The sequence below is a fragment of the Nymphalis io genome, chromosome 29, assembly GCF_905147045.1.
Source record: "Nymphalis io chromosome 29, ilAglIoxx1.1, whole genome shotgun sequence".
NCBI classification, from domain to species: domain Eukaryota; kingdom Metazoa; phylum Arthropoda; class Insecta; order Lepidoptera; family Nymphalidae; genus Nymphalis; species Nymphalis io.
The window spans coordinates 6,470,295-6,758,652 of NC_065916.1; the positions used below are offsets into that span (position 1 = coordinate 6,470,295).

General features: G+C 36.3%; 15 protein-coding genes and 2 long non-coding RNA genes across 29 annotated transcripts in view; 10 read left to right on the forward strand and 7 right to left on the reverse strand.

The window, feature by feature from the left end:
• Positions 1-24,629: 24,629 nt before the first annotated feature.
• Positions 24,630-71,402, forward strand: LOC126779725 (uncharacterized). Its single transcript, XR_007670393.1, has 2 exons — positions 24,630-24,704; positions 71,257-71,402. It is a non-coding gene; the product is annotated as an uncharacterized LOC126779725 (long non-coding RNA).
• On the forward strand, positions 33,160-67,882 carry LOC126779484 (modular serine protease-like). Of its 2 annotated transcripts, none has more exons than XM_050503495.1 (14): positions 33,160-33,437; positions 54,537-54,585; positions 57,402-57,461; positions 58,037-58,165; positions 59,247-59,381; positions 59,825-60,005; positions 60,395-60,534; positions 60,791-60,996; positions 61,426-61,638; positions 63,272-63,403; positions 64,184-64,311; positions 64,829-65,005; positions 65,258-65,420; positions 65,674-67,882. In XM_050503495.1, exons 1-14 carry the CDS (start codon positions 33,407-33,409, stop codon positions 65,883-65,885), a joined length of 1,956 nt encoding a protein of 651 aa, XP_050359452.1. In that variant the 5' UTR covers positions 33,160-33,406; the 3' UTR covers positions 65,886-67,882. The 2 variants fall into 2 exon arrangements, with proteins under 2 accessions (XP_050359452.1, XP_050359450.1); XM_050503493.1 differs by lacking the exon at positions 33,160-33,437 and adding an exon at positions 42,974-43,203.
• LOC126779476 (uncharacterized) lies at positions 68,603-147,887 on the reverse strand. 4 transcript variants are annotated; one of them, XR_007670360.1, is made up of 14 exons: positions 147,162-147,887; positions 146,591-146,709; positions 145,844-145,959; positions 144,948-145,064; positions 144,034-144,153; positions 143,511-143,953; positions 142,983-143,120; positions 142,168-142,280; positions 141,597-141,717; positions 141,340-141,436; positions 140,460-140,545; positions 136,927-136,995; positions 135,444-136,479; positions 68,603-68,641 (listed from the first exon to the last, which is right to left on the reverse strand). XR_007670360.1 is itself a non-coding variant. In XM_050503483.1 (13 exons), exons 1-13 carry the CDS (start codon positions 147,591-147,593, stop codon positions 136,366-136,368), a joined length of 2,082 nt encoding a protein of 693 aa, XP_050359440.1. In that variant the 5' UTR covers positions 147,594-147,887; the 3' UTR covers positions 133,616-136,365. The 4 variants fall into 4 exon arrangements, 2 of the variants coding, with proteins under 2 accessions (XP_050359440.1, XP_050359439.1); XR_007670359.1 differs by lacking the exon at positions 68,603-68,641 and adding an exon at positions 69,224-69,262; XM_050503483.1 differs by lacking the exon at positions 68,603-68,641 and having other exon boundaries at positions 133,616-136,479; positions 141,597-141,714.
• On the forward strand, positions 96,357-114,380 carry LOC126779466 (transferrin-like). The gene is made up of 15 exons (XM_050503459.1): positions 96,357-96,547; positions 101,948-102,038; positions 102,965-103,101; positions 103,448-103,596; positions 104,574-104,718; positions 105,783-105,976; positions 106,833-106,975; positions 108,048-108,217; positions 108,506-108,746; positions 109,067-109,230; positions 110,735-110,877; positions 111,316-111,379; positions 112,206-112,316; positions 113,104-113,245; positions 113,956-114,380. The coding sequence occupies exons 1-15, from the start codon at positions 96,487-96,489 to the stop codon at positions 114,290-114,292; spliced, it is 2,292 nt and encodes a 763-aa protein (XP_050359416.1). The 5' UTR covers positions 96,357-96,486; the 3' UTR covers positions 114,293-114,380.
• A 165-nt stretch (positions 147,888-148,052) lies between the features above and the next one.
• Positions 148,053-150,363, forward strand: LOC126779614 (uncharacterized). Its single transcript, XM_050503761.1, has one exon. The coding sequence runs from the start codon at positions 148,306-148,308 to the stop codon at positions 149,227-149,229; it is 924 nt and encodes a 307-aa protein (XP_050359718.1). The 5' UTR covers positions 148,053-148,305; the 3' UTR covers positions 149,230-150,363.
• Positions 150,364-158,128: 7,765 nt separating this feature from the next.
• On the reverse strand, positions 158,129-160,622 carry LOC126779719 (uncharacterized). Its single transcript, XR_007670387.1, has 3 exons — positions 160,506-160,622; positions 159,208-159,328; positions 158,129-158,171 (listed from the first exon to the last, which is right to left on the reverse strand). It is a non-coding gene; the product is annotated as an uncharacterized LOC126779719 (long non-coding RNA).
• Positions 160,623-163,663: 3,041 nt separating this feature from the next.
• Positions 163,664-167,094, reverse strand: LOC126779624 (tetratricopeptide repeat protein 1). Its single transcript, XM_050503773.1, has 4 exons — positions 166,737-167,094; positions 165,450-165,683; positions 164,449-164,605; positions 163,664-164,022 (listed from the first exon to the last, which is right to left on the reverse strand). The coding sequence occupies exons 1-4, from the start codon at positions 166,906-166,908 to the stop codon at positions 163,743-163,745; spliced, it is 843 nt and encodes a 280-aa protein (XP_050359730.1). The 5' UTR covers positions 166,909-167,094; the 3' UTR covers positions 163,664-163,742.
• Positions 167,095-167,534: 440 nt separating this feature from the next.
• LOC126779665 (adrenodoxin) lies at positions 167,535-172,697 on the forward strand. Its single transcript, XM_050503823.1, has 3 exons — positions 167,535-167,852; positions 171,361-171,540; positions 172,246-172,697. Exons 1-3 carry the CDS (start codon positions 167,710-167,712, stop codon positions 172,400-172,402), a joined length of 480 nt encoding a protein of 159 aa, XP_050359780.1. The 5' UTR covers positions 167,535-167,709; the 3' UTR covers positions 172,403-172,697.
• A 935-nt stretch (positions 172,698-173,632) lies between these two features.
• LOC126779514 (BRCA1-associated RING domain protein 1-like) lies at positions 173,633-175,399 on the reverse strand. The gene has a single exon (XM_050503563.1). The coding sequence runs from the start codon at positions 175,325-175,327 to the stop codon at positions 173,711-173,713; it is 1,617 nt and encodes a 538-aa protein (XP_050359520.1). The 5' UTR covers positions 175,328-175,399; the 3' UTR covers positions 173,633-173,710.
• A 5,246-nt stretch (positions 175,400-180,645) lies between these two features.
• LOC126779470 (transferrin-like) lies at positions 180,646-230,331 on the reverse strand. 2 transcript variants are annotated; one of them, XM_050503464.1, is made up of 12 exons: positions 230,187-230,331; positions 228,654-228,774; positions 196,814-196,922; positions 195,222-195,349; positions 194,492-194,643; positions 193,653-193,797; positions 192,981-193,135; positions 192,496-192,632; positions 190,925-191,131; positions 190,117-190,314; positions 182,296-182,708; positions 180,646-181,174 (listed from the first exon to the last, which is right to left on the reverse strand). In XM_050503464.1, the coding sequence occupies exons 2-12, from the start codon at positions 228,736-228,738 to the stop codon at positions 180,708-180,710; spliced, it is 2,196 nt and encodes a 731-aa protein (XP_050359421.1). In that variant the 5' UTR covers positions 228,739-228,774; positions 230,187-230,331; the 3' UTR covers positions 180,646-180,707. The 2 variants fall into 2 exon arrangements, with proteins under 2 accessions (XP_050359421.1, XP_050359419.1); XM_050503462.1 differs by lacking the exon at positions 228,654-228,774 and having other exon boundaries at positions 230,065-230,323.
• Positions 230,332-236,772: 6,441 nt separating this feature from the next.
• LOC126779643 (uncharacterized) lies at positions 236,773-240,599 on the reverse strand. 2 transcript variants are annotated; one of them, XM_050503795.1, is made up of 4 exons: positions 240,470-240,599; positions 239,085-239,134; positions 238,120-238,275; positions 236,773-237,425 (listed from the first exon to the last, which is right to left on the reverse strand). In XM_050503795.1, exons 2-4 carry the CDS (start codon positions 239,127-239,129, stop codon positions 236,937-236,939), a joined length of 690 nt encoding a protein of 229 aa, XP_050359752.1. In that variant the 5' UTR covers positions 239,130-239,134; positions 240,470-240,599; the 3' UTR covers positions 236,773-236,936. The 2 variants fall into 2 exon arrangements, with proteins under 2 accessions (XP_050359752.1, XP_050359750.1); XM_050503793.1 differs by having other exon boundaries at positions 236,774-237,425; positions 238,120-238,278.
• A 115-nt stretch (positions 240,600-240,714) lies between these two features.
• LOC126779685 (probable small nuclear ribonucleoprotein Sm D1) lies at positions 240,715-241,693 on the reverse strand. The gene has a single exon (XM_050503846.1). The coding sequence runs from the start codon at positions 241,572-241,574 to the stop codon at positions 241,197-241,199; it is 378 nt and encodes a 125-aa protein (XP_050359803.1). The 5' UTR covers positions 241,575-241,693; the 3' UTR covers positions 240,715-241,196.
• A 75-nt stretch (positions 241,694-241,768) lies between these two features.
• Positions 241,769-244,871, forward strand: LOC126779655 (uncharacterized). Of its 2 annotated transcripts, none has more exons than XM_050503810.1 (5): positions 241,769-241,968; positions 242,562-242,655; positions 243,234-243,407; positions 244,288-244,400; positions 244,745-244,871. In XM_050503810.1, exons 1-5 carry the CDS (start codon positions 241,864-241,866, stop codon positions 244,802-244,804), a joined length of 546 nt encoding a protein of 181 aa, XP_050359767.1. In that variant the 5' UTR covers positions 241,769-241,863; the 3' UTR covers positions 244,805-244,871. The 2 variants fall into 2 exon arrangements, with proteins under 2 accessions (XP_050359767.1, XP_050359766.1); XM_050503809.1 differs by lacking the exon at positions 241,769-241,968 and adding an exon at positions 242,240-242,401.
• Positions 244,872-245,992: 1,121 nt separating this feature from the next.
• LOC126779674 (uncharacterized) lies at positions 245,993-247,591 on the forward strand. Its single transcript, XM_050503834.1, has 2 exons — positions 245,993-246,128; positions 247,181-247,591. Exons 1-2 carry the CDS (start codon positions 246,119-246,121, stop codon positions 247,579-247,581), a joined length of 411 nt encoding a protein of 136 aa, XP_050359791.1. The 5' UTR covers positions 245,993-246,118; the 3' UTR covers positions 247,582-247,591.
• An 853-nt stretch (positions 247,592-248,444) lies between these two features.
• On the forward strand, positions 248,445-249,058 carry LOC126779656 (protein D3-like). The gene has a single exon (XM_050503811.1). The coding sequence runs from the start codon at positions 248,498-248,500 to the stop codon at positions 249,056-249,058; it is 561 nt and encodes a 186-aa protein (XP_050359768.1). The 5' UTR covers positions 248,445-248,497.
• A 139-nt stretch (positions 249,059-249,197) lies between these two features.
• Positions 249,198-250,064, forward strand: LOC126779698 (eukaryotic translation initiation factor eIF1). The gene has a single exon (XM_050503859.1). It carries the CDS (start codon positions 249,373-249,375, stop codon positions 249,703-249,705), a length of 333 nt encoding a protein of 110 aa, XP_050359816.1. The 5' UTR covers positions 249,198-249,372; the 3' UTR covers positions 249,706-250,064.
• A 2,831-nt stretch (positions 250,065-252,895) lies between these two features.
• LOC126779443 (dynactin subunit 1) overlaps positions 252,896-288,358 on the forward strand; it is a 42,166-nt gene continuing 6,703 nt past the window's right edge. The window contains exons 1-29 of one of the 6 annotated variants that reach the window (XM_050503395.1): positions 252,896-253,073; positions 253,146-253,340; positions 255,058-255,188; positions 257,262-257,294; positions 260,414-260,470; positions 263,493-263,619; positions 264,043-264,159; positions 265,035-265,232; positions 266,593-266,803; positions 269,577-269,719; positions 270,087-270,194; positions 271,331-271,402; positions 271,590-271,724; positions 272,233-272,365; positions 273,153-273,347; positions 273,925-274,009; positions 274,554-274,659; positions 274,889-275,051; positions 275,115-275,284; positions 275,435-275,575; positions 275,722-276,039; positions 276,936-277,058; positions 277,581-277,720; positions 278,313-278,434; positions 278,867-278,902; positions 281,888-281,923; positions 283,763-283,847; positions 287,421-287,583; positions 288,013-288,132. In XM_050503395.1, the coding sequence (XP_050359352.1) occupies positions 253,164-253,340; positions 255,058-255,188; positions 257,262-257,294; positions 260,414-260,470; positions 263,493-263,619; positions 264,043-264,159; positions 265,035-265,232; positions 266,593-266,803; positions 269,577-269,719; positions 270,087-270,194; positions 271,331-271,402; positions 271,590-271,724; positions 272,233-272,365; positions 273,153-273,347; positions 273,925-274,009; positions 274,554-274,659; positions 274,889-275,051; positions 275,115-275,284; positions 275,435-275,575; positions 275,722-276,039; positions 276,936-277,058; positions 277,581-277,720; positions 278,313-278,434; positions 278,867-278,902; positions 281,888-281,923; positions 283,763-283,847; positions 287,421-287,583; positions 288,013-288,132 (3,645 nt within the window). In that variant the 5' untranslated portion in view covers positions 252,896-253,073; positions 253,146-253,163. The remainder of the gene's footprint in view (positions 253,074-253,145; positions 253,341-255,057; positions 255,189-257,261; positions 257,295-260,413; positions 260,471-263,492; positions 263,620-264,042; positions 264,160-265,034; positions 265,233-266,592; positions 266,804-269,576; positions 269,720-270,086; positions 270,195-271,330; positions 271,403-271,589; positions 271,725-272,232; positions 272,366-273,152; positions 273,348-273,924; positions 274,010-274,553; positions 274,660-274,888; positions 275,052-275,114; positions 275,285-275,434; positions 275,576-275,721; positions 276,040-276,935; positions 277,059-277,580; positions 277,721-278,312; positions 278,435-278,866; positions 278,903-281,887; positions 281,924-283,762; positions 283,848-287,420; positions 287,584-288,012; positions 288,133-288,358) is intronic. The other 5 variants (XM_050503396.1, XM_050503398.1, XM_050503397.1 and 2 more) reach the window with 5 other exon arrangements.

Sequence of the window (288,358 nt, forward strand, 5' to 3'; positions counted from 1 at the left end):
AATAATAAGAAAGGTTAAATTTTTCCATAAAATAATTATTAATATTCTCGATAAACTTAAAGTGAAGTTATTTATTTGATCATTTCCAAGTAAATAACGACAATTCTTAGAACACGAAGTCGAAAGACATCTGCAGGCGTTTTGAATAAATTGGATTTTAGATTCTCTAGATAGTGCCCGCGACTTCGTCCACGTGAAAGTCGGTTTTGTTACGCACCCTACTGTGCTATTCAATAAGTACTCACTCCATACCTCATGGAGGTGTAATGTCGACAATCGACTTATGGTGATATACTATTTTGATGCGTGTATTTAGTACAGTACAGTACAGTAACAGCCTGTGAATGTCCCACTGCTGGGCAAAGGCCTCCTCTCCCTTTTGAGGAAAGGGTTTGGAGCTTACTCCAAAACGCTGCTCCAATGCGGGTTGATGTTTCAGAATTTCAGTGAAATTAGACACATGCAAGTTTCCTCGCGATGTTTCCCTTCACCGTCAAACACATTATAATCACAAATTAAGCACATGAAAATTCAGTGGTGCTTGCCCGGGTTTAAACCCACGATCATCGGTTAAGATTCACGCGTTCTTACCACTAGGCCATCTCGGTTTCATCCTGTATTTATGAAATGTTAAAATCATTATATTGGATATCAGCGGCGAGTTTCGATTTTACTCAAAGGTAAGTCCTACTGTTTGAAAAAAAAACGGTTACTACTGCGATAATAAGTTGCTAATTTACTTGACGCTTATCGCTTAAAAAAAGCGTAAATTTCAGTGAAAACTTTTCGAAATTACCAAGTAAGTATATCAATAGTGATTATAATATCACGTAGTGTTTGCGTACACACTTGAGCACTAGAGTATATTCTGCTCATTACACACCTAATTAAAAAAAAATAAAGCCAGTGTCATTCGGTATTATGTTAGGATTTAACGATACTGTATGCATCCAAATCTTTTTAAGAATTTAAAAGTTATGGCAGAATAGAGAAACCTTGGATTTACATCTCGTCCGCCTACCTACCATAAATAAAAAAATACTATTTAAGTAAAAAATCTCAGGCATGTTGTCCGTGTCTTTTATATCTTTACATTATTTTCTCTTTTTAGTTAAAATAGTTTGAATTGAAATAAAAGTAGCAAACTGCTTAAAAGATTAATTAAATTAAAACCTTAATTACGTACCTAATTAGTAATTATCAATTGTTAAAGTCCGCTTATAAAACTGTTGTACCTATTGACTGAATTCAAAACATCGAATTAATGACAAAGAAACTGTTTTTGAAATTATGATGTAACTTAGAAGTTAACTTAGAATAATATGATAATCCGATGAAATTAAAAATGATATCACGATCTCACGATGCCGACGTCTGAGACATGGCGCAGGGAATTTTACCGAATATAAGTTAAGCTTGCCTCCGACACTGCCACTAACATTAATTAACTAGCTATACCCGCGGTTTCACTTGTGTATAGATTAGGCAGCAAATATTAGCCATGAGAAAAACTAGTATTCTCTTAAATCAGTTCCGACATACTTGAATGTCTTATGTCTATGTCCTTGTATATATACAAGGTAGGTGCGGGTATTAAGGCCTAAGGAAGATTTGAAATAAATCAGAAACTGTTAATCGAAATCAACTTATTTTTATGTTTAATAAAGTTGTAGATCAACTTCTACAAATAAAAAAATAAAAAAGGCAAATTCTGCCGTAAACAAAAACAAAATTAAACATTTTTAAAAACCTTGTTAGTACGCCTTATTATACTATGGTAGGGTAATAAGGCCTACAATTTTAACATACTTAAATAATCAAAATATACTTAGTACATTTGGTAAATGAGATCAATAATAATAGGATACACTAATTACGGTAAAGCCTTGAGAATAATGAAAAAAAATCTTTGGTTAACAGCCATCAGGGCACTTAAAAGCATCTGTATTAGCCGGTGACAAGCCGAAGCACTCCTCATGATACCACTCATGATGCCAAATCATTTTCAGACCACGATGCTCATTCGGGAGGCATCGCGGTTGTAGTTACTAAAAGAAATAATAAACCAATTAGCACGCAGTTATAATATAATATAAAAGGGACATTCTTCACACACGGCCATCTGATCTCAAACTAAGCAGAGCTCGTTCTATGGAAATCAGACAACTCATATACTACGTACTCTACTTTTCTTTTGAAAATACGTACTTATACAGATAATTACAACTAGACTCAGGGCAAACAGACATGTTCATGCACACAAATGTTTGCCCGGGGTGGGAGTCGAACCCACAACCTGCGGCGCGAAGGGCAAGTATCTATCAACCACGCCAACCGGCTCGTCAAATTTATAATTACTTGCTTACATTTCTATCATTCTGAAAAACAAATGAAATAAACTGTTAAAACAGGCAAATGTTCGTACAAAAAAGGAGGGTGGGTAATAAGGCCTACGCATAAATTCGGTAGGCCTTAATACCCGCTGATACAGTGTATAAATTATAAATAAAAATTAAATAAATCATTATTAGACTCATTTACATACATTTTTTAAAGATCAAGTTCATAGAAACCAAGAATAAAAGAAAATTAAAGGGTAAATATTTATAATATAAGTATAATATTTAAAAACATACTTACGATTGATTCGGCCGAATTCTTATTATTTGAGTCGCCAACTGCTCCTCAAGATGAATAACGTAACATTGGTGGCAGAGAGCAAGCGAATACATAGCGACAAGTTTGAAGCGACATCTATGAGAGTTAACTACCCACAAGGGTGACTTCGAGCGAATACGATCACTGTAAATACCATTTATGTTATTACCCGCCAGGCCTTATTACCCGCACCTACCATACATAACTTCACAGAAAATTGTATCGTTTAAAACTGAAAGGTAATTCTGTGTATTTAAAAAATAAGTACTTATCATCAGCTAACCCACTAAACCTACCTAATCTATGAACTTTAACTTACAAAGTTATTTACAAACCGAAAACAAATACTTTGAGTATTTTCAAACAACCTACCTACTCAATTACTTCTTGAAATATGTCAAAACTATAATAAGTACTCAAATTGTCTTATCTCGATATCTTTCATAACAATTAATGCCATGTTTATAAAAACAACTTCGCAAATAATGCCGCAGCACACCGTTTGCTTTTCCCTTGTTCAAGAAGAGTTTTTACTATTGCAATGTGTAGCTCAGGTTTTTTCGTTATATAATTATGAGGCATTATAAAAGAACTCTGTAACAATTAAATATGTAATAGATGTAAACAAATTTGTCGCAGCAATCATTGGGGCGATGTGCCATAATCGCCACGCTTGGTAGGCGAGTTGACGATCGCAGTAAGTTGCTCATTGTACTCACAGAGACGCTGCTGCCCATTCTCTGGTGTATAATCCCTCGGATCGACTTCTACGCCCCCACGGGATGAAATGACGTGTTGATATTCGTCACCGTCACCACACGGCCACACCATTGAAATAGTCGCGGGAAGCCGTTGGGCAGCAAAAGACCGGCCGACGTGGAAATCCTTGGGGGAGGCCTTTGTCCAGCAGTGGACGTCTTTCGGCTGAGATGATGATGATGATGAGGATGTAAATAAATTTATTCAGTAAATTACATATTTAGGTACCTACACATATATTCAGTACTTTATCACTTCGAAGGCAAGTGCGTTCACTTATCCGCGCACACTTTCCCCGAGAACCTAAAATTCAGAACAATAGCCACCGAGTCCGAAGCGCTAAACATAACTTCAAATTACGCTTACAAATTTCAAAAGAAATATGCCATCGCTTAAAAAAAATGACTTAACTTTCTTGTAAGAATGTTTTCCAAAACACAAAAAAGTTACGATTCGATCGAGAATTTTTTTATCTGTGATGTGTACAGTTTGTTTTTTACGGCTTCTTCTTCTTTTGTGGAGGCTTAGAGTTTTTTCCACCAAGCTGCTCCAAGGGATTTTGGTGGCACATTCCATTTACATCCGACGAAGCACGAAATTTATTATTATTATAAACAAAAAAAAAAATAAGCACATGATTGATTAATATATTATAATTCATTGATTTGTGTGTTTGCCTGGGTTTGAATCAGCACTCATCAGTAAAGATTCATGCGTTTAAACCACTGGGGCATTTCGGTATTTGATAAAAAAATAGTAAATCATTAATCGCGGAAAGTTTGAACGACTGAAAAAAAATAGCACCTTCTAACGCCATCTATGTACACAAGCGGGTAATTTTACGAAATAATTTACAGCGTTTTTATTTATAGTAGTGCATACAAAATAAACACAGATGGCGTTGTTTATAATAATAAATATTATGGTATTCAATTTGATGTTAGTAGTCAAAATTCAACAAAGAAATATTTCAATAAATCTTAATTTTCGAAAACACAAAATAAGCACATTAAAATTCAGAGATTTACTAAATTCACGCGTTCGAGCCACCGGTGCATTTCTGTATGCAATAAAAGAGAAGAATATTCGAATGATCATAAATATTAGCACCTTTTAGTGTTATCTATCTACAGAAACGAGTACTTTTTGGAAATCATGATCATAAAGAGTTTTATCTACACTGGCCTCCAAAAAAATCGACCCACCTACATTTTTTGTAAAAAAGCTATCGCGTATGGTTTTAAACTACCACATATTTATATTTTAAGATTGATAATGAAAAAATGCAATTGTAGGATTGTACAAAAACAGAAATAGTGCGCAAAAAATAGGTTTTTAGGTAAATATGTGACAAAACACGAAAACACAAAATTTTACGCAATTTTATTTTTTTGTGTACAAAACGATTATGCCGTTTGTTTTTAAATTTGGGTGCCTAAATCTTACTTTAATAGGGAGTGTTTCCTCCTCTTGACCTAATCACTGCCTGCATACGCCTATTAAGTGACCTGATTATCTTTTTAATGTCTTCCTGTGGGGTCCGTTGCCATTCTTCAGTTAGGGCAGCTTCCAGTTGATTCAGGGTTTCTGGAATTGGATTTCGTGCTCGAACCGTACGTTTTAGCTGGTCCCAGAGGTGCTCTATCGGGTTCAAGTCCGGACTATTGGCTGGCCACTGCATAACTGGAATTTCGACTTCCCTGAGATAGTCTTTAACAATTCTAGCGACGTGAGGTCGTGCGTTGTCGTGCATAAGTTGGAAATTATCCATAATATATCCAGCGTAAGGCATCACATGAGGCTCCAGAATGTCCGTTATGTAAGTTTCAGCATTAACAGCACGATTACGGAAAAAAACCAGCTCTGTGCGTCCCGTCAAAGAAATACCTCCCCAAAACATTGTAGAGCCTCCACCAAATCGGACTGTTTCTCGAATGCAACACTGAGAGTAGCGTTCTCCTGGCCTTCGCATGACGTTACGTCGTCCATCAGAGCCTACTAGAAACATTCAGCTTTCATCACTGAACAATACTGTCTCCCATTGGTCCAGTGTCCAATCGACGTGCTGCCTAGCAAATTGTAGTCTTGCTTGTCGATGGGATGCTGTGAGTTTTGGTCCTGTTGCTGGCTTGTGAGGGGTTAAGTTTTGCTCTCGAAGTCTTCTTCTTACAGTATTTTCACTCACAGACACTCCATGACTTTCTCGGAGTCTACCTTGAACGTCAACAGCCGAAAGATGTCGGTTTCTTAAAGACGTCAAACCAATAAAACGGTCATCGGTCGGGTTCGTGACACGCCCCCTGCCAGATCCTGGTCTCCGGCGATACTCCCCAGTCTCCAAGTAGCGTTTGTACACTCTTCGCACCGCTGAACGACTTAATTTTAGTGTTCTAGCCACATTTCGCTGACTTAACCCCTCATGAATAAGAGCTACGACTTGAGCAGCTTCTGCTTCAGTAGTATCCATTTTTTATGTTTCATACACTTAATCAATAATAAACATCGAACCAAGATGACTCCGCGTTAAGAACTGGAAATAACTAACCATGCACTTTGTGCACAAAGTAACGTTTTCTTATCAATACTTTAAAAATATTCCAAATATCCTCAATAACACTTACAACTCCTCCAAATCAATATCAAGTGGGTAATAAAATGTTAAATGTATGTCCCATAAGTAAACCAATCCACCTAGGTCGTCGCATAGTTAAGATAACAACTTTGTAAGTAAAAAAATACGGGTGGGTCGATTTTTTTGGCGGCCAGTGTATATCAATAGTCTTTCTTCGAAACTGAATCATTAAATCGTTATGTTAGCTTAATAGGCAAACGGTTGGATGGTAAAAATTAAGTTTCGTTTCGCTTGTTAATCAAATTGTCCCCCAGTACAAGCGAACGGATCGATTGGCGAATGTCTCATTGTTTGTAAACAACTCGGGATAAACGATTTTACCCGAGCGAAGTCGGGATTGAATGTTTATTTAATTTATGTGTAAGTCTTGTTATATATAACCCACTCATCAGATATTTTACCGTCAAACGACAATAATGGCTTATTGAACCAGTGTAATTTTAGGCACAAGGGACGTAACATCTTAGGGTCCGTTCACACAGACCGGCTCGGAGAGCATCGGCCTGCTTTTTTCTTTTCACACAGACCGGGTCGTATACGCTTGGAATTGGCCGGAGCGGAGCCGCCAACTATTTCACATCGACCGGCTGGAAGAGATCTGAAAGCGGGTGCGAGCGAGAAAGAGCACGCAAGCGGAGCCGGTCGGCTCCTTTTATTACTTCACACGAAGCGCGTTCAGGCATTTTTAATGACAAAAAAGGTGCAAATGCAAAAATAAACTTTACTACAATCACTCAAAACACTGTTTCCAACGTGATAAAAATCTGCTCTCCTCTCCGAGCCGGTCTGTGTGAACGGACCCTTACGAGTAGCTCCCATTTTCGCGGCGCATTGACAATGTAAGGCGTAGTTAATATACAGCACCAATGTCCTTTTACTATCAAGTAAATGTCAGGTAGCTTGTATCAGACACAAGAGCATACAAGGTTTCGCAGCGCAATAAACAACGAAATACAATTCTTTCAGAATAAGTAGACTTGTATAGGAATTATGACTGAATATTTCGATTTTCAGAGTTTTTTTTGAGAAGAGTTCGAGGTGTTGGACTATTTCGAGACGAGAATTCGATATCTATTGTTTTATTTATTTGTCTGTCGACGGTCATTACAATGTAAACAGAATTCATGAAAAATTTCGACTAAGAATGTCCGATGACAATCTGTGGCGGAAACGGAGCAACGTTCCGCCACAGATTAACAATTTTCTTTTTTTTCGTTCAAATACTATAAATTACAGATTGAAAATTATCATTATCTTTATAATTAAACCGTAATAATTGATTTCCATTATCAATGCCATGTAAGAATAATAAAGATTAAATAGCGATTGTGTTTATAGTATTTAGTCCTTATGGAAACACGTGAGACACGCGGTGTCGTGCGCTCTGATTAGCAAATCTAGACACGCGGTACACGAATCATTTGGTTCGTGTAATATTACACACGCTGCTGCTCGCCAGTTACATTAGCTACCGCTGGGAGCCACTTTTGACCCCCTCATAACTCAAAAATTATTTCACATAAAAATCTCATCAAATTTGGCTCACATATTGAGAACAAGCCAAAGCCAAGTCAGACCTTTGGTTTCAATATATTATCCTAAGTTATAAGAAGAAATGACATTTTAAGTTGTTATAAAATATTTTATGTTGTTATAATAAATTTCAACACTGACCATTGAACTTGGAACCCATTTAGATCTAACTTATCATTTTGTCATTTAAGTCAACAACCAAAGCATATAGGTATGTTTTTGATGGGATATTATCATACGACATTTTACGAGGGCGTTCCGTTTCATTCTTAAAACAGCCTCTGATAATATTATCACCTTGTATATATTGTTATCGTATGAACTCATAATGTAATATTTTATATCAATATAGAAACACTTATCAGGATGAACACACGAATGCATTATTTATCAATAATATGCAATATTGTCATTTTTTTTTGTTTCTTTTTCATATTTATTTATTTAGTAATCCTTTATTGCGCACAATTTACAAACATTTAGAAGAACAAGTAGTACATGCATATAGTATGCAAAGGCGGCCTTATCACTTACAAAGATCTCTTCCAGACAACCTCTGTGAAGGGAAATATTTTTGTATTTTTTTAGCCAGGACTAATATACTTCAATACTTGTAGTTCTTTTGTTTAAATGTCAACAAATGTCATTTTCTAATCAGGTTAGTGTTATTCATTTAGTGTACTCTCTTTGTAATGCTCCAAATTAATTATAATGAATTACAAAATAAGATGGCGGCAAACTACACAACTGACTTAAAGATTATCAAATAAAAAACTGTTAGTTTCGTAAGAGTAAATAGCGTGACCTGAAATAAACGCGCGAAATTTCATCAATCGGTTTCTCTTGCGAAATTTTGTAATTTATTTATTTATTATGGATCTCCAATAAATAGTACATACTTACGAGTACATCACATCGTGGAATAATTATTTCAAATTATGCGTTCCTTAAATTATAAGAGACCAGTACGTAAAATAATGACCAAGCAGAATTAAAAAAATAAAATAAAATGTTACATAGTGGTACTCAATAAATTAACATTGTTTGTTCTAGGTGGTAAGGCTTTGTGCCAGCCCTTCTGGGTAAGTACCACCCTCTCATCAGACATTACGATTATCGGTTAAGATTCACGCTTCCTAACCACTGGGCCATCTCGGCTCTGACAATGGCGAGAGAAATAATAAATCATTAAGTATATAAACGTACAAGTTTTTTTACCTTGTTATAACGAACCGTATATTACTATACGGTTCATAATATTCATTCCAACAAACGCGATAATGTCGTCTTGCCCGAGGTTGGCGAGAAAACTGCCCGGCATCTTAAATTAATCTTAAATTTTTATGTGTAGACATCTTAGCGCTCGGTACACGGTATGGCTGACTGAGACTTCGAGCGTCAGACGAGTGAGCGTAAGATTTCGAGCGTCAGATGACGTCAGCGTAAGATTGGTTATTGTAAGTGCGCTCATTAGTGTGTGAGATCAGTGAATGCATGTCCTTGTCAATTAGTATTTGATATTTTAAATTGTCTCTGTAGTATACAACCAAAAAACAAACTGTAAAAAATGAATTTTAGCTAAATTTCCTTAGTAATAAAGCCATTTATTTTTAAATATATTGACGTAATGTATATAATATAACACGGTAATGTCTCTCCTCCAGAACTGCCTCCTAATCTCGGATTTGTTGCACCGGTAACACCTGACGAGTTACTCAAATGTCTTCGTACAATGAAGAGCCGAAAAGCCGTAGGCCCTGACGACGTACCGATTGAAGCGTGGAAAGCGATGGGTTCTCATGGTGTGAATCTACTTACTGACCTTTTTAACCAAGGCCCACAAGGAAAAGTAGAAGCCGCTGTACATAGCGTTTCTAGACCTGCAGAAGGCATTTGACTGCGTCCCACGCCAAATTATATGGTGGGCTTTGAAGATGAAGAACGTGCCAAAAATCTATATTGACATTATCCGAGACATGTACCATAATTCGGAATCAATAGTAAGGACCGCCGTTGGCGACATAACCCTTTCCCGATAACAGTTGGTGTCCATCAAGGCTCGGCCCTGAGTCCTTTTCTGTTCGTTGTAGTGCTTGACGTTGTCACAGTGAAAGCCCATGAGCCGTCGTCCTGGCTCATGATGTATGCTGTTGAAATTGCACTGGTTGATGAGGACAAGCAGGTATGGGAGCAAAAGGTGAACCAGTGGAAGGGTGTGCTAGAGAGGGGAGGTCTGATGCTAAATGTTGCGAAGACCGAGTATATGGCCTGTGGCAGTACGGACCCCGAACCCATAAAGATAGGCGGAGAATCCGTTATCAAGACGGAAAAGTTTAAATACCTCGGGTCCGTACTGCAAGAGTCTGGTACAATCGACCACGACGTCAGAGCTCGAATAAACGCAGCCTGGGCCAAATGGCGGGAAGTCACCGGAGTAATCTGTGATCGCAGGATACCGGTGAAATTAAAGGGCCTTGTGTACAAGTGCATCATCCGACCCGTCTTATTGTACGGCAGCGAGACGTGGCAAGCTCTCGCGAGACACTTCACGTCGCGGAAATGAAGATGCTGCGGTGGATGTGTGGCGTTACGCGACTGCGACTACGACTACGACTACGAGTTTGCGATGTAGCGGATAAGTTGCAGGAAAGCAACTGTGTATTCTATCATCCCACATTGGTGCAGCGTGATGGAATAAGCTCCAAACCTTCTCCTCAAAAGGGAGAGGAGGCCTTAGCCCAGCACTGGGCCATTAACAGGCAGTTACTGTACTGTTAGTTTTATGTTGCTTGTTTAACGATCCCTAATATTATAAATGCGAAAGTGACTTTGTTTCCCCTTTACGCCTTGAAAATTCAGTGATAAAAAAAATTATATGAGAACACCCGAGCCCCGCCCCCTCGTGTAAGCGAAGCCGCGGACGAGAACTAGAACACGACGGCGTGTGACCAAACTTAATATGTATTTATTATTTATAAAATTTACTATGTACTGTTAAAAAAATGGCACAGCAACGGCATAAAAGTGTTATATATGTTTGAACAATATCAAAAGCCCTACAATGACCTTCGATTATAAAATCTGGTGTCATAGAAACACTAGCATTAGCTCACAATTAAACCTTATCACAATGCAATTGAGTACATATTCGGTTGTTTGATTCAACTAGCCGTCACTTACGCTTATAATCTTATAAACATGTGTTTGAAGAGGAATTGACATTAAAAAGTAAATGAATCACTTATAATATTCCTGTGTCAGAAAGTTCGTTATAAATTATAAGCGATGGCTTAATTTAATGTAAAGTATAAAGAAATGTGATTTTGATATTTATGTTGTGACAGTTCGAAATATTTCCTTTGTTTTTAAACTCCTTTGAGTAAAGCAAAGATCTGTCATTTTTATTCGAAAAACAAAATGGCCGTCAGATGTTATAAACAAAATATGAAGTAAAGTAAATTAGAACATTGTTACCTACTACAATAAAATAAATATATTTTATTGATTGTATCAATAATATATTGCAACGATGTATATAGTATACGTTTGACGGCACACCAATAGCAAAATGCATTTCTGAAACGCTTTTTGTAAAGTTATCACATTTCAAGTTTTTTTGAACATTAGCCGACCTCATTTATTTACGCAAATGTGAACTTCCAAGTTACCTTATATGGATTTATTACTTATCGTTATAATACTAACAGCTTCGTTATCTGTCAATTGACGTATGTCATTCGGAAGCGTATGAGATGTACTCAGCCTGTTAATCTAAAAAAAAAATCAACAGCAGCTCAACCTCTACGTAGTAGCGCTTTGTGCACAGCCATTTATGTTGGCATAATACCAAAGAGTCATTACTTATTCTAAGGCGAAACAGCACTTTATAGTATTGATATATTCTGGTATGAAGTGTAAAAAACCTCCTTTTTCTGCTGTTTAAGTTACTTTAGTTATATTAATACTCATTACAATATCACATATCAATCAACACTAACCGATTAAATGTTTTAATTTATTACATAAATTCGAAAGACGAAAACCACCATTTCTATTTTTTTACGTGTAAATTAGGCGCTATTTCTATTGCAGTCCTTGTAACTAAACGTAATGCCCGCTAAAAATATCCATCCTATTTCCACAGATAACAAAATGTTGTTATTTGTCATAAGGCTATTAACAAAGTGAACTCTCGATTAAAATATAGGTATGTTTTATGTTACATTAAATAATACTTCACAATAACGATAGTAACTATGATTATGTTGTTTTAGCTGATAACAATAATTGCCTTATAAGGTTAAAGACGTATACAATTAGTTTGCTAAGTAACTGGTATAAAGCGTAAAAGTCAAGTAGTCTGCCTGGATTTCTGATTAATGTATCCGTGATGATGTAACTGTCAATAGGAAGGTCGAAACTTCTCGAAGCAATGCTATAACAAATTATATGTTGAATATGGCTATGAAGTTAAAAGCGTCAATACATCGGTGTATTAGATGAGCTAAACTTATAAAAACATTAGTCAAGAACTATTTAACAGAGATATTAGCAAAATACATGTATTTTATATACCTATATAAATACAAGATTCGCTTACCTTCTGCTATTGAAATTGATCGTGACCGCGTGGAATGGAGGCGAGAATACCTACGTTATGCATTTCCCCATTGCTAGCAGCATTTGAAGCGACCCTCGCGTTTCCACCCTGTACGGCAATAACCTAAATTGAACGTTTTATAATTAAATACACGTTAAACAATTGAAAATAGTAAAAACAAAAAAGCTGTATTAGTAATATCTGCAACAGATTATATTCTTTAAGCATAGATAACTAAGCTAACAATATTTTGTTAATTGTCATATTAATCAATGTATTTATCGTCGCGTGGCTTTACGGATTTTGAAGAGCATATTATAGGCAGGCCACCTGATGGTAAGTGATCACCACCCTTCCAGAACGCACAATATTAACTTATGCTGTCTTGCGGTAGAATATCTGATGAGTGGGTGGTACCTACCAAGAAGACCAGTACATATAGTGAGATATTGTAAATATAGTGAGATACACACTGTATCGATGAGTTCTGCTTCTGATAATGGCGGGGGTCCAATGGTAACTAGCATCTCTGCACAGTTCAGACGAATACTGGCGGACGCAGAAGCGGATATTAGTAAGGCATTATCTTATCCCGTAGACAATTATTAAAAATCACAATTAACACAGTTGGAAGCAAAATTGATGGAACAACGAATAACGTATTCGCTCGTCACGCATCGTACGACCGAAGATCTATTTTTATCCTTAACCGACACTGAATGTTGAAATATACTATATATCACAAACAATATATACGATTGTATTAAACTGTGTCGTAGCTACTAACGCCTTCTAATTCGACAACACATACGTTTATCATTTGTTTATTAGTACCTGTATTACGACAGTAGTTACCTCCTTTCTAAAATTATGATTCGTGCTCCTAAAAAGACCACTAGACCATCTGTGTATACTCCCTTCGTTGAAAAACTTACTCACTGCCGTCAGGGGCGCTACTCTCCAATTAATAGGCTAATCATTGATTATAATAATATCTACAAAATGCTCAATATCATATTATTACAATAAAAAAGTGTCAAACGAAGCTCTTAAAATTGATATTTTTAATGACAATTTGAATTACTTTCGTAAAAAAATATCTTTTTTTTTCCTCAATGATAATGTATAAAATATTGTATAAATTTTTGTTTTTAACATCTTTTTCTTTATGTATTTATAATGTACCTCATAATTTTGGTTGCTTTTAATCAAATAATTAATATTCAAAAAAATTAAATGTTCTCCGATATCTATATTTTACTCATTTTATACCAATCAAGTGATAATTTTATAATATTTAATTGTTACTGTCTAGTTGTTATAAATATTTTGATTTTTAAAATTATTTTTTTTTGTTAACTCGAAATGTTAATTTATTTTGCAAACCTATAATTTAGGAGACACTTGATTTGTATAACGTCATGTTTAAAGACTCAATTGTATTTATTAGTGTACTTCTTGTTGATGTTGATATAATAAATAAATAAATAAATCATAAACATAAACAAATACAATAAAATTTACGATGTGAAATATCTAGGCACGCGGTAGAGTGTCAAGCTCTAGTCAATTTCAAGCTAACAGAACTGGCGAGCATAAATATAGATAAAACATGTCTGTGGTAAGTTTCCAGATTGTTCTAACAATATATATAAGTACTTATTATACTCTGCATCAGATTATCTTTCCCGTTAAGGCAAACGTCATAAAATTTATTTAGCTATTGTGTTTTCTATTGTGCCTTAATGTTTTAATATGTTGATTATTTCGATAACAAATACATACTTTATATTAATTATATAATCAAATAAACTAAATAAGATATGTATATAACAGTAACAGCCAGTGAATAACCCACTTTTGGGCTGAGGACTGGTTTCCCTTTTATTTTGAGAAGAAGGTTTAGAGTTTATTCCACCACGCTGATCCAATGCGGATTGCTAAAATACACATGTGGCATGATTTCAGTGAAATTAGACACATACAGATTTCCTCACGATGTTTTCCTTCACCGTAAGCAAGGCACGAGATGAATTATAAACACAAATTAAGCACATGAAAATTCAGTGATGCTTGCCCGGGTTTGAACCCACGATCATCGGTTAAGATTCACGCGTTCTAACCACTGGGCCATCTCGGCTTTAAGATATGTATATTAACATTAAACCCTTAAACATATACAAATAAAAACTAAAAATAGACACCGTACAAATTGTAACCGCGTGGAATGGTGACAAGAACGCTAGCTGCATTTCTCATTCGAATCGCAATTCCGATTCTCTGGGCGTAAAATAAACCAGCCCTCCTATCAGCAGTAGATGCAATACGATAATAAATAATCAAACTTAACTTTTAAACATTTTATAAACAAAATTCTATGCTACTTTTATTTAAGCTGTATCCATGTTTTGTATTTTTTTTCTCTTTGTAGTGTGTACAATAAAGTATAAAAAATAAGGTAAAAAGTGTTTTATGTGAATCCTGCTTCCCCCTTCCTTCTTAATTCCACGCGAGCTGGTTCTCGATGTCACCGCCTAACTGTGACATCAATTCCATCGCGAACAAAGAAATTTGGCAACTCCTTTCTTTGTCGCACTTCCAAAAAGTTTTCCTTTAAAAGTGAGGTTGAAGCCGGATGAAGTCGACACGAAGGGCGGGCGGCTAGTTTTCGATATAATTTACCTTTAAAACCTATAACGCTCTTTTTTTCATAATGCAATATTTTAAAATAATCATAAATATCAATATTCGTAAATCAAGTTCGTCGAGAAATACACATTTTTAATAAAACAAAATTGCGCAATAGTAATGGTGTCGACTTTTAACGTAAAATTGTTACAAACCATCGAATTATTCACTTGCTTTGCTTACACGCTCACTATGTGTACGTGTGTGCGTCACATGTATATGAAACACACACGCGCATTAGTTGCGTTCCGATTCCGACATCGAGTCCGCTCGCATATCATATAATATATTTGCATATACGATTCGACGTACTCAATTTATTAAAGTTAACATTCAATGAAGTATTAGGTCCTTATATATAAAATTGGCGTTTTGTACGAGAGGAATATAAAGTCAATTATTTTTTTGTAAAATATATTTAATTAATCAAAGTATGCTCCGTTGTTATCTATGCATTTCTGCCATCTCATAGGTGGTTCATTGATCCCTTTACAAAAAAAACCACGGGGGCGAGAATAAATAAACTCTTTGAAGGCGGTTTGGACTGCCGCATCGGAATTGAATTTTTTTCCTTGTAAAATGGTAATCTGTTGGAGCAAGGTCCGGAGAGTACGGTGGATGTCGCAGACATTCCAATTGTAGCTTATCTAACTTAGTGGTTGTTTGTTGTGCAGTGTGTGGTCTTGCGTTGCCGTGAAGCAGCAGTGGCCTAGAGCGATTGACCAATCTCGGTTGTTTAGCAGCTAGTTCTTCCTTCGTGACTTGCAGTTGCTGACAGTAGATATCTGCCGTAATCGTTTGGCCAGATTTTAGAAAGCTGTAGTGAACGACACCGGCGCTAGTCCACCAAACGCTCACAAGTAACTTTTTCTGAGTCAATTTTCGTTTAGGGCAGGATTTGGCTGGGTCTCCAGGGTCCAGCCATTGCGACGAGCGCTTCCGGTTATCGTACAGTATCCACTTTTCATCATAAGTAATGATTCGATTTAAAAGTTTGTCGGTTGAGCAAAGTAACACAACAGTCGACGCGTGTTTGCAAGTTCGATTCACTCAATTCATGAGGTACCCATCGTTCAAGTTTTTTTACTTTTCCAATTTGCTTCAAGTGGATTAATACAGTTCTATCACTTACCCTAAAGCCTGCAGCTATCTCTGAAGTGCTTTGTAATGGATCCGCTTCCACAATAGCCTTTAATTCTTCATTTTCCACTTTGGTCTCCGGCCGACCAGGGGTTGGTTCTGAAGGTCGAAATTGTCAGAACGAAAACGTTGAAACCAAAATCGTACCGTGCTTTCTTTTGCGACACCAGCGCCGGACACATCATTAATCCTTTGAGCTGTTTCTGCAGCACTAGTGCCACGGTAGAACTCGTACTCGTAAATATACCAATATTTCATGTTTTCCATTGTGCGGTAATAAGCGACGCCAAAGGAAAAAATAATGAGCAAAAAACAAATGAATGACTGTTTTCAAAACTCAAATGTACCAGCTAAATGAATTTATAAATTTGAATTTGGAATTCTTAACCAAAGAGGAGATATTTCAGATCAAAGTGGTCAGTACGACAAATTTCACAGACTAATTTCACATGTAAGGACCTAATATATTTGCATATACGCTTCGACGTACTCAATTCATTTAAGTTAACATTCACTGAAGTATATATCCTTCGATCACTAAAAAACTAAATACACAATTAGTTCCAAAAAACGTCCTCACCAAATGAGCACCCATTTGAACATTTTGGTGCTCTTTTAATGTAGTACCATTCGGACGCGCCGACAGTAAACATGTCTCCGTTAACATAGCTCGTTCAAAAATGCAGAAATCACACGTCTAGGACGCTGAAAAAGGATGGAATTTCATATTTTCAATAAGAATTAATATTACCATTATATAATTGTTATCACTGTATTGTGAATACTGGTAATTCATCAAGAAATCTTCGAAAAATATTTTTAAAATCTAAATCGTAATAAACACCACGAGATATAAAGCATGACACTTGTAAAGTGTCTTGATAAACGTGTTATTCATACTATCGCGTACCCACTTGAATTGTTCGGGATACATGGGTTGTTTCAACAACAATGGAACACATTCGGTCGAGACGCTGTTGATAATTTATTTTCTTTTTTTGTATGAAAAATATGATTATGCATTTCTATTATTTAATTAACTTATTTACTGTGTCTATAAATATAATAGTCAAATATTATTGATGTAAATTTTTACTTATTAAGTAGAAGAAGGTTCTCAATTTGAATCGATTTTTATTTTATGTTTGTATACCGATTATTCCGTGATTGGACAGTTTTGAATGATTCAAATTTATTTTTACAAGATTATAGTAGGCTGTGAAATTAGACGTATATGAACAAAACCGACTAAAGCCAAGTTCTTCTTTTTACTAGACCATCTATCTTCCACATATCGTCCATAAATCTTGTACGTAAAGAATATTAACCATCACTCTTAACGCCAATGCGCCACCAGTCTTGGGAACTAAGATGTCATGTCTCTTGCGTCTGTAGTTCCACTTCATACTAAAACACGACAATAGTAAGTATTGCTTTTTGGCGATAGAATATGTGATGATTGGATCTATCTAGACGGCCTTGCTTAAAACCCTATTATAAGTATATATTTGTATTATATCAAAAGTGTATGAGTTTTCAAGCTTTTTATTTACCCGTGTGAAGTCGGGGCGGGTTTCTAGTCTATTCTTAATTTATTCACTTTATAGTGATTGTCGTAACAAAGTCGTTACACCGAATACATATTGATTATGTTGACACTTGATAAATATAACGGAAATTTGTCAAAAGCGAGCGATTACGTTATATTTAAATTAAAAGAAGGTCTCTAATTATTATACATGAAATTTAAAAACTTCTTATAGTTGCGTATATACATACAATTTAGCTATTTACGTTCGAAAGGCTAAAGGCTTGGCATCGACTCCAAAGCGAGAATTAAAGAGTTATTGCAACATTTTAACTTAGTCAGTTTTGTATAATATGGAATGTTGTGTACATTCCATATTATTTTTACTTTTATCAAGACTGCCTCGTTGGTCTAGTGGCTTGATGTAAAGCCGCAGACCCGAAGGTCCTGGGTTAAATTTCCAGGTCGGGCCAATAAAAAGTTATTGGATTTTTCTGTCAGAAAATTCTCAGTAGCAGCCCGGAGTCTGAGAGTTGGAAGTGTGTACACTTCCGTGCCTCGGAAAGCACGTAAAGCCGTATATCTTGCGCCTGAACTCTTTCCGGTCGTGTCGGATAACCGTCGCATAGGATTATGAGAGTTAGGATTATGACACTTGTGCACTATAATATCTCCTGCGTAGTTGGTTAATCTCTCTTGAGATTGGCCGCCGTGGCCGAAATCGGTCTGGAGGACATTATTATTTTTATGTATAGATGAATGAAAACTTTACTAATGTAAAGCAAATACCTTTTATTATTAGTTTGATGATAAACGCTTATCAGTGACAAGGAATGAGTACTGCTATAATTGCGCTCTAGAAATACAACATTATATATTGCTTATACTTGTGTCTATCTCTATATTAATATGGCTAAACCTCTGAATCGAATGTACTTAAGTTTTGTATAAAGCGAGCTTGAACCTCCACAACATAAGCTTTATATGCCTACCACATGCACGCTACTTTTGTCACGCGGATAAAAACTAGTTTATCTTCTTTGTCAAGAAGCCAGACGGTTACGGCGCCAGTACATATTTGTTTTAAATGGGTGTGACGTCATCAAGCAAATACCCACCGGCTACGTCTATACACACACCATGTCAATGTAACGCGATATACGCATTCGGCTCGCGTTTATGTTGCTATTTGATTAAGAAAGTTGCATTAAATTTTGTTTAAACATGGGCTTATTTATTTAAGGCGTGGATGTTAAGTGGGCTTTTTTTGGGTTGTAAAAAAACCAAAAATTTATTAATTTTATATCCTAGTTCCCGAGGTGCCTTACATGTGCCTTACATTAGCGATATAAGGGATGGTTAATATTTCTTAAAGTGCAAATGTCTATGGGCGGTGGCCACTCACCGTCAAATGGTCAACTTGCCAGTCTACCTACGTATTTAAAAAAAAAAGAAAAAATTAGAGGCGTTTTTTTTCGTTTTTCACAAATCGGCGAATATTAATATTAAATTGAATATAATGTTGTGTTTTATTTAAAACATACATAATATAGCAAAATCTTTCACCTTAATTTATAAAACCATCGTTCATCCATTGCTTACTCTAAATTAAACCATATATGAACGCTTTAGAGTTCATATTCGATAATCATATGTTATGTATGTTTTAGAAATAAGAATGGAAATAGATTTAAAAAAAAGATAAATCAAAACTATTATACAACAATAAAGTAAACGTATATCGACACGTACAATTTAGACACAAAATAGAACAAAGGAATTAAAATAGAGCAACACAGTTATTATTTATGAGATATCCTCCACAACCGAGAGTCCAAGGAGAAGTGCCTAACGCCAGCCTGGCCGGCCGATGTGCTCGGCAGGGCCAGTCCTCACCACGATGTTCATCGCGTGATTAAGTCGAGCCGCTAGGCCACGCCCCGTCGGAAGACTATACATATGCATAAATGTGGCCGTTTATTGATGGAAATAATGACTTAATTCCGTGTAAACAGGAGTTATATTTCCGTGACAGGAAGTAAGTTATATATGACACACTATTAGGTGCAATCACAATTTTAGTAAGACACACTGGGACACACGCATTTGATCCCAAATTAAGCAGAGCTCGTACTATGGAAACCAGACAACTGATATGCAAATTATACTACTTTTCTTTTGTAAATACATACCCTTTATAGATAATTACACCCAGACTCAGGACAAACAGATATGTTCATGCACACAAATGTCTGTCCTGGGTGGGAATCGAACCCACAACCTTCGGCGTGAAAGGCAAGTATCTACCAACCACGCCAACCGGCTCGTCGATAGTAAAAACATTCTTAATAATTGATTTATTAAGAAAATATTATATCGTATCAAAACTACGGCGGAATATTTGACAATATGTATTTATTTATTTACTTTATCGCACGAATACATGATAATAGTAAATGAAGCTCATTACTGGATAAAGACCATATACATGAAAAAGCGTCTCGTTTCTTTCATTCAGGTGTTTCAATAAGACGTAACTTGAGATGGAATCAATCGCCTCTGTCTGTATCTCCACTTATTTCTTCTAAGCTACTCGTCGGATTTTGATACGGTTTTTGTGAGTCTTAAATGGTCAACTTACCAAGTCCACGATAGTATGTTTCTTTCTTATTCTAAGATACCTGTTACTATTATAAATTATTTTGATATGTTATTTGCGAAGCCACAAATATGCGTTACTTTGGGGATTTTTTATAGATTAAAATTATTCGATACACTTTATCATTCCACGAGTAACGAAAAAGTCGTCGGCTGTGACGTGAAAGTTTTACTGGTGGTAGGGCTTTGTGCAAGCTCGTCTGGGTAGGTGCCACCCACTCATCAGATATTCTACCGCAAAACAGCAATACTTGATATTGTTGTGTTCCAGTTTGAAGGGTGAGTAAGCCAGTGTAATTACAGGCACAAGGGACATAAAATCTTAGTTCCCAAGGTTGGTGGCGCATTGGATATGTAAGCGATGGTTGACATTTCTTACAATGCCAATGTTTAAGAGCGTTGGTGACCACTTACCATCAGGTGGCCCAAATGCTCGTCCGCCTTCCTATTCTATAAAAAAAAAACCCTTGCGGTATCTGTGGCCTATTCTGTAGGAATAAACGCATATGGAACAAACGTACAAATAAACATTCATATATATTTATTAATCTATCAAAATAGGTAACATATTACGCTTTGCACTTGTTTTTTTAACGTTAATATTGCAATTTGCGAGTTACAAAAAACAAAACAATCATATTTTTATTATTAAAATTAATTTTATTAAAATGGTAGATTTTGAAATATTCGTCACAAACCGAATTTCATGATAGCGAATTTGCTGGTTTTACTAGTAAATAAATAAAGGTGCCACTAAAATTCGACGATAATTCAATCCTACACCCTGGATCCCATGGCTGGATGGCTATCCCATGCTCACATCCTGGATACATATATGCTATACCCGTGCTATCTACATCAGTTCACTTAGCCTGCACTGGGTGCTCTCGGCTCACTAATCATACCTGTTTGTATGTTTGTTTGTTTTTTGATATATTTCCCCCCTATTCCAGTGAGTCACACACAGACACGTGTTAAACTCAAGCAAGCCCGAAAGCAAATAAGTTTATTTTAATAAACATAAATAGTAGACCTTTATTCATGACATAGACATGTTTTTGAATGAATTCTCCGTTGGCTTAGTGGAGCGGTACTCAAGCTGCGGCCCGCCGGGCTTTTGTGGTTGAGTTTAAATTTCAAAGGTTTTTATTAAAATCTAAATAATTTGCATTAAGCAACTGCTCGTGGACCCGGACACTGAATAAATCATTTAATAGTTGTTTAATTTAATTTGTAGCAGTTCCCGAAACCTAAGAAATCATTACCTAAATATTTTTTGTCTGCGGCCGGCGACACCATGACTAAACTCTGTTAATTTGGTATGTTTATCACCAATACGCATAAAATGTATACAATTTATACAGCGCCGTCTCTAGCCCTTCATCAGGGTGGAGCGAGATCGTCTTTCAGCGCTTCGAAATGCATTTCAGTAAATGTTGTATAAATATATTCAATATGTAATAATAAATAAAATATATTTAATATATTAAAGCACCACCTACCTCATTTCCTATGAGCTATTACTCACACCGTTGGTTGCCTGGAAGAGATCGTAAAGTAAATAACAATTAGGCGAGTTGTTAGAACTTGTGAATATTAAACGATGATCGCGGGTTCAAACCAAGCTGCAATGAATTTTCATGTGCTTAATTTGTGTTTATAATTCGTACTTGTCTGTGAAGGAAAACATCGCGAGGAACATGACTAATTTCACTGAAATTTTGCCACATGTGTATTCCACCAAACCGGATTGGAGCAGCGTGGAAAGCTCCAAACCTTCTCTTCCAATGGTGCCTTGGCCCAGCAATGGGACATTAACAGGCTGTTACATTACATTAATAATTACCACATTTATAAAAATTGAACCAATGGTAATTGTTTGGCTGGAATAACGCATTTACGCGTTTCGCCTAAATAAAGTGGTACCCGCTCCGACTCTTCGGTGGACCTCACGGGACCGCTTGTTTCGTCCTGATGCCTATCCCAGTATCTGCGCCGCTATACATGTAACCTTATATTGCAATTGGTGAATATACCACCAAATGTATCTGAGTAATAAATTGGATTTCCGTTTGATAAAATAAGACAATACCTATTTTTCAATGGATGCGGTTTTCCTTTGTTGGCTGTGGTTTATTATTAATTAGCACAGTTCTCTTTCTCAATTAAGTTGACGCCATGACGCTTCGTATTTCATTTACAATAGCCTAATACCTAGTATTTTTAATTTATATTTGTACCTATATACTTAAGTGTTTAATGTAAACAATTCTTATATAAGTTTTTTGTGTAATAATATCAGATAAGTCTAGGTTACATTAGTGAAATCTTTAAAAGTCACAATACATTATTATGAAATATATAGATATCAGAATACTAAATTATGGTAAGTGGTCACCACGGTCTATAGACATTGGTGACGTAAGAATTATTAGTCATTCCTTACATTGGAGCTTCGCCAACCTTGGTAACTAAGTTGTTATGTCCCTTGTGCCTGTAGAAAATCTGGGTCACTCTCCCTTCAAACCGGAACACAACAATACTGAATTTTTTTGTTTGGCGGTTGAATATCGGTGTAGATGTCCCGATATTTTTTTAATAAATTCTGCAAAGGCCCCGATTTCAACAACTTATTAAAATAATTCTGTCATTGTTTTTTTCCCTCTTATCCTTATTTTTTATCTGTTTCCTATATAATAGATACGAATAGTATATCTTTATTTACGTATATAATTATCTATATTGATTTCATAACGCACTTAGAAACATTAAAACTAAATTTATAATAATCACATTATAACAACAAACCGTATTATAACCAGCTCAGAGTTTTACAGATAAGATGTATTTCAAAACACAACAAGTGTGTCACGCCATCTTTACTAATGAATCAGGAGCCGCTTTTTTGTAACGCCATACTGAAGAAACTGAACCAATATACATTTTACCAGAGTATTGGGGATGATTTAAGTAAATACATACTCCCATAAAAACATTGATGCGGCTTCGCTTACATTTTGAGGGCTGGCCAGACTTTAGGTATAAAAATTATTAGGTCTTCTTGGGGTGCAAGCTTGCTTCACAACAAATTAATCAAAATCGGTTTAGTGGTTTAGTCGTGAAAGCATAACAGACAGACAGAGACTTTCGAAATTATAATATACACATATAGTAACAGCCTGTTAATGTCCCACTGCTGGGCTAAGGAGCTCCCTTTTGAGGAGAATGTTTGGAGCTTATTCCACCACGCTGCTCCAATGCGGGTTGGTAGAATACACATGTGACATAATATCAATGAAATGAAACACATACAGGTTTCCTCACGATGTTTTCCTTCACCGTAACGCACGAGATGAATTATAATCACAAATTAAGCACAAGAAAATTCAGTGGTGCTTGCTCCGGTTATGCTAGTTACCATATATAATATGTTTAATAATAAAATTATTTCATAATTTTTTTACTCTCATCTCTCATCAGTCGTTCGCTCTTGACAGAGTGGTCGTGGTTGACGATGACGCATCGTTTTTGGCTAATGTAGCTCCCGCTATGTGTCTCCATTTGATGCGGTCTTCAGCATCTCTAGAACATTGGACTATGGAGGTGTGTGTTGCAGTTTTTATAATGTCTGTCCAACGCTTGGGTACTCGACCGCGCGACTGCTTGCCTTCCACTTGCCCTTGGACAACGAGTCGTTCCATGGAGTGTTCATTTCGAACAATGTGTCCGAAGATTTGAGAATTCATGTTTGCACAGTCGACGATAGTCTTTTTTTGATATTTAGTTCCTCCAAGATCGAGATGTTAGTCCGAAATGCTGTCCAAGGGATCCGCAGCAGTCGCCGCCAACACCACATTTCGAGTGCGTCAATTTTGCGTCGGTCTTTCTGTCGAACCGTCCATGTTTCTGCGCCGTAAAGAAATATAGGGAAGACCAGGCTTCTCATCAGGCGGACTTTAGTGGCTTTTGTTATATTGCGGTTGCACCAGACTCTTTTTAGTCTATCAACAGCAGACCTTGTGATAGCACATCTCCTTTGAATCTCATCCTCACATCCACCAGTGTTCGTAATCGTGGAGCCGAGGTACACGTAGCTTTGAACTACTTCACAGTTGCCAATCATAGATATATCTGGGTGTTTCAGTTCAGCATGGTCCACAATCATCATCTTGGTTTTGACTCTATTGATCGCAAGTCCGAAGGAGAGGCTTATTGTCTCTAGGCGTGTCAGCAAGTGTTCCATGTCTTCTTTTGTTTGAGCGAGAAGAGTAGTGTCATCGGCGTATCTTAAATTTGATATCTTACGACCTCCTACTGAAACCCCCTTGTCCCCTTGCTCCAAAAATATTCTCATAATACACTCCGTATAAAATGTTGAACAGGAGTGGGGAGAGTATGCACCCTTGCCGAACACCAGCATGTGTCTGAAATCCTTTTGAGTCAATGTCGTCTATTCGAACAGTCGCAGTCCCGTCCTCGTATAGTTGGCAAATGAGAGGAACTAGGTGGTTAGGCACTCCCATTTGTATGAGTACGTCCCATAACTTGTGCCATTTCACGGTTTCGAAGGCCTTGCGAAAGTCGACGAAGCAGATATAGAGCGGGCTGTTAAACTCTCTAGACTTTTCGATTATCTGTCGAAGAATTAAAATCTGCTCCCTTGTCCCTCGACCCTTGATGAATCCTGCTTGCTCCATAACTATTTCAGGTTTCAGAAAAGCTTGCATTCTGGTGTTGATGATATGAAGGAGTACTTTGCTGGCATGTGTATCAAGGCTATTAGTCTGTAGTTGTTGCATTTCTTTTTTGATCCCTTCTTATGCAGTGGTATAAACACGGAGTGTGTCCAGTCTTTTGGCCACTTCTCTGTTTCGCAGACACGATTACAGATAGTGTGTAGCATATCAACTCCGTATTCACCCAATCAATCAATCAATCAACAGCCAATCGTTGTCCACTGCTGAACATAGGCCTCTCCCAAGGTGCGCCAAAGCTCCCTGTCCTCCGCCTTCCGCATCCAGTTGGTGCCCGCCACCTTCTTAAGGTCGTCGGTCTACCTGGCTGGAGGGCGCCCTACGCTGCGCTTGCCGATTCGCGGTCTCCACGCTAGGACTCGTCTGCTCCAACGGCCATCGGTCCTACGACATACGTGACCAGCCCACTGCCACTTCAGCCTGCTAATTTTGCAAGCTATGTCGGTGACTCCGGTTCTTTTCCGGATAATCTCATTTCTGATCTTATCCTTCAAAGATACTCCGAGCATAGCTCGTTCCATAGCACGCTGACCGACTTTGAATTTGTGGACTAGTCCCGCAGTTAGTGTCCACGTTTCGGCACCGTATGTCATGGCAGGTAAGACGCATTGGTTGAAGACTTTCGTCTTCAAACATTGCGGTATAGACGACTTGAGGACTTGACGAAGGTTGCCAAATGCTGCCCATCCCAAGCGAATTCTTCGATCGGCTTCCTTCTCGAAGTTGTTCCTACCGACTTGTATTATCTGTCCTAGGTAGGTATATTCACTAACAACTTCGAGAGGTTTCCCCTCGACGTATATCGGTCCCGGCACGACATGCCTATTGAACATGACCTTGGTCTTGTCCAAGTTCATACCGAGACCGACACGCCGGGAAGACTCGCCTAGGCTACGCAGCATTTCGGTGAGTTGTTCCAGCGACTCTGCTATGATGACGATATCGTCGGCAAATCGAAGGTGTGAGATGTACTCGCCGTTTACATTGACTTCATACCTAGTCCAATCCAGCGTTTTGAAAAAACGTCTTCCAACGCGTTGGTGAACAGTTTCGGGGATATTACATCCCCCTGTCTCACCCCTCTGCGCAATTGGATCGCCTTCGTCTTACAGTCCTGGATGTGGACAGTCATTGTAGCGGCGTTGTACAGACATCTCAGTACCTCGATATATCTCCAATCGATATGACATCTCTGCAATGAGTCGAGCACTGCCCAGGTTTCGATGGAGTCGAAGGCTTTCTCGTAGTCCACATATGCCATACACAGCGGCTAATTGTACTCTTCGGTCTTCTGCACAATCTGCCGAACAGTATGGATGTGGTCCACGGTGCTGTAGCCTGATCGAAAGCCGGCTTGCTCTGGGGGCTGGAACTCGTCAAGTCGTCTGGCGAGACGGTTCGTGACGACTCTTGAGAACAGCTTATACACGTGACTCAGGAGGGAGATTGGTCTGTAGTTTTTCAAGAGGGTTTTATCACCTTTCTTGAAAAACAGTACCACCTCACTCCCGCTCCACGTTTCCGGGGTCTTGCCATGTTGGATGACGGAATTAAAGAGGCTTGCTAGCTCTTTCAGGACCGGAGTCCCGCCTGCCTTAAGCAACTCTGTTGTGATTCCGTCATCTCCCGGAGCTTTGTTGTTTTTAAGCTGTTCTAGAGCCGCCCTAATCTCTCCTTGGTCAACGACCGGGAGCTCCTCGGAGTAATGGCGCATAAGAGGGGCGCGCTGGTCATCAATACTGATTCCCACGGGTTTATCCGATCTTGAAGAGAACAACTGCCCATAAAACCTCTCTACTTCTCCGACAATCTCAGGCCTAGAGGTAACGACCCCACCATTTTCAGTTTTAAGTTTTGTCAGACGCGGCCTCCCAAACTTGCGAGCGAACACTTTCGATCCCCGATTTTGCTCATTCGCAGCCTTGATGGCACGGGTATTGGAGCGTCGGAGATCGCGTCGCGTCAGCGTTTTTATTGTTCGGTTTAAGGCCTTATCTGACAAAAACGATGGTAGTTCCCGTCGTTTTCTCATGAGCTCGAGTGTCTCAGCAGAGAGTTTTGGTGCGTTGTCTCTTCTCTGTGGCGGAAAACACTTGCGGGATGTGTTTTGCAGTATTTTGACCAGCGTGTCGGTTCTCTCATCAATGTTGCTTATGGTTTCCAACGCGGTGAATTGATTTTGAAGTTCCATTTGGAACTTTTCGGAGCCTTGAGCAGCTTGGAGCATGGTAGGTCGGAGAGTAGACCTCATCATTCTCGATCTTTCGGCTTTTAAGTTGATATTTAGAGTGCCTCGAACCAAGCGGTGATCACTTCCGGTATTAAACCTGTTGATCACTGAAACATCTCTAAATATGTGCCTTTTATTCGAAATGATAAAGTCTATCTCGTTCCTTGTCACGTTGTCGGGGCTTCGCCAGGTCCACCTCCTCTGAGGCTTCTTTTGAAAGAAAGAATTCATCAAAAAAAGCCCCTGCGCTTCGAGAAAGTTTACCAGCATTTGCCCCCTATGATTTCTGCAGCCCAAGCCGTAAGGTCCGACTTTCGATTCACTGCTATCTTGTACTCCCACTTTAGCATTAAAGTCTCCCATAACAACATTGTAGTGGGCCTTCGAAGTGTCGTTGAGGGCCTTTGCGATGTCCTCGTACATCGCTTCGACCACATCATCAGAGTATGTCGAAGTTGGCGCATATACCTGTACGACCTTCAGGGAGTACCTGTCGGAAAGTTTTAGGACAAGGTACGCTACCCGGTTCGACACACTACTGATTTCCACAATGCTGCTAATGAGATCCTTTTTGACTAGAAAACCGACACCACCCTGGGAGAGGTTATCACCTTCGCGGAAGTAGAGTAAGTTACCGGACTCTAGAGTTATCGTGTCCTCCCCCTGTCTTCGGACTTCAGATAACCCCAGTATATGCCAGTTTATATGACTTAACTCTACTTCTAATTCGGCGAGGTGATGGTCCAGCCTCATCGAGCGTCCATTATACGTTGCCATGTTCAGTCGTTTTATACGGTAGCCTGCCGTGAACCGGTGATTCTTAGCACCCCCTGCCCTGCCGATACCGCGACCGCTACCTTGGTCGGGCCTAGCGGGCTTGCCGGTAACTGGGGGCCTTTTTTTGGGCGCATCTGCCATTAATGGAGGGGTTTGCCCATACTCGCCGCGCTGGGCAGGCGTGTTGGCGAGCGCAGTAGGGGGGGTAAGATGTTTATGGGAGGGGGGACGCTGCTGCCCATCCCCCCTTTTCCCCGTCCCTCAGTCGCCTCTTACGACACCCACGGGATGAGATGGGTATTCACCCATTGCTTTAAAAATTTTTTTACTATATTATTGATAATTAGGTTAAGATTCAATTAGTTATTAAATAACGTCATGTTAACTGTTTCGTTACATACCAAATAAAGTATATAAAATATGACGTAGTAACGCTGACTTGTGACTCAGAGCAGCTCGTAGACTCGATCACCACGTAGGCCTTATTTACAAATTTTACCACTTAAAAAATTGTTATTCATTTGAATATTTTTTTGCATATATTTGTTTATTTTTCCATTTTTAATGTAAATATAACCTAATAAGCACCTATACTCATTCAATAGGCATGATGACTGTTTTTGAATTTTTTTTTTTTTATAGAATAGGAAGGTGGACGAGCATATGGGCCACCTGATGGTAAGTGGTCACCAAACGCCCTTAGACATTGGCATTGTAAGAAATGTCAACCATCGCTTATAGCCAATGCGCCACCAACCTTGGGAACTAAGATTTTATGTCCCTTGTGCCTGTAATTACACTGGCTCAATCACCCTTCAAACCGGAACACAACAATATCAAGTACTGCTGTTTTGCGGTAGAATATCTGATGAGTGGGTGGTACCTACCCAGACGAGCTTAATAACCTTCTATAATGTAGGTACACGTCTACTATTACTGAAAATCATTTTATTTCAGTAATAAACTAACTGTTTACGCAAATAATTGCAGTTTCATTTACCTATTTTGAATTTCGTTCGAAAACACCCGCAGGTGTAATGGCGCCTAGTAATGGCGTGACGTCACGCCTCAACGAAAAAAATCAGAAAGTATTGCGTATTTCCTAAGGTTAAAAATGAATTCCAAATTTAAAAACAAGTGGTATGCGGTCCCTCTGCGTAAAAATAAATCAATATCAACATCTAATAAATTGTCTGTGTATGTTCCAAACAAGAAAATTGTGAAAAATAAGTGGCTTAACGCAAATATATAGAGGCAGAGATTCATAAAGATTTATTATATATTTATGATACATTTAGATTTATAGAAGTATTCGTAAATAGGTAAATTCACAAATTCAGTACTAGTGGAGCTAAATGAAATATTGTCTTAAAAATTCTTACTGGTAACAATATAAGGGCTCTTCATCTGCGAGTAATACTATATAGCTAACAGAAAGAAACCTATGATAACACAAGATAAATAAAAATATACTCACAAGGAAGTTTTCACATTTCGAAATTCATATGAACAAAAGTCTTTATTTGATGAAAGAAACTCTCAACAAACATCAACAAATCAATCCTGGGCAAATTAGAGGAATTTGCCTTAACAAAACCTTGTTCCATCATTGACTGGTCTTGGATGTTTTATTTTCTTCACAAAACCCCGAATAACCAACGACTCAACTAATTAAATGATGCAAAATTAATTTTGAAACGCGTAAACACAACAACTGTTCAAGAGAAAGGGTTATAGATACTGATGCGTGACGTCATTCGCTCTGATTGGTGTTTCAAATAAAATGATTACAGAATTTTATACTTTTGTTTTATTAAAAATCTTATTCATCTCAATATGTATATTAAAATGAGATAATTTTTTAGAATCCTTTTAAAATAGTTTCTTCTCTAAAATCATTTATTTTTTAATTCTTTAATACTGTCATCATGCATATTGTCGCTAACTTAGTATCATGGACAGGCCTGTCAAATATGCAGCCCGCATGAACGCATAAAGAAATAGAAAAAATATTTAAGTAAGGTAAGTAATAATAATTAATAAGTAACGATTATCACAGAATTCCAAGTGAAAGCCTTATTGCATTCCTAAGAAACACCACTGGTTCGACATGCTGCTGAGCTGATGATAAATTAAGGTCTTTTTTACGAAGGAGGGGCGGGGTAACATAATGGAAAGTGATTATTGCCCATGGATACATACAACACCGAAGGGCTTACATGCGTTGCCGACCTTTAAGGAATGAGTAAGCTCTTTTTCTGAGCTCAACTTAAGCTTAAACTCCTCAATCACTAATGATTTAATTTAATTTGAGAGCGTTCAACAAACAAACTGTATGAACATACCTGTGTAATTAGAGGATATCCCTGGATTTCCATGGGATCTCCTCATCAGATTCTGACTTGGTGACATTGGGACCAAATCGATAATAAACCCTCGAGAATATGCGGCTCTGACAATTTGGCATAATTTGCATTTAGATAAGGTTTTGTTTTCTAGTTTATCTTTACATCCCAGCTGAAAAAAAGCAATTATTCTTAAAAAACCGTAACTTATCATATTAGAGCCCAGGTCGTTTAAAGTGGCATAAAGAACTAATACACGGTTGTTGAATAGGGGGCGGTGAACAGACAGAAGACTGACCTGATGGAAATGTATCTACCATCAAATAGACATCTGCAACACCGAAAGCGCAGGAAGGAATTCAAAATAACGCTACGGATATTGCAATGTCTAATAACATAATGTACAACTCTTGATATATTATTTAGTACAGTGACTGTATATACTGTTGGTCTTTATAAATAAACAAACAAAACGATAAGCAAAATTCATTACATAATATTTACATAAAAATAAAATGATAACTATTTTTTTATCGGCTTCAAATCATTTAATAGCATCATCATTAGTATGTCGCAGCGTGCGTACTATGGCGCCCTCTATCGGAAACGTCAAGCAGTTCATAGCTGCTTGGATGCGGTCGTTGCCATGATGTTAGATAGTTGGAGTGACAGTTAAAAACAGAAAAAAGACCGTTGCAGAGTTCGAAGTGGAGGAATTCCTGACCCCTGTCAATATCCTGACCAGAATTCGAATTCTGGTCAGGATATTGACAGGGGTCTGGATAGTGAAGGCTGAACGAGCGGTCGTGTGCAAAAACACCACGTGGCATCGAACTCGACGCGTTTCCGATCCGATTAATTCCGTAAAGTTAATTTGCAATCTGTGTACGTTGTCGATTAAACGGACATATATTATATCAAGTGGCAAGAGTGTTACTTTGTATCTTCACCATGTCTGAATAATCGGATAACGAGTCTTCAAGCATAAAGATAAGCAAACATTAGATTTTTATATTCCAAGCTAATTGCGAATCACTTTTCTTACGTTTTTTTTTTTCGAAAAACGCATTTACTCTTTTTCCCCACATAAATGAGCCTGTGAGACTGAATGACGCCGGTCTGCGCCAGAACCGTAAGCTACTAATAAAACAGCGGTGCCCACTCAGTCGCTTAGAGAACGTCACGGGATCGCTGCTATAGACAGTTACAGTATAGTAACAACCTGTGAATTTCAGTTAATTTAGACACATGGAGGTTTTCTCACGATGTTTTCCTTCACCGTGAAGCGCGAGATGAATTTTAAATACAAATTAAGCATCATCGGCTGAGATTCACGCGTTCTAACCACTGGGCCATCTCGACTAACCTGATTAATATATCATTATTTATAATACAACAGAATTCCACTTTACTACTTAAATTCACTTTAATTTTACTTCCAAAATTCCAATACCAACTTCGCTGACAATCATTACATCTCACACACACAAAACTTAAAACACACACATCCACACATTCGCTAACTCATATACTTATATCATTGGTTAACTTGTTAAAGTTTGTTGTAAACGTTATTTCTATTGGTTATATCTAGAAATAATACAAAGTTAATAGTGCTTTTAAACTAATTATTCGCACTTGGGGTAGGCTGGCTACCGCGTCACGGCATGCACAAGCAATCGCTCCTCGCGTGGCGCTCCTCGTTAAGACGGAAAGAGTACCGCTGGTATTTTAGTGGGTATTTCGAGCCCCACATACCCCACCGTTCCCGTGGAGGAAACGAGTCATGCATTTTCCCAGCGTTAAAAAAGAAAAGGATGGCTGACTATACTTATTTATTATTATTTTATCGCATAATCTATCTAGGATGACTAGACTGTACTATAAAATGTCTTTGTTAACTTTAATTATTACATTAGCTAGTTTTTGTCTATACTGAGTATAAAATTATAAGCCGTTATGTGAAATTAACTGCCACCAATGGGAACATGGGAACTAAGATGTTATGTCCCTTGAGTGTATAGTTAAATACTATATATATTTTAAGTTACGTAATAGACATTTGAGGAATTCGATTATGTGACACAGTTCGTTGTTACATGTGTGTAAGTTGTGAGGTATTTCTAACCAATATTGTCACAGCTGTAATAATTATAACATAGTAACAGCCTGTAAATGTCCCACTGCTGGGCTAAGGCCTGTTCTCCCTTTTTGAGGAGAGCTTATTCCACCGTGCGTGTGTTGGTGGAATACACATGTGGCTGAATTTCAGTTTCAGAAATTAGACACATGCAGGTTTACTCACGATGTTTTCCTTCACCGTAATTATTACATAGGCTCAAATAATATAACTATAATTTTGATGCTATATATTAATAAAAAGTTCTCAAGCATTTCAATCATTTCAAATTGTAATAAAACAAATGACTTCAAGTAGCTTTGTAAATTGAAGCTTTAGCGTGATCATTGAATTATACACTATGTATTCGTGATTAAAATATTAAATTAAATTATAAAACCCGTCAACTAATTATTAAAAAAAATCGAGACATTTTTTTATTGATATTGGTACTTCATCGTCGATATAATATACACATACCTTTTTAATTTTGGTTCTTTAGAAACAACGAAACGATGACCTTGACAACTTAGTACTTTTTTTACTCGCAGAAAGCCGAACTCACCTCCTTTATATAAAGCTCTCGAAGACAACGAGTTACGGTATAAGGATATAAATTCCCTAGAAGACATGTACATGTACCTACATAGTACATACACAGAAACCTGCGCCCACGAGGTGGTGTGATCCGATCATCGCTACATACTCATACGATCACAGTGATCGTACGAACATGAAGCGTCATTGTTCAGCGTCAATCTCGTTTTTCTTTATTCGCGTCGTTTTACGCTCCGTAGTTTGTACAATTCTACAATTCTACAGTCTACACAAAACCGTCTCTGAAACATCAGTTCAAAAATAGTCATTTTTTATTAAAGTGGCATTTCAGAATATAATTGTGTGTTTGTTACAAAAAGTAAAACAATTTTTTATAAAAGATTTGTATACCTTGTGATTTTTGGATGTGAATGACACTGTAATCAAAATGTTGGCTAAACTCGTGTTTATGTTATTCGGTAAGTAATTTTCTTTATTCGTAATATTTATTCATATTTATGACAAAAAAAAACAGTCACAAAATTTTAAATGAGAAAGTATGGCAAAATAATCGTGGCTGTAGAAAATATTTATAATTATTTTGTCATGTTAAAATAGATAAAAATAAAATTGTAATACGTAAATAATTTTCATTGTTATTACAACACTATTATTAAAAAATGTGTCCAGTACAGTTTTCTTCGGTGAAAATTGATAGCGTACCATCGATCAGCAGCAAATTGTGTTTTGATACAATTCTCATCAATTAATTAATAAGATTTTAGTTACAAAAAAAGTCGAACACGACGAATTTCGCTTACGGCTTAGTTCCGCGAGCGCTGTTCTGCGAGCTAGTAACCGGGTGCTAAGATGGCTGACAAAACGCGGTTTTAAAAAATTAGTACCTAATTTACCGAAAATTACTAATTGAAATAGCCATAATTACAAAACAGTGTTAACCAGTGTAATATGTGTGTTTCCTATTATATAGTCGTAAAAATTCTTTTATAAATAAATATTTAATTATATCTCAGTGATGGAGTGACATACACGAAGTTGCATTAAAATCATAGTTACTTAGATTGTACCTTATATTAGTTTAGCTGATATATTTAATTAAATAGAATGTTACGTTAATGTTGTGTTAAGTTTTTGTGCTTAGTGATTTAAAAAGTTAAAAATAAGAAGTGCACGAACCTATTGTAGGTTTTTTTTAAGTGCTAAAATTTAAAATAACCTTAAAATTGTTGACTGCGTAATATCAATCGTCGTATGCATCGATCGGTAAGTTGTAGTGACATCTTTTTACTTTCCTTACCGCAACATTTACATATATATACGTAGTTTTCTAATGTTCGATAAAACACGATATCGTAATAAAAGAGTAACAATCAAAAGAGTCAATAATCATAATATGCATAGAACATAGTAATTATTTATTGTATATCACCATTATAAATATGCCTATTCGTTATAATTAGACATTGAATGAAGAATGTAAACGATCGAAGATATTGTTCCTTGTGGAATTTTGCGTCAACGTAGGCACCGCGCGGTACAGCTTTTTCTTATCACAAAGTCATAGGTACGCTCCGCGTCAGTCGATTTACAAGTGTAGGTATCAAGCGAACATTCTAGTAATATCATAAACGAATATGAATTTTACCATTCAGTTAACTTACAAATGATTAATATTATATTCCTGTACTTTACTTTTCCCACTAATAATTTATTACTTAAGTTAAATTTTTAACACAGTGTCGATTTAGGTTGAGGGTTAAAGAAGAAATTTTTCTGTAAACTTAACAGTACAATCTCTTTTGTGTCTTTATTCTATGTAATGTTAGTGAAAAAGTCAATGCCGAGCTAGCAGAAACCAAACGAAGCATTTGAAAAATGAGCTTAATAACTTTTTATTATGCCAACTGGGCATAGAAATTTTTTCTGTAAGATTATTTTTATGAAGTTATATTTGCATGGAATATGGTAGTATTTAAGGAACTATTGATATTGTTATTTAACCCTAAATTAAGTAAATAAAACTACTTACTAAACAGATGAACAGGATATCTTGTGTATCTTGCATCCTTGTCACACTTGTACATAATAACTCTGATACCCTTCTGTTGTATAATGTACATAAGTTTCTGTTGTAATAATTGCATAATGATTTGTTTAACATGTTTTATACATTTGTGAATGGAAAATGGTGGTAATGTTCAAAGTTTAACTTATCTCAAAATTTCTTTTAAATGTCAATACTAATTTATTGATTGGTTAATTAACTTGACTTCGAAGAGGAACTGACAGAGGAAGACTGCGAAGAGGGGCGGGTATCAGGTTAAAAAAGGACCCTAAGCCTAGGTCCGTTCTTAGGGTTCGAGCTTGCTTCATATCAAATTTTATCTAAATTGGTCAAGTGGTTTATTTCAAAAGCGTCTTTCACATTCATAATATTTATAGATATAGAGTCATTTGTATTATAAAGTAACTTTATTTAATATTAGCTGCCTGCGGCTTCACTTGTGAATCTGTGTCTCTGTGTGTGAACCTCTGTGCATGACTCCATCTTTTTAGCTGCCAAGTGCATGGTTTAGGTGGCTGTTGATGAGTCAGCCATGTCAGGAATCCTGTTTATATATAAAGATTTTCACATTGGTACTGCTATGCCAAAAAAATTTTACACTTAACATTGGTCAAGGTGACTCATTGCTGCATGTTTATAAAAATGCAGTAAATATTTTCTGTCTTGGTTGCTACTGTCTTTTATTAGATAATCATATAAGTTAAATAGTTTGTGATAGAATTATTTTCCACATAGATTTTAGGCAACTTCACTGTCTTCTATTAAAATTAAAAGAAAATCACAATTTTAATTGTAAAGAAAAACCACCACTGGTTCGTAATATATATTTTATCAATGAGAACCTGCATGAAATCAGTAGTGTGTCTTTTCTACACTTAAAATTACATTGCCACTATAATCTTGTATGTAAATTAAACATGGCTGTATATAATTAATATATTGCATGAATGCCCAAAGTTAAAAGGCGCGTTAAGTACAGAATAACTATGTTTCATCATAAGCATAACAGTAGAATTTTCTTCAACCTTTGACCCAAGACGTTGTGTCTCTTGTGCCGCTAGCTATACTGTCTTTTATAATAATAATAGTACATTACTTCATCGCACACTCAAACAAGAGATAAAATATAATATAGAAGAGAAATAGCTTAAGACTAAGAATATTAAATAAAAGCATGCAATTGATTGGTGTTCTTGTCGCTTAGTCCAGACAACGCTGCATTAAGATGCTTGTATATTTATATCAATACATTTTACATAACAAATAATTAGAATACATATAAATATGTACCGAATTTATCTTAAGGAATTATTATTAATATCACATTTACAATAAAATTAAATGACAATGCTAGCTAATTATATATAATTAGAAAATTGAAATAGGCTTTTTGAAAAACGTTCCATACAAACCTAAGAGAATGGTATCACGGAAAATGACAAAGAAATAATTCAATTAAAAACATCGACGATTAATTAAAATCAGCCCTTACTTAAACAACGCTTGCACCTTTCTAAATGAAAAGAGTTTCAAATCGGAACACAAATGCCTTTCAATTCATACTTACGTAGAAAAAATGACTATTAATTCTTCGTAAGCCGGCCGGAGCGTAGATGTGTGCTCGAACGTTATCTCATAGTTCATTTTATTTTGTTTTACACTACACTAGAGAAACATACCTAGCTCTTTTTTATCCATAGTAATCGATATATATTTGCCTCCCTCTCTCTTTTTTATTTGATTATCATTTCGACCAATCAGCGACGACGAAATTCACGTCGCAAATTCGCGCGCCAACATCATATTTTCGAATGCTCGCGGTCATATTTGTGAAAATATCGAATATGTAATTAACATTAACAACAGTAAAGTGATTTTATTGGTGTTAACAAAGGTTCTCGGGTAAGCGTAGAATATATTTGTGGTATACAAATATACTCTATCCATAAAATAGCTTTTTGCATTTCTTCCACAAAGATTTTAGGTAAATAAAACTTATATTATTTTTATTTTTAAACTTATCATTCAGGTATAATATATATTTTAATTATTTAAATAAAGCTATCATATTAAATTAATTTCATACGTAGGTATTGATCAATCTTTTTAAAAACATTTTTGTATCAATAAGATTCAGGTGTAAGTTTCAGGTTGTGTTCGGCTCTTACTATTTGTGAACTGTTTTTTAACTTCATTGTTTCCTATACAAGATAATGAATAAAATACATAACATTTTTGATAAACACACATTACGAGATCTAAAATTAATTTTCATTTTTTAACAGGTTTTGTCGTTTTAACGTAATAGTCATATTTTTTACTTATTAAAAAAATGTATTAATTTCACAACTAATACAAGAGATATACTTATTGGTAAAATTGTATTGTTAATTACGAAACAAGGATATTATTATTGTTAAGATGGAATTGAAACGGATCAATCTAGGATAATATTTTAGACATTGCCTTATCCGGATCACCTAGAGAAATGTTGCATATCATACAAAACATTGATCATGTCCTCGTGCAAAGATCTGAAACCGACAGCCGACAGGCTTAAGTCTTTTTTGGAGCTAACAACAAAATCAGACATATTCAAGTACTAATAAATATATATATATATATATATATATATATATATATATATATATATTTATTAGTACTTGAATTTGTAGATATAATAATCTTATTCATATTAGTTATGCAAATAACACCTTTTTAGAGTAAACTTTTTATAAATTAAAATATACCTCTTACATATACATATTCAATTGAATTAATGTTTTAGTTAATAAATTCTAAAAATAGAAAAAAAAATGTTTTATTTTTTATTTATGTTAAGTTACTCTATAATTGATATATATTTTGTTACACTATTTTTATATGAGCAATAAGAAAATGTTTTTTTATATAATGTTTCGTAATTAATAAAATTACGTAACATACATGTCAAATAATCTAATTATTTTACAACCGGTTCGTAATATTCTCTCGTAACAGATATATTCGAACCATACCTTCATAGCATTCTATAGGGAAAAAGGGTAACAGAAATGATGAAAAGGCGTAAAGACGATCCGTGGACCACATCGGACTGAGAAAACCTTGTATGAACAGATACATTTTTAACATTTTATGGTAAAAAGAAAACTTATTCACCCAATTTTATACAAATACTAAGAGTAGAGACGTTTGAAATATTTTTTGCAACGTTTTTTTATCATACCAATGAATGATGAAATGCCAACCAAGGCAAGTAAGGGATTCCTCTCGAATTTCATCTTTAGGATTGCTATGAGGTTACGGTAGCGAAACAGTATAAATTTTAATTTGGAGAGCGCAGTCGCAATGATGAATATTGGAATATGAAAAGACAATGTGAAGCGCCAAAACCTTTCTTTATAATATATGTAACAAAAATACTCTAATGTCAACCCTAGATTATGAGTAAATTCAATTAATCTTCCAGCTTCGGTCTCAATAAACTAAAGCATTTAATAAATATCATAGGTCACTTCGTGTTTTTTTTATCGATAAAAAATAAGCTCCAAACCTTCTCCTCAAAAAGAGGAGAGGAGGCCTTTAGCCCAGCAGTGGGACATTCACAGGCTGTTACGGTACGGTATTTATAATTATTGATAGACCCTTTAAGCAATAATGTTGTTATACATACAATATTTTATTTTTTACCATGAACTGGATTCAGCTTCTACAAAATCAAGTTAAAGATTAGCAACTTTGCTCTTAATTAAGATCATTTATCATAGGTTTGAGGACAATTTTTGACAAGGCTGCTTTATATACAATACCTTATCCCATGATGTTACCTTACTCTTGCCAATGTTTTGCGTTTACATATTAATTAAAAAATACTATTTCAGGAAGTTCATTAACATTTCATGCCAAAGTGGGCATAGATGGATATAGTACATGTTCAATGCAGCCAATGCAAGATTTAAATACAAGGATTTAACGGAGAATTGTTTTATATATATAGAAGATGTTTTACCAATTATACGTTCATAGCCGAAAATAATCCTGAAAAATCTTTTAGTCTGCGATTACATAATCCCATACAATAATTTTTTTTACGTCATTAACTCTATTCGTAAAATCTAGATTGTTCCATGGTTCTATGGTATTTTCACTTTGTGTTAAATCTAATACAATCAACGTAATTAAAATTGAGTTTTAAAAAAGTAAAAACAATCATAATAAATGAGTAAAACACTGAGACTTTTATTCAAAAAAATATTTAAAATAATCTGGATATGAGAGCTAGTGATAAAAAAGAGTATATAAAAACTTTCGATAATATTGTCAAAATAAAGTTTACGCCCGCCCGGCTGTACCAAACCATAGCGTGCGACCTATGAAAGAGACAGAAAAAAACTATCTCTTTCTTAGGTATATGTTCTTTCTCTTTCACCCGATAAATCGGCGGCAGATACAGCATTTCTCATGGTGTGCGATGCGGCATACAAAGGGTAAAGCTTTCACGTAGCTCGTAACGTAGAAAAATCTGTTAATTAATGTCTCGTAGCGTAGAGCTACGTGCACTACGAAAAACGAATGCGCGAAATGAACAATTTTACGAGTTCTCAGCTCAGTCGGTATGTCCTATTGTATATATCACTCCACCATTGAATAAAAAATATAATTCGGCTTCCAAGTTGTTTAGACGTAATATATTATTATATAAAATACCTAAACTTTCATATTTACTAAATAATATTTTATTCGTTATTATTTTTAAATAAAATATTTTATAACGCGCGTAGACGTTTGACGTCGTCTAAAGTGTGAATCATGTTCGTGCTGAAACGCGTTCCATCGCTTATATAAACAGTATTATAAAGCTGTATTGCGCGACGCGTCTGCTCGTCTTAAACGTTTTATAAATATTAAGTTCTTACATATAATATTGGCGTTTTGTACGGGAGGATTATAAAGTCAATTTTTTTTTTATAAAATATATTTAATTAATCAAAGTATTCACCGTTGTTATCTATGCACTTTCGTCATCTCATAGGTAGTTCATTGATCCCTTTACTAAAAAAACCATGGGGGCGAGAATAAATAAACTCTTTGAAGGCGGTTTGGACTGCCGCATCGGAGTTGAATTTTTTTCCTTGAAGGAAATTGTTCAAATTCCAGAAAAAATGGTAATCTGATGGAGCAAGGTCCGGGGAGTACGGTTGATGTCGCAGACATTCCAATTGTAGCTCATCTAACTTAGTGGTTGTTTGTTGTGCAGTGTGTGGTCTTGCGTTGCCGTGAAGCAGCAGCGGCCTAGAGCGATTGACCAATCTCGGTTGTTTAGCAGATAGTTCTTCCTTCATGACTTGCAGTTGCTGACAGTAGATATCTGCCGTAATCGTTTGGCCAGGGTTTAGAAAGCTGTAGTGAACGACACCGGCGTTAGTCCACCAAACGCTCACAAGTAGCTTTTTCTGAGTCAATTTTCGTTTAGGGCAGGATTTGGCTGGGTCGCCAGGGTTTAGCCATTTATCATTATCATTTATATTATAGTTATCGTACAGTATCCACTTTTCATCACAAGTAATGATTCGATTTAAAAGTTTGTCGGTTGAGCAAAGTAACACAGCAGTCGACGCGTGTTTGCAAGTTCGATTTACTCAATTCATGAGGTAGAACTCGTACTCGTAAATATACCAAAATTTCATGTTTTCCATTGTGCGGTAATAAGCGACGCCAAAGGAAAAAATAATGAGCAAAAAACAAATGAATGACTGTTTTCAAAACTCAAATGTACCAGCTAAATGAATTTATAAATTTGAATTTGGAATTCTTAAGCAAAGAGGAGATATTTCAGATCAAAGTGGTCAGTACGACAAAACGCTAATTTCATATGTAAGGACCTAATATAAACACAAATTAAGCACATGAAAATTCAAAAAAAAAATTCACTTTATATTCCTCCCGTACAAAACGCCAATTTCATATGTAAGGACCTAATAATTCATTTCGTGCTTAACGGTGAAGGAAAAAATCGTGAGGAAACCTGCATGTGTCAAATTTCACTGAAATTCAGCCACATGTGTAATCCACTAACCTGCATTGGAGCAGCGTGGTGGAATAAGCTCCAAAACCTTCTCCTCAAAAAGGGAGAGGAGGCTTTAGCCCAGTAGCGGGGCATTCACAGGCTGTTACCGTTTCATTGAACATCATTAAATTAATTAATACAGTAAAATCGTTTTGGGTACTGAATATGCCGATAAATATTTGGTAATTGTAGATCATTATTATAGGAAACATACCTTTTTCTAAGAATAAAAACGAAGTAGAAATGAAACTAAACGTATTACGTTATAAATGTATAATTTTTTGATAAATAAACGTAAATATTATATTTATTTTTTACGTATAATTACATATATAATGCGTTAAAAAAGTTAATATTTAAAATTAATAAATAAATTACCTTATAACCTAATGAAAATTTTAAACTTATTAAATCAATAAAATTACAACATAGCAATATGCTAGCAACTGTAGTGAATGATATTATTGACAGTTTAGTTTCGACTGAACTCAAATTTGATAACTACGAGCTTTTTACTGTCCACCGCTTTATAAAATACGACTTTACCAGTTACAGTACAAGATTAATTAAATTTCTTTAATTTTATTTGGCATATAATAGAATGCCAGTAATTAGATTGGTTATCCAATACGGTGTATGAGATAAATAAAGCATAGTTAAAGATAATTTATTAATGAAAGCACTATACTTAGGAGATCTCGTGATTAGTGGCGTTTCGCTTATATGTATACTATAAACACGTGTTTGCCAGCCTCGTCTGTCTAGTGGCTAGATAAATGGCCGCGGACACCTTACGTTAGACAATTGCAATTTTCGTAGATCTCAATTTTTTCAGATTTTTATGTTATCTATGATTTTTAATACAGCCTAGGTAATTCGCTGATAATATAGCTATCCAGTAGTTTTTGTATTTTATCCATTAAACACAAAATTACCAAAAAAAAACATCTCTTTATAATAAATAATAAGGCGGTCGTACGACCCTCACGACGGCGCTTGCCCGGATAATTAACCACGGGGCGGGGGTTGCGGGTGGCGAGCAGCGCAGTACAATACCACGCCGCACGCGCCGCCGGCATGGCTGAAAATGTGTCCACATTTCAGACATTGACAGTGGTAATTCATCAGTCACCTGTATACTACTCAGTATTATCTTGCTGAGCTTTCGTCGGCATTTCCTTTATCAGTGAGTTGCGCACAAGCGAGTGCCTGTGATTTCAAAATATCTACCTCCTTTTAGGCTAATATCGATATTTGCGCTTACCGAAACATTTTTTTTTAAAATTTAAGACACCGTTTCTAATAATTTAAATAAATTAAATGTTAAATTCATTCATTCATTCATTTCAGGTATTACGGACGTTAAAATGTTAGTTATAAGGATTTTCGTCACAAACTGAATTCGTTACTGGCGATGCAGCGGGTTTTGTTAGTAGTTACTGTAACTGTTTGCAGGCTGGGTGTGATATTTTGTGAGGTTCACTCCACCGACGCGTTTGCGTTAGGACGGTGTAGATTATTAACAGCGTTTGGGAAAATGAAAATGAAATAAAAAAAAATGAATGATAATGTTCACCACCAGTGAATGATCTTTTCAAAAACGATTTAATAGTACTCGCAAACGTTCAAATGTCTGTTCTGGGGGTTGGGGGAATCGAATCCACAACCTTCGGCGTCTACCAACCACGCCAACCGGCTCGACTTTAATTACGAATAATATTAGAACAGGATATTAAAAAAGAATAGTAAACGGTGTAAATTGTGACGCGTGAGTAATAAAAGGGACAAGGAAGGGGGAGGGAGGGTAATTTGCTTCAGCACGTTGTGCACGAGTATATAATCTCGGCTCTCCATGATAAGTATTCATAATTGCAGTCTAGTTCTTGTACGCGGTAGACGTGTATTCTATGATTTCATTTAAAGCATAAAATTATTAGTGAGTTTATTTTAAATATTTATAACAGTGCGTGTTCGCTTAAAAAATATTTGAAGACAAGGAAAAAATTGTTTTAAATAACAGACAATTTATAAGATTAACAAATTTTAAGTTGATTCAAAATGACTGTTTTGGCTTCGACGTTTGTCGTGATCGGTAAGTGATTTGTTTCTGTAACACGTCGCTAGTGATTATAGCGGTGTAGTCAGGCTACTAAAATGATACTAATTATATAAAATATTTATTCGAGAAACTGAATCTAAGGGATATTATTGTTTTATTTTTTACAAAATTTACCATGTGGACCGATGACATTTTCGTGACGTATTCGCGATCCGACATCGCGGCATAAGCTCGAACCGAAGGACGCTCATTCAAAATGGCGGCCAATCAACTAATTCGCAGTATTTGTTTCTTTATTAATTCTAATTAAATACTATCTGAATTTAATAAAATTAAATATTTTGAATATACTTTAATTTTATACTTATTTATCATGTTGTTTATTCTGTTATTTAATATTGTTCCGTTGATAAGCTGGACATCTAACGACGGTATTACAGTCGACGTTCTAGTTTAGTTACGGTTTCGATAGATGATTGATATGATTTTTTCCCTTCAATTGCACTGCAACGAATATATTATATATAATAATACTATAATATAATAATACTTTAAAAAACATTGTAAATCATTAAAGGGTTACAGTCAGTATTCGTTGATTTTCATAAAGAATGCATACATTTTATTTACGGAATTCGAGGTATTTTCTCTTGAATATCGAAACAAAACGGACTTTGTGGCGTAATTGTTTCCGTTGTGTGACTATATTTAAAAGCAATATTTAGGAAAAGTATGAAACTTATAAGCCTTTTTAAAATTTAACTAAACTAGTAATACGTATTATCACTTGACAAATCAAAGAAAATAGCCGTAGCTTAAGGATTTACACAAAATATGTGTGTTTTATTCAGTTTTGTGACTGTCGCTTTTAACTTTGTTATTTTTTAATTTTACTCCGTAAATATATTATATGTTACTTGATGTGAGTAGCTTTTTACTAGATACATAATGATGGCCGCACGGAATTAAATCGTAAGAACTCGTAGATTTCATAGATTTAACTTCATAATTTTGAAGGGACACACACAGTGACAAAATGGACGTCTTAAAAGAAAAGGTTGTATTCACATGACTTCAAAATTGCCTAAATGTGTACCTATTATGACATACATTTTGCTTTCCGACCTAGAAACGAAACGTTAAATTTATGGCATATAATGCCAGTTGATCATTTTTTTATATTTTTTTTTCTTTTCCAAGTGTTTTTCCGACTGTGTTTTTAGTTTCAGAATTGTAGCTGTAACCTTATAAATTCGAAAAGCATCGGACCTTACAACATTTACAATTTTTTTTTACTTGGAAGTGAGGAACATCAGTACTACTGTAATAATTACTACTATTTCACATCAAAAAACACATTATTTTAATGATAATGATTAAGAAATTAAAAAGTTGGATCATATTTTTTGATGCACATATTATATATATTGATAACATTTTGTAACAGTATACATTTATTTGGTGAGTCGGGTGCAATATGAACTAAGCCTGATGCATTCCGACCTGTTGTGACCTGCTGTTCCGTTAAATGTGACCGTAGAATAAGTCACAAAACGGAGGTCACATAATGCTACCTTCTTGTAGTTTTAAATTGTTTAACAATTACCTATCATACTTAAGATTATTAACATGTCAACAATAACAATTACTAAATAAAAGTGATTTATAATAGTAAAACTAGGTCACACACACCTGAGGAACGAAATTGAAACGCAGAATAGTTCAACACCGCGTCCGCGCTGGTCAAGTTAATTTGAAAATTAAAGCAAAATAGCGTCTCTGACTCTCGATGAAGAATGATATATGTGCCGCCATTTCGTGTCGAATTGTTCCTTATTTAGAAGATTTTTTTGCAAAAAATAGCGGTCACAATACGGAATGTTCCGGTTAGCTCAAACTTTCGGTTTTAATTTTAGATTTATTTTAAGTAGAACATAAATAAAAATAAATGTTTTCGATACCCTTAACTTTTAAATTAGACTAAAGAATTCAAATTATATTTACTAAGCCATTCACATATATACATGAAATTATTGGAATTATCAAGATAATCTGACGAGTTGGGCAGGGGACAGGTAAATTCGATGGTCTTAAATATTTTAAAATCTTTGTAAAATTTATATTTGGTAAAGTATCAACAAATCGAGAATCTATATATAATTTTAAAAATATCTTAAAATTTAAAATAATTAAACAAAGTTGAGGGACACGGTAAATCCTACGGTACAATTTTTTTTAATTGCTCATATTATTATATATTACAAAGAGTATGGAGGATTTTTGATTATCTGTGAATGCCGGCCAATTCCTAAACACCAACACGCCAACGTACACGGAGTAGTGTTATTGTGACCCAGTACGTTGGCCCAACGTGTCTTCACTCGTCATTCGTCAGTCCAACAAGAAGGTGCTAGGCCAACGTGTACTAGTTGAGGCTTTCTACACAAATCAATCGAGACGTGGCATCTGAGACACGTACGTCCGCCCCACTAACGCTGACCACTCGGCGCCTTGGGGCGGTCTTTGTCACGCCTTTTAGCAAAGCGCACAGACAAAATATATGGCGGCAAACGCGCTGTCATCTCCGTAGAGTCGAGCCAACGAGCTCCACCATTCTATTATATTTACATTAAACATTAACATGCAGCGTATTTACAGAGATAATTCTAAATTTGTAAATTACTAGCAGCCCGCCCCGACTTCGCCCGAGATGAACAGTTATCCGTCTTACTAATCGTAAGAAATTTTGAAAAAATCAAATTTAACCTCTTGAAAATATTAGTATAGACTAGTTCCCTCCCGCTTGATGGGGATGGGGCAGGTGCTGGGTATTCAAAGTAGACCGTGTAGTGTCCTTCCTTGAGGTTCAAGCTTGTTTCATACCAAATTTTATCAAAAGCGAAACAGAGAGACAGAGGTGAAGAAAATGAGTGCAGAATTTGAATGGACTGTTATGATTGCGCAAGAGCTCAGTGTAAGTAGTGAAGCGCCCCGCTAGAAATATGACAAAACAACAAGTTTTAAAGTGTACCTATCTGATTATTTAATCTATAGCTTCAATAAAGAAATTAAATTATGGTATCCTTCAGTTTTTTTTATGGAATATTTTTACTTAGCCTTCTCAAAACCTCTTTATTATTCTTGATAAAACACTGATTGCTCATAATTAAATTGTCGGTACAACATTTTTTTTTATTTTTAAAAATTCAGAATGAGGTTCAGATAAAAATAATTAAATCCTTATAATATATTATAATACCCAATTACGAGCCTAAGTAAAAATTAATCAGTTTCCTGCCTTAAAAAGTAGCTGTCAATGTTCATGTTGCCACATTAGAAATTATAAAACAGTTTAAAGATGTCTGCAAATGAATGACGTGTATTTTTAATATTATTCCGTAGAAAATTATAGTTTAGATAAATTTAAGTTGAAATTTAATACACCTTTGCTACCTGCTAAAGCCACGTTGACCCATACTCCATAGTAGCAAATAGTTTCCTGTTGAGAGCGAGCTGAGATTCGGATTTATATATATAAATAAGGAAGGTCTTGCGTTCACGGGCTCTTACTCCATCTAGGTTGTATGTATCGCCTATGATCTAAATGGTCCGAGTTTAAAATCCCAGTGTATTTTTAAGAATTTACAAAAATCAATTATTTCTCCAAACCTACCTATCATAAAGGTAGGCGGTGCCATGGTTTTGGTCATGTAGAATGAATGTTTGTAGAACATAGGTTCAACTCGTTGAACTCAACTAAGCAAGGACCATATCCATGCTAGTTGAAATTTGTTGGGTTGTGTTGAGTTCGGTTTTTTTTAACTTATTATTATTATTGTTTTTAACTTAAACCCAATAATAATATAATTTACAATTAACAATAATTCAACAACAACAAACAACGCTGAAGCCGTAATTGTAGTTATTGTTAATTTGTGATTGATTTTCTAATACAAGTAAGCACTTACAAAATCCAATGAAATGTATTTATTCAAGTAAGCTTTATACTAAAGCGTTTTTGAATCATTACTATTTTAACTACCACTGTTTCTGAAAGCAGACTCAAGCGAAAAGAAACAATAAACTGGTGTAGTAGCTTTTTTTAAAATATTTTTTATTTGCAATGTAGCTAGTGTTCACATTTATTGTTCTTAGTCAGTCCTGTGCTTGTGCCTGAGCTTATATCCAAAATTGAAAATCAAAAAGTATTTTTTTAATGATTAATACGATGGCCCAGTGGTAAGAACGCATGAATGTTAACCGATGATCGTAGGTTCAAACCGGGGCAAGCACTTCTGAATTTTCATGTGCTTAATTTGTTATTATAATTCGAATTGTGTGTAATAGTGTCGAATTTCACTGAAATTCTGCCACATGTGTATTCCACCAACCCGCATTGGAGCAGCGTGGTGGAATAAGCTCCAAACCTTCTCCTCAAAAAGAGGAGAGGAGGCCTTTAGCCCAGCAGTGGGACATTCACAGGCTGTTACGGTGCGGTTACGGTTTTATTATTAAGTTGTTATTGTATTAGTATAAAATAACGACAGATTAGAATATGGTGTATTGTGCAGTGAATATAGTATCTATATTATGCAAATAAAATATATAAGAATAATAAAACAAACATTCATAGTTATGTGTAATATTATTCAAGTGTTATTATTGTAAAAGGTTTTTCTTTAAAAACATACATATGTAGGTATTGTATTGTAGGCCACATACAATATGTATGTAGTCTTATAGTGCCCTACAGCAATCATATCATGATTTTTTTTTGTGTAATTAATAAATAATACAAGGTAAACGTTGAAATATATTAAGCTTAAAATAAAAAATAATATGTAAATTCCTAATATCATATAACATAATTTTACACGTTACATGGATGCGTTATTTTAAAATAAATACGACAAATTTATTAAATTAATAACCTAAAACATTAGTTGTCATGTGTCAGTTGACTTTAACAGGTGCAACTAAGATTATAATTATACAATATTTGAATATTGTCATATAAATATTGTCAAAATGTAATTTTTTAAGCATTATGCGTTTTTGAACTAATTTTAATTTATTATCTTTGAGATGCTCTTTGACATTTGTTCACTTTCCTTCCGGTCATTGGGTCGTAATGGTGACCTAAATTAGTTTTTGCAGTTTTTGTAACTTTTATTTTTTTGTAAAAATATTGTTTAAAAGTACTGTTTTCATGAACAGTATTCCACATTTTGGTGAAATTAATTAAAATCCATATTGGATTGTTTAAATAATCGTGGATTTGTTATTATCCTGGTACACCTCGCGGGAATTATATTCGAATGGGATTCTTAAGAATTTATTTCAAGATGTCTTCATGATATTCTTTGGAAAGACTAAGGAGGTTTAAACTTTAATTAACTAACTTAAAGATCTGGATTTTGGTATGTAATTTGTACATATTATTTTCGCCGCTGTAATAGAACCGCGTGTGATTTATATAGACTGTAACTTAATATTTTATTAAAAAAAAAAGTTGGCATTCAAAGGATTCAAAAAATATTTACATATTGATATTTTGTATTTAGATTAGAAAATTAAACTTTATTAATATTTATATTTACAACAATAATTTTGTATCCATTTAGATAACGACTTATTGTTTTGTTAAATTAGATAACTACTTATTTTGTAAAATTTCACTTTGACATTTGTTAAGATTTTATAAAAAGAAATTATTAGATGTAACTTTAAACGGATATGATCATCCTGGGGCCTGAGCATTTTGGAATTCATAATTTAGAAAATAGATTTATTATCCATTTGGTAAATTTATATTGTAATAATATGGGTACTTTTTCTGACTTCCGGAGCACTATTCTTTAGAGAGTTTGTTTAATTTTCTATTTTTCCATCTCTACCAATTTTTATTTTTATTTGCCTCTAGAATTTTAAAATTAACCTAACATTTTTACAACCACAACTCTACATCCATATAATATTTTTTATTACAATTAATAATAAATATTCATATCCAAACAGTCAAAATACTCGTATATTAATAAACATAAGTATAAATTGCATATCATAAAAATATATAAAAGATCTCTTCCAGAAAGCCTTTACATAGAGGACAAAAGATAACAAAGAGAGGTAGAGATGTGCATAGCACAACAATTTGAAATATATTTACAATATATTTGAAATTATAACTGAAATTAATTGATAAACATACATAGATGTATGTGTATCTGATGTTTATATAATTTTATTCATACAGACCTTGACAGCAAGGTAGTAGTTTTAATAAGGTTAACTAAGCGTCTAATTGTCTTAAACTAAATCTTACCTCTATAGTATGACTTCTATATAAATAGTTTGAATGGTAAATAAATTGGTATAATATGAACTTGAGGAAGAATTTCTAAAATTATGAGCGAAGAGTTACGAGTAGTTTTTAATTTTTTTATATATTAAGTTTACAGATTAATATGTTATCCATTTATTACAATTTTGCAACTCCAGAATCTAGTTAATATCTTAAAGGTCTATTTTAATGCTATATATTTAGTGGTGTACCATATGGCAAGGTGGTGTGGTGCACCAGGTCCCCAAAGCTCATTTTGTTTGATTACATTTTTTTTTTGATACTTTTCAAAATAATAAGCTATATGTCCTTTTTTATAGTATAGGTAGGCGGACAAGCATATGGGCCACCTGATGGTATGTGGTCACTAACGCCCATAGACATTGGCATTGTAAGAAATGTTTACCATCGGTTACATCCCCAATGTGCCACCAACCTTACGGAACTAAGATGTTATGTCCCTTGTGCCTGGAATTACACTGGCTCACTCACCCTTCAAACCGGAACACAAGAATACCAAGTACTACTGTTTTGTAGTAGAATATCTGATGAGTGGGTGGCACCTACCCAGACGAGCCTGAACAAAGCCCTACCACCTGTAAGTGTCATATTGTAGATGCTTTTTCGCGCTCTAATGCATAAAGAATTGTTTTTTAACAATCTGTCATGTATTTATATAAAAAAAATATGTTAGTAAATTATGAACGAGTAGCAAGTTATGTTTGAACATACATTTATATATCAGCTACTAACAAGGACTTTAAGTAGACAAGGAACTGAAGTATACATTTTTATATTATGATAATACTGTTGTAGTGTTCTTTACAATTATTTTTATGTATAATAGTGTTAAAAATGAACTAATCCTAAATAACTAGTGATCATATTTCTGAACTATTTGATAGTTCAAAGATCAAAAATGCTTTGGAATGGAAAATGCAATGGAAAGGCTCAGCTAGCTGAAGATTACAATAATATTAATAATATATGGAAAATCATTTCAAAAATCACTATTTGCACTTGAATGCAAAGCATCAATCTTAGATTTGATTAATAAAGGAAATTTTTGAATTCTATTACAATAATACTTCTTATTCAGTCCCTTGTATAATATTTATTTATACTTATATTATAAATGCCAAAATAACGCTGCTTTCACTAAACGGATTTTGATAAAATTTGGTATGAAGCAAGCTTGAATGCTAAGGACGGCAATAGGCTCCTTTTTAACCTATACCCCACATCTATTTTTATTTTAACCTGTATCCCCTAACTCAGGGGCAAAGCCGCAAGCGTATACTAATGTCGAAAATACTTTTCATCTGATGACTCTTGCTGCCCTACTCTAACATATGTATTATTATGACGTATGTATCGTATGTCCGACAGTCGGCTTTCGGTGATCGGTTCCTTGTTAGTTTCGCTCCAATATTCGGACGGCTCGGATCTGTCGTTCGTTTGCTCGTTTGAGTGGTCCAATAGCCAAGTTTAATTTATTTTTTCGACGACGTTCTTTTGTAATATTGTTTTATAGATGAAAAAAAAAACAATAGATCAATATAGGTAATGATAGGTAAATAATTGAAAAACCATAATTTTGTATTAAATAGTTAATATAATATGAACCTCTCAGTGTGGAATGTATTGAAAAACATTTTGCAATGTTAAATATCGACGAAAGTACTATTGCCGCAGTTTGCAATTTTGTAGAGTAAAATCGCTAAAATCCAACTCGGCGAATCGTATTTGATAAGATTCATTTAATTTGTTCCTATGATTCTAATTCTACTTAGAAAAAAAAACATCGAACCACGATGGGTTTTTTTGATGGCTGGCTTAAATCTAAACTAGAGGTAGCTTATTTAAGATGGCGCCGGCCCTTATGTTCTCGTCAAGAAAAAAAAACTAATTCGCATGTAGAATCAACCTAATTAGGAAGTTGTATTAATATATTTTTCATTTTGTTGGATTAATTTTTTCTTTTTTTTTTTAAAACAAGATGATGAAGAAAAGAAGCTAGCATTACTCGGGAAAAATTAATGTCATCGGTCGGCAAGTCGATAAAATTAGCACAAAGCGCCATCTAGTAACAGCGTTTAGCGTTAAATAGTGTTATTGATATTCCATTGTTATTCCGATAGATGGCGTCAAAGGTGTACATTAATTGTTAAAACGTAAAATAGAATAATGACATCATGTCATAATTTGCAATTATCGTTACTACAGCTTTCATAAATGCGAAGATGCTGTTCAATTATTTATTTCAGCAGGGCAGCCATTGAATCAGCATTGAAGTATTATATATACATATATATATAATAGCACATAAATAATAAGATATAGTATTAATTTATTAGACATAGGAGCTTTTAACAGCATACTAGCCTATCCCGTCTCGGATCAGGCTAGAATGTTGTATAGAATAGTACAAGCCGGATTAAGAGATAGAATTATTTAAATTTTGTTATTCATAAGGTTGATTTTGTAAGCCAATAATAAACGCATTATTGTGTGTAGTCATTCCTATAGGGAGACATGATTGTGAATCATATGTCTCCCTATTTACTTTCTGGAACTTACGGAACTTTAAACAATTATATTTTGGTTTTTCATTTAATCTTCAAGTTTCTTTAAAAACTGTTGTTGTTTTTTGATAATCTAATAAGTAAATGTAATGCTTTGATTGTCTTGACATCAAGCTAAGTGGTAATAAATTTTTTGCATCCCATTATGTTATGTAAAATTATACTAAATAAATATTTATTATTGTTTTTGCTTACTAAAATACAAATGTTTTTAGTTTTATTTTTTTATATTTAGTGTCCTTTGGGGTTATGTAAATTAAAGTGCTCAAGAGCCAACTTGAATAAAGTATATATTGATTGTAAATATTTTTATATTTTTGTACATTCTTCTTTCTTATGTGATTATAATTTGTTGTGTATTTGCCGTTTAGTTTTTATATAACATACAATTATATAAAATAATAGATATTAATGTTATGTAATGTTGCCCGTATTTAAAATTTGTATGATATTGTCATTAATATGTATTCAAATAAATAGTTTTGTAACGAAAATACACTGGCCGCCAAAAAAATCGACCCACCCGTATTTTTTTACTTACAAAGTTGTTATCTTAACTATGCGACGACCTAGGTGGATTGTTTTACTTATGGGACATACATTTAACATTTTATTACCCACTTGATATTGATTTGGAGGAGTTGTAAGTGTTATTGAGGATATTTGGAATATTTTTAAAGTATTGATAAGAAAACGTTACTTTGGGCACAAAGTGCATGGTTAGTTTATTTCCAGTTCTTAACGCGGAGTCATCTCGGTTCGATGTTTATTATTGATTAAGTGTATGAAACTTTGTTGAAACAATAATTTTAATAAGTTTAAACATAAAAAATGGATACTACTGAAGCAGAAGCTGCTCAAGTCGTAGCTCTTATTCATGAGGGGTTAAGTCAGCGAAATGTGGCTAGAACACTAAAATTAAGTCGTTCAGCGGTGCGAAGAGTGTACAAACGCTACTTGGAGACTGGGGAGTATCGCCGGAGACCAGGATCTGGCAGGGGGCGTGTCACGAACCCGACCGATGACCGTTTTATTGGTTTGACGTCTTTAAGAAACCGACATCTTTCGGCTGTTGACGTTCAAGGTAGACTCCGAGAAAGTCATGGAGTGTCTGTGAGTGAAAATACTGTAAGAAGAAGACTTCGAGAGCAAAACTTAACCCCTCACAAGCCAGCAACAGGACCAAAACTCACAGCATCCCATCGACAAGCAAGACTACAATTTGCTAGGCAGCACGTCGATTGGACACTGGACCAATGGGAGACAGTATTGTTCAGTGATGAAAGCTGAATGTTTCTAGTAGGCTCTGATGGACGACGTAACGTCATGCGAAGGCCAGGAGAACGCTACTCTCAGTGTTGCATTCGAGAAACAGTCCGATTTGGTGGAGGCTCTACAATGTTTTGGGGAGGTATTTCTTTGACGGGACGCACAGAGCTGGTTTTTTTCCGTAATCGTGCTGTTAATGCTGAAACTTACATAACGAACATTCTGGAGCCTCATGTGCCTTACGCTGGATATATTGGGGATAATTTCCAACTTATGCACGACAACGCACGACCTCACGTCGCTAGAATTGTTAAAGACTATCTCGAAATTCCAGTTATGCAGTGGCCAGCCAATAGTCCGGACTTGAACCCGATAGAGCACCTCTGGGACTAGCTAAAACGTACGGTTCGAGCACGAAATCCAATTCCAGAAACCCTGAATCAACTGGAAGCTGCCCTAACTGAAGAATGGCAACGGACACCACAGGAAGACATTAAAAAGATAATCAGGTCACTTAATAGGCGTATGCAGGCAGTGATTAGGTCAAGAGGAGGAAACACTCCCTATTAAAGTAAGATTTAGGCACCCGAATTTAAAAACAAACGGCATAATCGTTTTGTACACAAAAAAATAAAATTGCTTAAAATTTTGTGTTTTCGTGTTTTATCACATATTTACCTAAAAACCTATTTTTTGCGCACTATTTCTGTTTTTGTACAATCCTACAATTGCATTTTTTCATTATCAATCTTAAAAATATAAATATGTGGTAGTTTAAAACCATACGATAGCTTTTTTACAAAAAATGTAGGTGGGTCGATTTTTTTGGAGGCCAGTGTATATTAATTAATTACATAATAAGATAGTTTACTATATATCTTGTGTTGTGAGTTAAGTTAGTGTTTAATCATTTAGAATTATATAAAATTGTACATAATGTATTGTTTTTATTACAAGCTGTGCCCCGTTGCTTTACTGTTGGACTGTCTAATACAAAGAGCTTTTCGAAACTTGATTGTTGCGTTTTGAGTACAGAATTATTGGTTCGACTTTTTTTTTTGCGAATTGAACTGTAGCTGTTGGCTCAAATGATGTCGACAGCGCCACCGGCGTGGGGGGGGAGTTTATGACTCGGCTTTATGATAATAATATTATTTGTTTATTTGCAGTGATCTCGTCACAACTGGAAGGAGCGGTTAGAGACAATTTTAGAAGGGGGTAAGTGTTATTTGCTGTCATATGAACGGGTGTACAAATAAAGACATAGGCTCACTGTATTTATCCAGTCACATAATCCGGTGGGAACGTGACTCAGACACGTGGGCGGTATTAAGCAAAATTATATTATTTATTAAATTAAGTAAATTATTAAATCTTGTATGTATGATTTCGTAAAAGTATTACAGTTCCAAGTTAAAAATAAAGTATTGTAAGTAAACTCCATTATATTTCAATGGGATGTGTCTGATCAAAATTCTCGAGAGCACCTTGGCGCTCACATCGAATAATCTATTTCTGTCTCTTGGGATTTTTTGTAAACCCGAAAAAAAACCGGAAGGTTTTATACCTTAGTAACCTTTTTAATGCGAACGTTTCTTTGCGTAAACAATTCTTGTACTTAAATAAAGTAGTAAAGTAACAGCCCGTTAATGTCCCACTGCTGGGCTAAGACCTCCTCTCCCTTCTGAGGAGAAGGTTTTTATTCCAACACGCTGCTCCAATGCGTGTTGGAAATTAGACACATGCAGGTTTCCTCACGACGTTTTCCTTCACTGTCAAGCACGAGATGAATTAAAAACACAAATTAAGCACATGTAAATTCAGTGGTGCTTGCCCGGGTTTGAACCCACTATCATCGGTTAAGATTCACGCGTTCAAACCACTAGGCCATCTCGGCTTTTTGTACTTAAATGTTTATACTAAATATATCTACTTATTTACCGCATCCCACTACTTATGTACCCCACCGCCTACGTACTTCATAAACAAAAAAATACAGGCCATACCCATTGGATTATATGTTAAAAGTAACAGCATAATTAACTGAATGCTTAAAAACGATTTTTTTCTCATGTTCTAGAAAAATCTAAACTGAAATACTAGTGTTACCGACCTATAGGAAGAATAAATATTGCGATTTGTTGTGAAATAATTAATTACTATTATATACATATATGCTGCTATTATTTGTGAAATATTTTCGGAATTATGTAAATTTTTAATGTTATTGAAACATTAATTCGAAAAATTCTCAGTAGCAGCCCGGAGAATATAATAATGGCTTTCTCTTTTATCAGTGCTTCTGTGGGTCACATTTATGCCATTCGCGGTCCAACCGGGAATATCGTGCTGGTCACCAGTCACCAGTTAGCGCCACCAGTAAGGACCTATCTCTCCCGTCGAAAAAGCATTTGTTGCTATTCTATTTTACTATGAACAACTGCTAGTTACCATAATAAATACGATATTGATAATGTCTTATTGAACAAACAACACGAGCTTTCAAAGGACAAAACGCGTCTAAAACAGTGATTTGTCGTATGTCCGTCGTAATTAGACAATTTATGGCACAATCTTTAAAACAATTATGAGTAATTAGTGAAATATTCGCGATGAAAATCTCGCAAACAGTGAACGATTAAAGATATTTTATATTTCTAAAGAAATCGCTCCGAACCAGCGCCTCTCGCGTCGAAATCAATCGCAATCGCAGGAAATAACAAAGCATCTTAGTTCCCAAGGTTGGTGGCGCATTGGCGACGTAAGCGATTGGTATCATTTCGTACAATGGCAATGTCTATGGGCGTTGGTGACCACGTACCACCTGGTGGCCCATAAGCTCGTCCGCCTATATATTCTATTAAAAAAATGGAAGTGACAAGTATGATCTTGTACGTTAAAGTTTCTAGAATAATCTTTATATTGGTGATGACAATAATATTTAACGTTTTTTTTTTAAATTATTGTATATGGCTATGCAACAGAAATTATAAAGTGACTTTTGTTTTTCAAGAAATATTTAGTTTGTTTATATTTAATATTAGTTTTGTTTTTGTTTTATTTACATTTAATTTTCATTTTTGATGCATTTTTAATTCAAGTTATTGTCATAAGTATATAAGGGACATGGTGCTCACCGCTGCTCATAGACTTGTAAAAACTGTTAGGATTATTGATCATCCCTTACATCAATGCGCCACCAATAATTCTTGGCTCCTCCAACATTCTGGTTCACACATCCTGTATGTACACACACTTGAAAGAACTTACTTCACTCACGAACAACGACCAACTAAAACTAAACGAACGAACGCCTTACCTTATATACGCTCGGCGGAACAGATTATGTATTTTTATTTATAGATCGTTATGACGCCTTGTATGACGTTCCGTGACTCATACAGTAATGAACTATCGAGTTTGAGACGTTAGGGCTCAGTGGTTAGAACGGCTGGACACGCGTTCTAACCGCTGGGCCATCTCGACTTTTTAACTTTGAGCATATATTGTTCACAAGTGTGTGTCCACAAGCACAGGTGCGTGCACTCTTTGTTCTCTCACTCTCGTAATCCGATGGGACAATGGGCAATCCGACACGAGCGGTCGTGTTTATGCGCAGGAGCAACAGTTTTACGTGCTACTGACAGAGTACTACTGACAGTTGACAGTTGTTCGACAGAAAATATTTTGACCCCAGGAGTTTTGCTTAATATCTAGCCACAAGAACATCAGGACAGTTTTTGTCTTCATTTATTAACTATACAATACTATCTACTTCTCAAGGCTACGTGTTTCTTTTCCGGACCGGTGGTAGTTTCTACTTTGACAGTCAATAAGCAAATGTAATGCTTCTATGTTGAATTAAGTGTTTTGATTATATTAGTACCCATGGAAGCTTCAAGCACCTTGTAATAAATCGTTTCCTAATGAGCTATTAACCAATGTTTGTACAGTGACCGTATCAAGAATACACATACTTATTTATAGTAGTTTGTTATTGTTATTTTTGAAATAATTGATTTTGTTTTTTTCAGAGAAACGTCATACAACGAGCCAGCATTGATCCGACGTGTGCCACGTCAGGTCGCGTGCGGGTGAGTCAGATAAACTATTACTGCTATTTGTGCAAGCCCGTCGGAGGTCATATTCTACCGCCAAACAGCAATACTTGGTATTGTTGTGTTCCGGTTCGAAGGGTACTAACCCTTGGAACCGGTGTCGCTACATGGGCGAGGGACATGACATCTGAAGTCCCTAGGTTGGTGGCGCATTGGCGATGTAAGGAGGAATGGTTGATATCTCTTACAGCGCCAGTGGTTGCGGGCGACGGTCGACTAACAGCCAAGTGGTAAATTTGCCCGTGCACATATCTATAACATAAAAAATAATATAAATGTGTCGGATGATAATAAAATGTATTATTGTAAAATAAAAAAGGTGATTAACTATTTGCTCGTTCTTCTTGATTGAATCCACAAATCGAACCGGTGGTAGCGCTTTACGATTCAAAATAACAAATATTTTGTTTTTGAACCAGCAGCGTGGTGGAATAAGCTCCAAACCTTCTCCTCAAAAAAGGAGAGGAGGTCTTAGCCGAACAGTGGGACAGTCACAAGCTGACACTAATTTCTGATGCATAAGTCACGTGCGACCGATTCGATTGTCGCAGGTACTTTCCGGACGAGTTCAAGTTCGTGTGTTCAGATGGCACTTGCATCGCAGCGGACAAGAAGTGCGACGGTACCGTCGACTGTCTCGACGGTTCGGACGAAACGCACCACCTCTGCAGGGAGACACCGTAAGCTTTGCGTATTACACCGTAGCTAATCGTTCCGGTTTCGGGTAGATACCAATACTGTATTTTGGATTGGATTCGCGTAAAATCCGTTCTTAGTGAGCGTCTACGTCGGGGAAGGAGTAGCTGTGACAAAGTTTAGGAGATCGCGTGAACATGGAACGAGAATTGATGTGAAAACCGTACCCTGTACCGAGCGTTCTTTAATTCCCTTTTTCATTACCTTAAGGATTTTTTCAACAATCCTTAGTACTAACCTGCTGTGCCAAAGGAATCCGTATGGAAATTTTCATGGTCCTCGGCTACTAGTAGTTTGGGCTGCGCGTTGATGTCAGTCATTCATTTATTAACGGATGTATGTATCGAGATTATTATTCGTCATTGCACTAAAATGTATTGTCTTGTAACGCAACAGCGTTGAATCAAATTCACACTATTATATCAGTTCTTGTTTGTCACGGCTTACGAAAAAAAAATACAATAAAAAAAGTTAGTTTTGACAGATGTCATTTCATTTTTAATATTACAGGTCACAGGAAGTGAAAATTATTTTTTTTAATAATAATACACGAATAACAATCAACAATAACATTAATTACTTCATATGAATAATAATTACTGATAACGGAAACAAACTGAAACTAACAATCGCTTAAAACGCGGTAACTGTATCTCCGAAGCACTCGAACTTCGCGCCAAAAATGTAAGATTCGTCGTCTGTGACGCGCGATCGAGCGCGTTTTTTTAAAATATAGATATTAATTACACCACAAGGAATTGATACATTCGGTGAAGAGCTGAGACTAATTTCATAGATAATTGGTCGACTACGTTTTTTTAAATAGTTTATTCTTCGCTTATTTTGGTCCTTGCTCTATGGTGGCACGTCACTGATCTAAGTTTATTACATTCTATATAAAAGAGAAATTGAACACAGTAATTACAGTATATATCGTGTTAATTCCGATGAGATGGTCGTAGTAGTGTACTCCTCGTTAGGTAATTAAGCATTATCGGTCCCGTTGTTCCCATTTTGTATTTTGTGTATGTCACACGTGTTTATATATTTACGTTTATATTTCAGGTGCCCCGACCACCTATTTCGCTGTACATACGGCGCATGCGTCGGCGGTTCGGCGCCGTGTAATGGTGTCACAGACTGCGCCGACAATTCCGACGAGTTGCAACCGAAATGCAACAATTATACCTTTGAAAAAGGGTGAGTTGTTCTTGTATTTCATGTTTACACACGAATAGATCGGTACTGGCTGGAGTTTATATGTATAAACAGCTCCGAGCTTGAGTCGATGACGTCATTGGTCGAGTTCTAAATAATCTGTGGTATCCGTTACGGATTCGTGACGAAATTGCGTTTTGAATATCGGCGGAGTTGCTATCGTAACTTTGGAAAATTAAAGTTTGTTGTTCTTAGGAATGTGTCAAAACTGTAAAAAGTAGTAAAAATTGTCTATGATCTCATCGTAATAACTTTGACAAAATCGACAGTTCGATTCAAGGCTACGTGTGAGCAAGGACTATGTCAGTTAACTCGGTGACAATTGATACGTTAGTAGTACATAGGTGTATAATTGCATATACAAAGATTAATAAGCACAATGTTACAGTAGTTTAATCAATAGTGTTGTAGTATAATTGTTGTAGGGGACAGTTTAAGTGCAATGACAGCAGTCTCATCGAGAGCGACCGGCGGTGTGACGGCATCCGCGACTGCAGCGACGGCTCCGACGAGACGTTGGTGGCGTGCGCCGGTAACGTCTGCGCCTCCAATGGGTTCCAGTGCGCTTATGGGGCCTGCGTCGACGAGGGCGCCGCCTGTAATGACGTGAGTTATACATTACCACTAGCTGCCCGTCTCGACCTCGTAACACCTTACCCTAGTCCTCCCGGTCGATTTCGGCCACGGCGGCCAATCTCAAGAGAGATTAGCCAACTGCGCAGGAGATATTATAGTGCACGAGTGTGTGCGCGAACACTGGGGCACTCTCTCTCATAATCCGATGGGACGGCAATCCGACACGTCCGGAAAGAGTTCAGGCGCAGCACCAACGACTTAACGTGCTTTCCGAGGTGCAGGAATGTACACTTCCAACTTTCAGACTCCGGGCTGCTTTCCCCCATTACATGAGAATTCCCCATTACAGTTAAAACAATTCAATGACCATATCTCCTCCGTTTGAAAGCTATCATTAAAAACGAATTTTAAATTTTCAGATAGACGAATGCGCTGATGGATCTGACGAGTCGGATAAACTATGCAACAGGACAGTACCACGGAGAGCCACCACAACGACCACCACAACGACCACCACAACGACCACCACAACGACCGCGCCGAGTACGACAACAGTGGGGTAAGACTATCTAAGTTGTATATAATATAATAGTTAAAGTACATGGAAATTCAGCAACGGTTGCCTCGTGGTTTTTTTCAATAACTTTAAATAAAATTTGAGCTGGATTTTACTTTTATTTGGGAAACAAACAGTACAGTTATTCCTAAAACTATGATACTAAAATTTTTAAACATAATAAAAAAAAAAACAACTTAATAAAAATAAAAAGTCTTGAGAGTAGACAGACAATGATGTATTTCTTTTAATATTCCAGCGTTCCAAACATGTGCGTGTTACCACCGCACCCGGAGAACGGCCTGTTCCTGAAGAATGGTGACACCGCTGAATACAGAGCTGGTGACGTCGCGATCTCCGCCTATTTCAATACCACCTGCTTACCCGGATACAAGGTCGTCGGAGAGTCAGTGGTCATCTGTAACTTAGGACGGTGGATACCAACGAAATTACCATCCTGTGTCCGTAAGTAACCACCTCCCAGCTAACATATATATTTATTTGTTTAGTTTACTTGATGGTAGGGTTTGTACTCTTCTGCCAGTAATTAATGTTAGTTTGGTTGTAAGCCACTAACGTAAAATCTTAGTTTACAAGGTTGACGGCACAATTTCAATGGGTGGTGACCCCTTATCATCAGGTGGTCCACTTGCCAGTCCGCCTAGGTATTAGGTATTATATTATATATATATATATATGTAAATCTAAGGTTTTTAATATCTACTTGTTTTTCGATTGTTAAAATAAATGACATGACATGAACACAATTGTAATTCAATTAACAATACAGTTATAATGTAACCTTAATAAAAAAACTTCAAATTTAATTAAATTTGTATACATTTTAGTAACATGTCTCGACAACGAAAAATTAAGATTTATTTGTGTTCGCAGGTGCCTGTTCATTGAAGCCGTCGGATAGCTTGGAGTACCGATGCGTGCTGCTCGACAAGGGTACGAACGGCACGCGTGAATGCGAAGAGTTGGAGGTGCTCGGGACCGTTGTGATGCCCGAGTGTCGCCGCCCCAACTACTACAGTCCCAAACCGCTGCCAAAGATGTACTGTACCGACGCGGGCTGGAGCTACAAGCCCACCTGTCTAGCCAGTAAGTCTGTTGCCTCGGTACAGAGGCTAGCTCGTGCGTTCGTAGTTCTGGCTATCCTAGCTGGATTATAATAATAGCCTGTGTTAAGGATGGCCAGTAAGTGCGAATAATTAAGTTAAAGAAAGAGTCGCCTCTGTATTAATACATAACTAACGGAAACCTCGACTTCGCCCGCGTTGAGTTAAGCTTTTGTCACGATTTTTTTCCTTCAAACGAAGCGTGAAGAGGCATCTTGCGGGCCGGCAAGGCGGGGACGGCTAGTACAGAACATTCTACCCGACTGTTCTGGCCGTCGTCGCGTTTCGACTCTACTACCCCTTACCATCAGGTGGAGTAGAGTCATTTGCCATCCCGGCGCATATATATAAAAAAAAAATCCTGTCAGAACTTGTATACAATCATTTATTTTGATGATCATTTATGTTGAATTAATGAACTTTACTTCTTGAAGGGTGAAGAAGTATATATATTATGGGGATTCAGGCTCGCTTCTTAACAAATTTTATCAAAATCGATTTAATGTTTGACCTCGATAGCGTAACAGATAGGCAGACATAGCACACATTACGTTAGCATTATCACTAAATGGCGACTACCAAGGACATTCTGGACTTTAATTTTTTTTTTTGAAAACCAAACAAAGTAATCAATACGAAGATGCAACAAAGACAAATATTTAAAAATAATATAATAGTTTCGATAAGTAATAGGCGTGTTAGCGTATTCCAGCCACAACAGGAGTGAACCCAAAGGAAGAACTTTGGCACCGATGTCATTGGTCGAGATATTGAATAATCTATAATATTTCCCATGGATTCGCTAAAAATTGGCGTTTTCAATGTCGGCGAAGTTGTAATCGGAACTTCGAAAGTTAAATTAATGCGGTTAAGACTTTTGTCGTTTGAAGAAAAAAACTTTTGGAATCAGGATCGTAGGCCTAGATCCAAGATTCGCCACCACTGGTGATGTCGTAGACGTGATTTGACTCTCCTCGGTTGAACCTTTGCAGAGTTTTCTTACACTATCTGACGCGGGCCGCCTTGTGATCGTTGGAAAGCAGATGCGGTATGGTATCCAACGGCAAACTAGCTTTCTCACACCAAGCGCTTCATGCAAGATCTTCTGAATGGTTGTCCCTGAGATGCCTAATAGAGCCTCTATTTCTCGATACGACACATGACGATCTTCGAGAATTAGTTGTCTCACAGCAATGATGTTATCTTCAGTGAATGCGGATTTTTATCCGTCCTTCGCGAGATTTGTCACTAACACTAGTATTTCCACGTTGGAATTCTAAATACCAGCGTTCGACAGTCTGCAGACATGGGGCTTCATCACTGAACACAAATGTTAACTCTTCAAAACACTGAAGCCGTGTCAGGCCTCTTCTAAAGTTGTAGAAAATTATTGCACTAACATTTTCCTTAGAAAGATTCATTTTCGTACGTAACCTGACAGATTCCAATCGACGCTGTGACTAAACAATATCATTAATCCTAATACTGATTTCGAATGTTTTGAGATTCAAAATTTAAACACATTCGAATATAGAACAGTTCCAAATTCAAAATTGCCGGGAAATATGGAAACGACAGAACTTAAAAGGCATGCCTTGTATGTGTGCTCATTGCAGAGTGCGGCACGCCCACGCCGCGCGGGGACTTCCCGTGGCACGTCGTCGTGTACCGCCGCGCCGACGGCACCGGCGACGACTACGAGCAGATCTGCGGCGGCTCGCTCCTCAACGAGTGGACCGCCGTCACCGGTCAGTGCCAGAACGATCCGCTAGCCGCTTATTCCGAAATTGACTTAGTGTTGCCATGTAAAAAAATTAACCGACATTACTACTCTTTGGTAGTTATGATAGTTTAGTTTTATTATAAAATGTTACCCACCGCTTACATCGTTAATGCGCAACCAACCTTGGGAACTAAGATGTTATGTCCCTTGTGTCTGTAGTTACACTGATTCACTCGTCCTTCAAACTGGAACACAACAATACCAAGTACAGCTATTTTGCGGTAGAATATCTGATGAGTGGGTGGTACCCAGGCGAGCTTGCACAAAGCTCAACCACCAGTAAAAACTTTTTATTATTTTGTATTTATTTAACTTCGTCGAGTCGTAGGGTAAATATCCAAAATACTCCCACATTGCAAGTCCATACAGCCGAGATGGCCCAGTGGTTAGAACGCGTGAATCTTAACCGATGATCGTAGGTTCAAACCCGAGCAAGCACCACTGAATTTTTATGTGCTTAATTTGCGATTATAATTCATCTCGTGCTATACGGTGAAGGAAAAACATCGTGAGGAAACCTGCATGTGTCTAATTTAACTGAAATTCTGCCACATATGTGTGGGATATTCACAGGCTGTTACTATACTATATTATTATATTGCAAGTCCGTTTCGCTTTACACGCTCTGACCACCGACGCGTATAAAAACCCGCTTCCTCCCTGTTATTTAATATTGATTGTAGAATTTGTACAATTGCATCCGCACTACTGCACAGTGTATAAAATAATACCTGTCCCCGCACAGCTGCGCACTGCGTTGGGTTGGACGATGACTGTGGAGTCAACCCGGTCGAGAATTTCATGGTGGCTGCTGGCAAGCTGTACAGGGAACTGAACGACCCACGGGACAAACTTTACCAGCAGACATCCCAAGTAAGTATTTTTATATACTTTGATGCAGAACATTATTAATAATTAATTTAAAAAAAATGATCAATAATGGTAAATGATCATCAATGGTGGTGGTGGCTTTGTGCCAGTTCACAGTAACAGCCTGTGAATGTCTCACTGCTGGGCTAAGGCCTCCTCTCCCTTTTGAGGAGAAGGGTTGGAGCTTATCTGAATAGGTACCACCCACTCATCAGATGATATTCTACCACAAAACAGCTGTACTTGATATTGTTGTGTTCCGGTTTGCAGGGTGAGTTAGCTAGTGTAACTACTACTAGCTAGGGAAACAAATAAAAATGCTATTATTGCTAATAACAGTCTCGAAACAAACTGGTTTCCGTGACCACCGAGCACGAGACGAATTAACCACATGAAAACTGCTTGTCTGTCTTTGAAATTACGGGATTTGGGTCGATTGATATTCACGCGTTAAACCTTGAGTCATCTCTCGGGTCATTGAAGTGAGAAAAGTGAAGTGTCTAATTGGTTTTTTTTTCAGGTTTCAGCGATTCACGTACCTGAACGATACTGCGGAGCTAATCTGGATTACCAGTATGATCTGGCTGTGGTCAAAGTGAAAGACAGATTCGTATTCAGTATCTACATTCGTCCAGTTTGTCTCGATTTCTCGTCAGAATTCGATGAATTCCAGTTGAAAAAAGGAAGTATGGGCAGAGTAAGTGAAATGACAAATATTGCTTTAAATAACATTAATACACTCGGCGAAATAAACAAATACTAAAATTCACTTTCTCTGCATAATCTTATGTTATATCCTAATGATTGATAAAAACCATAACTGTAAAAAAATATTCCTAATTAATGATAAGGGTCAGACATACAAATACAATAGTAATCAGCGATACGACCAAATTTTATAATATAATTGGACCTTTGGATCCGCCTTTAGTAAAAAAATTTACCGTAGGCTGCGGGTTGGGGACTCACTCAGAGCCGACGTGGGACCGAGTCCACGAAGCTGAAGGTTGTGGACATAAAGTACGTGGAGTGGCAGGAATGCAAAAAACGTATCCTGCAATTGTACATCAAATCAATCAAAGTTGACAAGATCTGCGCCAGCTTCGGCAACGGTAAGTCGAATGCGTTTCGTTATGAGTACCAGTCACTTCGGCCTCCGGCCTCCTTTTTTATTGAAATTAAATCGGATAATGGCCGACCTGGTAAGTGGTTACCACCGTCAATAGATTTTAGAAAATATAATAGGGTTGGTCACTTATACACCGCCAATGCGCCACCAACCTTGGCAACTACTATGTTATGTGTTATTGTGCTTGAAATTAAACTGGTTCACTTTCCCTTAAAACACCCCCCTCCCCTCCGCAGGCACGACGCTGTGCAAGGGCGACAGCGGCAGCGGGCTGGTGTTCTGCGCGCGCGAGCACGGTGAGATGCGCTGCTACCTGCGCGGCGTGCTGTCCACGGCCCCGCCGAACCCCGACGGCAGCGGCTGCTCCAACACGCTCTCCATGTTCACGCACGTGCTGGAACACGAGCGCTTCCTGCAGCGGCACCTCGCCAACGACCCGCGCCCCTAGTGCGTAGTGCAAATAATGCTCATAAGATAATTTTAGTACTTAATTATAATAAATTAATTAAATTAATAGGGTTCCGTACAATAAAGGTAAAGAATAAGAGAGAGGCTTGAGCTATTGCAAAAAAAAACCGCCTTTCACGTAACGGTTGAAGTGTATGTATACCTCTTTACTGATGGCCGCACAAAGCATATCCTGAACAAGGTGTTAATTTTTGAGACCAAAATGACGTCAATAGGTCTCCTGATCAAAGAATTAACTAAGCAACTCTGCATATGTCGCCAGTTAACACCCCCGTGCCTCAGTAAGCCCGTCCGTTGGTCCTGCGTGACTCTCCAATCGGTCGATCGATATGCCGTCCCGTAGGATTAGGAATAGAGACGTACACTTGTGTTTGCGCACATACTTGTCAAAGTAACATCCCCTGCTCAGTGAGGCCCTGGTACCCCCTGAGCATGATCGCGATAATAATATATAAAAGTTATATATTTTGAAACATGTTCGATTGTATAAAACTTTAAACTTGCCATGTTAGCAATAAATCACTATGTAATTTCAATACGTACTAGTTTCTTTTATATTCATTTAAAGCAGACGCCTATTTTTAGAGGCTAGTAATTTATTATTAATTTATTCACTTATGCTCTTGATCTTAAATGTTTGACACCATTTTGGAACGGGTTCATATAGAAGTGTATCCTTTCAAATAAAAGATAAAAATTCTAAATCGTTTTATAAATGATGTAATTCTGGAAAACCAAAGCATAAAAAAACGATTGCGTTGAGTACCTTTTTTATTAGTCTGTTAATAATACTATAAAAACAAGCTTTTATATTTGTACGTGACTGCGATATTTAGAATACTAGCTTCAGTAGCGTAGCATGGGTCATAGCGCTCGGTGCGCGTTCCGAATTTGCCGCCCTTTTTCTTGCAATTGGTTAATCAAATAAAGTGGGGCTCTGTAAAAACAGTACTCTTATTGACTAACACTAAACTGAAACGTGAAAATGAATATTACATTTTATTAAACAGTTAACGTTTTCTTACGCCCGTGCTACACCACCGACTAGCCTGTTCACAAGTATGTGCAAATGAAATTGCAGAACTCAATATAGATATTTATTATTTTAAATAAGAAATTGTAATATAAGAATAATAACACTAATTTAAAAAACATCGTTAATCAAATTATATTATTTAAAAAAAGTATTTTAATCTTGTAAGGCATTTATATGCATTTAGTTTTATTTTTTAATTTATTTATTTATATTAAATTGAAACATCCTATGAATCGAAATTTGTGAAATTGTTGTTTGTTAGTAAATGTGATAAAAAGAAACAAATTGGCCAAAGTTATTCTATTCCAATTTATATTCTGCAAAACAAAAATTAATTCCAAAATGTGGCAGTGATTTTTTTTTAAAATTATGATGCAAATGTCGCACCCTTGCACTCCATGTAACCTTTCACACTTTAAATATTGAACAAAATTTAATTAATAAATACATACAATTGGAATAGCATTAATGACATATTTGTATATTTTGTTATATGTTAGTTCGCGTTTATTAATAAATCAATAAGTTTTTCGTTATGAACAATTGTAGTGTTAATTATTTATTTATTTAATGTTAAACCAAAGAAGTACAAAAAATGTGCCAATACAAACGAGGCTGTTAAATTAATTTTAAGGTATAGTGTAAGTCAATTAATAAATGTAATTAATGCAATGGCATTTTTCTTGCAGATATGAAATGATTGTGAGTTTTGTCTTATATGGTCGATCATAGAGTTGAAATTTACTAGTCATTTGTATTATAATGATATACTCAATTATCTTAAAATCGTCAATGAAAATTTCTTTCTCTATGGTAGATCTATTTACGAAATTAATTTTATGTGAAACATATTATTATTGTTATTTTTTTACAATTTTATAATGAAATTAAAAAAAAAAAACAAGAGAGTGGAATTAAAAAAGGACAAACTTTATTATAATTCTCTTAAACCTATTCTGTGTTTTATTTTGTTTACTAGTTTCTGGGTGCGTTTTCGTTGCGTTAGGTCAGGTGTTATGCCAGTGCCCGAAACCGGGTCACGCACCGGCTAGGATAGTTGCCAAAAATACTTGTATAGAAATTTATTGATAAGTTTTTCCTCAGTTCCCCTATTTTTCCGCTGGAAAAAATTTACTCGTTTCCCCTACATGAGTTGGGGGGGAGGTTTATGTGTGACTCGCCGCCGCTTAAGGCGCCGGAATTTGACTCGTTAAAAATACTAATTACTTGTTTTTAAGAAAGAAAATGAATTTATAATAATAAATAATAATATTATGAGACATTTTTCACACACGGCCATCTGATCCCAAACTAAGCAGAGCTCGTACTATAGAAACCAGACAACTGATATATTACATTTACTACTTTTCTTTTGTAAATACATACTTATATAGATAATTTGAAGCCGAGATGGCCTAGTGGTAAGAACGCGTGAATCTTAACCGATGATCGCGGGTTCAAACCCGGGCAAGCACCACTGAATTTTCATGTGCTTAATTTGTGTTTATAATTCATCTCGTGCTTAACGGTGAAGGAAAACATCGTGAGGAAACCTGCATGTGTCTATTTTCATTGAAATTCTGCCACATGTGTATTCTACCAACCCGCATTGGAGCAGCGTGGTGGAATAAGCTCCAAAATCTTCTCCTCAAAAGGGAGAGGAGGCCTTAGCCCAGCAGTGGGACATTAACAGGCTGTTACTGTATAGATAATTACACCCAGACTCAGGACAAACATTCATGTTCATGCACACAAATGTCTGTCCTGGAAGGCAAATTTAAAATAAAAAAATTTGAATGATCTTATAGAATAATTACAACTTACTCGATATTATTTTTTTGCTTACATCTTTATTTTTGTCTCATTGATCTGGTAAGAATCTTTGTCAGATACCAAATAGACCCCACTAGACTAAATGATTGGGTTAAAACAAATGAACAAAAAGGAATGTGCGATAGACATAATGGACAACCAAAACCAGCGGTTGAGAATCCTACGGACCGTTCAATAAACGCGCAAATGTTTTTAAATTTTAATTGATGTAAGATCCTATAATAGTAATACTTCTCTATGTTGAGTTGCCAACCTTATGATATATTTTTTTAATTCACAATACAGTCCATTTTGCCTTTAATGGGAAAAAGTGGCCTTTTATACCAACCCTGTATTATATATTGTGTATAATATTTTGTTTTATTTTTAATAGGGAACCGATTTGGTTTAAGGTTAAGCCGTTTATAATTTACTTATATTTTCTGTAGTAATTCCCTCAAAAGGGAGAGGAGGCCTTAGCCCAGCAGTGGGACATTAACAGGCTGTTACTAGAAAATTATATATAAATCTAAGCGATTAAGAAGGCCTATTCTGATTTTTGTCATTTTGGTTTTAGAAATTTTCGTAATTGTCAATGTTAACTGTCAACATTTCTTTCGGAATGTAGTATTGTTTTGTTTATATTAATTCTGGTCCAGTTATTAATTTACTGTTATTACCAATTCACATAAGCCGATATTCAGAAATAAAAATTAAAACAATATATTTTTAAATAAAGAATGTAAATGGCCAATATGGAGCAAAGTCCTGAAGATGTGCAAGATAACACGAAAAACCGGAAATCTTTCGGCAGAAAACTTTTAGTTTTTACACTTATAAGTGGCCTCGGTAAGAATTAATTTAATTTATGTTAAGCTAAACGAACCGTTATAACTTAAATATATTATTTCAATTAAATTAAGATGTTTGTGGATAATAATAGAAACAAGTCCATTTGATAGCTAGCTTATTCAAGAGATATAGATTTCCATTACACCGCGAATAACATGTATAACAAAGAGTCTTATCCATAGCAACACACTAATGACATACATCACACCTTCACCATTAATATAATAACATAACTTTTGATAAAAAATACAAAAAATAACAAAAATATTTAACCTTCATATTTGGAAAATAAACAACCGCATTTCATAATGTAATAAAATAAATTATGTACAAAATAGAATTAATCGAATTCGATTCCATATCTTTTAAAACCTTTCAGCGGTCTAGGTCTTAATCCAGGTCTAGAGACACTAACCTCCGGAACTGTTGGTGAGCATCATTAGAGCCAGAAGGAGTCATACGATCTCGGGCACTTGGACTAATTGTACCTTGTAATGGTGCATTACAAGTAGTAATCCGTTTACCTTTGATTTGATCCACATGCCTTTTAATAGGTGAACCGCCCTCCCCTACCACTAAATAATGACGTGAACAATTTTTTTTCTTTTCGACCTCCCGACCATTTCTTTCCCCCCGTAAAATTTCTCGTTCAAACTTTGTCACCTAAATTAAAATATCTATTTGAATCGCCCGCTTGGCTAATTTGTTTCATTTGAGCCGATCGAACCTTATTTTCAATTTGAATATCGCTCCGTAATAAATCCAAACGTGAATGAAGACGCTTCTTTTGTAAAAGTGTAACCGGTGCTACTCCTATGGTGCTGTGTTCTACGTTCCTATAATCCAATAAGTAAGATTGTAACGCAGCATCCGAGTCATATCCATCCTGCATTGATTTTTAATAGTTCTTTTACACAACTTAACCGCCCCTTCGGCCGCTCCATTTGATGCAGTATAAGTTACCTTAATACCGTTGTTATTCATAAAGTCTTTGTATTCGCTACTTGGAAATGGAGGACCATTATCTGACTACTTACTCTTGATAGACCAAACCGAGCAAATATCTCTCGTAACACTTTAATAACCGCTCCTGCCGTTGTTCCTTGCATTTGGAAAATCTCTAAGCATTTGGAAGTGGAATCTATTAAAACTAAAAAAGTTTTATCATGTAATGGACCTAAAAAATCTAAATGCAATCTGAACCACGGTCCTGATGTATATGGCCACGGTTGTAGATCCACAGTACACGTAGCTTCGGACTACTTCACAGTTGACAATCATAGAGATATCTGGGTGATTCAGTTCAGCACGGTCCACGATCATCATCTTGGTTTTGACTCTATTGATCGCAAGTCCGAAGGAGAGGCTTATTGTCTCTAGGCGTGTCAGCAAGTGTTCCATGTCTTCTTTTGTTTGAGCGAGAAGAATAGTGTCATCGGCGTATCTTACGATCTCCTATTGAAACCTCCTTATCCCCTTACTCCAAAAAGATTCTCATAATACACTCCGTATATATGTTGAATAGGAGTGGAGAGAGTATGCACCCTTGCCGAACACCAGCATGTGTCTAAAAGCCTTATGGGTCAATGTCGTCTATTCGAACAGTCGCAGTCCCGTCCTCGTATCGACTATACGAAATGAGACGAACTAGGTTAGGTACTCCCATTTGTATGAGTACGTCCCATAACTTGTGCCATTTCACGGTGTCGAAGGCCTTGCGAAAGTCGACGAAGCAGATATAGAGCGGGCTGTTAAACTCTCTAGACTTTTCGATTAACTGTCGAAGAATTAAAATCTGCTCCCTTGTCTCTCGACTCTTGATGAATCCTGCTTGCTCCATAGTTATTCAGGTTTCAGAAAAGCTTGCATTCTGGTGTTGATGATATGAAGGAGTACTTTGCTGGCATGTGTATCAAGGCTATTAGTCTGTAGTTGTTGCATTTCTTTTTTGATCCCTTCTTATGCAGTGGTATAAACACGGAGTGTGTCCAGTTTTTTGGCCACTTTTCTGTTTCCCAGACACGATTACAGATAGTGTGTAGCATATCAACTCCGTATTCACCCATTGCTTTAAAGATTTCTATTGGGATTTCGTCAGTTCCTACAGCTTTATTCCTCTTCAGGTGATCGATTGCGGCTCGAACTTCACTTTTCAGTATAGCTGGTTCCATGGTATTATATGCAGTCTGTGAGAAAAACTTGCACGATAATCCTATGTCGACATCTGTAAATAGTTGCTCGCAATATCAACTCACCAACAATATCCTTGATTTCGGTTACAGTAACTCCATTCAAATCCTCGATAACCCAGGTTTTGAGTTTAAATTGACGAGTTATGCTACGAATCTTCTTATACAAGTGTTTCGGTTTCGTTACGTTCTTCGTCTTTTGCTAGCTCTAGACAAATGTTTTTGAGATAGTTTATCTTTGCGCGCAGTCTGCGCAGATTCAATCTTCTTCTCGCAGATTTAAAAAAAAAAGTAATAGATGTAAATAAATTAGTTGCAGCAATCATTAAGGGGATGTGCCATAATCGCCACGCTTGGCAGACGGTTTGGCGATCGCAGTAAGTTGGTCATTGTACTCAGAGAGACGCTGCTGCCCGTTCTCTGGTGTATTATCCCTCGGATCGACTTCTACGCTCCCCACGGGATGAAATGAGGTGATTATCGTCGTCGTCAACACACGGCCACGCCATTGAAAGAGTCGCGGGAAGCCGTTTGGCAGCACAAGACCGGCCGACGTGGAAATCCTTGGGGGAGGCCTTTGTCCAGCAGTAGACGTCTTTCGGCTGAGATGATGATGATGATGAGGATGTAAATAAATTTATTCAGTTAAAAACATATTTAAGTACCTACTATATAGGTATATTCAGTACTTTATCACTTCGAAGGCAAGTGCGTTCACTTATCCGCGCGCACTTTCCCCGAGAACCTAAAATTCAGAACAATGGCCACCGAGTCCAAAGCGTTGAACATAACTTCAAATTACGCTTACAAATTTCAAAAGAAATATGCCATAAAATATATAAAAAAAGTGACTTACCTAGTGGTAGCTATCAAACTTCCTTGTAAGACTGTTTTCCAAAACACAAAAAAGTTACGATTCGATCGAGAAATAGGTATACTTTTTTGCAAATTATTAAGTAACGCAGGGTGATGTAGTGCAATGGCGTATAGCAAGTAATTTGCGTTTACCACAACTAAGATTGGCCTAAACAATCACCACATCCCCCGTACCCCGATCATGAGATACGGGCAGTGCGCATACTTACCCGCTGCCATTGGTTACCTCGAACGACCATATCGTATACAGGGTTACAGGGTAATATGTCACGATCCTTTTAAAGGGTTATAGTTCAGGACAATAGCTATCAAATGACCCCCAAAATGCTTATGCAAAAGTGTATCGTTTTCGAGTTATTAATTTTTTAATATTTTTTTTATTTAAAGGATGTTTAAGATTCTAAAATTCAATAAAAAAAAAAATCAACGTATTTTCCCTATTTTTTTTTGTATTTCTTGCTAGGGTACATCCTAGTTAATAATAACCAGTTATAAAACAAAAACAATCTTCAAGCATTTTTAAATTACAGATCCAAAACTGTACAACTTTTCGATTTTTAATTTTGATTCTTTAAGTTACTCGCAATTTTTTTGTAAAAATCACTATGGCTCTTATCGTGCGGATCATTTTAAAAACATCTGCGTTTCCTTAGCTATCCATCGGTACATAAAAAGTACAGTAACAATCATAAACTCAGGAGAAAATTAGATAACAAAGAGACCAGGTAGGAAATTCTAAGAAATGCTATTGTTAAGAAATTAAATCTGGATCAAAGACAAAAGGACCTCAATGCAAAGTAGTTAAAGATTATTTTTAATAGGGGTAATAGGTAAAAAAGGAGAGATAAACCAGAGCTGTCATTGCAATTTTGAATTTAAATCAAAAACAAAATACTTAATCTTTTTAGTTACTCCATACTTTCGAAATTACACTGTTTATTATTCATAATTCGTGTTCAAAATGAGATCCCCTATTTCGTATACAAATACGCATTTATTTTTCTTAATTCACTTTTTACTACAACACTACTCAAGCTATGTCGAATAGCATTTGCAGCATTCATTATTCTTGTTTTGAGTTCTTCAATTGTTTGTACTGGTGAAACATCATAAACCAGGCTTTTCATATGCCCCCAGACATAATAGTCCATCGGAGTCAAATCTGGACTTCTCGCTGGCCATGGGATTGGTCCTCCTCTGCCAATCCATCTATTACGATAATTGCTGTCTAGCCACTGTCTTACGGACATTCGAAAGTGTGCGGGGCAACCATCATGCTGGAATATCATTCTCTGCCTAAGTTTCAGCGAAACATTTTCGAGTAACTCATGCAGGATTTCTCTAAGCAAGCTTTCATAACTTTCACCATTTAAGTTATCAGGTAGGAAATGTGGCTCAATAAGATTATCATTGATAATCCCCATCCAGACGTTTACCGAGAAACGTCTTTGGGAACCGCTTAATCGCTTTTTGTGAGGGTTTCCCTGTTCTTTTTGAGACCAATATCGAATATTGTGGTAGTTAGTAATACCATCTTTGTCAAACTTTGACTCGTCTGTCCATAAAATTTTTCTCAAAAAATTGGGATTTTCTGCATCACAGTGTAGCATAAATCGGCAAAAATCTAAACGTCTTGCAGGATCTCCTTCTTCAATCACGTGTACGGGGGTGTAATGATAGGGATACAATTGAAGAACTCAAAACAAGAATAATGAATGCTGCAAATTCTATTCGACATAGCTTGAGTAGTGTTGTAGTAAAAAGTGAATTAAGAAAAAGAATGCGTGTTTGTATACGAAATAGGGGATCTCATTTTGAACACGAATTATGAATAATAAACAGTGTAATTTCGAAAGTATGGAGTAACTAAAAAGATTAAGTATTTTGTTTTTGATTTAAATTCAAAATTGCAATGACAGCTCTGGTTTATCTCTCCTTTTTTACCTATTACCCCTATTAAAAATAATCTTTAACTACTTTGCATTGAGGTCCTTTTGTCTTTGATCCAGATTTAATTTCTTAACAATAGCATTTCTTAGAATTTCCTACCTGGTCTCTTTGTTATCTAATTTTCTCCTGAGTTTATGATTGTTACTGTACTTTTTATGTACCGATGGATGGCTAAGGAAACGCAGATGTTTTTAAAATGATCCGCACGATAAGAGCCATAGTGATTTTTACAAAAAAATTGCGAGTAACTTAAAGAATCAAAATTAAAAATCGAAAAGTTGTACAGTTTTGGATCTGTAATTTAAAAATGCTTGAAGATTGTTTTTGTTTTATAACTGGTTATTATTAACTAGGATGTACCCTAGCAAGAAATACAAAAAAAAATAGGGAAAATACGTTGATTTTTTTTTTATTGAATTTTAGAATCTTAAACATCCTTTAAATAAAAAAAATATTAAAAAATTAATAACTCGAAAACGATACACTTTTGCATAAGCATTTTGGGGGTCATTTGATAGCTATTGTCCTGAACTATAACCCTTTAGAAGGATCGTGACATATTACCCTGTAACCCTGTATATCGGCGCAATATCATTTATTTAAGTTATTTGCTCAAGTTACTTAAGATATTGTAACTCTTAAAACTAGTTACAATTATTTAGTGAAAACAAATCATTTCAAATGAATCATTCATTTGGGATGATTTGTTTTCGTTGTCTAATTATGTTTTCATAAAAACTTTTCATTTAATTAATATTCTAAAATTATTATTTTAAATTATAATTACTAGTCATTATTTTAAATAGGTTAAGTTCACAAGAGCTCTTTTCTGTTATTTACATTCAATCAATAAAAGGTTTATTGGAAGAAGTTGTAGTGTTTAATTATTACTACTATGAATAACGAAGATTGTAATGAAGATGACGTCAGCAATGCTGACGTCATTATTTTTAAAAACAATACGACATCCGGGACTTTGTCATATATAATTTTTTTTATCTTAATCTCGTTATATTTTTTTTATCTGTAATATGTACAGTTTGTTTTAATAAGCTACTATCTAATTAGATGACGACTTCTTCTTCTTTTGTGAAGGCTTTTGTGAAGGCGTGAGTTTTTTCCGCCAAGACGAAGCACAAAATTTATTATTATTATAAACAAAAAAAAATACGCACATGATAATTCATTGATTTGTGTGTTTGCCTGGGTTTGAATCAGCACTCATCGGTAAAGATTCATGCGTTTGAAACACTGGGGCATTTTGGTATTTAATAAAAAGAAATAGTGAATCATTAATCGCGAAAAGTTCGAACGACTGAAAAAATAGCGCCTTCTAGCGCCATCTATGTACACGAGCGGGTAATTTTACGAAATAATTTACAGAGTTTTTATCTATAGTAGTGCATACAAAATAAACACAGATGGCGTTGTTTATAATAATAAATATTATGGTATTCAATTTGATGTTAGTAGTCAAAATTCAACAAAGAAATATTTTAATAAATCTTAATTTTTAAAAAGACAAAATAAGTACATTAAAATTCAGGATTTTCTAGATTCACGCCTTCGAGCTACGCATTTCAGTATGCAGTAAAAAAGAATACTCGAATGATCATAAATATTAGCACCTTTTAGCGTTATCTATCTACAGAAACGAGTACTTTTTGGAAACCATAATCGTAACGACAGTTTTATCTATAATAGTGAAAACAAAATAAGCCAGATGACGCTAATATTATAAAATTAAGCTTCTATTTTTGCACTATAACTGCTATGTGTACATTTCAGCTTCAGGGCAGTCACATAGCTTTTACCTAATGTATAATATTATTTATTATGTATCTTACCTGTTAACCGTGTCAATCTGATTTGTGCCATATTTAATTTAAAAAAAATCTTGAATCTAAAAGTTCATTAAAACAAACACAGATGGCGTTGCTCATAACATTTAATATTGTGGTGGTTAACTTGATCGTAGGTAGAGAAACTTCTCTGTCTACGATTGAAATTACAATTCAACAGGGAAATGCTGCTAACATTCTTATTACCATTCCCAAGCGTTCGTTACTAGTACAGTAGCTATCTTAAAGTATGAATTGTATGTACTTATTTAAGTGCTGAATGTAAATGGTAGTAGTGGTGTACTGGTGGTAGACTCGCTGGGTAGGTACCACCCACTCATCAGGTATTCTACCGGAAAACAGTAGTACAACAGTAGTGTTGTGTTCCGGTTTGAAAGGTGAGTGAACCAGTGTAATTACAAACACAAGGAACATAACATCTTAGTTCCCAAGGTTTGTGGCGCATTGGTGATGTAAGCGATGGTTAACATTTCTTACAATGCCAATGTCTATGGGCATTGGTGACCACATCAGGTGGCCCATAGTTATTATGATGAATGTTAAAAGATAATATTTTTTTAAAATAATTGTGTGTTTTTTCCTGATACCGAATTTGAGTTCACTAGCTTAAACGCATGAACATAATTTATGCGGAATGCGGACGTTACACAGATTATATAAAATGAAATAGTTTTGTTTGTTAAACGTTTCAATATAAGTTATTGTTAACAAAAAAAAATAATAATAATTGGCATCCAGAAGTGAAACTGATTTTATAAAAACCTCGAATTGGTTTTTTAAAAATAGCACACCAAATTATACAAATTGTTGTAAATAATTCACTCAATTACTCATAAAAAATTAAATAACATATTTGAACACATTCAACAAATCGCAAGTCGCGTCAATAATGAATTAATTACTTTACCATTTTATTTTACAAAATGGTGGTTTGAAATAAGCGTGTTTCTTTTATTTTATTTAATAAGAATTTATTGATTAAGGAATCTCCTAACTATATATAAAAGATGACGTAATATAAAACAATTCATCAATATCATAAGTAAAATAGAATTATATACGTGCAACATATATGCACCAGAGAATAAATATTTAAGAAATACCTAATAAGAATTTTCGTAAAAGCAATTGACGAATTAAATTCTTTAAATCAATACACACGATAGATATTCTATTATAACAGCCAATTGTAAAGCAGTAAGTTTCCTTTGTTAAAATAATATACAAAACTGGAAGTATTAACGGAGGCTAATTTCAATGCGACCTACATTCGCAATGACTCCTGCTTAACGTCACGCAATCCATATAATTGCTACAGCCCGAAATCGATACTTTACTTCAAACAATATTTTCACTTGCGATTTCACACATTTTCTGAGTATAGGCTTCTAATTTCCGCCCGTGACGTCACCCGCGTGTGATGGGAACCTTTTAGGTATCTTTTGACCTCTTCTGTACTCCTGGCGTGTATGCAGGAATTCATGGTGATGATTAATAGAAGTTAAAACCTGGCCTTGGAGATGGCCTTTCACGCCGAAGGTTGTGGGTTCGATTCCCACCCAGGACAGATATTTGTGTGCATGAACATGTCTGTTTGTCCTGAGTCTGAGTGTAATTATCTATATAAGTATGTATTTACAAAAGAAAAGTAGTAAATGTAATACATCAGTTGTCTGGTTTCTATAGTACGAGCTCTGCTTAGTTTGGGATCAGATGGCCGTGTGTGAAAAATGTCCCAGGATATTATTATATTATTAAACTCACTTTCATATTTATAATATTAGAAAGAATAGATCATAGACATTATAATAATTCCATAGACAATCATTTCGTTAATTTATTAAGTCCATTTAATAAATATGTACTAATATTGTGATATTATTATTATTAGTATTTGTTTATACACCTTTATAATATACTATGCAGGACTTTGCTCACACGCAGCCCTGAGACGGACTGTCAACCTGAATGAATGAAGGATATCGGTTGAGACCATAGAAAATTTTTAGTACTTTATATTCCTAACATATACAGACGGAGCACGACCGAATAAGATGGTTCGTTCCTATTTTAATATAAATATATTTATATAAAACAACTTTGTTACTTATGCTTCATCAACTCATGTATTCAATTATATTATGAGTGTTTGATTTTATATACTAGCTTACACGCCAGCTTTCTATGACTTCAGGACCCTTGAACAGTCTTTATGATCATCAGTCAGTGAAAATATATAAAGTATAATATATACGTTTGAAATTGGCATGTTTCATAGTACTCTATGTTAAAAGTGGACTGTTCAGACCGAATCTATAAGGCAACAAAAATACGACGAAACGCTTCGAGAAAAGGTAGTTAGTGCCCTGCGCTTCCGTTGTCTCGTCTTGTACAACCGCGCCCCGGGATTTTCTTTCACTTTTCGTTTATTATTATATCGAGTTCTTTTATACGTTTTTCGTAAGGCAGGCTTCCTTTCTTCACCTGTTGATAAAATATAACAATAAAATAAAAAAGTTTAATTTCGTTTTAAAATTATAACAATGAATTAAATAAAGCAGTAGATTGTTTGTTTTCTGAGTAAGAGGTTTCTGCAAGCCCATCTAGGTACCATCCATTCATCATATATTGCCAAACAGTCAGCAATACTCAGAATTGTTGCATTCCGGTTTGAAGCAAGTGAGCCAGTGTAACAGGCTCAAGGGATATAACATCTTAGTTCCTAAGGTGCCACTTTGGCGATGTAATGAAACACTATTGAAACGCTTAGACTTTGAAGTGTTGAGCATAACCCTCGACCTTTCATCACTCCACTGGTGACATGAGAGCTGGTCCATTTTTATCCTGAAGATTGGAGTTGCAACTACTAGCAACTAGCTTACTAGTTAACTACTACCATTTTTGTTACCATTCCTAGTTTTCTATTTCGATTGCGCAAACGCAGCATGATCACCAATCAATAAAAATCACAAGCATTTTCGACTCGTTATTTTACGATGTTAGGTTTAATGTAAGGCTCTCATCTTACCAGCGCATCCGTGTTGTCACGTCTATATCGTAAAACGCCTTCCAGTATGAAGTAAGCTATCTCCACGAAGCTGATGAAACTGGCTCCGAGGAACAGACCAGCGGCACCACCGAATGACACTATTATATAGATAAAAATGGAGTAAGTGCTTAGGAACTCACGATTTTTTTTTATAGAATAGGAAGAGCATAATACTTGATGGTAAGTGGTCACCAACGCCCATAGACATCGGCATTGTAAGAAATGTTAACCATCGCTTACATCACCAATGCGCCACCAACCTTGGGAACTAAGATGTTACGTCCCTTGTGCCTGTAATTACACTGGCGCACTCATCCTTCAAACCGGAACACAACAATACCAAGTACTGCTGTTTTGCGGTAGAATATCTGATGTGTGGGTGGTACCTACCCAGACGAGCTTGCAAATAAGACACATGAAGGTTTCCTCACGATGTTTTCCTTCACCGTAAAGCACGAGATGAATTATAATTACAAATTAAGCACATGAAAATTGCTTTTCGAACCCGGGTGCTTGCCCGGGTTTGAACCCACGATCATCGGTTAAGATTCACGCGTTCGTACCACTGGGCCACCTCGGCTCTGCATAATATAGGTATAGATTTATTTAGTTAGAAAGATGGAATATTTTTTGAACAGCACAAAAAATTAAAAAACACATAACACATAGATACAACCTATTTATGTATTATTATTGTTATGTATGTCGGGTTATGTCATTCGGGTTGTCATGGAAAACTTGTCTCTCTTGAATAAACTAGCTAGCAAATGGGCGTGTTTCTCTTATTATCCACAAACATCTTAATTATTTATAAATAAATATTAGTAATACATACCAATGAGGTCTTGTAGGTGGAACACGATGTAGCGCGAGTACCTCGCTCGCGGCGGCCGCACCGTCAGCCGCACCGCGCCGCGAGACTGGAACGGGCCCCTGTCCCTACGAAGCAACTCTCGGTCAACCAAGCTAACTGAACTAAATAACAGCGCATTCGACTATTTCGTCCTTTCGTCTAAACCAGCGGTACCATGCGGCCCGCCGGGCTTTTGTGGTTGGCCCATTGGTATCACTTTATTTTCAACTATTTTAAATTTCAATGGTTTTTATTAACACTTAAGTAATTTGAGTTAAACTTCTGCCTGTGGACACTGCAGTGTTTGAAACGTTATGAAATGATTAAAAAAATGTTAAAACATACGCGATAAATCCGTTCATAGTTCTTCAATTTAATTTAATATTATTATTAATTTTAATATGTTTAATAATTTTAATGATGTTAATGTATTTGTATTTTTATGGACTTGTAATTGTTATCGATTAACTTTATTTAATGACTATGTATAATGTGATGATTTTACGAATGATGTGATAACCTATAATTGGTAGAATATTTGTCAAAAACCTTTTCAACCTTTATTTAACTGTCTATATAATGTATCTATTGTTGGTTTCCCAAAATAAATATATTAAAATTCCCGAAAATCTAAGAAATTATAACTTAAATATATTTTGTCCGCGGCCCGCGACACTATGACACGTGTTTGTGGCCCCTCTAAAGAAAAGACTGAGTGTCGCTGGTCTAAACTAATCCTTGCTCATCCGAGCAATGTGTTAAGACAGTGAATCTCAACTACTGTGCCGCGGCACTTTTGTGTGCCGCGAAATTTTAAGTGTGCCGCAGAATTTTGGATATAATTATGATAATGTTATTAAATAATATGATTTAAAAAGAAAAATCCTTTGAACAGGAATAGATATTTAAATCCATAAAATTTGATTGGGTTCGTAATCTATTTTACATAGTGTGTATAGGTAAGTAAATAGTATTTAAACTTATATTTTTCTTTGTGCGTCGCTAAATTTTGAAATCGTTAAGTGTGCCGCAAAAAAAAAACTTGAGAATCACTGTATTAAGATATTGATATAAAATTAAGCGATTATTGACGTCACTTTTCAATCGTCTTTTTGTCAAATCGCTCCGGGACTGCGCGATGAACAACTTTCGATGCCTCGATCATTTATTCGATCCGAAAATGTTTTTAACCATATATTTATCTTCAATTCCTTAGGTTAGCAACCCATTCTTTAAGTAAACCTGTGGATGTCCCACTGCTGGGCGAAGGCCTCATCTCCTTTTTGAGGAGAAGGTTTGGAACTTATTCCACCATACTTTTTTATGTTTTAGTTAGGCGGACGGGCAAATGGGCCACTTAATGTTAAGTGGTCTCCAAAACCCTTAGACACTGGTGGTGTAAAAAGTATTAACCATTCATTACATCACCAATGCGCCACCAACCTTGGAGACGAAGATGTTCTGACCCTCGTGCCTGTAGTTACACTGGCTCACTCATCCTCCAAGCCGAAACGCAACAATATTAAGTATAGCAACAATAGTAGGTATGCTGTTTGGCGGTATAATATTTGATGGGTGGGTGGTACCTACCCAGACGCGCTTGCACAAAGCCCTACCACCCAGAAAATACTTCTCCAATGCGGGTTGGTTAAATACACATGTGGCAGAATTTCAGTGAAATAAGACACATGAAGGTTTCCTCACGATGTTTTTCTTCACTAACAAGCACGAGATGAATTATAAATATAAAGCACGACCATCGGTTAAGATTCACGCGTTCTAACCACTGGGCCATCTCGGCTTAGTATTTAATCTTTATTATATTTATTAAACTGTTTCATTAATAAAAATAATTATTTATTATATTATATAATACTATTTCTTTTAAAGCGTTAATATTATGACGAGTTTGAGCTTAATTTATTAGTAAATGTAAATATCGACAAATAACTGACCAAACTTGTTCTTCCTTCGAGACTTCCCTGAATACGGAGTCCAGGCACTGCTGGCTGCAGATACATTTGACGTTGTCGAAGGTGGCAAGGCGATGGGAGTGTCTGGCCAGGCACCACATCCCCACGGGAGTACAGGGAGGGCCGTCTTTTGAAATACCACAACTTATAAAAATCACAATTTTAATAAAAAAAAGAAAAAAAGGTTAATTAATGAAGGAGATTTTACTATTAGAAGGTACTATTTTTTATGTTATAGGTAGCCAGACAGACAAATGGGCCACCTGATGATAAGTGGTCACCACCGGCCATAGACATTGGCGATGTAAGAAGTTTTAACCATTCCTTATATCGCTAATGCACCACCAACTTTGGGAACGAAGATGTAATGCCCCTTGTACCTGTAGTTATCCTGGCTCACTCATCCTTCAAACCGGTACGCAGCAATACCAAGTTATAAGTATTGTTTTTTGGCGGTAGAATATTTGATGAATGGTTGTACCTACCCAGGTAGGCTTGCACAAAGCCCTACCAAATACTAAAATCTATGGAAAGATTAAGGGAATGCAGATTCTATCAACTCCTATTTGTTGTTTACATTACCATCGTAGAAGTAATAGAACGGCTGGCAGCCACACAGTTTCAACGCCAGGCGAGCTCTGCAATCTTGACGGCATATGTTAGTGCTGTACACCTGTGTAAATAGAAATTAAATAATAACCGTTTAGGCAAAATATTCTATACATATATTCTGTCTCTCTCTCTCTGTGTCTCTGTCGTTCTGTTTGTCTCTGTCTGTCTCCAATAACACTTGTATACCTATAACTTCACTAAACTAATTCCTAAAGGTAGGTAAAGTTAGTTGATAGTATGGTCACTACCCATATAGATTTTGGTGATGTAAGAAATATTAACCGTTCCTAACCAACTTGGAAAAAAATAGTTTTAAATTTGTTTTTCATTATTATGGTCGTTAAAAAGTTAGTGTTTTTAGAATAATTTATTATTTCAATACATACAAGGTTTTTTTTGTTAAAAAGAAATGACGGTTGAAAAAAAAGCAGGTCGTAGGCGATTGGCTCTGTTTTACAGTTTTATCTATACTAATATTATAAGCCCTCCCCCCACAAAACACGCGGACGAAGTCGCGGGTGAAATGTAGTCTTATATATCTTATATTTAACTTTTTAATTTTCCAGAATGTTCTAATACAGTAACAGCCTGTGAATGTCCCACTGCTGGGCTAAGGCCTCCAAAAGAAGGAGGGCCTTTTTTTGATCAGAAGATTATCCACTACGCTGCTCCAATGCAGATTGGTGGAATACACATGTGGCAGAATTTCAGTGAAATTTGCCTATTTTTTTCAGTCAAAGAGCCTAGGGACCTTGAATATCTTGAATAACTCACCTTTCTTGATATCCTTGTTGGTTCATTGGTGTAAAGACAGTGCCTTGTACGCGGTGACAGTTCCCTGATTCCCGGCCCCGCTTGGGTCTCCATAGCGGTCAGCTCCGAGAATCGGTTGAGTGAAGGGTACGTGGTGGACGGTGGTAGCATTATGTTAGCGACGTCGTACGGCGAGTGTATGTAATACTGTCAAATGTTTTATTAAAATTAAAATTTGATAGGATAAAGTTTAATTGCCTTTCTATCTGGACCTATAAAAATGTATATAATTCGGCTATTGTTGTATATTATTATTAAAAAAACCCACTGAGTTTCTTTCGCCGGTTCTTCTCAGGTCTGAGATGTTTATTTTCGAACCGGTGGTAGATTTATGATAATCGATAAGCAATTGTAACGCTTCTATATTGAATAAAGATTTTTGACTTTGACTTTGATGTTATACTGCACACACAACACACAACACACTTGGTGTTGGCAAACCCTGGTGTACTGTCTATTCCCTCACACTCATAGTCTAATGATCGCTAGCAGATCATGCGTAAGGACAACGGTTTTACCGGTTACGGCTCTAACCACTGGGCAATTATAACTCACATCAATGATATTGTTGCATTCCAGTATCCAGTAACAGCTTTGCGTTGAATATTTGCATGACATGGGCGCAGTCGTGTCATTCCAATCGGATTTTCTGAAAAGAAACTCAATTATAAGCCCGCGGTCTCCGGCTGTTTACGTCACACTGTACTCACGTCAGGATGCTTAATATAAAAATGTATTTTTATGGTATCCTTAAAATGCTGAGGTCTGTGTAATGGCGTCGTATGCGGCGTTCAAATGCTGTGGTTCGACTCTTTAGTTTTTTTTGGTACTCCAATAGTTGTACATAACACATATTCAAAACACGCTTTACATTAATTTAAAACTAACTATGCGCAACCGATTACAACAGAACACATCATTCCCAAATAAAATTACAAAAACAGACAACAAAATATACAAGTTAAATAAAAATAAAAACAGAAAATAGAAACAAAAGCTAGACAAGTTTACGTTTTAAAAAAATATATTTGAATTTTAAAATATTTAATTATAATTAAAATTGACACGGCCCAACAGAGGTTTATGCTCTAGTCGAATGTTCTCCCTTTTTCGTTTCCAACATCGTTTTCCAACACATATGATCCCAAAGCATGGAATGACACAACGACTTACATTCCTGATGACGGCCTTGATGGAATACCAGCCATTGTGCTGAAGAAGTGCGCGGCGGAGCTGTCTCCTGTGTTAACGCGCCTGTTCCAACTTTCTCTCTCTTCGGGATGTGTGCCGGAGGCTTGGAGAAGAGCTAATGTGCAAGCGGTTCCCAAAAAAGGGGATCGGTCTGACCCGGCAAATTATCGACCAATAGCTATCACCTCAGTACTTTGTAAGGTGATGGAACGGATTCTAAACAACCAACTGATCCATTACCTAGAAGATCACTGTCTAATTAATGATCGTCAGTACGGGTTTCGACCAAAACGGTCCACAGGTGATCTAGCGTACGTAACACACCTCTGGGGTGAAGCTATCGACAAGCATGGAGAATCGTTGGTTGTCAGCCTCGATATCTCCAAGGCTTTCGACAGGGTCTGGCACAGAAGTCTTCTCTCCAAGCTACCGGCATATGGTCTGCCTGCTCAGCTATGCACCTGGATTGCCAGCTTCCTACACAAGCGTAGCCTTCGTGTTTTAGTAGATGGTTGCGCTTCACAATTCTATGTAGTGAATGCTGGAGTCCCCCAGGGATCTGTGCTATCTCCCACACTCTTTTTTTTGCATATCAATGATATGCTCTCCCTTGGGAACATACATTGCTATGCAGATGATAGTACAGTGCATGGTGGATACCACGGACGTGCAGTGGCTGGGCGAGCGGAAATTGAGGAGAGGCGGAAGGATCTTATCATTGAACTCGATAGGACATTAGAGCTCATCGCCAAATGGGGCTCTGATAATCTTGTTGAGTTTAATGCCAAGAAAACACAGGTATGCGCTCTCACAGCGAAAAAGTCACCATTTTACCCTCATCCCTCCCTCTGTGGCACACCGCTGATGATACAAAGCAAAATCGCCATGCTGGGGATGGACGTTCGCTGCGACCTTAGTCCAAGGGATTACATCGAGGCTTTTATAAAAACAGCTTCACGGAAACTCGGAGTTCTGAACAAGGTGCGGCGTTTTTTCACGCCACAACAACTGTGCCTGTTATACAAAACACAGGTACGGTCTTGCGTTGAATATTGCTCGCACCTTTGGGATGACTCCGCTAAGTACCTACTGGAGGCCTTGGATCGGTTGCAGCGACGTGCAGTACGCATTATTGGCGACGTAAAGGTCACAGACACCCTTGAACCTTTACAATTGCGCCGCGAGATAACAGCACTGAGTGCTTTCTATCGACTGTATCACGGCGAGTGCTCTGAGGAATTATTCTCTCTAATTCCTGCTTCCCCCTTCCTTCTTAAGTCCACGCGAGCTGGTTCTCGATGTCACCGCCTAACTGTGACATCAATTCCATCGCGCACAAAGAAATTTGGCAACTCGTTTCTTTGTCGCACTACCAAAAAATGGAATTCCTTACCAGCTCACGCGTTCCCCTCCTCTTACAACCTGGGTTCCTTCAAACGAGGCGTGAAGAGGCATCTTGCGGGCCGGCAAGGCGGTGACGGCTAGTACAGAACATTCTTCCCGACTGTACTGGCCGTCGTCGCGTTTGGACTCTACTACCAATTACCATCAGGTGGAGTAGAGTCATTTGCCATCCCGGACAAATAAAAAAAAAAAAAGAAAACCGCTGATTAAGCATTCATTTCTATTGCCTTCAGGCTTCGAGCCAACATAACTAGATAGTAACTAATTAAATTTGAATACAAACAGCTTAAACTAAAAGAAACATCTCATTTTTTCATGAACGATCTTTTCGAACCATTTAACGTTTTATTTGGGGTCTGTATAAAATTATATCTTTTTGTAATGTATGTTTTGTAAGCAGAAACTCACGTAACCGAGACGTCCAAGATGGCAATGGAGTTGATGGTGTAGCAGGCTCCGACTTCAGTCATCACCGGCCTCCATTTCGCAAGTACAGTTTCTGATGAACCGATTTTGATGTGATTGTGATCTGGCATTATCTAAAGTTATATAATTAATTTATATTTTATAATATAAATATTGAATTGCCACGGAAAAAAACAGCGCAAATACGTTCCTTAATGCTAAATTTTATTGATTCTTTATTAGTAAACTATGTATAGGCGTTTTTATAATAGACAACATTAAAATAAAAAAACAAAATACAAAATTTAAAACAAAAACACGCCATCTAAAAGATTGTCCTGTGGCATTGTACCCAAGACGCTGGCACTATTGTCTCTCTGCACCGCTAGACTCAGCCTTTGGGCTAAATAATCGCCAGTTTCTATACTAAATTATATATCTGTGGCGTTTGCGGTTGAAAAACTTTAAACTTTACCCGCACACTTTCGAATGTCCGTAAGACAGTGGCTAGACAGCAATTATCGTAATAGATGGATTGGCAGAGGAGGACCAATCCCATGGCCAGCGAGAAGTCCAGATTTGACTCCGATGGACTATTATGTCTGGGGGCATATGAAAAGCCTGGTTTATGATGTTTCACCAGTACAAACAATTGAAGAACTCAAAACAAGAATAACGAATGCTGCAAATTCTATTCGACATAGCTTGAGTAGTGTTGTAGTAAAAAGTGAATTAAGAAAAAGAATGCGTATTTGTATACGAAATAGGGGATCTCATTTTGAACACGAATTATGAATAATAAACAGTGTAATTTCGAAAGTATGGAGTAACTAAAAAGATTAAGTATTTTGTTTTTGATTTAAATTCAAAATTGCAATGACAGCTCTGGTTTATCTCTCCTTTTTTACTTACCCCTATTTATTTTATTATTTTTTACTATTACCCCTATTAAAAATAATCTTTAACTACTTTGCATTGAGGTCCTTTTGTCTTTGATCCAGATTTAATTTCTTAACAATAGCATTTCTTAGAATTTCCTACCTGGTCTCTTTGTTATCTAATTTTCTCCTGAGTTTATGATTGTTACTGTACTTTTTATGTACCGATGGATAGCTAAGGAAACGCAGATGTTTTTAAAATGATCCGCACGATAAGAGCCATAGTGATTTTTACAAAAAAATTGCGAGTAACTTAAAGAATCAAAATTAAAAATCGAAAAGTTGTACAGTTTTGGATCTGTAATTTAAAAATGCTTGAAGATTGTTTTTGTTTTATAACTGGTTATTATTAACTAGGATGTATCCTAGCAAGAAATACAAAAAAAAAATAGGGAAAATACGTTGATTTTTTTTTTATTGAATTTTAGAATCTTAAACATCCTTTAAATAAAAAAAATATTAAAAAATTAATAACTCGAAAACGATACACTTTTGCATGAGCATTTTGGGGGTCACTTGATAGCTATTGTCCTGAACTATAACCCTTTAAAAGGATCGTGACATATTACCCTGTAACCCTGTATAACTCTACTAGTTTACGTGAGGCATGCATAGGTCCCAGTTTATATGATATTTTCCGACATCTTCAACAATCATCGTCATATTTCATCCAATTTACATATACATAAACATTCCCGACAAATAACTGCATTTATCGGTGAAAACTCGATGAAAACCCGTTCAGTATTTTTTCAGTTTATCGTGTTTAGACAGACAGAGAGGGGGATTTTGTTTTATTGTATGTAGAGATATAACACCCATTCTTATTGTCTCCCCTGGTGACTGTCACTGGATCATTGTTCGTCCAAAGAATCATTCTTGCCACCATTTCCTACGAGCATGAATCATGATTTGTACGGTACCTATCTTTAACTGCCTGTAAATGCGCACTTTATTCTAAGGTCTTCGTTTGAGAAGAAGTTTCGGAGCTAATTTTTACAATGATCCAATGCGGGTTGGTGAAAACACATGTAGAAGATTTGCACATCACTTCCATCACAGTATGTTTCCTCACGATGTTCACCTTCACCGCCAACGAGATGAATTATAAACACAAATTAAGCACATAGAACCTTAGATAGTGGCTAGAAAATCCATAATCTTCAGTTAAGATTCAGGATTCTAACCACTGAGCTCCATATCTTTACCGGCTGTTCCTTTACTTTTACTTACTTCGACGACTAATTTGGTCAGATCCACGTTGAGATTTTGGTCATCCTTGAATGCTTCATATCCTGTCAGGTTGTAGAGATCAGAGTTGGCGACGGTTTCGACGAATTTTTTATAGTATTCGAACTTATCTTGACCAGGATTCACGTTCCAACGGGACTTTATGGCGGTTGGTAACTTGTCTGGACTCGCTCGATCCTGTTGACGAATGGCTATTTTTATTCAAATTAACATATTTTTATGAATTTATTTACTTATTTCAAATGGCACATCTAAAGTAGATATATTAAAAACTTGTGAATTTAAAATAATTAAGTATTACAATTCTGATATATGGACCAATTATAGATATCCACAACACTGACGAGGTAACTAATACGCGCTATATCAACAATATCAGACGATATCAGATTAAATCAGACGATAGTACAGTGCATGGTGGATACCACGGACGCGCAGTGGCTGAGCGAGCGGAAATTGAGGAGAGGCGGAAGGATCTTGTCATTGAACTCGATAGGACGTTAGAGCTCATCGCCAAATGGGGCTCTGATAATCTTGTTGAGTTTAATGCCAAGAAAACACAGGTATGCGCTCTCACGGCGAAAAAGTCAACATTTTCCCCTCTTCCCTCCCTCTGTGGTACTCCGCTGGTGATGCAAAGCAAAATCGCCATGCTGGGGATTGACGTTCGCTGCGACCTTAGTCCAAGGGATTACATCGAGACTGTTATAAAAACAGCTTCACGGAAACTGGAGTTCTGAACAAGGTGCGGCGCTTTTTCACGCCACAACAACTGTGCCTGCTGTACAAAACACAGGTACGGTCTTGCGTGGAATATTGCTCGCACCTTTGAGATGGCTCCGCTAAGTACCTACTTGAGGCCTTGGACCGGTTGCAGCGACGTGCCGTACGCATTATTGGCGACGTAAAGGTTACAAACACCCTTGAACCTTTACAATTGCGTCGCGAGATAGCAGCACTGAGCGCTTTCTATCGACTGTATCACGGCGAGTGCTCTGAGGAATTATTCTCTCTAATTCCTGCTTCTCCCTTCCTTCTTAAGTCCACGCGAGCTGGTTCTCGATGTCACCGCCTAACTGTGACATCAATTCCATCGCGAACAAAGAAATTTGGCAACTCCTTTCTTTGTCGCACTTCCAAGAAATGGAATTCCTTACCAGCTCACGTGTTCCCCTCCTCTTACAACCCGGGTTCCTTCAAACGAGGCGTGAAGAGGCATCTTGCGGGCCGGCAAGGCGAAGGCGGCTAGTGCAGAACGTTTTGCCCGTCTGTACTGGCCGTCGTCGCGTTTGGACTCTACTACCACTTACCATCAGGTGAAGTAGAGTCATTTGCCCTCCCGGCGAATATAAAAAATATATATATATATATAGAATTAAAAAAAATTAAAAAAAAATATGAAAAGAAAACTGACAAATTTATTCAAAAAACTTAGAGAAAAGCCCGGACTTAGAGATCCAAAGACCCTATACTTAACATACGAGTTGATTTGAGGCCCCAAATAAGTGTAAAATTACATATTATTTTTATCAAACTTTACCCTTTCGCAAGCCGTCACGGCTGGCAAATTATATCTCCATGTCCTGAAGTCTTTCTCCAAGGTCACCACTGTGGGGTTATCATTGTACCGCTGCCACTGTCCCAGAGAAATATCGACCACACCCCACACGGCCACCGTTGTCACGATCACCCATAATATTCTAAAAAACGATATAAAACTGATATTTACACATATGTGTAACTACGTCCGTATATGTATATACAACTACACAGGTTATAAAAATACGATTAGCGCGCATCAATTTAGTAAAAAATACTATAAAAAATTAAGCCCAAGTTGTTTTTTATACTGATGTCATTTTTTTTTATAGAGTAGGAAGCTGGACGAGCATATGGGCCACCTGATGGTAAGTGGTCACCAAACGTTCTTAGACATTGGCATTGTAAGAAATGTTAACTATCGCTTACATCACCAATGCGCCACCAACCTTGGGAACTAAGATTTTATGTCCCTTGTGCCTGTAATTACACTGGCTCACTCACCCTTCAAACCGGAACACAACAATATCAAGTATTGCTGTTTTCCGCTAGAATATCTGATGAGTGGGTGGTACCTACCCAGACGAGCTTGCACAAAGCCCTACCACCAGTAATTAAAAACATAACATTAAAAAAAACTTGCAATATATAGTTTCGGAGAAAAAGGGAACATTACTATGTTTAATTATTTAGCGGAAATATATAAATGATATTTAAAGTGCTTTTCGATAACGATTGTAAAAATATCCCAGTAAAACATTTTACATTTACTTTTAACATTTATTCTCTTTCACACGTAACTTGTAATATAATTGAATACTAATTAATATTTTACAATTCTTTTACAATTTTCATTGGAATTCTTGCATTCACCTTGACAATGACGACCATAAAGCGAGATAATTTTTTCGTGTTTTGTTTTTTCTATCGTGTATTTTTTTTTGCTCAATAATTTCCACCCAGTGTTAATTTAGTTAAAAAATATTACCATTATTTTCTAAAAATCTTAATATAATTAAAAAAAACAGTAAAACCTTACACGATATTGAACTTCCACAAGCCCCTTTTACATACCACGCCTTAAGGCAAGTTACCTCTCAGACCAGTGTCTTCTAGGAGCGGCGATGTGGTTGAACCCATGTATACTGGTTTTAAGGCAATACGTTTTAAAAAAATTAATAATGGATGTCAGAATATGACGTAGTTTTTTCTTTTTACGATTCGAAGCATCCATTTTGATTTTGTTTTAGTAATTGATATATTTATAACGTTCTTTAGTTATTAGTTGAACAATGTTGCGTCTTTTTCTTTCGAATGTCAAATCAATAATGACAGAAGGAGAAAAAAAATGTAGTTGGGAACACCTGCTAAACACTGTTTATAAGTAAGACAGTTATTAGTAAATTGTATTAATTATCTTATTAGTTTTATAATATTTAATTTTGTATTAAACTTAGTTTTTATATTTAAGTGTATCCCGATGAAGATGTTATTTCACGTGCTTAAATGGACGGTATAAGTCACAATACTTATTAAATCTATGAAACTGTATTTAGTTAAAAGTTATTTTAACAGTTTTTTATGTGCTATGCTTTTAAATCGTTTATTGAATACTAGCTATTCACCCCGACTTGCTATATGTTTTTACCAGCCTGAGGTTTAAGTTGTCAGTGTTTACACAGCCGTGCCTCAGAAAGCACGTAAAACCGAAAGACCGCCTAAACACTTTCCGGTCGTGTCGGATTTATCACCCCATCGGATTATGGGAGTGAGGTTATTGGACGTGTTTGCGCACTTGTGCACTATAATATGTCCTGAGCTGAGTTAGACTTCTTAAATAATAGCCACTATGGATGATACTGGTGTGGGACATAAGTAAGGCCGTTAAATGCGGAGTGAAAACAAACAAACATTTCAACCCATATTTATTCTTATTAGAAATTGTTAAAGCCATTGTTATAATGTTTTAAAACATGCAAATTCATTCTTATATTCATATTATTACCTAATGGATTTTCCTTGTATTTTCGTGGTTGTTATGTACAATAAATATATATGTATATATTACGGGCGACACGCGATCGCTTCCCGCCAAGATTGCCGGCCGTTCCGCTGCTGTTATCAGAGGCCCAATTCTACTAACAAATTCTCATTTCATCGCAATCGATTCGAAACTTAATCATTGTCATATATCATATAACCGTTTTCTTATTCTACTAATACAACGATACAGTGGCTATGTCGACGTTGGATCGGAATTGAATCGGGAACGTATCGTAAGCGTTTCAGATTAGTAGAATTGGTCCTCTGACCGTAAAAAACCTACGTTGTCCTAAGTTTGGAAATAAGCAGCTTACAAGCAAGCGCCGCGGGCGCGGAATAAAACCGCTCCGTGAGTTCTCAGCTTAATAATCCTTAATTTATCCTATAAGGAAGTCAATAATGAAAATTGTGTTGGTAGAAAAAATTTAACCTAGAGAAGATTTTGTTATTTAGTCGCGCAATGCTTATCAAACTTCTTTTAAGATATCTATTGATAAAATATCAAGGTTGCACGTCATTCAGTATCCGGACGATACCGGAAGTGTGTCAATTGATTTGTCATTAATTCCTTTTTATAAATAGTATTCTAAGTAATATGATTTTTGTATGAATCATTTCAAATTATTTCGGCTTAAAATTTCTTTGAAGTATCAATTAAAAAGAAACATTCATTCAATTCAATTCATTCAAAAGCCTTCTTAGAAACAATTTTCGTCTATTGTTTTATAATATAATATAAAAGCGAAAGTGTGTTAATTTATTTGTTACGCATTCAGGTCTCAACTATTCAATCTGGAAAGGTTTGCATACACGTTGTTAGGAGTGTAGAAAAGGATATAGGATCACGTAGGGTAACACGCAGGGGATATAGTTATTTATACTTTTTTATGATGAAAAAAATTATGTGTCGCATTAATGCAACGTCGGTGGTTTGAAACCAATATATATATTTTGGGTAGGGAGGCGGATGGCAAATATGTCACCTGATGGTAAATGGTCGCCACTGCCATAGACATTGGTGCTGTAAGAAATATTAACAATTCCCCATATCGCCAATGCGCCACCAACCTTATGAACTAATATGCCATGTCTTCTGTGCCTGTAGTTACACCATCTCACTCACCCTTCAAACCGGAACACAACAATATTAAGTATTGCTATTTAGCTGTTGAATATCTGATGAGTGGCTGGTACCTACCCAGATGGGCTTGCACAAAGTCCTACCACCAAATAAATAATATTTCGATATCAATTTCGATTAAAAAAAAACATTAAATTTCGTATTAAAGATGTCGAACTCTTTTGTGAAATACCTGGAAATAATTAGAGATTACTCATCAACTAATGAAATGAAATCAAATTATACTTTATACAACTAGGCTTTTGTGAGCACTTTTGAATTCAGTCATTTTACAAGGTTTAATTAAATTTAAATCAACAAACGGTTCCACAATCAAGTGACAGATAATCAAAAACAATTCAATACAAAACAATTGAATTATTATTTATCCTGCATATAAATGAACACTAAATCGATACTTTTTATCATCAATATATGTATAAGCGAAATATCACTCAACACGAGATCTAAACTATCCGCACGACTGACTTGAAATTTGTCGCAGATACTCCTTTCCCGACGTAGACGCTCGCTAAGAAGGGATTCTATGCAAATGCTATCCAACATACATTTTACTTGTCTGCCCGTCCGAAGCCGGGACGATTAGCTAGTCATCTATATACTCATTTATTGATAATACGCCTTATTAATTAGTTTTCTTAAAAAACACCTTGCCCACGTAAGGGTGAAATGACTTTGAGAAGACCGAAGTCTAGTGTTTTATCTATTGCCAGATTTTAGTACTTGGTATTGCTGTGTTACGTTTTAGAGAGCGAGTGAGTCAGGCTTATTCACGAACTATGATTACTCACAGTGCGCCCATTCTCCTATTTTAATTACGAAACTTATTCCACCTCGCCGCTCTATTGCGGTTTGGTGGAATACTCATGTGGTAGATTTGCATCAGACATATGCAGGTCGACTGGAGTCTGTCCATACCGTATTATATACTGCATCGTTGGATTAGAGGCTGGATATAAGACAGCAGGTCCTATGTTTAAATGCCAGAATCCCGAATTCTGGAATTTGGAAATGTGTACACGCGCCTCGGAAAGCAAGTTACATCGTTAGTCCTGCACCTCCTATCGGATTGCAGTCCCATCGGATTTTGAGAGTTAGGGAATAGAGAGTACACCAGTGTTTGCGCACCCACTTGTGCGCCATAATATGTCCTGCGCAGTTGGCTAATCTCGCTTGAGATTGGCCACTATGGCCGAAATCGGTTAGGAGGACATTATCACCATCATCCATGTATATGGGACATGTGAACTTTGTCCTACTACGTAATCAATGTGTGAATGTAGCCTCTCAAAAGGAATTCATTTGTCACTATGTCAATTTAATATATAATATATGTACTCGTATTGATAAACTACCTCGAATCGTCTTATCGCTGATAACAACAAACTTTCCAATAATAATTGTGACATAATTTATTTGTCGACGCCATTTTTTATTTTTATTTGCGAAAGGAGTTTTACTTGATCGTTGGGCTTAGTGCAAGCCCGTCTGGGTAGGCACCTATTCATCGGATATTCTACCGCTAAACAGCAATACATCAGTTCCCAAGACTGGTGGCGCATTGGCGATGTAACGAATGCTTAATATTTCTTACAGCGCAAATATCTAAGGGCAGTGGTGACTACTTACTATCAGGTGACTTATTGGCCTGCCTACCTGTTATATATATAAAAAAAAACTTTATATATGTTAATATATATATTTAAACATTAAAATAAATAATATTATGCCAGAGGTTAATTAATGGTACTTGAAACTACACTGCTCCAATATATTTTGGTGGATAATCACGTGGCAGACTTTGATCCACATGCATGCATGCTCACTCATGATGTTTTTCTTTTAACACTGAGCATGGGATGAATCATAAACTTAAATTAAGCACATTATCACACATCACATAGACGTGTCGGTTGGCGTGGTTGGTAGATACTTGCCTTTCACGCCGAAGGTTGTGGGTATGATTCCCAGCCAGGACAGACATTTGTGTGCATGAACATGTCTGTTTGTCCTGAGTCTGGGTGTAATAATCTATATAGGTATGTATTTACAAAACAAAAGTAGTATATGTATAACCAGTTGTCTGGTTTCAATAGTACAAGCTCTGCTTAATTTGGGATCAGATGGCCGTGTGTGAATAATATCCCAGGATATTATTATTCAGGATATTATTAATACTAAATGGTGAATAGTGTACTTGCTCAATTCGGATCTACTTCCATGGGCCCTGTAAGTCGTTCAGTGGTTATTTAAAACAATATTTCTTAACATCGTGACTATTGTATCATATAGACAGTATAATTAATATATAATAAATAATACACAATAATAATTTATTTTAAGAACAATCTGGATAGAAAAACAACATATTTATCTATGGAAACTATGAGTCATATAACTTAAAATTAACCTCGTCCGCCCTTTTATTTCAAGGTCTGTTTATTTTTAAAACTGCCGTAAACAATCTAAGAGGTTTATTAAATTGTGCGTTAAAAGTATTACGAAATTTTCACATTTACTAACGATATGACTTATCAATAATGCGGGGTTCAGAATCGCGCCCTAAGGGACGCCTATGTACAAGATTATCAGTTGTGCCGTTATCGCGTTATCAGTGGCTATTTATCGCCCACCTTTACACTGAATTTCGAAATGTTGATAAGGTTTCACGACTGCACGACGGTTTTAAATAAAATCATCACCGCTGTCTGAAGCAGACGCTCTTTTAGGAAAAGGGCGTGGTGGGTTTTTGTTCCTGATTTCTGTGATTTTAGTGTAAACTCCTGTGCGAAATGGGTTTTAAAGTATTATTAGTAGCTGCGCTCCTCGTTGGTTGTGCGACGGCGCAAAATTGTAAGTACATAAATGTTATGTAATCGTATTAATATATAATCCAATGATATTGTATTACATTTAATCCAAATTGTTGAAATACAACATTTTGCGATACTATATCGCTTGTGATAATCTATTTATTCTATGTAGTTACTCTAAATTTGGGTTCTAGAATATATTTATTATATAATATATAAAAAAAAAAATTTTGTTCGATGCGTTCCATACGTAAGTAAAAGTAGCAATTTCATAATTGCTGTTAAGCTGTTTCATACTAATATGAGAAGACTTTTTTTGTATGTATGTTCAGCCTAACTCGGTTAGATACTAGAAGAAGCAGCGCATTTCGGAGAAGGTTTTAGTATATAATATTATAAGTAGCTACGCTTTGCAGTTTCTTTAAATTTAATCTATAGTATGAATTTCATGTTAATGTAACTATTAAATCCAATGAGCTGTTAAACGTAGATATGATGCTAATCGCTTCGTGCCGAGTTCAGGCGGCAGGTTACATTCGCGTTTGATGCGTCGATAATATTATTTGATTAACCTTGGAAATCGTTATATCCCAGGATAAAAGATAAGCTGTCGCCATATTGAATTCTTAAATATGTAACCTCGTGGCGTTTATTGAGTCCAGACTTTGTAACTTGCTCAGCGGTTTTTTATACAATAAGAAACGCGTCTGTCTGAATAACTGCTGAACTTTTTTATATAGTTCACCAATAAACAGGGTGATTAATGAGGTTGGTCTACGTGTATAATTCATTCAAGGTTTTATCTATTGTATCAGTCATATTTAATCGTCATGTCTGATTAAGATGTCAGAAAAAATAATGCTAACTCGCAGCTTTACTAGCGCGCGCTGTTAACCAATAGAGTTATATGTATTACGATATTATGTTATGTGTAGATCTATATTCTACCCGAGCTAAGTCGGAACGGGTAGCTAGTAATAATGTAATATTATTTTTTTATACCCGTAGATAGTATGAAAAACTTTTCATGTTTTTGTTTTTGTTTTTTTTTTTATATAGAATAAGCGGGTGGACGAGTATATGGGCCGCTTGATGATAAGTGGTCACCAACGCCCATAGACATTGGCATTGTAAGAAATGTCAACCATCGCTTATAGCCAATGCGCCAGCAACCTTGGGAACTAAGATTTTATGTCCCTTGTGCCTGTAATTACACTGGCTCATTCACCCTTCAAACCGGAACACAAAAATACCAAGTACTTTAATTTTTGCGGTAGAATATCTGATGAGTGGGTGATTGTGATAGTTCTCTAATTTTTTATATATTTGCGGTGCCCGGCTATCGATTGGTACTAGTTGGCGAGTCACCTTTGATATCCGCGTTGACTTTGCTAAATGGTGTCCTGACCTGGAATCCAAGCCTTGACTTGTTTAACTCAACATCTGATGTATTTCGCAAAACGGCAAAGCCCCGACTTGTTTAACTCATCACCTGCTTTATTTCGCAAAACGGCAGCGGAATACATACAAACTGTATTAATTAAGTAAGCAAACGCTTTAGATTCAACCTGTAATGTTTATTTATATTTTATAAACAAAGAAATATTAATAAATATTTCAATAAAACGTTACTCTTTTATAGAAATTTAGACGTAGATAGTATCACTAACGGTAAGGCTGTTCTGAACAATCTCGAAACTCACCGCAAAAACGGTCGTGAATTTCAGAAAGAAATATACGAAATTGACCATAATAATTATAACATTACAAGAATATACGTATCAAAATACTATATCAACATAAGTCGGTTGTCAATATTTCACGGGTGAGTAATGTGTGTTCTTATAGAACAGGACTGTTGAATCAAGCATAATATACAGACGAATGTTACCTGATTATATAGAGTTTATAATTCATTGTTGGATAATTTATACACTTAAAAAAATTCAAAATATCGTTTTATGTGCTAAATATCTGGCAGTATTTCATATCGGGTTTTGAAACATTTGTCTAGATAGACATATAGGCTGAGTCTAGTGCTGAGTCGGTGCAGAGACAATCGTGCCAGCGTCTTGGGTACAATGCCACAGGACAATCTTTTAGACGGCGTGTTTTTGCTATAAATATGTAATGTGTATTGTGTTAAATTATATTTATAAAAATAAAAAATAAATAAATGATAACGGATGTTATAAATCGATTGATTCCAGGTAGTTTCGAACACAATATATATTTATATATACATTGTAAACAATAGTAGGTAGATGAAAAAAAAAACAAAAATCCTGATTAGTTTCTTTCGCCGGTTATTATAAGGTTATGTGGTATTCATTTCCGGTGTGTTATGTATGGAAGTAAGAGGTTAAGACTATTTGTGTATTAAAAAGCGTCCGCCGAAATGCATTAAATTAGCGTGGCGCTCCAAAAGCATCAAGGTATCCTTCCACAATACAAATTTTGGCCATTATTGTTCAATTGTATATGTAGTATATCAGTTGTCTGGTTTCCATAGTACAAGCTCTGTACAAGCTTAATTTGGGATCAGATGGCCGTGTGTGAAAAATGTCCCAGGATATTGTTTTTATTATTATTAAATTGTTTATTATTTAATTGTTTTTAAAAAGTTTTATAACAGTTATCACTGAAATATCACTAAACGTATTTAAAGTTCACAGAAAGTAATTCACTCAACGATTTCTCAGGTTTTTAGGTTATGCTGACTAAATTATTTTTGTCTATGTAAATAGTTGAACTTTTGTAAAAAGCATTTCACTCATCACACTTCAACCAGTTTAAAACTGTTACGTTAATTCCGCATCCTGTACCAATAAAAGAAAAGCCTACCCTCTTAATTATCTGCATTCCATACAGAACTCACTTAACGTCAACGTTATTGAATAAGTAAATAAGCACGCACTTGGTACACTGTTTATTTTTGGCTATCAATAAGTAATAAAACATTTAATACTCAACGGTTGATTGTCAATTCCAACGGCTTTCTTTTTCTAACTCGGTAATTACCTGTAACATCGTGACCAAACCAAACCGTCTTTACCCAAAAGGGGAGAAGTTTTCACATACATATCGAAATATCGTTTAATAAATAGCTTAGATAATAGAACAAGACGAGAAATAACTAATAAGAATATTAAATATAAGTATGTTATTTAAAACAATTATAGCGTTTATTGTATGTAAATACATAGACAGTAATTCACTCAAGTTAAATTTAAGTGGTTTTATTTGTGCCATAATTTAATTGTTATTTGCTTTTTTGTTGTTTTTTGTGTGTTATTGTGTTAATAAATAAAATATCTTTTTTTTTAATTAGCAACCAGTACAGTGTGTCACAGATACGACAATTTATTATATTAAATGGAACTTATCGTGTGTGACGTCACACTGGCAACGCCTTGTTATATATTAGTCAATGGATACATACAATATTTAAACGATTTATTACTGGCATTGCGTAAACAAAAAATGTGTTCTCTTCGGTTTTGCAATAAAAGAAACATTCTTGTCAGTTTTTGTAATTGTTTGCAATTTAATAAAAAACAAAAAAATAGACTTGAGGCGATTGTTTAATTCAAATCAATCTTCAAGATCAATCATCTTCAAGAGAGATTACCCAACTTCGCAGGAAATATTATAGTGCACAAGTGTGTGCGAAAACACAAGTGCACTCTCTAATCCCTGACTCTCGTAATCCAAATAGAACAACAATCGGACACGACCGGAAAGAGTTCAGGCGTAGAACCAATGTCTTTACGTGCTTTCCAAAGAACGGGAGTGTACACACTATCAATTTCCAGTCTACGCGTTGCTGCCGTCGACAGAAAAAGTCAATAAACTTTTATTGGCCTGACCTGTTGTTTGGAACCAGGACCTCGGACTTACAGCCACTAAGCCAACGAAGTTGACAACTTATTAATAATATAACGCAGCCATAAAAGATTTACGAACAGAAATACATTTTTAAACTAAAATGTATGTCTGTCCGTTTTAAATTACACAAATGTGATAAATATTAATCACGTCTCATTAACAGTTCAATGCTTTATTTAATTTTTAATATTGCAGTGCCGCCACGATAATGTTATCCCCACATCTGCCCCACTATTGCGTCAATGCAACAAGATAACGAGTTATAATATGTAAACCCCAAACTAACTTAATCCAAATTATTGTATTTTAAAAATAATCAATTAACAATAATTATTTCGATCCGGTAATAAAGTCTTAAGTTTTACTTAATAGGACTTTGAGTAAGCCCATCTGGGCTACCCACTCAAAATATATTGTACCGCTAAATAGCAATATTTAGTATTGTTGCGTTCCGGTTTGGAGGGTAGCCAGTGTAACGATAGCCACAAGGGACATAGATCTTAGTGGCCAAGGTTGGTAGCGTTTTTGCAATTTTAAGTCAATATTTCCAGCGCCAATGTTTATGGACGATGGAAACCACTTACCACCATTAGTCCCATTTGCCCATTCTATCTTTTTTATAAAAAAAAAAGTCGATGATGATATATCTTTTTAAATATTTCACGAACAAATACCGCCATTGCAGATTGTTTAGTTTGCTATCATGAATCATCCGGCTCGCCTTAGTGCTTATCATGAAAAATAATTGATACAAGTCACATGACGGATAAAAGATAAAACTTACAAATATCACATAGTATATATTCTTGTATAATTTAATGTAATTCTAAATTCAAATTGATTGAATTTATTTACGGAAGGACCATTCTTAAAACAACAGAACAGCCATGTTTTCAACTTTTTGTTTATAATTCATATTATGCTTGACGGCGAAGAAAAATCATATAAATGATATAGATCAGTATTCATTCAATGTCTAATAACCAACAGTCATAATACACTGATTTTCGAGTTTTTAAATAATATTTATATAGCCTTGATAATAAACTAAAACAATTTAAAATGTATTGATTACCAAATATATAATAATTCAGTTATTAAGCTTATTTTATTTGGCACTAAAGTACATAACAACATTCCAACATTGCATATACCATGCAGCGAAGTATCGGTTGGTTGTAAACTACTGAACCACGGTTTATGCAAAACAAGGTCATACAAAAGTTTTCGATTAGCGTTCATAAAGTCCATGAAACAAAGCTATTTAGATCGAGAGTTACAGATAACAAAACGTTGTTACAGTCGGAAAACACTCAAAACGAATACGCAAAAGCCAAATCTTACAATGACAAAACATTGACAAGTGATTTTAATAAAGTAAAATGCGTCAGGCGTGGGATGATGATGCAGGTTGCATTGGAGCAGCGTGGTGATAAGCTCCAAACCTTCCCCTCAAAAAGGAGAGGAGGCCTTAGCCCAGCAGTGAATATTCACTTTTACCGATTACTACCCCTTTCCCCTGCTTCACCAATTCCTTTATTCTTTGTTTTAGATCGCATCTGTATACCAACGACCAGCACTCAAGTCTGCCGAAATTTAGACAACATCGGTAGTCAAGTGATTTGTGAAACAGTAGAAACCAAGTAAGTGTTTTTTAATTCGTCCCATCGCTTCAAGCTTGCCTTGATAGAACATAGATTTTAACAAATACCTTATCTTCGGCTAACAGGTAAGGTAACATATGCATGCGTCGAAGGAAATTCTGTTTATCGCAGCAGAAAAGCATTGTGGAACATGCTCTAAGCTTTATACTTGCTTTTAATTATTCCGTGTGGCGTGTACTAATACAAATACAAATAATTGTTTAACTCTCGAAGTAGTTGGAGGAACCAAATGATGAATAAATGTAGGTATACTTCTGAATGAATGTAGGTATACTGTTGGCCGTATTGGCCTTTACAGCGTCCCCGGGTGTTGGGACGAGTACTAGACTCCGCCTTGAATTTCGAGCCGTCTCGGGCTCTACATGACGTCCATCCTGAGGGTGTCTCCTACGAGATCACACCTCGGTTCAGGACGTAGTCGGAGGGGGATACAATCATATAATATTGACATTACGTATACGTACAATTACAAAAAACTTAGCCAGCGCGAATCAGAAATATCAAATGATAAATTAACGCCATCTGGAGTCAAACAATAACAAACAAATATATACTAAATAATGAGGAGACGTTAAAATATATACAAGTTATACCAGAAGATTTATCGCGTTACGGAGAAGGTTTAAGTATATAATATTATTCTATAAGTAACTGCCCTTCGCATATACCTTTATAGTAAGATTGTTGGCGTGACAAGTATGAATTTCATGTTCTTGTACTTATACTAATATTATAAATGAGAAAGTAACTCGAGTCTGTATGTCACGCTTTAATGGCTAAACCGCTGGACTGAATTTGATGGAATTTGGTATGAGGCATGCATAAACCTTAAGGAAGGTCATAAGCTAAAAAATACACAAGAAAATGACAAATATACATTCTAACGAATGCTTTCTTGTCTCCAGGGTAGACTGTGCCATAAAATTAGCGCGAGGAGCTGCTGATATCGGTATTTTCTCCGAGGAGGAAATAGTGCTGCTCGCCCACCAGCAGCCCACAGACCACCGGGTGGTGGCTTCCATCAGAGATGTATCTAGAACAGGTGACAAATACCAATATAGTTGTTACGGCTTAAACCGTAAACAAAATATTTGGGAAAATATATCCATGACAATTGAAAAAAAAGTTATGTTTTTGACATTTATTACCTTGTTAATAAATGGTTAGTTGGTGAACGTGTTTTCTTTATTAGTATAATATAATAATATAAGGCGTGGGATGAAATAGATTTGGTGACGAAGTCATCCCTATTTAAACTTAAGATCACACCTAAAACCACCAAAATTTCAAACAGACATTCTTTTAAAATACAGAATATTTTTTATATAAAAAATGGACATCAAAAATGTAACATTCTCTATATGAAACAATTTGTTTTTTCGATTCAGAGCCCTTCGCCTTTGAAGCGGTAGCGGTAGTACCTTTCAACCACACTGGTGGTCTTGATGGGCTTCGTGGTGGCAAATACTGCCACCCCGGCTTCGACCAGAACGAACAACGCTGGTCACCACGTGTCTTGAAGGCTTTTGAGTTGGCGGTAAGTTATAAGGATTTTTAGATTACCCTTAAAGAATTCTTTATACATATAAATATGTTTTGACGGGCCGGTTGGCGTGGTTGGTAGATACCTGCATTTCACGCCGAAAGTTGTGGGTTCAATTCCCACCCGGGACAGGCGTTTTGTGCATGAACATGTCCGTTTGTCCTGAGTGGGTGTAATTATCTATATAAGTATGTGTTTACAAAAGAAAAATAGAATATGCAGTATATAAGTTGTCTGGTTTCCATAGTACGAGCTTTGCTTAGTTTGGGGTCAGATGACCGTGTGTGAATAATGTCCCAGGATATTATTATTATATTTGAGATATTTAAGAGCATATCCTCATTGCTTTGAATAGACGTGTGAGTGTTTTCTTCGCAAACACAGGGCACAGGAATGTGACGTCTTAAGTTAAATATTCATTATGTATTACATTGGATTTATTACATAAAAAACTTTGTCATTGCACTCAAAATAAAACAAATAATGTGTATATATACATTGAGAAGTATAATTATCGACTTGACTATCAAATAATTTGGATGGTATTAAATGTGCGTTTTGGAATCATTTATTGGTGAAAGAAACCGGTATGTTTAATGCTGTCATATTTTTATCGGTGCAAATGTGTAAATTGGACTAACAATTGGGCTACTTTTTGCTAGTTACATACTAAGATTTAACTTTAAGATTTTTTTTTATATACTATAAATTCTATCTCAAATGATTAATTGAATTTGACTTTTATAGCTTATCTGATATCTTAAATTGTTGAACTCAATGATACGATAACTTTAATGTTATTTTTTTATATTAGTTTTAAGTTTGCATGTCAATTTTATTGACTAAGCATGTATGTATATGTATTAACAATATTATATATATATATATATATATATATATGTTTAATGTAATAAAAATAATATTATTTTATATAAATTAAGCTTATTTACGTTATGTAATATGATGCACAGGTCGCACGCACTGACCGTTGCCCATATACTAACACAGATAGAAAGACAGCTGAAGAGTTGGAAGTGGATACTTTGAGCCGGTTCTTCACCAGCGCCTGTCGCCCTGGACCCTGGAGCGCAAACAGCACAGTCGATAATGACCTTAGTGAGTATTGTATATGCTTGCCTTCTATTAAGTTGATGATGATTTTTTTTATATAGAATAAGTAGGTGGACGAGCATATGCCACCTGTGGTCACCAACGCCCTTAGACATTGGCATTGTAAGAAATGTTATCCATCGCCAATGATATCCTTCAACCGGAACACAACACACAGGCTTTATTTTACGTATTACCGCACCCGCACCTCTCCTGCTACTACAAGTATAGTAAATAATAATAATATTTTGATAATAATTTGGATTATTAAAAGGTTTTTTTTTTTAATCAAACTTATCGTTATTATTTACGCAGAAATCCAATCTTAGTGTTTCTCGAGTTAAAAAAGATTGAAAAATATGATTTAATATGTGTGTGTGGTAAGTGGTCACCAACATCCATTGACATTGGTATTGTAAGAAATGTCGACCATCGCTTACATAGCCAATGCGCCACGAACCTTTGAAACTAAGATTTTATGTCCCTTGTGCCTGTTGTTCATACCGGAACACAACAATACCGTAAAATATAGTACTGCTGTTTGCGGTAGGATATCTGATGAGTGGGTGGTACCTACCCAAACGAGCTTGCACAAAGCCCTAGCACAAATATAAAAAAATAAAAGGAAAAAAAATTAAAGAGCAGTATGCGATATATATGATCTCCTTCTGACTGATATTGGCCACGCCATTCTCAAGGGAGCCTAACCACGCAGACCGTAACCAAAGTATAAGTCGAACAGTTTTACATGCTTTCAGAGGCACGGTAGAGTAAACGTAGCCAAACTCCGTTCTCATTCTAAATATTCCCACGTTGTCATATTAAAGAAAAACATAGTATTCAATAGAATATAATATGCTTTATTGCACACCAAAAGAATGAAAACAGTTATATACACAAAATAAACTAGTAATGGTATGTACAAAGGACTATCTTATCACCATGAGAGCATCTTTTCCAGACGTAATCTTTCTCTGAAATGTTTATTGTACATATGTACATAGAGTGTTCTCGTCTTGTATACTTGCCCATCTGAATCATATGTAACATTGGAAATATAATGTTCTTAGAAAATCGCTATCCAAGTCTCTGCTCGCTCTGCGGTGAGAACGCCAACTGCTCCAGATATACCTTGGACATGGGAGTCGCGGTGGCCGGCATCCAGAACACCAACAGGCACGTCCAAGCGCTGGAGTGTCTCCGAAGCAACAACAACGGTACAGTCGCCTACGTCGCTTGGCAACACGTTCGAGAATTTTTTACTGTAAGTTGATATTTATTTGCGAGCAAATGAGCCGGCAGGTCACCTGTTTAAGTGACTAGTACCAACTTTTGCTAATCCCTTGCCAGCCTTTGAGGTCTGTTCCACTACTTGAACCCCGTATTGTAATTTTACCTTTATTAGTAAATGTGTAGTATTAAAAATTGTCGATAATTATTACTACGATAAATATCAAGCAGTAATAAAAAATATAAATTAGAAATACAATTGGAAGAACAAATTAATAACAGTTTCAGTTTTGTTTATTTATTTAACTTTATTGGTCTATAACAATAATTGTATACTCAGTACTGAAGGCGCACTAAACGCCCCTTATGCTGTAGCAGTAGGAATATTCTGTAAGAACAAACTCGAAAACCATATCGTGAAATGTTAGAATGTGATATGCGACATTGATTATAATAATAATAGCATTACAATACACACATCAAAATACTATATCACCATAAGTCGATTGTCAAAATTTCACGGGTGAGAATTGAAGTGAGTTATTACAGAATTCTTGCAGATATTCACAATAGGCTGCAATGCTCAAAAATACATTAAGTATATAATAATATACGATAACACATAAATAAGCACACATAGACGTTAAAAATAACAAAAACAAATTCAAAAATAAAAAAAATACAAAACAATAAATTATTCAAAGCGAGATATTTTTCAAATGATGATGATTTTAAGGAATAATAAGCTAAGACGCAAAATGGTTAATGTCGTGCCTTTGGCAATGCAACGCATTCCCTTAGAGTCGATTAAGATGGATCAATGGAAAATGAACTTTAAGCACTTTTGAAAGGTTAACATTTATATATATATAGACATTATAATTCATTAGATTCGCAATCCCCAAGACGCGACGTCATTCGCTCTGCTCTGCGAGGACGGTTCTCTGAGAGTGCTCACCACAGAGGTTTTGTCTTCCGCAACAGCGCCTTGTTCCTTCGTCAAACAGCCCTGGAGTACCATAGTGGCTTCCACGTGAGTAATGCAAATACTTAAGGATCACGGTTTCCACTGTTAGTATGGACAAGCCTGTCTGTTATGTTTTCACTTCGTGAAAAGAAAGCCTGTCTGTCATAGGCACCAACCAATCACCAATCCAATCGGCAAAATGCAATTACGTCATTACTTTGTAATGGTGTAATGGGAATCCGAAGCCATGATAACACCATAACGCCAGAACATGTAAGCCTATAACCGCTACAGTTAGCAAAATGTTACATTAGTCCAACAATTAAAACTCGTAGATGACGTCATCAGTTATCGTATGTTATTCTGCCTTGAAATAAAACTATGCAGACATAAAAATAGCGTAAATCAATGAAATAGATAATATACACCAAATACATGATCAATAACTCCGTAGATACATAATTATATATATATATATATATATATATATATATATAAGAAAAGAAGGTACTCACGAGATATGATGTAAATAACAAATCTTTCACTGACTTCATCTGACGCTCGAAATCTTACGCTTCGTTCGAAGTCTCAGTTAGCCCCTACCGTGTGAGCGCTAAGATGCTTACACATCAATCCAGCTCTAAAAGATCTCAAGGCTATCGTGAAGCAAAGTAAGTGTTATATACATGCACAAGGGTCTCAACTTCTTAGTTCCCAAGTTTGGTGACAAGGGGGATGGATTTGATGATTCATATTTCTCTCAGTGTAATGTATATGATGGTGACTACCATCAGATGACCCGTTTGTAAATCTACCTATTTACATTTTTTTTAAAGAATATGAAGGCGGACGAGCATATGGGCCACCTGATGGTAAGTGGTCACCAACGCCCATAGACATTGACATTGTAAGAAATGTTAACCATCGCTTACATCACCAATGCGCCACCAACCTTGGGAACTAAGATGTTATGTCCCTTGTGCCTGTAATTACTCTGGCTCACTCACCCTTCAAACCGGAACACAACAATACCAAGTACTACTATTGGGTAGTACCTACTCAGACGAGCTTGCACAACGCTCTACCACTAAATAAATAAAGTAAATGAAAAATACTCAAGCATTTATTCATCTTTCAGTTCAAATGCAGCAGCAGTCCAGGCCAATATGCGGGACTGGTGGCCGAACGGAGCTAGCCCTGGAGGCAACACCTGGCAGTCGGTTCTGTTCAGTGCAGTCATTGGTGGTGCAAATGCGCGTGTTACATTTGAAGATGGACTACCCACGCCTCAGAACTACACCTCAAACGGTCAGTGAGCTTGAAGTCACTAAGAGGGTTACGGTAGATATTTAGATTTGAGTATGATTATGATGATGGTGTCCTCTTGAGCGATTTCGGCCACGGCGGCCTATTTAAATTTAGACCACGGCGTAGAACATGTGCCCTATGAGTCTCATGGGACGGCAATCCGATACAACCGAAAATAGCAGCAGGACTAAAGGCTTCACATGTTTTCCGAGGCACAGGAGTGTACACATTTTTATATTCCAGACAGATTTAAAACTAAAAATATTAGTAATATATTTTAATTTTCAGTTCGCAACTTCACAACCATCACCGCGGCTTCCTCGTGCATCCCAGCTCGTCGCTGGTGTACAATCTCCGCTCAGGAGCACAACAAGTGCACTTGGATCCGTAGCGCTGCGTACACTCTGGGCATCGAACCGGCAATATCCTGTCAACAGAGAAACAACATCTTCGAATGTTTAGCCGATATCAGAGATAATACAGCTGACTTCACCGTTACTCCCTCTAATTATGGATATTTGGCTAGACAGTAAGTTAAGAATTCTATGTTAAAGGTTCTTCATCATCATCTTATACATAAAGATCAGTAATATAGAAATACGAGCCAAATTGACCCAGCAGATTAAAATCCGCGAAAGCACTAAATTTTCATCATCTATTCAATTTGTTTATAATTCATCTCGTACTTGTGTCCAATTTTACCGAAATTACCATTACTACCACACGTATATTTAACGATCTTCTAAGGCAAAGAAGACTTAGCCCAGCAGTGAGACATTCACTGTTTTTTTTTTCAAATATAAACAAAGTTAGCCCATCAGTCTCATCAATCCAAATCCCTGTCCACAGACACTACAGGCTGTCATCAGTAAAGCTGGTCCAGAACTCCCGCAGCAACCCGTTGGCGTTCACTCGCATCGCCGCCTTGCTCCGCGAGAGCAGCACGCAATCCATCACACGGTTCGAAAACTTACGTGGAAAGAAGGCTTGCTTCCCTGAGTTCGGAGGAATCTGTAAGTACAGGATGTTTTTCTAAATATCTCGTCTGAATCATTGTAAAGAGCTTTTATTTATTTTTTCTCATACTTGTGTAAAAACATTCTTCCGTACGTGATCTTGGAGTCCTATTTGACAATAAACTAACCTTTCTACCACATATAGATAATACTGTAGCAAAGGCATCGAGAATGGTAGGATTTGTGCTGCGTAACACGAAAGAGTTCCGAAAGGCCAGTACTAAAATTACTCTATACAATAGTTTAGTTCGGAGTATCTTAGAATATTGTTCCATCATCTGGCGACCTCACTATGCATGTCATATCTTACGGTTAGAACGAATACAGAAAAGATTCTTGTGGCATCTCGTTTTTGCTCTAAGAGATAGTAGCAGGAATTTAAGTTACGAAGACAAATTGCGTAGATTTAACATGTTGGATTTGGACAAACGCAGAGATTTCTTGGATCTGATATTTGCCGGTTCCACGTTTGTCCGGCCTGTATAATAAATTCAGTAATGCACTTGATGTATACAATGACTCATTAATTCAATTTCGCAAAAAAATAAAAAAAATACTTAAACTACCCTAAGCAAATATTAATAGTAGTTCATTTTTTTGTATCGTGTAGTTTTTTCGTTTGTATAGTATATGTAGTTTTTTCGTTTTTTTTTTTTAATTAAGTAAGTTCTCCGTTATTTAAGGTGATTGTTCTTTTTCCCTATATTTTTTTCTCTTTATGGTTTTATATTATATTTAAATTTTACATAGTCTAACTGATTTTAAGTATTTTAAGCACATAGTCTATAAGTTTTTAAATAAGCATGCAGTGTTTATCTATAACTAGTTGTACAATTGCGTTTGATATTTTGTTTATTTTAATTGTATCTATTGTAAGTTTTATATTGTAACAACTGTTGATAAACCTAAATAAAATAAAAAATAAAAAAAACATTCTGAATTATCGAGGTCTGAGTTTATATTAGAAAAATAGCCCAACAGTTCGTTTTTCGTAATTAAATATAGATTCTGAGTCACCCTTACCCCACAGTAATATACCATAGAGCATGAAATATCCAAATTATACTAATCGAGCAGTATCAATGTCGGTTAGCTATCTGACTAGTTGCGAAGATGAGTCTACCTAAAAATGAATTATACCGACATTTATTTTGTCAAAACTGAGAGCACTGTTGTTTTACAATAAGTACATAACAATTTGTCTTATTAGCGTTCAAAACCAAATTATATATAATTTACTTTTAGAAAATGTCAAAAATTGAAAATTAAATCCCTATAGAACGAATATTTATAGCACAGATCCAAGAAACTTCATTATATTAACGAAAACTTGTTGGATTATTTTATTAAAGTATGAAATACCAAGATCAATTTCCCTTTAAAACCGTAATGTTCAATCTTATATAAAGCATTTCTTCTATAAATGCTTAATACGAGTCGAAGAATACATTAATATTTTTAAGCCACATTGTACTATATAGATATACGAATGTTTGTGCAGCATACGTCGCGTTCGTGCGAGCCGCCCACGAGCGGTCCATCATCAGCAGCTCCGAGTGTGACTACGGACGTGCCGTTGGGGAATTCTTCGACAGCGCGTGCGCACCTGGAGCCATCGACAACTCCCACGCACTTACTGAGAGCGTGAGTACAAAATATACTTTATACAAAAAACAAAAGCCTAGATAGTACACAAGCTTATGGTGCATAAGCCAATTTATGGTAAGTCAACTTCCTCTATAGATAATGGCAATGTAAGAGTTATTAACCTGTTCGTATAACCCTTAAGCGATGCCATCCATGAGATTCAAGATGTCATATCTCGTGTGTATTTTCACTGGTTCACTTGCTCTTCAAACCGGAAGCAATACGAAACGTATTCCTGATTGGTAGTAGGATAAATGGTTTTCCAATGGTATTACCTAATGAGGGAAAGATTGCTTGCCTGAGGAGGTCATCATCCATCACCAGACCGGTCATCCTCTGTATGACCTTGGAAGTTAAGCAACCCCCTAGCTTCCACGGTCATTCGATAAATACGCCACTATATACATAAATATATTTATTAACTTTTTTTTTCAGACCTACAATGCGACCAATTTATGCAGCCTTTGCAGGTCTTCAATAACAGTTGCCGGTAGCGATTGTAAGTCAATTTTTAAGTACATCTAGACGAGCCGGTTGGCGTGGTTGGTAGATACTTGCCTTTCACGCCAAAGTTTGTGGTTTCGATTCCCACCCAGGACAGAAATTTGTGTGCATGAACATGTATGTTTGTTCCGAGTCTGGTTCTATTTATTTGTCTATATATAAGTATGTATTTACAAAAGAAAAAATAGTATATGTAGTATATTAGTTGTCTGGTTTCCATAGCACGAGCTCTGCTTAGTTTGGGATCAGATGGCCGTGTGTGAATAATATCCCAGGATATTATTATTCAGGATATTATTAGTACTAAATGGTGAATAGTGTACTTGCTCAATTCTGATCTACTTTCATGAGCCTAAATCGTTCAGTGGTTATTTAAAACAATATTTCTTAACAACGTGACTATTGTGTCATATAGACAGTATAATTAATATATAATAATAAATATTATTATTATTATTATTATATCACAAAGTTAGAGTTAGACACGTAATTCGTCCCCTGATTTTTTTAAAATTTAAAACACATAGGCAGACTGGCAAATGGGCCAACCGCTGATAAGTCACCAGCACCCATAGACATTGGTATTATATTAACCATTCATTATATCTTCATTATGACACCAACCTTGGTAATTAAGATATATCCCTTGTGCGTGTAATTATACTGGCTCAGTCACCCTTTCAAACCAGAACACAACAATACCAGGTACTGCTGTTTAGCAGTAGAATACCTGATGAGTGGGTGGTACCTATCCAGACGAGCACAAAGCCCTACCACAATTGATACATATAATTTTACCATATTTATTGTAATTTTTACAGACACTTGTGCTTTTGACGAAACAAATATGTATTACGGCACCAATGGCACGATATTGTGCCTCGCTGATCCGAAGTCAGACATCGCTTTTGTGGAGCTGCAGAATATCGATTGTAAGTTCTCTTTATTTAATACCTACCCCTTTCGGATTTACACGAGTAGAAGGTCCAAAATAAAAAGTTTATAACGTAATATAACTCTATTGGTTTTACGCGGCAATCATAAAGCTATCAGTTAGCATGATTTTATCGTTATAAATCAAGACTAGACGGTTGGCGTGGTTGGTGGATGCTTGCCTTTCACGCCGAAGGTTGTGGGTTCGATTCCCACCCAGGACAGATATATGTGTGCGTGAACATGTCTGTTTGTCCTAAGTCTGGGTGTAATTATCTATATAAGTATGTATTTACAAAAGAATATGTAATATATCAGTTGTCTGGTTTCCATAGTACAAGCTCTGTACGAGCTTAATTTGGAATCAGATATCCGTGTGTGAAAAATGGCCCAGGATATTGTTATTACTATCAATTTTACCACCATAATGAATATCATCTTTCTCGTGAATCACTTCGTCCATTGGTAAAAACCGAATAAAAATCCATTCGGTTTTTGAGTTTATCACGTTTAAACAGACAGACGTGGAGCCGGACTTTTTTTTATATTATGTAGTGATATTGATGTTATTTTGTTCGTAAACAAAAGAAGAAATAAGAAAAAACAATAAGGAAATAATACACTTAATTGTATTTAATTAACATACCCAAAATGAATTAGTGAAAAAGAGTAATTACCGAGTTTCTTACCGGTTCTTCCGGTAGAATCTACATTCGAAACCGGTGATAGCTTTACATGTTTGCTTTTATAACCCTACTCGAATAAGATTTTGATTCTGTTGTTTAGCTCATCTGCGTACAGCTGGATTGCAACCAACGGATGTCAGAATGCTCTGTCGGAACAACACGCTTGCGGCTACCACTGGAGTGTCTGCTGACCAGAACTGCCTCCTTGCCTTCGTAGTTGACTCCGAGGTGCTCGCTAGACGGTTAGTAGAATATTATACAATTGTAAGGGAGCAAATGGTTAGCTATCAAGAGTCCAATTATATTCTATTACAATCGAAGAAGGAGTAAAGATAAGCAAAGCTCTGCTGTACTACGCACTACAAACCGTTCTTGATTAATTTACCTTTATTTATAATGAACGTGGGTTCAAACCCGGGCAAGCACCTCTGAATTTTCACGTGCTTAATTTCTGTTTATAATTAATCTCGTGCTTTTCGGTGAAGGAAAACATCGTGAGTAAACTTGCATGTGTCTAATTTCATTGAAACTATGCCACATGTGTATTCCACCAACCCGCATTGGAGCAGCGTGGTGGAATAAGCTTCAAACCTTCTCCTCAAAAAGGGAGAGGAGGCCTTAGCCCAGCAGTGGGACATTTACAGGCTGTTACTTACTTACTTTACTTTTATTTATAATACAACACTATTCCACTAAACTAGTTATAACCACTTTAATTTAACATCCAAAGTTCCGATCACAACTCCGCGGACATAAAAAAGCCATTTTCTCGCAAATCCATTGTGAATACTACAGATTATATCTCGACCAATGATATCGCGTCAATTCAATATCAAAATTGCTTATTTGTCCATAATCCTTTTGTGGTTGGAATAGGCTATACGTAATTATTATTATATGTTAATTCTAAACTTTTTTTAAAATATTGTAATTGTAACCCTTATTATTACAGAAACGACCCTCTATTAAACAGTCTCAATGCGATGCTAGACACTCTAGACAAATACTTCGGGTACAGTGCTGCTAATGGCGCTCAATTAATCAACCTGGAAATGTACTCTCCATTCGACGGGATCAACGACCTGCTATTCAAAGATACAGCCATAGGCCTATCAGAGCCATCTAGTGAAGCAACAAGTGAACCAATAAGGAATTATAATGAACTGTTCCAGCACCTGGAATCTTGTACAGGGTCAGCTGCCCCCATGCCAGGGCTTGCGACGAAAAATTTCATGTCTTTCGTAACCCTGATCGTGACATCCCTTATCGCACGTTTACTTATGTTCTAAATATAAGCGTTTCGAAAGTGCTTAATGCCTTGAAAAAATAAATTTACAGATAAAATTAAGACTTACTTAATAAACATTTTTTTAGTTATCTGTGTGATTATTTTTTAAACAAAATCTTTTTTTAATTTATGATATTATTCAAATAATTTTATCTGTATTTGCATGACATTTAGATTTTTTAAACAAGGCATATTAGCTACTTTTTTTATTAGTTAAGTTGTATACATTTTTTGTAAGTAGTTTTAGCATTTCTTAATCGTATAACTGTATTATGTAATGTTTCTTTTACTTTCTAACACTTAATAAATGGTGTGAACGAGCGAAACAAAAATATGTTAGAGTAGATTATTGACAATCGAGGTTGTACGGTGCGTTACCTTAGCCTTATTCAAATGGGAAGAATTAAACCAAAAAGTATTCGCTGTCTGTATTGTTTATATTTTTATTATTTTATTACTTATATTTTTTTTAGAGTAGACATAAAATTAATCACAGACATATATTTTAAGTAAACACAAAATATAAGTTTTCGAAGTAAAAAAGGTTGAGACCTTAGAAAAATACAAAGCTACGCTATTAATCTTGTTAAATTATTATAATTGTAAATGTGGCCGTTTGAAGCAACACCTTTGCCTTTTCCAAGAGAAATAATTACACAAAAAATTCCTTTACTGCTTATATTATGATATTCGTTGAGTTTGTCTCGCATTTATCCAAATAAATTTAAATGCTTTTTATAATTAAGTGAGTGTGGTTTTATGTACTTAATTACAATATATAATTAAAATTAATAGCCGAAATTATATTAAATTAAGTTTAATATTTTAAATATTGTTCAGTAGTATTGAATCGTTAATTGTTACCACCGAAATATTGAGCCTGATAACTGTTGTACAGAAATAAACTAAATTTTATTCAAAATAAAGATATTTAATTTTAATAAATACATCTATTTTAATTTATAAAATTATGATATCGTTTATTTTTTATAGAAATACGATTACGATACAACATTTAAGATAACCGCACGCGTCGGCGTTTTGTCGCTGCCTGGCGTTTTCATAATTAAAAGCATGAGTTTCATTTATTGAATATAATTTCGGTTCATACAAGGGCTCGCATTGTATGTGTGTTCGAATGGTTTAAAATAAAATACATTTTTTTAATAAATTGTTTTATTTAAAAACTTGCTCTAAAAATTACAGATTACATTATTGTATACATTTCCCAAACGAAGAAGAAGTATAAATAAACAAACCTTTGATTTACATATTCCATGCGATTTGCGAGCTCTGCTGTATTATGCGCTACAAACAGTTGTCGACTAATATATCTTTAGTTATAATTCAAAACTATTCCACTAACTACTTATACTACTTAAATTTTACTTCCAAAGCTTTGATAACAACGTTTTCACAAATCCATAGTAAATATCATAGATTATTCAAGATCTCGACCAATGACATCGCGCCAATTCGAGGTTGATTATTTGTCTTTGATCCTCATGTGATTGAAATAGACTATATTTTGTTTTATTAAAACACATAGTAACTGCTACGTTGATCTTTGCTCCCTGATTAGATAAAAAAAAAAAGTTTTTTTTTTCAACAAATTCTTAGTACGATATATGAATTATAGAAAAATCTCATTAGTAGCTTGACATTTGGTTTAACGTCAGTAATGTGCCTTAACTTTAAAACTAAATACTAATTGCAATTAATTCCCTTTTTATATTCAAAACTATAAAAAGTACAAAAAATTGTCTATGGATCACATACTGACAGTCCACGTCAAGGCTGTGTGTGAGCAAGGTCTATGTCAGTTTTCAATCATCATCATTAAACGATTCAAAATTTGAAACCGAATAATCTCATATCATATGTAGCATTGGCAGAATATTTTGCGCTCAAATAGCGTAGATACACGCCAGAAAAGAGAAAAAAAGGTCTATGTCAATTGTCAGTTAATTCGGTGATAATTAATACGTGTAGTGTATAGTTGAGTGAACAGAACTTAAGAATATTAAATCAATATACAGAAAATATCGCCATTTTAGCAATTCCTAGAAACCATATTACAAACATTTTCCCAGTAAAAACCCACATTTGATACGTCTCCTCTTGCCTCACATTTACACTAGTTTTGCCTTATTCAAACGGAAATAATTAAGTCAGTATTGTTTATATTTTTACTATTTATGAATGAATCTATATAATGACGGTGCTATACAGAAAACTTTTCGTTAAAAATTTGGCTAAATTTTACTTGCTAGGTTTTAATAATAATAATTTAAATTTACATAACTAGTATAATTTTAATGCTATTTAATATAAATCAATTTATTTCTTATAAAGGTATATATTAATTATTTTTGTTTTTGCCACTATACTATTAAAAAAATAATAAACATACAAAATGATTTAAGACTCTATTCTCGACTTTTGACATAAGATTTCAAATAAAGTTTAAAAATAAACAATTGACAGCTTATGTCATTAACAAAAAAAGACGCAATATCGTGTAACTGTTAGACTTTCGATTCTGAAGAAAGTAAAACAGTTGTCAATGCAGTATGAAAGAATGATTTGCTATGATTTATCAATCCACCCAAACCTGCCTCTCCCGAGGACTAGCATGAGGACGTCTTCTGTCGGGGGTTCAATGTTGGGTGAAACACGATTTCTCCATGGCAGCTGCCTAGGAGTTGATGCTAAAAAGATATTTTTTTTTATATACAATCGCAACCAGATAGCTTATATATCATATTGATATATAAGCAGACCTGGGCTTAGAGAGTCACTTTGAAATTCGAGCCTTCTGAATATAGAGTAAATTTATATTATTTTTGTCTAGGTAGGACTCCTCGTCTAGCTGGGCCCCTAGGCTGCCTGCCTTGTAGGCCTAGACAAAAATCCGTGGCTGCATATAGGTTGTATCAATTCCAATTGAAAGCGTAAAGATAAACAAACCTTAAATTTACATATTCCACGCCATTTGCTAATAGCTCTGCTGTATTATGAACTACAGACAGTTCTTGATTAATATATATTTATTTATAATGTAACACTATTCTAATTTACTTGTATCCATTTTAATTTAGATTCGATAACAACTTTGTCGATATTTAAGAAACATTTTTTTCGCGAATCCCCAATATATATTATAGATTATACAAGATCTCCAATAATTATATCGCGGCAATTTACTTCTAGAGGTTCGAATCTATATATATATAAGCGAAATACTACTCATCACGAGGTCTCCTAACCTATCCGCCCGGTTGACTTGAAATTTGTCACAGTCACTCCTTCCCTGAAGTAGACGCTCACTGAGAACGGAATTTACGCAAATCATATCCAAAAGTTAGTAGACTATACATATCGTATGATATAATGAAGGTATACGACTGTGTGTGTGTGAGAGTTCAATCGTTAAAAACATTTTTTTTTATAGAATTGAAAGGCGGATGAGCATATGGGCCACCTGATGTTAGGTGGTCACCAACGCCCTTAGACATTGGCATTGTAAGCTCCAAACCTTCTCCTCAAAAAGGGAGAGGAGGCCTTTAGCCCAGCAGTGGGACATTCACGGGCTGTCACGGTACGGTGTTAGAGAGAGGGTTATTAGGTAAAAAAGTAGGCTTCGTCCGTCCTTGAGCTTCGTCCTTGCTTTAAAGCAAATTTTATCAAAATCGCTTCAGTGGCGTAGCCGTGAAAGCGTAACAGACAAACAGAGTTACTTTCACATTTATAATTTTTTTTATATAGAATAGGAAGGCGGACGAGCATATGGGCCACCTGATGGTAAGTGGTCACCAACGCCAATGTCTATTGGCATTGTAAGAAATGTCAACCATCGCTTACATCGCCAATGCGCCACTAACCTTGGGAACTAAGATTTTATCTCTTTCTGTCTCTTGTGCCTGTAATTATAGATATAGATTCGTTTTATTATATTTAATATAAAATATATACTTAAAACAATCTAATAAAACTCACCGCCAGATCGGCGCTGCGATCGCTATGTATTTGAGTGGGACGCACTGTTCGACCGGCGCAAGAGTGAGCAGAACGACAACAACACGTGCACAACAGCCAGGCTAACATATATCAGCGTTTGATATTTATCTAACCACGAGGAAAACTCTGTTTTGCAATCCTGAAAACAGTTCTTATTATATATTAACGTTATTTTTTTTAAGTAAAATTTTTAATTTCTTAGTGGTAGGTAGGGCTTCTGAATAAGAAGCTTAAAAGGAAAAACTATAACTTAAACTTGGAAATAAATTTATTCTTGCTTCCCTTTCTTATACGACGTTTGCCATTATTTTTATTAAAAAAGCCAATAATATTACTAAATCAATTTCATATTACTTACTTTTTTGTAGATGTAATCTGTGGTACAGTTGCTTGAGTAAATGACGTCACAGCATGACCAGGGTAATATAACTGCTCTGGTTGTTCTGGAGGCGAATGAGAATCTTTGCTCACATTAAAATTGGACCTGTTTTTACGCTTTTGAATCTTAACTACTGAACCGATCATCATGCGATTTTACATTCATGTAACCTTGGGAACAGAAAAGGACAGATATCTAACAGCCACAACTGTATCTAAACTACCTACATTAGTGATTAAAAATATTTATAAATGTTTCAAATGAACATGAAATATACTTAACTTATTTTATTTTGTTTTCTCTTATTTAATTTATAAAAATGTATATCGTTATATTTTTCTGAGTGGTAACTATCTTTTTAATATTTTTAATATGGCAACATCGTTTAAAAGGCGGTAAAAGGAGTTGTAACCTTAGATATCTGTATAGTACAATCAGCATCGTTCATAATATTAGTTATACCTAAACTTACGTGTAATTTTGATCGCAGCATTGAAATTGGACGCGCAAAGCGTGGTTTATAACACTGTCATGTTCCTGTAGACCTTTCTGTAAATATAATTTAAGAAAAAACGTTAAAATATTTAAGAAATGTACACAGACTTAGGTCACAGATGTCAGTGCTTAAATATACCAATGATTTAATACCAAGTATTATAACACGTTATTAACACTTTATCCTAACATAATATGAAATTATTGTAATTTGTACAAAAGGTAGATCTAATGCCTGAACGCTTAAATAATATTTAATAAAATATATAATAGTATTTATTATACGTTTAACAAGAATACTAATTATTATTGTTTGGCTGTAGAATTTAAACATTGTACGTATAATTAATATTATCATTATTTGTGTAGTGTGTAAGAAAACATTTTTTTTTTAATAATTGATGTGGTAACGACCCAGTCAGTCATGCACAATACCACAGGGAAAATAGTGATTTATTCAAAGGAAACTAACTTCCCTTCCGCCCTCAGTAATAATTGTACATACAAAAGTATAATGTCCTCCGGACCGATTTCGCCTACGGCAGCTTATTTTAAGAGAGATTATGCAAATACGCAGGAGATATTGTAGTGCACAAATGTGTGCGTAAACACAGGCGCACTCTCTGTTCCATAACTCTCATAATCCGGGTAGGACGACAATTCGACACGACCAGAAAGAGTTCAGACGCAGGCCAACGGCTTTACGTGCTTTCCGAGGCACGGAAGTGTACACACTTCCAACTTCCAGACTCCAGCATATTGAGAATTTTCGACAGAAAAACTCAATAACTTTTACTGGCCCGACCAGGGATTTGAACCCAGGTCCTCCGGGTCTGCGGCCTTATATCTAACCAAGGAGACAGGCAAAATATTAAAAAAGTATATACCTCAGTTATATTCGAAGAGAAATAGTACATAAGGGCGCATTCTAGAAGCATTAGAAGTATAACCAGAGTCCCGTACTGAAATGGAAAAATATTATTATTACAAACTAAATAACACACTAACTCAGCTAATTAATTTATAAATCTTAAATTTATGATTATAAAACGAAGTCCTTTTACCGCGTCTGTCTGTCTATAAGTCTGAACGCGATAAACTCAAAAATTACTAACCGGAATCTCATACGGTTTTCACAAATGGATGTACTTATTCATGAGGAAGGTAAAATCATGCCGACTGGGAGCTTTACTGGCGTGCGCCGCGTAAACCAATAGAGTTATATGTATTACAATAAAAGCGTTTTTGTAGCAAAAGTCGAACACAGAATAATAACAAAAACATCCCTTACCATGAAAAGTAAGAATTGAGATCCGGTAACAGCCCCATAAAGACCCATAGCTGATACGAAGAATATGAGACCACTGATCAAAGCTGCAGATAATCCAACTTGAACCGACGCGGCATCCATCACAAGCACCTTGACAAATGAAACATAATGTTAGCAACTTAAAAAGCCGAAATGGCACAGTGGTAAGAACGCGTGAATCTTAACCGATGATGATGAAATTTTGATAACCACATCTTGCCATCAGGCCGCTTACAAATCTACCTTCTAAAGCTACATAAATTAAAAGCTTCATATAATATGAAAAAAGATTACCCATTATAACATAATTACCCCACTAGTATATGATATCTATCTATGTTTATCATAATAGATCGTGTAATAGCTGCCGATTATATTATTTATAGGTAAAGAGGTCAACGCATCGATATACATACGACACGTCAAAAGGGAATTTGTGATATGATAGAGCTTACATTCTGTATTCTGTATTTGACGTTATGACTCGATGGACAGAAAATAGTCTGAAGATCGCAGATTCGGTACAAGCAAGTAGCAGCCTGTGTATGTCTGACTGCTAGGCAAAGGCCTCCTCTCCTTCTTTGAGGAGGTTTTGCAACTTCAACGCGGTTGGTGGATACACATGTGGCCGAACTTCAGTGAAGTTTGAATTAGACACATGCAGATTTCCTCACGATGTTTTCCTTCACCGTCAAGCATGAGATGAATTATAAACTTAAATTAAGCACATGAAAATTAAGTGCTTCATCGGTTAAGACAATCCTGTCTAACTAGGCCATCTCGGCTTATTGCGGCGATAAGCAAGTATTGTTATTTTGTATACTTACTTGCATAACGCCAAACTACCAAGTATGCATAATATGAGCTTCATTTTTAGCAGAATTTTAATCACAAATTTTGCACAGTTTTGTGCGAGTGATGATACCCGTTATGTATTGTATGTCAGTTCTGATATCTATGTTATTAGAAATAATAATAATAATATCTTGGGACATTTTTCACACACGGCCATCTGATCCCAAACTAAGCAGAGCTCGTACTGTGGAAACCAGACAACTGATATACTACATATACTATTTTTCTTTTGTAAATACATACTTATATAGATAATCACACCCAGACTCGGGACAAACAGACATGTTCATGCACACAAATGTCACTCCAACCGGCCCGTCTAGATATACTACCCTTCTTTATATGTCTAACCTCACTATCCTCGTGGTTGTAAGATCGTTATTATTGATAAGGACAGGTCATCGTTGCATGCAATTTCTTTTTCAATTTGTCCGTATAACTTAATTTTGTATTTAAGCGCAATCAAGTTTTTATCTATCTAAATTAAATATAACATAACGAACGACGACGGTTGGCGTGGTTGATAAATACTTGCCTTTTACCCCGAAGTTTTTGGGTTCGATTCCCACCCAGGACAGACATTTGTGTGCATAAACATGTCTTTGTCTTGAGTTTGGGGGGAATTCTCTATTTATCTATACATAAGTATGTATTTACAAAAGAAAGAGTGGTATATGTAGTATATCAGTTGTCTGGTTTCCATAGTACGAGCTCTGCTTAGTTTGGGATCAGATGGCCGTGTGTGAATAATGTCCCAGTGTTTGATTATTATTATTATTATCTATACTCATATTATAAATGCGAAAGTAAAACCACTAAAACCACTGACCCGATTTTTTTATATTATAGGTAGGACGCATATGGGCCTGATGATAAGTGGTCACCAATGCCCGTAGACATTGGCACTGTAAGAAATGTTAACCATCATTTACATCGCCAATACGCCACCAACATCGTGAACTAAGATGTTATGTCCCTTGGGTAATTACACTGGCTCACTCACCCTTCAAACCGAACACAACACACAGGCTTTCTTTTACCTATTACCAGCCCCTCTCCTCCTATCACTAGTATCGTATATAATAATAATATTTTAATAATAAATTGAATTATTAAAAGGTTTTTTTAATACAACTTATCGTTATTACCTTTCAGAATTCAATCATGTTTTTACGCAAAAATCAAATTTTAGTGTTTCTCGAGTTAAAAAAAGATTGAAAACCATTAATTTAATGTGTCATTGATGTTTCATTATGGGACTGTGGTAGTAGGTCACGGTGGTACCATCCTGTGACAGACGCCGCTGTTTATTGAACTAGTCCTGAATAATTTGATATTTGTAGGTACCATGAAGCAATTTCGCAACTAATGATAATCCAGGAGAGAATGCATTTTAACACCCTAAATAAAAATAAATGTCTTATAAGTTTGATGTAAGTGTGTTCGTCTGTATCTTAGCTCTTAAGCCGATAAGCCGATTTTTTTTTACGTTGCTCGATCGAGTATATCTTAGCTTTTGAACAATAATAAATAGTATTCTTCAGACATGAGTTTTTAAAATAAACATTTGGTTTTACACACTAAGCTTACAGTTGCAATATAGGAATATATTATTTTAATACAACTTACATTGAGCGTAGAATTTCCAAAGAGTTGTATGGTGTGAACAATAGTTTCAGGCGAGGCAATAATCCATAGACTGATCGCAAACACAGCCATGCATAGCACCTGAAAATGAAGCTGAATTAATGGCTGAATTAATCAAAATCAGTGCACATTTATGAAAAAAAATACGACTGTCAAATAAATTATTTCCATTCTTTTAAAATATCAGGGGCCGAATTCTACAAATTTATAACGATTACGTTACGTTCCCGATTCAATTCCGATCCAACTTTGAATCATCTGTATTTATTCGAGTCGGACCCGAACCGATAATATGTTAACATATACCGTTATGTCAAAATCAAACGTAATTGTTAACTTTTATGGCAATAGTCGAGAATTCAATTAAATAATAGGAAAACGGAAAAACGGCAAAGATTACGTTTCTATTCGATTGCGATTAAGTGACAATTTGTTAGTAGAATTGACATCCTGACTCAGATTATGAGATTTTAACCTCCATTAATTTTAAATTTTCTATAGTATTTACTTGAGTATGTTTATTTAAAATTATACAAATAAAATTTGAGCACGTTTTTTATTTGGATTTTTTTCTTTCGATATTTCGTATTTATTTTGTTTTATTTATTTAACAATATAAACAACTAAATAGTAACTACTAAGACCACGAAAGTTTGTCTTGAGTGCCTTTCCGTCTATTTTTTTTTCCAGTTTCCGTGCCTATGGAGTTACATACAATATAAGCTATAATTGTCTTCAATAATACATCTTCAACTTTTATTTAATATTCTTTTTAGTTATTTCTCGTCTTGTTCTTTTATCTAAGCTATTTATTAAGTTATTGTTTGATTACTTAAAAATTCCACGTAATTAAATTAACCGTTTAAAATGAAGTTAATTTATATAATGTTTTTAAAAACAAATTAAACACTACAAACACAAAGATGAACGAAACAAACACAAGTGTGTTGCGTTCGTCTGGGTTTTAATCAGTGATTTACTGTTAAGATTGACGTTTTTTTTCACCAATGGGCAAACGCTGCTTATTTTTATTAATTCTTACGTTAGATGTAATTTTTTCCCGCGTTTCTCTAGAGAACGGCTTCCGTAGGCTAGCCTACAATCGTGCTATTCTGTAAGGGCAAACTCGAAACTCACCGCAGAAAACGGTCGTGAAATGTCAGAAAGTGATATGCGACATTGACCGTAATAATTATAACATTTCAAGGATACACGCGTCAAAACACACTGGTGGTAGGGCTTTGTGCAAGCTTGTCTGGGTAGGTACCACCCACTCATCAGATATTCTACAGCAAAACAGCAGTACTTGATATTCTTGTGTTCCGGTTTGTAGGGTGACTGAGCTAGTGTAATTACAGGCACAAGGGACATAACATCTTAGTTCTCAAGGTTGGTGGCGCATTGGATATGTAAGCGATGGTTGACATTTCTTACAATGCCAATGTCTAAAGGCGTTGGTGACCACTTACCATCAGGTGGCCCATATATTCGTCCGATTCGAACGATAACATATATTTACTTTTATCACATTCAGTAAAACAATTAATTCTTAATACGTGAGAATTTATTTATTATTTAACCTTGAGAGAAACAACGCCACATAAGTCCTTGCAGCTAAACACTAGATTATAACATTATTCGACTTTATGGTTATTACCTAATCTATGGTTGTTATTTTAATTTAGCATTTTTGAACGCGACCGCGTCAAAAATATAAGTCTAATTAAAAAAACCTAAAGTTTGTTGGGAATCATTTTTTAAACTCCACAGACGAAGCGTCCGTGGCCTGTTTAACTTAATACCTTTTTGTTAATTCCTCTGCTTATAACATTAAAAAATGAACAATAATTACTTCTATACTAAAATTATAAATGTTAATGTGAGTTTATATTACGTGTTTTTCTTACGTTTTCACGTTTTAACTATTGAACCGATGATCATGAAATTTTGCGTACATGTTGTTATGTACAGAAAAGGACAACAAAGCAGCGGAAAATAGTTATTGAATAAAAGTAACGTGGTTTTAAGTAGTTTTAAATAAAGGGAGAATTACACTTAAGGCTATTTATTTTCGCCTTGAATTTATCGTCTGAAGGACTTCGTCTGGAGTTAAACGATTTATTTTTTATTTTGTACCGCCTTATGTTATTAGAAATCAACATAGCCCATAGATTACCATGCAAAATCGGTCCTAATATTACATTGCTCCATATATGAAAATAGAACTTTATCCCAAAAATGTGCGTTTTTTAAGCTTGACAGAAAATAAACAAATGTAAAAACTACGAATAATTAACGAATGTACAATTAACAAAATAACTTCGTTAAAAATTGCGATTTTAATGTCGAAGTTCCTATTGGATATTTGGAAGTAAAATTAAAGTGGATATAAGCAGTTAAGTGGAAACGTGTTGTTTTCTGAATTTTTCTGAATCTTTGTTTATTTTTCTTCTTCTAAAAGATCGTGAAATATAAAAGTGATATGCGACATTGACTATAATAATAATAATATAGAAAGATAATACGAATCAAAATAGCAAAGCGAGTTTGTTTACAAAATTTTAAGTGAAATGTGTAGTGAGTTTTTATAAAATATCATCATTCCTAAACAAATACCTGTACTTATTATTCATACAGCCCCGTGCGTTTTATTCCGGTATACGGATATTAAAGAACGTGTTACAAAGTAAATCCCTAAATACTTAAATTAGACATATATAAAAGCGTAACACTGACTAGCAATAAAAAATGGAAGCGCATCAAAATAACGTAAAATAGTTTATAGATAAAATTCAACGAAGACATGGATAGTCTGTGGGAATAGGAGAATAAATAATATAATTAAATAAAAAAGCAAATATAATAAAAAACTAATAAAAATAATGTCCTTCAGACCGATTTCGGCCACGCCAATCTCAAGAGAGATTAGCCAACTACGCAGGAGATAGTGCACAAGTGTGTGCGCAAACACAGATGCACTCTCTATTCCCTCTCATAATCCGATGGGACGGCAATCCGACACGACCGGAAAGAGTTCAGGCGCAGGACCAACAGCTTAACGTGCTTGCCGAGGCACGGGAGTGTACACATTTCCAACTTCCAGACTCCGGGCTGCTACTGAGAATCTTCTGACAGAAAAACCCAATAACTTTTTATTGGGCCGACCTGGGAATTGAACGACGACGAGACAACGAGACAACCAACCATAGAGAGACCGACAATAAAAAACTAATATATTTATAAATATAATACCTAATAATAATGTTTACAAACCATAGACGTGAAATTAATCGTAATGAGTAGGAACGCAGCTATTTTTGAAGCTCCACCGCACATATTGAGAGCTGAAATAAAGTTAAAGAATTAAAATCTAATTAAATCGATGGTAGGGCTGTGTGCAGGCCAGTCTTTGTAGGTACCACCCACTTATCAGATATTCTACCGTTTAGCAACAATATTTAGTATTATTGCGTTCCGGTTTGAAGGGTGAGTGAGTCAGTGTACAGACACAAGGAACATAACTTTTAGTTCTCAAGGTTGGTGGTGTAGTATATTATATAAAATAAAAAATATAGCACTTGGTACAGTTTTCGTCCATCGAAATTGTGATTCAATGGGGAATGATTCTAGAATTCTTGCCAACATTCCACGTCGTATTAATTTATAATTACAATAGTTAGGTTTAATTTTGATTTTTATTTAATTAAAAATGTAATATAATACATAATTTTAATATAACAAATACTAATCCGATCGCAATTCGAATGCGCATATACCTTTGCCTTTGTTTTTTTTAAGTATGATAATCTTAATAAAAAATACTAATAATCCCCTACTCCGTGTATGCTATAATTCTATATTTAAAATATTAAACATAAATAGGCATAAATATAACTTTTTTTGGCGAGCATTACAATGTTATCGCAATAAAAAAATTGAAAATAAGATCACAAATAAAAAATTAAAGCTTGCAACTTCATATATTATGTTTTTTTTTTTAATTTTTCAATATTGATTATGGTGGAAATTAAACCGCTTGGCGAACAATAGTAAATATATGATAATATTGTTTTAATTGGAACAAAAAAAAAAACAATGTTACTTATAGAAGGTACAGTTTTGTTAGAAATGCTGGCCTGTGTTTTAAAGGGAATTATGAATTTTCCCAAGGGAAAGACGTGTAGCGTGTACATTATTAATTAACATACTGGTAGAACATTCACCCTAGTTATCAAATAGAAAAATATAATGCTTTGAAAAAATAACAAAAAAACCCACTACAAAATTGAAAAATAACTCAATTGGGGTTTTTTATTATAAGCTATATTTACTATAAAACTGTTCGATATTCTTGAGGACACATCCTTGAGGATGTGTTAGTGCAATCTCGTTTCTTTAATATCGGTTAAAATTGCAGGATTTAAAGATTAATTGAAAAAATAGATGACAAAAATATGTATTAAAAATTTGCATTTTGATTGAGAAACGAACCGGCACCATCCTATTTATTACAAATTGAATAAATATATATTAAAACATTGAAGTGATAAAATGGTCTATAAATAATACTTCGTGGACACTATAATATCAAATTATCGCACCTTTATACACGAAATGACATAATTAATCAATTTTATTTAAAATTAATAAAATATTAAAACTTACCTTAAATATCACTATCGATTTTATAAGACACAAATATAAAAACGATTTAAAAAACAATATCAAATTAAAAACTCATTAAAAAAGCATTATTATAATGAATGTATTTTATGTGTCGTAAATAATAACTTTAAATTATTCATAAATTGAACGCGTCTATTCTCTACAACGTTCGTTGCACAACTGAAATAAAAATAGAAAAAAGGTAAAGGCAATAATTGAACAGCCGGCTGAATTTTTTATTCGATGGCGGAAAAGATATATTGATTGATATCATATTCTATGACTTAAAATCTTAGTAATAATTAATTAAATTGCTAAAATTTATAGGAACGTTTATAACGTAGCTGGATCTGGTCAGTAATAAGGGACTCGTTTCGTTGTAGACGCCAGATTGCAAGATATATTGTTCTTTTTTTAAGTTTAGGTAACAGATTGGCAAATGGTTTACCTAAATATTGGCACTATAAGAATATTGATCAATATTTACATCGCCAATGCGCTACCAACCTTTGGAAATAGGATGTGAGCCCTTTAACTTGTTACACTGGCTACAGACACAAGGGCTCACTTACCCATCGAACCGAAGGACAAAGTATTGCTGTTTGATGGTAGAATATGTGATAACCTATCCAGGGTTTGCACAAAGTTATCACCAAATAAGAGCTGAGATAGCCTAGGGGTTAGAACGCGTGTGTCTTAACCGATGATCGTGGGTTCAAATCCGGGCAATCACCACTGAATTTTCATTTGTTTAATTTATGTTTATAATTCATCTCATGCTTGACGGTGAAGGAAAACATCGTGAGGAAACCTACATGTATCTAATTCACTGAAATTCTGCCACATGTGTATTCCACCAACTCGCATTGGGGCAGCGTGGTGGAATAAGCTCCAAACCTTCACTTCAAAAGGAGAGGAGGCTTTTGACCAGCAGTAGGACATTCACAGGCTGTTACTTTATCACCAAATAAAAATAGAAGCGAAAACTAAAAGAGTCAAATCATACTAAACAAAACAACTATCTGGAAATAATCCTGTTAAAAATAAAGAATATTGATTTAAACGTGCGTAGTTATAGGGGTGATAGATATTGCCCCGTTGGTTCAAACCCCGAGTCAGGTGTCAAAATAAGTTCAGTATTGAATATCACTGTCAAGTAATTCTCAGTAACAGCGAAAGTTTTCATTGGCGCTCATCCTCGGCCATACAAAGCAGCGGCCCAATTCTACTAATATATAAGGATAACGATATGTTACCGATTCAATTCCAATCCAACTTTGTATATTCTATATTTATTCGGGTCGTATCTGAACCGATAATTTGTGAAGCCAGGTGGTGCAGGTGGCCAGGTAGTGCACCAGGGCCCCGGAGCTCAGGGGACCCTCTCTAACTTCAGCTTTAAAAAGAGAGGAGCATAAAGGAAAAAAAGGGAAAAAAATCTTGTGTGGACGGAGAATTTTGTTAAAAATCGTTTTATTCCCTGTATTAATCTCATCTGTATAATAAATATTCTGTATTGTCATGTGCGTCGTTGTTTATTTATTCTCATTTTCTTCTATTAAGCACATAGTGATTCTACCCCTCATAGAGACGACGTATGGATTTAGCCTACTAGGGATAAGTTGAACTCACTGTTTCCTATTCTTGTTCCTATCTATAATTTTGAAGGCCTATATAAGTTCTAACTACGCGGAAAGAGGGGATGAGGGCCCGATTCTTTCCTTATGCACCGGGGGCCTTGCCCACCCAGCTACGCCACTGATTAACATTCACCGCTGTGTCAATATCAAACTTAATTGTTAATTTTATGCTAATAGTCGATGATTAAATTAAAAAATAGAAAAACGGATAAACGGCAACGATCACGCTTCGGTTCGATTGCGATAAAGTAAAAGTTTGTTAGTAGAATTGGTCCCGTGAATAGTTGGATCGTCTGTATTGAGCTTGGCCGCTGTGCAAGTGACAAATTGTCAGTATATTGGCCCCCAAGTTAAGCAATTGGTCCTGGGACTGTCGAGTGTCGTATCAGATTCGTCGTACTAATATATAGTATTATATGATCTATGGCCGTACCATCGGATTAAAATATATAGAGCAGAGTGTTTTCAGTTCATTATTGTGTTTTCGCCCACATTAGTACATATATGCTTTGCGCAGTTGGTACTCTTTTTTAGAACGGCTGTCGTGGCAGAAATCGGCCATATTTTTTTAATGGTATCTCCACTATGACCCTCACTATACAGAATACAGATTTTGCCTAAAATGTTTGTTTGTGGTTGATGTAATAAAAAGTCAATTAAGTGTTGACATATTTATTGTAATATTATAATTTACAATATTTATTTATTGCGACGACATTACAGTGCTAACTTTAAATGGCGACTGGCAAAAGAATATATAATAATTTATTAATCGACTATGTAGCATATCGAATACAGCTTTTTTCTAGGTGCCAATATGGACAGTGATATTTGCTTACATTAATAAGATATGTAATACGTCGGCACAAGATAAAATATTTATTTATTTGACGACCCGGTTGGCGTGGTTGGTAGATACTTTCACGTCGAAGGTTGTGGGTTCGATTGTCACCCAGGACAGACATTTGGGTGCATGAACATGTCTGTTTGTCCTGAGTCTGGGTGTATTTATCTATATAAGTATGTATTTACAAAAGAAAAGTAGTATATGTAGTATATCAGTTGTCTGGTTTCCATAGCACAAGCTTTGTACAAGCTTAATTTGTGAACAGATGGCCGTGTGTGAAAAATGTCCCAGGATATTATTATTATTATAAATATATTAACAGTGCTTAGTATTTTAAATCGGATCGGATATTTGATTTTGAGAAATATTAATATAAAACAAATTTCGAAAACGATTTCGATTAATGATTTAGTTTATTGATAAAATTTGTAGTCGGTAATCGAAACCGTTCATATATATATTTTATTGTTTATTAATCTCTAGCTCGCGTGTTACGGGGAGAGAAGCGAGTGTTAAGTAAATAAGTAGTCTATGACGTTCAAAGTCGCTTCATACTCATCAAAATCGGTTTAGTAGTTTAGCCATGAAGGCGTAACAGACCGTCAGAGAGTTGAAATTAAAATCTAGTATTACAATATTCCATAATCATCAGTGACATCTGGCGGATTTTCAAATACTTAGCATACCATGACATCTGTAGAGTAATCAAGCTATTTCATAGATGGCGCTAATAAAAACTATAATTAAATCTTGTTAAGACGCTATATAGAACGACGAGATGGCCCAGTGGTTCGAACGCGTGAATCTTAACCGATGATCGTGGGTTCAAACCCGGGCAAGCACCACTGAATTTTCATGTGCTTAATTTGCGATTATAATTCATCTCGTGCTTTACGGTGAAGGAAAACATCGTGAGGAAACCTGCATGTGTCTAATTTCACTGAAATTCTGCCACATGTGTATTCCACCAACCCGCATTGGAGCAGCGTGGTGGAATAAGCTCCAAAACTTCTCCTCAAAAGGGAGAGGAGGCCTTAGCCCAGCAGTGGGACATTAACAGTCTGTTACTGTTACTGTAAGTAAGTAAAAAGTAAGTAAGTAAGTAACAGCCTGTAAACAGTAAGACGATATAAAAGAAAATGTTTAATATTAAATTTAAGCGTATGAACGTTTTATATTATATAACTATACTGAATCTATATAGACATATAAAATAAATCTTAGCCAGTTTTATTAGCGAAATCTTATGACTAAAAATAAAGACAAATATAAAATGAATAGATTAAAAAAAAAAAAAAAACTATGTTCAAATAATTCTATAAATTATTTAAATTAAGAGAAAATTTATCGTTTTTTCGAATTTATTGTACATTTTTTCCTATGCATGTTAAGTTAGCCTTAAGAGAGGTATGCAATTTTATATTTAAGTTATTTAAGATTGTACTATAGAATAAGAAACAAAATTGTATACAGCGTTGGCATTCTATTTAATAAAAAAATCATAGTTTTAAAGAGCTCATTAGCCTCATGGAATAGAAAAGGTGACTTAATATGGCGATAAATAGCCGAGATGGCCCAGTGGTAAGAACGCGGGAATCCTAACCGATGATCGTGGGTTCAAACCCGGGCAAGCACCACTGAATTTTCATGTGCTTAATTTGCGATTATAATTCATCTCGTGCTTTACGGTGAAGGAAAACATCGTGAGGAAACCTACATGTGTCTAATTTCACTGAAATTCTGCCACATGTGTATTCCACCAAGCTGCATTGGAGCAGCGTGGTGGAATAAGCTCCAAACCTTCTCCTCAAAAAGAGGAGAGGATGCCTTTAGCCCAGCAGTGGGAAATTCACAGGCTGTTACGGATACGGAATATGGCGATAGGAATTATGAATATGACACAATAAAATGTAATATGGACATGAGTAATGACAGCAATTTAACTTTTATCGAAATAAAATCAAACTAAATATAAAATAAGGTATTTCTTTGAAGAGGCTCTTATAGATAAACGTTGTTTTTTTCCAGGCAGAGGTCAGTTTCCTTCTTCAAGGACTGTTTTTAAAAAAAGCAACAAATAAAAAATATATATCAATATTAATTATTACGAATAAAAGTTTATATCGAAAAAAAAACAGAATTTAATATAAACACGAATTTAACTTTTTTCATGCTCTATGCCTCCCTAAAGATAGATCTTAAAAATAAAGAAATATAATTTTTCAAATGTAACTTTTAACCTTATTCCTCTTCTAGAGAAACTTTTTTATAAACTCCTTTTTAGCATAAAATATATATGTAACAAAATCATTATATATATCTAACATAATATTTGTAGTCCTTAATGCAGTAGGTTCGACGATTTTTACCTTAGTGAATAAATTTTGTATAAACAGATGAGAAAATTAAAAAAAAACAAATGTCAACTTTTATCAAATTTATTTTGATACAATATTTATAAAATCTTAACTTCTTAAATAAGTTAAGTATATACCTTTATCTACAATATGTTTAAGAATAATGTCTATTGCAATATTTTATTAGTTCTTACAAATGAATCCGGCAAATCTTACAAATGAATAAATTAATGTTTAGTAACTACATGGTAATTTAGTAATTTCATATTTAAAACTATTGTTACGAAGGATATTCAAAAAGCAATAAAAAGCAAGCAAAAAAATAATAATAATTTTATCTAAAAAATAGCTTTTATTGTTAATATTAAAAGCACCAATATATAAAATGTCTTCCTAATAATCTAAATAAGTTGTTAGCAAAATATAACTTTAAATTTGGAATGTTAAACTTTTTAATCGAAAAAGAAGTAGTTTCTAAATGAAAACAAAAAATGCATTAGAAACATATAAATGTTATACATAAAGTAAAAATCAATTGCAATAATAGATTTCAGCTGTGCTATTCTGTATAAATACCTTCGCATCTCACTCACTAAAAATTTAACGGTGATACGCCATTTTGATTCGTGTAACATTTAAATAATTACTTTCTGATATTGTAAGTCCTTATGCGTGTGTGTAGTATTTTATATCGAGTGTAAATGTAAGATATAACTTCACTTAACTCCCAACTACCAAAATATATTAAATTAGTTCCATAATTTTCCATAATGGCGCTACTGTAGCTAGAGTGTATTAACTGAAATTAATATTTTATTAATAAATTTGATTAACATAATTTGAAAACGCAGTATAGGCGCGTTCCATAAAATGTTGCTCTCGATCTCCAGCAGCGTTATCTAAATTTCATACATTTTGGGGAACAATTTTTATACACAAAGATGCATCTCCTTACCTTTACACTCTATAGTATAATGAAGGCGATAATGGCACAGATTATACATTGTTTCGTATAACAACAGTAATTCAATCAAGTATCTATCGATGATTTTTAATAGTATATTCGAAATATTTTAATTTATACAAAAACCTCAAAATAAAACAACAAAATACAATCAAAATCAAGAATTGTTTTATTATAAAATAACTTATTTACACATTACATCTATGATAACATTTTACGTATTTTTATAACAAAAGACGCAACTTTCATCCCTTCCATTACCTCCCGACACCAATTCTTATTATTTATGTACTCATAATTTTAGCCTCAACTATTCCGTATGACAATCAGCCGATTCATTGTAAGCATCAGTCAGCTGTGATATTCTGTAAGAAATCACTTCGAATCTCATTTATGAACTGAAACCTACTTACGGTTATACGCTAGTCTGTTTTTTTTTTTAAGAAAATAAATATTCGAACAGGCAAATAGGCCTGATGGTAAGACCCTACAGCCCATAAACATTGGAGATAGCTAATGCGTTACCAACCTCGAAAACTAAGATGTTATATCCCTTGTGAACACACGAAACAACAATACTAATTATTGGTGCTTGGTGGTAGAATAAGTTAGTGGGTGGTACTTAACCAGACTTGCATAAAACCCTACCACCAAGCATATGCGCTCATAATATCATGCACGTATCTTTTAAATGTTGTACCGCATTCCTAAGCAATTTTCTAGACGAATTGCTAGGCAGAACATTTAAAGGCTATACGCCTTCGTCTCGGCACTCAATCCACTTCCCCCCTCTTAAAAATTGCCTCATACGCGAGCATATTGGTCGACGAGGCGAAACACGAGAACTGCACGTGTATCGTCACTCGCGAGAATGTGTAAATATGTTTTATAATTATTATAGTCAATATCAGATATCACTTTGACGTATAACGAACGTGTACTGCGGCGAGTTTCGAGTTTGTTGTTTGAGAATAGTTCTACAAAACTCAACCTCGGTTAAAATGTAAGTTACTAGACATCGATTTAGTTGATGTGGTGGTCTCGCGCGTCCTTTTAATCAGCTATGAAATGGAACTTGGCGGGTTGCCCTTGAAATTTTCCCACCCTTAAGGGTGAGCCCCGCCAAATGCGCGTGGAAAACTGCCAAGAAGGTCGACATCCCCCCCACCACAGATTTCTCCCCACGGTTGGGTGAGGAGCAGCTCGGCAGAGCTAGATTGACATCAAAAGATATATTTTATTAAGAATATAATTTATATTTAGTGTATCGCAAAATAAAGACATTTTATACACTGAGTTGACAAGCTCATAGATAATTATTACACATATTTAATTAAAAAAACCAATAGACAAAAGCACATTTAACCGGGAAAGTAAATCCGATTGTATCCTAAATGTCTTATAGTAAAAAACTAAAACGATATACTTAAAGACTGTGTACTACAGAACCGAGATTAGCATTAACAATCGACTTTGAACAAAAGGTATTATAACATGTATGTATGAGTATGTACCGATCTCACGCACACATTAACGCACATTGACGCTCGAAATCTTACGCTGACGTCATTCGACACTTGAAATCTCAAGTCCCTACCGTGTACCGAGCGCTAAGATGTTCATTGATTTGTAACAAATTGAATGCGTTTGAAAATGCGACCATCGAACATAACACTACACTTATGCTTTAATTAGCAAAGAATTTGATTATAATCGCGTAAAAGTTTATAACAATAAAGTTATACATGATTTATACACAAGCCGACCATTATTTCCGATTGTAAATAATCAATATTTCGTATGAACTTCATAATCTTTATGTATATATAATATATAGATTTACATATATATATACTATATATGTATATGTATGTATATATATATATATATATGGAATAAGCTCCAAACCTTCTCCTCAAAAGGGAGAGGAGGCCTTAGCCCAGCAGTGGGACATTAACAGGCTGTTACTATCACGGACTAACTGACTCATCACAAGATCTTTGAAACTATGAGTCCGATTAACTTGAAATTTAGCATAGTTACTATGACTGCCTCATTGGTCTAGTTGATAGATATAATGCCTCAGATCGAGAGATCATGGGTTCAAACTTCAAGCCGAACCAATAAATTTATTCAGTTTTTATGTCGAAGAATCTCAGTATCAGCCCGGAAGTTGGAATTGTATACACTCTCTGCAAATTAGTAGCTTCTATTCCCATACTCAAAAATAGAAATAACGCATTTTCTACACGACGGAAAAGAGTTCACGTGGAACAAAGGCTTCAAGTGTTTTCCGAGGCGCGGGGACCGTCTTTGCGTGTTGACTTCGTAATAAAAATATACTCTTTCACCATCAATGATTCACCAATACAATATTATCTATTCGTCTGTCTATTTCATTCGTCACGGGGGAAGACGCGGATAAAACTAGTATTTATATCATTAATCTAAAAATGTATTCGTCGATAATTGGATGCTCGCCATTAATTTACATTGAGCGGAGAATAATACATGATATGAGTATATAATAGAATCTCCTTTGTGCATGTCCATAACGCCGCGTTGTAAACCCTACTCGCCCCCCTCCCGGCCCGCAACGCCCGCTCTCGACCGCCGCCAGGGCCGCCCACATCATTCAAGTACGTTTCGAATTCATTAAAACCATGTAAAAGTACTTATTACAGAAATATTTACAATAAAACGATACTTATTGGCAGTTTTATGAAACGACAAAGGCAACGCGAGGCGTACGCAAAGCGCACACGTGGCGCATGCGCGTGCGACCCGCGTGACGTCAACCGAGTCTGTCACGCGGTTCGTTACACTCGTATTGTACATAATTCTTAAGCCGCGCCGTGCTCGTCCGGCCGAGCGGTGCGGGTGGGCGGTCGGGTGGCTAGTGGTGCAGCGCGTGGTGCGGGGTGAGCACGGCGCCGCCGGACGGCAGCACGGACGTGATGACGGGCGCGCCGCCGCCCACGCCGCCCACGCCTCCGCCGCAGAATATCACCTATAATTATACAAATACATTATTATCAAGTGTATCAATCTTTTTAGTTATTTATATAATATATATATATATATATTATTTATTCGAACGGACTATAGTCCTAATAATTCAAGAAACGATAATTATTTTCGCTTTTCGACTTTTTGCCTTTAATATCCCCAAATATATTTACTTCACTCATATATAAAGACTCCATACATGAACATATGGCAACTAACATACTCTTATATGGAATAAGCTCCAAACCTTCTCATCAAAAAGAGGAGAGGAGGCCTTTAGCCCAGCAGTGGGACATTCACAGGCTGTTACGGTTACGGATACTCTTATTAACAATAATTATCGTGACATTTTGCATACACATTGTGAGAAAAGGGACACAAGGTATTTAACGTTTAGCTCACCCCCCCCCCTCGCACGACGGTGGAACTAGTTAAACATACAACTTACTTGTGATACGGGTGTCGCGGGTTGACCGGGCGTCGCTAATACATATTGCTGTTGCCTTACTCCGCCCACCTTGAAATTTAATATAATATTAGCCAAATACAAAATAATAAAATTATGTATATAATCAGTAGGAATCGATCGTCAACAACAGTATCCTTAAACTGACATGACACCAGCAAATCGCGTGGAATATGTAAATCTAAGGTTTGTTTGTTTGTTTAATTTAAGATTATAATTCATCTCGTGCTTGACGGTGAAGGAAAACAATGTGAGGAAACCTGCACGGGTTTAATTTCACTGAAATTCTGCCATATGTGTATTCTACCAACCCGCACTGGAGCAGCTTGGTGGAATCAGCTCCGAGCCTTCTCCTCAAAAAAGGGAGAGAAACCCTTTTGCCCAGCAGTGGGACATTCACAGGCTGTTACGGTACGGTAAGGTTTGTTTATCTTTACTCCCTCAAGATGGCAGCAAAGTAGCTACGGACATCTACATAATAACATAATTTTTCAGGAGAGCACATTAAGTAAAAAATAGTTACCATTTCGACATTTATGTATCAATTAACTTGAAATTTTCCAAGATGATTTAAAATAACATTTTTTATTTATTCTATAACGGGTTTTATCGCTATTACGTTGGTTTTCTGAAATAATGTACATGTATTTTTTTTACTTTGTAAAAGGCTCAACGCAAAAGAAGACATCTGCCTGATATCTGTTTATTTGTTGTAATTATAATAGAACTCATTTTAATTAAAATATTTAATAGATTAAGGTAACAACCTCCAGAACTATTTTTTAAGGATATTTAAAGAAATCTAAGCGACATAAAAACACTAACATTTTTAGACTAAAATTTTGTAGATGTCTTCATTCACTTTGCATATAACATTTCACAATGCTTCATCTACGTTACACTAATTTAATTTTTTAAACCACACAAATGTTTTGTTTTAATAATAATGCATATGCAATAATACTGTTTTATTTATTATTTATTCAAAATAATTATATATTTTTGTTTATGGACAAAAAAATCGAAACTATTTTTAAGTAAATTATACTTTAGAATAACTATCGAAGAAAATATATTTTTTTATTAATTCATATAAAATATAAAACTTTGTTTGTTGTACTTTAGTACAATGCTGACATACAGATAAAAAATAAATATCACTGTTTCTTAAAAGTATAATCACCCTTGTAATTTATTTAATCAGGCTATTTTTAATCACTCAGTAAAGTGCTTTATTGGTAACAAGCTGTGCCCGTGTATAACTTAAAGAAATCAGTAAAAGTGGACTTATGGTATTTAAGTTATAACAACATTTTTAGTTTTTATTATCGTGGGATATTAGTATTTATTGCTTTTCGCCGCATCCAGATCCAGATAGACAATTGGCCGTGAGAGAAATTGAATTCCTTATATCTATTCCGATATATTTTAATGTCTGTCTCTGTGCTTTATTTATTATGACTGCAAACGATACCTTCATAAGAAATTGTATCATTTTAAAAATGAAAGGTAAATCTGTATTTAAAAAATAAGTACTTATGATTAATTAACTATTAAAAAAAAAAACGAGTAATTATAAATTTAATAAAACAACGAGAAGAAAATCAATGCAAATAATGGATTATTTTAGAACTATTTTGATTACTATAAAAAAAGATTACAGTAAGTCATCCTTAAATGATACACGTATGATATCTCGGACGCTTTTCTTCTGTTTTAAGAAAAACTGGCATACGCGATTGTTGCTTAACTTTAACTCTCGAAAAGAATACATTTTCCCCGTTTCTGCAACATTTTTTTATTGATGCTTAGCTCCTATTGGTTGTAGCTTGATGTTAAATATAATAATAGCCTTTGATAAATGGCCTATTCAACACTAACATAATTTTAAATTTGACCACGTATTTTTTTAGATTAGCACGTTCAACCAAACAAACTTTATATTAACAAAGATAAGTTACCGAGTATAAAATTAAAAAAATATCTTATAACTCAACTATTATTATCACTTTCAAACAACTTCTAATGGAAAAAAAGAGATCAAAACGTTATTATTTAAATTCTGCGTCGTCAACTGCTGTTGATTCTCCTGTGTTTGATATTTTTGTAAAAATCGAGGTGAATATCTTAATAGAAACTAATATTTTAAGGATACATAAATGTAGAGTGCTATAGACAATATAATTTTAACAAAAAGTGCGATAAATTAACCGCGTACCCACGTAGCCGCGTATGCGCAAGTGTGTGACAAGTGACTGATGTCTTTGTTTGCGGTTCAATCATCTGTGGATACTCCGAAGTTAAGGCGGACAAATTCAAATGTCCGTTTCTACTGCGGCGTTTTTTAAATTTCGAGTGTAGATGTATTCATTAACGTACCAGATAACTGTAATTACTTAGAAAAATTAAAAAACTTTTATACAGACTTGTAGATAAGGTTAATATAAGCTTGTTTTCGTAAAAAAGCATTTTCACAAAAATACAGATGTCCGTATCTACTTTGCTGCCATCGATTTGTTTGCACACACGGTATGCTCTATCATATACCTAGCGGAATCTCTGTATTTACTCTATTAAAACATTGTTTAGATCCGTAACAGCCTGTGAATGTCCCACTGCTGGGCTAAAGGCCTCCTCTCCTCTTTTTGAGGAGAAGGTTTGGAGCTTATTCAACCACGCTGCTCCAATGCGGGTTGGTAGAATTCACATGTGGCAGAACTTCTGTGAAATTAGACACATGCAGGTTTCCTCACGATGTTTTCCTTCACCGTAAAGCACGAGATGAATTATAATCACAAATTAAGCACATGAAAATTCAGTGGTGCTTGCCCGGGTTTGAACCCACGATCATCGGTTAAGATTCACGCGTTCTTACCACAGGGCCATCTCGGCTTTTGTTTAGATCACCGAACTCTATTTGTACGATATTCCATGCTGAGACAGACGGACAAACAGACACAAGAGTGATCTGATAAGGGTCCTCGAGACTATTGCGTTCAAACATACAAACCCTTCAGCTTTTTTTTTTTTTTTTATAGAATAGGAAGGCGGACGAGCATATGGGCCACCTGATGGTAAGTGGTCACCAACGCTCTTAGACATTGGCATTGTAAGAAATGTCAACCATCGCTTACATATCCAATGCGCCACCAACCTTGGGAACTAAGATTTTATGTCCCTTGTGCCTGTAATTACACTGGCTTACTCACCCTTCAAACCGTAACACAACAATATCAAGTATTGCTGTTTTGCGGTAGAATATCTGATGAGTGGGTGGTACCTACCCAGACGAGCTTGCACAAAGCCCTACCACCAGTCTATCAGTATAATATATCAGTATAATATCAGTATAATATCATATAGTATATATCACTATAATATCAGTTCGGACAGAATAATTTTATTTTCTTTATTGTGATGAGGCGGATGATCCAGAGGTCTACGTGATGCTCTGGTGCATGTGCCTCGTACGAGATCAATTTAATTTCCTATTTTGTTTGTGTATTTATATATACCTGATGTATTTGTTGAGGTTGTTGTATGGTCTGCCGGTGACCTTCTGTTTCAACCACCACTTGCTCCATGAACGTACTGCCGCTTGCTGAAATTTTATATAATAATAAATACATAGTACACAGATTAAATTTTATTATTTTTGTTTATGTTCAATATCCTTAGAAATCTGAGACAAAACAGCTTTGACTTAAGCCGAAAATCGACATTGGGTCGGGCTTTAATTTTAGAGTGAATTTTAAGATCAATTAATTTTTGATAATTATAATTTGTCTTGGGAGTTTGAATTTGGTAATACATAAATAAATCAATTCAATAACAGTATTTTTTTTTATATAAAATCGGATACAATAATAAAATTATGTACTTATTAGATATATTAATTTAAAATTTGATTAATATTAATTGTTAGCCAATGTTTATGTTTTAAATTTCAAGTTTCAAGACTGAGTAGTTTTGGCTGGGATCATGTACGTGTGTATATTTAATAATAATAATAAAATTTTATTTACACCCAAAAGAATCATGTGCACAATTTGTTTGCAGTATTATCTAAATCTAGGGTTTTTATATAATCAACACTGGTGGTGGTGGTCACCTCTCTCAGAAAATAATATAAATTGTACCATCAGAGTCAGCGATTCAGTATGTATGCGAGTTTCTTTATTATACAACTTTTAAATGTCTGAACAGATATTAATGCACTGATTATTGAAAATTGGTGTTTGAATCCTTGAGTCATCCTGAGTGACACTGCTTATATATTTTTTAATTTTTAGTTATTTTTTAGCAGGACAGTCTTGTGTTTTAATTTTCTACAATTTCATAATTAATTATTAAATATAGATTATTTAGTTAACATGTAGATAAAAAACAACTCACTTGTAGTATTATTACCACCAGCATTAGTCGCTCCCTCACAACCAAAGAGACAATGTTGCACCGTCCAGCGGGGCTCGAATGGTATATGGGTTTTGACCTGAAATTGTTTGGAACTGTTATACAATATACTATAATGTATGTACTTTGTTGCTATCCCTTCCAGCTTCCCATGGATGAACATAGAAGAAGGTTTACATAGAATGCTTACACTGTAATACAAACATGATAATAAATAAGGTTTGACACCAGATACAAACCTTCAACTCGGTGGTCAGCATGAGGATATGTCTGCACGGCAACCGGAACACCTTGCTGAAGAGACACGAACACTCCTGAGTCGACGTCCCGTACTTGCATATCGCCGCACTGCTATGCCTTCTGCGTCAAACGTTATAATTAAAACACAGCTATGTCTAAATTATAAAACTCACCCTAAATAATTACTTGGTGGTGAGGTCAACTGGGCAGGGAAAGCTCATTGGTTACAATTGGTGAATCTTAAACAATGTTTGGGGGTTCAAACCCATATAAGGCCACTGACTTCGAGGTCCTGGCTTCAAGTGCTTAGGCAGCCAGGAGTCTGGAAGTTACAAGTGTATACACTGGCCTGCCTCGGAGAGCACGTGAAGCCGTTGGTCCTGCGTCTGAATTCTTTCCAGTCGTGTCGGATTGCCATCTCATCGGATTGTGAGAGTGAGGGAAAAGAGTGCATTGGTATTTACGCACACACTTGTGCCCTATAATATGTCGTGCGGAGTCCTTCGCTGCCACCATGAGCGAAATCGGTCAGTGGAACATCATCATACTATCTGGTTCAATATCACTGACCTGCCCGCTCTGTCGTCGAGGCACTTCTGGGCGAGCTTCGTCTGGTGACTCATTAGGTTGTATGCGTACTGCGTTATCGTGTCCGTGGGCGACTGCTTCAACGTTTCCGTATCCTGGAACCGTGTAAGTATCAATATAATGGCTAAGCAATGTTAATGTTAATAGCTCTGCTATATTATTTATTTATAATTACAACACGATTTCACTTAATTACCCGGATCCACTTTAATTTTTCTAAATTCAAAATGCAATAAAAGTAACAGATTTTAGATTGTTCTTTGGAGAACTTTTGAATCGTGGTTTGACAAGATTATTGCCCAGTTCCTCTTACAGTACACTATAACACTATTAATGTCATTTCCATACTCTTGCTATTCAGTTCCGAACTACATACTATAAAGCATTAGTATGACAATATAATATAATATCCCGGGACATTTTTCACACACGGCCATCTGATCCCAAATTAAGCTTGTACAAAGCTTGTGCTGTGGAAACCAGACAACTGATATACTACATATACTACTTTTCTTTTGTAAATACATACTTATATAGATAATAACACCCAGACTCAGGACAAACAGACATGTTCATGCACACAAATGTCTGTCCTGGGTGGGAATCGAACCCACAACCTTCGGCGTGAAAGGCAAGTGTCTACCAATCACGCCAACCGGCTCATAAAAACAATAAAATACTACGAAATGTAAATCAAAGCCAAAAAGTACTTTTTTAGGGAACACTAGTGAATAATAATAACTTTAAAATAAATAGTTTTATTATAAAACTGTAACTGGTTACAGTAGATAACATACCCGTAGCCTACTGACAGCGAAGCTTCGTCGCTCGTCTTCGAGCTGGTTGGCGACGTTGAAGAACAGCGAGACGAACTCGTCCGGTTGCATCTGACTGCGGACGAGGCCCTGGAACTTCGCGACTAGGCGCTCCAGGCCCTGGAAACATGACAAGTCACAGTCGGGCCTTGAAGAGCTGTTTAAATATCAATAACAGCCTGTGAATGTCCCACTGCTGGGCTAAGGCCTCCTCTCCCCTTTATTAGGAGAAGGTATTGAGCTTATTCCACCACGGTGCTCCAGTGCGGGTTGGTGAAATACACATGTGGCAGAATTTCAATGAAATTAGACACATGCAGGTTTCCTGACGATGTTTTCCGTCACCGTATAACACGAGATGAATTATAATCACAAATAAAGCACATAAAAATTCAGTGGTGCTTGCCCGGGTTTGAACCCACGATCGTCGGTTAAGATTCACGCGTTCTCACCACTGGGCCATCGCAAATATAAATGAATGTAATCGTCAGGCGAGGCGGTCGCGGGCACCTTGTGCAGGATGTTGGTGTAGTTGTCGGGCTCGAGCCAGGCGTCGAGGCGCGCCACGGCGCCGCCCGCGCGCGTGAGCTGCTCCCACATGCGCAGCGTGCCGGCGCCCGTGCCGATGACGGCGCGCTTGAGCACCTGCAGCTGCGCCGGCGTGTGGTCGCCGCGCAGCAGCGCCAGCGCGTAGGTCTTGGCGCGCGCCGCCACGTCGTCGGGCGCGAGCGCGGGCGCGTCGGGCTCGCGCGCCGCCGCCGCCGCCCGCGCCGCCGCGCGCGCCGCCTGCCACACGCTGCACGACACGTGCGCCGCCGGGAACGCGCCGCGCACGTCCTGCTGGCTCTTCGTGGGGTCGCACACCACGCAGCGCACCTGCCGCCACGCCGGGTTGCACGACTTGAACGTCTCCAGCAGCCACGTCAGGTCCTCGCCGATCAGCGTCGATATACCTGGACGATTCGATTTAAATATTTTGCTTGATTCGCGTCACCGAGGTCCCCCAGTGGACCGACGGGTCGATAAAATATACCTGCACTAACGATGACTGATTTTCCATTGCCGTCCTCGGCTAGGAACAACGTGACGTTGTGTTTGACGCTTGGGTTGTTCGTTCCGCCCACTGTTGGAATTGCACTGTTGAACTCTATGCCTGAAAACATATGAATAAAAATTAATTATTAAATAACTACAGCAAAACTAAATTAATTGTATAAAATATAAGACAACGGTTACAAGTATACATAGAAAAACACTATGAATATTTTGATTTTGCCACTCTGAATTATACACTGCATCTGTCTAATTTGGGTACATCAAGATGTTTATGTATATTTAGATGGCACTGTGTCTACTTTAAACAATCTATCGTTAGTTTTTCTATTTACTATATCATGTGAATAATGACATGAAAGGTGTAAGTCAAAGTAAAAGTTTTTAATTATGAACCTTATTACAAGGTGTAGTAAGACGAGAGTGCAATATATGGAATCATTCAATGAAAAACAACAAAACAAGCAAACAAAAAGAAAATACATCTATGCAAAGGTAATATATTCAAGAAATAATTTATGTTGCTTATCTAACTGGAGTTATTTATGAAATATCAAAATATTTATTTTCATATGCTTAATAATAATAATATCCTGGTACATACATTATTCCCCATGATCCCAAACTAAGCAAGCTCGTACTATGGAAACCAGACAACTGATATACTACATATGCTACTTTTCTTTAGTAAATACATACTTATATAGCAACAACATCCAGACTCAGGACAAACAGACATGTTCATGCACACAAATGTCTGTCCCGGGTGGGAGTCGAACCCACAACCGTCGGCGTGAAAGGCAAGTATCTACCAACCACGCCAACCGGTCCATCCAGCCCGTGAGGTAATGAACCAAAATCCATCCACTAGTCGATTATATGTTTAAAACTCACCCGTCTCGATGCATAGAAACTGCGGAACTGCATTGAACGCCAGCTGCATGCTCGGCGTTGTGAGATACACGCATTGAATGCAACCCGACTGCGAGTGTAAAAGTTTGACGCCTGCATCTGTAAAAAAAAAAGTCAAAATCAAAAATATTAACTTACACTTACTTATTGATTGTCAAAAATCTACCACCAGCTTTGGAAATAAACACCTCAAATTCGGGAAGAACTAGCGAATGAAACACAGCGGGTTTTTTTTTTTTATCTCATATTTAAAAATACAATAACAGAATTGAATATTTTTTATTCGAATAGGTCCGGGCGCGATCGTTTCATTCCAAAAAAGTGTTAAAAATTCCCTTATCGATCCTACAAATTGTACATGACATATAATAGTGCAGGTGTATTCTCATACTCATGTGATTTTTAAAATTATAAATTTTTTTAAATTTTGAAACGTATTTTATTATTTTTTAATATGTACAAATAAATAAAATTGAATTGTCTATCTGATTAAAGATTGCGAAGTAACTGCTTCTTTTTGTATGTTACAATGGCCGATTTTGAATTTTACAAAATTTTCCTAGATATATATATATATATAATATCCAGCATGAAGTAAACGAATAAACAACTTTGTAATTTAAAGGTTTTCATTATGGATTCGCTAAGAATGGCATTTTGGATGTCGACAATGTTGATATTGGAACTTGGACGTAAAATTAAAGTGGATATAAGTAATTAATGGAATAGTGTTGTATTTTAAATAGAGGCATATTAATCAATAACTGTTTGTAGTGCATAATATAGGAGAGCTATTAGAAAATAGCAATGAATATGTAACTCTAAGGTTTGTTTATATCTAATTGCTTCTTGGATTGGAATAAGCTACTTATAATTACCATAGTTCAACTGGAGTTTTCTCACGACAAAATCATATTTTTGGTTGAGCCAGCGCACAGCACCAGCCCCGGTCGCAACCAGTTGGGCCTCCGTTGTTATAATTTGACCTTCTGCCCTGGAAATGACAAAAAAAAAACAACGAATTAACATAACTGTTATTTGTCTCAATTAAACTTAACTGCTCTATACAAATGATTATTTCACAGTTATATCTAGACATATAGACAAACATTATATACTTATTAAATTGATAATAAATATCAATATTATGTCTTTTCTTAGTTATATATAGATATTTTTAATGATTATCAAGAGCTAGACGAATAATTAAAATTAAAATGTATGTCTGTGTTTTATAAAATTGCTGCCTCTTTGAAGTTAAAAGAGTTGTTTGCAAATTACGAAGAAAAAAACAACTATTACTTTCATTTTTTCAAATCCAGGGTTATCCTCAAAATGGGTTACATTTACACATTACATTAATATGAATAAATTAAGATCAAGTATCAATGACAAAAAGGATTTATGAGGTCTTTATGAATTCCAAACTATGCAATATGTACAATAAAAATTAAAATATTCCAACATTTTTCCCGAATCTAAATTCTAAAGTAATGATAAACATTTAATTCAAGCCTGTATGTATATACAAATGGTCTGAGATTACTTGAATAAAGTATATTTTGATATTGCCAAGTTTTTTTCAAAAAATATCTCAACATTTCATTATTATGAATCTATCTAACCTATCTGATGCATCTCCCGGGTTCTCTATGATAGCAACTTCGTACTCTTGGCCTTCGACTTGAGTGTTATTGCTCAGTTCAAACTGCTGGTAGGTATTACTTGCCTCTTCGACTGGTTGCTGGAATGATAAGAAATAATTTCAAGCCAAAATATTCATATTTTCAAATAATAGCTGAATTTTCATGTATCTTATTTGTATTTATAAATCATCTTGTGCAAGTGAAGGTGTATGTGCAATGACAGACATACTCTATTCTCTCAATTTAAGACTCAATAAGAATGTATGAGAATGGCCAGAGATCAGGTCTATGGCTACACATGCTATTGGAAGCATTATCATATAACACTGTCATTGTCCTAACTCCAGAAAGATATTAAGCATTTCAAGACAGAAAAACTCAATAACTATTAATTAGCCAAACTCAGGATTTGAACCCCGAGGTTTATAACTTTAAAAGTTAGTGACAAGACCAACAGAAAATTACTGCACAATACAAATCTTGATTTGTTAAATTTTACAAATGATTGTAATGATTATTTTTTTGCATACATTTGAACAAATAATCATACGTTATTGACTTCTGTTGCGTTTTGGACAAAAGTGCTCCCTTCCTCTTCGGGTTCTCCTTTCACATCGTATATCGTTTCCGCCATCACAATTCTACCAGATGAATCCATACTCCACATCCCGCCAAACGCGAAGTTCGACGGGTTCCCGCTTTGTTCATACAATATCACAGTGTTAGGGCCAAGTTGCACTGGTTCCCCCTTCATGTTAACAAACACTGGCTGTTCGAAGTTTCCTTCGACCAATTGTCCCGTGTGAACTATCTGCTGACCCTGCTCGACTGGTACTTCGACGACCTGGTTAACCTGGACCTCAATTTTATCCTTTTCATCGTCGTTTTTGGCGCGATTGATCATCTTCTGTTTTTTTTCACCGTCACCTTGGTCATCACTTTTCCGCTTAATCACAGTTTTCTTCTTACTTTTCTTGTCCATTTTCACTATATTATATATCGGCTTACACTAAAACGCGCATATAATACGCCTGGACGAGGGGTTTATACGAATTTTCACTAGTAAGAAATATATTGAAACGCCTCGCCCAGAGCAATTCATTGTCCCACTAAATAAAAATTATCCTAATAACCCTAATTTATTATATATTTATTAGTTAATGCTATAATACTACACACGGCCTCATTTCAGAACTTTTGTAAACACTAATTCTTGTTTTGATCGTAATAAAATGAGAATATCTTGTGCGAAAAGGACAACTCACAGAGACGCCATTTCTAATCGTGAAATTTATATACCTATCTCCCTCTAATGATATAGACGTCTTTGTCTGGTATTTTCCTCACGTTTAAAAATCGAGCTATTATCTAAAAACGGCACAAAAAAACTTATCTCTATGGAGCGATATTGACAGCTATTGTCAATGTCAAAAAATACACAAAATATTATTAGGTACTTAGATACTACTTTCGAATTTGTTATGATTGAGGTTTTTAAAGAAAGATTTAAAGTATTAAAATAAATATTAAGTTTCCTAAAAGTATTATTACAAACATTTCGGATTGTGAGTGAAACTCAAATGACTGTTAAGAGTGCAATTTTCCTTAGTCTCAAGGCCTTCGCTTCATCCGTAGTTTTTTTATCATGATAAAATTTTAAGTATTCACTGTGAAGTATAAAATCAGTCACATACATGATCGTTCTCAATACGTTCACAATCTTTATTCAAGTTGCTTTTATAGTATTTATGTCATTATTGTCTATGAATATTATTCGTCACTTTTCTGGCATTGCGAAAAGAATGGCTGTATTAGCGCCAGCAATATTTGTTAACCATGGAGGTGGTCCTATGCCCTTATTAGGGGAAAAAGACCATTTAGGACTAACAGAATTTCTTCGAGACGACGTAAAAAAACATGTTAACTTTAAGGAAGTGAAGGCCATAATCTTGGTCACCGCACATTGGGAAGAACAAAAAGTGACAATTTCATCAGCAGATCATCATGACTTGTACTTCGATTACTACGGTTTCCCTCCAGAAACTTATAAATACAGCTATGACGCCCCAGGAGATCCAGAGTTAGCCAAACGTATTCATACATCACTAAAGAATGCTGGTATTGATTCTAAATTGGACCCAAAAAGAGGTTGGGATCATGGTGTATTTGTGCCTATGATGTTAATTAATCCGAATGCTGACATTCCAATAATTCAAATATCAGTTCTATCAAACCAGGACCCAGAGCAGCATTATGCTTTCGGACAAGTTTTGTACCAGTTCCGCAAAGAAGGTGTTGCAATAATTGGATCGGGAATGTCATATCACAACATGCGTGAATTTAGACTCAGTCGTAACACTGGTAACGTTGTGAATGCTGAATTTGATGAATACCTTAATAAAGCTTGTACGTCAGGTAATGAAAAAAGGAAACGAGAATTGATAGCTTGGAATTCCCAGCCTGGTGCAAGAGAAGCCCATCCACCAAGAGCCGCTGAGCACTTGATGCCTCTCATAGTGATTGCTGGTGCTGGTGGTGAAGGTCCAGGGGAGAGGATCTTTAACTGGGATATGAGTGGTACTTTCAGATTGAGCGGGTTTATATGGAAAGGTGAATGATGTCACAGTTATGTCATGATAAGTATATGTATCAACATTAAATTAAATATAAATGATAAAAAATGGAATCTAATCAGGCAAAATACATAAATGAGTGCCTATATAAAACATTAATGTAAAACGACACAATATTTAAATAATAATTCTCATTTTAACAACTCCAAAGAACAATATATGCTAACGACTATACTTTTTTTTTTGTAGCTTTATTTTTATGTGTTTTGAAAGTGGTAAAACAAAACATGTATTAAATTATAAACAATAAGGGAAATATGCATGTTTGTGCAACTCACTGCAAGCCATGCAGCAATAGTAAATGAGGAATATGTCACTAAAATATCATTTCAGACATCATCACACGTATTCAAGTTTCACTTCAATAATATTATATACCGATACATACATTCGATTGCTTTTCTCTGCTAAAAACTTTTTATAGATTTAAAAACTATATTAGAAATGGTTGGTTATTATGAATTTATTTAGTTAATATTTAGAGCTTGATTGTTCATTTAATTAATAAAAAAATATATTTAAAAAAATCTGTTATTAAAGTTAGATATTAGATTTATCAAAGTTATTAGTGAATAAGTTTCTATATTTATTATATTTTCATCATTTTCCTACATGTAGTTCATACATGAAATATCTAAAAAAAAAATTATAGCATGTGATTTCAGTATATGTGTTATTATTGGTCTTTATACAACTAAATGTATTAATATATTAGTTTTCACTGAGTTAACTTTTAGCAAGTTACCTTGCTCACAACAGTCTTGTGGCAGACGGTCAGTCTTATGAAATGTATCGAGATGAAATCATAGACAGTTTTTACTTTTTATAGTTTTGACATATTTCTAATATGTTAATAACATAGAATTGCACTCATTGGTGACCTTGAAATTCAACTATAAACGGTGCCCGTCGCAGTTTGACATCACACAAGTCTTGCTGAAATGTCGACAAATAAAAATACTGTCAAAATATGGACACAATGAAAAAAATGATAACATAACAGTTATTTTTAATTATTTATTTTTGGGACTGGAGAATGGGACCTTTAGAATATAGTTAGTTGTTATTGCGCCTTATAATATTGTATATTTTTAAAAATAAAAAAAATATTTCATTAAAGTTTTTTTTATTTTACCTAGAATTTAGGGTCTGATGGGACTTAATGGGGATGTTATATTCATCCTTAATCACTACGCACAGTTGTTTTTTTCTAATAATTTGTTTTTCTCCTATAAAAAACTACCTTTATCTCAATATTGTCAAAGCTTATTTGTAGTAAGTATTTTTTTCCCAAAACTATTTTCAATTTTTCGGAACAAATAATAAGCAAGATAGACCACACGTGTACTAAAGGGTTGATTCACTTAGATCGGTTTTTCGATTTGGCATTTTTATACGACTAGCAACGCAATACTGTAAAAATATGGTATGTACTTATCGTAATTGTCATTATCTAACATCTAAGGACTCTTGAGTTGACAAGTATCAGATATGTTCTATGAAAATACGAGATTATTCAAATACGAACGTATTTGAAATAACTAAGGAATCATCAAAGTATACTTTTGATAAGTTTTTACAAGATCTGAATAAACAGAATACTGGTTTAATGATTTTAGTGAAAAAACTGAGGGCGCGGTGCTTGGGCTAAATGGTAAAACGTTAAATTCGTACAGTTCTTTGAAGACTGGAAGTGAAGATACTTTTTGGAATCTTCGTGTATTCGTATCAGAAAATATGCATCTTTTAAATCCATCGTACTCATGAAACAGTCTTTTGAAACAAGATTGGCTGTACGCAAATCTTCAAGCTTAAAATGATGCGAATACATTTATTTAATATTTTTAAATTCAATATGAACCTTGATTTACCATTTGGCTTTGCACCAAGAAAATAGTCGATAGAAATTGACCTTCACAGGGCAAACATTCTGAAATAGCTCATATAGTTAAGAGCTTTTGTATCGAATTTTGTAATCCATGATAATATATTTTTATCATGTGTTATAAATGTCCATTGCTTTGTGAAGTGAGACAGTACAGTACACTACAATAACTGCCGGTGAATGCTCCACCGCTGGGCTAAGGCCTCCTCTCCCTTTTTGAGGAGAAGGTATGGAGCTGATTCCACCACGCGACACCACTGCTCCAATGCGGGTTGGTGGAATACACATGTGGCAGAATTTCAGTGAAATTAGACACATGCAGGTTTCCTCACGATGTTTTCCTTCACCGTATAGCACGAGATGAATTATAATCACAAATTAAGTACATGAAAATTCAGTGGTGCAACCTAAATTTTTTCTACGATTTATTAGTAAAGATAAAATCGCAATGACTGTCCACGACAACGTCGTAGGTAAGTGTTACCGGTAAGTGTGGTATTCCCAAAGAATACACGCGTTAACACTCACTAATTATATATATAATAAATAAGAACATTAAGGCCAGCAAGCAAAGTGATATCAACAAGGGATAACCGCATTGCCATTATCCACATAATTGTGATCCACATATATGGTTATCCACATAATTTTTGTGTGTGACATTCCCAGAGATTGCCCGAAACACATTTACAAAAGTGGGTTTTATCATTCGTATTAATAATAAAGTGATAACCCTTATGGAATTCAGCAATATTATTTATCACGAAAAAAAGTAATAATAAAATGTGGGTAGTTACAAAATTATCAACCTTCTATGACGGCACTAGCGGCTGCATCGAGGGTTCTCTTGGTCCTTGCTCAATCGAAGAATCAGATGACGAGGAAGAACTTGAGGAGTCGGAGTTCGATGTTGAAACCTGACGATCCTTTCTTCTTTGGGCACGCATCAAAATTCGGGAAACTTTCTTCGCATTTGCATTAATTTTTCTGGTGGCAGGATGTTAAATATCCGCCTGGCTTGTTACCACCGTACGCATGGTGAAAAACTCGTGAAGTGGCTTGCAGCCGCGTTTTGAGGTCAGCCAGCGTACAGCCAGTGCCCTAGCGAGTATTGCCGCGATGATGACCCGACAGCTAGTGCCGCTGCTGTTGCTAACGAGATCATGTTGGGAATAGAATACTACATTCCTAGCTCAGATCTCGTCAGTAGGGGTACGCGTAACCGTTGGTTCACTCGTTAATGTACCGATGCTGTATCATCTAAGCAGGCGGCATATCGCAAGTGGATCAACGGCTGCATTAGCGGGGCATCTAACATTGACTCACTGAAAGCAAACTACATAGAAACTACGTAGAACTACGTAGAAAGGCATACACGAGAGCAGATGCACAGCACATTGTACAGATTGGTCATGACCTTGTTTCGTATCCTAGGGGCTCCCGTAGCTTCTGGCGTCTGACCAAGTCTGTGCAAAACAATTTCTGCCAACCTTCGTTGCCACCGCTCAGAAATCCGGACGGATCGCTAGCTCACAGTCCGCAGGAGAAAGTCGATCTCCTGGCTAAACTCTTTGCCGACAATTCCGTCATCGATGATTGTAGTGCACTGCCACCTACAATACCTGCATGTGGCCATACGATGCCTGACATTAAAATCAGGCAACGTGATGTGCGTGCGGAGCTGCAATCACTTGATGTACGGAAAGCTAGCGGTCCCGATGGAATACCAGCCATAGTGCTGAAGAAGTGCGCAGCGGAGCTGTCTCCTGTGTTAACGCGCCTGTTCCAACTTTCTCTCTCTTTGGGAAGTGTGCCGGAGGCTTGGAGAAGAGCTAATGTGCAAGCGGTTCCCAAAAAAGGGGATCGTTCTGACCCGGCAAATTATCGGCCAATAGCTATCACCTCAGTACTTTGTAAGGTGATGGAACGGATTTTAAACAACCATCTAATCCATTACCTAGAAGATCACTGTCTAATTAATGATCGTCAGTACGGGTTTCGACCAAAACGGTCCACAGGTGATCTTGGTCACAGGTGATTCGTACGTAACACACCTCTGGGGTGAAGCTATCGACAAGCATGGAGAATCGTTGGCTGTCGACCTCGATATCTCCAAGGCTTTCTACAGGGTCTGGCACAGGAGTCTTCTCTCCAAGCTGCGGCATATGGTATGCCTGCTCAGCTATGCACCTGGATTGCCAGCTTCCTACACAAGCGTAGCCTTCATTTTTTAGTTGATGGTTGCGCTTCACAATTCTATGTAGTGAATGCTGGGGTCCCCCAGGGATCTGTGCTATCTCCCACACTCTTTCTTTTGCATATCAATGATATGCTCTCTCTTGGGAACATACATTGCTATGCAGACGATAGTACAGTGCATGGTGGATACCACGGACGTGCAGTGGCTGGGCGAGCGGAAATTGAGGAGAGGCGGAAGGATCTTGTCATTGAACTCGATAGGACATTAGAGCTCATCGCCAAATGGGGCTCTGATAATCTTGTTGAGTTTAATGCCAAGAAAACATAGGTATGCGCTCTCACAGCGAAAAAGTCAGCATTTTCGCCTCTTCCCTCCCTCTGTGGTACTCCGCTGGTGATACAAAGCAAAATCGCTATGTTGGGGATTGACGTTCGCTTCGACCTTAGTCCAAGGGATTACATCGAGGCTGTTATAAAAACAGCTTCACGGAAACTCGGAGTTCTGAACAAGGTGCGGCGTTTTTTCACGCCACAACAACTGTGCCTGTTATACAAAACACAGGTACGGTCTTGCGTTGAATATTGCTCGCACCTTTGGGATGGCTCCGCTAAGTACCTACTGGAGGCCTTGGACCGGTTGCAGCGACGTGCATTGCGCATTATTGGCGACGTAAAGGTCACAAACACCCTTGAACCTTTACAATTGCGTCGTGAGATAGCAGCACTGAGCGCTTTCTATCGACTGTATCACGGCGAGTGCTCTGAGGAATTATTCTCTCTAATTCCTGCTTCCCCCTTCCTTCTTAAGTCCACGCGAGCTGGTTCTCGATGTCACCGCCTAACTGTGACATCAATTCCATCGCGAACAAAGAAATTTGGCAACTCCTTTCTTTGTCGCACTTCCAAAAAATGGAATTCCTTACCAGCTCACGTGTTCCCCTCCTCTTATAACCCGGGTTCCTTCAAACGAGGCGTGAAGAGGCATCTTGCGGGCCGGCAAGGCGAAGGCAGCTAGTGCAGAACGTTTTTCCCGTCTGTACTGGCCGTCGTCGCGTTTGGACTCTACTACCACTTACCATCAGGTGGAGTAGAGTCATTTGCCCTCCCGGCGAATATAAAAAAAAAAAATCCAAGTTGGTGTCACTATCTATATGCTTGCGCTTGCCCATTTTTATATAAGCTTATAGCAAAAAAGAAATGAGCGTCACAAAACAATTTTAAGGTGTGCAGTGGTGGAGCACTGAAATGTGAATCGTCCCCTTTACCTAAATATGATACCACCTAGGACGTATCTGTCGTGCTGAACTCCTACATAGTATCCCAATGAAACATTAACATTAGAAAAAAATTCAAAAAATTAGCAACTTTGTTAGCGCTTTCAAAGATTAACGTGAGCAACATAGAACTATTTCCTAGTCATATTCAAATTAAAATTCCTGACCTTATAAAGACGTCTCGTCTTGGAGCTAATCAGCCCGAACTAACTATACCTTTCATAAAAGGCATGCAATATGCCCTGCTCGAACATTGCTTTGCATCTTGAGTCAACTGAATCGTTGCGAATGTACCACAATCTATTTATTAGCTTCCAAAAGCCTTAAAATCAATTACCTCTCAGACACTAAGTCGCTGTCACTTTTAAATATTAAGAATTTTTAGATTATTAAAAAATACAGCGAAACTTTAACTAAAAATACAGTGTTTTAAAACCCTTAATTCTTTCAGTATTTAGGAAGATTTTAGTTACTATCACCGTCTAGGGCTATATCAATAGCCCTCTCTTTCATATATTATTATAACTGTCAACTATGAATGTCACTGGCCATTCAGTGAAAAAGAAAAAGAAGAATGACAGGACGCTTGAGGAAAAAGGAGGAGGGCTTTTTAGAGAGATCTTGGAAGGACGAGAATTAAGAAGACCGACGCCAGCGGAGAAGATATCCTATTCTGCACGTGGAAGATAAGAAGAGTTGACAGTTGCGGTAGCTCGTTCGAGTAATATTAAACAATTTAAGTATTTATTAATATGTTTGGTGATATTTCATTATTTATATAAAGTTACTACGTAAATTGATTATTATGTAATGGAAAAAAGAATTAATAGCTTACTATACATTCATTAATTTTTAATTTAAATATATAATGTTAAGGCTCAGTTAATACCTCAAATAACCCATTGTGTCATTAGACACAATGGGTTATTTGAGGTTAATAAATGAGAACGTTAATTTATACTAAATTTATTTTATTATTATTTTATGATTAAATAATTTTAAAAGGCTTGATCAATTTAGTTTATATGTAAAGAAAGAAAATAAAAATAATTTGTACTAATTAATATAATTGTTTAATTAATAAACCTTCCATATTCCTAATGCATGTTTAACAATATATCTCGGAATTAAGTTTTTTTAACATATTATCAGTAGGATTAAAGTTAATGCAACTGGCATTCGAGCGTTTGATTACTTGAATTGCCAACATGTTTTTTTTTGTACTTGTAATTCTTTTTGTTGGCTGGTAGCAGATTTTTAGTTTTTATATCATTAATTTCTACAGACAACAGAAAACACAGTTATATTTATTTAGACTTAGCAAAATAAAAATAAAACTAAACTGCATAAAACTTTACAAGTATTACCTACCAACGAAAACAAAAAGTAGGCATATTATGTAGTTAGTTAGTTTAGTAACAGCCTGTTAATGTCCTACTGCTGAGCTAAGGCCTCCTCGCCCATTTTGAGGAGAAAGGTATGGAACTTATTCCACCACGCTGCTCCAACGCGGGTTGGTGGAATACACATGTAAAATTAGACACATGCAGGTTTCCTCACGATGTTTTCCTTCACCGCAGTAGTGCTTGCTCAGTAGGTTAGAACCCACGATCATCGTTTAAGATTCACGCGTTTTTACCACTGGGCCATCTCGGCATTATATAATGTAACCAATTCAAATTTAAACATTCTGGAATGTTAAATCAACAATTTTAAAAGCTTCATAAACTGGTCGTCTTATATTTAACATTCACTGGACATCAGAACAGATACCTATAGAGGCGTTCCGGCCGTCTAACTACTAAGTAACAGAACTATTAACAATTCGCGTTCCATTAACTTTTCGTTGCAAAATCTGACTCATGTTATCAATACTGTCAATATGTTTTTTTTTTTAAATATAGTGCTCTTCATACACTGTATTTTTGTTAATATAGTGTACAGTAGATCGGGGGAAAATGAAGTAGATAAACGTAATTACAGTGAATCTGTAACGCGATAATTAAATTAAAGAATAGGAAAACGGAAAAACGGCAACGATCACGCGTGTATTCGACTGCGATAAAGTGACAATTTGTTAGTAGAATTGGCGCCCAGTATTCCTCAAGATGTTTAATGGTACTTGTTCGGGTTCTATCCTGTGCGTGTTAACATAAAAGTTAACAATTTACGTTTGATTTTGACATAACGGTATAACATATTATCGGTTCGCTTCAGATTCGAATAAATACAGATGATTCAAAATTGGATCGGAATTGAATCGGAAACATATCGTAATCGTTATAAATTAGTAGGATTCGGCCCCTGCATCGTATCCAATGAGGTAAGTGGATACAATTTTCTTCGATAAGACTGCTACATGAGTATCAACCCTCTCTAGAATAGTGTGGTAAGCAACCTCCATACCTTAATAGATCTCCTGTTAGTTTATTTATCATATTTTTAGTGTCACCTTAACACGATTAGTTTAACATAGTTTTTATGTAAATTAAAAAAAAAAACTAATTAAAATGTCGAAAGAACAACATTAATAGCAGTTATAATATGTGACTTCATAATTAAATTCGATGAATATGAAATAAACGCGAAAACAATTGAAATTAGATTCATTTATAAACAATGGCGGGAAAAATCAACGGAGTATGAAACGTTCCGGTGTTTTAATTCCTCTTGATTTCAATAGAACTTTAAAGATTTTACTAATATTGCCTGACAGTCTTTCTATTTCATTTGATTGCCTCGTTGGTCTAATAGCTAGATATCAGCCCGCATCCCATAAGTCTTAGAATCAAGGTTAGGCTAATAACAAGTTATTGGGTTTCTCGGATGAAGAATCTCAGTAGCAGCCCGGAGTCTGGAAGTTGGAATTGTGTACAATCCGGTGCCTCGGAAACCACGTAAAACCGTCGATAAGCCCCAGGGCCTTAACTCTTTCCAGTTATCGTTTTGTGCGTACGTTTATATATTTTATTAATGTAAGCAATATCATTGTCCATATTGGCACCTAGCAACTAAAGCGATATTCGATATGGTACATAGTCGATTAATAAATTATTATATATCCTGTCGCCAGTCGCCATTCAAACTTAGCACTGTAACGTCGTCGCAATAAATAAATATTGTAAATTAGAATACTACAATACATATGTATGTCAACACCCAATTGCCTTTTTATTACATCAACCACAAGACATTTTAGGCAAAGTTTCTTGTTGCTGATTCGGAGCCTACGCGTCAGTCGTCTCTGATCCTTGTAGTACATCAAATTGTTGAATGTATAGCAGACGTATAATAACTTTATTTGTATACCGCCTAAAACTACAAAAATTAAACATTAAACCGGCCAAGTGAGAGTCCAACTCGCCAAGGATCCCGTACAAACTCGTAGGTATGTAATTTGTTCGTTATTTTTCTAAGAGTCCCGCATTTATTTTGAAGCACGGAAGAAACCCAAGCAGTCCACAATAATTAAATAAAAAAATAACATGTCATAAATAAAAATATATTCATAAATCATAGACAATACAAACAATTTCGAACACATCGTTGACTAAGCACAGACGAACAATCTGAAACAAATAATATCACATGAAACGAACAAAGTAATTATTGATTTATTTATTTATTTATTTATTTTTTATTTATTTTTTAAGGACCACTAGTAGCTACTACATGTTTTAATGACAAATGTAAAACAATTTAGTGAAAATAGCTAACATGTGAAGCTTTTTAAAGTAGCCACAACAATTACAATATTTGTTTTAAAAATACATTAACACATAATTATAGCAACATGAGTAGAAAGATTAAAAAAAAAAAAAAAAAAAGTCCAAATTGGTACAAATTAAAGATCATAAAAAAATAAACATGCACTTAATAAAATTAAAATTAATAACACAAATAGTTTGAAATTGATATAGGTACAAATTAAAATTAAATAATTCATTAAATTCATGCAAGGTTTACGTTACAAAAAAATTACTAAAAATATACTAATTAATACAAAATAAAATTAAGATAACATTATTTATTATTTATTTATTTATTTATTATTTATTTGCATCTCTCAACAATTCTAGCGCCCGTTTACGATAAATCATGGCAGAGTCATTAAAAATATCTAGATCTTGACAAAAACCATTGTACAACCGTGATGATCTAGGCATTGGTGCATTACATCCTAATTTCGTTTTTGATATTCTGACATCAAAAGTGCCCAGAAAACTACGAACATTGCGCCTTGGAATACGATAGTATATCTTTTCAAGTAAGTAAGTACAGTCGATCTCGTTACGAATTATCTTAAATAGGAAAGAGAGATCTAATAATTGTCTGCGTACAGAGAGACTATCCATATTAAAGTCTTTCAAGAGATTTATCCATTATTAGAAGGGTTCTTTTAAGATTTTACATCAAACGTTTTTAAACGTTTTCAAAAACATACGAAGAAGAAAATCTTGAATTTTTTAATGCCAAGACCTCCGTTGACATCCTTAGAATACCTCGCCAAAGTTTCATCACAATCGGATGAATACTTTAGGATTGCATCGTGGACAAACAGACAAACATCATTTGTATAGAAGAGAACAAGAAGTTAATGTTTACCGTTTAAGGATAATCTGGTCGCTATTGTTAAGATCGAGACCTGCGTCGCAAGCGGTATCTTCTATCACATCGATTACAGCGTTTGAAGGAGCCCGACCGCGACCGACAACGCCACGAGTAGCTGTTGAAATGCAATATATAATATAGTAGCTGATGTTAGTTAGCAATATGCCCCATTAATTAATGCACCTTATTTTTTATAAAACACATCCAAACCGTTTATTTAGGTCCTTACATATGAAATTAGCGTTTTGTCGTACTGACCACTTTGATCTGAAATATCTCCTCTTTGGTTAAGAATTCCAAATTCAAATTTATAAATTAATTTAGCTGGTACATTTGAGTTTTGAAAACAGTCATTCATTTGTTTTTTCCTATTATTTTTTTCTTTGGCGCCGCCTATTACCACACAATGGAAAACATGAAATATCGGTATATTTAAGAGTACGAGTTCTACCGTGGCACCAGTGCTGCAGAAACAGCTCGAAGGATTAATGATGTGTACGGCGCCGGTGTCGCACAAGAAAGCACGGTACGTTATTGGTTTCAACGTTTTCGTTCTGAAAATTTCGACCTTCAGAACCAACCCCGTGGACGGCCGGAGACCAAAGTGGAAAATGAAGGCTATTGTGGAAGCGGATTCATCACAAAGCACTTCAGAGATAGCTACAGGCTTCGGGGTAAATGATATAACTGTATTAAGCCACTTGAAGCAAATCGGGAAAGTAAAAACGAACGATGGGTACCTCATGAATTGAGTAAATCGAACTTGCAAACACGCGTCGACTGCTGTGTTTTTTTTTGTTCAACCGACACAATAATGAAGGGATTTTAAATCGAATCATTATTTGTGATGAAAAGTGAATACTGTACGATAATCGGAAGCGCTTGTCGCAATGGCTGAACCCTGGAGACCCAGCCAAATCCTGCCCTAAACGAAAATTGACTCAGAAAAAGTTACTTGTGAGTGTTTGGTGGACTAGCGCCGGTGTCGTTCACTACAGCTTTTTAAAATCTGATCAAACGATTACGGCAGATATCTATTGTCAGCAACTGCAAACCATGAAGGAAGAACTAGCTGCTAAACAACCGAGATTGGTCAATCGCTCTAGGCCCCTGCTGCTTTACGACAACGCAAGACCACACACTATACTACCTACGAGATGGCAAAAGTGCATAGATAACAACGGTGCATATTTTGATAAATTAAATATATTCCTCCCGTACAAAACGCCAATTTCATATGTATTGAGTAATAAAAACTTACATCCGATAAGTCGCTTAGATCATTGACTTACCGTGCTCTTCGTCTAGATCTAGACCGACATCGCCGGCGTTTACAGCCCACACTTACACGGTACCGACGATCTCCAGACCTACACCGCTTGAATCTACCCTGCCTAGTGCGACAGCGGCTGAAAATTTACGACTTTAATCTCATTAAAAAAAAAACAAATATTCAATAAAATATATTGCTCTAAAAAAGTGTCTTAGGCCTAAATTCAACACGTCGGCGTATCTATAACATTATTATTTCTTTAAATAAAATAAAAAAAACATTGAAAACATTATTATGAATTAATGATTAATCTATTAGAAAAACTGTTCACTATCAATTTTATTTGGAGCACATCATGAAAAAGGTCATTGTACTTTTAAATAAAAAAAACTCACGTTTTACACGATCTGAAAAAGAAATTAAAACAATTAATAAATACCACAATAAATTTGTTTAATTAAAATTTATATGTACATAATGATATAACATACTTTCGTTTCCTTCGACATCTCGCCATATTCTGCCTGCGAAAAAAATAAATTTAATTTTAAATATTTCCGTAAATGTATAGAAATCATATTTTTGTCTTTACCATGTAAGTTAAGTTTATAACGTCTGTGTTTTGAAATACAGAGAGTAATAGAACCTTTTTAACCAGTACTTTTTATTTTAATTTATGTATTAAAAACTGTATTTTTTACTAAACATTTCTAATAGACAGGCAGACTGAAAAATAAGCCACTTGTCAAGTTGTTGCTACCATAGACATTGGCAATGGCAACAAGAAATATTTACCATCAAATCGTACACCTTGGGTAAGGTGGGTTGTAAACCTCACCCCCCATTTCCCACCCAAAATCGAGATGCCAATTTCTGAAGTCAACCCGTTTTATATACCATTTAAGGCTGTCATTAATGGTGTTTTTCTGGCAGACTGGACTCACTCGAAATGTTTATTGTAATAAAATAATACGACTCACCTGTTTTGCTTATAATAACTGTATACACATTTGAAATAAAATTGATATAAATTTTACATTGGTAAATTTAAACGAAATAAAAAAAACTCAAAAATTCATCACGTATTTATCGAAACAGTAAATTGTAAAATGTCATTTCAGAATTCCCTTTTTAAATGTTGTCAATTCTTCTCTCAAAAACGAACCCTTCAAATAGGTTTTTCACGATAGAGTTTTTATAGGTTTGTTCGAAAGCTCGAAACCAAAATATACTTTATTACGTTATATGCTGTTTACGAATATAAAACAAAAATATATCGCTTGGTGGTAGGGCTTTGTGCGAGCCTGTCTGAGTACCATAAGTAGTACTTAATATTTTTGTTTCAGTTTGAAGGTTGAGTGAGCCAATCTCTGTCACGGTAGCATGCGAAAGCGATGCAGCGAGCGAAGGATACCGCTGGTTTTTTAGTGGGTATTCCAATGTTTGGGGCGCACTCGGCGCTTTGGACACCGGCGAGCCTCACATACGGGGAGTATGTGGGGCTCGCCCCCCCCCCCCCCTGTTCGCGTGATAGAAACGCGTAACGCGTTTTTCCAGTGTTAAAAGTCTCCAGGTACAAGGGACATAACATATTAGTTCCAAAGTCAACGGCACATTGACCTTGAATGAAATATTAACTCATTCAATACCTAGGGCGCCCATTGCCGTCTACGACCGCTATTAGCCCACTTAGTGGTAGGGCTTTGTCCACAGATTAGAACAAAGTCCTACCACCAAGCTAAATATTATACTGAATACCAAATTTATTCTATATTTTAATGTTACTTAGTTGCATTATTTGCCGAAGATAAATAAATGTTATCATCGGCAATCATTCTATAACCAATAGAAGTAAACAAAGTCTATTTATTATATAACCATGTCTCCGATTCCACGAGATCAGTGTCCTTCACGGAGAAATATATCTTTGCCTATTTATATTTTTTTTCCATATTTATATTTAATGAATGAATAAATTAAAATCTCACGACAAATGTTATTTTCCATACAATAAAATTAAATAATTACTATTTACTACTTATTTAAAAAATGTAAATACTGTGTATCTTGCTAGCTCTTCTCGTTAGAATCTACATTACACATATGGCGATTAGAAAGTGCTCATATATGGCAGATTTTCACACAACACAGGCAGGTTTCCTAGCGATGTTTACCGTTGTCATCGAGGTACATTAATTATTATTATTAATAATAATATCCTGGGACATTATTCACACACGGCCATCTGAACCCAAGCTAAGCAAAGCTTGTACTATGGAAACCAGAACCCTGATATACTAGATGTACTACTTTTATTTTGTAAATACATATTTATATAGATAATTACACCGAGACTCAGGACAAATAGACATGTTCATGCACACAAATGTCTGTCCTGGGTGGGAATCGTACCCACAACAAATATCTACCAACAACGCCAATTGGCCCGTCTTATTTGATTGGAAGCCGCAATCTTTGGTTAAGAAACTCGTGTTAACCAGTGAGCCATGGCTCAAATTTATATTGAATAGAGTTTGAAATTGAACTGATTTTAAACTTGGAGGTAAAGGGGGGAGGGGATGTCGCGGGACGCCGTTGGATGCGGGTAGCGCAAGACCGGCTATCACCGAAATCCTTGTCTTTTACTAGCAGTGGACATCTTCCGGCTGATATTAGGATAAGGGCATATTAATAATTTAAAAAAAACATTTCAGACCAACCTCCATAAATTTCATTAGTAACATATAAATCCAATAAATTAGTGTTAGGAACAAAAGAATAAAAATGAAAGAGAAAAAAAAATGAAAAGGAACAATTTTAAAATTCAAAATATTGTAAGTAAGTTGCAACCTGTAAATGTCCGACTGCTGGGCTAAGGTCTCCTCTCCCTTTTTGAGGAGACGGTTTGGAGCTTATTCTACCACGCTGCTCCAATGCGGGTTGGAGGAATACACATGTGGCAGAATTTCGATGAAATTAGACACATGCAGGTTTCCTCACGATGTTTTCCTTCACCGAAAAGCACGAGATGAATTATACACAGAAATTAAGCACATGAAAATTCAGAGGTGCTTGCCCGGGTTTGAACCCACGTTCATCGGTTACGATTCACGCGTTCTTACCACTGGGCCATCTCGAGTTGACAAAATATTGAGGATTGTAATAGAATAAACAATATAGTTTTTCAAAGCTAAATATATTAACAATATCACAAGGTGTAACTTAATATTTATAGAATAAAACTCAACACAGATATCTATTGTTTGAAGTTAATCTTATAGCCTTTTGTGTCCGGGTCTTGTTCCATTTGAAAGTTCTGAGTGGAAAGGCCGAATGGCCTCAATATCATGTTCCCCAAATCTTTTAGTTTGTCCAACATTTCAGTTTTCAACTGCTCATTCCTTTCAGCGATCAACGGCGGCAGGCGCACCACCGCGCTTTGTGCCTCTTTGTGTGTCGGATCGATTAACAGCATCTTTTTATAATCCTCCAAGCTTTCGTCGAGCTTCTCTGTTAATTCATAACACTGGGCTCGCCTGTCAAAAAATACAGATTATAAATATACACATAGTTTTTAATTGAAACAAACTTTAGAGAATTTAGTTAACGTTAGCTTTACAGAGTTTTTAGTGTTTTGATATCCAAAAAAAATATTTATTTTCTTAATTTTATCATATGCTACACATGTTGCGCATACCAACCAAAAGAGGAGTAATGACAAACAAACAACTTTGTCGAGATGTTGAATAATCTATGGATTCCCGTTAAAATGTCTTTTCGAATGCCGGCGAAATTGCCATCGCAACTTTGGAAGTAAAATTAAAGGGTATATTAGTAGTTTAATGTAATCATTTTGTATTATACATAAAGATATTAATCGAGAACTGTTTGTAGTGCAAATCGCATGGAATATGTAAATTTAAGGTCTGCTATACATCGTTCTTGCTTCAGATATTATTTACCTGTAATATGCCTTAACATATTTGTCATCCAGCTCCACAGCCTTCGTGCAATCCTTGATCGCTTGCTTATATCGCCCTAATTTTAATTTCGCTGCGCTCCTGTTGCAGTAAAGTACCGCGCGTTGCTCGGCAAACTGTAGGGGACAGATTCTCAATGCTGAAAAAATAACACTCATGTAGGAAAAATGTACCGTGTGCTTATTGTTATATTTAATCTTACATTAAAAGTGATATCTCCTCGATACATACACTATATGAGCAATATATAAATGCTTAGATCTTTTTCGCAACTAACTTCTAACGCCAAATAGTATTACTATTGTTATTGTATTGTTATGTTCGGGTTATATGGGTGAGTGAGCCAGTGAAATTTAAGGAATATGTTCACAAGGCTCGTAGCGGTTTGATAATATAAGAAATGGTTTATATTTCTTAGGGCGCCATTGTCTATCGGTGGTGACCACTTATCATCAGGAAGCGCATATGCCCGTCCACCTATCTATAAAAAAAATGGAGAACTGTTTGTAGTTTGCTCGGAATATGTAAATCTAAGTTTGCTTATTGTCCCTCCTGCCATTGATATCGAGTTTAAGAAAAAGTTATTTATGCAACAAAAAAGAAATGCTTCAGCCAAATATTAAAAAATCCCCCTTTTTCATTCAATTTAATCTTCGAACACAATACGCTCCAGGAACGCACTATGAATATGCATTTTTCTGTTTTTCAGAGGATCAAATATGATATGTAATAATAGAAGCAATTCTCAATTCAATCAATAATTTTTACATTTCTTTTTATATTTCATGTAACTATTACTAAAGATGGAGATATACTAAAGGTAGATGAGGTGAGGTACCTCATCTACCGACAAAAGTGAATACTTAAAACAATGAAATGAAATGGTTTTTTTATTAAATTTATATATTATTCCTAATAGTAAAAAAATATTTTATTAAATTCAAAAAAGTTTTTAATTCAAAAAAAAAAAATGCGCCATTTACCTTCAGTGTATTTTTCAATACTCTGCTCGAATTCTTCATTTTTGAATGCCAGGTTTCCCTTCGTCTTAAGTACTTCAGCAACACTCCGACGATCAGATTTCTGATCATCTGTCAGGTCGACTTCTGCATCCTTCAGTGAGAGCTCATCAATCGAGTCTGTATCGCTTTCTTCTTTATCAGATTGTTCATTTTTAACATCATCATCGTCATCTTCGTCTTTGAATATAGAATCAACTGCAAAAGACGAAATATACACATAATTTAATAATAGGTTACATTTGACTTAAGTATCATAGTTACGGGCTGGCCATCCAGATCTGTCAGATAATTAATAATAATAAAATTAATATTTTTTTATTTAGAACCATCATATAATATCAGAAACCAGATGTGAACATTAATAACTGCTATAATGTGAAACTGTGATGCAGTTACTAACAGATTCAGGCACACACCCCCAGGCAGACCCCCAGCCTGTTAGCCAATGGGACACAGGTTGCAAACGGAGCTCTTAACTTGATACATAAAATTTATATGCAAGTCATTGATTTGTTAGACTCGCACACCGTCAATAAATGCATTCTACATTATAATAGCCCGAGATCTTGAGTAAAAGTGTTTTATTGTGTGCGTTTATTCAACTACCCTGCCTCAATGCACTTGTGTTGTGTATACAGGATACATTATCATATGCACTATTTCCCTAGCTATAATACTGTTTTACTATTAAAAGATATAAAACAATACCTAAGATTTTTCATGAATTGTGATATATCTTAAATACCTATTAAAATATATAAAACACAGATGTACTTTTTTTTTTAATTGACCTTTTGCTGTTCGCTCAAATGGCCTCGATAGTCACCAGGCGGGATGCGAGTCTTTAAGATACTCAGCTGGATATTGGAAGCCCACTTAAGGGCTTCAAATACGCGTTTCCCAAGGGCACCTACTGTGAGGCCGAATCTCATCTTCAGACACCATCAACGTCAGGAAGGAGGACACTATGTGTGTAATGACCCCATCATACACTTAAGTGCGGACGGGTAATAATAAAAGAGAGACCTCGATACCGGGAACACAGTTTCAAAATATCTTTGGACATACCAATGTAGCCAGATAAATTTTCAACTAAGGTGGGATTTTTATTTTACTTTATAAGTGCTGTGGCCGCGTGGTAATTGTGTATTACAAAACTATAAATATAAAGAAAAGCTTCTAAGTAGTTCGTTTAACGGTGACAACGCTTAATTAAAGAATATGACTAGGAGTGGTGCGTCAACTTACCCGGTGGACTTGCTTTAGAAGAATTGCCAGATGCAGGAGAATCCTCATCACGATCACTAGACTTTAACCCGTCGTCATCGTCAGCGCGTAGGGAAAATTCCAAGTTCTTTGTCAAATCTTGAATAACTTCTTCGTTAGAAACGCTGTTTGTACTTTTCAGTCTGTCAGACATTTTGCGATTTTCTTAACTCTATGAATATTTAGTCCTTTTTAATCCTAACAAGTTATACTAAGTATTAGAGGTATAATTACACCCACGATCACACGATTTTATTATTATTTTCTATAAATTAAAAGCGATTATTACATTCACGTTTGACAGCTTCGTCAGCGGCGTTTCGTATGCGCATCAATAAATTATTAATTAAATCAATTACCAACGAGAATAAAATCGCTATGTTTTGAAATTTACATAATTCAATAATATTAAGCGGTTCTTTTCTTTCAATTAATTTTATTCTGAAATATAAGATATTTTTTATAGTCAATTCGGCTACTTGATAATTACGGATATGAAATATGAATGTTTATATTGCGTAAAACAAAAAATACATTGACAGATGACAATTATGACACGATAAAATTGACATTCCATTCATTGCATTCCTACTGTTATTATATTTAGAAGATTAATTCTGTAAGTTAATATGAAAACTGTACAGCTTGAAAGAAAAAATATTAAATATTTTACATAAATTTGTAATGAAAAAGTAGAATATATAAGCTATTGCGTTTTAAAAATTCAATTTAGTTAAATTTACAAGTTGTGATCCGTCACAACTAACAAACAATATAACGTAGAACGAAACCAAAACTAACCTATACATGTTGCAATTTCAGGGTCAGGTAAAAATATTTAAAAGCTATCGTAGTTGTATTATCATAAAATTTAGCCGTCGCGGACGCGTATAAATTATTCATATCTTTTCTTTAGCCATAGTGTGAATAAGAGTGTGCTAACATCGTTCATAAGATGTTTTATAGAAACATTGTGATAACTTTCTTCAAATCAAGATCGTCTTATTTACGGACGTATAACGGTGTTGTTACGACTTTCGGTAATCATAGAAGTGTAGTACCCTTATCAACAACCCGACTCGCGCTAAAGGATGAAAAGTAAGTGCTCACTGCTCGCTGTCTCGTTAAAAAAAGTTCATATTTCAAATTTCAAAAGAATTTATATATTAGCTTACTCACCATTTATAAAATATTTAATTATATTTATTGTAAAAAAGTAAATTAAAATTATTATTATATTATTTATATGTTGTGTTCAAATAATTATATAATTTAATTATAATATTGTTTACTATTATCTACTGTAGAATACATAGTTTTCACTCATCATCATTAAACGATTTAAAATTTGAAACTGAATAATCTCATATCATATGTGACATTGGCAGAATATTTTGCGCTCAAATAGTATAGATACACACCAGAAAAGTGAGAGAAAATTGCAGCTTATGATATAAGTCTAAATTTAAAGAGTTTTATTATCAAGACTTGAATGATAAAACTCTTATCACAATAAGTATCATCCATATTGAATAATTTTACAGTAATGTTGCATATCTAATTTATATTATGTTCTTTATAGAGAAGGTTTAATTTTTTTGGAAACACATAATTTTGTCAATATTTAAAAAACCTTTTTTCTACATTAATATAAAAATTTAACTGGAAATTAAAACTAGAAACTCACAAACAATATCTATGAAATTCTTCCTAATAGTTAGGTCATAAAACTTTTTTTTTTATGCTAGTTACTATATTTTTTTTCTTGTTTTCTTATTTTGTCATTTAGAAAAAAAAAAAATATAATAACTTGACACTTGAAAATCATTTAATTTACTTAATTATTCTTTTGACTACTTTGTTCTATAACTTTTGATATCTAAGTAAACTTAGCTGATTATCCTCTTTTTCATTACTTTACATGAATTTTTTTTGAAATAACAAAAGATTAAATGTGTTAAATGAGTATAAATGAATAAAATGTAATAACTAATTTTAAGTTTTTCATTGTTCTCATGTAAGTGACATTAGTCTTTATGGGAATAAATATTCTTTATTTAAATTAATACTTAAATTATGCAACATTATTCAAAAAATGATTGAGAGATGATGAGGTTCATATTGTTAATAAAAATCGTAATCTTTTTCAATTTTTTAACAACATATAAATGCAATAGTTTTGTATATAGTTTTAAAATTAAGAAACCAAATGTAACAAAAGGCATGGACGATTAAATGTTAGTCTCTAAGATTATTATTCTCAACTAGAAATAAATTTCTAACTGATTTGTTTTTACATATTTATTTACTCATAATATTCAGACATCACTGACTCTTGAATTTTTTATATATTTACATTTTAAATACTTAAAACATATCCAGCATAATCATTGATTGGGTATAAATATGAAATCTCTATCCAATTTTTAATCCTGAAACATAGATTGTGGTGTTGCAACCGAGCTATCCCCGTAATACAAACGTTGCATGTGTAACATCACATTAACATATAAAAAAAATGAATTTAGTATATCAAAACACAGTACTAAACAAATACTGGTATAGAGCGGTGGCGTTGAGTTGACGGGCTGGCAACGTCGCGTATACAGGTTCGTGCGTGCGTACGTGCGTGTGTGCGTATGTAATACCTTGCGTGCACTAGGCCTACGTAAGATTGTTTTCCCTGTAAAGCAAGAAAAATTGAATGATGTATGAGAATTAAATAAACGTAATAAACGTAGTTTGTATATGAGAAAATAATCTTAATCAGTGTGTTTAGATACTGGTGAAAACCATTTTTATTTCTACCGCACGGAGAAAATTACTTTTTGTGAGATTCAGATACATTTAAAGTTTTTAAACTTTGACGAACTTTTTTCAAAAAGAGAACGACAACTAAAATAAAAAAAAAAAAACTTATCAAATTTTGGCGCTCTCTTAATTTTTGAACTAGGCTGAGAGGCCTATAGGAAAATCCGCCCCTGTGTGTGAGTGCGTATTAATAATATATATGTATGTACACTTGTGACTTTTTTTAAACGCTTTATATCTGGAATATAAATGATGATATTGACCTACTTATTTCATCCAACATGTAATTATATAATAACCTTCTGATACGTTATCAGTCACTTCAAAATAAGTTAGATTTTCATTATTAATTTACGAACGGCATTATTTTATGATGATATTAAATATGTTCATTTAGCCTTTTCAACGCGACACATTGATATAATTGCAAATACGTACAGAACAATTAATATTTGTTACTACAAGTGGGCCGCCGGAAAAGTAGCCCCGCCGCCCATACATTGTAAAAATTGTAAAAAATATTATCGAGGGCGAAGCAGAAACGCTTACTGCGGGGAAAACCGCTCGGAGCGCCTAGTTTGATCTATAGCTTTTATTTATACCCGTATACAGCAGAGCCTACGTGATTGGACACGTGGAGGAGTATGAATTTTAGGATTAAAAATCAAATGGACAAGCAACATTGAATTTTCATGAACTTAATTTGTGTTTATAATTCATCTAGTCGGTGAAGGAAAACGTCGAGAGACAACCGTGATAAAAATGTGTCGGATAAAATTACCGTGTGTGTAATAAATAATGTCCTCCAGACCGATTTCGGCCACGGCGGCCAATATCAAGAGAGATTAGCCAACTACGCAAGAGATGTTATAGAGCATAAGTGTGTGCGCAAACACAGGTGCACTCTCTATTCCCAAACTCTCATAATCCGATGGGACGGCAATCCGACCCGACCGGAAAGAATTTAGGCGCAGGACCAACGGCTTTACGTGCTTTCCGAGGCACGGCAAGTTAAACCTTCTCTTTTTTCAAACTTTTCACATAAGATAAATCAAATACGAGTTCGGTTGTAGATTCAAGGAAGGCCAAACGAATGCACTTTACATGAGTGGCTCCGAGTACAGTTTATTTAGACGACATGTCTTAACCTCAAAGATGGCGCCCAATGTCCTTTTTTTCTCGCAGTGGAAACCTTCAGAAAAGTACCCGGGTCCTGTGGGGGAGGAACCGAGTTATGTGGGATTCTTACCCATTAAAACCATTGCGATAGCCGTCCTCAGCACGAATCCGTGAGGCTACGGGATCGTGTTGATATAACGCATCCTCAGCCTCGTCCGTGCTGTGCTCCGCTCGTAGCTCGTCGGAGCTCTCCTCAGGGGGGCGCCCAATGTCCCACCGGAACAGTGACATTTTTTTGTGATGATACGCTATACTTGTCAAATTTAAAATTAAAATATAGTTTATTACCATAGTTTATATGAAAGAATTGGAACGAAACTTATACCATTCAAAAAGTCTAGTGCCGTAGAGGTGCACAAAAACGCGTGCGATTTTCGATAACAGGAAATTTAAAAAAAAGGTATGTTTTTGAAAATGGCAATGGCTAGTAATCGTTATATTAATCTGAAAGTAGAAATAACTCATTTTTTATTGAATTAGACCAATTTTTCTAATATTCCTATTCAGCTCTGCAATCAAACGTAAATTTTGTTTTAGAAGTGGGGACCACAATAGACCTAGGGATCAAGACTGTCTGTTAACCATTGCGTTATTAACGCTTTTTCTTGTTTTGCAGGGTCAAAGTGACGTTTAACCTCTACGACGGACGAAAGCTAGAAGCCGAAGGAAAGGTCGGTGACACCCTTCTAGATGTGGTCGTTAATAATGACCTCGATATAGACGGGTATGGCGCGTGCGAGGGCACGGTGACCTGTTCCACCTGCCACGTTGTATTTAAGCAGGAAGACTTCGACAGGTGATGCTTTATTACTTATATTCTCAACTGCCTTGTCGACTATCAACTGCCATTTTGGTAGTTCACTCTCGTAATCGGAACAGCAAACCGACACGACCGGAAAGAGTTCAGGGGCAAGACTATGTTTTTCGTTATTTCCGAGGCACGGGTACGTGTTTACGTATCTACTAACTTCCTACCTCCGAGCTGAAACTGGAAGATTCTCGAAAGATCCTACTAAGTTTTTGTTTTATTATTCTAATCCAGGATATGAGCCCACATTATACACATTTTTTAATTTATAAAATAGGACTGGCTGTTGGACCATATGGTCACCCAATGGTCATCACCGTCACCAAAGAGATTGGCGCTTTAAGAAATATTAACTATTCCTTACATATTTAATGCGGCGCCAACCTTGGTAACTAAGATGTAATTTGTTTGTGTCTGTAGTTACATTGGGTCACTCACCCTTTAAACCTGAACACAACAATACAAAATATTGCTGTTCGTTGGTTGAATATGTGATGTGGGTGATACCTGCCCAGACAAAAGCACAGAGCCCTTTTACCAAGTTGAAAATTGATACATACATATCTGTATACATAGGTATTAAACCGGCCATGGACCTAATACGGATTTTCGCAAAATTATAGATGGTTATTTTCGACAGGACCGCATTTATCTTATAAATATATATTAAAAAAATTGTATTTTTTATTCCAGATTGGCTGAAGAGGCAGGTGACGAAGAGAGAGACATGTTAGATTTAGCGTATGGATTAACAGACACATCGAGGCTAGGTTGCCAAGTAACCTTGACCAAAGAACTCGACGGGCTAGAGGTCATAGTGCCAGAGAGTGTTAACGATGCCAGAAGTTGATGACGCTTCACGTTTAGACCATTCAATCGTTGACGATGTAAAAACTAGAAAATTATAATGAAGTTTTGAATATAAAAGTATGAAAAATGTAACAAAAAATATATACCTATTGATGTCCAATTTTTATACAAGGTTACGTTTTTTTTAGGGTTGGGTAGATTTATCTATTTACGCAGCTAAGATAGTATATTTTTTATATGTTGGCAACACTACATAATATACGTTAAAATATCCAATTAGAATAGATAATAGAGATTAACTAATATTACCTCAATTTATAATATTTATAAAGGATCTTGTTCCACAATTAAAAAAAAAAAATTAATTATCTGTACAGTTAAAAGAGTATTTTTATAATCTGTTAAATAATTCGAATTGTTGAACTGTCTTTTAACGTTATCCTGAAGTATTAGGTTTTAGTTTAAGACTTATTTTCATATTATGTTTTTATTATTAATCAAGTTAGAATAAATTATTACAAAATTATACTTTTTTAATTTATTTATTATCTATTCTAAATTAGAATACGTTAGGATAGAGTTTATGAAGACTCTTATATGAGGTACAAGCTGAAAAAATACCTAGCTGTAAGCCGTGAATAACAACCTTAATATAAAATTTGATAATTACACTAACCAATAACAATTGTTTTTACTGTCAGCGCCATCTATTGGCTCATTTCTTTCTTAGGAACAATGGCAGCCGCTTCATATCTTGGTTTGATGCGGAGTGTTGGCAGTTATAATATATCGCGGGATCAAAACGAAAAAAAACTGTACAATTTTTTTTTAGTGTACTGCTGATTTAAAGTGGAATTACAAGTTATTTCAAATATATTGTTGTGATTTTGTATAATATTATTGTATTTTATAATCATTATCCTGTTGTACGATAATGTACAATAATTTTAAGGTACGATAAGTGGCTGGCTTTAGGTTGTAAACCCTGTTAAGCATATAATCCGACTACCTAGTTATCTGCGGCCCTTGATCACGCTCAATGATCTCTGGCTTCGGCGCACGTAGGTGTTTCTCTCACGATAGGCAAAGCTAGACAATTCTGTATGTTACAAATTCCATGAATACAGTTATGGCGATTGATTTTACATTCAAAGGATTAAATAAAATTTTAAAAACAGTTATAACATTTATTCAATGTAATTACAAAAAAAAAACAGATTACAATCAAATTGAAAAATTAAAATTTTATAATATAAATACAAGGCATAATTTGTTTTTTTAAATTACTTTTAATTTTTCATATAATTATCTTGGGTTATAAATTATATATTTCTTTTATCCGCAAGTTTCACCAAGGCTCACATAGCTCATATTTTTCTATACATTCGATCAACCAACCAATCGGTAGAGCCTTAAAGTGAGCCATATTATACATTGGCTCATAAATATCTTTGAAAATGATATAATGAGAGCAATTAACAAGTTTTCCATCTTTCTTTGCATGATATGGAACCAATTTCTCTGCATCCGGTATTAATTCAGGGTTCGGTACACGTCGTAACACAACACCGCCAGCATCAATGATTAGTTTTGTTAATATTGCTTTAGTGAGAACTATAGTTTTTGAAATTTCATACTTTGTATTGAAATTGTGTAAATAAAAGTGGCACCCATTAAATATACCCGGTAGCTGCTTATATTTGTTGTACCGTGAGTTTTTCGGACCTAAGTACGAGCTATTCCCAACCCCCTTGACTTCATAGTCGTTAAACGGCTCCAAATTTGTTTCCGTTGATTTTGTTATCCATTGTGAAGATATGATCCATATTCCACTAACGATTCCTTGTAAAATATCTAAGCTGGATGTACATATATGGTCATCTTCTGTGTCTACTATTAAATGAGTAACTTTTTTAACGAATTTAGCTTCAATATGTATATTTGAATGATGTTTTGTTAATATCTTCAGTTTGTTGTGTACGGTACGAAATTGTGATACGCAGAACACCCTTATATCTTCAAAGTCTAATTCAGCATGTAACTCGGAAATAATAGTTACATTTACACCTTGAGTTTGAATAATGTTATCGAGCGCATCTTCAAGGGCTTTCTTCATGTCATCTGATGCTAGCTCTATTGGTGTTTCACCTTTACTATTTCTACTTTTAATATTTGCACCATTCTTGACTAATTCCTTGGCAATTTCTGTGTGATTGTACCTTACCGCTTCATGGAGTGGTGTTTCATTGCCTTGGCCCGGGACATCAATGAGAGTATTATATTGTAATAAGATTTTTACCAAATCTAAGCGACCATTTTGTACAACCTCGTGCAAAGGGGTCCAGCCCGCATTGTCTTTAGTGTTAGTGTTAGCACCTTGCTTCAATAGCTCTATAACAGTGTCAACTTTACCTAAACGACAAGCTACATGTAGAGCAGTTTCTCCTTTGTTATTCCTCTTTTCTATACCTTTGTACATTCTGGAACTAGCTGATGATAATAATGTAGAACTTAAATTTTCAATTTTATTTTCAGGCTTTTTCGATTTCTCCGAAGCAGTCATGTTGGTGTTTGACTTACCTGTCTTTTTATTTTCCTTATCACTAATTTCAATACTGTGGGCTTTTTCATTTAGGGCGCGTTTTTTACTAGTACCATTTGAACTTTCGCCTTTTGTATTTTGTAACACATTTTTGTTACGAAAGCTCTCAAATATATTGCTAAGTTCTTTTGTGGAGTTAATACATGCTTTCAAACTGTCGTCCGCGAACGCCGTACAACCGGTGAGTGGTATATTACATGTGGGGCAATTTCTAATGTTTTTAAAATGTTCCGAACATATTAAATGATAACACGTACTCAGAGTTACCGGATCTTTGCACAATTCTGAACAATAACCACATGTATAGTCTAGCCTGACTGCGTCTAATGCTTTTAAGAACTTATTTAGTTTCTCTGTAGACATTCTATGTCTTAAAAGTTTGGATGAAAAATATCTGTATTTAATATTTACGAAATGAAAGTTTCCGCCGCGAAAAATTAATTTGACAATACTTTACAATATCTGTCAAAGTCAAAAATGAATGACAGCATTAAACTTAAAGCATAGAGGCCAGAGAGTGAAAAATTTTTTTAGCGATTTATCTTTAAAGAGATAGATCAAGATAACACAAAATAATAACGTCAAATTTTGCAGAACTTTTTATGAACAAAAAAACTGTTAACTTATGGCATGTCGGTGTATTTTATTTATAATTATTATTATTTACTAGTGCATTGCCTGCGGCTTTGCCGGCGTCTGGTATCAAAATAATATTAAAACTAAACAATTTTTGCAAACTTTAATACAATCTATAATTTACGCAAGGTAAATTAATGAAAGCTCAAAACTAACGATAAAAATAATAAAAAGTGTAATTAAAAGTTTTAGAAAATAATTACAACCCTTCTAATGTATTGACGTAAGTTAGACTTGGAGTTCGATTTCTCTGGTGTACGCATAACGCAGCATACATCAATGCTCATAAATACCAGGGCCACAGGATAAAACTAAGCAATTTATATTATTTGTAAGAGATTTATTTAATTTTATTATTTATAAGCGAAAGCGAATACAAATGTATAACAGGATGTCACTCTACTCCGGAAAATGTTCACCGACGATGGAGAACTGAAATTCACGTATTAAGCACACCGCCGTCTACATATATTATAACAACAAAAATGCGTATATTTTTATAACTTTTGATAGAATTTGATGGAAGCCAGGTGGAACCTTGAAATACTTATAATAATTCAGTTATTTCAATTTGTAATTTTTAGCCGTTTTAAAGATTAGACTTAGAAAGATTGGACAAACAGACTAAAAAAGTAAAGTAACAAGCCTATAAATGTCTCCACTACTATGGAGGATTGAGGAGACATTTACAGGTTTCTTTCAACCTGTTGCGCTTTACTTTTTAACATGTGTCTGAAATACATTAATTTCCTAATTTATTAAAAAGTAATTTTAAAAATAATAATTATTTATTTATTCTTATAAATATACAGTCTAGTCTGTTAGCAATCATGTTTAGAATTTTCTTGGAGGTGGTCCGCACCCTGTGAACCAAGGATGCACACCTTTTTTCGTATTAATGCGTAAAAACATTAACGACAACTACAGAAGCGAGGCAACCCCATCAGCAATCTAAAAGCGTTATTGTGCCGGACACGAAGAGCATTTTATGATTTTAATGTATAATTAGCCCACAAACTACATGTACAAAAAGAGGTACAGTAAGCGCGGAATAATGTTTTCTTTAGAGCCCTTGACGCACGCGCAAATCTTCTGACAATCATGTTAGCTTTTATTGACTGTGCTCTCCTTAATACTTTACTGTCTCTCTTTAATACTTTTTAAAACCGTAAAAGCGATCCTTGTAATATTTATAGGCGTATTTCAGTTCTTCCGTCCTTGAGCATTATATTCAAATGAAAAAAAAAAATGGATTAACTTGTATGGTCTATGTACAACATATATTTATTGCTCTGTCTTTCACACTTCATACCTTTAATTTATTAATCATATCTTCATATTGTGAAGAAAGAAATATTAATGAGTCTCCTATAGTTCTTAAAAAGAAGTAATTTGTGCTCTTTTATTATTTTGCCGACATCCACGAGGATATAACATATCATTAATTTCATTTTTAAACTCAGAGAGTTCATAGTGTATGTCTCCTGAGAGCTTACGCTTGTTACGAGTGTTTATAAAACACACAGTGAAGGACCAACAGCGTTACCCCCGATTTGACGTAAGTTGGACTAGGACTTTGATTGCTCTGGTGTACGCATAACGCAGTATCATACATCAATGCTCATAAATACCAGGGTCAAAGAAGTGCAAGGAAAGCAGCTAGCTATGTAAACTATAAGATCCGAAACGCAAACTCGTAACCGTAATAAACTCAATCGTTATTGTTGGATGTTCGAGGTACCACCCGCTATAGCCAAGTTGAAATTTTACAATCGTAATCGCTAATAGAAAACTTATCATATGTATGGGCATGACGTCAACTCAACGTTAAGTTACGTGGTCAAAACAAACGAATAGAAAGGTCGTAGACAAGTTGAAAATCATTCAAAGTGATAGAATGGAATGTAATTGTTTGTACAATGTTAATCGCTAACTCCATATAAATTTTAGCCAAGTTACGGTTTTGACAAGCGCTAACGAAACGATGTCGAAGTTTTTGAACGAACACTAAACGATCTAGGAGACTCAAGAGTTAAAGTTAAAAATGGCGTATTATATGATGACCAAGTGTTTCGTTTATTGAACATAATTTTGGACTATATTAACCATTTAAAATGCATACTTTAAATATGTTGTGGTGCGCTCATAATGAAGAAGTGTGGCTTAGGCGCTGTAAATGTACTTAGATAGTAAATTATTAATAAAAAGCTTTATTATTACAAATAAATTTATTATTATTTTTATTAAAACACAAACATTCATAATAATATGGCCGTGGTGTGCACGGTAGGTAAGGAGGAAGGAGTTTTTAGTTATAAATTACTTGGTATTTACAATTCACTCAATATATTTAAGGTATTATTATTAGACAATACTTTATTTAGAAATCAATAACCTACAATTACTATACATAAATATTGCTTTCAGTTCAAGTCTATATTCAAATAGGGTTTTTCAGCCTCATCACGGTAGCATGCAAAAGCGATCCCGTGGCGCTCCTCGTTAAGACAGAAAGGGTACCGCTGGTTTTTTAGTGGATATTCCGATGTTCGGGGCGCACTCGGCGTCTTGGACACCGGCGAGCCCCACATACCGCCCCACTGTTCCCGTGGGGGAAACGCGTAATGCGTATTTGTTGCGAAAAAAAGTCCAGTATCAGCCAAACAATTTAAAATTTGATTCTGGTTGCGGCCACAGTCGGTCAGCTTTAATTCGGCCTTGAGGCTCTTGCTGCGGCCTCGTTACGTCGCCTTGATTAGAACAATTTAAAACTATTTCAGAGAAACAAAGGTTAAGTAATGAATCAAACAATGATTTTTTTGTTTGTTTCGTTCATGTCGCGTATCACATTGTGGAATTTACCTACATGAGACTACATACAACCGGCGATACCTAAAGACGCGCGCTGACTAAAGCAACTAAAATTCTCCGCTACGTATTTAAAGTGAGCGAGCGGGCAAGCGTTTATGTCGCTCGCCCGTCACGCTCTTGCAGAATCAGCCGAATACACTATTTGCATCATTGGTGGAAAATTAAGCGTTCTCTTTGGACAACCAAATTATAAATATTTTTAGAAATGATTGTAAGTTATTCTATTTGTTAATGTTGTCGTAAGATTTCGTATATATGCCCATCCTTTTACCACGTAAAGTCCAGCAAGAAGTAATTTTTCTACAACTCCAAACAAGAAGACAACAACCAGTGAGCTAGAGACCAGTACCCCTACAGCATCATTATTTATGTTTTAAGCTTTCAAGTGCCAGCGTATGATGGATTTTCAAATAAAAAAGGAAGATTTTTATGAAATAACTAATAATTTACGTATCTTTCTATGAATGCCAATAAAGTTGCAAACTGTTCTGGGCTTGCTCGAGATTTATACTCCATTACTTGTGAGTGTTTGGTGGACTAGCGCCGGTGTCGTTCACTACAGTTTTCTAGAATCTGGCCAAACGATTACGGCAGATATCTATTGTCAGTAACTGCAAACCATGAAGGAATAACAAGCTGCTAAACAACCGAGATTGGTCAATCGCTCTAGGCCGCTGCTGCTTCACGACAACTGCACAACAAACAACCACTAAGCTAGATGAGCTACAATTGGAATGTCTGCGACATCCACCGTACTCCCCGGACCTTGATCCAACAGATTACCATTTTTTCCGGATTTTGGACAACTTCTTACAAGGAAAAAAATTCAACTCCGATGTGCCAGTCCAAGCCGCCTTCAAAGAGTTTATTGATTCTTGCCCCCATAGTTTTTTAGTAAAGGGATCAATGAACTACCTATGAGATGGCAAAAGTGCATAGATAATAACGGTGCATATTTTGATTAATTAAATATATTTTACAAAAAAAAAAAAAAATTGACTTTATATTCCTCCCGTACAAAACGCCAATTTCATATGGAAGGACCTTTTTTTTTAGAGTTGAAGTGTGGACGAGCGTATTGGCCACCGGTAAGTGGTCACCAACGCCCATAGACATGGGCATTGTAAGAAATGTTAACCATAGCTTACATCACCAATGCGCCACCAACCTTGGGAACTAAGATGTTATGTCCCTTGTGCCTCTAATTACACTGGCTCACTCACCCTACAAACCGGAACACAAAAATACCAAGTACTGCTGTTTTGCGGTAGAATACCTGATGAGTGGGTGGTACCTACCCAGACGAGCTTGCACAAAGCTCTAGCACTACCTAATATATTTAGAATAGAAACTAGAGGTTGAGATTATTTTCAAGATGTATTTAACAAAATTGACATACAACAATATTATGTTTATCAACAATATTAATAATTTCGATTGAAACAGAGAAAAAATATTGTATAATCACTAGAAGTAAAAACATATTTGTAACTCCTCGCGTTAAAATCATTAATAAATAAGGCGGATACCTCATTTTAATATTAAAAAGATAGAAAAGGGTGTCTTTTTATGCAGAATATATAGTAATAATACGAATAACTTCTTATTTATTAATCATCTACCATTGTGTATTTATTTATAACGGGCGGTACTACCAGATTTGGTAAAAATGTAATCAAACTAATCATATTTGAGGATTACACATTACAATTACTGTAATAAAATGAATCTGATTATATTTTTACATGTATAATATAATCGACTGTAAAAAAACATCCTAATTTGTACAAATAATATATATAAGTAGAAAGCTTAGTCAGAAAATTATCAACAAAGTATGTGTTTATTAGATTAAATGTGGCGTCATTAGTAAAGCACTGCTATTCTGTAAGAACTCACTTCGTAACTCACCCGTGAATTGTTAATACCCGACTTATGGTGATATACTATTTTGTGGCGTGTATTCTTGAAATGTTATAATTATTATGCTCAAAATCGCATATCAGTTGTTTTGAAAGTTTTCTGCGGCGAGTTTCGAATTTGTTTATACAGAATAGCCCTAAAGACAAAAATGATTAAATCTCTATAAACATTATATTAAAGTCTTCTTACAAGTTTGATTTAAGTGCATACCTACGTTAAATAAAGATGTTAATAAATAAAAATAAAACCAAGACACTTATAAAAATATTTATTTCACACTATTTATATTACATTTTTCTAAACTAAAAAAAGGCTAACTACTTAATACGTAAGTGAGTAACGCTGGTATTAAAAGTAAAAACGATGGCGCCATTTTGAATGCAGTATTTGGCGCCAAATCTGTAAACTGACAGCTGTCAGATGTGTTATTTAAAAAGCTTCGTTCGAAATTCAAAGGCATGGAACGGTATGGATGCATGTCCAATATATTCTCGGGAGCCAGTATCTTTGTGTTATTGTGGAATAATATATCGAGTTGGTGATTAAATTGTCCGTACATAGTGAACATGACGCTGTGGAATGGTTGATGTTTGCCAAACAGTTGGTCGAGTTTGGTGAACACTGTTATGATTTCGTGTCGTCTCATTGATGTTATGTTATTTACGGCAAATATGTGACCAATGTTAGACCAAGATATATAGCAATATTTTGTGTTTTCTTCAGGACATATTGAGACTATGTCGACGTTGCTGCTAGCCCAGGATTCCATGATTAGTTTATCTGAAACAAAAATCATTTTATTATGTGACATGAAGCTGTAGAGTGAAGGCAGCACGTCAGTGAAACAACACTTTACGAAACTTAGCATTAGTATCACATATTCTACCGCCAAGCAGCAATACTTGGTGTATTGAGTGAAACAGAGAAGCTATAAAAGTAGGAAAGTCGAGATGGCCCAGTGGTAAGAACGCGTGAATCTTAACCGATGAACGTGGGTTCAAACCCGGGCGAGCACCTCTGAATTTACATGTGCTTAATTTCTGTTTATAATTCATCTCGTGCTTTTCGGTGAAGGAAAACATCGTGAGGAAACCTGCATGTGTCTAATTTCATCGAAATTCTGCCACATGTGTATTCTACCAACCCGCACTGGAGCAGCGAGGTGGAATAAGCTCCAAACCTTCTCCTCAAAAAAAAAAGGGAGAGGAGGCCTTAGCCCAGCAGTGGGACATTTACAGGCTGTTACTGTTACTGAGAAGCTATAGACACAAGGGCCATAACACCCTGTTCATCTAAGGTTGGTGGCGCATTGGTGATGTAAAAGATGGTTCATATTTTTTTAGTGTAAATGTATTTTGGCATTGGTAGCAACCATCTTTTTGCCAGTACATCAATAAAAACGATGCGAAAAGTATGTTTTATTTGTGTAAAATAAAATATATATTTTTATATTTATAATTCATCTCGTATTCCGCGTTGAAGAAAAACATGGTGAGGAATCTGCCACATATTCACGAACTCCGACTGTCTTATGGCTGGCTAGCCTAAAAAGCTAACCCGAGACCCTGGGTTCAAAACGCAGATCGGGTCAATAAAAAACTATGCAATCTCATGCCCGGAAAGCACGTAAAGCCGATAATCCTGCACCAGAGCTCTTTTCCATCGTGTCGGATTGCCATCCCATCGGATTATGAGAGCTAGGGAATGGAGAGTGCACCTGTGTTTGCGCACATACTTGTGCGTTATAATATGTCCGGTGGACAAAACAGTCAAGAGGATATCATCATTACCTAATTCATATTGGAACAGCGTGGTAGAATAAAGTTCAAATCTCCTAGTAGAGGATTTCAGACTTTGTCCTAAACCATTACTCAATTCTTTTACAATTAAAGTAAACTTACTTTGATACATATTGAAAGTTTTCATGCTAATAAAAGCAACGTCACTCCTTCCTTCGACCAGCGCCCGTAACGCGGCCACCTCCCCACCCGCAACCCTCCCATCCTCTTTATAACACGCACTCGTAAACGTATCAACTATATCACTACTCATATTATATCTTTCAACACCAGGAGCACATATTTCGCTGAAATAATTGAACGTCGCGTCGTAACAGTTTAATTTTTCTTTCTTCTGTATGTAGCGTAGAACGGAATGCCAGGCGATGCCGTCGTAGCGCGGGAACGCGGCCCGTTTCCCGCGCAAGTCGGCCATGTTGCTTATAATGGCGTCGGCTCTCACGTACGCCATGACAGTGTCCATTTTTTCGACGATTGGAGTAACTTCGAATAGTAGAGGACGTAAATTGAAATCTCTGAAAAAAAATATATATAATGACTGATGAACTAGTTAAAAAAACATTTAAGTAGGAACATTATAAAATTTAAAATAGTATCACGTTTAAAATCACGATTATTAAAATATAAGTTAAATAGTGTTGAATATATATTTTTTAATGTTATAATTATTTTTATTATAAAAACAAAATATGCATAAAAATGTATAGAAAAACACGCAGTCTATGAGATTGTCCTGTGGCATTCTACACAAGACGCTGGCACTATTGCCTCTGCACTGCTAGACTTCGCCTTTGGGCTAAATAAGCGCCGTATCTTAGAGAGATCTTTTATAATTTTTTTATCACGACCATGGATCTAATTCTTCGAATAATGTCTGTATTTCGTTAACAATCGTTTTTTGAAGTGGTACAACTTCTAGGGTAGCGATTCGATAATCGATTGGTGAACGAGAATCGAGGAGTAAATTTTAAAGACAAGTCATGTTACGTTACATGACTGAAAAAAAAGATATGACGTAGTGGAAAAGAGAAAGAGATATTTAATAAGTTTCACTTCTATCACGAACGGTGCTGCGCGTGCAATTTTTTTTTTTTTTTTATAGAATAGGAAGGTGGACGAGCATATGGACCTGATGGTAAGTGGTCACCAAAAGCCCTTAGACATTGGCATTGTAAGAAATGTCAACCATCGCTTATAGCCAATGCGCCACCAACCTTGGGAACTAAGATTTTATGTCCTTTGTGCCTGTAATTACACTGGCTCACTCACCCTTCAAACCGGAACACAACAATATCAAGTATTGCTGTTTTGCGGTAGAATATCTGATGAATGGGTGGTACCTACCCAGACGAGCTTGCACAAAGCCCTACCACCAGTAAAATTTCTTAAAAGATGTAGGTATATAATCATATAATAGTTGATTACATATTTTTAATGTAAACTAATTTCGTATTTAATGAATATTTATGAAGGATAATGAAGTTACTACAGCAATGTTATCCATTTATTCATAGAATAATATATTGTTGGGCATTATTTTAGCAAATTGTATCAACGGATAGCGCTGAGTATAGTATCTCAGTATAGTCTCTCAGTATAGTAATTCATTTATTTATTCAACGTGTTAACAATTGCTTACTTTGTACTTTACTTTTCTTAAAATAGTCTGTTTCTACTGTTCACCAACGCGTTGGAAGACGTCTTCAAAACGCTGGATTGGACTAGGTATGGAGTCAATGTAAACGGCGAGTACATCTCACACCTTCGATTTGCCGACGATATCGTCATCATAGCAGAGTCGCTGGAGCAACTCACCGAAATGCTGCGTAGCCTAGGCGAGTCTTCCCGGTGTGTCGGTCTCGGTATAAACTTGGACAAGACCAAGGTCATGTTCAATAGGCATGTCGTGCCGGGACCGATATACGTCGAGGGGAAACCTCTCGAAGTTGTTAGTGAATATACCTACCTAGGACAGATAATACAAGTCGGTAGGAACAACTTCGAGAAGGAAACCGATCGAAGAATTCGCTTGGGATGGGCAGCATTTGGCAACCTTCGTCAAGTCCTCAAGTCGTCTATACCGCAATGTTTGAAGACGAAAGTCTTCAACCAATGCGTCGTGCCGAAACGTGGACACTAACTGCGGGACTAGTCCACAAATTCAAAGTCGCTCAGCGTGCTATGGAGCGAGCTATGCTCGGAGTATCTTTGAAGGATAAGATCAGAAATGAGATTATCCGAAAAAGAACCGGAGTCACCGACATAGCTTGCAAAATTAGCAGGCTGAAGTGGCAGTGGGCTGGTCACGTATGTCGTAGGACCGATGGCCGTTGGAGCAGACGAGTCCTAGAGTGGAGACCGCGAATCGGCAAGCGCAGCGTAGGGCGCCCTCCAGCCAGGTGGACCGACGACCTTAAGAAGGTGGCGGGCACCAACTGGATGCGGAAGACGGAGGACAGGGAGCTTTGGCGCACATTGGGAGAGGCCTATGTTCAGCAGTGGACAACGATTGGCTGTTGATTGATTGATTGATTGATAAAATAGTCGAGTGACATCGACGTGACAGTGTCATCGACGTAAGCGCACGGAACTATATAGCTCCGTAAAAAAAAATTGTTTTAAAAATATAAGGACTGTGTTTTGAAATCATAAAACGTAGATATGTGTAAATAACAAAGACAGTGTGTGATCTATATAAAAACATTATTGTTTGAATAAGTTTAATACGCAAAAGGGTGAAACGATAATTATATAATATAGGTACTTTTACTGAGGGCAGTGAGTTATTTTACGAGCAAAATAAGTTAAGAAAGTAGTGTATTAATAAAAATAAATGCTTTATAAAACGATTTTAAGAAACACCTAAAGTTCTAGTAATTTATTTTAAAACAAAGAAATACTTTAAAAAATATACAGTGAAGTGAGTAGATACAAAGAGAATAACTTTTTTTGTAGCGGGTGTTTAATAAAATCTCCAGGCGCAGATTATAATGTTGTACATACAGTTCGCAATTTTTACTTGAATAATAACCATATCGTTGGCCCAACGGTGTGAACCATACTTCCACGCACGAGCGATACGGGTTCAAACCCAAGTTGTTGGTGACCTATTTCAATTTATTTATTTTTCTGTTAAGAAGTTGCTGTTATAGTCGTTACTAAGTAAGAATGATTCCACATAAAAAAATAATAACAACAAGAAATAATACTTCTCCAGAATCTTACAATGTGACAAATCGGCAAAAAAGCAAACAGTCTGAAAAGTGGTCGCCTGCATCAGAACAACTTACTAAACAAGACGTTGAACAAATCATTCGTAATGAGTTTCAGGCCTTTAAAAATTTACTATTGGATGATATCACTAACATGTTAAACAAAATGATTCAAGAAAATCTTAAACCTATAAAAGAGCAAATATCTACTATTGAAAACTCGATGACTTTTTTGAGCGAAGACTACGAATCTACTAAAAAAATAATTGCAAGTTATGACGATAAAATTGCGGAAATGGAAAGAGAGAAAAATGCACTAAAAAGTGTAACATCTGATTTGCAACAACGAATACATACTATGGAGCAGTATAATCGATCAAATAACATTGAAATACAAATGATTCCTGAGCATAAAAATGAAAATTTAATTAGTGCAGTAATGCAACTGAGTAAAGCAATATCATGTGATCTAAAGGAGTCTGATATACATCACTGTACTAGAGTTGCAAAATTGAACAACAGCGACAAAAGACCCAGATCTGTGATTGTAAAGCTATCCACACCACGAATGAGAGACACGATGCTAGCATGTGTCATCAATTACAATAAATCGCATCCTGACGATAAACTTAACACAAGTCACATAGGTATTGCAGCAGATAAGCAGCCAATATATGTTATGGAACACTTGACACCGGCTATTAAGTCTTTACATGCAGCAGCTCGAATAAAATCTAAAGAAAAAAAATACAGATTTGTGTGGGTTAGACAGGGCAAGGTATTTATGAGAAAGACAGAACATTCAGAATGTATTTATGTAAAAAATCATACTGTTTTGAATAATATCCAATAAATTGCTTTGCTCTCTAAACTCATAGATCATTTTAGTGTTTCATGTTATAAAATTCAACGGTCTTAATATATACTACCAGAACGTCCGAGGTCTCCGTACTAAAACTCATGACTTCATCTGCAATTTATCGTGTACAAATTATGATGTTATTATATTAACAGAAACGTGGCTTAATAATAAAATAGAGAACCATGAAGTATTCGACAACCGTTATACAGTATACAGAAGAGATCGTGATAGTTTACCTTTACATTGTAAAAAAGATGGTGGTGGAGTTTTAGTGGCGGTCTCAAATAAACTGAAATCAATGCGACTCAGTTTTTGTGAAAGTCAGTGTGAAGATCTTTGGATAAATATTGAACGAGAAAATTGTCACGATGAGTGTAACTCAATTGCATTATGTGCAGTTTATTTGCCTCCTCCCGTCAGCCGTAATATGCTATCTAATTTTATCAATAATTTTAATAGTAGAATTGCAGAGAATAGACAAAATGTTATGCTCGTGGGTGATTTTAATTTAAGTAATATCAATTGGTTCGCTACTGATGATAATGTTATTTCTAATAGTTCCTTAGGAAATTTGCTAGTTGATTTTGCATCTCTCAATAATTTAGTTCAACATAATAACATTAGTAATAACAATAATAAAATATTAGACTTAATATTCAGTAATCATAATAACATAAAAATTAGTAAGTCTATTTTGCCAATAGTGCCTCCAGATCACCACCATCCTCCCTTAGATATATTAGTTTCTTATTCATCAAGAACTTCTTTAAAAAGTAATGTTATTGGTGATAAGAAGAACTATTTTAAAGCTGACTACGTAAGTATAATTTCAGAATTAAATAATATCAATTGGTTAAGCGAATTTTGTAATTGTAAGTCAATAAACCTAATGATCGATAAATTTTATAAAATTTTGAACAAATTGATCGAAAAATATGTACCAAAAAAGAAACAAAAAGGTAAACAATATCCTCCATGGTTCACTAAGGAAATGATAAATTTATATAAAGAGAAACAAGTTTTTTTAAATAAATACAAAATATATAAAAACCCACTTGATGAAATTTCATTACGTCTTTTGAGCAAACGTTGTGCAGATTTATCGAAAATTTGCTACAATAATTACATTAAAATTGTTGAAGAAAATATTAGTAGAAATCCTAAATATTTTTGGTCATACCTTAAGGGCAAACAAGATAATAGTACCGCACTCCCAGGCATAATGACTTACAAACAAAAAGTAATGAAATCGGGATCAGAAATTTGTAACGAATTTGCCTTGTATTTTGCTTCTGTTTACACACAATCTCAAAGTTCATATACATTACCATCTTATAGTAATCAATGTAAACATGACTTTGGAGCGTTCACTAATTTTGTAATATCGCGAAGACAGATTTATCAATACTTAAAAAGACTTGATACAACTAAAGGGACAGGTTATGATAATATCCCTCCTATATTTATTTCTAAATGTGCATGGGTACTAAGTTTCCCTTTATATTTATTATACAACGAATCACTTCGCTCAGGTGTTTTTCCCGATAAGTGGAAAATAGCTAGGATCGTACCAGTATATAAGTCCAAGGGTAGTGAGTGCATTGAGAATTATAGACCGATTTCCATACTTTCCACTTTTGCCAAAGTATTTGAAGCAATAGTTTACCCATATCTAGAATGTCATGTAAAGCAAATGAATAATAATAACCAGCATGGCTTTATAAAGGGTCGATCTACAACATCAAATCTTGTTTCGTACAGTGAATTCATTGTGCCAGCTATTGATAACCACAAGCAAGTTGACGCAATTTATACCGATTTAACCAAGGCTTTCGACAAAGTTTCGCACGATATTTTACTCTTAAAACTAAGCAAGTACGGATTCAATGGTAATATGCTTGAGTGGTTCAAATCATATTTATACAATAGACAACAATTTGTTGTCTTAAAAGGTTTTAGCTCGAGTCTATATAAAGCCTGCTCCGGGGTTCCTCAAGGGTCACACTTAGGACCTTGGCTCTTTAATATCTTCATTAATGATATTTGCGATACGGTACATTATAGTAGAGTATTTTTATTTGCGGACGATTTAAAATTAACAAAAGTAATAAACAACTTAGCTGACTCAGAGCTCTTACAGGCGGATATTAATGCTATATATAATTGGTGTAAAAATAATAAAATGGAATTAAACGTCAGTAAATGCAAGCATATAAAATTTACGCGGAAGCTCAATATAATCAAAACAATATATAGCATTGATAACATCAAGTTGGAGGAAGTTTTTGAAATAAGTGATTTGGGTGTCATTTTTGATGACAAGCTTACTTTTGTCCCGCACTTCAATAAAATAATTACGAAAAGTTCCAAAACGTTAGGATTTTTAATTAGAAATGGTAAACACTTCACGAATAACACGAAAAAAATAATCTATAACGCTTACGTGCGTAGTGTACTGGAGTACGGTAGTGTTGTGTGGAATCCTTGTTACAATGTACATCGTCTGCGTATAGAGAGAATACAGAAGCGATTTGTATATCATCTATCCAGAAACAAAAAAACCTCATACAATAAATCTAATAAAAATTACAGCAATCTCTTGAAAGACTTTAATATGGATAGTCTCTCTGTACGCAGACAATTATTAGATCTCTCTTTCCTATTTAAGATAATTCGTAACGAGATCGACTGTACTTACTTACTTGAAAAGATATACTATCGTATTCCAAGGCGCAATGTTCGTAGTTTTCTGGGCACTTTTGATGTCAGAATATCAAAAACGAAATTAGGATGTAATGCACCAATGCCTAGATCATCACGGTTGTACAATGGTTTTTGTCAAGATCTAGATATTTTTAATGACTCTGCCATGATTTATCGTAAACGGGCGCTAGAATTGTTGAGAGATGCAAATAAATAATAAATAAATAAATAAATAATAAATAATGTTATCTTAATTTTATTTTGTATTAATTAGTATATTTTTAGTAATTTTTTTGTAACGTAAACCTTGCATGAATTTAATGAATTATTTAATTTTAATTTGTACCTATATCAATTTCAAACTATTTGTGTTATTAATTTTAATTTTATTAAGTGCATGTTTATTTTTTTATGATCTTTAATTTGTACCAATTTGGACTTTTTTTTTTTTTTTTTTTAATCTTTCTACTCATGTTGCTATAATTATGTGTTAATGTATTTTTAAAACAAATATTGTAATTGTTGTGGCTACTTTAAAAAGCTTCACATGTTAGCTATTTTCACTAAATTGTTTTACATTTGTCATTAAAACATGTAGTAGCTACTAGTGGTCCTTAAAAAATAAATAAATAAAAAATAAATAAATAAATAAGTGACTCTAGTGGCAACAGTCGCAAACTGACTTCATAAACCGATATTTTAAATACCATTGAAAACCTTCTTGGAGGCACTTCACTCATCTGCTGTCAAATAAAAATAAAAAAAAATCCTATGAGTCCTGTTAAGTTTTTTTTTTGTGATGATTTCAAATACAAAGTTCTCAATAATATGGTGATTAGTAACAAAGTTTCAGTTTCGGCGAGTTTAGACCAAAAATATCTAAAATTACTTATTCGATAACATTGATTTGTATACAATTCTGGTTATTGTCACTAGATGGCGCTGTTTCGATGTCATACAAATCGCAGTTAATGTCAACGCTACCGATTAAATAAAGAAACTCGCACTAGGCATACTGTCCTAAGTCGGTTTAGGGTTCAGCCAAAAATGGATCGTAACTCTGACGCACGTACATTATCTTATATTTTTGGATCATATAAATAAAAATATTAAACATAGGTTACTATAACAATAAGTTATATTTACCTCATAGCCATGGGTAGTACGTCTCCGCTGGCAACACTGACGTCACTCTCCCGGGAGTGTACCGCGCGCAGGCAGGCGGTGTGGTCACTCCGCAGGATGCACTGTAAGGGCGGGTTCACACCGTACACCGCGCCCGCCTCGCTCAGCCACTCGCACTTATTCTTCTCAAGTAACGTCGTCGTACAGACTGTTATGTGTCTATAGAAATTAAAAATATAATCAATTAAATGAATAACCGCTCATCTTTTTTTCTATAGAACAACTAGGTGGACGAGCATATGTGCCATCTGATGGTAAGTGGTTACCAACGCCCATAGACATTGGTATTGTTAGAAATGTTACCCATCGCCTATGAGCCACCAACCTTGGGAACTACGATGCTATGTCCCTTGTGTCTGTAATTACACTGGCTCACTCACCCTTCTGTACTGCTGTTTTGGTATCTACACAGACGAGTTTGCACAAAGCCCTACCACCAGTAAGACTATCTATAGTTGAAAATAAATATAAATAATGGTACAAGTGGTCACTAGATCAGGTGAATTAATTTTAAAACATATATGGGGACTAACTGGCTTTCCGTCCCGGCTTTGCACGGATCATAAAAGTCAATATAAAAGCTTTATATTGAAAGACAAACATACAAAAAATAAACTTTTTTTGGACCAGAGCTTTCAGTGTCCATGCGCAGAACATATCACCATAATTTCATCACAATCGGATGATTGGCGTAGGTTCCTACATAAAGGACAAACATAGAAAGAACACTCGTTTTTATTAGATACATAGAAGACATGTATAATCTTACCTTGGTGGATCGCATCCACTTTGACTGTACGCCTCTCTGAATCCCTTCGCTGATGCCAAGTAGTCTAAGGGGACTCGAGGTGGGTTCAACGGGGTGGGGGCCTGGCGTATCTCCAAGAGAGCCGTTAGGGCTCCTCTCCAGTGGTTATTGAAGAGGTCTTCTTCTTTTAGCGACGATACCAATTTACTTACTGCATTGACTGCCTTTCTGTTGATTGACATGATTTTTTTTATTATCTGTTTTTTCGGCACTGCACAGGACATATTGTAGAACACAAGTGTGTGCGCAAACACAGATGCACTCTCATAATCCGATGGGAAGGCAATAACTCAAAGTCAAAAGTCAAAAATCTTTATTGAACATAGGAGCTTTACACTTATTGCTTATTGATTGTCATAAATCTACCACCGGGTCGGAAATAAACACTCAGACCTGAGAAGAACCGGCGAAAGAAACTCAGAATCAGAATACGACACAATTTAGGCATATGATCAAGGCTTTACGTGCGCACCGACACGGAGTCGGTAATATTGACAATCTTTACACACCAAACTGCTACTAAGAATTTCTACACAAAAGCCCAATATTTTTTAAAAGCCCGATCCGGAGTTTAGCACTTTAAGCCACGGCCGTACAAGATAGCCACCAGACCAACATATACAAGTCATTAGTCAAGTAAAAGTAAATATTTTGTCGTCTCACTTCCTCAATTGCTATTCCAATAAATATATTATTTGTTATTAAAAAACATGATACGTGGTAATTAGCTTAATGATTACATGTGGTATGTACTTTGCAGCGGTTCCGTAATAGATGTGTGTGATACCGCTTTTAGAGCGAGATAACGTATGTGTGCATGCTAGATATACGTGTGTCCGTTGTAGTACGTGTGATATACATGTGTGACGTACATGTGGCTTGTCGGTATTAGTGTTGTGTGTGCATGTATGAGGGCGCTGTCAGAAGTAGTGACGTATTTTTTTAATATTTAATAGGTAGGCGGACGAGCACAGGTCACCCGATGGTAAGTGGTCGCCAATCCCCATAGATCTCCTTTCTTTGTCGCACTTCCAAAAAATGGAATTCCTTACCAGCTCACGTGTTCCCCTCCTCTTACAACCTGGGTTCCTTCAAACGAGGCGTGAAGAGGCATCTTGCGGGCCGACAAGGCGAAGGCGGCTAGTGCAGAACGTTTTTCCCGTCTGTACTGGCCGTCGTCGCGTTTGGACTCTACTACCACTTACCATCAGGTGGAGTAGAGTCATTTGCCCTCCCGGCAAATATATAAAAAAAAAAAACATTGGCATTGTAAGAAATGTTAACCATCGCTTATATCGCCAATGCGCCACCAACCTCGGGAACTAAGATATTATGTCCCTTGGGCCTGTAATTACACTGTGTTACGTGGTGTCATGTGAACATGTGTATGAGGCCTCTATCAGAAGTAATTTTGTGGTGTCATGTACGAGGGCCCTCTCACTAATAGTGTTGTGGTGTCATATGTATGCATGAGCGCTCTTTCAGAAGTATTGTTGTGGTATGTGTGGTATGTCTGCAGTGTTGTAAATTACCGTTTAGCGATAACGACGGGCCAGGGTCTTTGCAGCCACGTGCAGGGCGGCGCGTCCAGTGGGGTGTACGAGCCGTCGCGACACAGGAACGAGAAGCCCTCGGGGTTCATTGAGGGGGATTGCATCGTCGAGTTTATCTGCAAAATATATTTTTCATGACAAATTACAAATTATATTTAATTTTCTTAAGTACTCAAAAGCTTTAAACTAGCTTTTCTTTATATTCGGATACAACACTTCTATATATACTTTTCTAAGCAGACAGTCTTAGATAGAAGAAAATAACATCTCCCATATCTCCCACAGCCGGCAAAGGCTCCTCAACTTGTTCGATATACATGTTGCAGAATTTTATCCGGCACATGAGTGTTACCTCAAGATGTTTCCATGTTTTCCTACACATGACATGCATTATAAACAAAAGTTATTAAAGGAATGATAAATCCGGATAAAGATCGATAGTTATCGGAACCTCCCGAACCCACCCCGAAGTACGCGAGCACGTCGTCCAGCTCCCCCCACATGGCGTCCCCCGCGCCCTCCGCGAGGCACTGCAGCGCGCCGCCCCCCCCCCAGTACTTGTCGTCCGCGCCGCACTCCGGGCTGGCGCACGCTGCACACAGCGATCTGTACTTAAGTTCTGAAAGATAATTGAAATATTACGTTATGTTATTTTTTAATAGCGTACGAACAATGACACCTTCGTTCATAGATATTGGCTATTGAAACAGTAATGACTCTTGGACAAAGTTAAGTTCCTCGAATTTTCAGTCAGCGTTACCGTTTGGTTGTAGACTAATTGATAAGTGGAAGGTCCCAATTATTATTATTACAAAAGATAACTATATAAATTTGATTATTATTTTTTCTTAATTTTAAATTAAATTTAAAAAAGTCCCAGTTCTCAGGGCTGGGTGGTTTTTTTCGAACCGGTGGTAGTTTCTGGTTTGACATCAATAAGCAAGTGTGTGTGCTTCAATGTTGAATTTTGATTTGATTTTGTAATTACAGACGCAAATCTTAGTTCTCAAGATTGGTGGTGCATTTTTCTTACAGTGTTAATGTTTATGGGCAGAGGTGACCACTTACCATCAGAGTCCAAATACAGCTACTTGATAAAATGTATAATATAATACTCAAGTTGTTGGTGAACTCACTAAGCTCCCTGTCACCATCATGATCTGGGACCCAGGGTCCAGCTTTGCAGGCCTTGAAGAAGAACTCCGCAATAGCTTTCAGTCTGTTCTCCGTTAGCGTCAGTTTTGGATCACAGGTGCGTGGTATGATCAGCGACTCCAAGTACTGGAAATAACTTAAATGATATACGGCCTTACTTAGTACAACGTCGTTTGGCGGGTGTTTAGTCAGATAGATTTCTCTCTTTCTGTCATCATTGATTTGACATTTGGAAGAAGGAGACGCGGCATTGTTTAACTAATCACAGCCTCAACGATATTTATTGGTGCAATCGATTGTTAAGTAAAATGAAAAAAGATAGTACATATATATGTAGTACATACTTCATATGTCATACCTTTTGTTACAATAAGTTATTCCGTCATCTATTTTATACGTGACATTGGCAGAATATTTTGCGCTCAAATAGCGTACACGCAAGAAAAGAGAAAAAAAAAGTTATTCCGTAAAGGAAAAACAAAAAACAGAACAGAGGAAAAAGGTACTGAATTGTTTTGTCTTAACTTATTTATGATCGTTTAGGGGTTCGAAGGGTGAGTGAGCTAGTGTAACAACAGGCACAGGAGACATAACATCTTAGTTCTCACGGTTGGTGGCGCATTGACGATTTAAAGAGTGGTTAATATTTCTTACACCGCCAATTTATGAGCGGTAGTGAACCCTTACCACTAACCATCAGGTGGCTCATCTGCCTGTCCTCCTTCCAATATTTTAAAAAAATATGATGATAGAAACTTATAAGAGCTTATTTTGATTTGATTGTCGAAATTATCAAACTGCTTCATCAATAATGACTTACCCCTGATAGAGTATCAGATAATGGCCGAAGGGTGTTCACACCGACTCCTGGATGGCAAAGTGTGCTGTTCCTGAGAACTGCATCCAAGGAAGACTCGTGTTCAGGCAGGATACGATTATTGACCACCGCCACGACACTGCGCTCGAACGGTCCTTAAAGGGGTAATATGCCTTGTATAAATATATTTTTTAAAAGGCGCTTACAAAGACAATGCACATAAAATGCACCGCAGCGCATTTTACATGTAGTAAAGGAAATGCAGCCGAGATGGCCTAATGGTTAGAACGTGTGAATGTTAACCGTTGATCGTGGGTTCAAATCCGGGTAAGCACCACTGAATTTTCAGTGTTAAAAGTTTATAATTTATCTTGTGCTTGACGGTGAAGGAAAACATCGTGAGAAAGTCTGCATGTGTCTAATTTCATTGAAATTCTGCCACATGTGTATTCTACCAACGCCCATTGGAGCAGCGTGGTGGAATAAGCTCCAAACCTTCACCTCAATACAGAGACGAGGCCTTAGCCCAGCAGTGGGACATTAACAGGCTGTTACTGTTAAAGCAAATTCAAGTATCTATGCAATATTTAAAGATCATATTTGGATATAGGAACACGGTTGCGAGCGTTTCATGGTATGCGCATTCATGCAATGTAAAATGCGTTGCTGTTTGATGTGAATCTTTCATTTTATTGTTAAATGTAAACGATACAATAATGAGTTATTTACTTACTATGTCGATTTCTGAGTTCGTTAGTGACGAGAACGTCAATGTTTGCCCACTGCGCTGCTATCAGGTCTTCTGGGCTGAACACTCCGAAGTCTACTGTGCCTTTGCTGATACGTCGCAGGCAATCGAGTCTGAGGTAAAGGAAAACACCGGTCGTACTCTTAGTCATCGTCACCAACTTAATTATGTTTATATTATATGTGTGTTTGTGTTACTTGGATCGAGGAATTGCAACCAATAAAAAGTGGGGTTAAAACTTTTGGTCAGAGAAAACCCAGATAGAGCTTAGATTAACTTTTTGCCAATTTACATTTTATTCTAGCCACTCGTCTTAATGGGCTATGTACCAAGTACATATTACCTTGATTATATTATTTAACATTTAAATATACATTCAAAAAAATTAATAAGCCTGGACATCAAAATATTTTAGAAAAATAATAGCCAAGCGATGGAATATTACAAGCTTTTAGTTACTTGTTTATAATAATCTTTGAAATATCAAAAAAAATAATATGCATGTATTTGTTTGTTTTGTTAAACATACAATACATATTTTACGGTACAATTTAACTTAAATGCGATGCCGACCGTACCAATCTGTCAATCTGTTCCATCAGAACTCGCAACTCATCGCAGAATACGATTATAAAAAATCCGATAGTGATATGCGATATTAACTATAATAATTAGAAAATTTAAAGAACACATGTACCAATATAGCGTAACGGAAGGTTTCAACATTCCACTAGTGTAATACGAAGGGAGTTCTCACACAACAGCATTATTGGTTTTAATGTTCGTGTGCACTATTCTGCGGATATTTACGCACGGCCGACGACCACGGACAGCCACGCACCGCTGACGGTGCATGTCATTCTGCGTCGGTCTTTAAATTCGAAGCCATTCAGTCATTCCAAATTGTAAAGCTTTACACAACGTATCTTTGCCGCTACGGCTTCCCCACTGCTCCTTTGAAGAGTGTGTGCTGGGAACCAATTCCACGAACAAACTGTCACTATCGCAATCGAATCGAAGCGTAATCGTTGTCGTTAATCCGTTTTCCTATTCTTTGATTTAACTATCGACGATTGGGATAAAAGTTAAGAAATCAGTTATGTTTTGACATATATAATAATGTCCTCTAGAACGATTTCGGCCACGGCGGCCAATCTCAAGAGAGATTAGCCAACTACGCAGGAGATATTACAGTGCACAAGTGTGTGCGCAAACACAGGTGCACTCTCTATTCCCTAACCTCATAATCCGACGGGACGGTAATCCGACACGACCGGAAAGAGTTCAGGCGCAGGACCGACTTGGAAATTGAACCCAGGACCTCCGGGTTTGCGGCCTTACATCAAGCCACTAGACCAAGGAGGTTTTGACATAACGGTATATGTTAACATCACATCGGTTCGGTTCCGATTCGAATAAATATAGAATAGACAAAGTTGGATTGGAATTGAATCGGGAACGTATCGTAATCGTTATAGATTTGTAGAATTGGCCACCGATCGGCGTCCGTCTGTAATGTCATGCACTGCGGGAAAGCCTTTATTAAATTAGATATTAATACTAAATTTTACACTTACTGATCTGATCCCAAAACACATTCTAGTCCAGAATCCTCAGCATCTAACAGTGGACAAAACGTGGCGCCACGTTTTAATGGACCTCGACCTTCGACTATACAGAGTCGTACTGAAAAAAAAAAGTTAAATTTTTAAATATAAATAAATAAGTGCGAAGCGTGTGTGCTTTTTAAGTATATTATAATTACAAGTTTCCAAAATTAAAACAATCCTTATTGTATAACGGCGTATACTAGGTAGCGATAGATGGCGTTGATTGAATCTGTCAGATTCCTGAATCGCGCTGTCTAGAATCGCTAATGAATATATATACGGTAAAAAGTAATTATCTTAAAGTGATCAAATAAATTATAGTTGTGTGAACAGTGGAAAGCTCTACCTTATATTTACCGTTCGATCCCCGAAATTAGTTCAATGTAAGCAATTAATTTTAGTATTGTCTGTTTGTTTGTTATGTTATCTTCAAAACGTATAGTAATTGCCAATATAGTTGACCAGTAAAGTAGTGTTCGAATACGCAAGGTATAATGCTCGGTTTACATTATTCCAGTCCAGTGATCTAGTCCAGTAAGCAATCCAGTACTGGACTAGATCGCTGGACTGGAATAATGTAAACCGGGCATAAAGTCTTTATTTCAACAAAATCTATATCATATTCATTTATTTGCCGATTTTTTTATTAACATCTGTGGTATATTTCCTTATCATATTCTCCTACAAATTACAATTAATTTAATCATACGAATATTCTACTTACCCGGTTGAACCAGCTATCAACGGGCCGTTTGGCATGTTTGGTAGGTACTTGCCTTCCACGCCCAAGGTTGTGGGTTCGATTCCCACCCAGGAAAGGCATTTGTTTGCATAAACATATCTGTTTGTTCTGAGTCGGGGTGTAAATATCTATGTAAGTTATTTACAAAATAAAAGTAGTATATGTAGTATATCAGTTGTCTGGTTTCCATAGTACAAGCTCTGCTTAGTTTGGGATCAGATGGCCGTGTGTGAATGATGTCCTAGGAACTTAAGCAAATTAATTAAATACTTATGACATTGCTCATAAATTGAATGTAACACATTTGCACAAACACTAACGATTGAATACTCGAAGGCCTTGATGATACAATGTAATTATTTAAACCCAGCCATGTGATGTCAAGACAGCCCCGCCCCGTAAGGTGAATCTTATGATGTCACCGTCCAGTACAAGTTTATACGGACGACTTTTTTTTACAATGGAAATGATTACATTGTGAAACACATTTCTTGTAAAGCTAATATGATTGAAATTGTTTTTTTAACAATAATCATAGGATTTTTATTATCCCACTCATCAGATATTCTACCGCTAAATAGCAATAGTTAGTATTGTTGTGTTCCAGTTGGAAGGGTGAGTGAGCCAATAGCCAGGCACAAGGAACATAACATTTAAGTTCACAAGGTTGGTGTAATGGAGATATAAAGTTTGATTAGTACCTATTTCCTACAGCGCCAATGTCTATGGGAGTTCGTGAGTACTTACTATCAGGTGGCCCATTTGCCATATGATATAAAAAAGATGACCCAGTGTAGTTTTCGTATGCATAATTAGTTTATCTATGTGTCAGAGAACCTGCATGTGTTGTACAAAAATCTATCTTATTGAATCAGCGTGGTGGAATAAGTTCTAAGCCTCAAAGATATAGAGGCCTTAGCCCAACTGTGACATTTAAGAGCTGTTAAGTTTTCATAGACTAGCTACCCGACCTGGCTTCGCTCGGGTAGAATAGTTTTGTACATAAAACGTTTATTTCATAATACATATAACTCTTTTACTGTTTCCCTATAATGGCCGAGATGGCCCAGTTGTAAGAACGCTTCTTAATTGATGATCGTGCGTTCAAACCCGTGCAAGCACTACTGAATTTTCATTTGCTTAATTTGTGATATATAATTCATCTCGTGCTTTACGGTGAAGGAAGACATCGTGAGTAAACCTGCATGTGTCTAATTTCACTGAAATTATGCCATATGTGTATTCCACCAACCCGCACTGGAGCAGCGTAGTGGAATAAACTTCAAACCTTCCCCTCAAAAAAAGGGAGAGAAGGCCTTTAGCCCAGCAGTGGGGCATTCACATGCTGTTACGGACAACTCTATTGGTTTACGCTACGAGTAAAGCTACCAGCAAAACCTTCCTCATGAACCACGCCGTCAATTGGTGAAAATCGTATGAAAATCCTCTTGGTAGTTTTAGAGTTTCACTTTCAGAGTGTCAGTTAATATAATATGTAGTGATAGTGATATTAAGAATGAATGAATTAAATGAATAATATATTTTTAATGGGCCTTTGTAGGCCGCCTATATGTCGGCCCCATCGTTACACCCAAAATTAAAACAAAAAAAGGCTCAAAAACTAAGACTAATTCAGTTTGAGAGAATCACTAACAAATTCATATACTATAATTGCCGAAATACTCGAAGGTTTACTAAGAATAGAATTAAAAAGATCCCATTTAGGTCCAATTCTTTTTTTAGTTTTTATTAATGATATAGTAGACAGCATTAAATTTAGCAAATGCTTAATATTCGCCGACGATCTCAAAATCTACAGACCTATAAAAACGTTATCCGATTCTGACCTTCTCCAAGCAGATATAGACGCTCTCGCTAGCTGGTGCAATAAAAATAACATGGAATTAAATGTTAAAAAATGTCTTCATATAAAGTTTACAAGACGCAGAAAACCGATATTATCTAAATACTCTATATCTGGCGATCCTTTATCCGAGGTTAATTCCATTCGAGACTTAGGTGTACTTATCGATAGCAATTTAAATTTTATTAATCATCTAGACAAAATAATATCAACAGCTTGGAAAATGTTAGGATTTGTAAAACGAACATGCAAGGATTTTAAGAATACTCGCTCATTGCTCTGCATTTATAATTCTCTTGTACGTTCCAATTTAGAGTATGCATCAAATATATGGAACCCTTTTTATAACACTCATATCGAAAGACTAGAGCGAATACAACAAAATTTTACCCGTTTTCTTGCATACAAGGATACTAGTTGTCCTTATCGCGCTAACTACAACAATAGGCTAAAAAATTTTAAAATGATATCACTTAAAAGTCGCCGTGAAATCAGCGATGTTTTGACCCTACACAAACTGATCCATGGTCAAATAATTTCATCCGAACTACTTCAGCAAATCAATTTAGTTGTTCCCCGCAAAATTCCTAGACACCCAATAAAAAAACCTTTTAGAACTACAGCTTTTAAAACAAATTTAGGTAAACATGCACCCCTCAACAGAATAATTAATTCTTATAATGAATATTCTTCTAACGGCAATATCGACATCTTTGCCCAAAGCAAGCCAACTTTTGTGAAGCTCTGTAAAGATCTCATAGTATAACTTTTTAACTTTTTAACTTTTTAAAACCATTTTGTTCATAAATTAATTATTTCAACCCTTGTAGATTTTTGTTGTTGTATTTAAATTTTATTTTATGTTTTGTTTAATTATCTATAATTTATTTATCTTTTTTAATTTTTAGTTAAGACATAATTAGGTTAGTATAGTCTTATCTTAAGGTCAATGTTGTTTACACCTGTAATGATTTATTCACCTAGATTTAATACCCTGTATCTAATGCTTAGTGAATGTGTTAGTGATAAGTCGATGGTGTAACTATTTCCAATAAATAAATAAATAAATAAATAAAAACACCAATATTCATCAAATTTAAATTTAATTCATATTTTAGTGTTTCTCTAAAATTGTGGTTACGAACACATGTCTAAATGCTATAACTAACTTACTCCTATTAATGTTACTATTTACAAACCAGGGTATCCGAGGAGGCTCGGATTGCATCGTTCTATACCATATCCCCTTTATTAAGCGATCTGTCATTAAAGTATTCGTTCCAAATTTTAAAACAATTAATTCTGAATTTTGCAAAAACTTCGGTATAGTGTAGTTTAATATCATCTCTAATAGTAAGAACTAAGTTAATAATATATTACCTTAAACTAATTGGGCATATTCCGAACAGTAAATTAGTGAACGAATGATCGAGTATAAAGTACGGTAAGGTGACTCCTTGATCCATACAACAGCGTTCTTAAAAATAAAAAGACGCGCGCTAATTTCAATCTGCCATTTTGTTAATGGACAGAAAAGTAAAGTAATTAATTAATTATTGGCGTAGGTTGTGATCTGTTGAATGTGTTCAAATGTCCTATTTGGATTTTTAAGAGTAATTGAGTGAGTTATTTACATTAATTTGTATGATTTGGTGTTCTATTTTCAAAAAGAACAATTCGAATTTTATATAAAATCAGTTTCACTTGTGGATGCTATATGTACACTAATTGCCGGCATTGCTGTCATTAATGTATTATGTCATGTAATGTCACTAGACTGTTCCGTTATAGATATGACTCATCCACTTACCTACCGTTTGTTTGACATTTGCCGGAATATTTCCAACATAAACTTGTGATTGAACATATATTTGTTTCTTCTGTACGTGATACACTATTTATTACCGACTTTGATAAGATTTTTTTGTGAATGTACGAGTGGAAACCTGGATGGTCTGGGCCCGGTAGGTGACGATCAGATGATCAGGTTGAAGGTTTTTTTTTTTTTAAATCTCTTCACCGGTACGAAATTATTTTAAAAAATAAAAATAAAATTTGGTTCTCTATGTATGTTTGTGTGTGTACGATTATTTTCAGAAACACATTGTTTATAATACTTCTAATATAATAGGACAGTCGCTGACTGCGTCGTTGGTCTAATGGCTAGATATTAGGCTGCGGATCCCGGAGACCTAGGTACAAGCCCCAGGTCGGGCCGATAAAAAGTTATTGGGTTTTCTGTCGAAGAATCGCAGTAGCAGCCCGGAATGTAGACATTGGCAGTGTGTACACTCCCAAAGCACGTATAGCCTTTGGTCCTACGCCCGAACTTTTTGAGTAAAGAAATATAGGTGCACGTGTGTTGTACAATTGTATATTATAATATGTCTTGCGAGATACCGTAGCTGAAATCGGTCGGGAGTGAGGACGACATCATCATCATCATACACAACAGGCGAGCATTCTACCACGACAAGATAGCCAAGTGGTGAGAACAGTTATTAACCATAAAATCTCAATTCAAAGGCAAAACAATTTGAACATAAATTTTCTCAACTAATGAAGCGCCATTTAATGTTTGTGGTTACATTATATATAAATGGCGCTATAAAATAAAACTCAGTCATTTATGAGGCTAATAATAAAGTCGCTCCATTTTAACGCTAAGCTAAACATATTATAATTACTTTATTCACTCATTATTTATCCAAGAAACAAGAAAATAATTATAGTCTATTAATAACTTATTTCCATATAAATATAGTACGGATTGAATAATATCTGTCTTTATGGTGAATTTTTAATCTGTGTAATTTCCTTTTTGTTTGCTAATAGGTTAGGTAGAAATTGATTTATGATTCAGGGTTATTAACCAAATTTAACCATAAATCGTGAAACACCGTATTAATTTGATGTTAATGGAGAGAATAACATTAAAGCCTTAAATATATACAAATAAAAATAACTAATACACATATCCGCGTGGAATAGCGGCAATTACGCTATCAGCAATTTACAACGCTAGCAGCATTTCCCTTTTGAATTGGGATTTCAATCCTTTGGGCGAAATGAACCAGCGCTCCTGTATATATATATATATAATTCTTCTGTACGTTTGTTTATACATCTAAAACCTAACTCCTCCTAAACGGCTGGACTGATTTGGATGAAATTTTGTGTGTATATTTCAAAGGTTTCCTGGATGGTCTGAAAACACAATTGAATCCGATAGGTGACCAAATGAAAAGATTCAAAACATTTTATCATTCCCGGTTCCTTAGTATTATTATATAATTTATGAAGAGATTTTGCATACACGCTAGTTAATAATAAGCGCAGTGTCTCGATATTCTTCGTCGTAGTGTTGTAGACGTTTTTAATGATTATGAAAATGATTGAAGGTCGACTCTTACCAAGAGCCTGGCATGTATAGAGATTTTTTTTATAGAATAGGAAGGCGGACGAGCATATGGGCCAACTGATGGTAAGTGGTCACTAAACGCCCTTAGACATTGGCATTGTAAGAAATGTCAACCATCGCTTACATAGCCAATGCGTCACCAACCTTGGGAACTAAGATTTTATGTCCCTTGTGCCTGTAATTACACTGGCTCACTCACCCTTCAAACCGGAACACAACAATAACAAGTACTGCTGTTTTGCGGTAGAATATCTGATGACTGGGTGGTACCTACCCAGACGAGCTTGCACAAAGCTCTACCACCAGTATTGCTATTGAATAGATAAATATTATCTATACTTATAAAATTGTTTGTCCTGACTGTCTATATTAAGGCACAGCCGACTACTGAGTTTAGATAGCGGAATTAACTAAGAAGGTATTTCTGTAAACTTATCCTTTAAAGATTGAAATAGGAATATGAACTTTACATACACGACGCATTGCTAATAAATTATATATTTTCTTTTATTATTTTATAAACATTACATTAATATGCAATGTAAATATGACAATAAATAATTTGCCTGCGAGTGCGTTATGAGTGGGCCTAATGTGCCGGTTTTTAATGGAATGTTGTACGAACACAAAACGAAAATACATTCGATATATAAGCAGATCCATTGGCAGTTGGTATTGTTTTGTAATAAAAAAAATATTTCTTTTTAAAAAATATTTCTTCGTAATTAAAATTGACGGCGATCCGTTGATGACGTCCAACCACGATAAATGGCTGTCAGCTTGAAGTTCCGCCAGAGTGACATAACAACAAAAAGTATGCTATCACTCTCGTTGCAAAATCCATAGCCTAAATCAATGACGGCACCAGTCTCGCCGACATATATATATATATTCATTTATTAATTTTGCATATATTTTTTAATTGAGCGGCAGCCGAGGAATTTTTTCATGTTTTCAGGGTATGTACATTATGGGATCTAAGATGTTACATGGGTCATGTCTGTAATATTATACTAACTACACAAAGTCCTACCACCAGTTATTATAAGGAATTATTGACTGCCTACCATCATATTGGACCAGTAAAAAGTAATTGGGTTTTTCCATTAATCAATTCTTAGCAGCAGCTCGAAGTTTGAAAACATTCTTAAGACCGTGTTTTTAAAAACCATAGAAAGCCACTAGTCCAAAGCCTGAACTCTGTCGGGTCGTTTCGGATTGCTGTTCCATCGGATTGAGGGAATAGAGAGTGCTCGAAAGTTTGTAAAGTATATATATATATATATATGTTAAGTTTAAGTTTATAGATTTGATGAGCCGGTTGGCGTGGTTGGTGGATGCTTGCCTTCTACGCCGAAGGTTGTGGGTTCGATTCCCACCCAGGACAGATATTTGTGTGCATGAACATGTCTGTTTGTCCTGAGTCTGGGTGTAATTATCTATATAAGTATGTATTTACAAAAGAAAAATAGTATATGTAGGATATCAGTTGTCTGGTTTCCATACTACAAGCTCTGTACAAGCTTAATTTGAGATCAGACCGCCGTGTGTAAAAAATGTCACAGGATATTATTTTTATTATATAGGTAACATTTTATTCATATATACATAAGTCTCTTACATGAGATTACATATATGTAGTAATATAACATTCACATTCGTCTTTAGTAGTTACCTATTTAACGCATTGGTTTTTTTTATTATGTGAATGTTTTATTATGTGTTCAGCCAGTTTGGTTTTAAATGCATTAAATGAGTGTACATTTTTTATGTACAGTAACAGCCTGTTAATGTGCCACTGCTGGGCTAAGGCCTCCTCTCCCTTTTGAGGAGAAAGTTTGGAAATTATTCCAGCACGCTGCTCCAATGCGGGTCGGTAGAATACACATGTGGCATAATTTCAATGAAATTAGACACATGCAGGTTTCCTCACGATGTTTTCCTTCACCGTTAAGCACGAGATGAATTATAAACACAAATTAAGCACATGAAAATTCAGTGGTGCTTGCCCGGTTTTGAACCCACGATCGGTTAAGATTCACGCGTTCTATCCACTAGGCTATCTCGGCTTTTTTATGTGTTTTTATGTGCAGGTATTTTATTGTAAATGTGCTCCTTCATATGTAAGGGTTTTTGTACCATATGACGTCCTAGTTTTCGGTAAGACAAGAAAGCTAGCTCGTCGGTATATAATCCGTACAGTTAACTGATTTCTCATGAGCATTGGCTCACTAATCATAATAAACTTGAATTGGCATAAATACCAGCGATTAGTATAAGATATAATTATTTATAATGATGCGGCCAGGGGAGACGCTTAGTTACTGTATTCGAGAAACGAACCGTTTTGCTTACGAACAAGAGAATAGGAAAACGACGAGTAGTCTAAATGTAAGAGTGTTACACATATTAGTTACAATCAAAAAATGCGAATTTTATTTATACACTTGTCCCAGCAAGCAAAACGATTCCTTTTCTAAATGTACTCCCATTCCCCAATTTATATTACCCAATCTTAACTATTATTATAAATGCGAAAGTAACTCTGTCTGTTACGCTTTCGCGGCTAAACCACTGAATTAAATTTAATGGAATTTGGTACGAAGCTTGCTTGAACCCCAAGGACCAATGCAGACTGCTTCTTTATACCTAAAGTGACGAGTGAAGTTACGTGAGCGAAGGGCGATACTAGTGACAAATAAATTTAAAAAACTTGATTAATATCACTCTTTATAATACTAGTATGAAGTACCATACGATGTTCATTATAATGACTTTAATTTGTCGGTTGATCTTGAGAACTTATTATTTGACCTCGTGTTGATTTTAAGGAAAACCAACCTATTTCGAAACGAAATTACGAGTTCATTTCAAGTATAAATTACTGGCCATCGCTAAAGACTTCATATGAATACAACTAGGTTTTAATTCTAGATTTACTTGAATAAAGTAAGGATTTACTGGAATCCGTTAATAAAAAATTATTACTAATTTTATAAATAGTGCAAATACTTTTATTAAAAACGTAAGGCCTCGTCTTATTACCTCTAATGGTGGCAGGAGGGTAGTTCATTTTTCGTCCATAGGATCGGAATTGTGATTCAAAATGGAAATCCTGCTAGCATTCTTCCATTCCACGGGATAATTACTCGTACAGTAACTATTTTTGACGGTCATTATTTAATTATTATTGTTTTTATTTAAGGCTTTATTACTACAGCCTATTCTGACTACAGGAAGTTGTGGAGCTGCCCGGCCTTGAGATCGCTATTATCTGTCCATTTGTGTTGTTCTGTAAGAACAAACCCGAGACACCGCAGAAAACGATTGTGAAATATCAGCTGAATGGGACATTTTAATTATACTAGCAGACCTAGCAGACGTCGTCCTTCTCTTATAGAATAGGAAGACGGACGAACATATGGGCCACCTGATGGTAAGTGGTCAACAAACGCCCTTAGACATTGGCATTGTAAGAAATGTCGACCATCGCTTACATAGCCAATGCGCCACCAATCTTGGGGACTAAGATGTTATGTCTCTTGTGCCTGTAATTACACTGGCTCACTCACCCTTTAAACCGGAACACAACAATATCAAGTATTGCTGTTTTGCGGTAGAATATCTGATGAGTGGGTGGTACCTACCCAAACGAGCTTGCACAATGCCCTACCACCAGTAAGTTACTTCACATATTGACAGCAGCTCCACCGGGTCCAATTGTGTTTTCAAACCATCCAGTAACCCATTGAAATATACACACAAAATTTCATCTAATCGTTCCAGGCGTTTAGGAGGAGTTAGGTGAAAGCACACTTTTTATAAATTAAACACAATTTATAAATTAAACACATGGAAACCCATGTTTAAAGTACTAACACCTTTCATGCTACGATTCCCATACCATCAATGTCGGAGACTATTAATCTCAATCAGATATACCAACATCTATTTATAAACATATATATACATAAATTATATAAAATACTTATATTATAATTATAAATTATAAGGGTCATTATAAAAACGAACTACAATATTTTATCTGTATTTTAAATATTTATATTTGTTCGAGGTTTTTTTTTGTCAATTATATATATAATTAAATATCGTTTGTGACTTGACGTTTATTAAAAAATGGCGACTGCCGATCGAATCTAGAAATTGGAACATTCATAAGAATATCATACCGAGTTTCGAGTTTGTTCTTACAGAATAGTCTACAGGTCGAGTAAGTAGCCTAGGGCGGCAAAAATTGGTGATTATTTTAATAGTTTTAATCTCTTGTCAATCTTTCATTTTAAAAACTTAAAATTTTATCCATAGCATCTCACAAATAATTACCGTATGTAAATTACGATTATTATTAAAGCTATTCATGTCTCATTAAATCTGTACAGACAATAACACAGACTGACCAACCGCTTGTCTCATAATTAGTTTCCTAATGGGGCCATTTCCTCCTTATCTATAAGGTAACGTCTATCTTGTAATGTGTAATTTGCAATTATATGTTCCATGTGACAAAACACAACCATACTAAGTACTGCCGTTTTGCGTTTGAATATACGATGAGTGGGTGGAACGCATTGTTTTTCAAATGATTTGCAATGATGATTCAAAGATGACGGCTAACGGTTGCGTCCAGAGACAAAAGCATGAATTTATTCGTTAATACAACATTCTAAATATGAATGTAAATTAATAATAAAAAAAAAACTGTGGGAGTTTTATTACAATCTACACAGCCTAAACCGTCGGAAATAGTTTTATGAAATTTTGCACAGGAATTAATTAAAATGTTATACATATTGAAATCCAACTCAACTATTTGAGACGGCGATAAATTACAGTAACAACTTTATTAAATAGATAATTTTGTATATTAATTTATTGAGTTGGAAATATCGGTGTTTATAAAAACTTTATCCCCAAAGTAAGGTTAATAGGGGATGCTTTTAATATAAGTGAATTAATTTCCTTGTCGGTTCTCCCGTTTTTAACCATGACGATTTGACGGTTAAGTGTGTCTACCTATTTTAAATTATTTAGTAACTATGCACTTAAACGTAAACTTAAGTAAATCATTTAATTTAATTAATCATTGTTAATGGTTGTCCAGAGGGTGGATCTAACAGTTATCTGTCCGATAGCTGGTTGGAATCACTACGGGTACGCGACCCCGGACTGCTCTAGCTACTAGTGTCACATTCCTGTATCTTCCGTGATCACAGTATCCTCCCCCCTCTCCTTGATACGCTGTTTCCCAAAATTATCCCAGCGTCACGCCAAAGAAGAAGGAAAACTAATATTAAACCCGGAGCGGTGCCTCCGTTTAGGCGTAAGCCAGTCACCTGCGGCCAAACCAGCACCACACGTATTGACTCGTCATTCCTGCGGATCCTGCTGGGGAGGAGGAGAGGGTGGCATGGGTACTGGGCAAGCCCGTGTTGCCATAAAGTCGCCAGGCCCAGGCGTAGCAGCATCCACGGAGAGGACACTTCGCTCACCTGTCTTGCAGGTGGAAAACAACACGGAGAGTGGCAGTCACCGGTTATAAGTCAGCACGAATAGGCGTAAGTGCGGACGCCAGGGGCCACTCTTGACAGTAGGAGGATCCATCGTAGATCCATTGATCAGTTACCGCCTGCTTTAAGTCGGGCAGCCCCCGATCAATAAGGTACTGATCCGCCTCAGCGTTAACTTGTTCCGCCTGGGTGAACGGAACACAAGCCTTACAGCTAGACGTTGACGCTGTGACATTAACCACCTGCTCAAAGGAACATAAATCCCAAAACCCACACCAACGCTGCTTACATGCGCTTTGCGACATGGAATGTCCGAACGATGAGGACAGGCTTCCCGAACACCTACGGAAGCTCCGATTGCGCCCAAGAACTGCGCAAAACTGACAGTATCGACGTGGAGCTTACAAGACTCAATATTGATATTGTAGCCTTACAAGAGACCAGAACTGAAGACGAAGGGTCTTTGCGTGAAGCTAACTACACTTTTTACTGGAAGGGCAAGAGTTCCTTGGAAACACGAGAGCATGGTGTAGGTTTCGCGGTTCGAAACCATCTCATCAACGCCATAGAAACACCTGTAGGCGTTTCCGAGCGAATTATGGTCTTGCGTCTAAACACAAAAAGCGGCTTTGTCACGCTAATTTCCGCTTACGCACCGACGCTTAGTTCAAAACCCGAGACCAAGGATCAATTCTACGGCCAGCTCGATGAGACAGTGCGCAGGGTAAATCCAACTGACAGACTGCATATTTTGGGTGACTTTAATGCCCGCGTCGGTCAGGGCACATCAGCCTGGCCTGAATGCCTCGGTGCACACGGCATAGGGAAGCTTAACGACAACGGACAACGACTGTTGGAGTTTTGCTCAAAGCACCAGTTGTGTGTTACCAACACCTTTTTTAAAGGCAAAATGATGCGGAAAGTCTCGTGGATGCACCCTCGATCTAAACACTGGCACCAATTAGACCTTGCTCTTACAAGAAGGAGGGATCTACGGGAAACGCTCCACACGCGGGCGTTTCACAGTGCCGATTGTGACACCGATCACAGCCTCGTTGCTACTAAAGTCCGACTTGTCCCTAGAAGAGTCCATTCTTCCAAGCCACCCGGTCGTAAAAAGATAAATCTTTTCAAGACTCGTGACATGGAAGTAGTGGAGTCATTTGGGGAACTCGTCCGCGAAGAAGTTGCAACTTGGGATAGTACGGCATCAGCGCGAGTCGAATGGGAAAAAGTCAAGTCTCTTCTCACTGACACTGCAGGCAAGATTTTTGGCTATCAAAAGGCAAAATCTTACGACTGGTTTCAAGAAAACGAGGAGCACTTACTTCCCTTGATTGACTCGAAACGCCAAGCCGCTTTAAATTTTCGCCTTAACCCTTGCGATGCGACGCGTAAAGATCTCACGAAGGCAAAAGCCTCACTCCAGCGTAGCACGCGCTTCTTTGTAAGTGCGTATTGGACAGAGCTTTGCCAAAGCATCCAAGCGTGCGCAAACGCGGGGGATATTGGCGGGGTGTACGCGGGCATCAAAAGAGCTCTTGGACCTACTCCAAAAAAGACGGCACCTCTCAAGGAAACCGACGGTTCTGTTATAACAGACAGCACCCGTCAGATGGCAAGATGGGTAGAATACTACAAGGGGCTCTACTCGTGCCCAGTGGATATTCAGCCAGAAGCAATGGAGCTTGTCCCGAATCTGGCAACTTGGCACGAGCTAGACGTTGCACCCACAGTAGAGGAACTTTATCTGGCCGTCAAGAAGCTCAAATGCGGAAAGAGCCCCGGAAAAGACGATGTTGTCACCGAAGTCGTCAAGCTTGAGTGCCTCTTGCCCATCCTTCATAACCACCTGGCTAAGTGCTGGGAAGAAAACTACGTCCCTCAGGATATGCGAGATGCTAACATCGTCACTCTTTATAAAGGCAAAGGCGATCGTGGCGACTGCAACTGTTACCGCGGTATATCTCTTCTTAGCATCGTCGGTAAAGCCTTTGCCAGGGCCATTTTAGGCAAACTACAAAGGCTCGCCGACCGCGTATACCCTGAAGCACAATGTGGTTTTAGGTCCCAACGGTCAACTGTCGACATGATATTTTCACTCAGACAGCTACAAGAAAAGTGTAGGGAGCAACATACCCCCCTAGTCATTGCATTTGTAGACCTAAATAAGGCTTTTGACTCCGTGAGCAGAGAGGGGTTGTACTCGGTTCTTGTCAGAATTGGATGCCCCCCAACTCCTAAGGATAGTGCAATCGTTCCACGAAGGTATGGAAGTCACCGTCCTGCACAATGGCAACGCATCCACGCCATTCGACGTACGCCGTAGCGTTCGTCAAGGTTGTGCACTGGCCCCCACCTTGTTCGGAATATTCTTCTCGGTGCTTCTGAAGGTTGCTTTTGGAGATGAACAGCAAGGCGTCCACTTATACACGCGAACCGATGGTAGGCTGTACAACATCTCAATGCTCAAGTCCAAACGCTACAGGGAGGACCTATTTGTAGATAGTCTCCTCTTCGCTGACGACGCTGCCTTCGTTGCTCATGACCAAGCTCAACTCCAGAGTCTAATGGACAAATTTGCCAGAGCGTGCGACCTCTTCTCAATGTCCATAAACTGCAAGAAGACCGTTATTTTAGCGCAAGGATGTTTAGAGCAACCAGTCATCTTGCTTAACGGCGCACCTTTACAGGTGGTTAACAAATTTTGCTACCTTGGGTCGCATTTGTCAAGCAATCTCTCGCTTGATGCAGAGATCGACTTCCGCATCGGCAAAGCAGCCTCTATGTTCGGGAGGCTCTGTTCAAGGGCTTGGGATAACAGACACCTTACGGTAAAAACGAAAATGCTTGTTTACCAATCATGTGTCCTAAGCACACTCTTGTATGGAGCAGAAACGTGGACAACGTACGCAAAACAAGAACGCCGACTAAACACATTTCACTTGCGCTGTCTTCGGAACATTCTGGGCATCACATGGCAGGATCGCGTGACAAATGAGTCTGTTCTAGGCAAGGCACAGCTGCCTAGCATCATGGCCATTCTCAAAAAAAAACGGTTACGGTGGCTGGGACACGTGCATCGAATGGAGCAGACCCGTCTTCCAAGGCAAATACTACTGGGAGAGGTTGTGGATGCAAAGAGGTCTGTTGGGCGGCCTATGCTCCGTTACAAAGATTGCGCTAAGCGTGATATGGTTGCGTTTAACATCCCTAGCAATCGATGGGAGGAACTGGCAGAGGACCGTGCCAAGTGGCGACGCCTTATTTACGAAGGTCAATCAAAGCATGAAAATGACTGGTTTAAACTACTAAAAGAAAAACGCACTTGGCGTTATGAGCGGGCTTCAAACCCCCGCCCATCTGGGGGCGCATACACTTGTCGGAAGTGCGGCCGGGGGATCCTCTCTCGCATTGGTCTTTTCAGTCATGAACGCAAGTGCCTTCGCGATGCCGTTTAAATCATCTGTCAAAGATGCAGAGGCCTATATATATATATATATATATATATATATACATTGTTAATTTTAAATCAAATTTTATTTTATAAACCTATAATTTCATACATACAATTATTTTAAAGTTCTATTGGTGTGATCCGTATTTAATATTAATTAATTGTTAAAAATTATATTTGTTTGCCTATCGTGGGCGAAATGTATTAGATAATAAAAAAATTATAACATCTGCAAAACTGTACATTTCATGCAATTTTTTTGTATGAAGGATTATGATTCATAATTTTATTATTAATAATTAAATGCAAGTTACGAGGAATTTTAATGATTGCAATACATATTTGAACACGATATTTACGGGATGTAAACTCAACTTTTACTTTCTAAGTAACAGGAAATTTGTTTGCGCGAATGGCCCTAAACCTGTTGGTCAGCTCCCATGTGTTATGGCATTATATAAAGTACGTCTCTTTCGTAAGCCTTTGATCACGTGATTTATGACATGTATACAATTATTGCAAATTGAGATGGCCCAGTGGTAAGAACGCGTGAATCTTAACCGATGATCGTGGGCTCAAACTCATCTTGTGCTATACGGTGAAGGAAAACATCTTGAGGAAACCTGCATGTGTCTAATTTCACTGAAATTCTGCCACATGTGTATTTAACCAACCCGCATTGGAGAAGCATGGTGGAATAAGCTTCGTACCTTCTCCTCAAAAAGGGAGAGGAGGCCGTAGTCCAGCAGTGGGACAATCACAGACTGTTACTGTACTGTATACGATTACTTGCTTCGATCGATCAACCGATTTGGAAAAGAATATGTAAAAGCCTATTATATATAGCCTATTAGTGTCGTCAATATTTGTTGTTAATTTTGTGAATATGCCGATTGAGTTTCCCATATTAATATAATATATAAAAATAAAAATAATTTAAAAAAAAAAAACAAAATACGCATTACAAATTTAAAGAAAAAAAAAACACAATTTTAATACCATAGACATTGGACATTGTTGAGTTTTTATATGAAGCCTGAATGTATTCAACAGCGTTGACGTTAACTGCGTTTTGTATTAAACGAATACAGCGCCGTCTAGTGACAATAGAAACAACAAATAAAACTACAATACTAATACCACAACTCTTATATATATAATATATCGAATCGAATATATATATTGAGGGTATTCTCTGAATATTCTCGTATTGTGTTCGGTAAGATTATTGTATATATAAGTCGTGCCATCTCTCCGTTTGGACATCCCCCGCTCCCCGCAACGACCCCCTCCGGTGCCAGTTGTACTCGCCGCGTCCTCCGACGTCGGCTTGAGGAAACGGCCGGTGCTAGTTGCCAGGAGTCTGCCTGCTCAAGTGAAGAGAAGTGCACGAGTGGATCCTGCACTTTTTTGGTTACCAAAAAATCCTGCAGGATCAATAAAACATCGGACAGCTGAAGATCAGAGTTACCGGTGTGCACGGACCGAACTTCCGCTCGCGGGCGCTTAGCTGGGCCTCCCCTAGGGGTCTCACCTGGCTTGGTTGCACGCGCTGAGGTCGTGGTGCCCGTGCATACCTATCGCGAGCAGCAATCCGACACCACCATCATGTCTGAAGGGGGGGAGCCCCCCCCCCCTTAGACCAACGCAAGCGTGGCCGAGGCAGGTCCGGCGTCGCGCGGTCAGTTGTTCGAAGAGACATCTTCGACAACTCGACCGTGCCTGTCGCCCTCACCCCCGCCGCCGCCCCGCGTATACGCATATTACATGCAAAGACCGGTGGAGAGGACGTTCATCGGGCTGCTGAAGCAGACTTCGCCGCCACTGTAGCTGAGTCTACAGCAGGCGCGGAAGGAGCCAAGCGCCCGAGACCGGACTCTTCTCCAGAGTCAATGGAAGGGGAGGACAAGCGCCCCAAGACCGATGTTTCCACTGCATCACCGCCGTACGGATCGCCGCAGGATTCGGCATCCTCATCGCGCGCGGCATTGCCTACAACGGGCGAAGCAAGCGCAGAAGGACGGCCAAGAGAATTACCACCGCCCCGATCCCCCTCCCCGATGGAGGGGGGGTCGCAAGTCACCTGGCCGCGTGACTCGACGAGCTACGCGGCCCTGCCATCGAGGGTCGAGGAGAGGACAGCCTCCCGTCCCACTTCACCGCAACCGGGGCCGTCAGGGGTCTCCTATGCGGCGGCCGCTGCCGCTCCAGCGTCGCCCAGGAGTCGGGCCCCTGCACCGGTACCAGCCCCAAGAACGATTCCTCGTTCCAGTTACCCGCCGATTACGGCGGAACGCCTACCGAACTGGACGAGGCACTTCGAGGTGCTGAAGAATAAACTCGGACACGCCCCGAACGCACGCCCTTTAGGAAAGGGAGTGCGCTTCTTGCCCGGATCCGCGGAGGAGTTTCGGGTCATCCAGCGCCATCTGACTGAGGCTATGAACCAGGATAAGACTATATCCTGGTTCTGCTATAGCCCAGCCGCGGAACTGCCAACCAAGGTGGCCATTAGGGGGCTGCCACTCGACACACCCCCGGAAGAGGTGATCGCCGCCCTGCGCAGTTTAGGGTTCCCTGCGCAGAGCGCGAAGGCGATCCCAGGCGGAAGAAGTCGACATGGGTGCACCTACTTCGTCCAGCTGGTGCACCTGAAGGAGCAGGAGCTCACAACACTATATAGAACTACTGAGCTCCTGTGCATGCCCGGCCTGCTGATCGAGGCCTGGAGAGGCGCGAAGAGCCCACCTCAGTGCCACCGCTGCCAGGCATTTGGCCACTCCTCGGCCAATTGCCACAGGCAACAAAAGTGTGTTCACTGCGCCGGCGAACACCTGGCACGGGACTGCCCGAGACCACTATCAGATCCACCGACGTGCGCAAACTGTGCAAAGGCGCACACAGCAAAGGACCGGAGGTGCCCGGTCTTCAAGAAAGAAGCACGAAGGAGGGGCATTAACGTGCCCGCCCCTCGCCCGAACGGACCGAGAGCACAGCCAAAGGGGGACAGGGAGCGTGTCCCCCCGGTAGCACCTAAGCAGGTGGTCGGTCGCCCTATCGTCGCAGAACCTAGAGCAACGATAGTAGTCGACCAGCGAACAAAGCAGCCACCTCCTGTGAAGAAAGCCACGGAGGTGCGAGCCAAGCTTGCGCCCCCAACAACTCTGGCACCTCCAGCCAACCAGCCGACGGCCAGGGACCAACCTCTAAAGGCGCCTAGCAGAAAGAGGAAAAGGAAGAGGGCAGCTAGGCCACCCAGGACTGAGCCTGCGGCGGCATCGACGCCGCAGCCCAGGAAGGCAGCGACGGAGCCAAAGTCCGCTTCGGCTGCCGCCACGCGGCCGGTGGTGAGGCAAGAAGTGCCTCCCCCTGTGCAGATGACAACCTCGGCCAGTGCGAAAGGCCCGGACACCACCATCATCGTCCGGGTCTTCATGGAGGCACTGACAGCGATCCTGGTCGCCTATACACAAGGCCAGGACATAATACCTGCCATCTCAGCTGGAATAGCCGCTCTTGCGAAGCTTAATTCCAGCTGAGAATACTCTATTGGAACCCACGTGGCATACGTGGCCATATCCGGGAGCTGACCCTACTCGCCCAGTAGCAGGATATTCACGTAATCCTCCTGGGCGAGACGAAGCTCTTGGCCGAAATCGAGCTCCGAATCCCGAACTTCTTCGTGTATCGGCGAGATGAAGTCTCTCCCCGGGGCTGCCCATTCAGAGGAACTGCAGCCCTGGTGAGGAGGGATATCATACACGAAGAACTTGCACATGCACCGTTTGTGAGCCTACGTACGCAGGGGGTGCGTGTGCATGCTGGTGAGACGGAGCTGCTGCTGTATGCCGCCTACAAGCAACCCGGACAGGTTTTCTGCAGCACCGATATCCAATCGCTCATTGACTCGCCGATGCCTACACTGATCGTGGGTGATCTGAACGCGAAGCACCACGCTTGGGGCTCGCGCGTCATCACCCAGGCGGGTAGGCACCTGCTCGAGGATAGCGAACGACAGGGTTACGGTGTGTTGGGTCCAGGAGCGCCGACCCACATACCGACTAACCCTACGTACCAGCCGGACGTCCTGGACATCGTGCTGCACCACCGACTAGACGCACCCATCGATGTTGAGGTGAACTACGACCTCAACACACAGCACCTGCCGATTGTGGTCACAATCGCCTCCAGCGCGACTTCACTGTGCCCCGCTCCCCTCGTTTGCGGGTCGACTGGGGGCGCTACTCCTCGGAGCTCTCGGAGTTTGAGCTCACGGTCCCGATCGCGACGACTGAAGATGTAGAAGGAGCTGCTTCTAAAATTTCTGAGGTGATCCAGAAAGCCAAAGAAGCAGCCACCTCTCAAGGAAACACGCCGAGAAGTCGTCAGAACCAGCTGCCGAGCTCGCTCCGAGTGAAATTGAGGAAGAAGCGTAACCTTCGCCGACTATGGGCGGGAACGCGCTGCCCGAGGGTGAAGCGTGACCTCAATAGGATTGCAGAGGAAGTGTCGCGTGCGCTCGTGGCTCTCGAGGATGACTACTGGGAGGCCACCATCGATCGAGCATCCGAGCACGACACTACGCTGTACCACCTCTGCAAACAGCTTACCGGACATGACTCGCCTGTCTACCCGCTCCTAGATCGAGCGGGTAACAGAAGATATTCCGCCAGCGACAGAGCAGAGATCCTGGCGGAACACTTGGAGGGTCAATTCACCCCCAACCCATCGGACTTATCTAAGATCGATGTCGTCCATCATCACGCGGCGATCCAGAGTCAAGTGGAGGTATTCCTGTCGGCCCCAATCCCGCCGCTCCAGGGAGACGATTATATCTCTCTGTCCGAGCTGCGGAAGGCCGTCTTCCGACTACCGAATAGGAAGGCGCCAGGCCCCGACGGAATTACCAACGCCGCGTTGATGCAGCTACCCAACAACTGCCTCGTAGCGCTCGCGAGTGCTTTTAACGGGATACTCCGGACCGGACACTTCCCCGAGGCGTGGAAGAGAGGGAAGGTTATCGCCCTCCCTAAACCCGGGAAGGATCGTCGCTTCCCGGCAAGCTATCGGCCTATCACGCTACTCTCGCACATCGCCAAGCTGTTCGAGCGTCTGTTGCTGCGGAGACTCGCGCCTCACCTGCCCCTGCGCGAGGAGCAGTTCGGATTCCGCAGCGACCACTCAACGACGCTCCAGCTGGCGAGAGTTCTTAGCCACTTAGCCAGTGAGCGAAACAAAGGGCATCCCACCGTCGGGGTCTTTCTCGACATGGAGAAGGCCTTCGACCGGGTGTGGCATGCCGGACTCCTGGCTAATCTCTTGAACACCTCGGCGCCTCTCGCGTATGTGCGAGTAGTGGCGTCGTTTTTGGAAGGCCGAAGCTTGTATGTCTCGGTGGAAGGCGCGGATTCTCAGCCGCGCTCCATTCGAGCCAGAGTACCCCAGGGTAGCTGCCTGTCACCGCGTCTATACGCGGTGTACACGGACGACATCCCTACCCTCCGCGACCATCTGCGTGAGGGTGAAGAGGATGTGATGCTGGCCCTGTACGCGGACGACAGCGCATTCTTTTCGTCGTCCTACCACCAGATCGTCGCAATAAACAGGATGCAACGTGTGTTGGATCTGATACCGGATTGGCTAGACAAGTGGAGGATGGCTGTCAACGTTGGTAAGACGGCCGCTCTGCTTGTCGGTGCTGATAAGCCGATGCGTCGGCTCACCTTTCGAGGCCAGGACGTGGGATGGCAGACCTCAGTCTGCTACTTGGGGTGTCACTTGGACCGCAGGCTGCGCATGATACCCACCGTTAACAAGGTGGTGAGTCATGCCGCGGCTGCCCGGTCTAAGCTGCACACCCTCTTCACGTCGCGGCTTCCATTGAAGACCAGACTGAGGGTCTACGGTGCCTACGTCCGCTCGCGCCTGACGTATGCGGCCCCCGCCTGGTACGCACTCTGCTCAGCGTACCAGAAGCGGAGGATTCAGATCCAACAGAACCGATGCCTACGCTTGATTGTAGGAGCTCCGAGGTACGTCAGAAATGATGTCATCCATCGAGACACCAGGACGCCCACCGTGGAGGAGTTCGTCCGCAAGCTCGCTCGCTCGCTATTTGCTAAGGCAGATAGCAGTGCGAGCGTACACCTCCACGGTATAGCACCGCTTCATGCCAGACCACCTGAGGGGCGTCCGTTACCTCGTGAGCTCCTACTGTCGCCGACCATCAGCGCCGATGCGGGCATCGGTGAAGAGGACGACGACGATCTGGAGACACGGTAGGACGACATTACCCGTGAATAATAGATTACCGAAGAAGAAGGACAGCCGCTGGGTCACAACGACCCTGGCCCTATGGGCCTAAACGAAATGACACGACGGATGAACCGTCGGGGAGGACCATCCCGGGTAGGGGGGGCAACCCCGAGGCCCGTACCCAGACTGGCCTAGGCCAGCCAGGAGGACCATTGATTGAACACCACAACAATAATAACACTCTTTATTAATTACAGGCACATCTTAGTTCCCAAAGTTGGCTGTGCATTGCCTATGTAAGCGATGGTTGATATTTCTTACAATGGCAATGTCTATGAACGGTGGTTACCACGAGGTGGCTCTTTACTCGTCCGCCTACCTATTCTATAAAAAAACACATATATTAAAGATGATCAAAAGACGCTCTATCGCTAAGACAAAGATCTCTTTCAGACAACCTTAAGTTTGGAAAGAAACAAAAAAAAAAGCAGATAATTTTTTGGATAATATTTTCTTAAAATACATTTTGACTATTTTTTAAAAACTAAATCGTTTATCGATGTTTTAACTTATATAGTTTTACAAAACTTCTGAATATAAAACTAAACTTCTACACATAAACATTACACATTAAATAATTATTATGTTTATATTTTAAAGAGCTGTCAATTCGTATACACTTCAACTTACCAAACGTATTTCCCGTAGTTGGGTTTTTTGTTACTTTATTATCTGTGTAGATGCAGTTTTTTAATGTGACCTTTTTCCCGCCAATTACATCTTGCAGGTTTTATATTTTAAAATAATATTGTATAGGTTTTCCTTATTCGAATTCCTTCTCACAATAACTGTTTTATCTTTAGACGTTGCACAAAAAAATCTTATTGACTAATATTATTGACTAAATTTAATTAAGTCTATTTATAAAAGTGGCAACAAATTAAAAAAAGTATTTCAATCAAATTCTACCGCGCATTTTAATATATATCTTACGTATACAATCGTATGTTACACAAATCACGTTTATAACCTAAATTCTTAAATAATTGATGTAATAATAGAATAAAAAATGGATATTTCATAAATTGCTGTAATTAATATATGTGTACATATTATTCGTATTTACGTCGGAGTACAATTTATGTACTTATAGATAACAATCTCATTTGTACGCATTTGTTATTTAAAGTAAATGTAACTACTCTATACTATAACTAGAAGATGTGTTAACTACGTGACCGCCACGAGATGTGCAGCAGATGTGAAGCATAGAAATAGACTATTGAAATAATTTACAACTAGACCATCGATAAAAAAATGTAAAACAAAATCAATTATATACAAAATCATATATACACTCCCGTGCATCGGAAAGCAAGTTAAATCCGTTGTTGGAAATCTTTCCGGTCGTATCGGATTATAATAATATCCTGGGACATTATTCACACACGGCCATCTGATCCCAAACTAAGCAGAGCTTGTACGATGGAAACCATACAACTGATATACTACTTTTCTTTTGTAAACACATACTTATATAAATTTACAATTCATTACACCGAGACTCGGGACAAACAGACATGTTCATGCACACAAATGTCTATCCTGGGTGGGAATCGAACCTAGAACCTTCAGCGTGAAAGGCAAGTATCTACCAACCACGCCAGCGGCCCGTCGATTTTGAGTGTGGAAATAGAGAGTGCATCTGTTTGAGCACGCTTGTGCATTATAATATTCCGTGGTCGAAATCTTTCAGTAGGACATAATCATCATCATCATCATAATATATAATATATTTATATACGCGCCATACAGATACGGGAATAGAGAGAGATAGAAGAGAGGGGGCATGACGAGTCAGTCTTTCCCCTTAAGGAGCTCCAATATATGCTTCACATGAATTTTTGTTTTATATTATATCATACAAATGTTCCTTAAGAGTGACGTAACTGTATCTTAGTCTGTTACTTTTTTCAATGTGTGTGTAAAAAGATTTAAATGTGTGTAGTACTCATAAATTTCTTTCCTAGTTTAGGCGGAAAAAGAGCGGTGACACTTGGACTTTAACTAAAACGTGATGATGACATATCTCTCAGATACCTATGGTATTATTCACATTCAGGAGCATTATTCACATTTTAATTTCTTTAAATTTATTTATTAAGGAGTATTTTGAGCTAATGTTGTAAATTACGACGGAAAAGCCTACAAGAACAGGCAAATCCAAGGCCCCTAGAAACTTATATTCTATTTGGTTGGTCGGGTCTTCTGCTAACCGGGCTCCTAAGCCAGTGCCTAGGATACCTAGGAAGATAGTTCACGCAGAAAACCAACTACTATATCCCCATTTCACGAAAATGTTAAAATGCCAACTTGAAACCTTTGAGCTTCTATTAAGAATTTCTCGACCTCAAAAATCAAATAATGTTTTATTGCTCCAACTTGTGGTTGAATCGAGAACCTTGGAATTTGCCTCATAACCTAGCCTCTAGACCAACGAAGTACTAATACACTTGATTTAGTGACGTAATCTTCTTTATTTCGTTTACTAATTTTGAAATTCGAACCAACGTTCAACCGGTTTCGTTGAGACTATGATAATAATTATTACAGATTATAAACTTTTATGTTTTTTTTTGTTGTATTTTTTAATATATTGGCGAAGATTGCAAAATCAAGGATTTATTTCTAAAGATTTCTTTTATAGAATACTTACCTAATATTTATACTAGTCGTATCAACTTCCAAGTTTAATTTTTAGAGGTTTGTGACCTGCGGGATGAAGCAGATAAGTTTGTTTTGTTAAGTTGTATATTTATAACATGACTTTTATGTATAACTTGATTTTCATCAACGCAGAGCCACAGGCAAAGGGGATAAAGACGGTTTTATAATATAAACACCCACTAAGAAAAGATTTTTGGAAAATCCATCCCTAAAGAAGTAAAATAATGGATGAACGGTTGTATGAAAACCCGTCGTCTAGTTCATATGGAACGGTTTTAAAGCTCCGATATCTCTCGAAGATGTGAAAAAAAATGCGTTATGTTATATAATCGTTATGCTATATAAGTATAATATATAAGTATATAATTAATTATAACATTATAGGTACGTATAATATTAAAGTACGGTGTGTTCTGACACAGGGGTAGTCTACAACTCTTAAGAGACGGTTCCTGCCTTCAACTTGCACTTGCACTGTATTATCGGGGATTTCCCCATAGCCTAGGCCTGCCTGAGACGGCAAAATTTATTGGGCGGAAAAACTTGGCAAGATTTTTATTTATAGTAACACCTGTGAACACACACAGAAAGACAGCATCTCGTCGAGAGTGAAAAAGAATATGCACTCGGAAATGAACATGGAAAGGTTGATTTTTATTGCTATCGAATAGCAGTCGCTTATAGTCGTTGGATTGTGACGATTTGATAAACTTTAAAAAGAAGGCCAGCCATAGACAATTTGGGAACAACAATTCAATGTTACTAATAAAATGTTAAGTTATATCTAGATACTGATAGAATTTTATCGTGTACAGGCTGCCGTTGTTTTTTTTTTTTAATTTTATCCTTATTTATTATTGTCACTATATGTCTTGTCGTATTTATTTAACTATCCATTATTTACATATTAATTGTTATAGAGTTATCCGCTATAGCTTACGTGTAGCCTTGTGGCGTACTGTCAATACTATAATAAACTAATTAAGATGGCACCATAGACACTGGTGGTAGAGCTTTGTGCAAGCTCGTCTGGGTAGGTACCACCCACTCATCAGATATTCTACCGCAAAACAGCAGTACTTGGCATTGTTGTGTTCCGGTTTGAAGGGTGAGTGAGCCAGTGTAATTACAGGCACAAGGGACATAACATCTTAGTTCCCAAGGTTGGTGGCGCATTGGTGATATAAGCGATGGTTAACATTTCTTACAATGCCAATGTCGAAGGGCGTTTGGTGACCACTTAGCATCAGGTGGCCCATATGCTCGTCCGCCTTCCTATACTATAAAAAAAAGACAATTTATTACTTTTTTTAGATTTCACATATTCCTAAAAATACATTGAATTATTAACATTATTAGTGACCTAAATAAAGAATAGCCCATAGACAAATTAATATTTTTTTACCTTGCTACACGTCTCGGCTTCACACGGATAGAATATGGGGTCAGCAGTGCTATTTTGTAAAAAACTCAAGTCACTTCTCGCCCGTGTTGTGTTCACGCCATTGTGTGACTTATAGCGATATTATTTTGACGCGTGTATTCTTGAAATGTTATATATGTTATTACGGTCAATGTCGCGTATCGCTTTCTGAAATATCACCACCGTTTTCTGCGATAAGTTTCGAGTTTGCTCTTACAGAGAAACAGAGTTTTTAATTACCATTGAATGAATAGCTAAGGGAGATGTGGTAAAAACGCGTGAATCTTAACCGATGATCGTGGGTTCAAACCCGGGCAAGCACCACTGAATTATCATATGCTTAATTTGTGAATATAATTCATCTCGTGCTTTACGGCGAAGGAAAACATCGTGAGGAAACCTGCATGTGTCTAATTTCACTGAAATTCTTCCACATGTGTATTCCACCAACCCACATTGGAGCAGCGTGGTGGAATAAGCTCCAAACCTTCTCCTCAAAAAGAGGAGAGGAGGAGGAGCCCAGCAGTGGAACATTCACAAGCTGTTAAGGAACGCATAAAAACACACATATATTATTATCATTTACAGACTAACTACAATAGACATTTATAAAACGTATATAATTTTTGTTCTGTCGTCGGTACTCTTGTTTTTTTTTAAATATTTTTACCTTCACCAAACTGAGACAGACGTATTTTTATTTACATGTAGTTGATAATACCGATACTCTTAACGCCACGGTCATTTCCAAGGTTAGACAACCGGACTCGTCCGCAATGTTTTATTACCTTTTTTTGTAGTGAAATATAATTTACAAATTTTCAATGTAGTCAGAAACGAGCAATTTATTCTACGGTCTTAGTTATAAACGTTGTTTCTCCTTCTTACATCATGATTTGACATTCGAAAGAGGGAGACGACATTTATTTGGTTATCCAATAACACTGACTTGATAGGCTTCTGCAAGCCCGTGCAAAATATTTGACCACACAGCAGCTAGTTAGTATTATTGTGTTTTGAAGATTGAGTGAGCTGGTGTAACTACAGGCAGACAAAGATAACATCCATAGGTTAGTGGTGCATTGGTGATGTAAGGGATGATAAATATTTCTTGGACTAATGTCTATAGGGCTGTTTACGATCAAGTGATCCATTAACCGACCGCCTATGTATTTTATAAAAATATATAAACTAGACACTCCCAAAATATAATTTATGAGTTATATATGTATATAACTTTGGAAATATTCTCTTATTTTAAATTATGATTATGAATTATGAAAGATTAGTTTACTATAAATATACACATATGTTTATATAAAGAATATTAGCAATGTCCGTTTTTTAAGGAGTATTAGGGACTGATTCTACTAATATTTAACGATTACGATACGATTCCGATTCATCCGATTATATTTATTCGGATCGGAACCGAACCAATGTGATGTTAACATATACCGTTATGTCAAAACCTTATTTGTTAACTTTTATGCCAATAGTCGATATTTGAATTAAAGAATAGGAAAACGGATAAAAGGCAACGATCACGCATCGATTCGATACCGATAACCGTCGTTCGCTAACACCTTGGCATTTTTCTTATTATCCGACGTAACTTCTGAACGAAAGGTCTGTTTAGAATAACTGATTTTACGGAAATCGTATCTAAAATTTTTTTCTTCTTATCTACCCGTGCGTAGCCGGGACGATTCGCTACTACAGCATATAATCAAAATACATAGAGATTTAAAAAAAGAATAAATTTTTATTATAATCTCCAATGAGGTCCAATATGAAATGAAAACGAAATTAAAACATGGGCGATTACATAATCCTTATTTAAATATTGCGTTAACCTGGTTTCTCTGTTGAATAAGGGTTGCCAGTTGAGAAATACTATATTTATTTTTTAAAAAAATAATTGGATATAGTATTTTTTTTATAAATAATGACTTAAAATTAATTGATTATTTATTAATTTAGACGAGAACTTAATCAATATCTTATATACCATTTATTAGAAAAAAGTATAAAAACAAGTTTTTATATACTAAATAATCTTTATTTAGTTGACGATTGAAAAGCCAATGATGGATGTGGAATCGAGTTTTTTTTATAGAATAGGAAGGCAGACGAGCATACAAGCCACCTGATAGTAAGTGGTCACCAACGCCCATAGACATTGGCATTATAAGAAATGTTAACCATTGCTTACATCGCCAATACGCCACCAACCTTGGAAATTAAGATGTTATGTCCCTTGTGCCTGTGATTACACTGGCTCACTCACCCTTCAAACCGGAACACAACAACACCAAGTACACAAAACAACAAGTACTGCTGTTTTGCGGTTGAATACCTGATGAGTGGGTGGTACCTACCCAGACGAGCTTGCACAAAGTTCTACCACCAGCTAATCATCTTTCCAAAAAAATTCATTTTCATAGGAATCGGATCAACATGTATTCAACTCCGAAGGATAAGATAATCCTCCAATCCCCATTTGGGTGGCTTGGTGGAGTAAGCTCGAAATCTTCTCTCAAAAACGAAAAACCTAAGCCCAGCACAAACTTACAAGCTGGTACCTTATGATAAGAGGAAGTGGTTCTCATGTAGATTGCAAGATTTGAAGTAAACTATAACATAAGAAGCCGAGATGGCCTAGTGGTTAGAACGCGTGAATCTTAACCGATGATCGTGAGTTCAAACTAGGGCAACGCTGAATTTTCGTGTGCTTAATTTGTGATTATAATTCATCTCGTGCTTGAAGGTGAAGGAAAACATCGTGAGGAAACCTGCATGTGTCTAATATCATTGAAATTATGTCACATGTGTATTCTACCAAACCGCATTGGAGCAGTGTGGTGGAATAAGCTCTAAACGTTCTCCTCAAAGCAAGCAAGCAGTGTGACATTAACAGGCTGTTACTGAAGTAAACTACCTCACATAATTATCAATGAACGTTAACTTATAAGAAAACAGATAAGAAACAAAAATATCATATCCGGTGAATCCCGGCCGGTTGCCAACCCTAAGTACACAATCTCAGAAAATGATGACGTAAACTGAACTTGTATTTCTCCTTTAGCGTTCGGGGAAGTCCATACCTGTTTAAGGAATCAGGAAATTGTGATTTATCATCGTTATTATAAAGCGGAATAATAATTGAAAACGAATATTAGCCTCATGCCTTCATAAAGCTAATAATTATTGTAACGATTGTTATGACGATAATAAGTTCAATTTTGCCTATGTTAGCCATTCTCAACAGAATATACATGGCACATTATACTAATATATAACTACTATGATACGTTCCCGATTCAATTCCAATCAATTTTTGACTATTCTATATAATAATAATAATATCGTGGGACATTTTTCACACACGGCCATCTGATCCCAAATTAAGCTTATAAAAAGCTTGTGCTATGGAAACCAGACAACTGATATACTACATATACTACTTTTTTTTGGAAATACATACTTATATAGATAATTACACCCAGACTCAAGACAAACAGACATGTTCATGCACACAAATGTCTGTCCTGGGTGGGAATCGAACCCACAACCTTCGGCGTGAAAGGCAAGTATCTACGAACCACGCCAACCGGCTCAATTATATTAATATTTATTCGGATCGGAACGGAACCGATATGATGATCACATGTACCGTTATATCAAAACCAATCTTTTATGCCAATAGTCGATAATTAAATTAAAGAAGAGGAAAACGGATAAGCAGCAACGATTACGATAAAGTGACAATTTCTTAGTATAATTGTCCCTGATTTGCCTAAGTCACTTCTCAAATCTCAACAGAAAATCGAAATTGGTAGGAGATATTGTAGCGTGTCAACACAGGTGTATTTAGATTCCCTCATTCTTATAATCATATGGTACGGATCCGACACCACCTGTGCGGCAAATGGCGGTGAAATTAAGAGCCTTACGTGCTTTATATTTGACTGGTATTCGCACTTGGCTTCACCTGCGTATTACGAGGTTTAATAAGTTGCCCAATACTGAAAAGAACATAGATTACCTGACAGCCGCCTTTCTTCCCACGAGCGGGCGAAGCCTAGTCATATACAAATATACTTAAAATATATTAATCAGATATACATAACATAGCCTATATGTGTATTTATTACATTTATATACATAAGGCATATTTAGATCGAGGCCATAAATTTTTGCTAATATTATAAATTCGAAAGTGGATTTGTTTGTTCCACGCTTTCACGTCTTAACTTCTCCACCGATCATCAAAACATTTTGCATATACGTTGAAGGGATACACTGCTACCCTCCCTCTCATACGCGGGAAAACCGCGAGTGAAAAGTACTAAGTATATACAAATCAAAATTATAAATAAGCTGCACAAATCATAACCGTGAAGCATTTCTTCGTTGAATCGCTATTCCGAATCCTTCGGGTTGAAAGCCCAGCCCTCTTGTCACCAGTAATGAAAGACGTTTTCTAAATATTTTCGAAACTATTTATCAAAGATAATTAGGAATATTATACCTAATAATATAAATGAACACAAGAATGGAGCGAGATGGCTCAGTGGTTAACATATGTCAATCTGAAACGGTGATAACGCACTACTGAATTATTGAATGATGAATTTGTATTTATAATTCAATTGTTTTCGGTCGCATACGCCCGCGTGTGTGGGAGATGTTGGATATAAAAAGTAGTAATGTTCGTCCTTGGGGCTCAAGCTACCTTCATACCAAAATTCTTCAAAATCAGTTCCATTTCTTGATCTTGAAAGCGTAACAGACAGACTTACTTACTTAGTACTTTTGCATTTATAATATTATAGCATAGATTTTTTTCCCGGCATTTAATTCAAATATTTTTTTTATTTTATAGGCAGGCGGACGAGCCTGATGGTAAGTGGTCACCACCGCCCACAGAGATTGGCGATGTAAGAAATAATAACCATTATTTACATAGCCAATGCGTCACCAACCTGGGAACTGAGATGTTATGTCCCTTGTGCCTGTAGTTACACTGGCTCACTTACCCTTCAAACCGGAACACAACTATTGTAAGTATTGCTGCTTAGCGGCAGTATATCTAATGAGTGGGTAGTTCCCACCCACGCGGGCCTGCACACATTACCTGAGAAAATCAGAATCGGATGATAAATCATCATCATCCACCGTATTGAAGTGGCTCGGTGGAAAAAGCTCTAAGTCTCAAAGAACTTAACCCAGCAGTGGGACATTTATAGGCTGCTTACGTTGCAGTTTACGCACGAATGTATTTATCATAGTTTTATATTGTCTTATTTCGTCTAAACTCTATAATTACTGCTCACTTAATAACAAAAAAAAACTATTGTACAAATAATTAATTTGCAAGACACTACAATAGTTTTCAAGACCTTAGTCATCGCAAACAATTCTACTTCCTTGTATATTTTTATATAATTATCTTTTAAGAATAATATAATTGTTACAAAAATGCTCAAAGCAATTCTATTGTTATGAATAAAAGTTCAAATATAAAATTAAATACGGATATTATGCTCGTATTTTTAATTATGTTACTAACAAAGTCCCCCGCCGCGTCTGTTTGTCTGTCTGCCTGAACTCAAAAACTACCGAACTACTCATACGCTTTTCACCAATGGACGGAATGATTCATGAGAAAGGTTGATGGGTATAATTGATTAAGGTTTCATCAAGTTTTCATCAAAAAAGATTTGTCCCATCAGTAAAATGTAATAAAACGCCTATGACAAATCTCAACGTCTTTGATTAGTTACGCTAGACTTCAGAAAACTGGAGAAAGAAAGAGAAGGGTTGATATGTGTATTTTATATTTATATTGTCATTTATTTATTTATTCGTTTTGTTATAGATTTGTTATTTTATTTATTATTATTATATGTACCACCTGCTTGTAACTCATATCCAATGGGTAATCCCTAACACCATTGGTTGCCTGGAAGAGATCGCCAAGCGATAAGGTCACTAAAGCTGTATGCTACACTATAATATTATATGATGACTATGCTACACTATATAAGTACCTGGTATAAGTACCTTAAGCTTAATAATTGCTCATGTTTGCGTCTGTATAATTAAAAAAAAATCTCATTGCAAATCTCATTTTATGTGAACAGTGTAATTTCTTATGGGAATAAATGCTTATAACCCTAAGTTATGAAATCACGTAGTATTAATAATATTTTAATGGAATATAATGAATTCATTATTTCTTATACCTTAACTAAATATATATATTAATTAAAAAAGAGCATGAAACTTTCAAAATAGTAAATTGTAAATAAAAATCGAAAGAATTTCAGATTCAAATTTATATGAACTTAAGGAAAACTAGTTTTAAAAATTAAAATCACTTACATTTTCCATCTGAACCCGATCCCAGGCCTTGTAACTGAACCAATCGTACACCGACACAAAAAAATATAAAACAAAATAATTTCATTTTTATCACAATTGTTTACGTTATTTTCCCACCAAACTTTTTTTTTAATTTTTTTGACTTATAATTATTATTTTTTTAATCTTTGTGGTGTACAATAAAGTATGATATAAGGGCATCAACTGGCGCCACGCCAGAGGGCTGTATGTAATGGTAACCGTAACCGTAACAGCCTGTGAATGTCCCACTGCTGGGCTAAAGGCCTCCTCTCCTCTTTTTGAGGAGAAGGTTTGGAGCTTATTCCACCACGCTGCTCCAATGCGGGTTGGTAGAATACACATGTGGTAGAATTTCAGTGAAATTAGACACATGCAGGTTTCCTCACGATGTTTTCCTTCACCGTAAAGCACGAGATGAATTATAATCACAAATTAAGCACATGAAAATTCAGTGGTGCTTGCCCGGGCTTGATCCCACGATCATCGGTTAAGATTCACGCGTTCTTACCACAGGGCCATCTCGGCTTTTTGTAATGGTAATATAGAGTAATTAATACATAATCAAGACTAGGCTTAGTGTGATAATAAAACAACCCGCTTGTACGCTTGTAAAGTTTTTTCGACTTTACGGAAACATATTAGTTTGTATAATACAGTTGTGTAACGCGTATCGATAACGGCTGCTTAATTAAGCAACTTGAAGAATAGATCGCACCTGTGCGAAGCGACGCGGAAACACTGATCCGCTCGTGTAGCACCGACCTTAATATTTTTCGTTTAATTAAAAAATTAAGTTCAAACTTGAGTAAGTTTTGATGATCTATTGTTTAAGATTACGCAGTCAAAAAACCCGCTCATTTTAACTTTGTGTCCATTTTTATTTCAATAATTGCAAAATCTATAAGCGTAATATTGTTATAGTTTTTTAAAATAATCATTTACTAATACAATAAAAAATAATTATACCTTTTACACAAAAAGTTGATGTGTTTTATTTCTCTTAATATAATTATGTCATTTTTCCTGTTGTCTATAACTTTAATAGGCATAACTTTAATGGTATAAGTACCTTAAGCTTAATAATTGCTCATGTTTGCGTCTGTATAATTAAAAAAAAATCTCATTGCAAATCTCATTTTATGTGAACAGTGTAATTTCTTATGGGAATAAATGCTTATAACCCTAAGTTATGAAATCACGTAGTATTAATAATATTTTAATGGAATATAATGAATTCATTATTTCTTATACCTTAACTAAATATATATATTAATTAAAAAAGAGCATGAAACTTTCAAAATAGTAAATTGTAAATAAAAATCGAAAGAATTTCAGATTCAAATTTATATGAACTTAAGGAAAACTAGTTTTAAAAATTAAAATCACTTACATTTTCCATCTGAACCCGATCCCAGGCCTTGTAACTGAACCAATCGTACACCGACACAAAAAAATATAAAACAAAATAATTTCATTTTTATCACAATTGTTTACGTTATTTTCCCACCAAACTTTTTTTTTAAATTTTTTTATAGCACTATGAACTAACCTGTACAGGCAAAATATTTAAATTATTTAAAAAAAAACTTTAACCGCGTTTTCTACACATATTCTCTTTCATAGTCGTCTTACGACATATCGCGGTAGGAACTCGCTTCGAACTGATGCGTCAAGGCAAATTAGTATATATATAGTTGAATAAGCCGACCTATTTCGAAAGACGTGTAAATTAAATCTCAGTTATATGAAAATATCATCTTTACAAATAGTCAGGACAATAAAGTTTAAACAAAGTTACTGAGTCAAAGCAGGTTTTCAATGGGTATTTACAAAAAACTTTGGCTGTATATTTACTAGTCTTTGCCAGAGAAAATATAGAGGACCTTTTAAATATGAATAGATAACAATTATATATTATCCGCTTTTTGAGGAGAAGGTTCCTTCACCACTTTCTCCTCAAAAAGAGGAGAGGAGGCCTTTAGCCCAGCAGTGGGACATTCACAGGCTGTTACAGTTATATATTATCCGACACTAGTCTATATAAAGTAAGCTATGTTTACTACATACACGACGATTGTATACAATTTATTCAAGTACCTTCTTATTGTATAAATTATTGTGCATAAATATTTTTAATATTATCATTAATATTAATATTTCCTCGATGGTTTCGTAACTAGCTCATAAGGCTGTAGATACCGAGGTCGTGGGTTCAAAGACGTCGTATCGCATCGCAACAGCCTGTGAATATCCCACTGCTGGGCTAAGGCCTCCTCTTTTTAAGGAGAAGGTTTGAAGCTTATTCCTCCACGTTTCTCCAATGCGGGTTGGTGGAATACACATGTAACAAAATTTCAGTGAAATTAGATACATGCAGGTTTCCTCACGATGTTTTCCTTCACCGTAAAACACGAGATGAATTATAAACACAAATTAAGCACAAGCAAATTCAGTGGTGCTTGGCCAGGTTTGAACCCACGATCATCGGTTAAGATTCACGCGTTCTAACCACTGAGCATGTCGGCTCAGGTTCAAAGACGGGTGAATCAAAAACATATTAAGTGGTTCGGTTAAGTAATTCTAAGTAACAGCAGGGCAGGGGGTGCTAAGAATCACCGGTTCACGGCAGGCTACCGTATAAAACGACTGCACATGGCAACGTATAATGGACGCTCGATGAGGCTGGACCATCACCTCGCCGAATTAGAAGTAGAGTTAAGTCATATAAACTGGCATATACTGGGGTTATCTGAAGTCCGAAGACAGGGGGAGGACACGATAACTCTAGAGTCCGATAACTTACTCTACTTCCGCGAAGGTGATAACCTCTCCCAGGGTGGTGTCGGTTTTCTAGTCAAAAAGGATCTCATTAGCAGCATTGTGGAAATCAGTAGTGTGTCGAACCGGGTAGCGTACCTTGTCCTAAAACTTTCCGACAGGTACTCCCTGAAGGTCGTACAGGTATATGCGCCAACTTCGACATACTCTGATGATGTGGTCGAAGCGATGTACGAGGACATCGCAAAGGCCCTCAACGACACCTCGAGGGCCCACTACAATGTTGTTATGGGAGACTTTAATGCTAAAGTGGGAGTACAAGATAGCGGTGAATCGAAAGTCGGACCTTACGGCTTGGGCTGCAGAAATCACAGGAGGCAAATGCTGGTAAACTTTCTCGAAGCGCAGGGGCTTTTTTTGATGAATTCTCTCTTTCAAAAGAAGCCTCAGAGGAGGTGGACCTGGCGAAGCCCCGATAACGTGACAAGGAACGAGATAGACTTTATCATTTCGAATAGAAGGCACATATTTAGAGATGTTTCAGTGATCAACAGGTTTAATACCGGAAGTGATCACCGCTTGGTTCGAGGCACTCTAAATATCAACTTAAAAGCCGAAAGATCGAGAATGATGAGGTCTACTCTCCGACCTACCATGCTCCAAGCTGCTCAAGGCTCCGAAAAGTTCCAAATGGAACTTCAAAATCAATTCACCGCGTTGGAAACCATAAGCAGCATTGATGAGAGAACCGACACGCTGGTCACAGACACACACAGAGAAGAGACAACGCACCAAAACTCTCTGCTGAGACACTCGAGCTCATGAGAAAACGACGAGAACTACCATCGTTTTTGTCAGATAAGGCCTTAAATCGAATAATAAAAACGCTGACGCGACGCGATCTCCGACGCTCCAATACCCGTGCCATCAAGGCTGCGATTGAGCAAAATCGGGGATCGAAAGTGTTCGCTCGCAAGTTTGGGAGGCCGCGTCTGACAAAACTTAAAACTGAAAATGGTGGGGTCGTTACCTCTAGGCCTGAGATTGTCGGAGAAGTAGAGAGGTTTTATGGGCAGTTGTTCTCTTCAAGATCGGATAAACCCGTGGGAATCAGTATTGATGACCAGCGCGCCCCTCTTATGCGCCATTACTCCGAGGAGCTCCCGGTCGTTGACCAAGGAGAGATTAGGGCGGCTCTAGAACAGCTTAAAAACAACAAAGCTCCGGGAGATGACGGAATCACAACAGAGTTGCTTAAGGCAGGCGGGACTCCGGTCCTGAAAGAGCTAGCAAGCCTCTTTAATTCCGTCATCCAACATGGCAAGACCCCGGAAACGTGGAGCGGGAGTGAGGTGGTACTGTTTTTCAAGAAAGGTGATAAAACCCTCTTGAAAAACTACAGACCAATCTCCCTCCTGAGTCACGTGTATAAGCTGTTCTCAAGAGTCGTCACGAACCGTCTCGCCAGACGACTTGACGAGTTCCAGCCCCCAGAGCAAGCCGGCTTTCGATCAGGCTACAGCACCGTGGACCACATCCATACTGTTCGGCAGATTGTGCAGAAGACCGAAGAGTACAATCAGCCGCTGTGTATGGCATTTGTGGACTACGAGAAAGCCTTCGACTCCATCGAAACCTGGGCAGTGCTCGACTCATTGCAGAGATGTCATATCGATTGGAGATATATCGAGGTACTGAGATGTCTGTACAACGCCGCTACAATGACTGTCCACATCCAGGACTGTAAGACGAAGGCGATCCAACTGCGCAGAGGGGTGAGACAGGGGGATGTAATATCCCCGAAACTGTTCACCAACGCGTTGGAAGACGTTTTCAAGACGCTGGATTGGACTAGGTATGGAGTCAATGTAAACGGCGAGTACATCTCACACCTTCGATTTGCCGACGATATCGTCATCATAGCAGAGTCGCTGGAACAACTCACCGAAATGCTGCGTAGCCTAGGCGAGTCTTCCCGGTGTGTCGGTCTCGGTATGAACTTGGACAAGACCAAGGTCATGTTCAATAGGCATGTCGTGCCGGGACCGATATACGTCGAGGGGAAACCTCTCGAAGTTGTTAGTGAATATACCTACCTAGGACAGATAATACAAGTCGGTAGGAACAACTTCGAGAAGGAAGCCGATCGAAGAATTCGCTTGGGATGGGCAGCATTTGGCAACCTTCGTCAAGTCCTCAAGTCGTCTATACCGCAATGTTTGAAGACGAAAGTCTTCAACCAATGCGTCTTACCTGCCATGACATACGGTGCCGAAACGTGGACACTAACTGCGGGACTAGTCCACAAATTCAAAGTCGCTCAGCGTGCTATGGAGCGAGCTATGCTCGGAGTATCTTTGAAGGATAAGATCAGAAATGAGATTATCCGGAAAAGAACCGGAGTCACCGACATAGCTTGCAAAATTAGCAGGCTGAAGTGGCAGCGGGCTGGTCACGTATGTCGTAGGACCGATGGCCGTTGGAGCAGATGAGTCCTAGAGTGGAGACCGCGAATCGGCAAGCGCAGCGTAGGGCGCCCTCCAGCCAGGTGGACCGACGACCTTAAGAAGGTGGCGGGCACCAACTGGATGCGGAAGGCGGAGGACAGGGAGCTTTGGCGCACCTTGGGAGAGGCCTATGTTCAGCAGTGGACAACGATTGGCTGTTGATTGATTTGATTGATACATATTTTATCTCTGAGAGCTGATGTTCCTGCGCCTGTTGTGATTACCGTCCCATTGGACTATAAAAGTAAGGGAACAGAGAATGCACACACACTTGTGTACTATAACAGGTCCTGCGTAATTGTCTAGTATAATGATTGCATGTTCCTTATATACCAAGTCCTCTAAGTGTATATAAGTCAAAGTCGATTTGAATATGTCGAGGAAATGCACTTCTTGTGACCCGGCGGCGCCTATTGCGGCGAGGGAGGAAGATGCGCATAACACTCCTTTCTTCGCCCCGGTCTTCTTCGGCGGAGCGGATCTGCAGCGGCATCTTCTTCCCGTCCCCGCTCTGCGGCCTCCCTTTATCACATCACATATCATACTTTCACAGAAAAAGACCATATCCGACCACAACTCCTCGTTTCCGAGCATCGCGTTCGCTTCTTTCTCAACCTTTTCTAACTTCATCTTCAACTTTTCTAACATTCTATACTATTATAAAGCTGAAGTGTCTTTGCTTAAACGCGCTGATCTCGTGAACAGCTGGTTCGACCTGAAAAGTTCTATAAAAAAGTCCGTGATAGCACATATTTATCTTTTAAGGTCACTATAACTTGTTTTATGGTAAACAAATTGGTTCTAAAATAATGCATTATTTGCGAAATTAATACTAAAAATGTTGTATATACTGAATAAGTCTGCTCTTATGGATTTCTCTAAGTTAGAGTGAAACCGCGGACACAGCTAGTCATCCTTAAACGTACAAATTATATGCATAACTGTTTCATCGAAAAATAATGGTTTTATTAAACACAATAAGTATGAATATTTCTCAATTATATATTACCATTATATATTACCAAATACGAACGCTTAAACTTTTTTTAAATTGAAAAAAGAAATATTTCATAAATAACACTGTTTTAGATTTCATTAAAATTATATTACGATTATAATAAAATCATTCTAACGCAGATCTTTCTCGAATGAGCAACGAAGCGTCTTAAATGGGGGATGAAAGCTTGTATGAAAGTACGTTATTATGGAAAGTTTGAATTATTAATAAAATTAAATAAATAAAAATCGGTATTGTCAGTGACATTGACATTTATCACGTAAGAGTTTTAAATACGTGGATAATTATTTTTTATATGAACCTAAGTAATAAATTCGTCGTTTTTAAAGTTTCAAATATGTATATTACTTATTAGGTTTCTGTTTAATTGATCAGATTGAGATCAGCCGGTTGACGTGGCTGGTAGATACCTGCCTTTCACGCCGAAGGTTGTGGGTTCGATTCCCATCCAGGACAGACATTTGTGTACATGAACATGTCTGTTTTTCCTGAGTCTGGGTGTAATTATCTATATAAGTATGTATTTACAAAAGAAAAGTAGTATATGTAGTATATCAGTTGTCTGGTTTCCATAGCACAAGCTTTGTACAAGCTTAATTTGGGATCAAATGGCCGTGTGTGAAAAATGTCGCTGAATATTATTATTATTATAATTTAAAATTCAGATTAAATTAAGAATTCATCCCGTAAATAGTATATAGATATTTGCAAGATACCTCGACGTTTTTATTGTTATTGTCGAGAAATTTGAATGAGAAATATATAAAATTGTAGTCGTCGTAATCACATCCAATTTTAAACTTACTACTTTTTCTTTATAAAAAATCATATAAAGGAATTTTATATAGTCACTAAAATAACCAAAAAGGTTGTATATAATTGAGGTCATTGAACACATTCCTAAGTTAATCAACTAATCAAGGTCGCCCCGGCCATACTGACAAATTACGCGACTTGAGATTTTTGATGATTTTTTTTACATAGCCTCCTTTATTAATCGAAGGTGAAATTTTACGTGTTCAGTTCCGATGACAATACATTTTCATCACGGCGAGAACTCCTTGATTGTACTACTAAACAGACTCTGTGCTGTTGACGAATTTGTGTCTGTGACACAGACACAAAATTTTCTACATAAAGGCTAGTTTTTAAAAATATTTTATTACTAATATACATAATTAATGAATATATTATAATGAAAAATTTAATAACGCCATTAGGGAATATAATAATATTTTTTACGTGGGAAAAATATTTGTAAATTATGTTGAACAAACGAAGCCATTAAAAAACTATTCCACGGAGGTATATACAATGTATAATATATTTCGTAATGTTTAGCTGACTGAGGTCTGAGAAACTGAAGCGTGAATAATAAGCGACTAAGAATAGTATACTATTTATTATCATAGTCTTAACAATCTTCCACCGAATGTATCAATTCCTTGTGGCGTGAAATATAACAAAAAAAAAAAAATTAGCACGCGATCGGCCGTCATGGAAATTGAATATTACTTTTGGCGCAAAGTTTGCAATTATTAAGGTGTCATAAGCTATTTCTCGTTTTACTTGATTTCTGTTATTAGTTATTATTCGTTTCAAGTAATTAATGTTATTGTTATTTATTTATCAAAAGACTAATATTTATTCATGTATTTATGGCGCGACTTACCGTGTAGTATACAAACCGTATCGTGATAAAGCTTGCACGGCTAACTTAGGTTCTCATTATCGCTTAAGTTCACAATTTAACTATAGATCACTTAATAAAAGAATAAAATTGAAATTGCGAAAAACGTATAACATTTATTATAGTTTCAAAGTATATAAAAAATCTTGTTAATTCTAATTTCGGAACAATTAATAACATTTGAAAACAAAATAAGGTTTTATATACAATTTTGACACTTAGGATTTTACATAAATTAAAAAAAACTGTTGTTGTTATCTATTGCAAAATTAATCCGGCGACACCATTGGCTCATGATCCATAGATGGGTAAGTATTGTAGCTGCTCACAGAAAAATTACTCGTATTAGGATTGTTAAATGTATTCACGGAATTCGATGAACTATTCTGTTCCGATCGACGTTTCCCGCCATTTTTATTATTATCTTGCAATTCAATTGTATGGCTCCTGTCATTTGAGTGTAATTTAATTATTGGATCAGTACCACAATCAATTCTATTATTTTTATCTGTGTCTTCGACATAATTATATAACTTATTGTTTATTTTTTTTTGTTTGTATATTTTTGTTCTATTTTTTCCATTTTTGGACCTTTTTTTCACACGAGACTTACTCTCTCGATAGTACTTTCTTTTCGAGGTTTTCGGAGTGCATCGAGGTTTTATATTCAGCTTGCGGAGTTTAGTTAATTGTTTTAATTTCATACAGGCTTTACATTTAGAGTCGTAGGGTGATTTTTCCTTTTCATTGAATATTACCTGTAAGATATATCCTTACTAATAATACAAACGTGAAAGTTTGTACGAGCTTATTTATAAATTGTATTAAACTAAACGGATTATTTTGAAATAGGTCATTGAATTCGTTAACATCGTAGGATTTTTTAATTTATTTATAGAAGAACAGTACGAGAACATAACAAAAAGGTATTTCAATTAGAGGGTAGAATAAATAGTCGGAGATTTCTGGTTCGTGGTCAAACTTAGAGAAATTGCAATCAGATTAATGATTAACGATTACGTTTACAATATATAATCATTAATCACGATTACAGTATAACGAAAGTAAACAAAAAAGTAAAGCGAGTGAATGAGTCAAATAAGTGCCCTCTTCATAATAAATCAAAATTAACCTGTAATCTTAATTGATAAATTACACATTATAATTAATCAATGATTAATGATTAACGATTACGTTTACAATATATAATCATTAATCACGATTACAGTATAACGAAAGTAAACAAAAAAGTAAAGCGAGTGAATGAGTCAAGTAAATGCTCTCTTCGTAATAAATCAAAATTAACCTGTAATCTTGATTGATAAATTACACATTATAATTAATCAATGATTAATTATAATTACAAGGCGATTGGTAACAGAAATTACAAAAATACAGTAAGCAAACAGAGCATTTTGGTTGGGCAATAGTTTTCCTGAAGATGTCTATTACCTGCATCACCGATCGTCGTTTGTCAAGCTCATCTCTTAACTTGGGATAAGCGAGGTTGTGATCATGTACTCTTTTCATTCTATCAACGCTTCCTTTACTTCGATTTTCGTATTCCGATTGGTGAACGAGATGGAATTGCTCGGCACTGTTGAGATTCTTCTGCGAATTTTTTTCTATAAATCTTTATATACAATAAAAAAGTCGAGATGACCCAGCGGTTAGAACGCGTGAATCTTAACTGATGATCGTGGGTTCAAACCATGTGTTTAATTTGTGTTTATAATTCATCTCGCGCTTGACGGTGAAGGAAAACATCGTGAGGAAACCTGCATGTGTCTAATTTCAGTGAAATTCTGCCACATGTGTATTCCACCAACCCGCATTGGAGCAGCGTGGTCGAAAAGTTACTCAATATACTTTTTTACTTTTTAGTCTCTGTTAACGTATAGATAGTCAGATAATCCGCAAACATAATACGTAAGAGCACTCCCTATTCCTCTAATTGACACTGTTGTAGAGCTTTGTGCAAGCTCGTCTAGGTAGGTACGACCTACTCATCAGATATTTTACCGCAAAACAGCAGTACTTGGTATTGTCGTATTCCGGTTAGAAGGGTGAGTGAGCCAGTGTAATTACAGGCACGAGGGACATAACATCCTAGTTCCCAAGGTTGGCGGCGCATTGGCGATGTAAGCGATGATTAACATTTCTTACAAAGCCAATGTCTATGGGCGTTGGTAACCACTTACCAGCAGGTGGTCCATTTGCTCGTCCGCCTACCTATTCTATAAAAAAAAACTCTTGTAGTCCGCAGAATACAGGGATCTGCATGCCACCTAAAGGTTGCGCGCCCCTGGCAAGCACTCGCTTGACCAGACCCTAGCTAAGACTGCACCTGCTCAGTACATTGTCAGAAATTATTATAAACATTAAATATATAATGTATGACAAAGGCAAAAATGTACCTGTGCTGGTTTCAAATTCTTCATCGGTCTAGGACCGTCAGCCATTACGTCTGAAATGCCCAGATATTTCGTTTCTTAACTAGATTTCAAATTGTGTACTGTATATAATAAATAATCTTTAAGTCACACGGACCAGCTTCGCCACTATCAATGGTCTTCTCTACTAGAACGTTTCAAAGGACGTCGTCGGTTGGCCTCGAATCATGCTTAGTACGTTCGTATTGTGAGCCCTCTGTGTACTCCCAACATCTAGTTTGCATTTCAGTACTAGCACTCTATGAATCCTAACTTCTAATATTATAATATTGTTATATAATACGAATGTTATTTTCTCCTTTATGTCTTAACTATTTAGGCATGTAAATTAAGTTTTAATACATAATCGAGACTAGACTTAGTAAGACTTATTGATATTTTTTAAATCTCATATAAACCAACGTTTGTTCATTGTCTTGCCTGATGTAAAGCATTGACACAGTCTAGTTATGTCCTAGACTGCGTCAATGCTTGCCTAGAAGAAAGCTGTTCACTCTGGATTTGAAGACACCAACATTGTATCTACCAGGAAATACAGACTTACGCAAAACATTCTCCAGATTTGCAGTGCGAATAATAAATGTATATAATTGGCCTTACTATTAAATTTTTATAATATCAAAAGTAAATAAGATTCGTAAATAAATAAATATAAAATTTCTACATTATTTAGTATCTTAGTAAAGAAATTTAATACATGATGTATTAAATTTCTTTACCTTGTGCAATGTTCCATTAAATTGTAAAAAAAAAACTATGTAAAACAGCCTTTAAATGTCCCACTGCTACACAGGCCTCTTCTTTTGAGAAGGTTAGGAGCGTATCCTACCATGCTACTCCATGGTGTGTTGTGCAACATCGTACAGGTATCGTCACAATGTTGTCCTTACCCGCAGAATACAACATGAATTAGAAATACAAATTAAGCATATAGCTCAACGGAACTTGCCCGGGTTAGAACATAAAATCTTCAGTTAAATTTCACATGTTATAGCTACAGCTCCATCTTGGTTTCATTGAACTATAATATGGTAAACTACAGTCCGTATAGATCAGACTGCTGTTTGTTTAATTTTTAAGTCTTTTAACAGATTAAATCTTGTAATAAACGAATACTATATCTTATAAATAGGCAAAAAAAGTTCAGTTTCTTTTTCCCCTATTTATCAACCAATTTTATTAGTATAATTATAATTGTAGAAATTAATTTTTTTTTAAAACATGTATACTTATATATGTTTTCCTCAAATTTTCAATGCTTATGGTAATATTTCAACCACTGGGCCAACACTAGTTTTATTAAAGGTTCCTTAGACACACAATAAATTAGTTATTGATATATTACTTACCATATAATTATAGAGGACTATGATTTAACATTCAAATTACATTAATTATAAAATTTTGTTTTTTTTTTCTTATTAACTTATTTATATATTTCTATAAAAATTATTTATTTGCACACCATTTTTATTTAAACTGTCAATGAAAATTAAAATTGTCAATTTTTTTTGGTTTATGGAATGTATGATTTTTATGTTAAAGGCACAAATCAGTGGGTTACGAGGTGTTTCTTTATTAATAATATAAGATCTCATTTGTGTTATATTTATTTAAAATTATTAGTATGTAACAAAAATGTTCTATATTATTATTAACCTTTTTAAAAATTTGGGTACAAATTTTTACCTTAAGCTATAGGTTTTTTTAACCTAACTATAAATTGAACTTTTAAGTCACCAAAACAAATAATTTTTTTCCCATTAAAAAGCATTTAAGTCTGCTACGAAATTATAGTTTCTTCATGGTGACATTGGAAAGAAACTTTCTTGTAAAATTAGGATTACTTTATTTTTTTATATATTTAAATGGTCTTACAAAATGTATACACATTAGAAAACTTGACATAAATTCAAACTATCTGAGTTTTAATGTAGGTTATTAAATAACTATTTAGTTTAAGTTACCTTACGATTACACTTGATTTATACAGTCACTGAATTGAAAATAAAACACTTTTACGAAGGAATATACTGTAATCACATATGAAACTTATGATCTAGAGAACACTGGTAATTATCGACGTCCACGACCGCGGCCTCCACGACCTCCTCTTGGACCTCCGCGACCACCTCGACCTCTTCCTCTGCCGCCTCTCGTGCTGCCGCGCGGGAACCCTTCTCGTTTACCCTTACCCTTTGGAGCATCATCGATAAGTAACGTCTCCAAAGGTAAGCTGTCTGGAAGGAGGTAATATCTAATATTGTTTCCGCGTATGCTCAGAGTTTCTAACTGCAACTCCTCTTTGTTTTTTAATGTTACTTTGACTGCTTTAAGATGTGTGTTCATTGCTACATCGACACCGGTGATGGTACCATGAACGACACTACCGTTCTTTAGTTCGATTGTGACCGTCTCGTGACTCAATTTCATCAAAAATCTTACTAATTTCATGTTTATTCTTTGGTTGTTTTTATATTTTTAACAAAAACAAAACTGGCGTCGCTTTATAGATCTTAACCTCAAAACTACAAACAAAATATGGCGGTTTGTGAGTGTTGCCAGCTTGATTAAGGTAATCTTGTAGCTTAACCATAGACTGAAAAACAATAATAGAAACTGGCTGAAAATAATTTTATTTCAATCAAAACAAGTTATGTCGAATAAAAGTAAGTGAAAAAATAAACTGGATGTAAATCAAAAGTATTAAATTGATTTAAAAAAAAAACCTAGAACTAGAAAAATGAATCTAGAACTTACAATCGATGAAACAGAAGTAGACGTCGATGTCGAAGAAAAAGGACAGGAAAAAACTGTTTGTGCTCGACTAATCTTTACGAAAGAACAGGTTTTTCCTATGATATATTTATTCACTAAACAATTGTTTTTTTACTAATTTTAATATATTAGTAGGAGACAAAAAAAAGAATAACAAACTGCTTAGACATGTTATTTCTGTATTCATTTTTATAATGTTATTCCTCAATATAATATATTTAAAACAAGTAGTAAATTAATAGATAAATATAAAAAATAATAACAAATTAAAAAAAAAAACATAATCGCGATGGCTTTCTAAAGTATAAAAATTCTTAATAACGACGTCTACATAATCAATACCGTTGTTAAGGTAATAAATAAAACAAGTAAAGCCTAAAATGGATAACGCACTTTTAGAGCTATCAGTAACAGCAGAAATATCTGAAAAAGATTTAGAAGATATACAACAAAATATTAAACACAACACAGTCAAAGCTCGATTTATTTTAACAGAAGCGCAGGTGAATAGAATTTCATTTCAACACGTTTTAACCATAGATAATTAATAAAAGATTTAATTTATTGAATAAGTTTAAGCGTTTTTTTGAAATAAATGTAACGGATAACTAACACCGTTATTTAAGCAAATATTTTTCATACTACATTATACTTTTTTTGTAGAAAAGAGATCTTCACGAAGCTTTCGATCTACTCGATTTTAACGGGGAAGGTAAAATAAAAGCAGAAGACTTTCGAGTGGCAATAAAAGCTTTAGGTAAGAATGGCTAAAACTTTGTTTATTTATTTTTTCTTTAAAAGAAGGCAAGGGAAATAAATAGCTGGTCAGGAATAACGTGCGTCCGTTCCACCTATACATAAGCTAGTGTTGTATTCGAACGCAGAATTTAGCCCGCCTTCTGATTATACAAAAACGACGCATGGAGTCGCGCTATCATGCGTAACATGGATCTCATAGGGACTTTCTATATGATTCCTTCACCAAGGCGATAAAGAATATCTCAATTAAGTGCTTGGAGAAAGCTTCAAGGCACTCAAAACCAATCACGTTAAATACTCTATATTGCACACACTGACCGAACAGCAGGGTCAAGTTACTTCATGCATTACAACCCGTCAACGTATAGGCGGATGACGGTGTATTATAAAGTACCACTATATCCTTCCTCCGTACGTCGACAGCGTATTAACAAGAGGGTATCCTTAGGCGCGAACTCTGAGCTCTTAAGCTGGCTCCGAACATCTATCTTAAGACATCCGAGTATTTTGAACCCCACCCGGTAACGTTGCAGTGTAATTTTAGGGAACCTGGACTATTTTATTTTCATTTTTTAGGCTATGAACCGACTAAAGAGGAACTTCAGAATATGATCAGCGGCGTTGACAAGGGGCAAACCGGGAAGTTAAGTTTTGAAAATTTCGAAACCGCCGTCATGAGAAAAGTCATGTCGGTCGACACTGACGGCGACGTGATGAAAAGTTTTCGTCTCTTCGATGTTGATGATACTGGTAATATTTTTTCCATTTGTTCCATATACAGTAACAGCCTGTTAATGTCCCACTGCTGGGCTAAAACCTCCTCTCCTTTTTTGATGAGAAGGTTTGGAGCTTATTTCACCACGCTGCTCCAATGCGGGTTGGTGGATTACACATGTAGAAGAATTTCACTGAAATTAGACACATGTAGGTTTTCTCACGATGTTTTCCTTCACCGTCAAGCACTAGATGAATTATAATCACAAATTACGCACATGAAAATTCAGTGGTGCTTGCCCGGGTTTGAACCCACGATCTTCGGTTAAGATTCACGCGTACTAACCATTAGGCCATCTCGGCTTTTTCTGTTCTGGCTGTTCCATATGTACATGAAAAAATAATTATTATGTTTCTTTCATCTCGCATATATTGAGCACAAATGATGATACGAACTCTATTAATTTAAAGTACCGTGAGCTTAAAACTGGAAGCGACATGGCAGGCCTTACAGCTCCGCGAAAATGACAAGAATCCGTGTCATAAACGTTAAATTAAACTATATTGTTTTGCCGCGTTCAACTTCAACACAAGTAAATACAGCTCATTAAAAAAAATATCGGAAACTTCTTATATACTAAGACTATCTTTATGTCTATGATTTCTAAACGACTGAACCGATATGACGAGAGTTGTAGCCGTAGTCAGATCTCTGTAATTGTATTTTGCACATATAAATATAAGTTAAAATCCATATTTTAATTTTAGGCATTTTTCAAAAGTTGATGTAGTAACACTACAACAAAAATCAAATAAAATAGTGATGTCTCGTAGTGTTTTCTTGACAACAACCCGGAAATAATCGATAATTTATTTATTTCATATAAGTTACTAATTAAAAAACCTATCTCGATAGGGTTTATAAGTTTTGAGAATTTAAAACAAGTAACTCAAATACTTGGAGAAAATTTGACTGATGAAGAAATCGAAGAAATGATTGATGAAGCTGATAAGGATTTTGACGGATATGTGAGTTTGTTTACATTTAAAAATTACCATCACTGTCATAGATTAAGTATATATATAATTAAATATAACATTAACAGATATAGCACGGTCCTTCCTCTAAGTTACTTCCTCTAACTCGCCGTTTAAGCAAACATAATTTGCTCGCTAACCACCATCTGTGACAAGATATAATCACTTCCTCTTACTTAGCCTTTAATCTAAAGAGTATATAGCCTAATCCAATCACAAGAAAAATAAACAACTTTAAATAAATATTATTATTATTATTAATAAAGCGACCAAATTACAATAATATAAAAATTCGTAAAATATACAATAATATTAATAAAAACGTTTTTTTTCAGATCTCAGTTCAAGAATTTATGAAAATGATAAGGAACTCCGTTAATATTGTAACTCCTTGAATTTGTAATATAGAATTGTTTTTATAGCATGGTATTTTTTTTTTAATAAAAGAAAAAAAGAAACATATATGAGTGTACATTTATCTCAGTCTTCTTCTTCTTCTGCCTAGCGTTTTCCCGGCCTAGTAACGCCAGGGTCCGCTTTCCTGCATCTATGCCTCCACTTTGCCCGATCTAAAGCGTCCTCCTTAGTGAGATCGTGCTCTCTCATATCGTCCCTCACAACATCGAGCCAGCGCTTCTTGGGCCTGCCGCGGGATCTAGGGCCTTCGACAACAATGTCCAGGCATCAGTTCCCGACATAGTCTGGTGGTCTGCGGCTAATGTGGCCAAACCAACGCAGACGGCTTTCCTGCAACTTATCCGCTACATCGCAAACTCCAAGGCTACCACGGATGTGCTCGTTACGAATGCGATCTAGTCGCGTAACGCCACACATCCACCGCAGCATCTTCATTTCCGCGACGTGAAGTTGCTGAACGTGTCTCGCGAGAGCTGGCCACTTCTCGCTGCCGTACAATAAGACTGGTCGGATGATGCACTTGTACACAAGGTTCTTTAATTTCACCGGTATCCTGCGATCACAGATTACCCCGGTGACTTCCCGCCATTTGTCCCAGGCTGCGTTAATCGAGCTCTGACGTCGATCGTGGTCGATTGTACCAGGCTCGTGCGGTTCGGACCCGACACAGAATCTCCGCCTATCTTTATGGGTTCGGAGTCCGTACTGCCACAAGCCATATACTCGGTCTTCGCAACATTTAGCATCAGACCTCCCCTCTCTAGCACACCCTTCCACTGGTTCACTTTTTGCTCCAATACCTGTTTGTAGTGTACATTTATCTCAGTGATGATAAAAATTGAACTCATATTTTTGAAGTGTAGTAAATTGTAAAAAAGTGGTGCCAGCTTGTCTACGGCAATTGATAATAAAATGAAAGGGTGACTTTGTACTAAAAGCGCTTAATAAGCGATTGATCTAATTTCATTTGAAATAATATTTAAAATGCAAAAACTTTGAAGAATAAAATAATGTAGTAAAACAGTACTACATATTTTTTGAAATATTTGTTACAGTCTGTCCGTAAACAGTAAAAAGTAAATAATCTGTAGTCAACAAATTAATAGATTTATTATTATCTGTGGGCTGTGTTTATTATTTTGAATGTTGACGGCCGTTTCTTTTTAAAAATTACATACATTAATAATTGAACATTCATAAAGTTGGATACGAATTTATTGTAATTTGTTAAACATATTAAGTTATATAATTTAAAATTATTAAGATAATCTTTTGAAATAAAAAAGTGAAATATGAGAATGGGTAGGTAATTTAAAACTTTAACAAGTAATTGTTTGTTTTTTGACTGCATAGGTATTTAATAAATTATATAATTAGAACTCGAGCCTATTTTGATAAACATTAAACTTTGCTTTTATATCCGAATCATAAATGGTTTGGATTTCTGGAGGTGTTTGGGGGATGAAGAAGTATTTGGTGGATAATTTGTCCCTTATAATAACTCATAACTATGGCACTTACATTGGGAAATAATGCACTGTTTTTAGGCTTCAGCTTTATAAAGCTTTAAGAAAGGTTATGTTAAACGAATAGTAATCAACACATATGAGTATCATCATTTAATTTCATTTTGGTAGGCGTACAATTGTGGTAGGAACAGAATAATTTCAAGAGTGCAAGCTCGTCTGGGTAGGTACCACCCACTCATCAGATATTCTACCGCAAAAAAGCAGTACTTGGTATTGTTGTTTCGATTTGAAGGGTGAGTGAGCCAGTGTAAATACAGGCACAAGGGACATAACTTAGTTCCCAAGGTTGGTGGTGCATTGGCGATGGTTAACATTTCTTACAATGCTAATGTCTAAGGGTGTTGGTGACCTCTTACCATCAGGTGGCCCATATGCCCGTCCACCTTCCTATTCTATAAAAAAAATATGTATATATATGTTGTCAATTTTATACAAATAAATTAGTGGAGTGTTTGTAACAGACCTATGGTTGCTCTTACTTCTAATGCTTGTGTTTTAAGTATTTTTAACATATTTATGTCTATAATATCGAAACAACATTTTAAAATTTATTTATATATCATGTATATGAGGATTGTCCTTCTCTTTTATATTATAATAATAGCCAGGGTTATAGCGGCCAACAGACAGTCTTTATTAGCTATCATGATGTATAGTAATCAATATGTGTGCATTTATATCTGTAATTATATATGTAGTAGAGAAATGTGTTGTTGGGAGTTGGCAATGCCTGAACTGGCTGCGAAAGTGAGAATTTACATTTTGTTTATTCTATGCCTGATGATTAGTAGAAGTATAATTTTTAAAAATAAATTTTTATTTCAGAAACTGATGAATTGTCTTTAGAAGAAAAATGTGAACATCTAATGAATGTGGTTGTGGAGTCCCGTAAGAGGTTCGGTAAAATGTGCATAGATTATGAACAAAAAGTGTCTCTTGTAGAAAACAAAATACTTAATTTGCAGATAGAAACAATATCAAATTATCGGTTCAAGTCTAAAAGTGCTACAACTAATATAAATATAGAGGAAATGTTGAAAGAAGTTGACGAGTTTAAAGATGAAATTATAACTAGTCAAAAAAAGGTTGATAATTTGAGACAGAATGTAAAGAACACGCAGAATGTTGTGCATCAGCTGAAAGTTGATAGTGTTGGAAGAAAGTTGAGGAAACCTTTAACAGTGCAAGCTATGTTAGCAGATGCTAAGAGTAAAATAAAAAATTAAATTGTTGTTTTCTTTATTTAATTATAAATATTAATAATACTAATATTTTGTTAAAAAGTTTTTATTAAAGTAATTTAATAAAAAAAGTAATTTATTGTAATAAATTTTATTTATTAAAATTGTTTACTCAATATAATAATAAAAAATATAGACCTGTGACGGTTACACTATAAAATTCTAAGTTAGTAAATTAAATCAATGATGCCTTCTCATACTGAAGGACCCATACCCAGGACCAACGTCAAATTCCTCTAAGTATTAATTAAGAACCCCTAAATTTTTTGTTGTAGACTCGGTTTGAGAGGTAATTTCAATTACAAATTAAAAATACAAAATAGATGTTGAATTTATGCGGGTGCATTTTACTCATTTAAATACATTAATTCATGGCCTAATAATATTAATGACGATAACAATAAATTAAACCATTTTTATTTTTCATTCATTGACTAGAAATCGAAGTCCTCCTACGTTTTGTACAAGCACATTGATCGTTGAGCTACTATTTCAATCTCAATATATTATAGTTTTTGTTTTTTTTATATTGAAACAAGTTAGTTTCTCTGCCTACGATAAGTACCGATTTATTCTCAACAATAAAATATTTATTATCTACGTCACAAAAACAGATTAAAAATATCACTATAAAAATTCATAGACAATACTTTTATAAATATATTCAATAATAATTATTAGATTAAATTAAAAATTATCCTTTTTTTAAATATTTTACTGAAATTATTTTGTTATATATCTATTTATGAAATTATAACAAATCTTTTTGTGGTTTTTGGTTGCCTGGCAACTAAATGAAATATTGTTTATTTTAAGCAATTATTGCTCACAAATATTTATAACGACTTCTGTCACTGTTTATGGTAAATTGTTTTGCATACAACAAACAACTGATATAGAAATGACTGATATTAAAAGTGCATTTAAAAAGCACTGTATTGTGCCTGATATATTGACAATAGCACCATCCGAACTCATAGATATTCAATATCGTGGTGGTATTATCGTCGACTTAGGGAAAGAACTGACTCCTACGCAAGTCAAGGATAAACCTACGGTAAAATGGGCCACCAAAGATACCGAATATTACACTTTGGCTTTAGTAGACCCTGATGCTCCAAGTCGCGAAAATCCAAAGTTTCGAGAGTGGCATCATTGGCTTATTGGAAATGTTTATGGTGGTGATATTAATAAAGGTGAAGTTATTTCTGATTACATTGGATCTGGACCACCTAAAGGAACTGGTTTACATCGCTATGTATTTTTAGTTTACAAGCAACCGGAAAAATGTGACTTTTCAAAAATCAAAAAACTCCCTAACAATTCAGGAGCTAATAGGGGAAAATTTTCAATTTCCAAATTTGCTCAACAATTCAAATTAGGCCCTCCTATAGCTGGTAATTTCTTTGTTGCAAAATATGACGATTATGTACCAAAGTTATACGCACAATTAAAGGATTAATTAATTATGTATTAAAAATTATATAAAAACATGAAAACCGGTAATTTAATTCAATAAAGTATATGGCAAGCTTTATTCGAATAACAAACCATGATTGTTTATGGTCTCGATCGATAATTATTTCCGCCTCCGCGTGACAATCTCATTTTTTGGTCCAGTCGCCATATCATCCGCCATTACATTTTGGAGTTTGCGTAAATTGGTCGTTGCATTGTCAGCGCGTCTAACCACAAAGACTTATCAGTGACATTTATAGTGTTCGTGCGTCGTATCGCAGCGTTTCGTTACAACAAAGAGTAGAGACGTTCAATCGTATGTCCATCCAGAATCTCAACACATTCGACCCATTCGCCGATGCTATCAAAAGCTCGGAAGACGACGTACAAGATGGATTAGTCCACGTCCGGATCCAACAACGGAACGGGCGTAAGACGCTAACAACGGTGCAAGGCCTCTCGTCGGAATATGACCTGAAAAAGATCGTGCGGGCATGCAAGAAGGAGTTCGCGTGCAACGGAACGGTCGTGGAGCACCCGGAGTACGGCGAGGTGCTGCAGTTGCAAGGCGACCAACGCGAGAACATTTGTCAGTGGCTCACCAAATCGGGACTCGTGAAACCCGAGCAACTTAAAGTGCACGGCTTCTAAGCCGCATCACCGACACGTAACATGTCCATCGCCGTGACATCATCATAGTTCTTCTAATATTATGAGAGCGTGCGCGTTATAACCCTATCGAATATGTATTTAGAAAGTACCGACGTTTACAGAGACCATTGGATTGAGGCCATCCGGCCTCTCGCGCCCTGTGCCTTGCTGTCTCCCTTAACTTAATGTATCATAAATGTAATTTTGAATATCGACGCCGTCTCTAACTCGGACAGCCTTAGTTGCAATCAACGCCGAACGAAATAGTAAATAATCATTTTTGTTTTTTACGACATTATTATAAATTGCTGTAATAATTATTATATGGTGTGTCTCAATTATTAAAACATGTTTTTGTACCAGTGTCTTTCATTTATGCATCGGTGACGGTTAGCGTCCTCGTTCCTATAACGGGATAAGCAATGAATAATAGTGAAAGTATGCGGGGCGTGCTAAGTAGTTAAATTCCTTGCGGATCTGTCACGCGAAATGATTTTCTTCCGTCATACTTATTATTATAACAATGATATTTGTATTAAATTATTCTATAACAATTGTATATTTAATGACTCTTTATCATGATTTATAGACGAGACCGTCGTATTATCAATTGTACAAATAAACTAATGATATTAATAAAATATCTATGTAATTCATATAAGTCGTAGATACCATTATGTCGAAATATTACAAAATCAACAGATAACAATAATTCGAGTTTTTGACCTAATTAAAGAACACTTAGAATTAATATTGTAAATAGAAAGTTACCCTGTGAAAGAATAATGCATTATTATTTTTTTTACTTTGCATTAAAAAATAATTGTTAAGTAATTAATTTAGTGATAGAATTTTGTGCCAAAAGATGTATTGTATTTAAATATTTCATATTTAAATTTTAGCTTGCGTATGAGTTTAAGGAAGCAGTCTGTATCACTATGTACGTGACTCATATATTATGACTGCAAGGCTGAGGTCAGCTTACTTCGCATTTGATCGCCTACTTGAAACAATTCTATCTTATGAAACCGCTTCATGCGTCATTGTTTCACGAATGATTTGTTTACTTTGTCAGTAAAATTAAATAAGGTGTTGTTTAATCAAATCAGTGATTCTTTTGATCAAATTTGTGATTTATATGAAATTGATGACTAGAATGAAAAATTAAAAACGATGAATCTAAAGTCCTAAATACACTTTGTTCAAATATGCATTTGTGGGCCACTTTTAATTTTTATAGAAAGCATGAAATTGCGAAGAACGCGTGGTAAGATGTAACACGAGGCTGGTAGCATTATTTACCTACTATGTAAATATCTTAATTTAATAGTTTAGTTTTTTTAAGTACAATAGATAATATTGACATTTTTTTAATAGTAATAATGATAATATAATATCGTTCAGATTATTTCTCGATAAATAAAATAATCTTTTCCTATAACCCACAGCGACTTTCTAACCTCTGTAATGAGATGCAGAATGGTGCAATGCACCATTGTACAGTGCTTGCTAGAGATGTGAGGCATATACTATAACAGGTTTCATAATTAGGTACCGACTTGGACATCTCCGCACTAGGTCTCTTAGCAGAGTATGAACGCGTATCAAGTATTTAGAAGTATTGCTGTGTCGCAACGCGGAGACTACACAAACACTCACAAAATGTGCTTGCAAGTACTGTGAACATTATACACTTTTGCAGAGATATTACTAATGTATTTGCAGCTTCCGTTACATATCCTATTCTATGAGTATTCTTACTATGAGTAATACAGTTTCAAAAGAAACAAATAACTCTTAGATAGTAGACTTATAAACTAGATTCAGCCCACGTGGGGGGAGGGGAACGGGTACTAGTTACCCTATGCTCTTTTCTGTGCCCCTGACGACGTGTTTGCAAAATATCATGATGGTTGAGTAGTTAAGACGTGAAAGCGAAACATACGAACAAATTCATATTTGTATTTTTAATATTCGTATGTATTATATATTAGGTGTAAGACATTATATTACAGGTATATTTACAATTTATATGCTTGTAGATTTGTATATGTGTTATAAAAATTTCAATTTCAATCGATTTGTTTTATTTTAACCAAAACTTTATTTTATAAGGAAGAAGGACCAACGGTTTTACGAGATGGCGGTATGGAGTTCTGACTCCAGTTGTCATTCAGAATTACTTAAAATAAAAAATACAACATTCTTTATTGGCCCGAGGGTTTGAACCCAGGAATCCGCGGCGTTATAAGCAAACCAATACACCAACGAGGTGGTTTTTATAATATTATATTAATTAATCAAAAATATTCGATTTACTTTTGCGATTTAACGAAAATCCATTGATTCCTCTGTGAAACAGAATATTACAGGAGACTCGATGAGCTTTACCAAGTTTCTCACCGTCTCATTGGAGTTGAACGTTTTCCTCATTAAAGCTATTCAAATTAATCACTCAATTTAATAGCGGAAACGAAAGTTACGACTTTGGACATTTTATTTATGAAAATAAGTGGATGATTAAGTGTGCCAATTAATAATAAAATATTTTTTCGGATTTCGTGAAAATGTAATGGTCTAAGACCTAATATATTATTACTTTATAATTATTTTAAATGCGAATGCGTTTTTTTTGTTTGTTTGCTTGTCGTGCTTCCACGATTATTAAATCGATTATAATAAAAATGCATACACGTTACCAGAGGTATAGAAAAGGGCATAGCGGACCTAACACTACCTCCCATTTCACGCACGGGCGAAGCTGCCAGCAAAAACAATATTAATATAATATAAATTTGTAATTTTTGTATTTCAAGTTTCTTTGATGTTTCTTAATATATCTTCTTATATATTTTTAATATAGAGATTTATATATAAAAAAGAACTAGTAACAATTGCTAATTTCTTGTTTACTGTAAATCGAATTTTTTAAGAGCTTCACTGCAGTAAACGCTAATATGATGTGATTCACTTGTACAATATTCTCTTTAAAAGTATTTAGCTTTATTTTAGAAAAATAGTATTGCATATAACCATTTGAAATAAGCTTCAAACCTTTTTCTCAAAGACAGAGGAGGCCTTAGCCCAGCAGTGAGACAGATCCATTTACTTATTAGAATTTCATTCAAAATAAAGTGGAAAAACGGAATGTACTGATGATTTCATGTTTTGACATTGACTTTTCTTGACGTACTCGCCTTCAATTTATTTGGTTGCTGAATTACTTTTAATCTCGATGCACATATTACCGTAATATAAATGGTCTTAAATCACACCATACCCTCCTGTTATGTAATAAAACATCTAATTCATACACTAGTGCATTAAATAAAAGCTTATCACATTAAGTAATATTTTTTACTTTTAAGGTAATGTCAAAAATATTTATTGAATTTTACGTTTTATTATTTTTATAAAACACTTGGCATTTGATTTTCTAGTGATAATAGCCTTTAAACATGTCGGATAAACATTTAACGCTGGGCCAGCGTGTTATGGTGATCGGCAAAGAAGTTAAGGGTTCTATTGCCTATGTTGGGAACCCTACCTTCGCTACTGGGAAATGGATCGGAATTATATTAGACGAAGCCAAAGGGAAGAATAATGGAACAGTTCGTGGACACTCTTATTTTCGTGTAAGTTTATAAGTTGCAATTAAAAATTATATATATTTTTTACATATACATAACAAGGGAAAATATACAAAGATGGTCTTTTATCTAATTGCGTGATCTCTTTGATAAAATCCTTCAGCTTAGGACACAAAGTAATATGCTCATGGTTATAAGAGATCTAGAAAAATATTGAATGAAAGTATTAGGTCCTTACATATGAAATAGACGTTTGGTATGGGAGGAATATAAAGTCAATTTTTTTTTGTAAAATATATTTTATTAATCAAAGTAAGCACCATTGTTATCTATGCACTTTTGCCATCTCATAGGTAGTTCATTGTTCCCTTTACTAAAAAAACCATGGGGGTGAGAATCAATAAACTCTTTGAAGGCAGTTTGGACTGCCGCATCGGAGTTGAATTTTTTTCTTTGTAAGAAGCTGTCCAAATTCCGGAAAAATGGTAATCTGTTGGAGCAAGGTCCGGGAAGTGTGGTGGATGTCACTGACTATCCAATTGTAGCTCATCTAACTTAGTGGTTGTTGTGTTGTGCAGTGTGTGGTCTTGCATTGTTGCGAAGCAGAAGAGCGATTGAACAATCTTGGTTGTTTAGCAGCTAGTTCTTCTTCATGGTTTGCAGTTGCTGACAATAGGTATCTGCCGTAATCGTTGGCCAGATTTTAGAAAGCTGTAGTGAATGACACCGGCGCTAGTCCACCAAACATTCATAAGTAACTTTTTCTGAGTCAATTTTCGTTTAGGGCAGGATTAGGCTGGGTCTCCAGGGTTCAGCCATTACGACGAGCGCTTCCGATTATCGTACAGTATCCACTTTTCCTATTTTATACATTTATTTATATTATCCTTTCATTATTGTGTCTGTTGAGTAACACAGCAGTCGATGCGTGTTTACAAGTTCGATTCACTCAATTCATGAGGTACCCATCATTCAAGTTTTTTTACTTTCCCGATTTGCTTCAAGTGGATAAATACTGTGAGTGGATAATAGTTTTATCACTTACCCCGAAGCCTGCAGTTATCTCTGAAGTGCTTAGTGATGGATCCGCTTTTAAAATAGCCTTTAATTCTTCATTTTCCACTTTGGTCTCCGGCCGTCCACAGGGTTGGTTCTGAAAATCGAAATTTCCAGAACGAAAACGTTGAAACCAAAAACGTACCGTGCTGTCTTTTCGACCCCAGCGCCGTACACATCATTAATACTTCGAGCTGTCTCTGCAGCACTGATGCCACGGTAGAATACGTACTCGTAAATATACCGATATTTCATGTTTTCCATTGTGCGGTAAAAAGCGACGCCAAAGAAAAAATTATGAGAAAAAAACAAATTAATGACTATTTTCAAAATTTAAATGTATCAGCTAAATGAATTTATACATTTGAATTTGGAATTCTTAACCAAAGAGGAGATATTTCAGATCAAAGTGGTCAGCTCGACAAAACGCTAATTTCATATGTAAGGACCTAATATTACCAGCAAAGCTTAGAAGAAGAATGTATAAATAAATGCAAGCACTATAAATATGATAGTTTCTTAACTTTTAGTTGTGTATTTTTTTTTATTTTTATAAGTAGGTACCTGATATTACACATTTATAAATTTTTTTTAATGCTTAAATTTCTTTTAATGCTCAAGAAGGCAATGAGATTAAATTTAACGAATTAAATTACACTAAAAATGGCTGATAACAAATTAAAAATCATGAAAATAAATATTACAGTGCGAAGAAAACTACGGAGTATTTGTACGTCAGACACAAATACAGCTCCTCGATGCTGATGACAACCCCATGGAGACGTCCATGACAACATCTACCGAGGAAAAGCCTGTATCTAACAGGAGATTAAGCAGGTAATAAGCATAATTATTACTTATAAATATTAATTTGACGTTGCTATGCAAAAGAGTGAGTAAAATTTAATATAAAGTTAATTAATAAATATTAAAACTATCATATACAACTCAATGTAATCAGATATTTTGTCATTTTGTTGCATAACACTGTATTTTCAAATATTAATTGTTTTAATGACATTTTAGTTTGATGAAAATAATACTTGTGTTGATTACTAATGATTAAAAAAATATTTACATTAAATTATCAAATAGGTTTTATTAATGTTTTATAATATATATAATAAGATAGAATATTTAGAAATGATTGTGAAGGTTAATTATAATATTAATATGATGGTACAATATTTAAAACGAATCGCATCTATTTATTTAAAAGTCATCGTCAAAGGCTGGTAACACCAAGCCAGGATGCTGGCAACACAAGCAAGACAACTATGAAACGGTACTCATCATACCTCACATACGCTAATCAGCTATTTCTCGAAAGCTATAAGAAGATAAAGAAATATATGCTACAGTCATTAAAGCTTTAAAAAAAATGCTTTTTGTCTCAATTATATAAATTGACGATAAATTACAGATTAAAAATAAAAATGCATTTTCATTCCGTTAGGAAAAATTTATCGTATTATTTATTTTAAAACAAAAGAAGTATAAGACTTATTTTTTGGTAAAATTTTGTAATACTCTTGTCTGATAATATATAAATATCAATATTTTACTAGTTTCTTATACAATGATGTCATGTTTTCTCGATTATACTTGAGTTTTAAAAATATTTTGTGGGTGAAAAATGCAGATCCAGGCAATTAAAAAAAAATTGCCACAATAATGAAATATGTAAATAGGTACAAAGAGAACAATTTTTTTTCAATTAGTAATTTAGAAGAAGCTTTAAATGACTTGTATCAAGAGCAGTAAACTAATTAAAAAAAAAAAAAACATATTTTTATACTAATTCAAAAAACCTTTGCTATAATAATTAACATCGTTCAATAAGATTGGCTTGTACATTTGAAAAATATGTCGATGTTTTTTTGTAAACAATTATTAAACGAAATTGTGAAATGCCAATCTTTTTATCTTCAGACTATAATAGACAGAATAGAAAGAGATGACATGATTATTTTATAGATTGTATACGAATCGTTCAATACTAACATTTTTTAGAATATTAACCGTTATTACATAGTTATTTAAACATTAATATTAACATTCTTAGCAATCATTTATTTAATAATTTCATTTACAAATATGATAATTACATTATTTTTTAATTATTTAAAATTGTCATTAGCGTGTACCATTATTTTTTAATTAAAAGAAAATCGAAAAACCGTTTTATCAATAAATTCAATTTATGGTTAAATTTTTAATATTATAGAATTCGTGATATATGCAAACAAACATGCAGTGTTTAGTTTTGTTTCTGCTTTATTTAAAAAATGTTAATATGCACAATTTTGTCTAATATTGTATAGTCTATTTTACTTCTAAAGGAAAAGCGGACAGATAAAGTCCCTGACATACGAGGAATATCTCGAATCAATGTTACAGACAAAATTTTGGATAAATCACTTATGCTCATAGCATTTATGGCCTGAAGTAAAGATTATTATTATTATAAATGAGTCTTTTTACATTCCAAGGTGCCTTTGCCTTCTATAATAAAAAAACAGAACTTCAATAGCGTTCGAGGTTAGGGTTCAATGATATATATACAGTTTGGCATCTAGTGATGATATAGCAGTGTCAAGTGACGTGAATATATTTGAATTCATTTCGTTTCCTAATGCTTAATTGGAATGGAAAATTTAATTAAACTAAACATTTTTTTACATGCATTGAATGCAATAGTCTGATTGATGTTTCGTCTTTAATTAGAAATTAGTTTTTTTATTATTCTTAATTATTTACAAACAATAATGGTTTAAGCTTAAATTTAACTTAAACATTACCATTATTTAATTATTATTTTTTTCAATTTCAAATAAAATACATTTATTTTTCGATTTTCTTGAAATCATTAGAAATTTTAACTGATAGAGTGTGTTTCTTTCTCGCTAGTATAACAGTGGCCCAGAGGTCTAGACCGACTACGTGAGTACTAGCTGCCGTAGATATGCACACGCTTAAGCTTCGCACACAATACCGCTTTTTTTATAAAGGTCCGGCTACACGTGCGTAGGTAAACTCTGAGAGTATAATGTTTGACGTTTGCCTGCGCAAACTATTCGATCGTGTTACATTAACATTATCAAAGTTATAATTGTTCTTGATTGGTCGGTTTTATATTTGCGTGTGGCCGGAATTTATTAACTAAATTAATAAACCGTGTCTTGAAATGCCGCTAATGCGTATTATATGTTGTTAAGACTTAAGTAATCGAATGTTAGATTATATACTTATATTTATTAAATATATATTTTTAAATTAGATTAGTGTGCGTGAATACATTCCAATTTTTAAAATAAAAAGTTAAACTGTCAAAGTGACAGTTTTTTTAGTCTATGTCCGGTCTATGGTGTGTAGAAGAGAGGTAAGAAGTATCTTTGTGTGTAAAAAGTTTTCCTCAAAATGTGTGGAATTTAGAAGGCGCTATTTAAGATAGATGATAACATTTAAAGGAGCGCGCAATTGAAAAAATAAAACTTTTAGAATTTAAAGAAAGATATATATCCGCCTCCAAACGGCGCTATTTTTAAATTATTTGTTAATCAAATTTATAAACGCATTAATGTTATTATCAGGTTAAAAATGGAGAAAATAGAGAAATACACTCTAGCAATAGTTGCGCCATTCTACAAATTTGTGGAACCTCTTATTCTATACATTTTCGACTTAGAGACGTCTTCGGATGAAGACTCAAACGAGACACATCTCCTTACTTCTACACTCCATAGGAACTGAGAGAATGCGTTTCTGACAGGTCCTGATAAAATGGACGATATAACTTTGTACTGGCGGAGGATGGCGATTATTGTATGGTATTTAGCATTAATTTGCTCTAATAACGAATAATATCATAAACAACGATAATAATTTCAACTAATAAATATGAAAATATCATTTCTTATAATCCATAACGCTGTTACAAAATTATATCGAGTTAGTAAAAACAAGTGTATGTTTGTAAGTGTATCACTGACAGATGACAGGTGACAGAAAACTCTCTCAGCTGCTGGACTTTAGATACTGACTGCGTATGAGGAAGCGGGACAGATATATATTATTTATTTCATCTGTTAACATATAATTATTTAGTAAGATAGAGATAGAAAGAGAATTGCGTTGTTACAAATGCACTTGCTATATATCGATATATTATAAAAGTGATAATAGCTAAATATAAGTATAAGGGTTTCAAATTTCTTTTGCGACAAATAAATGAAGATTTTTAAATGGCGGTCGGTCTCGTCCTAACCCTACATATGTACATATGTAGGGTTAGGCGAACTGTTTTTCTAACCATACAACTAAGACATGTACATGTCTTAGTTGTATGGTTAGAAAAACAGTTCGCCATTAAAAAATAGTTTGATTTACAAACGCGAATCATTATTGTTATCTCTTAAAATGTTTACGTAGTAACGCAATGGAAATTATATATAAAATACATTGATAGTTTAAATTAAATTATTTATTTGTACAAATTTTTTTAAACAAATCAAAATAATCACAAATTTTATTAAATATATAATAATTATAACGTAATTTGTTCATTCATCATATATTTTAAAGTTTTTTTTGTTGTCTGTACTAACATAAATGGAAAGTGCTTCAATCAGTCAGTAACAGCATGTTAATGTCCCACTGCAGGGCTAAGGCCTCCTCTCCCTTTTGAGGAGAAGGTTTGGAGCTTATTCCACAACGCTGCTCCAGTGCGGGTTGGTAGAATACACATGTGGCAGAATTTCAATGAAATTAGACACATGCAGGTTTCCTCACGATATTTTCTTTCACCGTCAAGCACGAGATGAATTATAATCACAAATTAAGCACATGAAAATTCAGTGGTGCTCGTGGTGTTTGAAACCACGATCATCGGTTAAGATTCACGCGTTCTAACCACTAGGCCATATCGGCTTTTAACTGAAAAGTACTTATCATGATTAATTTTCTTTATTAGCACGCGTTACGTTCCCGTTTACGCTACGCGAGTAACCTAACTGTACGCAATGAGTAAAAAGACATGAAAAGGAATACATCTCGAGTCCAACTAGCGCTTTGATATTAAGACCTTTGTCGATAAACAGAGGTCGTCACTTGTAGTAAAAAAAATACAAGTGGTAAATAAAATAAAATCTCATTTGATAATATGAAAAAAAAATGCTGTTTGTTTATGTCATAGGGTCTACAAATACGGTCTGTATTACAACTGCATGTCATTTGCAGAGTCCGTATTTCCTGAGAGGTACAATGTTGGTGTCTTCATATCCAGAGTAAACAGGTTTCTTATAGGCAAGCGTGCTACATCTTAGACCGTGTCGATGCTTAACATCAGGCAAGTCAACGGTCAAACGCTGGCCTATTAATTATAAAAAAAAAAAAATTACAGACCTCATAGTCTGTGTGCAGTTGTTTTTCTCTCACTTCCATTACTCAACCGTCAAATGTTGATAACAGACTTATATGTGATATACGATTTTGATGCGTGTATACTTGAAATTTTATAATTATAACGGTCAATTTCGCATATCGCTTTCTGATATTCTACGACCGTTTTCTACGGTGTCCCGAGTTTGTTCCTACTGAGTTTATAAGCGTGTTGTAACGCAGGCCGTGTGTGTAGTAGAGACTTAGATACATATGTACATAGATTGGTTAATGTTACAATTTATAGGTCGTTACGTCATTATATATTGCAACACGTTATTGCTTTCACGATACTGAAAGGTAACAGCTATTTGTTTGCAGTTTCAAATTTATTATTACAATATTATTTAATATTTTCGATATTTGAAAATGGTTGTTTAGTTAATTAATACATTTTAATTAAGTCGTAACGATATAAGTATTTATATATATAATCGTATATAACTCAAATATATATAAAGCTTATATGTTATCGTGTCACAGTAATTGTCGTTTAAAATTTTTTTATTAACAAAATAATATATATACGTATGTATTGTTTTTATTATAGTTCTAATTATATGTTGCGTTAATAATATAATATATAATATGTGTAGTGTTTAACATATTGGTAATTAAATAAGGGTGCGGAGGAAGGCGTCGCCTGCGCAGACAAAAACTGGAAGTTTATCGATGTCGAGGTAAAATTTATAAAATATAAAGCACAGTATATAAAGCACGTTATGTATATACTTTAAATAAATGTTCGTTATGTTTTTTTAATGTAAATATGTTCTCTTGTAAATAAAATGTACTTTTATTGGGTAATTATTGCATAATTCGCTTTATTTTTAGTTAGATTTGTCTTTTTTTTTCGATGTATTAAAGTTCTTTCAATGCTATTCGTTTGTTATTTATACATTTTGTTAACTGGTGGTAGGGCTTTGTGCAACCTCGTCTGGGTCAGTACTACCCACTCATCAGATATTATACCGCAAAACAGCAGTACTCGGTGTTGTTGTGTTCCGGTTTGAAGGGTGAGTGAGTCAGTGTAATTACGGGCACAAGGGACATAAAATCTTAGGTCCCAAGGTTGGTGGCGCATTGCTTATGAAAGCGATGGTTAACATTTCTTACAATGCCAATGTCTATGGGCGTTGGTGATCACTCGTCCGCCTTCCTATTCTATAAAAAAAGCGGGTGATTAGTTTAACAATGCAGTGTCTCCTTCTTTCGAATGTCTCATCAATGATTATAGAGCGAGATGACAGTTTTTCACTTAACACCCCTAAACTTTGTTTATATTTACTTCCGACATTGGAAAGGGTTATAGAAATTCCTTAATAAAAATTTTTTACATAAATTGTGCTGATTCTACGTAATATTTATGTAATTTAACAAGACAGGCTTATTAGGAAATCAATATATTCTTTAGTGAAGTGCCTTACACTTTTGAATCGTTATATACGATTATATTAAAAGTGTCGCCGGCTTAGAATGTAGATTCTAGGTCGAAGAACCGGTAAAATAGTTCAGAACTCATTTTCTTCTATATAGAAATGAGAAAGGAATTGATATTGAATAATATGTAATAGAATAAATTAAAAAAATATAATACTATTTGAATTTTATGCTTACACCGGTTCGTAAATAAATATGTCGGCACTGCATCGCTTCTTATATCTAGTGGCTAAAGCAGCAGATCTCGAGGTCCTGAGTTCCAATCCCAGGTCTGACTAATTCAAAGTTATTGAGTTTTTCTGTCGAAGATTCTCAGTGGCAGCCCGCAGTCTGAAAGTTTGAAATAGACTCCCGTGCCCCGGGAAGTACCAGAGAGGTTAGCTAACTGTGCAGGAAATATTATAATGCACAAGTGTGTGCGCAAACATAGATGCACTCTCGTCATCCGATGGGACGGCAATCCGACCGGAAAGAGTTTAGGCGCAGGACGAACGGCTTTTACGTGATCTGTACGAAAAAAGCAAGTTAAACAGTAATAATAATATCCTGGGACATTATTCAGACACGGCCATCTGATCCCAAATTAAGCAGAGCAATTAATTAATTTAAAGCCAGTGTAATTTCAGGCACAAGGGACATAAAATCTTAGTTCCCAAGGTTGGTGGCGCATTGGCTAAAAGCGATACTTGACATTTCTTACAACGCCAATGTCTAAGGGCGTTTGGTGACCACTTACCATCAGGTGGCCCATATGCTCGTCCACCTTCCTATTCTATAAAAAAAAGAGCTCGTGCTATGGAAACCAGACAACTGATATACTACATATACTACTTTTCTTTTGTAAATACATACTTATATAGACAATTACACCCAGAGTCAAGACAAACAGACATGTTCATGCACACAAATGTCTGTCCTAAAGTCAAATCGATCGTGGACGCTATCTAATGAGTAAAAGAAACTACTCGTATCAAAATAGCATATCATCGTTGGCTTTAAGAGTTATAATTGTAGTAGTAATAGTCAATGTCTCTTATGACGTTCTGACATTACACGATTGTTTACGTTGAGTTTCAAGTGTGCGATAAAGAGGGAGATATAAATAATATGCCTATTTCATTCTTCGAGTTCAAATTCGATTGACGGTGTTAAAAACGGTTCAGTGGTTTAGCCGCGAAAACGTAACGCATATACAGTTACTGTTAATAATATTGGTATAAATGTAAGGATTTTAATATTTGTTGAATTTTTCATATTTCTTCTTGTAAAAAATGTCTGCTTATATCTTTTTTTGTTTTCTTCATTTATTGCTTATTTATAATGTATATAGCATGTTCTTAAATGTTGACTGTAATATATTTTGTTCTTTGTAGAGAATGTATTGTCTCTTGCACTATTCGTTCTACACACACATAAATGCTATTAATATACCAATATAATTTGTCTGTGTAATTGTATATACTCACGGAGCTTATTCTTTTTTAATTGATTTATTACTTTATTGGCGAAGATTTCTATTTATTATGCCTAGCTTAAATAAAATAGTAAAATTTTAATTAATATTTTTGTGTTTTTGCTTTTAATTATTGTTTTCATTCATATATATTGATTTCCTTATTTACTTCAAGTAAATAATAAAATTATAAGTAATTATTTATCGTGTTTTGAATTCAACAACCGATTGTAATGCTTTGTACATAGCTAACAAATATTATGTAATATAATAATTAATTTTAATTGAGATTTTAAGAATGATCTCTAATGTTACAAGATAACTCAAAAACCTAGTGATTATTATATTATATATATTGCCGGATAATTGTAAATTAGTTTACACATATAATACAAAAAAAAAAAAATGAAAGGTACCGATTTTAGTTAAATTTTATATTATTCACTTGGTGGTAAGGTTTTGTGCAATGCACGCCCGTCTGGGGTGGTACCCACATATTCAACCGCCAAACGACAATGCTTAGTATTGTGCTCCGGTTTGAAGGGTGATTGAGCCACTGTAACTACGAGCACAAGGGACATCACATCGTTGTTAAAATATTGTAAACTATCAAAATTATATATCGAGATTTATTATAAACTAACGGCCATTACGATTTTACATTGACATATATTATAATAACTTAAAATAATAATGGATTAAATTTATGGTTCCGAAATTAAAATGGTTGTTTGTTTGATAGGAAATTATAATATTTTCATTGGAGTTACGTTATTCGAATATGCTATATATTGAAATCAACTTACTAGCAAATATCGGGGCAGTTCCAGGACGTCACTGGCGAGCAGCCGCCAGTCGCTTACGTCGTATGTCTCCCCGACCGCAGAGAGGTCGGGTTCGCCAGACCTCACTGGCAAGAGGGCGTCGTTTGTCGAGGTATGATTTATTGATTTTTAATTTCTCATGACATGTATATAGTAGCTCATAAGATTGCAAATCCATCGGGTGATGAGGTCTGGTCGATGAAAAGTTATGGAGTTTTTCCTGTGAAAAAATAATTACTAGTAACTCGGAGTTTAGAAATTGGCAATGTTCACTTCTTCAACGTTTATCCTCTCGTATCTCAGAAGGCACGTGAAGCCCTTGGTCTTTTAACCCGAACTGTTTCCGGTCGTGTCGAGTTCCAGTCTCATCGAAAGGAGTAAAGATTACAGTTGTGTACACACACTTGTGCATTAAAATATCCCTGTGCAGTTGCCCAGTCTACGTCGACATATCATAATTGTATTTTTACTTATATTAATTAATCCTATCAATTTATGTAAGTTGTTAACACAGTAGGAAATAATCTTTTCACAGACTGGTTTCGTGGAGACGCTCACGCCTCAGTTTACACCCGGTCAGAGCTTAACTTCTCCGCAGCCCGTGTCCACCGCGATGGAGGACAAGCTTGCCAACATACAGGCACAGCAAGAGGTTGGTGCACCTTTCTTTCGCTGGAAAAACGCATTTACGCGTTTTCGCCATATGGGACTCGCTAGCGCTGAAGGCTAAATAATCACTAAAACACCAGCGGTACACACTCTTTCTCTTCGAGTGAGCGTCACGGGATCGCTTGCGCACACTACTTTGACGTAGGCCCGCCTGGGCGGGCCTCCATTCTTAAGGAGGTTTCCGGGGTACGGAGTAACCACCTAGCCCCAGCGGCGCTTACGGCAGGAGAGAAGATGCGCATAGGATCGGCGCCTCCTTCCCGTTCTTTTTACACAATCAAGTTACACAGATAACTAAATGCAATAATAATAATAATAATAATAATATCCTGTGACATTTTTCACACACGGCCATCTGATACCAAATTAAGCTTGTACAAAGCTTGTGCTATGGAAACCAGACAACTGATATACTACATATACTACTTTTTTCTTTTGTACTTACATACATACTTATATAGATAATTACACCCTGACTCAGAACAAACAGACATGTTCATGCACACAAATGTCTGTCCTGGGTAGGAATCGAACCCACAAACTTCGGCGTGAATCTACCAACCACGCCAATCGGCTCGTCAGATTGACTTATTATTACTAATTGACTTATTATTTGTCTTTTTTATTATCTACAGCTTATTACATAATTATTATTAAATCAAGGTGTACCACCTTCCACAACTATTTATAATGGTAAATAGTAAGTGGTCGAAGCTAAATAGTCGTAATAGGTCGTGGCAAATAGTCGCAGTGACTTCAGTTCTTATGCACGAATGACTTACATAGTAATAATGTATTTTAGATAGATATCTGTATTTTCTTATATTAGAATCTGTATCAGAATCTACCTATTTCCAGATTGTCACTCTAAAATCTGAAGTCGAAGATCTCAAGGAAAAACTCGAGACGCTGAAGGTTCGTCGCGCCGAAGACCGGGAGAAGATTCGGGAGTTGGAGCGAGTGCGTCTCCAACTGGACCAGGCGAATGAGTTCAAAGCTAAGATCATGGAGTCGCAGGCGCAGCTTCAGAGGGATTTGCAGAGGGCGAAACAAGAGGTTAGTGACATACGTAATAATAAATTATCTGTATAAAAAACAAAACCGACTTTAAATAAAATTCGAGCCCATAAAAAAATCATTGGTATTCTCTCTTCAAATTTAAATGGGACCAAAGTATACTCAAATACCAAAAATCCAAATCGGTTCATAAATGACGGGAGTCCACAGATAACAAATACATATAAAGAAAAAATCAACCGAATTCAGAACATTCTCCTTTTTTGGAATAATAGTTTTATGGTCTCCTGTAAATGTTCTATTCAGATAATCTTTGGAGTGTACTCCACCACGTTGTTTCACTCAAGTTCGATAGGTAATATTTAATTATATACGTTTATCTGTCAGAATTTCATTCGGCACATAAAGGTTCTCCCATTATTTTACTTCATCGACGATTATGACACGTAAATTGCTTTTAATTGAAAAAAAAGTCTCAACTTTACAAATAAGGTTTTACTGTACCGTACCGTAACAGCCTGTGAATGTCCCACTGCTGGGCTAAAGGCCTCCTCTCCTCTTTTTGAGGAGAAGGTATTGGAGCTTATTCCACCACGCTGCTCCAATGCGGGTTGATGGAATACACATGTGGCAGATTTCAGTTAAATTAGACACATGCAGGTTTCCTCGCGATGTTTTCCTTCCCCGTAAAGCACGAGATGAATTATAATCACAAATTAAGCACATGAAAATTCAGTGGTGCTTGCCCGGGTTTGAACCCACGATCATCGGTTAAGATTCACGCGTTCTTACCACTGGGCCATCTCGGCTTTTACTGTATAGGTTTTACTGTATAATTTATATATTATTATATATAAAAAAAGATATATGCTCATAATATAACATAAGAATTAATTAAGAAACAAAGAAAATTAAACTAAAGACTAAATAAAACGAAATTTTAAATCTTGTAACAAAAATTAAAAAAAAAAAAGCAATGTAGCAAGTTGCAATAATCAGATTTTTTAAAGGGAATCCCAATTCTTTTTGAAAGAATTAAAAATGTCGAAACCCATGTCTACTGTTGGTATTGCATTATATTTCTGAACAACACGGTCCAATTGTGATAATAGTACACAAATACATCTTGATTTTTTTTTTTATAGAATAAATAGGCGGTAATGTGGTGACCAACACCCATAGACATCGGCATTGTAAGAAATGTTAACCATCGCTTACATCGCCAATGCGCTACCAACCTTGGGAACTAAGATGTTATGTCCCTTGTGCCTGTAATTACACTGGCTCACTCATCCTTCAGACCGCAACTCAAAAATTCCAAGTGCTGTTTTGCGGTAGAATATCTGATGAGTGGGTGGTACCTACCCAGTAAAGTAATGAATACCGTGTAATTTTCAAGGTGCGCGAGGCGCAAGAAGCGCTGGACGTGCACAACGACGAGACGGCCGAGCTGCAGGAGGCGGCTGAGATGGCGGCGCTCGACAAGGAGATGGCGGAGGAGCGCGCTGAGGCGCTGCAGCTGGAGCTGGAGCAGTGCCGCGAGAAGCTGGAGGAGGCAACTCTCGACCTGCAGCTCATGCGCGCCGAGATGGAGGCCGGCGGGAACATACGTGAGTGACCTTGTATATTCACTTGTGGGAGTCGTTTCTGATGCTTTCTTGTCTACTTCCTGCGGGAGAACCCTCCGGTTTCTGCTCTACTTGAATAATAACTTCGCTGCTATACCCTATTATAATATAAAAATATGTTACTTTGTGGGATGCCCTATGACTCACATTTTAATTAAATCTTACTTTTTTTTAATTACTCTATTATTTAAATTGTCAGACCAACCTCCCACACTATACGACCATTTATTTTTTCGTAATGGTAATACTTCTCATAATCATTACTTATGCGAGCCTATGTACACTCACAAGGTTTCATATATAAGATATTTATATCAATAGATTGGTCTTAATATTAATATTAATTATCCTATATAGAAATGTTCTGGAGTTATCACTTTTACAACACATGAAATTATGAAATAAACTTATTTATTTAATAATAATATTTATAAAAACTTAATTAATTTATTAACAAAAGTTACTTAAATTTTTCTTAGTAAATATTTCTAAGGATTCAAATTCATCTATAATTTTGTCTTTGATTTATGTCTATTGTAATATCGTTCTTGGAATGTAATAACTTCTAAATGTGTAATTTTCTTCAAATCCATATCATATTTCAGACACGACCGCTTTAATTACACATAATTATATGTATTTTGCACATTAATTATTTTTTTTAAACCGTTTGGTATATGTCTACTTATATAGTTTACGGTATATAATGTACTTTATATATTATATTTAAATATATAATAAGGTGACCGTCCCAAATATTGGCACTACTATCTGTTATTTAAATAAACTTCTGTTTTTTTTTATAAAATAGGAAGGTGTCTGTGTGTTCTGTCAGATGGGTCACCTGAATATCGCCCATAGATATTGGCGCTGTAAGAAATATTAAACATTCCTTACGTTACCAATGCTCGACCAATCTTGGGAACTAAGATGTAATGTTCCTTGTGTTTGTGGTTACACTGGCTCACTCAGCGTTCAAGACGATCCACAACAATATTAAGTAATGCTGTTTGGCGGTTGAATATGTAATGAGTGGATGGTATCTACCCAGACGGCACATAACTACCATAAAGTAGATACCACCAAAAGTAGCAGAATTATATTTGTTTACGAAAACCGAGATGACTCGGTGGTAAAAACGCGTGAATCTTAACCGACGATCGTGGGTTCAAACCCGGACAAGCACCACTGAATTTTCATGTGTTTAATTTGTCGTTATAATTCATCTCGTGCTTGAAGGTGAAGGACAACATCGTGAGGAAACCGGCATGTGTCAAATTTCACTTAAATCTGCTACATGTGTATTCCATCAACCCGCATTGGAGCAGCGTGGTGGAATAAGCTCCAAACCTTCACCTCATTTTTGAGGTGAAGGTTGGCATTTTTGAGATTCCTTTTGGGAAAGGAGGCCTTAGCCCAGCAGTAGGACATTCACAGGCTGTTATTTAATTTACTTTATTATGTAATGAGAAATTGTTGTATGTATATTATTTATTTCGATCTCGGAAATTGCTCTTACGATTTGCCTCCAATTTTGTAAATTGATAGACGAAGTTTGGCTTTTTAAGTTTATCCAAGAAAATAATACAAAATATTAAGCATAAATTAAAAATTAAACAGGGTTCTGTTGCCTTTGTACTAATTAATCTTATTAACAAAAAAAAATAATAATGGACGTATAGTTTTTACGCAAAAATCAATTTGAAATTAAACAAAGCTTTGAAGTGTCAATAGTTGATTATCTCACCTTATATTTATTTAACTTTAAAACTTATATTATTTATAATGTATTCTTTTTTCTTAAATATATATATTTTTTTATTTTATAGAAAATATCGATCGTCTTATGCATGTACGTATTATATATTTATTTATTATGTGTGTGTGTTTCACATTAATCTTTGTTACAGAGTATTTGTGTTCTTTTTTTTTTTTTTAATAAATCACAATATTTTTTTCTGACAATTTGACAGAATTAACTCGAATATGTTGACTTATATGATTTTTTTTATATGTATATATATATATAGTCTGTATTATTGTATGTTTAATTTTAATCGAACGTGTATTTTTTTTTTGTTTTTAATCTATGCATGCTTTGTTGTGTTCGGTTTTATGTTCACTGCGCATTTCGACTGATGACTCTGACTTGAATTATTGACTGCGATTTATATAACAATCTATAAGTACATATATATATAAATAGTAATATCCTGGGACATTATTCACACACGGCCATCTGATCCCAAAGTAAGCAGAGCTCGTACTATGGAAACCTGACAACTGATATACTACATATACTACTTTTCTTTTGTAAATACATACTTATATAGATAATTACACCCAGACTCAGGACAAACAGACATGTTCATGATCAAAAATGTCTGTCCCGGGTGGGAATCGAATCCACAACCTTCGGCGTGAAAGGCAATGTACCAACCACGCCAACCGGCCCGTCAGCATTAAGGGAGAAGCCTTTTTCAAAACTGATGGAGATGTGTTATTTGTTATTACAGTAATTATACTGGTCTAAAATTAATAGAAGAAAAAATTACAAGAAAATATTATAAGTGCAAAATAAAAATATAATACTATTGGGCTTCAATCGCCGGTTCCTCTTAATTCTGAGGTAATTCTTACCGAACCGGTGGTAGATTCTTCGCTTCTATCACGACTTTGACTGACCGAAAACTCGAGCGGGGACCGGACCGGACCGGAGCCCAGAGCATGTGTACAGAGCGGCGTGTCTGAACAGAGCACCCGTACGCAGCGGGCGAGGGCGCCACGGGCTACGAGGTGCGCCAGCTGCAGCAGCAGAACGTGCGTCTGCGGGACACGCTGGTGCGTCTGCGGGACCTGTCCGCGCACGACAAGCACGCAATGCAGAAGATGCAGAAGGTGAGGGGGGCGCTTTCTGACTTTGCAGGCAGAGCTGAAGGCGAAAACTAGTTTTGTATTAGTCTCTACTGATTAAATAGTAATACCGACTGGATTACATGTCTAAGCCGGTAATTCTTGAGCATCATTTTGCACAGGAGCCCCTTATATAAGGTACGCGAGTGCTAAAAAAGGATTCTTAAAAATTCATCATATAAATGTGGAATAATTTGTTTTATATAAAATTAAATTCGAACTTAAAAGCTTTTATTTATAAATAAGCGTTAGTTGTATTTTTGGAAATACGTTCCTCGTGGGTATTGAATTGGGGGATTGAAGTGTTTATAGGTGTTCGACATTTTTCTAGTTTACTTTTTTGTCATTCCAGGATTTGGAACAGTATAGATCTGAAATAGCCGAGCTGAGCCGAACCAAGGAGAAGCTATCAGCGAGAGTTGAAGAATTGGAAGCCCAGGTTGCTGATCTTCGGGAACAGGTAAGATTGGTTCACCCCGTTATCATTAGTATTAGGATCACTTGAATAATAATAATATGTAATAATAAATAACAGACATATTTGAAACAAATGAAGTAACAAAGTTTACTTTAAGTGCAAGGAACAGGTAAGATTGGTTCACCCCGTTATCATTAGTATTAGGATCACTTGAATAATAATAATATGTAATAATAAATAACAGACATATTTGAAACAAATGAAGTAACAAAGTTTACTTTAAGTGCAAGGAACAGGTAAGATTGGTTCACCCCGTTATCATTAGTATTAGGATCACTTGAATAATAATAATATTTAATAATAAATAACAGACATATTTGAAACAAATGAAGTAACAAAGTTTACTTTAAGTGCAAGGAACAGGTAAGATTGGTTCACCCCGTTATCATTAGTATTAGGATCACTTGAATAATAATAATATTTAATAATAAATAACAGACATATTTGAAACAAATGAAGTAACAAAGTTTACTTTAAGTGCAAGGAACAGGTAAGATTGGTTCACCCCGTTATCATTAGTATTAGGATCACTTGAATAATAATAATATTTAATAATAAATAACAGACATATTTGAAACAAATGAAGTAACAAAGTTAACTTTAATTGCAAACCCGTCTGGGTAAGTACCGACCATAAGATATTCTACTGCCAAACAGCAATACTAATATTGTTGAGTACCGGTTTGCAAGATGATTGGCTAAAGTGCTAATGGCTAAGGCGATGGTGACCACCTACCTTCATATGGCATGTCTACCTAAAAATAAAAATTATATTATAGTCAAAGCTGAATTTTTTTATCCAATATAGAAGCGTTACACCTTCTCATTTTATTATCAAATAATTATTTTAAAATATCCTTATTTATTAGTCTGAAAGGCATCCTATTATTTCAACTAAACTACTGAACCGACTACTGCAACAAGCTTGAACACTAAGGATGGGCATAGGTTACTTTTTTACCCGCTATCCGTCCCTCTCCCCCTAATACGCGGGTAAAGCCAAGGGCGATTACTAGTACCAAATATATTCCATTTTAGACTACGTTATATATATATATATATATATATATATATATATATATATATATATATATATATGTTGTTGGTATTTATTCTAGGTTGACGCCGCTCTAGGAGCTGAAGAGATGGTCGAGCAACTTGCTGAGAAGAAAATGGGCTTAGAAGATCAGGTCAGTACACATACATACTTATTAGTGCAAAAGATTTAACTGCCCCATAGTTATAATCCAAAAAATTCTCTCAAATTGAACGCAAAATATATTTATCGTTGAGAATCTCTTTAATGTTTTGAAACACTTGTCAGATGGTATTAATACCCCATAATTAGCAATTGCAATAATATTATTATTTTTTCAGGTCGAACAATTGAAACAAGACGTCCAAGAGCTGGAAGCGTTGCAGGAGGTTCACGAACAGCTCGTGGAATCGAACAGGGAGCTCGAAATGGACCTCCGCGAGGAGCTGGAGATGGCTCATGCAGCGACCAGGGAGGTATGTGATTGGTCGTTCAAATAATATATATCCAGAAGTGAAAACTGATTTTTATAAAAACATATCATTGATATTTTTAAAAATGGAACACAAAATCATACAAATTGATGTAGTAACTTACTCAGTATTTGTTAAAAAACTAAATAACACATTTGAACATTTAACAAATCACAAGTAACGCCAGTAATTAATTAATTATTTTACATTTTTATTTTACAAAATGGCGGTTTTTAAATTTGCGCGCGTTTTTTTTACCATCGCTGTTACATGGATCTCCTGACTACATGTATATGGGCATATGTATATATATATATATATATATATATATATATAAGCATAGAAGAAATCACTAATATTAATATTTTCCCCTCCAATTATGCGCTATCATTCATGACCTATTACGTCGCGTTCTATCGTGGAGTCGCTCGAACGGTCTGCGCGTGTCTCAGTTACAAAACGTCGCATCCCATTCTGATCGCACGTCTTATAAGTTTGTTACTCCTTCCAGGCCGCTAGGGAACGAGAAGCAGCTTTGGAGACAATAACTGACAGGGATCTGACGATAGGCAAGTTTAGAGAGCTGGTTCAGCGGATGACGGAGCAGCATAACGAGCTGCGGGCTCAGCTGGAGTCGAAGCAAGGTGAGGAAGGTTGCAGGGTACTTTTACATGGTGGTAAGGCTTTGTGCAATCCCGTCTAACCCACTTATTACATATTCTATTAGTAACAGCCTGTGAATGTCCCACTGCTGGGCTAAGGCCTCCTCTCCCTTTTTGAGGAGAAGGTTTTGGAGCTTATTCCACCACGCGGCTCTAATGCGGGTTGGTGGAATACACATATGGCTAAATTTCAGTGAAATTAGACACATGCAGGTTTCCTCACGATGTTTTCCTTCACCGTCAAGCACGAGATGAATTATAATCACAAATTAAGCATATGAAAATTCAGTGGTGCTTGCACCCACCCGGGTTTGAACCCACGATCATCGGTTAAGATTCACGCACTTTTACCACTGGGACATCTCGGCTTGTTAGTATTACTGATTGTTAATAGAATACACACTCTTACTGGTTACTGGTGGTATTGTTTTGTTTTGTTTCAAAGTGAGTCAGTGTAACTACAGGCACAAAGGAAAACATTTTAGTTTCCACGGTTGGTGGTGCATTGTCGATGAAATTCATGTTTAATATTTCTTACAGCGCCTATGTGTATATGTTAGGGTGGTGATGACCACTTACGATCGGGTGGCCGGATTTATCTTAAACCTCCTGTTATTGAAACCGGCTATAGGAGCACCTCCTCTTTTTGAAGATGATTATTTCGTATATAATAAAAGTTGACCAGCATATACTGTGAAACAGCTGGAAATATACAATAATTATTATAAAGTACCGCTCAAATGAAATAAACTGTATAATACCATTCCAGCGGGCTCCCCGGCGCCCAGCGCGGAGCAGGAGGCGCGCGCGTCCCCCCCCGCGGAGCTGGGCTCGCTGGTGCAGCAGTCGCGCGCCTCCACGCGCTCCATCGACCTGCAGCTGCGCGCGCTGGAGCTGGCGCAGGCGCGCGCGCGGGCCGACATGCTGGCGGCCTGCCTGCCCGACCACTTCATGGCCTCCAACGGTGAGCGGCCGCGACCGCGCCTGAGGGTGGATCCCATCATTTTATGAACATTATTATCTATACTTCTATTATAAAGGCGAAAACAACTATGTCTATCTGTGACGCTTTCGTGGCTAAATTACTTAGCCGATGTTGATAAAAACCTACTGGTGGTAGGGCTTTGTGCAAGCTCGTCTGGGTAGGTACCACCCACTCATCAGATATTCTACCGCAAAACAGCAGTACTTGGTATTACTGTGTTCCGGTTTGAAGGGTGAGTGAGCCAGTGTAATTACAGGCACAAGGGACATAAAATCTTAGTTCCCAAGGTTGGTGGCGCATTGGCTATGTAAGCCATGGTAGACATTTCTTACAATGCCAATTCTTTTCTTACAATGTCTAAGGGCGTTTCATGACCACTTACCATCAGGTGGCTCATATGCTCGTCCGCCGTACTATTCTATAAAAAAAAACTCGTATGTAATAAGTAAGCTCTCCAAGGAAGCTTGAAAATCTGCCCCACCCCCGATCACGTGAGCGAAGCCGCCGGTGAAAACTATTTATAAATATATTAACATTCTAATTTTGCTCATTGCAGGCGACCACGACGCTATCATGTTCATCCTGCTTCTGCAACGATTGAACACAAAAGCCGAAATTATATTAGGACAAATAAGAGAGAAGTAAGTAATTTTATTATTATTATATTTATAGGACAGAAATGAAATATCAATTAAAAAAAAGTAAAAAATAAATAATTTTACAGATGATATTGATCTTACAATGACAGATAACAATTACGCGCTTAAAAGGATTATAAAAAACAAAAGAAGCCCGTGACAGCTACGATATGTATGCTGCCAGTGCTATTATCCACAGATAATCGCTTACAATATTATAATAAACGAATGTTCGGTCACCGAAAATTCATGATGGATCCGTGACGATTAGAATTTGTATTTTAAATCATTTCTCACTAAGATATATACAATAAAAATGGCGTGAGTGTTAAGGTCACGAGAATTGATGTGTAAACATGTGAGCGAATGTATCGATCTCACGCACACATTAACGCATTTACAATGACATTTCTTACGCTGACGTCATCTTACGTTCGGAAACTTACCCATCGTAACGTGTTTGTGTGTGATAGGCCTTCTTCAACAAGATATTTCGTCATTTGTAATTCATTCCAACTAGAATATCACCGAATAAACTGTTACCCAGGTTCCCAGAAGTGAACGTCTGGGACAAGGAGTCGATCATGAGGACGCACACCGCCGTCCAGTACAGCTTCAGGTGTCAGCTGGAGTACCAGCTGCAAATGATACAGGTATTTGCGATTATAGTGTAGAAAGCTGTACTGGCTTTAATATTTCGTATGCTGCTTTTATTATTTATAGAATATAGCCTTATGAACTAAAAGGGAATTAAAAGACAAAGTAATATTACGTTTTTTTTTAAATTTATTTCAACACGTATAAGTCTTTGAGTCCAATAAATCTGACAGCTGTCAAAAGATATACTGTGCCCTAATCTACTAATTACATGTGTGATTCCAGTGCATGGTGTGTATGTGGAGCGGCGCGCTGGAGAGCTGCTCGCCCGAGCTGCTGCTGCGAGCCGCCTCCGCGCTGCCCGACGCGCTCACTCAGGAGCGAGCGCTGGACGCCGCCGCACACCTGCTCAAGACCAACGAGCTCGACGAGAACTGCTCGCTCGACGGTACGCACCGCCCCCCGCTCCCCCCGCCTATCATGAGTTGCCACTAACGCGGTCCGCCCGCAGGCATGGAGCGCTGCTGGTCGTACCTGTCGGCGATGTGGGCGGCGCTGAACATGAGCTCGGTGGAGGGCGCGGCGTGCTCGCGCGAGGTGGTGCTGCACGCGTGCGCCGCGCTCGACGCACTCGCGCGCGCGCTGGCGGCGGACGCGAACGCGCTCACGCACGTGCTGCAGGTCGGGGCGCACACTAGTCGTGATTATTTCACTTTATTGAATACTGCTTCAAATGTTTCGATAACGTCACTACTCATTATTTTGCACGTACAGTTTATTTAGTAGGAAGATAGAAAAGTGCATTAACTTCGATTCTGACTCCAACCGCAGCCTTCCGACCACCAACAAGAGCTGGGCCTGCTACACGAGGCGATCCAGACGAGCTGCGCAACACTCCAGCAGCAGCTGAAGAGTGTCCGGAGACGGCTCCCCCCCGGCGTGCAGCTACACGCCCTGCCCATCGATTTACAGGTAAAATGAGGATATTTTTATCGTCGAAGGGTCTTCCTCCAATAGGAATTGTTTTGGTGGCAAATCGGCTACGCGTCTATAGATATTGGTGTCGCGAGTAGTGTGAACTATTTTTTATTATCTCCTTAACAATAACGCCCCGCCAGCTGGTGGCGCGGCTGCGCGGCGCGGGCGCGGTGGCGCTGAGCCGCGCGGCGCGCGCGGGCTGGCTGTGCGCGCGCGCGGCGCTGGCGTGCGCGGCCACGGCGGGCGAGCGCGGGGACGGCGCGCCGCTGGCGCACGCGGCGCTGGCGCACGTGTGGGCCGCCGCCGTCGACAAGGTGTACCAGCAGGACGACCTCGGCGCCGTCAAGACCGTCAAGCACGCGCTGGCCACCGTCGCCGCCGACGTCGCGCAGCTGGCCGCCTTCACCAAGGACAAGGAGTACGACGTCATGTCGCTCACCAACGTCGCCTCGGAGAAGGTGCGCCGTTACTTACATATTATATATATTTATTCCACAAAATAACAGTTTTGCACATTATGTGGTCGATTTAGGATAAATTTACATTTTCCTTTAATCATAGCTAAAAATACGATCAAGTCACTTTTCAAATAAAACAAAAAAATTTATAATCACAACCAATTCATCCAATTAATAGCTACGATGCCACAGGCAGACATACAAATACGCACGTTCAAATATACACCACACTGCATCGGGATCAAGAAATCAGCAATAATATATTTGACGAGCCGGTTGGCGTGATTGGTAGATACTTACCTTTTCACGCCGAAGGTTGTAGGTTCGATTCCCACCCAGGACCGACATTTGTGTGCATGAACATGTCTGTTTGTCCTGAGTCTGGGTGTAATTTTCTATATAAGTATATATTTACAAAAGAAAATTAGTATATGTAGTATATCAGTTGTCTGGTTTCCATAGCACAAGCTTAATTTGGGATCAGATGGCCGTGTGTGAAAAATGTCCCAGGATATTATTATTATTATTAAATAATAAACTTGACCTTAAAACTGATTTTGTTCGTTAACAAGTTTTAATCATTGCATATTATAAAACAAAATCCTTGCTGCATCTATAAGTCTGTCCGTTTGACCGCGATAAACTCAAAAACTATCGAACGAATTCTCATACGGTAGTTACCATTAGATGGAGTGATTTATGAGGGAGGTTTAGGTGTGTAAGTCATTAATGGTTTGTGTATATTGGAAATATGACGATAATTTTAAAGCCATCGGAAAAATTATGCCGATTGGGAGTTTACCGCATAAACCAATGAAGACATTTGTACTACGATATAATGTTACATAAAACTAATGTAAGACTATATTACATATTCTTTATTGTATAATTTCTAGCCAACACCGCCAATAGTACTGCGCGCTCAGCTCGTCAAGAAGCAGCTGGAAGAGACGAAGACCTTAACGATCCGGCTCGAGAACAAAGAGGCGGATATCAAGGAGATGAGGAAGGCTTTGAAGGTTGTATATGTTTTTTTGTTATTTTATAACTTATACCACTAAATAAGGAGACGTATTTTTGTATGTCTATTTAAAAAAATCTACTAAACCGATATAGATAAAACTCAACGCGCTTCACTGTTTGCATTTTTAAATTTGACTGTTTGACTTAGATTTCGACTATAATTGACGGGACAACTTGTATTTTACATTTTTTACCGAATCCATAATGAATACCGCAGATTATTTAGATCTCGACCAATGGCGTCACGTCAATGCAAGGTCGAAGTTATTTATTTATTTGTTTTTATTTCTGCGATTGGATGAAGATCTTCATATTAAGATATATTTCTCTTTTATGGTTATCATTGGTTAGAAAACCTGTGGCCAACTGCCGAATTTTCATTTACTGTGTTTGTAATTCATCTCGTGCTCGGCGTTGATGGAAAACATCGTGAGGAAACCTTCCACCAATCCGTATTATAGCAGCGTGGAGGAATAACATAATTTAAAAATATAATGACGGAATTGTTTGATTTGAAGGCGAAACAAGAGGAACTATCAGAGATGCAGATCCGCCGAGAGCTCGGAGAACGCAAGCTCGTCGCCGCTGCGAAGGACGCAGAGGTGCGCGCGCAGCAGCTGCAGCGCCGGCTGGACGACGCGCACAACGCACTTAAGAGGTACGACGCGTTGTTGCGCTGCAGCGGTCTTCATTACAGATTTAAATATTTTAATTATTACAGGCGATTAGACCAGTGAGAGTGGGTATTGTTATGTTATCGGTATGGGGACTCCCAAATGGGTCACCTGAATGTGGTCGCTATCGCTCATAGACTTTGGCGATGTAAGAAATGTGAACCATTTTTAAATCGTCAATACGCCAACATCGGGAAATAAGATGTCCCTTGTGACTGTAGTCACACTGGCTCACTCACCTCGCACTTACAAGAGGCCGCATGATTTTTTTATTTTGTAAATTTTGGCTCTACTTGTCCTTTACAATGTGACTGTGGGTGAAGAGTGCTTCTGCTCGTAGCACTGCGGATTCTCGTCACGTAAGTTTGCGTGACGTCACGTTCGTTTGTGTGACGTCACTAGTTGGAGTCCCTTTTTTCTGCCGGTGGAAACTGTGAATGTGTGCGAGCGATTAACATACCGCCCTATAGCAGTCCGTACTGGAGTGGCACAATGACTTCACGTTGCGCATGCTCGCGTATGTAAACAATTTAAATATTTAGCGCTGACGTAAATGTTTTTTCTCAATAATTCCAGGAAGGAAAAGGAATTCGAAGAGACGATGGATCACCTGCAGCAAGACATCGAGTCGCTGGAGAGCGAGCGCGGCGCGCTGCGCGACAAGCTGAAGCTGTACGCCAAGCGCGGGACGCACCACGGTGAGTGGGGGGTTGGCGTTATATTACATCTTAACTTGACCGGGATATATTCCTTATAGAAAAACTATATATTATTTATTATAATTATATATTTTAAAAATAGAATAGATGGGGCTTACTTTGAGAAGACGTAATAATAAATGAATAAACTATATGAGTTGTATGAATAGTGTATTTAGGCATTGGGAATTGACCTTTCGTATTAAATATTTATCTTAGTAATCTAAAACATTCGTTTCTTAATAAATGTTATGTATTGTTAACAATGATATCGAAGAAACCAACGCCATCTATGTTCAAGTACCGTTTCTAATCAATAGATGGCGCTGTATGTCAATACAATAAAATATTTTGTAACGCAAATGCGTTTGAGTGTACTATTTCTGTGCGTGTGTGAGATTGACATGTGCATTTAACATGTGCCTGCTGCAGCGGTGGCGTCGCCCGTCGCGGTCCGAGACTACACACGTAAGATACATACATGTGTCTAACCGCATGTTTGTTTACGAATATCATTTACTTGTCATAATTAAAATCGCTATATTACTCAAACTTAAATCAATTAATATTAATAATTAATACAACAATGTCTAAGGTATTGGATATAAAAAAAAAGTTTTATAAGATTTAAGCTGCGACAAATTCAGTTTATGTCGTAACTATTGTTACGACTATGATTTCTCCAATCTCTCAATCGCCATGTTTTTTCCCCACATCTTGAATAATCATCGTCACATTTCAGCCGTATTACACAAAACCTTAATGTGTTATACCGTAACAGCCTGTGACTGTCTCGCTGCTAGGCTAAAGGCCTCCTCTCCTCTTTTTGAGGAGAAGGTTTGAAGTTTATTCAACCACGCTGCTCCAATGCGGCTTGGTGGAATACACATGTGGCAGATTTTCAGTGAAATTAGGCACTTGCAGGTTTGCTCACGATGTTTTCCTTCACCGTATAGTACGAGACAAATTATAATCACAAACTAAGCACATAAAAATTCAATGGTGCTTGCCCGGGTTTGAACCCACGATCATCGGTTAAGATTCACGCGTTCTTACCACTGGGCCATTTCCTCATGAATCACTCGTCCATTGGTGAAAACTAATAATAATAATAATAATATCCTGGGACATTTTTCACACACGGCCATCTGATCCCAAATTAAGCTTGTACAAAGCTTGTACTATGGAAACCAGACAACTGATATACTACATATACTACTTTGCTTTTGTGAATACATACTTATATGGATAATTACACCCAGACTCAGGACAAACAGACATGTTCATGAACACAAATGTCTGTCCTGGGTGGGAATCAAACCCGCAACCTTCGGCGTGAAAGGCAAGTGTTCTACCAACCAAGCCAACCGGCTCGTCAAAACTGTACGAAAATACGTTATGTAATTTTTAAATTTATCGCGGTCAGACAGACAGACAGGGGGAATCTTTTAAGTAATTATTATATTTACCGTTATTTATATAAAAATCGCTTTATATAGTTGATTTGCCGTTTCATCGGAACATGAGAGAGAGGGAATAGAGAGTGCACCTGTGCTTGTGCACAGGCTTGTGCACTATAATATGTTCTGTGCAGTTGCACCATAGTCATCTATCTGCGGTATTGTTGTATTATATTATATAATAATTAGTAAAATGTTGTGACATAAAGTAAGCGTATTGGTTTCAGAGTAATATAGTACTATTTTAATTTAAACATAAAAAAAAAAACAGTAACCGGTTATGTCATTTTTATTTTTAAGCTTTAATTATGTTTCTGCAATATTTTAATCTTTTTTTTTTTTTTTATTCTTAGCTACGCACAAGAATAATAACACATAACCCATCTATTTGATTTATATAATAAAGAAGGTTTTGTATATATAACTTGGTGGTAAGGTTTTGTGTAAGGCCGTTTGGCCTACCCAAACCATCTGCCCATTCATCAGATATTCTACCGCAAAACAGCAATACTTGATATTGTTGTGTTCCGGTTTGAAGAGTGAGTGAGCCAGTGTACTTATAGGCACAAGGGATATAACACCTTAGTTCCCAAGGTTGGTGGAGCATTGGCGAGGTCCGTTAGTTTAATTAAAAAAATAGTTTCACAAGAATGAATAGACCCAACACATTAATAATCGCCCTAAGCCGAGATTCGACCTCACAGGAGGCGTCCTAGGACACGCGTATTCTGAGCCCTAAGTGGGCTCCCAACATCCGGCTGAGTACCTTAAAGAGGCGCCCCCCGCCCGGTGATGTTGTCGAGGCCACTTGCAATAAGTCATTTAAAAAAAAAAAACTAATTACCCGAAAATTTTAATATTCATATCATGTTTAGGTAAATTCAATTAACGTTCCATTACAACTAATATATTATGGTCGGTTCTAATGATAAACAAAGGACTTTGAAATGACATATGACATCTGTGGCCGATATCTTAATAATCTGTGGTATTCATGTCGTGTAAATTGTCAAATGAAAGAAATGAAAAATTGCTCAGGATTTTTCCGTTCATTATTCAATCTATGAGCTGTAGTTCGTTTTTGAATTTTTTTTCTAATAGTATTATTATAAATATATATAAAATAATATTGTATCCAAGGAAGTTTCGTTTCGTTAGTTGAAATTTATATATATATATATATATATATATATATATATATATATATATATATATATATATATATATATATATATGTTTTTAAAATATCTATATTTAGAATCTAGAAGTGAAATTGCACTTATAAAAACCTCGAATAGGTATTTTTAAAAATAGAACACCAAATCATATAAATTAATGTTAATAGCTCGGTCAATTACTATTTAAAATCCAAATAACACATTTGAACATATTCAACAAATCACAAGTCGCGCCAATAATCCTCCTAACAGCCTGTGAATGTGCCACTGCTGGGCTAAGGCCTCCTCTCCCTTTTTGAGGAGAAGGTTTGGAGCTTATTCCACTCCGCTGCTTCAATTCGGGTTGGTGGACGCCAATAATGAATTATTTTTATCTTTCTGTCCAGCAGCAAAATTGCGGTTTCAAATTAGCGCTCGTTTTTTTTTAACAACCGTTGTAGGGGTCAAGGAATCTTCTAAATCTATATAGATGTATCGTCTTTCCATCCAATGATGAAGACCGTATGGAAATCAGTTCAGTAGTTGAATTTATCACGTTCATACAGACAGACGTGATGGAGTAACTTTATTTATAATATGAAGTGATTATGATAATTTAATTTAATAAAATAGGAAAAATATTTTTTTGGTGCTATTTTTTCGCGGTATTTTTTATACTATATCGCCTTTATAGCGAATCAAGAATGACCATTATATATTCTTTCAAATAATAAAACGCTTTTTCCAAAATATTTTCTATTTCATAATTCAGTTTAAATACAATTATTATATATTATCATTATGTTTTTTGATAAGACAATAAATTTACTTTTTAGCGGTGGTGACAACGCCCACACCAAAAGATGCGCCCCGTAAGATCGCTGTGATTTGATCGATGTTGCATCATTTTTGATTTAGCATTTTTGAATTAGCATGTTCATTTATTTTGCGGTCACACGATTCATTCTAGATTTATATTTTAGATATTTACATAAATCATAAACAAGATTTACTACATTTATTTTTCTTCAAATAAATAACACTCTGTGTCAAGTTTTTAATACGCTTATTTATTAATTATGCTTGTGTTATCTGTGACTTATTTTGCATGATTGTATAATCTGTGTTGATGTTTTCTCACTTGGCTGCCATATTTATGAATTATAACAAATAGTTTTCTGACGAGAATAAAATTGAAATGTATTTTTTATTCGGAATATATTGGTTTTGATTTAATATAAACCAAGAAGGTTTTATTAAAATATTTATAAACATTGAGATTTTAGTGTGCAGTAATGTTCTACTCCACCTAAACTCCGATAAAAGTTATTAAGATTTGAAAGAGAAAAACAGCAAGAATATTTTTTATAGTACAAAAAATCCTGCAACATAACGCGATGTACCTTATTTAAAAATATTATATTTTTTCATGTCGGATATAATGTTTGTGTTTTCGGTCGGTTCGGTTCGGATAATTATTTTATAATCAAAATATTGGCAAAAGATGTCATTAAAAAAAATATGGCAGTTACAAGTTGAGTCATTACATATAAGTTTTAATTTAATTATAATTAATGAAATAAATATTCTTAAGGCTAAACTGAGATGTAATTAAATATCATTAACATTCTATTAATAAATGTGAAATTAATAATATGTATTAATAATGTGATAATAAATTAAGAGTATAATATTTATGGAAAATTGGATGAAAAACAAAATGAAAAATGAAAAATATTACTACAGTTAATTCTATAGTTTTTTTTTTTACAAAATGTAGTTTTTTTTTTTAAGAATAATCTCATGTAATGGAATTTAAATATAATAAAGACAGCGCTGATTCGTCTGAGTGTATACCACACACTCACCTCATTTTGTAGGATTAGTGTTATTATAGGATCAACGGACATTGGTATAAGAAGTGGATATTTGAATATGTTATATACATATAATGAGTTCTGCCTATATATATCAGTACCGAAGTGATTTGGTTTCGTTCGGCTTATTTTTAATACCGTAACCGTAACAGCCTGTGAATGTCCCACTGCTGGGCTAAAGGCCTCCTCTTCTCTTTTTGAGGAGAAGGTATTGGAGCTTATTCCACCACGCTTCTCCAATGCGGGTTAGTAGAATTCACATGTGGCAGAATTTCAGTGAAATTAGACACATGCAGGTTTCCTCACGATGTTTTCCTTCACCGTAAAGCATGAGATGAATTATAATCACAAATTTTTAATAAACAATAGCATTTTTTCAGGAAAAACAGTATTACCAAATCCTTATTTAAATAAAAAAATATGAGGCGAATCGAGTGAGAGAGTCGTTTTCGAGATACATAAAATAATGTATATAATATATTTGCTTATATTATAATTATTGTGCTTATATAATAATTATATTTTAATACAATATATTTTAAATTATAAGATTTGTGAATAACATATCATATATATTTAGAAATAACTTCAATACCCAAAATAAAGGACGCCTTTTATTGAACGATCATCTTGGTCTTTGAGGATGAAAACATCCACTTAAAAAAAACTTTGAAAATATTTGTCTTAGCTTGTCATAGAATATGTTATAAAAATTTATTCACAGTTTTTTAATTAGTAGACGAAAAATATGAGATTTATTTATTTTTCATCCAATTTTCTATAGTAAATAAATGTTTTGTTTGGCGTATTGTAATTGTTCTTTGCGTGTTGTAGAAGAGCCGCCGGTGAAGGTGACAACTGGCATCGCCGCGGGAGAAGTTAACGAAGCCCTTCAGCATCAGCTCAAAGTGCTCAGTTGGTAATAGTTTTTGTATAATTCGATTTCATATAATTTTTCTGTGTCTATTTTATACTTTCGTCTTCTTGTGTAGAAGACGTATCAAAGCGGTCTAGCTGGATTGGAAATACGAGTGTACCGATTAAATGTTTGACTTTAAAGGAAAGTTCCCAAAACGCTTGAGTAATCTTCTTATAGCGGTTACTGATCGCCTGATTTGGGAGATATGAGAATTTCAATTCAATATGAAGCCCGAGATCTTATATATATGTGCAAAACATTTATAGAATATTATATAGACCGATTTTGGCTACGGCGGCCAAAACAAAGAGAGATTAGCCAACTACGCAGGAGATATTATAGTGCACAAGTGTGTGCGCAAACACAGGTGCACTCTCTATTCCCTAGCTCTAATATCGCTAAAAGCGATAAAAACGCCTTTGCGCATTTATTTTTATTTTTCTTTGATAGATTCCTATTTCTTTTATCTTATTTATATGTTGTGCAACAAGTATTAAATAAATAAATAAATCCGATGGGACGGCAATCCGACACGACCGGAAAGAGTTCAGGCGCAGGACCAACGACTTTACGTGCTTTCCGAGGTACGGGAGTGTACACGCTACCAACTTCCAGAGTCCGGGCTGCTACTGAGTATTTTCGGCAGAAAATCTCAATAATATTTTATTGGGCCGACCTGGGATTTGAACCCAGGACCTCCGGGTCTGCGGTCTTACATGTAGCCACTAGACCAACGAGAAAGTCAATATTAGCTACCTGACGAAACCAACGACAATTTTCTGACACTAAGCTGAATTGACCGTTATTCCAAATTTCACGTCCCAAATGTCACGTTAGCAAGTTTATTGTTGATAGTATATCATCATTGATATCATCTAATTTAGTTTGCCATGGATGGCCGTGCCCTTCCGGATATCCTCAGTTACCGGTCTATAATATATACGGCGGATAGTACGGCCTCAGGATATGCTTGTAAACGGATTATGACATTTGTTTGTAGACACAGTTTTTCAAGTTCGTTTTATAGGAAAGGAGTCAATTTCAGAAATCGTTGATGATTTTATGTTAGGTGATAATAGAGTAGAAGTGGAAAAATGTCAGGAGGAAAAGAACATACCGTTGTTTCATCATTGTAATTGAAAAATTAACGTTTGAAAAAAAACCATGTGCAATACGTGAATTTTTTTCAAAGAGGAATGTGCGTTATTCATGTAATAATGGTAGTGTTCAGCCGTTCTACTGCACCATCAAACTGCACCTGTTACGAGCAGTATATATTTTCGAAATTCGCTAAAGCTTGATCACGACGAGTCATTGTCATACTGATTATACTTGATCTCGAGGCGCAGCGGTCGTTTTATCCTGACGAGTTAAAATATTTTTATTTACTTCAACAACTCTCGAAGAGAATTCTGTCTGACCTAGTTAGTTAGATAGTTTGCCGTTATCGTTTCACAGAGATGAGCCGTTAAAACAAATCCCATCAAAAACATAAATGTGAAATGAGAGCCAAGTTCAATATTATGATATATGCCTTGGTTGTTGACTTTAACGACAAAAGAAGTGAGATCTTAATGGGTGCCAAGTTTAATGGTCAGTCCTGAAATTTATTTATAGCAACATAAAATATTTTATAACAACTTAAAATATCGTTTATTTTTAAAACTTAGGATAATATATATATGAAGCCTAAGGGTCTGACTTGGCTAGTTTTCATATACGAATTATATTATAGCCTTTGCAAGTTCTAGAGCTTTTTTTTTACAATTAATAGGCCAGCGTTTGACCGTGACTTGCCTGATGTTAAGCATCGACACGGTCTAAGGTGTAGCACGCTTGCCTATAAGAAAACTGTTTACTCTGGATTTGAAGACACCAACATTGTACCTATCAGGAAATACGGACTCAGGGAAAGCATTCCATAGTTTCGCAGTGCGAAAGATGAATGTAGACTCAAAGCGCTTCGTAGGCGGGGAATTTCCACTGTGTACCTATGGCGCTTTGGTCGCGTTTGCCTGACCGTTCGATAGTAAAAAGGGGCTGGAGGAATCAGTTCGTGTAATTCCTGAGCACATTCTCCGAAATGTATCCGATAGAAGACTGAGAGTGATGCAACCACACGTCGATGTTCAAGACTTTGGAGCCTAGACTCGACCAATGCGTCGTCTCCTATCAACCTTCTGGCAGGCCTCTCAATCAACTCTAGAGCCTGAAGGTGGTTCTTGGCAGAGCCTTCCCAAAGGTGAGAGCAGTACTCCATACATGACCTCACTTGTGCTTTATATAAGTTGAGCAGTTGTTCTGGAGTAAATAACGTCTCGCTTTGGAGAGGATACCAAGTTTTCGAGCGACTATTTGGGCTTTGGACTTAATAAAAGAGTCGAAATTTAGAGTCGACGTGAGAGTAATGCCAAGAAGGTCAAGATGGTCAGTTATAGGTACAGACACATTTCGGAAGGAGGGAAGTAGCTGGAATTCCCTTTTTTTGGCGGAAAACAAACACGCCTGCGTCTTAGATGCATTGAACATGACCAGATTGGCATCGCCTCAATCGGACACTGCCTTAAGGGTCACGCTCAGGCGCTCTACCATGGCCTCTCTCTGAGCCTGGATTTGGGCCTCACTAGCTCGCGCGTTGGACTTGTAGCACTCGACAACTGTGCAATCATCTGCGTACCCATAGATACCGGGCATCAGCAGATCATTAATGTGCAGCAGAAATAGCGTCGCCGAGAGCACTGACCCCTGGGGAACACCGGCATTTATAGCCATTTGGATTTGACGAGTGGCCATCAACCACTATTCGTAACGATCGATTCCTCAGGAAGTCTGAAATCCACGCACACAGGCTAGCAGGCAGGCCATATGCAGGAAGCTTGCTGATAAGGCCATCATGCCAAACCCTATCAAAGGCCTTCGAGATATCCAAAGAAACAGCAAGTGCCTCCCCGTGTTTCTCGATGGCCTCACTCCAGATGTGTGTGACGTACACCAGAAGATCACCAGTGGACCGGTTTCGGCGAAACCCGTACTGAGTACCGGTTTGTACTTGAGTCACTGAGTACCCGTACCGTCGGTCACTGAGAATGTCATTGGCTTCCAGGTACGTCGGGAGCCTAGTATTTAGGATACGTTCCATTGTCTTGCACAAAATGGACGTAACCGAGATGGGTCTGTAATTGGCAGGGTCAGCATGACTGCCCTTTTTAGGCACGGGCTGCACGTTTAGCTGTAAGTTTTTATTTTATTCTTCCGAAAATTTGGCTTGCTGGTAGAAACTATCCATCGAACATAGGGCTCTTCCATGACTGTTTTAGTAAGTATTTAATAATCATATATTACATAAATATTATCTCGCAGATATGAGCATATATGAGCCAAATTTGACTTGTTTATGTGAAATAGTTTTTGAGTTGAATTATGAGAGGTTTAAGTGGCTCCAAATGGTTCGTGTAATGTTATTACACAGGGTGCTGCTCGCCAGTTGTGTTGGCTTGAACTTGGCTTAACACGCTACCGCGTGTCTAGATTGCGAATCGTGATCCTCGACTAAAATCCGGTCGGTGTTCCCAGGACCGTGGACCGCGAGCGAGCGGCGCGTGCTGCGGCCGTGTCCCGCGCCGAGCGGGCGGCGCTGCGCTCGCTGCGGCCGCTGCACCACCCCGCCGCGCCCGCCGCCGCGCTGCGCCGCCGCGCCGCCGCCGACCTCGAGCTGCGCCTCGCGCGCCTGCACGCCGTGAGTACATACACACACTCACGCACACACAGCGTCTAGTGCACCACCCCGCCGCGCCCGCCGCCGCGCTGCGCCGCCGCGCCGCCGCCGACCTCGAGCTGCGCCTCGCGCGCCTGCACGCCGTGAGTACATACACACACTCACGCACACACAGCGTCTAGTGCACCACCCCGCCGTGCTATGCACACGTGGCATACACGCGCACCCAAACACACACACATACGCACTCACGCACCATCTAGCGACTAATGCACAAACCCGCCTGAACCCGTCCTCGCATTCCACCTGTGTCTGTGTGCAAGCATTAAAAAAAGTTAATATATATAAGTATAAGTTACACGTAATGTAAAAAATAAAACAAGGAATGTGCGGTTCCTCTAACACGTTAAGACATTTGAACCAACCGGTGATAACTTTTAATAATTTCAGGAATGGACCCTGTTCGTCGCGAAGTCGGGTCTGGTCAAGTTCCCCGAAGACCCGAGCAAGTACGCTCGAGTCCTGGAACAGCATAAGGAGAAACAGAAGGAGATTAGACGTCAGTTGGAGGTGAGCGATCTCCACCGCCTACCACTTACAAACTATTGTAGCAGTTTAATGTGTTATAGTTGTACGGAGTTTAGAAGTAAAAAGTTACTATATTAATTATAACTTAACAAAATATTCGCGAAACCTTCTCCTCAAAAAGAGGAGAGGAGGCCTTTAGCCCAGCAGTGGGACATTCACATGCTGTTACGGTTACGGTTAAAATATTCCTGTATAAAAAGTGACCCTC

What these genes read in the sequence shown, in the direction of transcription:
- LOC126779484 (XM_050503493.1), top strand. Translation starts at nt 43,170, where the DNA reads ATGACTGTTTTGGCTTCGACGTTTGTCGTGATCG. An exon ending in AGAGACAATTTTAGAAGGGG is followed by an intron (nt 54,586 to 57,401) that starts GTAAGTGTTATT and finishes TGTTTTTTTCAG; the next exon opens with AGAAACGTCATACAACGAGC. An exon ending in CACCTCTGCAGGGAGACACC is followed by an intron (nt 58,166 to 59,246) that starts GTAAGCTTTGCG and finishes TTTATATTTCAG; the next exon opens with GTGCCCCGACCACCTATTTC.
- LOC126779665 (XM_050503823.1), top strand. Translation starts at nt 167,710, where the DNA reads ATGTTTTATAGAAACATTGTGATAACTTTCTTCAAATCAAGATCGTCT. An exon ending in CTCGCGCTAAAGGATGAAAA is followed by an intron (nt 167,853 to 171,360) that starts GTAAGTGCTCAC and finishes CTTGTTTTGCAG; the next exon opens with GGTCAAAGTGACGTTTAACC. An exon ending in AAGCAGGAAGACTTCGACAG is followed by an intron (nt 171,541 to 172,245) that starts GTGATGCTTTAT and finishes TTTTTATTCCAG; the next exon opens with ATTGGCTGAAGAGGCAGGTG.
- LOC126779466 (XM_050503459.1), top strand. Translation starts at nt 96,487, where the DNA reads ATGGGTTTTAAAGTATTATTAGTAGCTGCGCTCCTCGTTGGTTGTGCG. An exon ending in TCAGAACTACACCTCAAACG is followed by an intron (nt 108,218 to 108,505) that starts GTCAGTGAGCTT and finishes TTTAATTTTCAG; the next exon opens with TTCGCAACTTCACAACCATC. An exon ending in CCCTGAGTTCGGAGGAATCT is followed by an intron (nt 109,231 to 110,734) that starts GTAAGTACAGGA and finishes ATGTTTGTGCAG; the next exon opens with CATACGTCGCGTTCGTGCGA.
- LOC126779476 (XM_050503482.1), bottom strand. Translation starts at nt 147,593, where the DNA reads ATGGACAAGAAAAGTAAGAAGAAAACTGTGATTAAGCGGAAAAGTGAT. An exon ending in CCGGGAGATGCATCAGATAG is followed by an intron (nt 145,960 to 146,590) that starts GTTAGATAGATT and finishes TGTCATTTCCAG; the next exon opens with GGCAGAAGGTCAAATTATAA. An exon ending in TCGCTGTCAGTAGGCTACGG is followed by an intron (nt 142,281 to 142,982) that starts GTATGTTATCTA and finishes ACACGGTTCCAG; the next exon opens with GATACGGAAACGTTGAAGCA.
- LOC126779698 (XM_050503859.1), top strand. Translation starts at nt 249,373, where the DNA reads ATGTCCATCCAGAATCTCAACACATTCGACCCATTCGCCGATGCTATC.
- LOC126779624 (XM_050503773.1), bottom strand. Translation starts at nt 166,908, where the DNA reads ATGTCTGACAGACTGAAAAGTACAAACAGCGTTTCTAACGAAGAAGTT. An exon ending in TTCTAAAGCAAGTCCACCGG is followed by an intron (nt 165,684 to 166,736) that starts GTAAGTTGACGC and finishes CGTCTTTTGCAG; the next exon opens with TTGATTCTATATTCAAAGAC. An exon ending in TATGTTAAGGCATATTACAG is followed by an intron (nt 164,023 to 164,448) that starts GTAAATAATATC and finishes ATTTTTTGACAG; the next exon opens with GCGAGCCCAGTGTTATGAAT.
- LOC126779685 (XM_050503846.1), bottom strand. Translation starts at nt 241,574, where the DNA reads ATGAAATTAGTAAGATTTTTGATGAAATTGAGTCACGAGACGGTCACA.
- LOC126779470 (XM_050503464.1), bottom strand. Translation starts at nt 228,738, where the DNA reads ATGAAATTATTTTGTTTTATATTTTTTTGTGTCGGTGTACGATTGGTT. An exon ending in ATCGGGTTCAGATGGAAAAT is followed by an intron (nt 196,923 to 228,653) that starts GTAAGTGATTTT and finishes TTTTTTTTTCAG; the next exon opens with TACGACTCTGTATAGTCGAA. An exon ending in GTACTACCCATGGCTATGAG is followed by an intron (nt 182,709 to 190,116) that starts GTAAATATAACT and finishes ATTTTTTTTCAG; the next exon opens with AGATTTCAATTTACGTCCTC.
- LOC126779655 (XM_050503809.1), top strand. Translation starts at nt 242,279, where the DNA reads ATGGATAACGCACTTTTAGAGCTATCAGTAACAGCAGAAATATCTGAA. An exon ending in AGTGGCAATAAAAGCTTTAG is followed by an intron (nt 242,656 to 243,233) that starts GTAAGAATGGCT and finishes TTCATTTTTTAG; the next exon opens with GCTATGAACCGACTAAAGAG. An exon ending in ATAAGGATTTTGACGGATAT is followed by an intron (nt 244,401 to 244,744) that starts GTGAGTTTGTTT and finishes GTTTTTTTTCAG; the next exon opens with ATCTCAGTTCAAGAATTTAT.
- LOC126779614 (XM_050503761.1), top strand. Translation starts at nt 148,306, where the DNA reads ATGATCGTTCTCAATACGTTCACAATCTTTATTCAAGTTGCTTTTATA.
- LOC126779514 (XM_050503563.1), bottom strand. Translation starts at nt 175,327, where the DNA reads ATGTCTACAGAGAAACTAAATAAGTTCTTAAAAGCATTAGACGCAGTC.
- LOC126779643 (XM_050503793.1), bottom strand. Translation starts at nt 239,129, where the DNA reads ATGGCTGACGGTCCTAGACCGATGAAGAATTTGAAACCAGCACAG. An exon ending in AGAATTTGAAACCAGCACAG is followed by an intron (nt 238,279 to 239,084) that starts GTACATTTTTGC and finishes AAAAATTCGCAG; the next exon opens with AAGAATCTCAACAGTGCCGA. An exon ending in AACGACGATCGGTGATGCAG is followed by an intron (nt 237,426 to 238,119) that starts GTAATAGACATC and finishes TATATCTTACAG; the next exon opens with GTAATATTCAATGAAAAGGA.
- LOC126779656 (XM_050503811.1), top strand. Translation starts at nt 248,498, where the DNA reads ATGACTGATATTAAAAGTGCATTTAAAAAGCACTGTATTGTGCCTGAT.